At 39.9% G+C, this 237500-nt stretch overlaps 16 protein-coding genes and 1 long non-coding RNA gene across 28 annotated transcripts in view; 9 read left to right on the top strand and 8 right to left on the bottom strand.

The window, feature by feature from the left end:
- The window catches only part of LOC148319607 (uncharacterized), a 9236-nt gene extending 37 nt beyond the window's left edge, over nucleotides 1-9199 (bottom strand). Inside the window, exons 1-4 of the long non-coding RNA XR_015839811.1 lie at nucleotides 8869-9199; nucleotides 6233-6343; nucleotides 5836-6081; nucleotides 1-817 (exon numbers count right to left, since the gene is read on the bottom strand). The exon at nucleotides 1-817 is cut by the window's left edge and continues 37 nt beyond it. This is a non-coding gene — a long non-coding RNA (uncharacterized LOC148319607). The remainder of the gene's footprint in view (nucleotides 818-5835; nucleotides 6082-6232; nucleotides 6344-8868) is intronic.
- naif1 (nuclear apoptosis inducing factor 1) lies at nucleotides 258-7344 on the top strand. Its single transcript, XM_088282023.1, has 3 exons — nucleotides 258-892; nucleotides 3154-3204; nucleotides 5822-7344. The coding sequence occupies exons 1-3, from the start codon at nucleotides 448-450 to the stop codon at nucleotides 6382-6384; spliced, it is 1059 nt and encodes a 352-aa protein (XP_088138149.1). The 5' UTR covers nucleotides 258-447; the 3' UTR covers nucleotides 6385-7344.
- Nucleotides 9200-9371: 172 nt separating the features above from the next.
- On the top strand, nucleotides 9372-27617 carry eeig1b (estrogen-induced osteoclastogenesis regulator 1b). Its single transcript, XM_088282061.1, has 13 exons — nucleotides 9372-9510; nucleotides 9637-9870; nucleotides 10136-10422; nucleotides 14653-14773; nucleotides 17737-17766; nucleotides 19501-19617; nucleotides 19692-19738; nucleotides 19813-19976; nucleotides 22159-22260; nucleotides 23459-23663; nucleotides 25593-25714; nucleotides 25915-25984; nucleotides 26080-27617. Exons 3-13 carry the CDS (start codon nucleotides 10277-10279, stop codon nucleotides 26123-26125), a joined length of 1170 nt encoding a protein of 389 aa, XP_088138187.1. The 5' UTR covers nucleotides 9372-9510; nucleotides 9637-9870; nucleotides 10136-10276; the 3' UTR covers nucleotides 26126-27617.
- Nucleotides 27618-30072: 2455 nt separating this feature from the next.
- dpm2 (dolichyl-phosphate mannosyltransferase subunit 2, regulatory) lies at nucleotides 30073-33260 on the top strand. Its single transcript, XM_088281584.1, has 4 exons — nucleotides 30073-30170; nucleotides 30635-30724; nucleotides 32831-32933; nucleotides 33068-33260. The coding sequence occupies exons 1-4, from the start codon at nucleotides 30168-30170 to the stop codon at nucleotides 33121-33123; spliced, it is 252 nt and encodes an 83-aa protein (XP_088137710.1). The 5' UTR covers nucleotides 30073-30167; the 3' UTR covers nucleotides 33124-33260.
- A 1989-nt stretch (nucleotides 33261-35249) lies between these two features.
- Nucleotides 35250-65875, top strand: pip5kl1 (phosphatidylinositol-4-phosphate 5-kinase-like 1). Of its 4 annotated transcripts, none has more exons than XM_088280964.1 (10): nucleotides 35250-35448; nucleotides 49585-49779; nucleotides 51233-51283; nucleotides 51373-51527; nucleotides 52762-52886; nucleotides 61862-61896; nucleotides 61970-62025; nucleotides 63321-63433; nucleotides 63523-63712; nucleotides 64787-65875. In XM_088280964.1, the coding sequence occupies exons 2-10, from the start codon at nucleotides 49723-49725 to the stop codon at nucleotides 65208-65210; spliced, it is 1206 nt and encodes a 401-aa protein (XP_088137090.1). In that variant the 5' UTR covers nucleotides 35250-35448; nucleotides 49585-49722; the 3' UTR covers nucleotides 65211-65875. The 4 variants fall into 4 exon arrangements, with proteins under 4 accessions (XP_088137090.1, XP_088137089.1, XP_088137087.1 ...); XM_088280963.1 differs by having other exon boundaries at nucleotides 49579-49779; XM_088280961.1 differs by lacking the exon at nucleotides 35250-35448 and adding an exon at nucleotides 35657-35820 and having other exon boundaries at nucleotides 49579-49779.
- A 2514-nt stretch (nucleotides 65876-68389) lies between these two features.
- On the bottom strand, nucleotides 68390-79230 carry LOC148319603 (endophilin-B2-like). Of its 5 annotated transcripts, XM_088280960.1 has the most exons (14): nucleotides 79040-79230; nucleotides 77876-78017; nucleotides 77491-77502; nucleotides 76716-76844; nucleotides 75694-75827; nucleotides 75503-75595; nucleotides 74551-74613; nucleotides 72513-72575; nucleotides 71856-71879; nucleotides 71550-71639; nucleotides 70019-70119; nucleotides 69807-69895; nucleotides 69658-69731; nucleotides 68390-68855 (listed from the first exon to the last, which is right to left on the bottom strand). In XM_088280960.1, the coding sequence occupies exons 1-14, from the start codon at nucleotides 79100-79102 to the stop codon at nucleotides 68748-68750; spliced, it is 1185 nt and encodes a 394-aa protein (XP_088137086.1). In that variant the 5' UTR covers nucleotides 79103-79230; the 3' UTR covers nucleotides 68390-68747. The 5 variants fall into 5 exon arrangements, with proteins under 5 accessions (XP_088137086.1, XP_088137082.1, XP_088137084.1 ...); XM_088280956.1 differs by having other exon boundaries at nucleotides 69658-69895; XM_088280958.1 differs by lacking the exon at nucleotides 72513-72575 and having other exon boundaries at nucleotides 69658-69895.
- A 1455-nt stretch (nucleotides 79231-80685) lies between these two features.
- Nucleotides 80686-95728, bottom strand: zer1 (zyg-11 related, cell cycle regulator). 2 transcript variants are annotated; one of them, XM_088281955.1, is made up of 16 exons: nucleotides 95585-95728; nucleotides 94397-94612; nucleotides 94127-94277; nucleotides 91618-92072; nucleotides 90925-91098; nucleotides 90727-90841; nucleotides 88751-88897; nucleotides 88487-88660; nucleotides 87964-88179; nucleotides 87459-87500; nucleotides 87263-87382; nucleotides 87030-87145; nucleotides 86539-86727; nucleotides 85352-85449; nucleotides 84934-85036; nucleotides 80686-84433 (listed from the first exon to the last, which is right to left on the bottom strand). In XM_088281955.1, the coding sequence occupies exons 2-16, from the start codon at nucleotides 94561-94563 to the stop codon at nucleotides 84346-84348; spliced, it is 2355 nt and encodes a 784-aa protein (XP_088138081.1). In that variant the 5' UTR covers nucleotides 94564-94612; nucleotides 95585-95728; the 3' UTR covers nucleotides 80686-84345. The 2 variants fall into 2 exon arrangements, with proteins under 2 accessions (XP_088138081.1, XP_088138082.1); XM_088281956.1 differs by lacking the exon at nucleotides 95585-95728 and adding an exon at nucleotides 95369-95576.
- A 2836-nt stretch (nucleotides 95729-98564) lies between these two features.
- On the top strand, nucleotides 98565-119564 carry tbc1d13 (TBC1 domain family, member 13). The gene is made up of 12 exons (XM_088282163.1): nucleotides 98565-98740; nucleotides 102412-102485; nucleotides 102577-102617; nucleotides 103670-103731; nucleotides 103936-104035; nucleotides 111350-111432; nucleotides 111566-111725; nucleotides 114767-114977; nucleotides 115188-115351; nucleotides 115641-115801; nucleotides 115890-115947; nucleotides 117214-119564. The coding sequence occupies exons 1-12, from the start codon at nucleotides 98718-98720 to the stop codon at nucleotides 117277-117279; spliced, it is 1203 nt and encodes a 400-aa protein (XP_088138289.1). The 5' UTR covers nucleotides 98565-98717; the 3' UTR covers nucleotides 117280-119564.
- Nucleotides 119565-120452: 888 nt separating this feature from the next.
- On the top strand, nucleotides 120453-127555 carry thnsl2 (threonine synthase-like 2). Its single transcript, XM_088281676.1, has 9 exons — nucleotides 120453-120551; nucleotides 122084-122315; nucleotides 122406-122600; nucleotides 122752-122904; nucleotides 124852-125091; nucleotides 125719-125867; nucleotides 125965-126090; nucleotides 126201-126355; nucleotides 126600-127555. Exons 2-9 carry the CDS (start codon nucleotides 122093-122095, stop codon nucleotides 126823-126825), a joined length of 1467 nt encoding a protein of 488 aa, XP_088137802.1. The 5' UTR covers nucleotides 120453-120551; nucleotides 122084-122092; the 3' UTR covers nucleotides 126826-127555.
- A 1653-nt stretch (nucleotides 127556-129208) lies between these two features.
- On the top strand, nucleotides 129209-153303 carry dqx1 (DEAQ box RNA-dependent ATPase 1). The gene is made up of 12 exons (XM_088281818.1): nucleotides 129209-129474; nucleotides 140755-141139; nucleotides 143995-144188; nucleotides 145537-145990; nucleotides 146093-146392; nucleotides 146690-146789; nucleotides 146961-147119; nucleotides 148143-148334; nucleotides 148465-148590; nucleotides 148804-148994; nucleotides 150826-151016; nucleotides 152166-153303. Exons 2-12 carry the CDS (start codon nucleotides 140819-140821, stop codon nucleotides 152371-152373), a joined length of 2436 nt encoding a protein of 811 aa, XP_088137944.1. The 5' UTR covers nucleotides 129209-129474; nucleotides 140755-140818; the 3' UTR covers nucleotides 152374-153303.
- Nucleotides 153304-156340: 3037 nt separating this feature from the next.
- Nucleotides 156341-165855, bottom strand: LOC148319598 (histone-lysine N-methyltransferase Smyd1-like). 2 transcript variants are annotated; one of them, XM_088281380.1, is made up of 11 exons: nucleotides 165649-165747; nucleotides 165484-165575; nucleotides 163724-163900; nucleotides 162205-162418; nucleotides 161991-162121; nucleotides 161854-161892; nucleotides 160770-160956; nucleotides 160575-160667; nucleotides 159015-159178; nucleotides 157288-157456; nucleotides 156341-156482 (listed from the first exon to the last, which is right to left on the bottom strand). In XM_088281380.1, exons 3-11 carry the CDS (start codon nucleotides 163891-163893, stop codon nucleotides 156429-156431), a joined length of 1221 nt encoding a protein of 406 aa, XP_088137506.1. In that variant the 5' UTR covers nucleotides 163894-163900; nucleotides 165484-165575; nucleotides 165649-165747; the 3' UTR covers nucleotides 156341-156428. The 2 variants fall into 2 exon arrangements, with proteins under 2 accessions (XP_088137506.1, XP_088137505.1); XM_088281379.1 differs by lacking the exon at nucleotides 165484-165575 and having other exon boundaries at nucleotides 165649-165855.
- A 2589-nt stretch (nucleotides 165856-168444) lies between these two features.
- spra (sepiapterin reductase a) lies at nucleotides 168445-172310 on the bottom strand. The gene is made up of 3 exons (XM_088281433.1): nucleotides 171872-172310; nucleotides 169856-170146; nucleotides 168445-169244 (listed from the first exon to the last, which is right to left on the bottom strand). Exons 1-3 carry the CDS (start codon nucleotides 172296-172298, stop codon nucleotides 169054-169056), a joined length of 909 nt encoding a protein of 302 aa, XP_088137559.1. The 5' UTR covers nucleotides 172299-172310; the 3' UTR covers nucleotides 168445-169053.
- Nucleotides 172311-175958: 3648 nt separating this feature from the next.
- On the bottom strand, nucleotides 175959-186709 carry LOC148319596 (excitatory amino acid transporter 1-like). Of its 3 annotated transcripts, XM_088280761.1 has the most exons (10): nucleotides 186621-186709; nucleotides 184752-184894; nucleotides 184518-184655; nucleotides 179659-179863; nucleotides 179523-179565; nucleotides 178134-178414; nucleotides 177830-178063; nucleotides 177522-177716; nucleotides 177315-177449; nucleotides 175959-176758 (listed from the first exon to the last, which is right to left on the bottom strand). In XM_088280761.1, exons 2-10 carry the CDS (start codon nucleotides 184888-184890, stop codon nucleotides 176548-176550), a joined length of 1581 nt encoding a protein of 526 aa, XP_088136887.1. In that variant the 5' UTR covers nucleotides 184891-184894; nucleotides 186621-186709; the 3' UTR covers nucleotides 175959-176547. The 3 variants fall into 3 exon arrangements, with proteins under 3 accessions (XP_088136887.1, XP_088136889.1, XP_088136888.1); XM_088280763.1 differs by lacking the exons at nucleotides 184518-184655; nucleotides 184752-184894; nucleotides 186621-186709 and adding an exon at nucleotides 180666-180700; XM_088280762.1 differs by lacking the exons at nucleotides 184518-184655; nucleotides 184752-184894; nucleotides 186621-186709 and adding an exon at nucleotides 180212-180690.
- Nucleotides 186710-188271: 1562 nt separating this feature from the next.
- Nucleotides 188272-194511, top strand: nadk2 (NAD kinase 2, mitochondrial). The gene is made up of 12 exons (XM_088280764.1): nucleotides 188272-189112; nucleotides 189193-189281; nucleotides 189391-189479; nucleotides 190683-190764; nucleotides 190931-191014; nucleotides 192239-192378; nucleotides 192470-192563; nucleotides 192669-192764; nucleotides 193192-193247; nucleotides 193330-193383; nucleotides 193450-193573; nucleotides 193645-194511. Exons 1-12 carry the CDS (start codon nucleotides 188876-188878, stop codon nucleotides 193781-193783), a joined length of 1284 nt encoding a protein of 427 aa, XP_088136890.1. The 5' UTR covers nucleotides 188272-188875; the 3' UTR covers nucleotides 193784-194511.
- A 119-nt stretch (nucleotides 194512-194630) lies between these two features.
- Nucleotides 194631-202256, bottom strand: skp2 (S-phase kinase-associated protein 2, E3 ubiquitin protein ligase). Its single transcript, XM_088280760.1, has 10 exons — nucleotides 202084-202256; nucleotides 201264-201514; nucleotides 200180-200291; nucleotides 199184-199327; nucleotides 197309-197443; nucleotides 196815-196913; nucleotides 196598-196725; nucleotides 195772-195823; nucleotides 195381-195488; nucleotides 194631-195309 (listed from the first exon to the last, which is right to left on the bottom strand). Exons 1-10 carry the CDS (start codon nucleotides 202095-202097, stop codon nucleotides 195093-195095), a joined length of 1260 nt encoding a protein of 419 aa, XP_088136886.1. The 5' UTR covers nucleotides 202098-202256; the 3' UTR covers nucleotides 194631-195092.
- A 3238-nt stretch (nucleotides 202257-205494) lies between these two features.
- On the bottom strand, nucleotides 205495-221283 carry fpgs (folylpolyglutamate synthase). The gene is made up of 15 exons (XM_088282207.1): nucleotides 221096-221283; nucleotides 218318-218446; nucleotides 218122-218175; nucleotides 217424-217488; nucleotides 216760-216874; nucleotides 213711-213788; nucleotides 213450-213511; nucleotides 213150-213252; nucleotides 212049-212126; nucleotides 211678-211825; nucleotides 211477-211560; nucleotides 210580-210730; nucleotides 210392-210467; nucleotides 208465-208531; nucleotides 205495-206355 (listed from the first exon to the last, which is right to left on the bottom strand). Exons 1-15 carry the CDS (start codon nucleotides 221237-221239, stop codon nucleotides 205979-205981), a joined length of 1731 nt encoding a protein of 576 aa, XP_088138333.1. The 5' UTR covers nucleotides 221240-221283; the 3' UTR covers nucleotides 205495-205978.
- A 2181-nt stretch (nucleotides 221284-223464) lies between these two features.
- Nucleotides 223465-233613, top strand: cdk9 (cyclin-dependent kinase 9 (CDC2-related kinase)). Its single transcript, XM_088282229.1, has 8 exons — nucleotides 223465-223644; nucleotides 223767-223880; nucleotides 224227-224308; nucleotides 226383-226473; nucleotides 226710-226876; nucleotides 229267-229438; nucleotides 230600-230748; nucleotides 232728-233613. Exons 1-8 carry the CDS (start codon nucleotides 223604-223606, stop codon nucleotides 233091-233093), a joined length of 1182 nt encoding a protein of 393 aa, XP_088138355.1. The 5' UTR covers nucleotides 223465-223603; the 3' UTR covers nucleotides 233094-233613.
- Nucleotides 233614-237500: the final 3887 nt, after the last annotated feature.

Here is a 237500-nt window from a genome sequence, read left to right as displayed (position 1 = left end):
TGTTTAATAGCATTCGTCTGTTTTTTGTTTGTTTTATTTACAACGTGTAAGTGTTACTGACGTAATTGTGTACAGTTTATCTAATTTGAATCCTTGGTGTAAAAGTATTTTGTTTTTTATTTACCGCACAAAAACGAGGCTATAGATACAGCTATGATTGATGTTTGTTTTGGGTTTTTTTTCTTTGGCTTTGAATCACATAGTTTGTTTGCCTCGTTAAATAACTGGCGTTTTACCTAGCCAATAACAAAGAGCCATATCGAACGACCCCAAGACATCCAACCAATTGAGTCGTGAGGGGGCGGGACTCACAGGCTAGCTAACGTACGCTCGTTAGTAGGAAGAAGACGCCGATTCTGGAAGCCATTACGTTGCGCATATCAATTGAGTACTATTTTTGCGTATAGTACGCACAACTACTTCTCCATATTAGGACTTGATGCAATTATGGTGTCGGTCGCGAAAAAGAGAAAAATGAATTTCTCGGAGAGAGAGGTTGAAATTATTGTGGAAGAAATAGAGAAACAAAAGCATACACTGGTTAACCACTTCAATGCTGGAGTCACCCACATGGCAAAGAACAACGCATGGTTGGAGATCCTCAAAAAGGTGAACGCTGTTACGACCTGTCCTAGAGAGTTGCCTGAGGTCAAGAAAAAGTGGTCCGATATGAAGACGGAGGTCCGAAGGAAAGTGGCCCAGGCACGGGCTGCAATAGAGGGGACGTCCACCGACTGCACTCCCGTTCCCGTCCTTCTCACTGCCATGCAGCAGAGGATCTGTAACCTCTTGGGCGAAGCCACCATCATCAGTTTACCTGCAGGAGACTCGGATACTGAGATCACTTTGCCTGTCACAGCGAACACCACCACCACCGTCACACTCACGGAGAGTAAGTTGGCACATGTTTGCAGACACAAGGGGCCGTTGCAGCCTTAGTTTCCGTACACTATGATGAGCGGATTCTTAATACACGACCCCCGCCCCAAAAAAAATTATATATTAAAAAAATATATACGTGTATTTTTTTCCCACTATTGTACTTGGTCCTGATTGATGATTTAATGCATTTGTCAGTTTCTTGTAGTGATTGTTATTGTGGAAGAAATAGAGAAACAAAAGCATACACTGGTTAACCACTCAAGCATTAATTATATCATGCGTTTTGTTCATGTATTACTTGGGCATGCATTTAAAATGTTTATCACGTCTTTGGAAACTTTTTGTACTCTTGAGCAGTTTACCTTTACACTAATTACAAATCATGTAAGCATAAAGATCCAGCTCTTAGTATTTAATCACGTCGATCATAATCTGACTTATTTGGGGGGAAAAGGTAAAGTTAGAACAGACGTGAATATAACAGTTGTTACGCAGATAGTGGAATTCAAATGTTGACTTGGGACGTTTTGTAAATGTTCTGAAAAACATTTTTAGTCCCCTCTGAGCAAAGTATTGGGTATTGTATTGATTTGATAAATCACTGAGGCGAAATTGTAACATAATAGTACATAATGCGAAAATCGATCAATTTTACATTAATTACAGTTTATGTGTTTTATTAAGTCCATATATGTTAAATGAATGAAAGGTGCCAACTATTGACTTGTCATAGCGGCAATAACCACTTTCATCCGGCAGAGGGCAGTCAAGATCCATTTTCCATCAAGCCATAATATTTTTGTTTGCGTATCCTATTGAGGAAGATGTATTACAGTATATCGTAGTTGGTGGACTGAAATTTCAAGATACATCACCGTGATACAACCTATTGTCTGGGTCAGGCCGTAAGACTATTCAATATACTTTGAGTAGTAGTAGTTTGTCGATGGAGGGCGCTAGGGTGCCGCCTCACCATTCAAAGTGGTCACCACCTTGCCTAAAACAATACAAACAGCAAAATAAAAAAAAGTATCAATAAATAATTTTTGGGGAAATATATGTAAATCTACTTGGGAATATTCTTTTTTATCCAGTTCACTTCATCCTCAGAGCGTTGAATATGTAGCAACCGTACTATTGAAAAAAAGCTTCAAAACTTCATGCAACAAGGTTTCGTTCGGCTAGAACTTGTGTTGCAAAAAAATTCAACTATTTAAATTCTATGTTAGAGGCATGCTCCAACCACGAATGGTATAGTTCTTTTGAAATGCAAAACAACCATCATCACACACCATCAAACGACAGGCCTCTCTGTCCATTTAAAAGAGCGATTGGGTGAAAACTCCCTCATTATTCCATATGCTTCAAATTACAAAAGACCCTCTTTGTTGAAAGCAAAATCATTGATTCTCTTTGGAATAGACGAAATGATGACTCAATGGCATCGCCAGAAATTTTTCAGTTGGGTGGCCAGGGTGACAACACTGTAGGTGGCCGTGCATGCGTCCGTCCATCATATATCACAACATCCTGTCAGGGTTTCATGAGATAAAATTTACACATATCCAGAAAAATGCCCATCACACTCAAGCAGGGACAAATCTAAGTAAAATGCAATATTTTAACTGAGCTTTATTTTCTAGATAATGCCATTTTTTTTCCAGTGGCTTTGCTTCTGCTTACTATTGCACAGACTACTTCGAGCTCATGCACTGATTAACTAGCTAACAGCCAATCAGAGTGATCAGTTGTCGCACTCGGTACATATGTAATTTTGCATACTACGATCAATGGCTCATTCATTCAAATCATATTTAAAAAGCACAATGACACAAAATAATTTTCTAACAGTTGCTTTTTATTTAGGTTTGTTCCAGCTTGTATTATAAGTGTGTTGGGCAAGATTGGTTGATGTGATTTCATGAATCATTGAATGTCAAGAGGTCTAAGAAAACTGCATCCATTTGAACATTGCAGATAAATCACAGAAATTATAATTTTCCCCTTGTTATGGTGGGTGGCCACACATTGACAAGTGATGTCCTTGGCCACCCCTGGCCATCCCGTAGGTCTGTCCTGGACGACCTCCCTGTGCAGTATAGATGTAAAACTGTTCTTCGAAAATTAAACCATGTTTTTGTAGCATAAACAGTTTTAAGGGAGACTATTTTACTGTTACTTTATTCATTGCTTTACATTTTCATTTTATTTTTCAAGGAGTCATCGCTCCATTGTGATCATTTGTTTACTCTTCGTCTTTCTATATTTTAGCTCTTCCGGCAGTTTCTGTAACTGTTTGTGATGAAGCGAAAACACTGAATGGTAAGTTTTTTTTGTGTCTGTAATCTGTATCCCTCGATATATTTCTGAAATTGTATATCTTTCTTAGTCAATGTGGAAGAACTTAATGCGCAATATAACACTTGTTTTATTTAAATTTCAATTGGTTTAGTGAAATCATGTAACTGACATATATATACATATATATGTGATTTTATAACTATATAACTATATATATATGTATGTGTGTGTATATATATATATATATATATATATATATATATATATATATATATGTATGTGTGTGTATATATATATATATATATATATATATGTGTGTGTATATATATATATATATATATATTTATATATATATATGTATGTGTGTGTAGATATATATATATATATATATATATTTATATATATATATATATGTGTGTGTATATATCTATATATATATACACACACATATATATAATGTATGTGTGTATATATATATATGTATGTGTGTATATATATATGTATGTGTGTATATATATATATATATATATATATATATATATATAAATATGTATGTGTATATATATATATATGTATGTGTGTATATATATATATATGTATGTATATATATATATATATGTATGTATATATATATATATATATATATATATATATATTAGTATTATCAAGCTATTAATTTTTTTAAATTAATTAATCACAAACATTTCCATGATTAAACGCGATTAATCACATTTTTCAACTACTTTTTTGCGACACTTGTTACAGATATATACTTAAATAATATCTTGGAATTGATGCAAAATCACTAAATATCAAGTATATTTAATTCAAAGACTGTTCTAATAGCTTTCTTTGATTCTTGAATACGATCTAAATTTTACAGGCATTTTTCATCGAGACATTTCTCAAAACCGCCCACAAGCGCCACACTCCAGCAGTGTTGGTTTTCAAGACCCAGTGGTAACTTGAACACAGTGTTTTGTTCTGAGACTTGTACAGCTAATATGGCGCAATATTTGCAAAGTAATTCAAACTGAGTTAATTGAGTTAAAATATTTAACTGAGTTAAATTTTTTTGGAATAATCACCTGAGTTAACGCTTTAATTTTGACAGCCCTAATATACATATATATATATATATATATATATATATATATATATATATATATATATATAGAATTAGAAATCCCTTTATTGTCATTGTACTCAAGAGTGCAACGATATATATATATATATATATATATACGGGTAGAGAGAGAGAGAGTGAAATTAAAAAAAACAAACAAATTATTATTAAAACTTATTATTTTTTTATTCCCCAGCCATTATTTTTGTATTTATTCAATTACTTCTTTTTGTATTTATTTAATTACTTCGACTTTTACCTGCTGGTACGCCGTCCGGTGTTCCCTGTGAAATGAAAGGTGGCATTCTTCATTTATTTATTTATTCATTGATTCATTCATAACTGACAACCTCGCGCTCCGCTCATGCCCAGGCGGAAGGTGTTCCTTTTCGGCTTAACTACCACGCACGCCGGCCGGTCTCTTCCGGAGCTCTCGCACGGTCCCGAACGAAGCGAAATGTCGCCGCGCTCGTGCCCGGGCGGAAGTTGTTCCTCTTCGGCTTAACTGCCACGCACGCTGGCCGGAGCTCTGGTACGGTCCGAACCGCGCGAAACGTTGCCAAATCGTGCCCGGGGGAACGTGCTCTTCTTCGTCCACTCTCCTCTTCGCCCACGCTCTTCTTCGGCGCACGCCGGCCATCTAACCGCTCCAGCCCCCCGTCGTGCCGCTCGGCGAAACTACAATGCCCCCGAATATTTTTTAGACCCGCGAAGCACTGAACCCGCGAAAGGTGAACCGCGAAGTAGCGAGGGTTCACTGTATATGTATATGTATATATATGTGTATATATATATATATATATATATATGTATGTATATATATATATATATATATATATATATATATATATATGTATATGTATATGTATGTATATGTATATATATGTATATATATGTATATGTATATGTATATATATGTTTATGTATATGTATATGTATATAAGTATATATGTATATGTATATAAGTATATATATATATGTATGTATGTTTGTGTATATATATATATGTGTGTATATATATATATATATATATATATATATATATTTACAGTGGAACCTCGGTTCTCGAACGACTCTGAGTTCGAACAAATCGGAGTCCGAACAAAAAAATAGAGAAATTCTTGCTTCGCAGTTCGAACAAACATCGGAGTTCGAACGCCGGTATGACGCATGAGTGCGTACGCGAGGGTGGGATGCTGAGCGTCGTACGGGTGTAGATCGCTCTCTTGCTCTCTTTGTGACCAACTGTTGTCGCGTGCGGACGTGCTGCGTTTTGCTCTCGCGTTTTATATAGGTGTACGAAGTGTTTTAGCCCCTAATCATGCCTCCAAAGAAAGTCAGTGCAAGCAGCAAAGGAATGGTTTCGGTGTTCGAACAATTCGCTTTTCGAACAGGGTTCTGGAACGGATTATGGTCGAGAACCGAGGTTCCACTATATATGTATATATATATGAGCAAAGTGATTAGAAAATCATCTTTATTTATTGATTCATTTTTTGCTTAATTTACCAGCTGAAACAGCTTACCATGCATTAGAGGACAGCGGCGTAGTGGAGTACTGCACCACAACCGTAACCGAATCCACTCCTGCAGTCGTGGCAACTGTTGAGGCTCCGGTTGAGGTGTTGGCGTCATCCTCAGCTTCCTCGCCCCCCCCGCCTCAGGGTCATGCTAAACCCCAGGAACTGAAGAGCCGCATTGCCCTCAACTCGGCTCGACTTCTACAGGAGCAGAGAGTCACCAATGTCCACATCCGACAGATTGCACAGCACCTGGAGGGTCAGAATCAGTTGCTGCAGATGATGCGTCACTCCCAAGAGGCCCAGGCGTTTGCACAGGAGCGACAAGCCCAGGCCTTGGAAGGCACTCAGGCTGCACTGCTGGCACTGGTGCAGATGCTCAGGCCGGCGCTTAAAGACTTACGCAAATTCTTGCAGAGTGGGACTGAGGTCACAAACTTGCACAACGCAGCAGCAGGAGTGACACCTGATGGGGCATTAATAGAAGAACAAAGTAGGCCAGCGACACCGCCACCTGCTCCCCAACACACAGTGGAGACACAAAAGACCCCTTAATTTGCTTGGCACCACCGCTTGCCTCCTCATTCTCTTATGCCATAAGGGATTCCATAAGACTCCATAAGACTTATGGAATCCCTGCACAGAGACTGCAAAAAGCCTTGAATTTCATAAATGGCCTTCGGAAGCGCACGTGTATGATTTTACCATTGCATTCACATCAGTTGACCGTGACTTTGGATTTGAATTGAAGTTTTTATGCAGAATGTAACAGGTCAGCCTCCGCCAGCCAATTGACAATGGACAAAGAATTAAGGGAAGTTTGACAAACGTTTGCCTATGTTTTTGAATGAATATCACTGCCAATCAAGAATGTATAAATTGCAATTAATAGCTAAGCATATCTTGGCATTTTTATTTTATTTTCAATTAAATTAGATGGAAAAGTGTATGACCTATGCCAGCTGTTTTGGGGTGAGAGGTGGGGTTGGCCCTGAACTGGTTGCCATATAAACAACCATTCATACTCACATTCACCCCTATGGACAATTTACAGACTTCAACAAACCTACCGTGCATGTTTTTGGAATGTGGGAGGAAGCCAGAAAACTCACACAAGCACAGAGAGAAAAGGCAAACACATGCAGGAAGGCTGGAGCTGGATTTGAACCCCATAACCTCGAAAGTGAGGCAAATGTGCTGAACATTTGTCCATCGTGCTGCGCTTCTAGGCTTATGATCATGGATTTTAATTAGTTATCCATTTTCCAATATATGTTTTTTATGGCTGTATAAATGTGTATATGAGGATGTTAACTTGAACCATTTATGCCTAAAAATATTTTTGTAACATTTGAGTCCAATACATTACTTTTCATTAGATCATTTTAGCTCTTCTACTATAGATCGCTGCACTGCAGTGTAAATGGGATTTATATTCTTCAATCGACAATAATTAGTAATTGCAATAGTATTTTAAATACCTGTCACCTATTTCCTATTAAAAGACTTTCAAGAAAGAAACTTCAATTGTGTAATTTTTGGAGTGATGGTTGGTTGGATATTTTCGCAGGTCTGCACCCGTGGATACAATATACCATTATTTGTTACTTTTTGAGGGAGTGGGGGATCTCAACCCCCACTTTTCATTGAAATTACATGTGGAATATTCCTCCTTGTTTTTCCAAGAATATTTTATTGTTTGTTTATTTTATTTATTTTTTGTCCTATTGTTTCATCAGTTATATGCAGATTTTTTCTATCCGCATGTCCCTGTCCCTCGCGAATTGCGGAGACCATATGTTCTCATATAAATACAGTCAGTCAAAGTAATGGATATAGTACTACACATCAGTAAAGGGAAAACTCGCATAAATGTTTGAATACCAAATTCGGACAGATGAATATGATTTACCTTTGGCCTCTACAATTACAAACAGTACCATTAGTTTCCAGGACATCTATGTGTACAGTAAACGAATGCTCGGGTAACGTTGGCCATGTGCAATCACCAGTCTCAGAGGATAATCATTTCGTTGTTTACATTTATAGAAAGGAAAAAATAACATTTCAAATGGCAACTTTCTGGCTTTAAGAAATACTAAAATAAGTCAAGGGGGAAGATGTGGAAGTTACTAACAGTTTCATTTTTAGACCAAGCACAAGGGGGGAAAAAAATGAATCACTCGTTTTGGATGAAAAAAAATATGAAACCACCCTGTAAGTGTCAGTCCTAAAACTAACACCTGCATCACAAATGATCTGCTCCTTTGCTGTTAAACAGGAGTGATTACAAATTCACAAAATGAAGAGCTGTTGCGCCAAGTGGACTGGGTTATTTGAAACAAAGAGAGCAGATTGTCAAAGTTATTAAGGACGGTATAACTCATCATGCAATGTTGCAAAAGATGTTGATTGTTCACAGTCAGCTGTGTCTAAAATCCTAACCGAAAGTACAAAAAATATGAGAGGGTTGTTAAAGGCAAGCAAATTGACCAAGGAAGACATTAAAGCGTTAATGCAGAAAGCATAAAGGGGATGTCAACACCCAAAAATTATTTGCTATAAATTGTTCTATGCATCTTCATTAGTATTGCATTTGCATAATATGAGTTATGCAGTAAAATCCATCCATTTTTATCCATCTCAGGGGGCGGCCATTTTGTCACTTCTGTCGACTGAAAATGACATCACAGTTGTGCAGTACTCAGATAACGACCAATCATGGATCAGCTTTAGAAAATAGGTAGACTCATATTCCACATATGCAATTTTAATCTAAAACACCATTCTTGGGCTAATCAAACGTATAACTTTTTTTTATTGCAAATCTTTTTTGTGGGTTGACTTCCCCTTTAATGAAAAGCATCCATTATCTGAGCTGCTTTTCTTCACGAGGGTTGTGGGCGTACTGGAGCCTATCCCAGCTGACAACGGGCAGTAGGCAGGGTGCAACCTGAACTGGTTGCCAGCCAATCGCAGGGCACACAAAGACAAACAACCACTCGCGCTCACAATCACACTTAGGGACAACCAACCTACCATGCATGACTTTGGAATGTGGGAGGAAACCGGAGAACCTGGGAAAAAAACACACAGGTACGGAGAGAACAAGCAAACTCCACACAGGATGGCCGGAGCCGGAATCAAACTTTGCACCTCTGAACTGTGAGGCGGACGTGCTAACCTGTCGCCGTGCCGTGGGCTCAGGCTGTGCTCCTCAATTATTTTCTAGTACTCGTGAGAATCAGAAGCCATTTTGCGCACCCCCAAATCTGCACGGTGGGCACGACTGGTTAGCACGTTGGTCTCACAATACGAAGGTCGGGGGTTCGATTCCGGCTCCGGCCTTCCTGTGTGCAGTTTGCGTGTTCTCCCCGTGCCTGCGTGGGTTTCTTCCGGGTACTCCGGTTTCCTCCCACATTTAAAAAAACATGCATGGCAGGTTGATTGCTCCTTGGTATAAGTGTGAGCAGGGATGGTTGTTCGTCTATGTGTGCCCTGCGATTGGCTGGCAACCAATTCAGGGTGTACACCGCCTACTACCCGAAGATAGCAGTGATGGGCTTCAGCACCCCCCGCGACCCTGTTGAGAAGAAGCGGTTCAGATAATGGGAGGATGGATGTACAGAGAGCAATCTCAGTCGCCCTAACCCAAGCAGCACGCATCTCAGAATGAATTTGGTATTAAAATATTTATTTTCGTCATGTGTGTGCACCATTATGCAGACTGTGTGTGTGGGTTTTATTTTTATTTTATTTTATTCTATTTTTATTTATTTTTTAAATCAATCTGCTTCTGCTACTCAGGCCTCCTCGCACAACGACGCGTAGCTGCTACTGGACTTTATGGACAGTCCCTAAACTCCCAACGCTACGTTCATGAACCTCGGTGGCCGGTAAGTGTTTCACTCCACCGCGGAGGGAAAAGGTCGTTCCGACGCATTGGGACCGAGAAACAAGCAAGTACGCTGCCCGCAGTTCCTTTCAACGGTGCCCACCTGCACAGTATCACCGAATGAGGAGCAGCAGGCCATCGGAACGGTGAGGTTTAGTCGACTACTTATTTTTACGAACTTGTCGAGTGGGTGTGTTTGCGTGGCAGCTGTTTTCAAGACAGTCGAAATCAACCGGACCATTTATTTTGACGTATTTTCTGGAAAATTTAAACTATTGACTGTAACGTCTCAAATAAATTGCCTTCTTTAAAGTTGTTGTGCCCTCATCAAAACCACCACGTAGGTGCGTTATTGTTGCTTTTTAAATCCAGATACGAATGTTGTATCACAAGTGGATTTTTATATTTCAGGTCAGACTGCCGAGATGAATAACCCAAAAGCAAAGGAGTGCCAACCATCGCTGTGAAGTCGATCATATTGATCTCCTACTTTTTTGTGTATTTTAGTATTTTATTTGGAATATCAGGAGCGCACTCCAGGACCCGAGAACAATGTCTTTTTTGATGAAAAAGAAGAAGTTCAAGTTTCAAGTGCATTTTACACTAGAGGAGCTTACGGCAGTGCCCTTTGTCAACGGAGTGCTTTTCTGTAAGATCCGGTTGATCGATGGCGGGGACTTTGCCATTCTGTCATCCAGGTAGTAAACACACCTTTACACACACTTTGCTGTGACCCACAAAAGCACTCAAGTCACGACTCGTGTTGACTTTGCCCTCAGCAGGATGGCGTTGCTTTCTTTTTCTTTTTCTTTCTTTTTTTAACCAAGAGGAAAGCCGCATATGTATGCATGTGGTTCAGTTAACCTTTACACTTGAGAACCACTTGAGCCTGGGCTTTGGGCCATTCTGTTGCAGCTTGTTGGTATCAGTTGGGATGTCAGAAAGCCCACTAAGGCAAAGCTGAACAGGGATTTACAGCAGCTGGCTTCATGAGAGCGCCACCCTAGATTTCCATCATGTACAAGTATGAAGTACTGTATACAATATTGTTTACTGGCTTCTGTGTGTACATGAAGTCAAATTTGATCAATTGCTAAGTTTAAATGTAATGTACAGAAGTATCAATGAGCAATGTAAATAATGACACATTAACTACTAAAATTACATAATGCATTAACATGCATGCTGCTGACACAGAGGTGACTTGCATGCTCATGACCTTTTGTTCTGTATTGCAATGGTACTCGACTTCACTTTAAAAACATATATATATAGTGTCCATTGGGTACCAAGTGCCGAGAGCAAACTCAGAGTCTCTTCATTGGAACAAAGGTGTTCCCCATGACAACAAGAACTGTTGCACAATAAACAAAAGGAGACAGAGAAGCTCAATAAAAACAATGCTCCTGCTTCAAAACCCTCCACAAGTATGTGTGACACGGATTCGACCATTGTTTAGTCACGTTTATTCAACTAGTACATTAGTTTATCACTAAATATAGATGTATTGTATTACATTTACCTGGCGACTCATATATGACATATTTCCCTTGCAAGAGCCCCCAGACATACTTAAAACAGCAATTTACTGGAGGAGATACAGACTGAAGAAAAAACATACATGTCCCAAGTCAGGAACGGTTTGGATAATTTGAATAAAAACGGATTATGTACTAATTAGTAGATGTATTTCTACAATGTTGTTTGCATTTTTTTTCAGTCTTAACAAGCAAACCGTGCTGATGGAAATGACTAAAGCATGGTGTTAAATGACTGAAATAAAGATTGAAAAAAAGTGCTGCACATAAAAATGGATGAGATGGCAATTCTGCCTGTACTAAACTTACTGCCATTCTTAAACTTTGTTTATGCTTGATGCTGGAATGCAAACTCTAACCCTTGAAACACGTGGAACTAGGCCGACACTATTTCTGCAGCATTTGACTCTGTGTTGTTTCCTACAATGGTTAGCTGATATTCTCCCAGACTCTAGAGGGCAGTGTAGCACATCAAGGGCTTACGAACTACACTACTCAATAACAGAAGTAGAAAACAGTTCCTTGTTTTAAAGGGTAAGGCAACTTCAACATTTTATTTTCAATAGAATTTGTCCCATCCCGCTCCTCTTGCCATTTTGCCACTATTTGTTGAGTGAAAATGACATCGTAGTTGCTCAGGCTCAGGTGATGACCGTCTCTGCTGATGTCTTTGGACCACATAGCTTTGACTCATCAAATTTGATTCACTGGTAGTGTGGTTTCAATTCCCACTCAGTGGCCAAGTGAAAGTTGTCCTGTCTTTCTGTTGCGACCAGTCAAGGGTATAGTCTTCCCTTTGCCTGAAGTCTGCTGGAATAGGCTGCAACTTCCCACGATCCTAAACAGGATCTACGAGCGCCCCACGATGTTCAACATGTGCACTCCAGATAACAGTGTTCAATCCAGAATGTAGCAGATATTTCTGTGGTCTGGAAGCACTGTCATTACAATATGTGGCATTGAATCAACACTATCTTCATGACTGCCAAATAAAATCTTTTTTTTTTTTTGTAGCACATTGGTATGTTTGTTCTGTATGTTATTTTGAGTCTGGGCTCATTTTTAGGTTTAGTTTGAAATTTGCTATTGAGTGTTTGATTCTTCATAATTGTACTGAAATTAAATGAGCCGTAGAGGTTGTATTACTTCAGTAATTGCAATGCATAACTGCACAGCAATATAGAGAGTAACTTGTAGCTACCTGCCTTACAATGGTGTGATTGTGAAATGATGGGTGGTAAGAAATGTCGCAGAACCAGTCGAACCATTCCTTGTCTAACTTTGAGCGCCAGAAAACAGGGAAAGTCTTTTTTGATTGTGTTCATGTTGCAAAGATTGAAGGCTTTGGGTCTCATGTGCACAAAGTAGACAATCATACATGTTGGAAAAAGTACAAGTTAACTGTGAATATAGTGAACGCTTTTCTCTTTCTCTTGAGCAATGATGACTACTTGAAAAGAAAGCAAAATGTGTTAAAGACAGCACGGATCGGCATGCAGCAAATCTGGGTTAGCGTTGATCTATGACATTCATATTTGAGCTGACATTTCTTTTTTATGGATAAACTACCGGGATTAAGAGGTAAATAAATCCTGCTAGTCCCTATTTTTATATATAAACATTACTCATAATGACAACCATATATTATGGCAATACACCATGGAATGGATGATTTGGGGTAATGATGATGTCTTTTGGCATCAAGTATAATCTTATCCATCCATCCATTATCCGTACCGCTTCTCCTCACTAGGGTCGCGGGGGGTGCTGGAGCCTATCCCAGCTGTCTTCGGGCAGTAGGCGGGGGACACCCTGGACTGGTTGCCAGCCAATCGCAGGACACACATAGACGGACAACCATTCATGCTCATACTCATACCTAGGGGCAATTTAGAGTTTTCAATCGGCCTGCCATGCATGTTTTTGGAATGTGGAAGGAAACTGGAGTACCCGGAAGAAACCCACGCAGGCATGGGGAGAACATGCAAACTCCACACAGGATGGCCGGAGCCGGGTTAGAACCCACGACCGATGCTGTCTCTCACTGTGAGGCCATCGTGCTAACCAGTCGTCCACCGTACCGCGTCTCATCTTATGATAGAATTAAATAGAAACAGGTAGTTCACTATTTAGAGCAATGCGGGAGTTGAGTCACAGTCAAACAATATTTTTAGTTTTTTTTCCCCCTTTGTATATGGCCTCTCAGTTGTAGCTGCAGATTGTCTGTAATATTTTCTGTTTCAAGAAATATTTGATAAATCAACACTTGGTCGATTAGACTCGAAAAGATGGAGATACAATACAATACAATTTTGTTCATATCGCGCATTTCACAACAGCTAGAGCTGTAACAAAGCGCATTCTATATGCTGTCATATAAATTAGCATGTAATTAGAACACGTAAAAAAAACATTAAACAAATTTACATAAACATATTTACAATAGATACCATAATAATAGCAGAACAGCGACTCATTTTGAGTCAAAAGCTAAAGAATAAAAATGTGTCTTCAAACGGGTTTTAAAAATGGACAGAGAGGGGGCTTGCCTAACATTCAATGTGAGCTCATTCCATAGGGGAGGACCGGCAACAGAAAAGGGACGCCCTGGGAAACATATGTGTCCGATTGACAAGGTGTACCCTTGACCACTAATGAGATCCTACATAAGGAAATTCTGTTATTTCCTCAATATTTCTATCAAATATTCATCTTCTCAAAATATTGCGAATATTAACGTGCTAACCATGGTTTACAATGTGCCGGTAGTCAAGGAATCAAACTGAGACAGTAAAAGTTCAAATGCACTATAACTTGCTGGTGGTCTATTTCTCCTGTTCTTTGCATTATAAGCATACTTCCATCCAACATTTTCAAATCACTCTCCATAGAACATATTCAGCATATTGAGCTGTCTTTATTATATATTTATAAATGTGTTATTACTGTAAAGTTCAGCTCTTGTAGCAATCTGGAGGTTTCTTATGTGCATGTTTTTCCATGTCCTCCAACATAAGATTGACAGGGAGAGATAACGTCAGAGTTCACGACCAAGCTGGGAAAAGCCACCATGTTGATGTCCTGTGTGTGTGCGTGTGCGTGTGTGTGCGTGTTGGGACATTTGCAAACCACTGACCTCTTTTGCATTAGTTTTCTAGTAACCTCGCTGCCGTTTTTGGCAATGGGTGGGTTCTTCCTCTGCCTCACATTTATTAGTTTAGTTTGAAAAATCTGCTCACAGGCTGAAGAGGGAGGGCCACATTCCCATGAGGCCACATTTTGTACTGATCACTCCCAAATTCCAAAAATGAGATTTAGTTGTCCTTGTTATTTTGCCGTTCATTTCCATATGCACTGCAATACTCTGTCTTCATTCATGTATGTCTGCAGGGAGGAGGTGCAACAGAACTGTGTCCGATGGGGGAAGAAGTTCTCTTTTGTGTGTAAAATGAGCGCTAATCCAGTAACTGGCATATTGGAACCCTGCATCTGTAGGGTCTCTGTACGCAAGGTAAACTACAGTTTCTCTTAAATACAGTACCAGGATATAAATACAGACCCTAAAGTGAAGTACGAGGACTACATAAAGCTATCAACTGCTGTGCGAACTGTACTCCAAAATAAAGAATTTGACATTTTGTTGAAATTTTAGGCAATAGCGAAGATAGATACAAAAGGTTAACTTTATTCACTCTCGTGGTCCCTGATTTCATCCGATATTCAACTTTTCAAAACTTTTTCGTTTCAAGTATATGTCCTAATAGACAGCATGGTCGAGAAAAAACACCACTTTCAAAAGTAGGCACTCCTTTTCCTCTCAGGAAAGAAAAGTTGGTTTTGCTGTGATTGATATTGTTTTAGTTTGATTTGGTATGTTAGGTCATGTTTGGATTTTGGGCGATGTTTTTCCTTGTAACGCTGACCGCTGCCTGCCATGATTCCTTTGCATCTGTTCTGATCGTCATGTTTCATCCAATCAGCCTTCCCCTTACACTCATGTCTTTTCCAGGTGTGCCTCGTCGTCTGATTAGGTTGTATGTGTAACTTGCTGGTTTCCAAGTTCTGGTACGCATCATGATTTTTCATATATCAAAGGAGGACAAGATCCAAGATGGCCCATTTTTCACTAACACGCTCAGTTTACATTTTTTGTCATAAACTGAAATGAGTTATCATTTTCTTTTTATCTATTTATTTTGGAGGAATTGGGAAATAAGTGACTATTTGAAAAACGGCTACTTTTAATGAGGAATATGGTCACGTCCCCCTCCGCTCTTTCTCTGGTACTGCAAGAGTCACGAATGGGACCAATTACAAACTCTCCATTGGAAATCATTGTACTTTCATTGCTCATAACGCCCAAAAATGGTGCTCAATTGGCACCAACATTCATGCGGACATCCCTGCCTCTGACCACTGCAACATATAAAAATAATTAACCTCTCCGTGGCTGATTTATATGAGAATGAGAAACTGTGGAAGTGAGCAGAGGTAACATAGATTATGCTGTAAGGACGCGGCACGCTGTTTCTTTGCTGATCACAGTGAGGACGCACGGCATAAAAGCACCAGTCGGGATATTTACAGAGACCGAAGTGCGAATGGGTAGACGTGCATATTTATTTGGATGAGGATTGGCTCCAGTTTTTCGACTTTAGGTGACGGAACTACAGCATGCCTTCTTATTCTCTGGCTCCGGGCTACGCATACACCCCTCAATGTTACGTTCCAATGCGGCCACACTTGGCTGTGTGAATTGGCTGCAAGCGGTGGTGGACGCAATCGTGCATGAGTGTGGCAACAGCCAGGCATCCCCGCCACCAAGTCGCCAGTAAAAAGCTAATTTAGTTGTGCTAACGTCGTCTGTTTAGCGATGGAAAAGCTAATTAAGAACCTACTTTTGTTACCCATCGATGCCTGGGGGCCTCCTCATGCTTAACAAAAGATTAGCGTAGCGTATAACCAGTCAGGGTACATGGGCACATCCTTGCTCTCGTCCAGCACCGGTCCTTAATGGCCGCTATCCTGCCTGTTTGACCAGTCCTCGTCTGGTTTTCTTCATTCGTGCTGCATCCCATTTGCTTTTTTTTCAATCCCTGTATTGGTCATTAACACTTTTCATTTTAATTTTTTTTTTTTAATTTTGTTTATTTGTCAATAAATGTTTTGGGATTTTCACCCGCGCTCCTGTCTTGCATGGCTTTGTACATTTGTGCAATCCGTTTGTTACTCCACACCCCAAACCCTTACGGACTAACTAAATTCACATGTAGACATTAAAGAATTAACTGTTGAGCCCTTTTAAAATCCACGGACAATACAAACAGCAGCACTGGCGAGGTTGTCTCCCAGATTAAATAAAAATGGTCATCATATTTGTTAAAAGAGCACCCTGCGTTGTAAAAATGATTGTCATGTATGTGGAGCGTGGGAGTTTTTTCTGCCACAATGTGTCAGTAGACCCGGGTTCTTCAAACCTGTTCGTTGAAGGCTGGTTTCCTGGATGTTTTGTTCTGATCATTTGAACCATTTGCAGGAGATGAGATGGAAAACATCCAGGAAACTGGTCATTGAGGAACAGGATTTAAGACCCCTGCAGTAGATCGTGATGCGTTTACTCCCCTATGTTGTGAGCATCCATGCTTATGTTATAGGGCGTATGTGTTAAACTCCAGTCCAGGAGGGCTGCATTCCTGCATGTTTTGCACCTCTCCCTGCTGCAACGCACCTGATTCAAATGATCCGCATATCAGCAAGCTCTGAAGGAGCCTGACAACGGTCCTGGTCATTTGAATCAGGTGTGTCGCATCCCGCACAGCTGGAAAACATCCAGGAAAGTGGCCCTCTAGCACCGGAGGTTGACACCTGTGTTTCAAGGAATTGTATGTGTTGTATCCTCTACTATTAATTCGGGTAAGGATGAATGAAGGCTCAGGTGTAGACGGAAGACTTTTTAATTACAACGAAGCAAAACAGGAAGACTTGAAGAGCTCTCATTTACATTGCTCAATCGCACGCACTGCGTGATGACGTCACGCATAACCACGTGATTCAACACAGACCACAAATACATAACAGTATGCCTCCAGATTTGTTCCACAAAGTCTGCGTCGGTTTTTGCCATTTCTTTTGTTGTAAATGACACTATCACTTAATTTAGTCAAACATAATTTACAGGTGAATTTTTTCACATCTGTCTCTCTCTCGCTCTCTCTCTCTCTCTCTCTCTCTCTCTCTCTCTCGCCCTAGCTCTCTCTCTCGCTCTCTCTCTTAATATATATATATATATATATATATATATATATATATATATATATACTATTCATATTAATGTTTGTAAAAAAAAATTAACCTTGCCCATTATATTAGAGTATCCACCCTCTTAAAAGCCTCTACACACCAATCCGACGTCGGATATTATATTTTTATTCAGCGCTAATTATTGAATTTAATTATTTATATTCATCTTTACAGGAGCTTAAAGGAGGAAAGGCCTTTTCAAAGGTAACAAAGTTTATTAATCTACAGCAGTACAATCCAGTAGCACGCATATGTCTTCGCTAACATATTCAAGTGCTTTTATGCTTCCTTCATAAAACATAATTTTACTATGTTTCCAGTAGTAAAAGGTAAGGTTAAATGCCAACTATGTGACACACTTTTAAGAGAGGCATTATGTGTGTGACTGTGTGGGGTAACAACTGACCCTGAAGAAATCAGAAATCAGAAATCCCTTTATTGTCATTGTACTCAAGTGTGCAACGAGATTAGAGAGCAGTCTAGTCTTGCAGTATACTGTTGAGAATTTCAATTGAATAGTAATATATATATATATATATCGCTCAAAGATTTTAAATTCACATTTTACATTTTATTCAGCAAATATTGTCAAACAAATACATTTATTTTAACTCAAACTTGATTCTCTACAATCCTGATTATAATCAACAAACTCATGTGTGTTATTGAGTATTCTTAGTAACGTGATCTACAAGAGCACATACCTGAATGTTGGGACAGACTATAATTGAATAGAAAATAATTGGCAATATTCACATAAATCACAATTCACTCCTCTCAAGTGCATTGGAACGGTGTGGCTGAATGACTGAAAACATACGTAATGTAGGGTTTGACATCAAAAGATAAATATGAGGCAAATTTCTCCGGATTTACATTTGGATTTGATTCACAATTTAGAAAATGGCACCTTTATGATGAACTCACTTTTATTTAATTTGAGCGTAAATATTGTACATGTGAGTGACAAGTCTGTTTTGTTGCCCAGGTGTTTCCTATTGCATTTATTAGTCTTGTGGTTTCCAAACTTTTTTTGCCTCCCTTTAGGAGATGAAATTATTTACAAGCCTGCTGCGCCTTTTTTGTCTCAGTCCCGGCTGATAAAGGAGGCTGGCTGTGTTGTATGCCCCTTGGTCCTATAGACGGATGATATTGTTGTCCCACATTGTTTTTATTTCACCACACGTATGTCAGAAACCAAACAAAAACATGTGATGTAGTAACTACGTTCTCAACCCCAACTGGCTTTTGTCGATGTGATGCGGCATAAATTTACTTCTTCCTACGTGGTGGGAATCGGCAGAGGAGAAAAATTTCATACGTGCCACCGGTCACGCCTGACTGGGCAAATAGCATTGACTATATATGGAAACGGACCGCCGTGAGCTCTGTGCTTAATAGCATAAAAATGAAAAGTGTTCATGATGGTCCCGCGCTCCCGCTGTCATAACACCGAGCCTCACCGTTTGAAAACCACTGGATTAGTCTAACAATAAATCATCAAATCAATCGATTTTTTTGAATCCATCTGGTAGCTAGTGAAGCTGTTGTCGCTAATTTGTTGACAAACAGAAACGTTGAGAGAAATATTTGTGATAATTTGAGGTAGTACAAATGGGATCAATTTGTCCACAATATTTTAAAGCAGACATCACCAAATACACACAACGACCAACATAAACTGGCCTCTCATGTGAGAAAAAAAATGCTAATGGCTAGAAAATCCCAAAATGGTTAAATGTGGTTCCTGCTTCCCCATATTGTATCTAATATGTTATATGGACAGAATTACACTATAAAAAATGAGAAACAGACTCCACTGTATTAAATGATATAAAAGGGAATCATGGACTCAATTTAGCCAGTTCGATATGTATTCATCTTTGCACTTTAAATGTTCTGTTGTTTCCACTAATCTACTCATGTTACTATGTCCAGATGGGTTTTGCTGACCTGAACATTGCAGAATTTGCGGGCTCCGGTTCTACAGTTCGCTGCTGCATCCTGGAGGGCTATGACACAAAAAATACCCGCCAGGACAACTCAATTCTCAAGGTAAGGACGACATTCATTCCAGACAATTTAGCAGATTGACTGAATCATGCGTGTCTTTTCCTTCTTTTTATTAGGTGACAATTGGGATGGCGCTTCTATCTGGGGATCCATGCTTTAAGATGTACGTCTTTATTTCAGTCAGAGATAAATGCCCTCTGGTTCCTTCAAAAAAAGAAAATGTGGTTTGATTAACAGGCCCCCCAGCACAGCAAAATCTGTCTGTGTCAGAGATGAGGATCCCACCCTGCAGCTGGACTGTAAGGGTGATAATAGCACTGATGCCAAAATACAACCACTCAGCACAATTGTGGAGGGACCTTGTGCCTATAAACCTCGACAGACATCTGTTCGCAGCACAGGTAACTTATCTGTGTATGTATTAACATAGTTTAAGCACTCAGTTGATAGCCTTCTCCAAAGTACTAAAAAGTTGTATTTATCATTATAATTTCTGTCTTAAATTCAGGCCAAAATTCTCAAAGGAAGTGATTCAGTTATAGTTGAAATGTTCTCTTCGTGAAATAAAATAACAGTTGGTTTCACAAGATCAGGCGTGGGCAAACCACGGCCCGGGGGCCACATGCGGCCCTTTAATGTTTTAAATGAATAAACCTTGTTAATATTTTATTTTCTAAATACTGCGGTGTGTCAAAGACAGAGATTTTGTTGCAATGCTTTTGTTCATTTTCATTTAAAATTAAATGTGTTTTTTTTTTCCGATGAGGTGAGGTTACCAAAACACTCCATCCATCTGCTCCTGGTCTGGCCCCTCTATCAAAATTTAGAACTCATTTTGGCCCACCAATCAAAAGGTTTGCCCACCCCTGCACTAGATAGATGTCCAGTCAAACTTCTGCTATGACCTGGCACAAAATGGGTTGAGTGCTGACATATACTGAACATGTATAAGTCATTACCCCCCCAAAAGTGTGATGGGTCTTGATTCAGTCTCACACTGAACCATTTGTACAAGTCTGCAAGACTGGTAAATAACACAGTAATCATTCATCCATCCATCTTCTGTACCGCTTCTCCTCACTAGGGTCGCGGGGGGTGCTGGAGCCTATCCCAGCTATCTTCGGGCAGTAGGCGGGGGACACCCTGAACTGGTTGCCAGCCAATCGCAGGGCACACAGAGACAACACTTATACCTAGGGGCAATTTAAAGTTTTCAATCGGCCTGCCATGCATGTTTTTGGAATGTGGGAGGAAACCGGAATACCCGTAGGAAACCCACGCAAGCACGTGGAGAACATGCAAACTCCACGCAGGATGGCCGGAGCCGGGATCGAACCCACGCCTGATGCTGTCTCTCGCTGTGAGGCCATCGTGCTAACCAGTCGGCCAACGTGCCGCCTAGTAATCATTCAATAATAAATTAAAAATATTCAACAATATTATAGTGTTAATGGTAAAAAGCTAAAGGGAGAGTCAACTCGAAACATTTCTTTACAAAAATGCGTTCTATGCAGGCCCACCAGTCGAAACATGGCATTGGGATCAATAGTGCGTTTGCGGAATATGAGTTAAGCACCAAAATCCAACCATTTGTATCCATCTAATGTGGCAGCTGTTTTGTCAATTTTCTCGACTGAAAATGACATCACAGTTGCTCAGGGCACAGCTGACAACCAATCATGGCTCAGCTTCAGAAAACAGGTGAGCTGTGATTGATCCTTACCTGAGCCCTGAGCAACTGTGATGTCATTTCAGTTGACAGAAGTGACAAAATGGCCGCGCCCCTGAGCTGGCTAAAACCGAGTGGATTTTGCTCCTCAACTCATATTCCACCAATGCAATGATAATCCGAATGCCATGTTTAGACTAGTGAAGCTGCACAGAGCATTTCAATGCAAAGAAATATGGTAGTTGACTTCCACTTTAAAAATATTTGTTCAAATGCCCACCCTCTAAAAAAATGTCTAAAATTCAGTAAATGCATGTAGTTTAGTATGTAATCATGCTCATGATTCTTCCTTGCTTGCCTTGTGCGCTTTCCGAAACTCACTGGGTCCTCCACCAAATATAAATCATTTCACTTGCCAGTGTATTAAATAATTGCTTCATAAGTCTTTTATCATTGCGGAGGTGTTTGCCATTTGTGTATTATTATATTATTGATTATTATTATTATTATTATATGAATGTGTTTATTTCAAATTATTTTATAATTCATTGGCATAACATGCGTTCTGTTATGAAAAGCTGAGAACTTAAGACAGATCAGTTATACAGATATAGGAGTAAAAATTGTGCGTGGAATAAACATTCTTGTCATGGGGCTGCACATTATATGTTTCAACAAAATCTTCTTGTAGTGTAAGCAAACTTGCATATTTTCATGGTTGTTGACACTACTTCACACTGTGGCACCTGACACGGCCCTCTGGACTTCAACTAAGACAGCAATTGTTCTACAATTTTGTCCTCACAACTAAACTGATATAGAACACATATTTGAGTGTGGGGGATGTTAATCTTTACATGTCTTTGCAAGACTTCATATGACTTCTTTTTTCTCCCAATATGTTTGGGCTGCAGGACAGCCTGATGACAGGGGTAATGTCTCCAACCAAGATGAGGCCTTTCACACTGGTCATTTCCGCAACTCCAGCTTTGCCAGCCAGCATAGCAAGATCTCAGGTTATACAGTTTATTATTATTCTTGGATTATTATCTGGAGTTTTACTTTCTTTTGTAAAAGCTTGTGATGCTCTATTAAACCTTATTTTACCAGCGTGAATAATATTTCTTGGGTCTTGAGCATGTGGAGTTGCGTGTTATGGGAATAGATTCTTTCGTCTTCCGAGTCTGCTGTTGACTTGTTTACTATTGAATGCATTGACTGTTTAATTGATGTGTGTGTGTGTTTTTTTTTTAATCAGATAGAATAACAGCTTTATTTTGTTGTGTTTTTTATGGATATGCATGGCAAAGCATTGGAGTTGCCTTCCCAGTCAATAAAGCACGGGTTCAATATTTTGGCTGATGGATATTGTCCAAAAAAAAGACTAATTCTGGCCATGCAGTTTGACATTTGCTCTGCAGTTTTGTAACGATACATTTGAATCAATCTATTTGTCAGGCTATACAAGCAAGAGCACTCCGTGACAACATCGATTAAAAGTAGCCACCAACTCTTTTGCGGCTATATACTTGTCAGTTGGGATCCAAAATTAAAGTGCTTTGTGTGTCTAGGTTTTTACGTTTTACATTATGTTTACATTTTTTTACGCCAGGTAATGTTAAAAAAATGCTTGATGTACATCAGAGAGGCAATATTTATTCATTAAAAACAAAAGGCGACTTAAGTGGATGCTGGAACAGATGAATGGCTTTTCAACACATTTTAACAGAAAAAATAGTTTTATAGAAGCAAACTGATTTTCAATCTTGGGCATGGAAGAAATGAAACGCTGAAATTACTCTTTACTTAAATTACTATAAATTATTATTATTATTATTATCACATTACGAGAAATAATTAATTAAATTACTCTTTACTTAAATTAAATACTTTCTTTAAATTACTCTTAAATTACTATTACTCTTTATTGAATTCATTATAATAAAATATACTATAATACAATTTATTTCAACGGAAACTTGTGTTTTGAAAGTGTACGAGCATCACAGAGCTGATTGTTGTTGAGTTCTGAGATGCCACGCTTAGATGACGGTTTTGTGAATGAGGCAATCGAATTGTATTCGAAAAGTCTGAGAAAATGAGCCCATCCACAGTACATACCCTTGACACTTGTTTGTAACAGTTGTTATACTGAGAGTTGTAAACTTACTCTTATTCGAAATAACCAGTTAAGTGTTTTGTCTCCTTCTCTAGGTTACAGCACAGGTCACTCTCGCTCTTCCAGCCTGACTGATCTCAGTCACCATCGAAACACCTCCTCCAGCAGCAACGCTTCATGTGGCTTTGCGCACCCACATCCCTCCACCCCAACACAACTGCATCAGCAAGCAACTCCCACCAAGCCTGAGAGACCTCCGCTACCCTCCGTTGCAGCCATCATGTCAAATAGATCATCCAGGTGATTGTACATACTACGCTATTGCAGCAAACAAAACCAGATCCTGCAGAATATCAACCACATCGCTCTCACGGAGCACACTGGTACCAGGGTTCGACTCCCATCTTAAACTTACATTGGTAAAATTCCTTAAGAATTCTTTGAGTCTGGGGAGTGTATACATATTCAGTGTGTTTGGAATTGAAGTTTTGTGACGGTTTTCTGGAGCAGTGGAGCTTGTTAATAGTAAATATACATTTGACATTTTCAAAATATTAACCATTTGTATTAAGCCTGAGTCACACAGTGCTTGTCAGTCATTCATTCCATTTCAGGACTGCAAGAGAAATCTGAGCCTATCAGAAAGTGTGTCACAGTCTTCGTTCAAGGCTTTTATGTCTGACTGAAAATTGTTGAATCAGTGGCAGAGGCCGTCAGTAAGAACGAGTTGACATAAAGTTATCACAAGATAAGAAACTGGATGAAGCAACACCTGTGCATGTGCAAATCTTGTTTCACATGATTCATCGCATTATGAAAATGAATAGAATGCAGCCAGGCGTAGCTATTCAATGGCACATCACTTTCTTGTATTTTTCTTCTTCTTCTCTATTTTTTTTCTTTTTCATTTTACTCAAAGATACAATTCACACAAATGCAGTTGACGTTAACAGCATGTATGCATGTGTTTCCAGCTGTGTTGCTATGATCTAAAAAAAAAAATATTTTTCTGTTTTGGCAACATCTGATTCCCTTTTGATTATATTGTTTCTTCTTGTTTCTAGCCCTTTAAACAAAAAAAATAGAAATTATAAACATTTTTTTTCTCAATTCCGATCAGCTCTAATTAACATGATCATGCCCGATTTCCGATCACGTGATGGGGATCGTGACATCCCTATAACAAATATCACAAATAGATTAACACATGCCCGAAGATAGCTGGGATAGGCTCCAGCGACCCCCGCGACCCTAGTGAGGAGAAGCGGTTTAGATTATGGAAGATGAACACATGCGTCAGTCACAGAAGATACAGATACATTTCTCAAAAGCTGCTTGTCATCTCTGTCTGAGTCAGAAAAAAAAACAAAAACAGAACAAAACAAGATGTCCGCTGAGGTGCCCTTGTATGTTATGATGAATTGTAAATGATGCCGTTTCCTTCTCCAAACATAGTTTGAACTTGAGGATATATTTTTCACCCCCCAAAATGATTCGACTCCAAAGTTTCCAGTCATTCACTGTAAAGTGTGCTTCAAAGCAGTGGTGCCGAACCACCGGACCGTGGGCCACTAAGGATCGGACCCACAGACGAATGAACAAAGAAAAAAAACAATCTTTCAGTGCTTCTGCATTTATTTATTATTTGAGGCTGAAATATATTTTATTTTGAAAAATGACAGTATTCTGTCTGTTACATCCATCTATATCTATGATGGACTGAAGATGCTAATTCTCTCGGTTGCAATTCGCTTATATTAAAACACACAAGCTAGCAAAATTTGGTTAAAAAAAAAAAGACCACGAATGAAGCCTGCGCTCCACAATATGCGGCAAGCAGCTCTTTATGAAAAATTGTGGTGAGTTATAGATGTTCATACACTTGTTCTGTGGTTCCTTATGTTGGTGCATTTCAGGTGGACGCTGCTAATATTGTTACATAAAAATGTGGCTTCACGTTTATTGTAATATCGACAAAATACCCCAGTTTTTGTATTTCTCGTTCATGCACGTTTTAGGCGTTCGGTGGTGTTTGTTGCATTGCAATATTAAGGTACATAAAAATATACAGTGGATTTTATTTGTCAGCCAACACCAAAAGTTCGAAACTTATATGCACTGGTCCGTGTTAGAAAAAAAGGTTGGGGACCACCGCTTTAAAGAATACATCAGGTGTATGTTAATTCAAAATGTTTCCGGTACTAAATTTGTATTTGTTGTGTTCCACAGAAGGAAGACAAACATGATGGAGAGGCAACATAGCTGTGTGGACGATACCCGCATTGATGCAGATGACATTGTGGAAAAAATCGTTCAGAGTCAGAATTTTTCGGACAGCAGCAACAACGAAGGTTTGGGCACCGGCTCTTTTCTTGTTTGACGTTTACTTAAATACGAGCTTGAATTAATATCTTCAAATTTAATTTTGTATTATTTCCTGAGATAATGTGTAACAGTTTTTTCTAGCTTTTTAACGTTTGGTATCTAACTTAACCACTTTGTGTTGAGAATTCTTTTGTAATAAAAAATAAAAAATGTTTCCCGCCTCCAGACAGCAACTTGCAATTGTTTGTCAGCAAAGATGGGACAACAACCCTCAGTGGGGCGCAGCTCGCCAACAGGTACACTGCCGTGTGTTTTTTCTCCCTATTTCTCACCAAAACGTCCACCTGTTTAATCAAAACGAGCACTTGCTTCTGCCCGTGTGTCTTCGCAGAGTAACACCTGGTGTCTTCGAAGCTGTAGTAATTGAGACACATTGAACGATGAACAACACCCTGTCTGCTGCAGGACTAGCTGAATTAGGATTCTCAAGAATCCGATTGTATGGTACTGTGTACAAGTATGTGCAAATCTGCCTTGAAGGACACACCACTTTTAGATAAGACTACTATGATAGAGGCAGTGCTTACATGCTGCTGCCTCCGTGCAGGTCCGATTATCTGCCAGTGCCAGGATAAAAATGAGTGGATTGCACCAGGAAGGGAATAAAAAGTGACTTGCGATGGCAGGACAACTATGGTATATGTTAAGCGCTTTTTTTACAGCTGCAGCTGTTGTGAATGCACTGTATAAATAAATATGTTGTATTGCATTGTGCATGGCACGGCAGCATAGTGATGTTGTAGTTAGCACGTTCCTAATGAGAACAAGATAAAGTCGATATAATGCCTTAGTTAGTGCATAAAGAAAGGTTAGTGAGCACATCAGCCTGGTGAGCCATGTTAAATGTCAAGAAGTTACGCTATCCTTGATTGTAAAACATTTCTAGCAATGATTTAATTCTACTTTGTAATATGTGCTGCTTCATCCATTTAAAACTGTGCAAATTGACTCGAATGAAATATCGCCATTGTTTCAAGTCTGCAGTATAGTTCAATGTTTATCTAAAAGATAATTTAGTAAAGCAGTAATAATTTTCTCTCTTTTTAATGAATTCAAATCAACAAATTACTTGAACACTTTACTTAGTAGAACACTGAAGAAATTATATATATTTTATGCTTTTTCAGTCCTCCAGGAAATTCTATGGACAGTAATTTGGATTTCTTTCTCATTAGGAATATAAACGATCACACTTGGGCTATTGAAGGAAGAGATAAATTGAATCCCATGAAAGGAACTAAAAGCATGTGTTGAATCGGGCAAGATTAGGTCATATGATCATAGAAAACATCTTAATGAACTGGCCCCAAGCTTTTATTCTGTACTATATTGTTACGGGATCCCTGTATTACCTGCTTACACAGTTTTGCACACGTCAAAGAGAATCATTATAAAAACATCTTAAAGGCAATGGACATCACATGTTAAATGACAAAGTGTGTTTTTCTTGAAATTTAAATGTCTTTTTTTTTTTTTTCAAAAGCGCATATGGCAGGCCATATGTAACACTGTACTGTGTCTGAATGCGCATTTAACTCACCACAAATGGGAGCTTTGTTTTATCTTCCAGTCCATGTGATCTTCCCATTAGATTTCAATCTATAAATCTGTGTGGAGTTTGCATGTTCTCCCCGTGCTTGTGTGGGTTTCCTCCGGGTACTCCGGTTTCCTCCCACATTCCAAAAACATGCATTGTAGGCCGATTGAACACTCTAAATTGCCCCTAGGTATGAGTGTGAGCGCGGATGGTTGTTCGTCTTTGTGTGCCCTGCAATTGGCTGGCAACCAGTTCAGGGTGTCCCCCGCCTACTGCCCGAAGATAGCTGGGATAGGCTCCAGCAATCCCCGCGACCCTAGAGAGGAGAAGCGGTATAGATGATGGATGGATATATATATATATATATATATATATATATATATATATATATATATATATATATATATATATATATATATATATATATATATATATATGAATTGATCAATAAATAATTTTGTGTCAATCAATTTTTTTATGGTCGACTTTTTACTTAGCCCCAATTTTCACAATGTAGGTCTGGCGGGCCACCTGGGAATGGTGGGTGTCAAAAGTTGTATAGCGGCAAAAAGAAAAATGAGAGGTGTCTTGGCTGGCCGCAGTTATTATAGGCCACGCAAATAAGGGCTCATCATAGCAACAAGATGCTAATGCTGTGCTCCATTTTATTGCAAAATACCTAAAAAACACTCCTAATTTTTGATGGCTTGCGTATATTTCTCTACACGTTTTTCATCACAACAGTAATTTTACAACGGACTATTATTATTATGAACTTGAACTCGCATTGCACTTTTGTCTCCCGACCGTAATATGTTGTGGGGATGTTACTTGTTGATTATGTAACAAGAAAATCCATATTCGCTTTTTGAACTGTTTGTGCAAACTCTGCTCTTGTCACACTGTGTATGGAGCTGCAGTGACGACCGTCTTCTGGCTGGGACACCACAAAGCATTCAATGTACCATGATTGTCAGTGAAAACAATGGAACCTCCCTCCACTGGATACGTTTGTGCTTCATGACAGTGTCACTGTGTTAGTTTATGTCAGTGTGCGTGTGTAATACAGTATATCCCCATGCATGCAGGGCATGCATATTCAATTCTGTCTGTGAAAGTCTTTGCATTGTTCTGGGTTATATTAGGCAAGTAGCTTTTGACTCAACCTGAGACTGTCTCTGTTCTGTTGTTCTTCTGGTATGTATTGTATATATGTTTATGTGTTTTAATTTGTGTTCTAATTGCCCGCTAATTTATATTACACCATATGGAAAGCGCTTTGTTACAGCTGCAGCTGTTGTGAAATACGCTATGTAGATAAAGTTGTATTGCATTATATTGTATAAGTATGATACAGTCCATCAGCAATAGGCCTTCACTTATCCGCTGCTGAGGATTTGTTGGAGAAATTAAAAGAGAGAAAAACACCACAACGGCATAATATTAATTGTACTATTAAGGACTTCTGCAGCCATTCAAAATTTGGGATGTGGTTCATGACTTTTGTGACTATTTCTTGACCTCCTCATAAATACGACCCAGACATTTTCCTTAGTTCTTATCAAATGGACATCCTTAAAAAGAGAAATGGAAAACATATTCCGATTCTAAAAGGATTACTGACACTGTCTCCACAGAGAACGACTAAAGCTCTGTGCTGTATTTTCAGACCAGCAGGCTGGTCTTTTTTTTATTTTTTTATTTTTTTATGTGTGATCGAAAGATATCGTATGATGAGATGAAAAGTAAAATAATGGTTTCAATATTTACAGTATGAGGGAAACTGTTAATTTTTGGATGAATTGTCTCCTTTAACTTGTTTTGATATTTATGTTTTCTTCTGTACTTGACTGTGTATACCCAATAATACGATTTACTTTTTCACAACTTTATCATTTTCTGCACCCACTGATTAAAGGCTTTTGGGGGTTAATGAATAAAAACAACTGTGGTATATTGCATTTGTTGTCTGTGAGCCTTAAATATTTGTGCCAAAATAAAATAAAATGAAACTCTTTGTCTTTTTTTATATACAAGACATGCACATGTATACATTTCCCCCTCTACATAGTACAAGATACGGAGATAAAACTTTGATAAACGACTGACATACACAGCTTGCAAAATGTTGGAGGTATTTGGTTTTTTGGGTTAAGATTCAAGATAAACTTAAAATGTTCTATCACCTGGTTGGCGACCAGTTCAGGGTGTAGTGTGCCGTTCACTTGTAGACAGCTGGGATAGGCTCCAGCACCCTCCCGCAACCCTGTACATGATAAGCAGTGTGGATAATGACATGACATGTTCTTCAACCACAGTGATTTGTTTGTTCTCAAAAACTTTGGATACCCATGTGCAACTTCAATGTTTGAGTACTTATTTCACAACTCACTGAGTCAAAATATATTAATCTATTATGATTATAGAACATTTTTTTGTTCACACAGATTTTCTTTTCCCCCTGGTATGGTATGGCATGAGTGTGAGCGTGGATGGTTGTTCGTCTCCGTGTCCTGCAATTGGCTGGGAACCAGTTCAGGGTGACCCCCGCCTACTGCCAGAATGTAGCTGGGGTAGGCTCCAGCGCCATAATAGATAATGGATGGATGGATGAATATAGACTGGAATATTTAAATCACGGTTCATAAAACCCTTTTTATTCATGTTCAAAATGAATGGGAGACAAACAGTAGAACGATGTAGTTTTTATGTTTTTAAGTAGTCTTGTTGTTTTTAGTGTATAGTACAGTACTACAGTACTTTCAAATAATGAGTATTGACCAGAGGGGGGCAGCTGACTTAGTAACCGCTTCTCAGCAGTTGAATTTCCGAAGTAGAAGCAGACAACCAGGAAGCGTCCGCAAATAAATTTCGTCACGAAAATGGTAAGGGAATTAAGACGTTTGAATTTAACATGGGCGTATAAAGCTTGTTTATGTTACGTTTGGGGTCTCACACGATCTTTGGCTTCATGCTTGTTAGTCGAACTAACCACGGATTGTCTGAAATATAGCGACGCGTTTGGGTTTTGCGCTTGAGCTCGTGATACTGCTCACCAAGGGACAACTAGTTGAATTAGAAACCATTTTCACTTTTAGACCAAGTTAGGCAAATGTTCTTTCGGGAATTGTTTGGTGCGGCAAACTCAAACCGGGCTGCAATTTTAGTGTCTGGTTGTTTTGTCGAAAATATGGTTTTGTAGAAGAGGTTTTAGTGACGATGTTGGCAATCCTTGGCTGTGATGTGTGGCAGTGTATTAATGATGCATGCGGTGTTGTATTCCAAACATCAAAATGTGTTTTTCTTTTTGTGGAAGCTTATCCTGCTTATTGTGTGACTTTGTCTCCAGGCTACCGGAGTGGATCAGGCAGCAGGCATGAGTCTCATTGTCTCCAGCCTCATGCTGTTTACTTACTATTCTATCTGGGTCATTGTTCTGGTAGGTTTGGATGCTTAAGTTCTACTTCAGTGCAAGATGTTTGTGTTGCAAAGTTATATACAAACAACCTTTCTTTTTCTCCTTTTTATACTGTATTTGCTGCTCGGCTAACTTTTTTCTAATGTGCGGAAAGGGAAAAATGCACTATGCTAAAGAAAACTAAAATAAACACTTGCATTGATTTTTTTTTTAATTTTGTTTTTATTCTACCTTTATCCAAAACGTTTTGCTTTTCTTCACTTCTCTGCAAATTGTAATTGTAGTAAATTGATTTCTAAAATCAATGCACATGGTAAAAAACAAAACACAAATCCTTACGTGAACAATAGTAGGAGCGCAAGTTAACATATTGCAACTAACTTAATTCTGTGTTTTATTTTTATGTGATGCCAATGAGGGCTTGTGGCAGATATATTCTATTTCTTTCAGTACTAGTATTTCCCAGGTCATAAACGCAACATTCCATTTGTGAGTGCAATTGTGTGGGATCTTTCTCCTTTTGATGTCAAACACAGTTTTGGTTGTTAATAAATGTGAGTTCACTGACTATTGCCTCTTTAATCCATGGTAGACATTACAATATGTTAGCGTACCATAAAAGACATCGTGTTAGTGTTGGTAAAAAAGTTACATGACTGAAAGTTTCAGAAATAAAAATAGGCATCGGCCACAACATGCTTCCTTTCTAGATGATCGAAAAATCCCATCGTCCTGTCATGAAAGGGAAGTTTGCATCTTAAGTATTTTTGGTTGAAATGTGCCATAACTTTAGGACTCTATTGCTAACACCAGATAGCTGTGACAGTCTTTATCCAAAATGCTTTTGTTTGCATTGCGGATGACCCGGATTAACATGCGTGTGCGCCCTAGACAGGCATGCAGCCAGCGGGGCAATGCGCGAGACGAAGCTATTTCAACAGAAAAGCAATGTGCCAAATAAATAGATATGTAAATGAACGAATCGTCGTCTACTTAATTAGCGACGTTGTCGTGATTAGTCGACTAATGTTGGCAGCCCTACTGTCTAGATAAGTACTACATGTCTATGTTTCATGAAACATTTAAAGTGATAAAACCACAGATTGGTTTGTATTCTTGTTGTGATTTGATTTATGACTTGCTCGCTTGTGTTCAATCCACCCTTTTGTTTGGTTGAATTTGGTGAAGTTGTAAACTTAAAAGAGGATTTTAAGACTGTAAATCAGTGTTTCGTTACTTAACATGTAAAGTACATAAACTATCTTTCATATTATTTAATACAATACAACTTTATTGATGTGTCCTTTTGCCTTTATTTTAGTGTAACCATAAAGTATAAAACTAAATCATTGATGTGGAGTAAATCTGATGTTTTTTTAATTGTAATAAGGGCTGTCAAAATTAAAGCATTAACTCAGGTGATTAATCCCAAAAAAATTAATTCAGTTAAATATTTTAACTCAGTTTGATTTACTTCAAAAATAATTTGCATACTCTGCAAATATTGTGCCATATTAGCTGTCTTTAGCATGTCTTAGAACAAGACACTGTGTTTAAGTTACCACTGGGCCTTGCAAACCAACAGTGCTGTAGTGTGGTGCTTGTGGGCAGTTTTGAGAAATGTTCCGAAAATAAATGTCTGCAAAGATGTCCCCATTTAGATCATATTCAAGAATCCACAAAAGCTATTAGAACAGTCTTTGAATTAAATATACTTCATATTTGGTGATTTTGCATCAATTCCAAGATATTATTCAAGTAAATATCTATTATAAGCTTGACAAAAAATAGTAGTTGAAACATGTGATTAATCACAATTAATCATGGAATTTTTTGTGATTAATTAGTTAAAAAAATTAATCTTTTTACAGCACAAACTGTAATACAAATTAATTTGTTGCTTGTGTTCGTTAAAAAATACAAGAGAAGACGTAATTGAAAAAAATAATTTCCTATTAAATCACAATTGTAATATTAAGGGGAAAAAACAAACGCAATTCGATTTTTTTTCTCGCAAAATTGTGCAGGCCAAATTCTCTAAAATGTTAATCTAATTGTTTTCGTTGTGGCAACTAGTTCTTGTCTTAGCGTTTTAACTTAAATGTTTGCTATCTTGCCTTTTCCCAGCCTTTCATGGACCGTGATCATGTATTACACAAGTATTTTCTCCCACGAGAATACTCGGTCATTCTGCCTGGTATCGCAGCTGTACTACTACTCCTTTGTATAGGTAAGACTCACGCCCAATGTCCCCACTAATGCATGAATATCACCACATGCCTCATTCATGTGCTTATTTGATCAAATAAATTCAGTGCTTTTTTTTTCGTGTAAATCTAAATGGCATATCTTTGCTCTCCACAGGAGCCTTCACCGCAATAATCCTATGGAAGAATCAGAAACCCAAAAAAGTTAACTAATTCCAAAACAAGACTGCGATTGATTTATATATAGTGTGGAACTGTTAAATTCACTCTTTACCAGTGGCTCCTTAACAGACCACCTACCAGTAAATAGATATTTTTGTAAATAAACACATGATGAAAATCTCTAAAAATGAGTTTCCAAGTCCTTTTGGATTCAATGGACAGCGATTTTGGGGAACAAGGGCATCTCAATAGAATCATGACTCTTCCAACAATATTGATCTTTTCTTTAATATATATATTAGTTTTGTTTACCCCTTTGGATGAATTAAATAATGTATTGGCAAGTTATGACTGAAGGGTTGCTTTTGATCAGAAAAGGGCAATTGCTGGCTGTGGGTCGTCCCTTGATTTAAAAATAATAATAATCATAATTAAAACATTCTAAAAAGCATTTAGTTTTTTAAAGCCCTCTCTGTAGATCAAATGTTTATATTTTTTTATTTCATTCATTTTTCACAAGGTTCACCGTGGGCCCCTAACCTGAAATTTTAGGGGGCGAGTAGGAAATTTATGGGCGCACACTGTAAATTGGCTTGCATATTAAATTTTCACATTTGCACTCAAGATTCATAATATAGATTAATTGATGAAAGTCCACAGGATAAGTTTTTCAGCAACAAAAATGTTAAATAATAATTGGAAGAAAAAAACAAATTTACTGGTTAGACATGCACAAGTAGATGACAAATTTACTTGGACTTTCTCCAACTTTAGGGTTTAAAATGCCATCATTTCGGGGTAGTTTGGAGCCCTGAAAAGACTAACATTGGAAGTCGTGCATCCCCTTCCATTCCAACATGGGGCATCTCCACATCCATATACAAAGCCACTGTTGCTGCAAACTGTTGCAGCGATTCTGGGCCCCACCAGTACTGCAGACTGGTAGCAAACCTTTTCACCTGTACAGAAAGATGCTCAACCCATCCCGCCTTCAAGCTATAGTCAAGCAAGGCAATTACGAGGAGCACTGAGAAACAGCCAGGAGCCCCGGAACCAGCCTCATCCACCGCAGCTGTAGACCACAGGCACACCCTATGACCGGAAAGCCCGAAGACACAGTCTCCGTGCCACCATTCCCAACAAGGGACAGGAGATCATAGGCGCATCAGCTCGAAGCTAGTGAGGAGAGACCACCCATGTAACGGGTGCACATCCGGTCAGAGACATGGTATGTAAATTAGCAATGGTCACTTAAATGGAGGAACTGCCTGACAGAGTGAAGGAGACTAATTTATTGTATTTCAAGAACATACGAGTTGTGTGAATGCAAACTGTAAAAACATCTGTCTTAGATAAAGAACATATGAGTAATGCAGTCATTATTACAAAATCATTACTTTCTCACCTTAGCAAGCAATCAAAATGGCTGAGAAGCCATTGGTAATCATATTATCCACAGTCATGGTTTAATGAAATGAAAAGCACACACATACCAAATTAGCTCACTCACTCTTAATACAAGCAGGAAAAATCTTACGAAAAAAAAATGTTTTTGCATTGTAGAGATTTGAGAGATTTTTGTGTGACTCTGCTTTTTAGATATAAGATGAATGAGTGAGCTATTGATCACAGTATGCAAAAAGGCGTGGGCCATTGGTGACAATTGACCACTTGATTAGTTGTTCGCTAATGAATCAGTGCTTGAGATAGAACATTTTCAGACATTAAATAAAAGCAAAGCCATTTAAAAATAAATGGCAGTATCTACTTGTAGAAAACTAGCCTCGGCAAAATATTGCTTTTTATTTTGACTTGTTTGTGCTTTATAATGAGTGTGGTGGGTATTTCGGGGTGAATTTTATATGATGGGAAAAAAATGACTGCGTGGTCAGAATGAAACGAAGGCACAGCCACCCCACGGTAGGCGTCACTGAGGTATTGACACCCCCCCCCCTCTCTTTAAAATGTCTGGCTGCGCCCCTGAATCATTAAGCAAAAAAAAAAGAAAGTGAAATTGTCCTCCCTTTTAAATCACGAATTAACTGCGGCTAATCCCTTTTTTCCCCGGCTGAGTACATTTTCACTGACCACACCCAAGCCTGATTGCCTCCAGACTTGTTCAATCAAGAAATCATTTAAATAAAACCAGTCTGACAAACTGTTGATTGTGAGGCCTATGTTTGTATCCTCTTTCCCTCTCCCCAACGGCGGAAACTACGCCGCTAACATGAATCCCATCCCTCAGCCGTACTTTTGGATATTGTGTCGCCGATGGAACAGGCTGCGCTTCGCACCATGACGCTGTTGACTAACATGTGACAGTGACACACGCGCGCGCGCGCGCGCATTCTATTCTTCGTCCAGCACAGCAGTCAGGTAAGACTTGTCTATTCAAAAAATGTATCTTGAATAAAGAATGTGTAATTCGAAGTTGAAGATCAAATGACAGATCCGTGTTGTTAACTCTAATTTTCAAGAGTTGTAAACACGTCATCGTAAAGTGATAACGTCAGGAATCGCATTTTTCCTAACTAAACACGCAGAGTTGACTTCCTTCAGGATTATAGCTGCCTTAAAACGAGTTGCGTTGAATAATATATTTTTTCACAGGGGAGACCTATAGGCATTGTTTTGAACAAATGTCACATGAGATCTAATTGCACTCTCGAGACCCGTGATTATAACGCAGTACAGCCTACGGTTACAAAAACAAAGTGGTGTCAGAGTACAGAGGCACTTGGCTTGGAGGTAGGAATTATTATCCTGATAGTCCAACATTAACATTTAAAGCAATTACATTACTATTTGTCGCAACCAGGGGCGATTCTAGAATCGAAAGTGTAATGGTGTAGAGATGAGCTCCAAGCCAGGCAAGATCAATATGACAGCTTTGTACATCTTCATGTAAATTTTATAAAAGGAAAGTATCACACTTTTCGGGAAAATTTGTGACTAGAACATCAAATCTGATCAAGATTATTGTTATTTATTTATTATAATAAAAAAAAGTGTATTACTTTATTTACAGAGATGGGCACTTGACCCTTTTTTGCCGGTGAGTCCCCCGCCGGCCGCGATCTCTGTACGGTTCCAGCCTCCACCCTCTGGCCTTATTCATAAAATTTGTCGACCCCCGAGAAACAAAAAGCGTCCGTCCGTGCATGATGCCACTGCAGGAGAGATACCCCAACCCCATATGCACGCACATATACACACTCGAATTCAGTCTTTAATTTCAGCTTCCCCGACAAGTTTTATGCATGTCACGTGATTAACATATGTGATTAACATATCTTAACGTTGGAAACTAATCCTGCCTGTCTTGACTATTGAATAAAAATTCTCAATTAAGAAACAAATCATTACAGTATTTTGATAGTTGACTAGTCACTCAGCGGTCGTGGTTGCATTTAGTCGACTAGTTGGATCACATGTAAATCGCAGCATATTGCTCTAGCAGGCAGGTGTTATCTTACAGTCGAAATTCTTCGGGTACGCGTAAATTAATAATATAGACCAGGCATCACCAAATGGCGGACCGCGCGATGGTTCGGACCGAACCCATGACCGCTCTACGATGAATTTTTTTCAGGGCGCATTCGCAAACGTTGGCGCTGCAATTCTAGTTAATACGGAAAAGGCATCACTGATTTGAGCCAATCAAATCTTTTGTTTACGATCCACTGCCAATTGCGTAGCAGACCGGAAAAGAGTGCTGCTGACAGTATGCTTTGCTAAAAAGTTAGCAAGGTCGATGCGTGTTGTTTTAAATGAATGGACGGAGAAATTTAGTTTCGTTCTGGCTGGAGCCGATTCAAAACCAGTGTGCATCATATGCTCCGAAACCGTCGCAAAATTGTGAAGCGCCACTACGAAACAAAGCACCGCCCTTTTTTGCAAAGTTATCCGCTGAGGTTTGAGGTGAGCGCACGCAAAAACATCGAACTTCGAGTGCAGTATAAGAGATTTTTACATTTTCGTTTACAGCCCAGCGGCATGCAAACGAATGTTCACTAAAAGTATCGTGGATTTTGAGGAAACATAAAAAAAACATTCACTGATGGGGAAGTTGTGAAGGAGTGCTTCAATACGGTTGCACAAACATTATTTAAAGGAAAACACAAAGGCCAGATGTGTGAAATAATCTACCAAATCCCAATGGCCCTGACTCCGTTCCAACCCAGATTTAAGTCACTGGCAGGGCAGTCACAAACTAATTTTTCTCATTAAGAGATGTTAAAAAAATATTCAAAAGAAAAGGTGTTGTCAAAGATAATTTTGAATTAGTTTTTCATGAGGACAGCCATTTTGATTTATGTACTGAACATGTTGACCTGTTTGGATAAGTAGGCTTTCCGGTTTTTTTTTAGGCTGATAACTCTTTGATTTAAAAAAAAAAAAAAAAAAAAGGTAAAATGTGTTAACTCAATGCTTAGCACTTGATATATTTCTGCGGGAGATATTTTTCAGTTTTTTTCTGCAAGTGGCACCCTTAAATTCCTGGAGCCACATTTTCTTGAATGTGAAAACACCTTATATTTTTTTGACTGGCAAAGGTGTTTAATGGGAACATTGCTAAATATTTAGTATATAAGTGTGCTCTGTTGAAAATGACTAAATATTGAAACTATGTAAAAATATGAACATAGGCTAGACATTAAGGGAAGTCGGACTTTGGTTCAGACCTTTTAATTGGAAGACATTTTAGTCGTGGACCTCTGTGACTTTTAATTGAATACCTCTGATATAGACTATTGATGGAACATACAACTTTGATTAAACTTTGCAGCTTGTGCTAGCATTTCTGACATTTTGTAAATTATGATGCAACTTAAATTTAAGGCAGTAAATAGGCCTTAACATTTTTATTGTTAAATGTTTCATGCGTTTTGAAATTAAACCGTCAATTACTGTATCGACTATGCACACTTGCATTATGAAATATATTTCACTCTTCTCAGGTATCAAGCATTCTTTTATGCAGAAAACTGTGAAATCAGATTAATTCAATTGGAGGAAAATAACTGCTAAAGAAAACTAAAATAAGCACATACAAGCATGTTTTTGGACCGTTTGTTGACCCAAAATGGTTAGCTTTGCTCCACATGTATAATTTGACAGCATCAAGTTGTGATTGGTCTTTTGTGTGCCCTGTGATTAGCTGGCAACCAGTTCAGGGTGTACCGCGCCTACTGCCCGAATGCAGCTGGCATAGGCTGCAGCATACCTGCGACCCTGAGGAGCAGCGCTTTGAAAAATGGATAAATTGATTTTTTTTTTTTTTTTTTAATTTAACTTAATTTTTTTTTAAGAATAGAAAGATTTATTTATTTTTAAGCACTGTAACAATGTTAAAGTACCTCGTAAGGAACTGGTTTATTATTTCTTACCTTCGCTGTCATGCTGTGTGAATTTGAGAAGTTGAGTTTATGAGTTTGTCAACGCAAAATTGCACAACACTGCAGGGGTGGTTCAGAGTAGGGGTAAATTGTAAACTTAACTTTTTAAACACTATGAAGGTAATATAGCATCCATTTATAATGACTTTTTAAATCTAGTATCGATAGAATCATAGCCAACAGCAAAGGTGGCAAATGGGGGGTCAAAGCATTTGTTAAGGCTTGCCATCCAATAAAACCGCCGATGACTGTGCATGTGGTTGCTAAAAATGAACATGAACCTAAAGCTGACCAAATATCGTGCTTGCTGGGGATTGTCTGCACTTATTTACTGATAGCCCAGAATTTCTGGTGGCCCGGACTTTGCGAGGATTTTACAGAATTTATCTCCGCATGATCCGTTTGTGCTCATAATGAGGTGTTGCATTGTCCTCCTGTTTGTCTGTGTCATCCATTTCCCATCCTGTTCCACCCCAAGTCTCATATCACAGGGCTCTCTGTGTTTGGGACATTATGTTTTAGCTAATGTGGTGGATCGTTTCTCCAAGGTGGTTTATTTCACCACTCAGCCAAAGTTGCTTTCCTCTTGGAGATAGACAACCTTTTGCTCAAGAACATCTTTGGAATTCACGGCAAACCCTCCAACCTGGTTTTTCAATGAAAATTCTCAACTAAGACTGCTTCTGACAGCTTCTTTCAGCCCTTCTTCCCCAATCCAGCAGCTAAACAGAGCAAGTGAATCGAGGCATGAAAGGCAATCTTCAAGTACGCCACCAGCACCCATCTTGTGGGTCATTTCACCTTCCCTTGATAAAATAACACCCACATTTGCTCATCTGCTTGGTCATAGGTCGCAGTTCAAGACAACATATGGATGGCAATCTTTGTTGTTTCCTTCTCAGGAAAGTGATATTGCCATTTACTGTACTTGTTTCACATCTGTCCAAAGAAGGCTAATTTTGTGTAGCGGGATGTAAGGGCTGCTCTGTCCCGAACCAGCAGGCCATCAAGCACTTTAGGGTCGTTGATTTGTCCTTCCATCTGGGTCAAATGATCTCGCCTTCCATGCCTGATTTGCATCCAGCTCAGGTGGGGGCGAATCATGATTGGGACCACGGTTTTCGTGATAGACTTGTTAATCAAGCTGCCATAAAACTCAAGCTTCCACCATCACTCAAGCAATGACTGTAATTCAAATGGTGACAGGTGGATACACAGGTTTACAAAGCATCTGCCTTCTAATGGAAGAGTGTAAATTTTTTTTGCTGGTATCACTATTTTAATTTGGAAATTCAGACTCACTGCTGTACCAGCAATTGAGACTGGTCAGTAGTCGCTTCAAGCGCATTTCTGAGGTGGGCTGAACCTGAACACATAGTGGAATGAACAATTGGCAGAGAGCGGTGAACCTGTCTTCTTTTAAAATAATTGTTTTCAGTGTCATCTGCTGCTTGGTTTTTAATGACTGTGTTTCTGGTCATTTCAAACTATCGGCTTTCCTGCTCGTCATTTGGAGTGAAATGTGTGTGGGCTTCCGCTGCGGAAGACTGACGTTGCTCATGAAGAATACGTCACACCAAATAAACTAATTTGATTGGATGATGAAGGGTGACACGGGAGTGGATTTTCCCTCCCGTCTCATCCCACTATCACAAAAAAAAAAAATCCCATCCTGGACCATAGTGTAAAATAAATAATCTCTGTCCCGTCCTGCTCCAGGTGAAAACGACTCCAAGTCCCGTTCTGCCCCTGTTCAGAAAGGCGAACATTCCCATACCACTTCCATTTTGGAAGGCAGCTAATTAAGAAATGGCTGCACATCTCTCCGAGGATTTTTTTTGGGGTTTGTTTGTTTGTTTTCTCACCACTAAATAATCCTGCTCCTATGAACTTTTGATCCTGTGCCTTCCCAATCCTGTGATTGAAAGGTTAAGTTCCCTGAGAAGATGTCAACCTCTTGTCCTAACAATTCCGAGTACAGTATCGATTGGATTTAAGATTTAAGTTTTGAAAGTATGATTAAATGGGGGAGATTCTTTTATTCTATGTTGGAACTCCAAATGAATGTAGTTGTAATTATTTAGGGAATTCCGTACCAATCTTTGGCTAGTCATATAAAAAAAAGCTAACTGGACACATGTGGGCCCAAGACGCATACCTGTGAGATTTAGTCGCATGGTCTGAATCCAAGCTGATTGCTGAGTGCTCTTGTGATCCCTTTAGCCTTCCGGACATCCACTCATCTGCACCTAAATTAGTCGGAGAAGTGATTGACATTGAATAGCTGTTCCCACCACACAATATTAGCGCTATGCTCTACTCATATTGTCCCTTCCTCTTAGGGTGTCGCAATGCCATCCCGGTTCACAGATTGAAAAGTGATAAAGAGTTTTGCTGGAGGTATTTACATCTGGATATGACACCCAACCTGGAACAGGGAATTATTTGCTACAAAATCCCATATAGTTTGGAAACAAAAAAATTAGAATCCATTGTCAAGCAGTCGAGGGTGTATCCCACCTACTGCCCGAAGATAGCTGGGATAGGCTCCAGCACTCTCTCAACCCTTGTGAGGAGAAGCGGAATAGATAATGGTGGATGGATAGTTTATACAATTTGAATTGCAGTTGCTAATCCTTTCCTTGCAATAAGTGCACCAAGCCTGTGACCTATATTGACATTACCAAACGTTTGCATTTTTCCTTTGAGATGCTTTCACTGCAGACCGTCTGCTGTTATTTGTTTTGGGGGCTAGAGTGGAAAAACAAAATACAAGCTCCTACTCTGGAGCTGACTTGATCAGTAAGGCCTTCCACCTCTTGCCCTATTTACTCCCTTCTTCTGAGTTTTTATTGTGCTGTTGCCATCAAGTGTTACATTTAATGAAAAGTAATGAGCCTGTCCCGGGACAAGACATGCAAGACCAACTAAGTTATGTAACTTGAGCGTGTTTCACAGGTTAGACTGTATATTTAGGATCACGAAGAGCTAATTTCTTTTGACTTTTTATCCCCCAATAAAATGTCCTTCCTATATTTTAATACCACTTACCACATTACAATCACAGGGGAGTTGGAGCCTGTCCCAGCTGACTCTGGGAGGGCTCAGGCTTTATCCATTGGTGAATGCCATGGTACTTTGGATGGTTCCGGATGATTGGGGGATGTCCCAACAAGGTTGCGATGTCAGCAAGAAGGTAGAAGAGTAATGTTTTGGTCTGCTGTGAGCGTGAAGATTGGTTATGTATTTTTCCAAGAATGTGCAACACCCGTACGGCAGAAGCAGCTTCCACAGTGGTTTTCAAACAATATCTTTCCAAGCTTGTCATTTACACCTGTGTACTATCTTTACTTAACATGGACTGCGATTAATCTTGACTAGCATTGGTTCCTCTTATCCAGGGAAGATTATCTTGCATGACTTTGTCTTCCCGTGATTTAACCAAACATAAATGAAACACCCAAACATAAACATGATCTAATCAGTCATTACTAAGTATTAAGCGGGTGACATCTGGCTGGTTCTGACAATGTATGGTCCAGTGCAGTGTTTAACCCCGCTTCGAGAGTCAATGTTTTCTTCCCGTTACAATCAATCACCATATTTCTCTGTTTACTCTTTTGCCAACATACTGCAGAGAAAAAAAAAAAACAAAGAACTCGGCTGATATTTGGTCTGTAATTTCTGTGAGAATCTGCTAAGTATTTTGAGTGGTGAAAAACAGTCGGGACCACTTCGTCTTCAGAACATGCCTACACACCCTTTATAGTTTTCAAATGCATCTGTTTCAAAAAATGTTGTTACAATAAACTTTTTTTTTTAAAGAAATTATATAGCAACTAAATAAGACGTGTGTGTGTTCAGTGTCCAGCTTCATTGGTAAAACGCGATCGATAGTATTCTTTCAGCATTTAAAAGATACACAGTTCAGCTGCAAGCATTCCATATGTTGCGACCACAGCGCTTATCATTTGATGGTGTCTACGTCCCTTATAGGAAACGAGTCTATTACGGCCATTGTTCACCATTCTGAGTTAATTTTCTACATACAATTGGTAATTTGTACCAGTTTTCCAACTGAATATCCTTGTATGCAGGTAGTGAATCTGTTCAAGTGTAACAATGATTAATTTGAAAGTAATTTTTTACTTGAGTCGTCCGTGCTCAAATTTTCAAACAAAAGGTGCAGTGAATTAACTTTTTCTTCGTAGTACAATACAGAAAGGTTTCATTTAAAGCACTTTTTTGTTTTGAACAAGTTTATTTTTGGACTCTGTCACACTCCTGGACCATAAATTGTGAGAATCCACCCATATCTCGAAAACTTAACTGTTGGTTAAGAATATACAGAAATCAATTTATGATTGTATACATTTGCTACAAGGTGGTTGTCAAAATTACCTCAGCAAAATATTTGTTTTTTGAAAACTGACCATTTCCAGTCATAGTATTAAAAGAACAACAGTGACCTGCGCAGTTTCCATCTATCGGTTTTCTACCGCTTATTCAGGTTGAGGTCAAGCAGTTTTAGCAATCATCACCCGCTTCTTTCGATTCTTCCGGCGGGACCCCCAGGCTGGAAATAAATAAAGCTAAAATTCAAAAAACATTTTCGTTACCGAAATAAAATGTAAACGAAACTGCTTTAAAAAAAAACTAACAATTGAAATGACATTTTACATTTACAAAACTAACTATAACTATAGCAAAAAATTCCCTTTTCATCTTTGGTAGTTTATTTAAGACACTAGCCTATGGGGTTGATTTTAAATGTATTTATTTCAATATTACTGCACGGCCAAAAAAAGGTCGAACAGTTGTCTGGGAGTTGACATCCTCGAAATGTGCGTCGCATACAGGCAACGTCAACAAGCCGCAGCCAATAAAAGAGCCAGCAGATGACGTTACTCCTAGGAGACGAGTGTGGCTATCTTTGGCTCAAATGGCTTGGCTGCTTTTGTCATTTAACCCCAAATGGAAGGCGAGGTAAAGAGTACTCTCCTTTTTTGTTTCATATATGCAAAACATATACACATAATCTAACTTTAGAAGCGGTATCATGCTCTTGCGCTTGTTGTAATTCGAAGTCTGTGGCCTGTTAAAACGGTACCCTGTATTGGCAAAATGTTTGGAAATATTTTGTTGAATTTTTACTACACAATACTTACCATAGTGTTTTTCTAATCTTGCACACAAGTAAAAAAATCTTTTAAAAAAACAAAACTAACACTAAAACTAAGCATTTTTGAAAAATAAATACAAATAAAACTAATAAAAACTAATACAGCCACTCTTAAAACTAATTTGAAAAAACAAAACTCAAAACAAAATAAAATGTAACTAAATTCAAGAAACAAAACTAAAAATGAAATAAAAACTAACTATAATCAAAATTACAAAACTACAATAACCTTGGTGGTACACTATGAGTAACCCTTCAAAACTCTGACACAATATTATTCATTTTCACATATTGCTGTAATTTTCCAAATAGATTTCTGGCCATGAATAGCCAACACCCCTTATCCCATACTTCTCCAACTTCATAAGTAATTTTCCAAGATCTCTTGTGCCAAACGCTTTCTGTAGATTGAGATCCAAACTAATAGAATATTCATCATTTTCATTTACATCTCTGCATATGCAGTCGTACCGTAGTCCTATATTGTCTAAACCTATACTGGTTCCCACTAAAAAAAAAAAAATTTACGTTTACAAAAATTCAACTGCTTTGGCTCCTTGCCTGGCACAGAGGGGACATCCATGCCCATAGAACAAGTTTCAATGGCTGAGGATCGGGCTGCCGTTGGAATCCTCTTTATTGGCCAAGTATTTAAAAGCGTACAAGGAATTTGTCTCTGGTAGGTTGAGCCACTTTTGTATTGCAACTATATTAAAAAGAGCATATTCATGTAAAAGATGTACCACTTTCATAGATCGTTTCTAAGCAATGTAAATACAGTATACCATTAGTGCAGTACTACCCAACAGTTGCTGCTTTACAAACGATGCAGAGTCAAGGGCAAAGTAAAGTGTGCCAGTAGTTCAGTAACAATTATTCAATGACAATTGTGCAGATGAAACACAAAAGCATGTGCAAATTGGCATAAAATTTGCAAAATTCCACTATGGATTTTTGAGTCAACTGTTGAGGGAGTCAATGGCAAGAAGCTATTTGAATTTCTGCTCGTCTTGGTGTGCAGTTCGCTAGTTACAACTTGAGGGAAGGAGCTGGAAGAGATGGTGGACATGATGCAAAGGGGCCAGGAGAAATTGGCCTCCTCTGGTCTTTGTTCTGAAGTGTACGAGACCACAAGGTTTGGTAGTGGAGTTCAGATGATCTTCACGTTGTGTTGGCCGCACCAGAGCACCAGTAGTCCTGTGATACTCTTAAGGCATGAGGTGTTCACAGTACTTCATCACCGCGGATGCCAACGTGACATGCCTGCGCTCCTTCAGTCCCGATATTTCCGGTTTCTAGGGCAGAAGGATGGGACTTAAAACAGCTCCAACTGAAGAGCTGCATGAAGACTTGTGCTAACTGATTAATAAGATAAATGGATGAGACAGTTGTTGGGCAGGTTTTGAAGAGTGGCTCCTAACATGTAATTTCATTGGCAAATATCCTTTGGTTAAACTGTTTTTGTAATTTAGTTTTAAACTGTAATGCAAACAGATTACTCTCAGACTAGTGCCCCCTCGTTATCTAACTAAAAACTGACGTCTCAAAACGGTTTCTTGGGACTACTAGGAATACTGAATTTTGATCAGATTTGCCAAGTGGGTGGAGTGGGTTGGCTTGAGTATGCCTTCTTAGCATGAGCATACAGCAGATCAAAGGGCCTTTTCTACTTTGTAGGCTCACATCTGGTTGCTGAGAGGCAGCAGCTCTGACGGGTTTACATGTGACAGACTATTTTTTATCAAAAATAATCTTTCATTTGATCTCTGCTTATATCATGAAAAAAGTGACATTGATGCCAGGTTTGACTAAAGTTTTTCGAAATGCAAACAACTGTTTTTTTTTCTTATTTGATTTGCCATCAGAAACTTAAGATACGGGTGCTACATCCTGATCGGAAGCTCATTTCATCTTACTTCACAATAAGCAGCAGTTTGGCAAATGGTGAGCAATTTGTCAATATAAAGTACCATAAAGGGTGAGCGACCCTCGTGAGGATAAGCGATTGGGATAAAGGATGGATAGATGCGTAATGCCACTCCCAGCTGAAGTGTACTTTCAAACTAAACAGAAAAGAGAATTCCTCATTGTGTATTCAAAACAACCAAACGACTATAAATACAAAAACTACTTTTTATGGTTTGTAATGTTTTTTCGTGTCACAAAGGTATTTTGAACATGTTCAGAATCCACTCAATGTGCACAGATGTCACTAAAGCACTTATCCGACTGAGGAGCGAACAATAGCATCTAATGGCAAAGGTAGAGAAATAAGTGTTTACGTCAGTTTGTTCAAGGTCGTAAATGTTTGCCAGACGGTCGCCTGTACTTTTATTGTGTGAAGGAAATTTTGTTCCTTTATGGCAAGAAAAATCACGAACCTTTGGCAGACGCTTTCTAAACATTCTGTCATTGAATGAGCCCTGATGAACGTAACATTTGTTGCCTTCAAAAACATGCACAATTATTTGCCACTGCCTTTTATTTCTAAAATTCTGGATAGAAAAAGTGGTGCACACGTAGTTAAAATCTTTCTTGGATGATCATAATGTCATAGAGGGTTTCCAGTCAGTTTTCAAGAAGATACATAACACAGAGTCAGCCCTGTTACGTGTTTTTAATGATATTCTCTTGGCAAATGATACTATGTGCATTTTGTTTTGTTGGATTTAACTGCAGCGTGGATCACAGGATTGTTCTTGCTCGTTTCCTGTGCCCAGTCCATTAGTGGTAGCGCTCTAGAACGGTTTTGATCCTATTTGGCAGGACTTTTGTGTTAGCCGTGTCCCACTCTGACCCTCTGTCCTATGATGTTCCATAGGGTTCTATTTTGCGGCACTTGCAATTTTCATTCAAAACATGATATTTCCTTCCACTGTTATGCAGATGACAGTCAGATGTCTGAGCAAAAAGGACGCTTTCTCCTTAAGACCATTTTTGTCCTGTCTAGAGGCAACCAAACCCTGGATGTCGCAGAATTTTGAAAAAAAAAAATTAAACAAAAAGAAAGCAGAGGTTATGGTATTCGATCCCAATGATCCTTCTAGATTCCACCCTGTTGACCTGGGCCGCATGGCATCTAAAGCCAACAGTCTCCAACTTGGGTTTTAATTTGGTCAGTGATTTAAATTGGACTGGGAAATCAATGAATGCTGTTGTCAGATCTAGCTTCTTTCTCCTTCAGCAGCTGGTTGGGTAAAGACCTTTCATTCTCAACAAAACTCAGAAGCAGTAATCCATGCATTCGTTACATCTCTGCTCCATTACTGTAATGCACTTCATTTTGGAGTCAGCTAGTCCTCCCTCAAGCATCTCCAGTTGGTCCTGAATCCTGCTGCTCACCTCCTAACTGGAGCTTGAAAGAGGGAGCACTTAAACCCCATTCTGGCCTCTCCTCACTGGCTCCCAGTGCATTTTATAGTTCGTTTTAAGATACTTTTGTCTTCAAATCTATAATGGCCTTGCCGCAGCTTACCTCTCTGAGCTACTCCCCCCCCCCCCCCCCCCCCCCTATGCACCTGCCCGGTGCCACATCTCTGCAGACCAGACGCTACTAGAGGTGCCGCGGACTAAGCAGAATCTCAGAGGGGATCAAGCCTTTTCTGCCGGTGAAATGACCTGCCGTTAAATGATAGGCAAGCCCTCTTCTGCCTCCTTCTGCCTGTCCTAATTACACCTCCTCAGTCTGGACCCCAAGGTTGCATTCAGATCGTTTAACCGTTCTCTTCCAAACTACCATTGTACTGCCCTGGAGTTCTTGGGGGTCCTCATTTATACTTTGCCATATGTGACTTAATGCAACCGGGAGGAAATCAGGTGCAAACTGTACTCAGCTGTCAAACTTTGTGGGCATGTTTGCACGGGTATAATCATTAGCACAATATCCTCAGTGATGAAAAATGCAGTCATCAGCAGCCGTTCATTCTTTGTGAATTTGGGCCTGAGCCACTGGTGAATTTCTTCGTTTTTCTGTGTGTAATTAGGTTACTTGCTCTCTTTTTATAACAGAATATTACAGAGCAAATATTGTTAGTGGCGCTACCTCATTTCAGTAGTGAACAATTGTTTTTAAGATACAAGTCTTTAAAAGTGTGGTCACAAAATGAATTTAACTTTCATCTCAAGGAACCAGTGTATTCTTCTTTTGGTCAAATGTTCTTCTCTTTAGTGTATGTGGAGGTTGATCCAAGAGGGGCGAATATGACGAAACGTGTCAGTGTCATAATTATGCTACATTTACGCTTTGTTCCGGTGGCCATGAAAGCCTTGTTTATTTGAAACATAGTGCGCCATAGTTTTGTCATGGTCGCTCTCTATCACTGATGACTGATGAGTCCTCATGGCTCAAAGGCCACATTACGTTTTTGCCCGCATTTGAGCACAGATGCTCGTCTGTTCCCTCCTGGTCTGCTGTTTGTCTTCCACATACGCTTCCAATTCCATCACTTTAAACTCCACAGTGTCTTAAATTTATAATGCATTCAAACCATCAAGCAAAATCAGACAAGATTATAAGCACACACATGACTGTTTCAGGATCAAACAACTAATCTGACTCACATGTGCAAGTGTTGCATCATGCTCGTTGCTAGGGTCCGACACAATAGCTCTACCAACTAGACTGGCACTCAGTGGCAGGCTGACTACCACCAACAACAAGCGTAATATCCTACTGAATGTCTATTTTTTTTTTTGTTACACAAAGAGTTGTGCTGAATTCACAGTCAAAATGAATTAAAGGGCATATATTATGGGAAATGACTTTACAATTGTTTGTATACCGATACTTTGGTTTCTGGAGCGCTTGCTCACCCATCAGGTGTGAAATCAAACAACCTCGTTTTTAGCTGCCTATTTTTGAAAGTGTCTGTGAAGGAACCATTCTGAACTTCCACCCCACTACAACATTAGATTCTCTACAACCAGTGCATACTTGAATGCTTGGTTAATTTGTTGACATTGTTATTGGTATTTGTTGTTTGACGATGTGTTCACATCCACAGGGCCGTACAATAATTGACTAGTAAAATACAGCGGCTTTCTGATCAAGACAAGACAAGGCAGTTTTATTTATGTGGCACATTTTATACACAAAGTTACTCAATGTGCTTCACACAAGCAGAGACACAACACCTGCAAGCATTTACAAACACAACGGTTAACAACATTCAAAAGCAAAGCAGAGAAAACCAAAGTAGCTTACAAAAATGACTCAAATGTGTGTTTAAACACATTAACAGAGAACTTAAGAAAACATTTGAAGGTAAAGAATGGAAAAAAAGTTGAAAATCTGACTCCCACTTTGGCGTCTGCCTCGTTTAATGTCCTAGCTCCTCTCGTGATGGTCTTGGTAACAAAATCCATACTTTTTTATTGCTTGGGCAGTATTTGGGCCGGGGTGATGAGTTGTTCACTCGCATGAGATGTGACCGGCTCCGAAAGGCATTTTTGTGGGACAATTTTATGCTCCGTATTACTGAGCATCAAGAAAATGCCATGATTACTTAAAGATGAGCATAATGTGGAAATATTATATACAGGTTCTTGTTGAGCTTCATCTTTAATAATGGTTGAACCCATTACATAACATGATTTTATTGTTTTTCTGCTCGTTTCATTGTGTGTTTGAAATATAATAGCATCTAAATGTGTGTTTTGATAACTCTGTTGGTTGGACAACAGCATTATTCTGTTCACCTCAGCCCAGGAATTATTCCTTTTGCAATGGTCGCCATGGTTACCTTATTAAAGACTCAACTAGCACTCAGCGCTCTTTTGTGTTTGTCGCTACCCTTGATGCCTTCTTTCTGCTCCTTACATTTCTTCAACCGAGAGCAAATCTAGAAACCTGAAAATCTTGTCTGCTCTCACCGTGCAATTTTCATGGTTGATGTTTTTTATTTGTTAATTATTTCTCCATGTCAGATGCAGAGGTCGGTGGCTCCTCGTGGCTTTGGAAAGCACTCGGGCACACTGAAGAGAAAAAGATGGGGCGGTTTGAGACGGCAGTGGGAGCTTCTGGGCTTATTTGAGATTGATGAACAGCACGAGTTCTACAGCCTGACTTGCATGATGAAGGAGGGCTTGTCTTCATCAATCCAGACCACCACTGACCAAGCATCCTCTGTGAGTATGGGTCAGCTAATCATGCACTTCAGGAACTTTTTATATGACATCTACTGTACATAGACAGAATGTAAGTGCTTCATAAAAAGTGATGGTGACCGTGTGACTGAGTGTGTTTAACTATCAACCAGTCTCGGACGTAGTCCTTTAGGTAAGCGGTTGGATCTTGTTTTTTAAGAGAGGATTGCCCATTTCTTGCTCGTTAGGTACTATAAGTATATAGAGACATTTTGCTAGTAACAACTAAAAACTGTAAACTCCCCAAATTAATATTACTACCACAAGGCTTCTTAAGAGCAACATGAAACTGGGCCATGCTGCCTACGAGCGGGTTGGTAACTACAAACGTGTCTCTACATATATTTAGTACTAATGCATTAGATTATTTTATTTAATAAAATTACTTAAAATGACTATCTTCCATTCAGAGAGCCGACTTACCGAGCACAGATTGATGTAGTTGAGTCATAGGAAAATAAATTGACACATTGACGTACTCTTTGTTGTTGGCCCCATCAATAATCAAGCGTGAATGTGGACAAAAATAATTCTTCGACGGTTGGTAGCTCATCGTCTTAATTTGATAAATAGACATTCCTCATCGGCGTAGCTAGAGACAGTTCTTATTTATCTAACGTTTCATTCAGTATCTGATTTGCTTCATTTTAAAACCAAATGCAAGTCTAGGTAAACTCGGCCCAGTGAAACTGCGAATGGCTCAATAAAAGGCTCCTTTAGCCTGAAGCTATCGGGCTCCTTTCCAGTGCAATCGATGAACACTTGGCATGATGCTGTCACCCTCCCTTAATTATCCATTATTGTTGTCGTAAATTATCAGTTTTACTTATCATGTTATGACTAATGGGTGTGACAAGTTCCCAGACAGCTTTAATGAAATTGACTCCAAATTGCTAGTCACACATTTACCCATAAATGTAGTCCCAAAAAATCCCTTAAATTGAAGACAGTGTCCATCCCTGAAGTGCTTAACTGACAGTCATAATTGTAACACAATTCTGCTAAACACACGCTGCTACAGATAATCCCAGCGGAGCACAGCCTGCTGACTCCGCAGATTGTCTATCCTGTTTGTTGTGTTGTGCAGAGACCCCAAAAAACAATACACACTCCCGGGGCCATGCAGTGTACGACAGAGAGCTTCCTGCATCAGAAAGGCACAAGAAAAGCATTGTTCAAAACTGAACAAAGCATATTTGGAACTGTAGTGATGTTTATAGTTGAAAACAAGACAACAATGTCTCTTCTCTACTTGGACTGAAAACAAGAGAGCGGCACGTTGTTTGTTCCCTCTCGTTAATAGCATGTTATTTTTTAAACAAAATAACATGATTAATGATGGGTTATTGCCACTGGTATGCCAAATGAATTAGAAAATGTCTAACATTACCTTTGATGAAAGTACATTTTCTCACACAACACCTTTTTACTTTAGAATCAACTGTTAGAAGAGGATTTCAGAGCAGAGTACACCCAGATTCATAAGGTATGTGCGTGTCTCATTCCCATTAATAACCCAATGATTTATTTATTATTTATTTTTTTCGCCAACTTACATGTACATGATGTGTGTAGGGCTTTACGTTGAAGACATTTGCTGGCCCAGTGTTTGCTAATCTACGGGGATCTTTAGGCGTAACAGACCAGGAGTATCAGCAGTCGCTCTGCTCTGACAAGTTCTACCTTCAGTTCATCAGCAACTCCAAAAGCAAGGCTGACTTCTTCCTCACGTGAGTCACCAGACACAGCCGCAGGATTTTTTTTTCTCTCCCGAAGCTAAAGGGGGGGCTTGGCCACACCATCAGAAATATGCCTATTTAATTTTTTTTTGATACAATGTGTATACTGTTTATTGGGTAAAAAACTAAAGTATTCTCAAGCATGTTTGCCCAAGTTCAGCAATCTTAGCCATGGCCAATGAAGGAATTGTGACTGTACAGTAAAACTATCATGGTCTGTTTGTTGATTTTGGTTTCGTATTTAGTTTTAGGTTTTTCCTTGTGTTCCTTTGTCTTGTCAGCTGATTGTGTCCACCTGTGCATGCCATCCCATTCCCTAGTGTCAACCAATCAGGTCCCTCCAACCCTTTGTCTTGTCCTGGTGTTCTTCATTGTCTCGTTAATGTGTTTGTATTTAGCTCCCTGTTTCCTTTTTGTTCTTGTTGGTTCATTGTCCTTGTCTAAGGTCGATGTCTACGACCGTTGTCCTCCTGCCAGTCTCGCATTTTTTTGTTGATTTTGTATTTTGTTATTTTTCCAGTCCCTTATTTGCTTTTTTTTCTTCACATGAAATATGAATCTGAACACAAAAACATTGAATAGATTAGTTTGTGTGAAAAAAATCAGTAAGTAGGTGAATTCGCAAAGGTTCACTGCTAAACAATTTTACTAATGCACTACTGTATGTCTCTGGCAGCTGGTTGTATTTCGTCGATGCTAATTGGACCAAGTAACACATATTAAGTACAATTAATGATTAAAACTTGCATACAAAACCTCTCTTTTTTTCCCTTTTGGCTTAGCCCATTATGTTTCACCACAGTCTATTCATCTTTTTCAATTAAAGTCTCTTGACTGCTTCCTTCTCTCGAAGACTAGCGGCCTTCATTCCTTCCCTCTTACCTCCATCCATTATCTAAGCAGCTTCTACTCACTCGGTTCGCGCCAGGCTGGAGCCTATCCCAGCGTCTTCGGGCAGAAGGCGGGGTACACCCTGGACTGATTGGCAGCCAATCCTAGTTATTAGCTCCATCAATCTTTTAACTTGCAACATTTTACGACAGATGCCCATTATGACGCAACCCTCTGCATTTATCCAAGCTTGGGACTATCCTACTGTTCATTCTGTATTGTGCCCTCATAAGATTGCATTTTACTTACGTTGTACTAACAAACCTGGGAAATAAATAAAAGACTGAATTGGCTCAACTGAGATGTACTTTTCTTTGGTGTCTTTACATTTTAGGAATGATAAGCGCTTCTTTTTAAAGACCCAGAATGAACGGGAAATCCGATTCCTTCTGGACAACCTGAAGAATTATATGGCACATTTGGAGAAATACCCCCATTCTCTTCTGGTGAAGTTGCTAGGTATGCATACCTTCATACATGCACACGCACTTAAAATAGGCATTAGGCCGCAAACCCCCTCCATTGCGGTAGTCAAGGTTTGCAGTCCCACAATTTCAAAAATACATTTTTTTGTACTGTTAATAGCTCTGTTTTAGTCTAAATCACGTCTACATTGGGTGTAATTCCACATTTGACCACTAATTGACGGCACACTTATTTAATTAGAGCACAGAAAGAAAGAAGAAGGATGCAGGAACTATTTAATTTCAGCACACCCGGGTTTTTGTTGAAAATTATTGAATGTCATCCACTGTAAGTCTGCTTCTTACGCCTACAGCAAGTGGTGGCTGTAGGTTCTAATATTATGAGGTTTGGGGGGGAAAAACTGCATTTGTTTATTGTAAACACAGAGTTATTGCTATTCATTGCGCCTGTTCTCTCTCTCAATAAATTATGTTTAAAAGTTTCTTGTTTTAAAACTGTTTAAAGACCTTGCTGTAAATGCTATAAAATCATGCCTTAAATCGGGTATTTTTATATCTTTAATGGCATTTGTTTGTATTGCACAAGATTTCTATCGAATAGTGAATTTTGTCAGTGTTTCCCATTGGAACCAGAATGCCAGCATAAACAGACAACTCAAATGACTTGACCTGAGTGACTTTGGAAGTTAAAATGATGAGAGTCATGAAGCAGTTTTTTGAGATTACCACTTCACTACACCATGGAATCAAAGTGTTGGCTGTATGGCAGCTTTGTGAGTTAGTTGAATGCATCCATTTATTGTTCAAAACAGGGGTGTCAGACTGGTCCGATCAGAAACGGACCCTCTTGGGGACAAAATCTGTTCCACGGGGTTAAGAAAACACAATATACTTTTGTCCACTGGGGTGCGCACTCATGACCACTTATCACTTGAATGACATTCTTAAATCGGCTGCTACTCAGAATTTGACACCTGATGTTGATGCGCTAGACAGTCCATGTTTCTGGACCAAAGTAAGCCTAATTCATAGAAATTGCTGTAGCAACGTATTTTTTGTCTTTTTTTAATATATATATATATATATATATATATATATATATATATATATAACTGGAAAATGGGTGCTGTTGTTAAGTTCCGCTTCACAAAGGTTCTTAGAAACAATACTGAAACTGACTTGATTTTGGCCTCAATGGGAGGCCTCAAGTGTCTCCCGTTGGACCAAAATGCTGCTGCTTGCCTCCTTACTGGACCTCATAGCCTGGAGCACTAAACTACAAGTCTGGCCTCCTTTCACTGGCTCCCTGTACACATTAGAGTTATTTTATTTATTTATTAAATCTTTGACCCACCTTATCTCCCCGCGCCTGCTCTGTACCACAGGTCAACTGACCAGACGATACTTGAGGAACCTCAGAGGGGATTGAGCTTTTTCCATTGTTGCTCCCTCACTGTTAGAAAGGTTCCTAGGTTGAATGTCGTCATCGTTTGTGTGCCTGTTGTGTGATTGGAGTCGCGTCGGTGCTGAGCTCTCGCGAGAAGCGCCCACATACGGGTTACCAACAACTGCTTGTTGCGCAGCAGTTGTTAGCCGACCACCGCTAGCATGTGACGTGTTCGATGCCTCAGTGTCCATGTGCGTTCCTGACCGCAAAACCACACACACACACACACGCGCTCACTGCTTCCCACCCGCTCATTGCTTCACACGCTCACTGCTTCCCACTCTCCCTCACACTCTCGCTCGCTCACATGCATTCCTGCATGCATGAGTCCATCACCACCTCATTTTCATCTGTGCCCATGTTTGTCCGCCTGTTGCCTGTGCTATTGCATGTTGATTGAAGATACGCCATTAAACCCACCAACCCACATCTTGGACTCATCCTTGTGTTCTGACCGACACCCAGGGGTGAAAAGAGCATACCCCCTTTGAACCAAGTCACCTATACAGTCCACCCCGAGGCTCTCCAACATTGTGGTCCTTCGAGCCGGATGCTCTCTTTACCCTTGATCAACATGGAGTTCGAAGATTGTGGAGCACGACCGACGCGTCAGACACGCCCCCCCACCCACTTAGACAACTACCATGTCCAATATATCGGGCACAGGCAGCGAGACAGGCATGGGTACAAAGAGGAGCGGCTATCTCACGAAGAGGGAGCAGCCAAGACCAAGACACCCCCCTCACTCCTCCCCCACTCCTTCTACGGATCACCACAGGCGGGATGCTGACCTCCACGAGGCGGACCTGTACCACCCAGTGCGGAGGATATACAGTCCGGATTCCCAGCTAGCCCACCTGCAGTATACCGAGGGAGATCCCAGGGAGGAAGTCCGAGAACCACACTCCCCCTATCCTGTGCCGCACAAACGTGCCTTGAGAGACGACACACAGGACATCCATAAAGGGAAGGTCGTGCTACATCAACCACAGCAAGCACTTCATTCCGATGTAGCTGCACTCCAAGAAGTTCAGCCTGAAATGAGGAGGCTCACCAACACAGTCCTCAGTCTTCAACAAGCTATGTCACACTCCGTCAGCAGTCATGACCTCCGTCCCATCCACTCGGTAGATGAAGATGAAGAGGACTGGCCTGACCCCCCGCCATGGCCTGACACAGCAGACTGTGACAACCCGCCGACTCCAACGATGACTGAGCAAATAGAAGAGCTGATTTCAGAGTTACATAGGATGAAGAGACACGCATCTAGCCACTGCGAAGTGTCGCCAGTCAAGGTCAGCAGTCAGCCGTTGCGCCGCCAATCCCAGCAGTTGAGCGCAGAGCCTGGCCACCCTCATCTAGCTTCCTCTTCCACTGCGTCACAGCACTACAAGTGGAGTCATAGCTTCTCACCTTCGCAGCACCTCCCGACAATCAAGTGGGCGTTACCCCAGAGGCCAAAGCATCCAGCTGCTACGGCACCACCGCCACAACTCCAGCACCAGCCTGCGTACCAACCCTCACCGTTTAGGGCTACACCTCATGCCGCAGCTTATGCACCTCAGCAGCCTCCAAACCTCCACCCGCCTGCGCACTCACAGCATCTACCTCCTAGATGTCCATCCTATGCTGCGACCTGTACTCCTCAACAGTCAACGTACTTGCCAGCACCCACACAGCAAAGCTACGGGACGCCAGGACAAGGCTGGGAGACTCCAGCTCCACGGCACCAGGATCCAGAGCTACAAAGGGCCACGCCCCTCCATACCCTACTTCAGCCACCGTGATCCATGTGAGTTTGCACGCTTGAAGATGGCTTTGGAGAACCTCTTACTAGTGGGAGGGACAGAGCTCTTCAATTACCAAATCCTGGTTGATCATCTGAAATTAGAAGAGGCCAAGTTGATTGCCGATTCCAACATCAACTCACCTACGCCTTACACAGACACCATGTTAGCCCTCAACGAGAAGTTTGGTCAGCCCCACCAAATAGCCCTCAAGAAAATTGCAAGTGTCCTCGACTCACCCGATGTTCGTCGTGGTGACACCGCAGCTTTCGAACGGTTTGCCCTTCATGTCCAAGCATTGGTCGGTCTCCTGAGGACGTTGGGCACCGCTGGCGACGTCGAACTCCGCTGCGCCTCTCATGTGGTGAGACTGCTCAGCAAACTACCTCCAGAGCAGCGAGCAGACTTCCGTTGGTGCACCTTCTGACAAGCAGGCAATGTTCCCACTCTGCTTGATCTGGCCCAGTGGCTCAAATATGAATCGTGGTGTCTGGACTTCGATGGGCCAACAGCATCCAGAGGGGCAAAAGAGAAGCAAGCATCCAAGTTCGAGAGCCGCCAAGGACAGCGAACTGTTGCCGTTCTCCACGGCGCCAAGAGCACAGAGAACAGCGCACCGGTGAAGGACTCACCAAGGAAGAAGGGGAGGCCCAAGCCCTAACTGCCCTTTCTGCGAGAATGAAGAGCACTTTCTTAGTCAGTGCGCCAAAGTAACCAAGCTGAGCAGAGAAGAACTCACAGATTGGATAAAGAACAACAAGAGGTGCTGGCGCTGTGCAAGGCATCACCTAGCAGCCCAGTTTGATCTGAAGAAGCCCTGCAGCCTGTGTCAAAGAAAGCATCTACAGGTCCTTCATGAAGTCAACGACAAACAACACAGACCTTCGAACAGCGAAACCAGTCAGCAAGTAGCCCCACTACTGAAGTCCTGTACATCGACCGCCCCCGAGAGGGAAACAGGGTCTTACTGAAGGTCGCTCAAGTGCTTCTTCTCACGGCAACCGCACCATAACTACCTATGCCATCCTGGACGACGGGTCAGAGAGGACAATGCTCCTGTCAGCAGCTGCCCGGGACCTGGACATACAAGGCACGAGGGAGGACCTCCCACTGCGAGCCATTTGACAGGATGTTCAGACTCTCCGGGGCTCGACGGTGTCTTTCCGCATCTCTCCCGCTGCTGACCCCAAGACCAGTTTCAAAGTCTCCAAAGCCTTCACTGCAATACGCCTTGGTCTGGCAGACCAGTCCTACATGGTGGATCGACTCCAACGGAGGTACCCTCATTTGGTTGGGTTACCAATCAAGCCCTTTCACAATGCCAGGCCACTGTTGCTTACTGGGTACGACCACCCACACCTGATTACCCCTGTCGAGCCAATCAGACGGGGCACCCCAGGCGGACCCGTAGCTCTGCGTACCAGATTAGGCTGGGTCCTCCAGGGTCCGTCGAAGGTCATCCGGGACCCCTTACGTCCACAAGAGTGTTTGTTGACATCAGTATCCCCAGTTGATGCAGAACTGTTTAGACACGTCGAAAGACTCTGGCAACTCGACACTCTTCCCTACAGAAGCGAGAAGATCGTGACGAGGTCAAAGCAGGATCAAGCAGCCGTGGCCCTGCTCGAAGAAAAGACCATCCGCTTAGAGGTGCACGGGATCCTTCGCTATGCCACCCCCCTTCTGCGTAAACGAGTAATGCCTATTCTCCGCGCCCCAAAGGAAGCCGTCATCCCAAGTCTGCGGAGCACAGAACGACGACTGGCCAAAGATCCAGAGCGTGCCAAGGTCTATGGCATCGAGATCCAGAAGCTGGTGGATGCAGGCTCCGTCTCTAAGTTAAGCCATCAAGAAATTAACCAAGAGGGAGAAGAGTGGTATATTCCGCACCACATGGTGAGCCATCGCGGCAAGAACAGAATCGTCTTCAACTGCTCTTATCAGTATAGAGGCCAGAGCATGAACGGTTCACTGCTGCCTGGACCCACTCTCGGAGCATCGATTTTGGGAGTGCTGCTGCACTTCAGGGAACACGCTGTCGCCCTTACTGCAGACATTAAGGGGATGTTCCATCAAGTCCGCCTACTCCCTGCTGACAGTTCCCTCCTTCGGTTCGTCTGGCATGACATGACCAAAGGTGACCCTCCAGAAGTGTACGAGTGGTAAGTTCTTCCCTTTGGCACCACTTGTAGCCCCTGTTGCGCTACGTTCGCCCTGCAACGCCATGTAGCCGAACATAGCCAACCAGAAGATGACGTAAGGTTCTCCGTTGAGAGATGTTTTTATGTGGACAACCTCCTGCAGAGTCTTCCTACTCCTCAAGAAGCCAGTAGTCTGGTGGACGGACTCCGGACGCTCCTAGCTGCTGGCGGATTCGACCTACGGCAGTGGGCAAGTAACATGCCGAGCGTTGTCGAACACCTACCCTAGCAGGCAAGATCAGACAGCTTTGAGCTCCACCTTCCCCACGACCAGGCAGACTCCCCTGAATCAACGCTAGGACTCAGCTGGCACTGTCATACGGACACTATGAGTTACAAACACCGACATATCGAGTATGACGCGCCAACGCTGCGGAACATCTACCGCGTCTTAGCCAGTCAGTACGACCCCTTAGGGTTCCTGATCCCATACACCACTAGAGCCAAGATGCTTGTCCGCCGCCTCTGGGAGAAGCACAGAGGCTGGGATGATCCTCTTCTCCCCCAAGACCTCCTACAAGCATGGAACAGTTGGGAAGAAGAGTTAAGGTTCCTTCCTCAAGTCACCCTACCAAGAGCCTACCTACCTGCCAAGGTAGATTTGTCAAGTGGCACCCATGAAGTTCACGTGTTCTCGGATGCTTCCGAACAAGCATATGGATCAGTGGCGTACCTGAGAACAAGCGACAAGCAAGGGCAAGTCCCCCTGTCTTTCCTTCTTGCACGCTCGAGAGTTGCACCCAAGCGTCTCCTCTCTATGCCCAGACTGGAGCTGTGCGGAGCTGTCACAGGAGCCCATCTAGCCAAGCTCGTCAGGAGGGAGCTCACGCTGGAGATTACACAGACAATCCTGTGGACTGATTCCACCACGGTTCTGACATGGCTGCAGTCGGAGTCCTGCCGTTTCAAGGTCTTTCTTGGCACTAGAGTGGCAGAGATCCAGGAACTCACCAGCCCTGATGTCTGGCGATATGTAGACTCAGAGAGGAATCCTGCGGATGATATCACAAAGGGCAAGAAACTGCTAGACCTTGTGAAGCCCAACCGATGGAGTCAAGGACCTTCATTCCTTCTCCAACCCCCAGAAGATTGGCCAGTCCGGCCTTAGCTTGATAAGGATGACGATACCTCAGAGCTAAGGAAGTCTGCCTTCTGTGGAGTCACGACAGTCCCAGTCAGCACAGCAGATGCGACGAGATATGACACCTGGAAGGACTTGTTCCACGCTACAGTGCAGGAGCTGCAGGGGGCGGCAGATCAGAGCAGCGGTCATACTGCTGAAGATTACCGCAGGGCCGAGATCCTCATCCTCAAGCGATCCCAACGTGACAGCTTCCCAGACGAGCTGAGGCTCCTGAAGGCCGGCAAGCCTGTCTTATCCAGCAGCCGCCTACTCACCTTGTCTCCTGAGATGGATGAAGAGGAGGTCATTCGTGTTGGAGGTGTAGGCTTCATCACGCTGAGGATTTAGACCAGATAGCCGTTCATCCTATCGTGCTGGATCCCAGCCACCCCTCCACTAGACTCCTCATCCAAGACTTCGACAGCCGTCTGCATCACCCCGGACCAGAGAGAGTGTTCGCGGAGATACGGCGCTCCTACTGGATCCTGCGTGGCCGTGAAGCAATACGCCGCTACCAACATACCTGCACAGAATGTCGACGCTGGAAAGCTAGACCTGCTCTCTCTGAGATGGCGAACCTAACACCTGCTCGGCTACGCCTCTTCAAGCCAGCCTTCTTCTCCACTGGAATGGACTGTTTCGGGCCATTCCAGGTCAAGGTGGGAAGACGCACGGAGAAGAGGTGGGGCATCATATTAAAGTGCCTCACCACCAGAGGCGTTCACTTAGACCTTCTGAACACGATCGACGCCGACTCGTTCCTGATGGCCCTCAGGCGGTTCATTGCACGCCGAGGGACACCCACTGAGCTGTATTCGGACCAGGGAACCAACTTCCGAGGAGCAGAAAGAGAGCTGCGAGAGGCGTTCGCTACCCTTTCCCCAGATCTACAGCAACAGCTAGCCAAGCAGGAAATCAGCTTCCACTTCAACCCACCAGCTGCACTCCACTTCGGAGGGACGTGGGAAAGGGAGATACGTTCAGTGAAGGCAGCCTTGTACACCACGGTGGGAGCCCAGCCAGTCCCAGAGGAAGTGCTAAGGACCGTATTGCTTGAAGTGGAAGGGATCCTCAATTCGAAGCCACTAGGATACGTCTCATCCAGCCTCAAGACCTCAATCCTGTGACACCCAACGTCCTGTTGATGGGGCGGCCGGATGGATCATTACCCCAGATTGTGTATCCAGAGACTGACCTGCTGATCCGTCGCCACTAGAGACACTCCCAAGTTCTGGCGAACCACTTCTGGTCCAGCTTCCTGCGTAACTACCTACCGAACTTGCAGACACGCCAGAAGTGTCAATCCACCAGAGCCGATATCGTCAAGGGCGCTGTCGTGATGCTGGTGGACCCCCAGCTGCCAAGAGCGATGTGGCCCGTGGGCCATGTCACCCAAGTCCATCCCAGCGCTGATGGACACGTCCGCTCCATCGATGTGCAGATCGGCGAGCGCAACTACACCAGACCAGTGGCCAGGTTGGTCGTTCTGCCAGCTCTTCCGGCTGGTGATGAAGACATCGCTACAATCAAGACCAGCCTGCCGTGAGACATTCGAGACTCTATCACCTTTCTTAGGAGCGAATGTACTTCGAACATTCGGGGGCGGCTGTTCGAAAGGTTCCTAGGTTGAATGTCGTCATCGTTTGTGTGCCTGTTGTGTGATTGGAGTCGCGTCGGTGCTGAGCTCTCGCGAGAAGCGCCCACATACGGGTTACCAACAACTGCTTGTTGCGCAGCAGTTGTTAGCCGACCACCACTAGCATGTGACGTGTTCGATGCCTCAGTGTCCGTGTGCGTTCCTGACCGCAAAACCACACACACACGCTCACTGCTTCCCACCCGCTCATTGCTTCGCACGCTCACTGCTTCCCACTCTCCCTCACACTCTCGCTCGCTCACATGCATTCCTGCATGCATGAGTCCATCACCACCTCATTTTCATCTGTGCTCATGTTTGTCCGCCTGTTGCCTGTGCTATTGCATGTTGATTGAAGATACGCCATTAAACCCACCAACCCACATCTTGGACTCATCCTTGTGTTCTGACCGACACCCAGGGGTGAAAAGAGCATACCCCCTTTGAACCAAGTCCACCCCGAGGCTCTCCAACACTCACTGAGCATTGCTTTTGCTTTTGTTTCATTGTATTTACTGTCTTTGTTGTTAATGTATTGTTTTTGGCCGTTTTTCCCTTTATATACAGCACTTTGTATGCAGCCAAGATTGTTTTTAAAGTGCTTTACAAATGAAGTTGACTTGAGATTTATGGTAACATACAAAAGTAAAATGGCTTCCATGTTCCCACTTGTGTATCCACCAGACCCTACGTTTTTTTTTGTCCGTCTATTTATTCCTTTTACAATGTCTCCTTAGTGTTCACCATACAGACGCCATATAACTGAAATAAATAAATACATTGTTACATTATTTTTTTCTCTTTTTTTTTGAAAGGTGTTCACAGAATCAGAATTTCATGTAGGCAAAAGGTACAGTATGTTTGTATAATCAAATTGTGTAAGAAAGCAATTGGTCTCAAGCACATTTTCTGTTCATTTGCAGAAATACTTCATTGTTATGCAAAGTGTGTTTTATCCAGATGATCGAATAAGTGCAAGGTAAGAACTACTCTCTTCAAGACTTTGGCACAATGAAGCCAAAATGAGACCTGAGAGTACCTCTGAGTTGAAGGTGGAGTTTGCAGTTTTCAAGATTTGAATGTAGGCTCGGTTTACTCCTTTCTCCCTTTCGTGAATTGCATCCATGACTAAAGCCACGCCCCTCGTGAACAAACATTCACTCTATGTCTGTAGTGAACGCAAACACAAAATATTTAATAAAGATAACACTCATATACACACACACACCAAAATGCTTCAGTCAGGTCTGGATCCCTACATCAGAGATGTGATTAAAAGGAATGAGAGAAGGCGCTTCAATTGGTGGCAAATGAGGTCAGCTGTGTTCACGCCCACAGTTGCGCAAACCACCCTTTTTAAAATATGTTGGCTTGTGTCGGTTTTGGAAATACATCCCTTAAGTGTTATCAGTTTGTATTTTGGGGGGGAATATGCACTGCGTTAAAAGTAGAAGACTCGTGATAAATGTACCTGATGAACTAGTCATACAGTGACGTTGACGATTTTCCAAGCCCAGTGACGCAGCTATCCATGAACGACACCAGCGACGCATACCCTTGATTTGTTTTGAGAATTGGCCAATTGCCGTTTTTTTTTTTTTTTTAAACCCTAACCACAGCAATGGGTGAATTGTTTAATTAATTGATGGTGTCTCGAGTTTTGTCCCTGCATTAAACTTAAACGCATATAGCAGCACCTCATCTGTTTTTGCTGAGTTTTTGCAAGGTGTTCAAACGCTGCATCTTGTATATTCATTGACACAAATGTACTACCTGGATGAGAGCTATTTTGCAAATTTGCACATTTGAAAGACGCAGTCCCCATTGCACATTTAGTAAATCCGGTTGTATTTTTTTTGCGTGTGCTTACTGTGTTTGATTTCATTACTTTCGACGTCTATTGTCATTTCAAATGAACTTAATTCTTACACCTTAATAATTAACACACACTTTGATCACGCCTTCTGTGTGTCTGTCATAGCGTGTTCTTGATGCGGTGTGACAAGTTTTTAAAATATTAATTACAAATGAACACACACAAAAGAATGATCAGTTTGATGTTCATTTACTATCAGGTCATTCAGACAGTTTTAACATATAATATATGACAAAAAGTAGTGGGGGTTTTTGTTTGTTTTTTGTTTTTTTTTTGTTTACTGCTAATTGCCCCATTAAGAAACACAGCATCCTGCCACACGTGTAAATGAACAAAGAAAGATTACAGTATTTCTGCTCTATACATGTTGATTGGGGCTTTGTGTTGCCACCTGCTAGGTACGATATTAAAGGTTGTGAAGTGAGTCGCTGGACAGATCCTTCACCAGACGGATGCCAGATTATTGTCGTCCTTAAAGACCTCAACTTTGAAGGCCAGTACATCACTCTAGGTATGGCAAAGTGTTGAATAGTATTTTCGTTTCTATTTCTGTTATATTTTCTATTGTCCTTCTAACCGTATGTATTGTATGTATAAAAGAATATATGCGCAAATATATGCACACAGACGAGCAGCGATCCTGGCTCCTTCGGCAAATGGAGATAGACACAGACTTTCTCCGAAGCCTCAACGTGTTGGATTATAGTCTTCTGCTCGCTCATCAGCCTTTACAACAAGACGAACGTCACCACGCTCTCTCCTTTGCTTCACTAATCATGAGAGCTAAGCGGTTAGTAACCGTTTTCACCAGTTGTCACTTGGTTTAAACAAACTTTAGTACAAATGCACTGATGGGGTTGGCACTTTGTTTGGTCGACAACCTTGACGTATATTAAACCTCAAAGGACTGGGGCTCGGTTTCTTTCAGCTTGTGTGAACTCTTCAATGGCCAAAGTGGCAGCTAAAAGAAAAGTCGAAAGGTGTCAGAATCTCATTACTTCTGTCTCTTTCCAGTTGTGTGTGAATTCATCAAAGAACTTGCAGCTTTTAAAAAATAATTTTCACAGCTCATTAACACCTCACCGGATGCACACCGTGAAACAAAAAATTCCAATTATTTTCGGAATTGGATGTCACCTGCCTCCAAAACCGAGCATGTACAACATGGTGTAAAAATTGATATAATAATAATAATTAATAATTAATAATTTTTCCTGTCAAGCAATTAATTTTTTTCAAACTAATTAATCGAAAAATTAACATAATTAATCGCAATTGTGTTTTTCAATTGCAATTTTTCACGAAGCTTGGAAACAATATTTATTTGAGTAAAATCTTGTAATTAATGTGGAAAAAATATAAAAGTATATTTCTACTCAGACTGTTCTAATGGCTTTCTTTGATCTGATTTGAATATGATCCTTTTCCTGTAGAATACAGGAAAAACAGTTGAACAATACACCAAAGACATACAACTAATATGGTATTTGAATTTGACTTCGCAAAGTGTGCAAATTATTTTGGATTTTTCCAGTGAGTAAAGTTATCTAAAAGTCTGTCTTTGCGACAGTAACTCTCCTCTCAGTTAGTCTGCACAGTGAGCCGAGGTCAGCTGCTACAGAATGTAAATACGACTGAGTTAATTATTTTTAGTGCATTATAAAATATTAATTAATCTCCATAGTTAATGCTTTAACTTCGAAAGCCCTAAAAACAAAATGTTTTACCTACATCATCCACTTTGGGAAAACTTCCTATGGTGCTCTCTGCTGATTGTAGTTCGTACACATGTATTTGTACTTGCATGTGATTTTTTTGGACTTGTGCTGAAGCTGATTTTTTTTGTGTGTCACAATTGTTGTAGATCTGTGAATCCAAACACCAGCCCTGTCTATAGTATCCCCTGTGTTCCTGGGGCAGTCCTAGAGGATAACGCCGCTTTCATTTCGTCAGAAATCGATAGTGACCATTTGAAGCAAGCACAAGCAGAAGAGAGCCAAAGTGGAGAAACACATCACCTTGCTGGCAGTGAAATTGAAGAGCTACCAGCCTTTGAGGTCCAAAACCGACGTTTACTGCTCAACTTAAAGAATGCTCTGCATGTCATCGATGGACCTGATCAACGCTACTTTATTGGCATCATTGACATTTTTACAGTTTACAGTTTAAAGAAGAGACTGGAATATTGGTGGAAGAGACTGAGAAATCCTGGCCGGACATTCTCCACAGTAAGTCCACAGATTTACTGCACAAGGCTCTGTCAGTGGGTGCTGGACCACAGCAAGTAGATACCAAATGTTGATACCTCACCCATGCTTCAATAAAATGATACTAATTTGCGATTGATGCATGTGCATCTCACTGTTCTTATACTGAGGGTTTGAATCTCACTTCCGGCCTTAGCGTGTCGTCAACATGTTCTCCATATGCTTGATGGGTTTTCTCCGGGCACTCCGGTTCACTGGTGGAGCTAATCTTTTTTTTTTTTTTTTTTTTTTTGTGGAGCCCTGAGATAGCCTTGGCCCTCCCAAGGATGAAAGTCTCTGCCGTTCCTCTAGTTTCCTCGCGTTCTATAAACATGTAAGTTTACATGATTATTCAAAATTGCTCTTAGGTGTGAATGTGAATGCCTTTTTGTGTAAAGGTGCCATGCAATTAGCTTGAAACCAGAACAGGGTGTGTCACGCCGCTCATCAGCTGCTGTGATAAGCCCCCGAACACCTGTGACCCAAGTGGGGATAAAAGTTATTTAAAAAATGAATGAATGAATGGATAATGCAACTTGGACTAAATTATTTCAAATAAAGTATAGAAAGCTAAAGAAAGTTCTGGTCTTTGTCTTCAATTAAAAGGACGCTTCATTGACGTTAAACATTGGCACGTATATGATAGGTTTGCATGTAAAAATGACATCAGTACTGAAAAACTCCCCCCAAAAAGACTCTTCAGTGATTTAAGAGAGAGAGGGATGAGATTTACGACAAATTGACATGCCCACTTTTGGAGCTTGGCTTATTTTTTTTCCCGGTTTCAGCATCTACGTCACAGAGAGGCTAGTGAGGTAGTATTGCTTGAATTGTCAGTTCTATTGTCTAAAGCAGCGACCAATCGCCACCAAAATGCAAATGCACATTACTACCCCTGTCCACTTCAACATTGCATTTTACAATCATGCAAAGCAACACAATGCATGTGCATGTGCAAAACCCACATTATCCAGTGTCACACTTGCTTGAACCTTTTCATATTCCTAATTTTATTTCACATTGAACAAAGATGTCTGAATTCTGTTTCATTTTAAATGTGTATGAGGTCAAAAATATTCGGTACACCCTGGATTCTTGTCTGTAGATGCTCCCAAAGGAGTGGCCATATTGGCCAAAATATGAGGTCAAGCCCTGTTCCTGAGTCACTTGGTCTTTATATTGTTCAACATATAAGGCTTTTCACCTTGAAAGAGGTTGTGGAAATTCTGCATGGAGTGCCCACCACACACACAAAATAAATCATCATCATCATTGCCTTAGTTGGTCCCCTAATAATTTTTATACTTTATGATTAAGTTGAGCGTTGACGGAACAAAATGCTAGTTTTGTCTGAAAGCGCCCTTGTGTGGGCAGGTGTATGACTGGCCCTTTTTGTCTTTCTTGCCTCATGTGATTTGACATCAGACATTTGACCATTGTGGAAAAGAACATTATGAAATACAAATTGACTTTGTACAACTTTTTATTTTATATCTTAAAGTTGTTATTTTCAAATTCATGACGTTGAAATAATCGTTATGAAATATTTAATTACGTTTATAATAATTCGATAATAGCAATTAGAACAATGGTAACAAAAGTATTCCATAATTATATTAGATAATTTTACAATGTAATGGTAAATTATTTTTGGTTATTTATCAAAATTGTATTCTTTCAATTGCTTTTATTTAATTTTGACCCTACCCTTTTGGGCTTCCATAGTCCCCGGTGCTGATCACAGTTCTATGAATTCCTGTTTTTCTGTTACTAAAGGCTGACTGAATGAATAAAATGTTCAAAGTGAAGAGTGTACACTGTTGTTACTGTTCCACTCATGCAAGTTTATTGCGCTTCAAGCCAGACAAAAATGGGTCAACGATATGAGCAATAACTAGTTTGGGTATTCGACATCACACATTCAATTTGAAACATGAACAGTGAAAAGAAACCACTGTGATGAGAAATTAAAAATTGAGGCGCACAGACACTGCCAACATCACATCTTCCACACAGTCACACACGCACACACACACCCCCACGCGCGCACACACACACACACGCGTGCGTACATCTTTTGTGTTATTACATGCACGACAACTGTCCATGCATACTGAAAATAACAATAACATGGGAGGCATGATAATTTATGAACAAGTACTCTCTCAGCACGTTACATCATATTTTCACAAGTCATATCTAACACAGCCTCAATTTTACACATAAACCAATCACAAACTATCACATATAGGCTATTTAATGCAGTTCAGTTCACTTCAGACTTAAAATAAAGTTTAAAAATTATGAGCACTAAACAGTGCGGATTATCAGTACAATTCTCCAAGTCAATTTTTTTTTTAAAGATCAATCTATGGTGTGTTAGAAAACCTCCAGGACTGGTGTCACAAAACTGAGTTTTCCCCTTCATGTGGACCAGATGACGTGACAAAGAGTTCCTGCATCGTTTACTTTGTTCAGTTGGTGAGAAGAGGTACTGAACAATTTGCGATTGCCTCACCATGACAACGCACCTGCGCACATTGCCCTAAGCATCCAGTAATTCCAGGCCAAGAAGAACATTGCCATGCTGGACCAACCTCCTCAGTCACCTGTGTGATTTTTTTTCCTCTTTCCCAAGCACAAAGGGGTCATCAAGGTGACTGTTTTCAAGATGTGGATGATATCAAAATGTCCCAGATGATGGAGCTGTGGAGTGTGCATGGAGGCTTGGCAGAGAAGGCAGGGAAAGGATGTTCAACTCCAGCGGGATTACCGTACCTCAAATGGAAAAAACATTGTATTTTGAAATGAGTGGTTAGCACGTCTCTTTCTCAGTTCTGAGTTGCAGGGTTCGATTCCGGCTCCGGCCTTCCTGTGTGGAGTTTGCATGTTCTCCCTGTGCCTGCATTCTAAAGAAAAGCATTGTAGGTTAAAATGTCCCTATTGTGTGATTTTGAGTATGAATAACTGTTCATCTTTGTGTGCCGTGCGATTGGCTGGAAACCAGTTCAGGGTGTACCCACCCTACGGTCCAAAGATAGCTGGGATAGGCTCCAGCATCGTTTTCTCACTTTCTATTCATTTGTAATTCCTTTGATTTCCTTGCGGTTCGGATGGACGGATGGGAAAAAAAAGACAGTACAGCACTCATCATTGCACCTCTATAGTGCTTCTGGAATATTTGTTCAACTTTCAAGTATTAGAATCATTAAACCAAGTGAATCTGATTCGGGGAAATTAATCATCAATTACGTATGTAGCATAAATATGTACCAAGAAATCTGGACACAATTATCACTGTTAAATAATGTTCTGATTTGTCTAAGAGAAAAAAATCATGAGCAATGCGATGGGTGTTTGCCAGAACATGAAACTATTGCAATTTACAATTCCAGGTGAATTGAATCTATTGCGTAAGCGAAAGATGCAACTTCCTCCATTGTATTCATAAAAAGTTTGAATGCGTGTTTCAAATATCAGCCAAGGTATTAGTAATGAAGTAAGTGCACTACATTAATATACAGAGTTACAGTAGAAAGAGCAGTTTGCATGTTTATGTTTATGATGTTATTTGGTCCGTTAGCTCAGCAGTTCAAGGTAGGTAACAGGAACCTTTCCCTTTTCATTGCCTCGTTCTCCAACCAGCCAATCCGGATCCATTCCAGGGACAGTGTAGACGGTAATAAGCTGAAATATAACCAAAAGCAAATTTACATTCTCATTTATTCAAGTAACAAAACAGGGTGAAAATGATTTTTGACGAGCTACATCGTTATCATTATTTCCACCTCATCATCTCTACATTGTCTGTTTTTGACTGGATAATTCCACCAACAACTTTTGAAATGCCAAAGCCCCCGAATCCCATTCCTTTATTTCAATGCTCCAAACAAATGAAAGTGAAAACAGTAAGTATACGCAGGCAGGAAACGACTATGAAACTTTAGCATTTGTGCATCGTATTTATGTTTGGTGGCCTTACTGTGTCTCGAGAGCTTTTGTGATACCATGCTCGTATAAGAAAACAGTAAGGTGGAGGTACTGTACTTGAAGTTTAATTGAATTCAGTTGTATAGGTCATAGGTCGCATTAATAGTGGGAACATTTTTTAAATCATTTATGTTGGCCTCAAAACCTGGAATTTGAACAGGGGTGTGTAAACTTTATATATGTACCGACGATGAGATTAATGTGACCATTTTCATGCTGAGGAATGGTCCTAGCAGAGTAGAAAGAAGAAAGAAGAAAATAAGATACTGTGACTTCCTTTATCCATATTTGCATAAAAAAGCAGAGGCACCACAAAAATTTATGTAATACTGCTAACAAACAACTAATTTTGTTATCTACAGCCTTCATTTTTAATGCAAAATTTCAAAAAGCTCCAAAGGCTCTTTTGCCTCTAGGTAATAAAAACAGCCATTGTGAGTGTTTGGACTTTTAACTTCTTCATAAAACTGCTAGAATTCAAAGTAATTTACAACGGTACCTCATCAGCCAATAGGGACAGCTCGCTTGAATCATGAGCGTCGTAGTCATACAGGACTTTGGCCTTTCTGGTGCCTGTAATAGGAAGCTGCGTTTGTTCCATTGCCAGAGTTTTGGGGTCATTGCTCAAAGAGGTGGGCACTATGGTACCAGGTGAGGGTGATCCAGATGGGAACGCAGCAGACACAGGGTTGGGACAGACACTAGACTGGTGAGGGGCGCTAACTGAATTAGCACATCTGCATGAAGGTCGTGGAAAAATGGATTTAGAAGTAATTCAATAGAATGTAAAGTAATTTATTTGTAAATCTAATTCCGAGGTTAAGGAAAACACAAATGTTTGGATTGTCTTTTGCACTCACCTGCTGAGCTCCCTCTGGAGTTCATGCATGTAGTGATGACACTGAGCATAATAGGTAGCCTGAGCTTCAGCAAAATCCTGCAAACAGCGCTGATGGTTCAGCTGTGAACAGAAACATGATTATGTTAAAAGGAGCCTGCAAAATTATGGAACGTAGCAGCAGCCAAATTCTACCATCGTTGACTTACAATCTTGTATTTAATTCGCATCCATCCATCTATCAAGTTTACTATTTAACCTTAATGAGGTCGTGAGTGAGCTGCAAAATATCCCAGATGACTTTGCCAGCCAAGCACAGGGCATATACAGTAAAGACAAAAAAACATTCACACGCACATTCACACCTCCTTGTCTGGTCAACTTAGAAAACGGAGGGGCAACTTAAATGATGTAGATGGAGATTCTATATAAAAGAGGGGGGGGGGAATGCCATTTTAAATAAGACCAAAATACATCTATAGCATAGCATCTAAATATAATTTAATTCTCAAATGCATGTATAAAAGATCTACCCTTCAACAACAAAAGGTGTAAAGCAAACAAAAAGTAACCCTTTGCAAAGGGCTCTTAAAATTCCCAATCAAAGATGTCACAAAAAGGCTCAACGCCAAACTAACGCTAGTGTTAGCTCTCATTCGGTGCATTTTTTTCTGAGAAGATGGTGCAGGCGCTTGTCCACCATACGCGTTTACAACGCTATTAATTAACAGGACACAAATTTGAGTAACTAAAGTCACTTTTCAAACATGGCCGGAGAGAAGTACTTACATTCATGCGTAATGGGTTTAATTTCCCACCTCATAATCATGAATGTCAAATTATCTGAGATAGTGACAAGAAGATGAAAATAGTTTTTAACCAAATTAGCATATGCAAAAGCTCAGGGCATTTCCAGAACATACTTCATGGCAATTTCAGGCTTCTTGGTTTTAAAAAGAGTTCAATCGCAACACCACCGTAAGGTGCATGAGTGAAGTTGAAATTGATAGTATCTCTAAAACAACCCGGCACATTGGTTTACCTTTAAATTTGGTGAATTTATAACCTGCTTCTGATTTTACCTGAATGACATGATTGAGTTGAGTTTTAGGCAAGACACACCCTGCTGAAATCTACTTGTTAAAGTCTGCCATCTAGCGTAAATGCATTTAAAACTGCTCAGGTACTGTAGAGCACAGGCACTCATCATTTATTTATTTATTAGCAGAGCATATACAATTTTTCCCAAGAAAGTTAATTTTCAGATCTTTTGCAATCTGAAAATCCTACTTATCATGTCTTTACATTTTTCCAGAAAGCTGAATTTTAATGCCAATTAAGACCTTGTTTTTAGATGAATTAATTCAATGGCTTTGAAGAATTTTTTTAAGGATCTGTGGGAACACTGTCTGCAATGTTGCCAAAGAATCAAGCAAGTGCTGCTTATCAGACGCTAACGCAAATACCACTTTTAGCTCTGGCTAGATTCAACACTGCATCTTGGTTTACCTTTTGTTTGTAACACCATACAGTAGTTAATACTCCACACTCACATGTGTGCTGCTGATGCCTTCAAGTAACAGTCTGGTGACTTCAGCTTGTCGGTCAAACTCAGTTTGTGCGACACGGAGCTCATGCTCTGCCTGCAGCCGGAAAGATTAGGATGGAAGAAAAGATAAAGATAAAGATAAAGATGTCCTTTATTAGTCCCACAATGGGGAAATTTGAAGTGTTACAGCAGCAAGAATTAAGGCATTGTATTTTTTAGGAAGAATACACAAGACGCACACCCACGCAATTTGAGTTGTTTGATTTTGTGTTGTATTGATGAGCAAATTAGCAGTGAAAGTCTCACTTACTTTGTCCACTTCCTCACTCAGCAGCTGAGAGAGCAGAAACAAAGAGCCATTCTCAACAACACCACATCATCTTAACAATGGAAATACGTGTGTATAACAAATCTAAGACAATAAAGGAGGATGATCAAATGGTCAATTTAAAGTCTTTCAAATATTATCAGATTATGTTAACTTCAAATAAACAGCTCTAATTTTGAAATGTGTCAAAACAATATTTCAGTCCACGGGCTGAAAGTTACTTTAGCCACGCAGGTGTTTAGAAGTCTAAAAACAAATATTTAACTTAAAGGGGCGACAGCGTTAGCTTATCCTGAACTCAGTCAGAATTAAAACTTTATTACTGCATTGATGAACAGCGTTCAGTTTTCGCACGTGTACGAGACGGATGGTCCCGGATCTGCTTCATATGAAAATGTGCCTTGTTGTGAATTAGCGATGTAAAAATCAAACAGACCTAACTTAAAGCTAAATCCGTGTGCAAAATGTTTTTGTGACAATGTGACTACTATGTGACCAATGGTTGAATGAGGGGCGTAACCAAACACTAAGTGTCCAAACACAAATAACGGGGTTTACGTTTACACAAACACTTCACAAGCTATAATAAATCACACGCAGATGACACGTACACTAAGACTAAAGGCCCGTGTTCACAACCTTTTGCTGGTCGGATATACTAGGCTCTGCCTCAACATCCCAACTCTCCCAGTCACTCTGCAACTGGTTCGGTTATAAAACAAACAAAAAAAGAAACAACAAACCAAAAGAAATATAATTTGGTAGTCTCACAAAATGTACATTTATATTACAATAAACTTGTTTATTTCCCTTTTAAATGATGCCCCATTTGCATTTGTGGAATCAGAAGCACAATGACTAAAGTGTTGGAAAATTGTCCATGTGAGATTTGTCAAATCGTCACTACAATTGGTTTGATAACAACAGAACAGGGACATTTGAAGAGGTGGGTTAGTCAATAATAATAATAATACAATCTGGAGTTTTAGTGTCTATTGATTGTTGGATCCTCATTGAGTCAATATGCAAATGCTGATCTTCCTAGGCTCCATAAAAGTAAAAAACATATGAAAACCTAATAAAAACATAATACTAAAAATGAAATAAAACAATATCTAATAACGACAAAGGAAAGCAAAACATGGTCAATTCAATTAAAAAACAGCCAAACAAAGAAAATGCACGTAGAAGCATTCATTCTAAGAGCCACGTGCAAGACACCACAGACGACAAAAGAAAAAACACAAAAAAAACACAAAAACATTCAAACCCACTGTACCTCACATACCCACATTCCCACCCTTCTGAAGACATCAAATTACATGGACGGTGAACCTCAACGTGCCTCTGTCATTGGGAGTTTATTTTCATGAAGTATTCTTTGAACTTTTTGAAGGTGGACTTTTTTTTATGTATTAATGATAATATCAGGTTACACAGGCATAGAAAAGGATGGCTGGAGAATGTGTCCAAAAAGTACAAAGGAAATGGAAAAATATGAGAGGGCCTAAAACAGAACTTTGAGCAATGCCAGAAGTGGGAAGGGTTTTCCATCACACGATAGTCACTAAGGTGGATAAACTGAGTCAAGTGCAGACTAAACGGTAGGAATGAAACCAGAAGGTACTTGTACTAGTCATGCCAACAGCAGCCAGTTTAGGAAGGCAGAGATAGTGTAAAGCTTTTTGCAATTGTTGTGCAACGTGTTTGTGTAGGGGTTGCCAAGTAAATCCAGTGCTTCTCAAATAGTGAGGGGGGCGCGCGTGACCCTGGGGAACATGCTTTTTTTCCGCCGTACTACAATAAAGTGTAATTGCACATCCACTCCAGTAGTTAGCAGTGGCGCTCGAATGACGCATTGTGCACAGCAAATATTGACTCTACGGTGTAGGTTTGTTTTGCAACGAAAATGCTATTACTTATAGTTGCGGCGGAGAGTGGGTGGTGGGGTGGGGGCGTGAATTATTTTCTTCTTGCTGGGAGGGGCGTAACAGAAAATAATTGAGAAGCACGGATTTAATCCAATGTAGCGGTCGTTACTGTAGTGAGGCAAGTAGTGCAGTACGTAATCCAGCTACAAGCGCTGTTACATAGCATATAAAAGTGTGACGGTAAAGAGCGCAAAAAAGTGAGATGCGTTTGTCGCATTGCTGATGCACCTTTACTTTGCCAATTATATAACTGCTCGTTAAGAGTGTTAAACGTTGCTGAAGTACCCTTTACTTATTACAGGTTTTCTGATGGCAAAAGTTGGACTGATTGCTGTTAATACATTTCATTCGTATTAATTCCTATAAGAAAATGTATTTGACAAATCTGCAAAAATCACAAGGATACCAGCACACCAACGATAACCTGTGTTGGACTCCAGAGGTTCCGCTGTAATGGAATTTAAATTCCACCAAAACACATAGAATCAAAAACAAACATGCTGAATCATTCCGAGTTAGATGATTATTTAAAATTTACTCTTCAACTGTCAAAGTGTTCTTGTGGGCCTGTCTTTGGAATTGACAGTGAAATTGTTTGTCAAAAAAAAAACTAACAAAAAAAAAAAAAACATAGATGACTGATGACTTTAATCATGGAGAACTGACATAATTGTTAGCGTATTAGTTCCTGATATCAAAACTGTGTGCCCAGTGTCTGTGCCAGTGGGTCTGTTTGTGATTCTTACCGCTGACGCACTGGCAGAAAGAACATAATTTCGAGGCCTTGTCTCCTGAAAATCAGGTGCAGCCTACAAACAACAAGAGCAGGGAGGGGGGAACAAACATTGGCAAAGTCATGCGTTTCCAGTCATTAGTGAACAAAACAAGTGCACACCAAAAGCATAACAATGTAAAGAAAACATGATAAAAAGCATCCAAAAGTTGGGATCAATAATGTCTGCCAGTTTTTAAAGACAAGCCAAAAGCAGAAATGTCTCATATTCAGGGATTCAAAATCAATCAACCACTTGATGAAAGTTACAAACGGCTTGCGGTATAGTGCAATACAGGCAGCAGCTTGTGACAAGACAATATGAGTCATCATGCTTGAAAAGCCGTTTGGGCAGGGGACATGCTAAAGCAACGTGTGTGCTGTCAGCACGGCCTCGTTTGGTACTCATGCTCTGCTAAAGATGCGACGCTTTTTTTTTTTATAATAGTCAGAAATTCTTTGACAAAGAACATAAGAACGAGCCTAAAAAATGAAGTAAAATGAAGTCTTGAGAGCCAAGTGAGTGATTTGGATTGACAATAATCCGAACAAGTGTTCACCAATAAACCCAAGTGTTTAGCAGCCGATATTGTTCTAAAATGTCAGATGATGCTACAACTCAACAGTAATTATGATATTTAAAGTTCAGTGAACTACGCAATCGATCATATTTAGACGATTTAAAAAAAATTGTAGGAAATTTCAAAAAGGACATCAATTAATTGATCACAGTCTAATCAAATATTTTAAATAAACAATGTTTTTAACCTCCTTCATACACATTTCTGAATTATAATATGTAGAATCAAAATTGTCTGCATCAGGTTTCATGGTTAATAGCTCTTATCACTTAGTTATTAGAACTGACTTGCACAGGGGAAAAGATAATAATAATAATGAACTCACAAAAAAAAAATCAAACTCACTGCTGCTTTGGCCTCTGCCTGCTTAGCCTTTTTCAAGCGTGCTTTGCAGATGTCGAGATCCAGCCGGCGATTCTCCAGAATTCGCCTCTCTTTCTATAAAAGGCAGGTGAAATTCAATCAGAAAATGTATTAGGCTTATAAACACACAGAGCAAATGAATGCGAGTATAGCGACGTGGGGGTCGCACTCACGGATATAGTTCTCCAGTCTCCTTCCAGAAAGTTCCGTAAAGGAGTGAGGAAATTAGTGGCGGAGGTTTGAAGGAACTCTCGTTCAGCTGTTCCCAACCTTTTCTGGTATTCTCCTACTGTAATCAGTGTACTACCTAGAGTTGGCAGCATACACAAAGACACATGTACAAACCTGCACATACGCTACAATTATGAACTTTATATAATGATGTATCAGTATGCAAAGTATTGTTGACTGGATCACCAAAATCCTCATTGCGCACCAAGCAAATTGGGGCACACCGTTTGCCGTTCTACAACTAGTTTTCATGAATGGCCAACAGTCAGCAACTAGTTTTGCTGCGAGTTGAGCCCCAGATGAAGGGTGTCGTAATGTCACGGATGAATGAGTGGGCAATCAGAAATGTCATATTGTATCATGTAAACGCTCATACTGAAAATTACATTTCCTTCCGTACAAATGTTATCTATCTAGCTATATTGATATCTTTATATATCAATATCTATATCTCGATTGATAGAGAGAGAGAGATACAGAGATAGACAGAGAGAGAAAAATAGAGATATATAGAGAGAGGTAGATAGAGAGAGATACATAGATATAGCGACAGAGAGCGAGAGATTTAGATAGAGAGTGATAGAGAGAGAGTTTGCCAACAGCCTTTCAAATATCAGCACTCTCTACTTTATTTGTCGCCCGTCTCTGTATTATTATAATATAGCTATACTGACCATTACAATTTCTTCCTTGACAATCATGTAGACGGAATACACCAGGGGTCGCACTTTTTCTGGTGCTGGGAGTTGGCATGTGTGTAAGGGTGCAGTATGCACACTGTAATTAGTTCACGATTGTCCAGCTCGATCGCATTCAGGTTTGTCGCTTGGTGTAGAGATGAAATAACCTTGAAAAACTAAATCTTAATTTCTCTATTAATTTGTCGACAACAATAGCGGCATTATACGTTGTACAAAGTCTCACCAACTACCACAGTGTTAATGTCAGGATCAAATCAACTGACCGTAAGGTGTCCCGGAGCCAAATTCGTTGGCAGCATCCAGCATGTATTGGCCAAGCAATTCTGCATTAGTTGTCCTGGAAGGAAGCTTTTTCTCCAATTTGTCATAGATGAACTCCTCTATTCGAGCACCTATACAAAACATGAAGTAAAAGTGTCAACAAGACAGACTTCTGGGTGTGTTGACGCACAATATTGGAGGGGGGTCACAATTTTTCAGCAATGCTACAGGGGTCGGGAGTTCACATCGAACTACACACTTCCGAACGAGATGCATGACATGCATAAATATGACCATTCAAGAACAGCACAAAACTGCCGGACCGCAAACCTACATTAAGTGCAAGGACGCTTTTTGTGCACGTTTTGACAAAAATCAACTTACTCAAAATTAATATTAGGCCTACTCACTAAAAGACCAGGTACAAGCCCAGATAAGCATTGCCCGCCACCTTGTGGTGAAAAGTGATATTCCAACTTAAAACTATCTAATGGAACCCTGTTATTCGCAGGAGAAAGGGACCGGGCCAGCCTGCGAAAACCTAAAATCATCGAATAAGTGGGTATTGATCTCAATCTAATTGAAAGATTTTGTTGAAAACTCAATAGTAACATCTCAGTTACACGTGAAACTAAAAAAAACAAAAAAAAAAAAAACAGTGATGAGCCTCACTGGACTTCAGCTTCAAACAAACAAAAAAGGCTACTGCCTGGTTCTATATTTGCTTTAATATGCAGTACTAGATATCTTACATTGGAAAATAAAGCCAGAACTCACCAGTGTGGTCAACTGAAGCATGGAGGGTGAAAAAAAATACACGGTTAATGATGCACATTTCTAACACTAAGCTATTTTTTATTTAACACAAAATTCAAAAGCCAGAACCTGTGATGATATTGTTGTGCATTAGTGCGCATGACATGGGTAACTGGCACATGTGTAAAGGCACGTTTGATGCTTAAAGGTACATATAGCTTTTGCAGCAAAATATGCGGCCATCAAAGCCCCTTTTTTCAGGATATTTCTGCTTATTTCAGCAAGGCTATGCCAAGCCACATTCTGCACGCTTTACAAAAGTATGGCTTTTAGTAAACAAGTAGGAATACTTTTCGTAGTGATACATTTTGGGTTTTTTTCCTCTGAAAACTATGAGAGGGCTCACTTGGGTTTGGCTGCAGGAGCACCTCTGTTTGTCTCAAGATCTTTTCAGTCCAGTTCTTGGTACAGTCCGCCCGAGCAATTAGGTTTTCAAGATGAGGATCGAGCTCTGTCTTCTCAGCCTGACCCAACTTCTCTTCTGTGAACTATAAACAAATTCCAGGGTCCTCAATGTAAACGACATCTCCTTCTTAGTACAATCAATCAAACATCCGAGTCATAGATTGGCAGGCCATTGGGTGCAGTCTCTGGATTGATATGACATCTGCAGGTTTCCATACATTCCTACGCTCATGTTGGGGAGTTGTGTGCGTAGTGACCAAAAGAACAAGATTACAAGTACAAGCAGCCAAATTGAGTTTCCTCTGTACATACAGTGTGTGGACTTCAAACGATGAAGATCTCGATCAGCTGGAGGGTCTCCGCTATGAGAAGAGCCAGATGAATTGGCTCGGTAATCTGAATGGACGCTTCGGAACAGGACCCAAAAATGCACTTTAGTTTTGTTTTTTTTTTGTATTTAGATTTTTTTCCTTGGTTTTTGCCGCGAAGCAGGTATAACAGCACGCTAGCGCAAGCATGCCCATATTTGGGAGTGCTGACGTAGCGGCCCACGAGGAAGTAACAGGGAGGTTTTCGCGCTGGTTAAAATGACAAAATAAACCAATCCTCTGCAATATGTTTGTGTCACAGGGGTAAAATAAAGCCTAGGTTTAGTTATTTTAAAATGAGAAGTCAACCCAAACATTTTATTTCCAATAATTTTGAGTTTGTACCTGGACGTATAGACTTTCGATACAAGTACAGTTGGTCATTGAAAACATGTATGTGTGTTAGATTTCATTGGGTCTGACATTGGAGTTGTCGAGTTTTCGAGCTTCCTGTTGACGGTACGCAGCAGAGCGTGGAATCACGTGACTCGTAAGCCTCACAGTTATCAATAATAAATGGACGCTTGACAGACGTTCATCGGCTTACAGTGCGACTGATGAAGCGAAAATACACGAATGGTTTTACATTTCCACAAACAGAAATTCCTCACAACGCACTTGGGGCGGGGATAGATCGTGCAGAGGGCCCGCAGCATTCATCAAACGCGAGATGCAGTTCCACAGTGAGGGTAAATCGATGGGAGATCTTGCAGGGGTGTCCGCATGATTTTTCTTACCTGCACCGCCCTGGTGAAGAAGACCCCCGCATCAGAAGCCAGTTTTTTTACGTTAAAATCCATGTTGTTAGGCTGTGCTGATCTTGCACAGACGGCTGCTCGGTTGTTTCCCCGCAAAGGGGATCCTCTGAATCAGCTGAGATGATGTAGCAGTAGACAGAAGCAATAATCCGCCCCATCCACAATCGGAAATTGACTCTCCGCCCTGCGTTTAAAGAGACAGAGCACCGAGCTGCAATTCACCAATGTACAGCACGGTGTCTGCTACATTCTATTTCCTCAGAATAAAAAAAAAGATTTTAATGTCACTCATTAATCAGGCAGGCTATGCTTCACAAATAATACTACAATCAACAAATACTAAAGCAACAATACACACGCTTATTATGCAATGACCAAGAGGACCTGGGCTATGTATAACCTTATAAAATAATATCATATTCTCCAGCCATCCATTTTCGGTACCGCAATGGAGCCTATCCCAGCTATCTTCGGGTAGTAGGCGGGGTACACCCTGAACTGGTTGCCAGCCAATCGCAGTAATGTAATGTAATATAATAGCGGCTTTACTGACACCATTGAGGACCTTGGCTGTGTCAATCAAGTAACGAAAATTAATAACAACATAACTAGCAGTAAAACTGAAAAACATATAAAAACAAAACAACAATTACGGAAACTTTTTATTTATAAATCAAACTAAAAGTATTTATACTACTGTATATAAAACTATCGTTATAGCGAAAATGTATTTCATTTACGTTGTAAATACTGCCATTTTTATTTTGAAATACCATTCCTTTTATTTTTTAAATATTTCACCGGAAGTTGCATGTTACAGAATTTCCGTAGACTTTATGCATTAAAGGAAACCGGAGTCTCTTATTGGATCATTGGGCGACTGTGCGTCATATTCGTCATTGTCAATTTATTTAATGTATCGGCTTTTGGGGTTATTTTATTTTAAAGGTATTTATTTCTGTATTACTGTAAAAACGAAGGCGCTCTAACAGTAGTGTAAGAAATGCAGTTCACTTTATTACACAATACTTTGAGTTTTATTTTATGTTGCACACAGATAAAAAAAAAAAAAACAGAAACTAATACTAAAACTAATAAAAAACTAAACTAAATTGAAGCATTGGAGGAGAAAAAAAATAAAGCCGCTCTAAAAATTAATTGAAGCTAACTTAATTAAAAAAACAAGTAAAAAAGAAACCAAAATGGCAATGAAAAATCCCAAACTTTTCTATTAAAACCATCAATTATCAGTTTTTTGGGGGGAGCCATTAAAATTGCATCATCAAAGAAAGTAAGACATTTTCAACAGTTTAGATTGGTCAATAGTTTGTGAAAATAATACGCATGGGTACTGCCAATAGTCTAGATTTGTGGTGAAAAAATGAAATTGCGACTCTGAAGAAAGCGAAAGACTGCAGCTCAAACATGTCAGGTAAATAACAATGTAAAAAATGTCTGAGATAAAAGAACCAACTGGTTTAATTATAAATAACAGAATAAACATTATTCAGTTAAAAATTAAATTGGATAAAATGTGTGTTGTGTGTAGCACAAAACAATGAATGAATGTCTTATCTTGGGAATGACCACAAAAAAAACATACACCACTTTGTTTACCACTCCATCTTTATTGCTTATTCACCTTTACACTAATGGCCAGGTACTATTTAGACGAGGAGGGAAAAAAAACAGAGTGTGGATCAAATTCACTCAAATTTGAATTATACTTGTTGTTACAAAAGAAACCAGTTGCAGGCTTCATCTGACTATTGGTGAAACTGACAAATGGTTTGAGACTCCCAAGTGATTTCCCTACTTTCAGTACAAATAACTTAATATGTGATCAGGAAAGAGCTTCTCAACAGTAGCAACAGCCATGACTCTTTTTCAAATCTATTAAAGCTTAGGAAAACTGAGCATTTGTGATTCTCATAAAAGTACACTCCACATTATGAACACATTTGTAAATGGTGATATACTCTACACACTGAAATATGAATCTCAAGACGTGAAGTTTATTTTTTCAGATTACTGCCAACTCGAGCATCACCTCCATGAATGTGAATCAGTAAAAACAAAACTGCCCCAATGCCAGTACCAACTGAGAGACTGCCTTGAGTCACAAAAAAAAAAAAAATAAAAACTGTACATGAGAGAAGTCGTTAGTAAACCCAACATGGATCATTAACTGATATGACATGGCTTTCAGAAAAGGCATCACTCATGAATATAATAATGGTTATAATGGAAGAGAACTCAGTGATGCACTGTATAGAGGTTTGTTAATACTGGGAACCAGTTCCTGCTACACACACTGTGGTGCATTTCCATTAGATAATGACATAAGTCAGGTGCCAGTGGCAATAATGAATATTGGTTGAGCGTTGTAGAATCTGAAGAGAGGATTGTTTGACTGCTGCACATAATTAGGAACCTACATTAATTTACCTACATAAAATGGATCAACTGATCATCGGTTGATGAACTGGAAAAAATGAAAACTATATTTTGGGGGGCTAAAACAGCAATTTAAGATAAGATAAGATGCCCTTTATTAGTCCCACAATGGGGAAATGCGAGATTTGAACCCAGGACTCCTGGGGAGACTGGGACCTGAACGCGGCGCCTTAGACCACTCGGCCATCCTGGAACAACTTTGAAATATAAATTATAGGCATTTATGGCAACAGTGCTAATTAACGCAAAGCAATCACATTTTTTGCTGAGTTGTTTTTACTCTTTAAGTTGGGGGGAAATTAGTTGTGTACACTCTAATTTCTTTGTTGAAAGTGCAGGAAAGCCTATTTTGACATTAACCAAACTTAATTATTTTGTTGAATTGCCCAATTTACAATTTTCTCAAAGTTTGTTGGCTTACTTTTTTTTTAATACTGAAGTCATTTGACTTTGTTTTACATCTGCATGAGCAACCAGTTCTGGTTGTCCTTTGCCTCTCGCACAAATGTAACTGGGGTAGGCTCCACTTCACCTCCGGCCCTGATGAGGATAAGCACGCCAGAAAACAAATGGATGGATTTGAGGGAACTGGGAAATTCCATCAACAAAACATTACATAGTGAGAATTACCAATCTTTTTTTCTACTATTAACACAAAACAGTAACTTACCAAAAAAACTAATAATTGAAATATAATTCAGGAAAAATATTCACGTTTGCTCCTCAAAAACACTGACATGACAAACAAAATTGAATGGAGTCATTTTTGTAATATGAATCTGTACATGGGTTGGTATCATTTTTCCGTTAATGTAATAATCCATAGAATTTAATATTCAAGTCACACCAATCTGTTTCAAAATCAAATTTTAAAAGTGTAAAAATTGGTAGATCCATGCCTCCCTTACATTAATGTAATTATACCAATAATATGTAACAAAAATACTATCCAATGCACTTTTAAGGTGAGGTCATGTTTGTGGGATCTTGTGGATGCAGCATTACAGTGTTCCAACTGATGAAAAATATCATAAAGGCCAAATGTGTGTGGCAACTAATGTTCAGAACAAAACATCCATCTAGTTTAGTTTCTTTACTACTTATCCTCTTCAGGGTCTCGGATGAGCTGAAGAGTAACCCAGTTTACTATACTCAGGACTGGTCGCCGGTTAGTCACAGGGCACATGCGGAGACAGACAACCATTTACTCTCACACTGAGTGCGGGAAGTGAACACACGGTACCTGCACCAAAGTCAGGTATGTGTACTGCTGCACCAACAGTGACAGAGCAAAACATGTAAATTGCAACTATTTGCAAGATACCTTCATACGACACCTTTACATTCGCAACAACAAAATTATTGTGGAAACCTGCTCACAAATATTTAGTGTAAAGAACCAAATCCATGAAAGCTTGGGGAGTAGTTCAATGACTCATTCCAATCTCTGAAAGACACACTTCACCAATAGAACATTTTAATTCTTAGTGATTTTGTTCATGGGTTTTTTTTATTATGAAAATAAAGTAATAGTGCAGCAATGTGACTTAAGTAGAACTGAATAATAATTTCTTTAACATGAACATGTTCCATCCATCCGTCATAATGGTGATTGGTTGTGATTTGTAAATGCAGACATAGAAGGCAACAAATGTGTTATGTAAATATGAAGGTAATCAATGCCACAGTGCCGATGGCAAACGAGGAACCTGCATATTCTACTCGCATTAGGATAGTTGAACATATGAACAGGAACATCTGCAACTATAGCCTCGCTGATTGTGGTTTGTCCTACAACAATTTGCAAGTTGAGATTATTTATTGAGACTAGCAATTAGTAATGGTCGAATACTTTAGAAAGCACTGTGTAGCCATTTTTAAGATTGCATATCAACGGTCACTCGACATTGTGACTTGTAAGCTGTGCGAGTGTGAAACTGAATGAGAAGTTAGTGAACATGAATTTTCTGTCACCGATCATGTCCAAAGGGGAGCTTGTTGACTTTTTCTCCTCAATTCTCAAGTGAATGTGAAAAGAATAGCATTCAATTTTAAAGTCAGAATCAAGTGCGGCTACGCTAAATCCAAATGATCCTTTATCGACCACAGATCGTTAAACGACAGTTGAATGATTGAATATGCACTGAACATTTGCCAGCCCAATCTAAATAATTTTAAATAGAGGGTACAGTCTTAGGTGTTTACAGTTATATTATAAAACATACACACATTAAAAGGAAGGGACAAACAATATTTACATATATAACAACAAGTCTATCCGCAGTCTTCCCTCATGCCAACAGCATCCTACTTGCGTATTGGCTCATCTACACTGTGCATGAGACCAGAGCTCAGTGAGCTAGCAGGAGAGGGCGGCCACCTTATGCAGGTGTTGCACAACACCACATGACCTTTAACCTCCACCGTGGTCAATGCCACTTGGTTATAGTTGTGTGCTGCGGCGCGTGTCTGTTTCCTTCCACTGAGAATCAAGCATCAATCCAGCTGCTATGTTCCATCAAGAAATATTTCACAAAACACACACTGAGCGATAACAGTCACCCACCCACATAAGGCCCCCCCATCCCAACGGAGGAGACGCTTATGAGCAGCAAAGGTAAAAACACCATGCACCGTGTCTTAACCCCTAAACGTCATATATGTGAAGCTGGTGCCCAAACTGCTGTGAAAAGGGTCAGAGAGACAGCTCTGCCAACAAAATTAAAACTAATCACAATAAGAAAATGCACACATTGACCCTTGTGGTGATGACGAGGAGCATTAGGTTGTTTTGCTTGATCTTTGCCAGATATCGAGGCTCAGCAGTGTCAACCTCTTTGTCCGTAGTTTACCTCCTGTGGATGATTTGTTTCCATGGGGTCTTCTTTGAAGCTTTCACACTGCTCCATTACTTTCCTGAAAGAAAAGTCAGGGTATTTACATGCCTGCAACGATCTGTGTGATGATGCAATCCAACGCAAATGAATGATTCATTTCTATTTTGTGTCGGTTTATTTTTTTCTATTCCAGAAGTTTTTTTTTAATAATAAATGAAACAGTTAACTCATTCACTACCATTGACGGATATAGACGTACTTTCATTTTACCTGGGCTGGCAGTGAATGAATTAAACAGCAACATTGTTATGTCCAAATATGGTCACTCTCTTATAGACCAAATGTGAGGTTAGCTTGACCAACCGTATTTTGAGTAATAAATCCTTTTAAAGAATGCTCACATTATTATTTTTTTTTTTTTTTAACGCAAACGTCCTAGATTCATTGTTAGACCCATAGCAACACCCTAACAACGAAAATGCTTTTATTCGGCAATCTTCGGTATTCTTATGACGACGACATTTGTGGAACGATGATATGTAAATTGCAAACACGTGTATGTGAAAAAGCCTGTCTTACTGGGCCATGTCCTTAGTCTCAGGCTGCGAACTTTCCAACTCCAAAACTCTTTCCAAAAGGCCAATTCCTCCTTCTTTTATGAGCAGTGGACAGTACTTGCTTGCTGCAAATGGAACAGATCGGAAAAATGTGGGCATAATTTCTGATACCACAAAATGTTTTTAGAGAAGCAGTGCACGAGTTTATATATATGTATGTAAATGTGTATTAGTGACGATAACAACAAGCACGGGGAAGTGAAATAGTAAAACAGAAAAATAAATACATAACTTTGAAACAGATACAATTTCATATTCAACTTGGACATAGTGAATATATGCTTCACAACAAAAACATTAAGATAAAAAAACAACTCAAACACTGTGTGTGACTACCATATTGCTATTTTGACATAATGCGGAAATGTCATGATACTCACGGTAAACTGACACGAGGTTGAACAGAGCCCACGTGGCCCAGTGTTGACTAACTGGAGCGATACTTTGAGGCAGAAGTCGCAAGATGGGCTCGAATGACCTAAGAGAGTATAAAATTTTAAACAGAGGAAACCCCATGAGAGTCGTGCAGCAGCCGGTCAACAGCCAGCAAACCTGACAACAGTCGTATTTTTTTGAAGCAACAGCATAATTTCAGTTGACCTTATAACAATAGCTTGCCAAATATTTTGATGGTCTCTTTTATTGCCATGATAACTCTGGATCAATCTAGATCATGGATGAGCAACTGACGGCCCATGGCCCCTTGATTCATTAAAAAAAACAAACAAGCAAACAAAAACAAAACAGGGATAAATGGGGGGTGTAAATCCGGGAAAAACTGGGAAAAATCCAAAATGGAAAAAATATAAATAAAATTAGCGAATATGCAAATCTGTGTGTACCGAACTGCAAAAATGCAGTTGTTGACTGTAGTTTTAAGTAATATCACCAATCACCACTAAATGGCATGTTTTAGTTGCACTTACACTGGGTCTTACACTGCCCTATACTACTAGAATGTGAGAAGGCAGAATAATTTTTTTGTGCTTTGGAATGATATGGACGACGAACATGGGAACTCAATAATACTACAATTTTGAGCAAGATCATTTTTTTGAAAAACAAATTACAATATGCGGTCCTTCACTTAATTTTGGATACTTGTTCAGCAATTTTGTGCCGTCCTTGAAGAGTAATTTTTATTCAAGTGAGGCCTTTGCACTAGAAAAAAATATTAGTGTGGTGATTTTGTTGTTTGCTTCAAAACCTTTTTCTTTTATACATGCAGTGAAATGTATTAAGTGAAATATATTAAGAGCATATTTAGCATGTATGCACACATTTTGTCTATATTTAAAATAGTATATTAGTCATACATCTGGTTTGTGAGCTTCTGGGTTGCATCATCCAACCATTCAAGTTGCTAATCCCTGATTTAGTTCATCACTGTATCTCTTGTGTCATGTGAGCAATGTTGGTGTTTGGGAGTTGGGTTTTTCCCAGCCTACATTTAACTATTTGAGACAGCACTCTTATCAATTTAGTATGCAGCTCGTTTCCTCCATCACTTAACGCAGTATGAAGTATTAAGATCTAATATTACGGATTACAGAGAAAATATCATCACCTGTAGTTGATGTTGCGACGTGAGCTGACATCCCAGCTCTGAATTGCATCCCACATCTTGTCCATCACAGTGTCTCTTAGTGGCTCTTCCATCAACCAGAGCTCTGGCCCATCAAACATGATATGGGAAAGCACGCCACACGCATTGTATGACACCTCAATCCCATCAGCCTTACTGTCTAGGAGATTACTGCCATGTAAAAGAGAGGAAAACAGAAAAGAATATTAAGTATTTGTTGAGAAATGCTTGCAAGAAGGATAACATTTCTAACATTTAAAGCGTAGGCATCTTTTGCCTTTCAATTCTCAGAAGAGAAATGTACCAAAACAAATATTGGCACATTTTATGTAAGGGCCCTTTAGTCAAGAGTACATGTTTCAGTCTTAGGGTACCCAAGTGTTGGCTTTGAAATCACTTCAACATAGAATTTCAACTGTCATGTATAACAATGCGAATTGACTTTATGCCTCACTGGCTTTAGTAAGTGTTACCTGAAAACAGAGATGAACTGCGGTGTGACCAGCTTTGGTCGAAGTGCTTTAACCTCAGCAACGTTACCCAGAAGCCCCAGCATGTTGCGATGCAGCTCCTGCTTATCTGGGAACTCCTTCAATTAAAAGACAGAAGGGGTTTCAATCACATTAAAAGATAGATCGGAGAGATCTTTATGACACGTTGGAACATGTGAGACAACAAACACGTCCACAATTATACACTAACTCACTTTCAGACAGTCCAGAAAGAGACTCATTCCATGACAATTGAGGAACATCTGACAGTTGTCTGGTGTCTCATCAGTAATATTCCACAGAGCACTCCAAGAAAACTCCATCACCTGGTCACACTTGGTGCAAACAAACACACAGAATTTCACGAAGAATGCAATTTTATTTATTAAGTCTATAGCTTTAGCAACTCACCATTCGATCCTGCAGCTTTTTCTGGATTAAGTTCAACATTGTCTGCAAACAAAGCACGAGCATGGATTGAAAAAAACAAAAATCTTAAAATAAATCCGTTAGCACCATTTAGGGATGACCAACATCAGTTTTATTTTTCTTGATCTCTAAGCAGCAAACTATTACAATTAAGTAAAGTACAGCCAAAAGTAAGCAAAATAGAAGCACGGCTTCAACAATTTGTGAAATTCACTTGCACATTCTGCACTTGCCATGTGTAATAAGGAACAAGGTAGATCGATCTTTTGACAAATGTGAACACTATTACTTCCAAATTAACAAATATTATTTGCTGAAAATCCAACAATAAAAGCACATACATCCGTTCGTAGTTCTAGATCATAAAGCTCTAAATATATGCAATATACAAAATACAGAGGGTATTATCGTGAGTAAACTGGTATCATCTAACAAGAAATATAGGGTGAAAAAAAATTTAAAATGGAAAACTTAATTTTGATGTTACCTTAACAAATCCCATCTTTCCCACAGCTTCCTTATGGTGGTTGTCGACCTGACAGACTAAAGCATTGCAGAGGTGCACAGCGATTCTCTGGATGGATTCATCCTGCCTTGCTGGCTCCAAGATTTTTAGCAGCAGCTGGTTGACTCGACTATACTGAAACTCCAGCTCCTCTGGAATGCTGAAGTTGCATAGAGTCAAGCAGCAGTTTCTCTGAACCTTGCATGGAGATGGGTTTGGGGGGAAAAGGGAGAATTCAACTTAACACTGTGCAACGCAATCATGAATGCTTATTCTCAGGTTTTACTTGCTCCATTTTTACAGAAGGCAAAGGAAAAAAATGACACAGCAGACATCATCACCGAGGAGATGAATGACAATTATATGTCAGTACCTTTTTTCTACGATGTAAAGAAACTGCACTCCAACAAAGCATTAAGTGCAGTTCTTTACTTGTTTCTGTGTTTATACATGTTGAAAAAATTGCATAGTACACTTCACGTATGACAAAGAAGAGCATACTTACAGTGACTTCCTGGTATTGCTCCATTCCATTTAAAACCACTCGAATGACCTCTTGGCGAAGCCGCACACTTTGGTCACTGCGATATTCAGTATTTGTCAGGTAAAAGAGAGCAGCGCTACCCGTCACCTGAATGCTCTTATCATATTTATGGCACTTCAATGCTGCTATAACAAGCTGAAATAAGACATTTTTTTCGCCGTTATTGGAAAGCAACATTTGTTGTGTCAACAATTTTGTCGATAAGTCGATGGCCTTCTCTCATACCTGCAACGCTCGGAGTAGCTGGACACAGTGTTGTATCCTGGCAATGTCAAACAGCTGATTGATTGCTCTATGGGCCAATTCAGGACGAAACTCAGTGTAAGCTTCAATAGCATTCAGGACCTGGTCTTCATTCTTTGATCCAGTCACCTGCAAAGGCGCCACAAAAACAAGAAGCACAAAACAAAAGCTGTTAATAAGAATTTTTAATACACACAATCTTTTGTATTCCGGTTCTCATTGTTTAAAGGGTAGTCTCTTGCACATATCCACAACAAAACAACCGTATACTGCACGGTCAACACGCATTTCTAAAGTAACACGCCAACATCATGACAGTCATCTCATCACCATTGTTTTCAACATCTTTTTATAATTTTCTTTGTATAATGCAACCTAATCTCCTCAGACGAAGGAGCAATTACAACAAAGAAATTTAAAAAGAACTGAAGTGGAAAGTACTTTTTTCTTTTCCCCGTTTTCCCAGGAAATTTTATTCCAGTCTATGCACCGCATTCCAAATGATTACGTATATCATCTTTTTCTCAAATTTTTATAAATAGTCTCTGCAAATTAAATATATGTGTGACCTCCATCTTCCCCTGACACTCAACCCTGTTGAAATCCTGTAAAACATTGTCAAGCAAAAAATCTATGAGGCAGTAAAAAAAACATCTATGAGGGTGGGAGGCAGTTCACATCCAAACTGCAGCTTGGGGAGCCTATTCTGATAGCCCGCAAATACATTCAAGCAGACAATCTGCAAAAATTAACGAGTTGAATGGATGCATGACCAGCAAAGCTGCTAACAATTAAGCATTCCTATTTTAAAATGAAACTCGACCTATTACGGTATTTTTGAGAGACATAGCTTTTGATTTAAACAAATACAACCTCCTGATGTTGCAAATTCAACAATTGACTATTATAGATTATTTATAACCCATAGAATGTCTTGAAGCACTGCCATGCATAATTTGGAACAGTCCATTTGAACAAATAGGTTTTAGTTTTGAAAAAAATAATATTATCACTGTGAGGTTTGTTATAAAACTGCGAGCCTGTATCGCGATCTGAGGCTCTCCGAGCAATATATTGTACTCTGTCACTTTTTTATAATCCATAAAAAGTGTCAGTCAAAGAAACAAGCAAGTTCTTACAGATAGAGGACGTGGGCAATAATAAAGAGGAAAGTGTTAATTTGAATGGACCCTGCAAGGTGTGCACTGCTCACGTACATTTTCACCAGAAGATTCACTATTTCATTCCCAGGTACATATCAAATTGTAAATATGGTTATACAGTATATTGTTGTAGACTAACTTTCTACTTTGGAAACATCATCATTACATATCCAACTCCAGAAGAGTGCCTGAGTCATAAGCCACACTGCACATTACTAAACTGGTCTGTACTGGTGTCTTAAAATGTTGCCTCTCATTTGAGCAAGGCTTCATCTGTTTATGAACAGACGTTCAATAGTACCGCTGTAGCATGAGTTTTGCCGTGGAAGTTAGAGGCACCTTGTCCTAAGCTTTGTGATAGCTGCGAGCGTGGGCTGTCGTCTTGGCCTTACAGCTTCCACCTTCGTGGTTTAGAGGATCCCGTGTAACGCTAGTGTAAGCCACATTCATTTTAACAATGCTTCTGTCTACACTTTCATGTTATAGGTCATTGTGTAATGTTAAACCCAAAATGGAGGGTGAATGTTATTCTGCCATAGTGTTCTTACATTATCAACTGTAATCATAATATTTAAAGCAATTCCAGAGGGGCTGTAATATCGGATGTCTTATTGACGCTCACAAAGGGAGGTGTTTATTTTCAAGGTTAGACGCTGTAAAACTGTGAGTGAGTGAAACAGAAGTGAAGTACACTTAAATTTAGAGCCTCTCCTATGCCACTTAATACAATAGAGAATATAATGTGTTCGACACACCTAACTTTCAGAAGATTGAAGTCATTTCTGTAAGTTGTACCTTATAAGCAGGGATGTGTGTCACATTACAAAGGGTAGTGTCGTATAAACCCAAAAACTGTAGAGGCCTCTTCAGCTCTTGGAAAGGGTAGATGCTGCTCTTGCATGGTTCGTTACTAGAGAAGAGAAAATGTTCTCAGAGGATCATGAAAGAGATTTTTATATCCATTGTCTGTTTAGTTCTGTGTTATTGACCCACCTCGGCCGACCCATTGCTTCTTCTAAGTGTGGAACTGTGCAGTTGTCAAGCATGATGTGACCTGAGATGTCCAGTGAAACCAAATTGACCAATCGCTGAATGATAGCAGTCAAGATTTTCCTGGTCATCTTAAACTTGGAGGTCCTCCGACTCTCTCGTGAGATGTCAAGATGCCTGAGGAATGCAGGTTCGTTAGGTATTAGTGGGCTTGTACAGTAAATTATACAATTATTTCGTTATCAACAAAACTAAGCTTGTATTTAATCAGGTATTAAAATGAGAGCAAAAGACTCTCCATGAGTGTTGTGTAACAGGCTAATTCTTAATTTGTTATATAAGTATATAATAGACAAAGAATATAAGGCCAGTCAGACATGAAACAAGTAAGTGAAAACAAAAATGGGCATCTGCAAGGGCTTGGCTTAGCGACTGGTGGTTCAACATCCATTGTGGGGAAAAAAAGGGGGGAATTGGGACAAGTTGCTCAGGAGATGCCTTTCTGTTGAGCTACCTCTCAAGGAAGCAGGCTAATTCTTTTGTTTGTAAGTGAGGCTGATAAAAGCAAAATTGCCTTCTGGTGATTATCTAAATGAATTAAAGAATACAATATACATTTTTTTTTTTAAATAGTGCCACATTTTAGGCAACTCACACATGTTGGAAATATTAATGCAAATAAAACTTGGTCCTTACCTGAGATTGACAAGTTCCACTACCGTACTGACCAACTCTTCAGAAAGGTCCACATTGTAGAGAACAAGAGATGCCAGTCTGTCTTTCCACTGAGTTAGAAACGCTGTTCCCAGTAACTGTACGTTAGACAGATCTAGCGAAGTGAGCGACTTCAAGGGTTTGAGCAGGGTCTCAGCATGCATCTCATCTGGCAAGCCACCGAGGTTGAGCAACCGCAGGCGATTGAAACCCTGAAAGTTAAAGTCCGACTTTAACGCCTGTCTTGAAACAGGGCTTTCTTCCTCGTCATCCTCTGTATCTTCATTGCAGGCCAATGGGGCGCCACCCTTCCTATAGAATATGTTGCTGCAGCCAAAGAGACAAAGAGAGACCAGCGTCTCACGGAAGCAGGTCAGTGTTTTTAAGCTGCGGGATGACAGACTGTTGCAGTAGGTTAGGTGAAGCTCAATCAGGTCCTGGAAGAACACAAAAAAAGCAGTTTAAGAACTTTTAATGGATAGCAAATTTAGGCTCAATAGTTTTGATTCCTCACTAGAACCGCGCTAACCGATTATTTCATGATAGAAAGGCTCAAGTTTGGAGAAATATCGAGTCAAGAATAGATCATCAATTAAAGTCAAGCTCAGGTCTTTATAATTGCGTGTAATTTATGCCACAAGGCGGTGACGCTCAAATATGGAGATGATCATTAAGTATTAAAACCATTCATCTAAAATGCACGCAATCATAAACACATGCTGCATTGACAAAAGTATTCAGTGTTTAAATTATTCAGCACAAAAAAATAAGCAGAATAAGCTTTTCAGTCATATTAGCCAGCATGTTAGCTAATACTAGACAAATTGACGTAATATTACACAAATAAACAAAAGCAAACAAACGTGTACTGGCACATTATGCAAGCAGTATTTAGTCAATAAACGCACCTTGTGACCTTTAGACTTGAGAAATCTTAGGGAATACATGCTAATTCAAATGGCAAAATAAACTACACGCTATTAGTTGCTACTTTGGGAGAGAAGCAGACATACTTTCAGTTTGTCCATTCAAGTATTGCCAACAACTCGACTTTATTTATAGATCACTTAGAAACAAAACAGGACATCTCAAACAGAAATGTAAACATTCCACAACAATAGTGCCCAACCAGTCAATAGTGATTGACCAATAGAACGAAGACTGGTCCCAAATCGACCGCGAGGGGGGACAGGGAACAATTTAATCAATCATTATTTCTCATATTATTATTATGTGTTTCGTGTTAATGTAGTGTATACCACAGCCTACGCCACTATCATTCTCATATCCACATTATTTTTTTCAAAGTAAAACACCTTTAACCTACGGCAGCTCATGACCAACATCATAGGAAGTTATTAGCGGTCAGCATTTGCTTGTAGCTTGCGATCAGAGCCGTTGAGCAATATCTGTTTGTTGTTTATTCTCATTCAAAGCTTGATTTTCTTTTTTTACTCATCATCTGTAATGCACCGATGGAATTAGCAAAGGAATCTGGAGCGGTATTTTAAAATGTTACATACAAGCTACGATTGGAATGATTCCGCACTTTACACACTACAAAAGTGTGTCCCTGCGTGCCCGTGTCAGGTCTACCACAAAGGTAGGCAATTATATTTTTTCTAAAAACTAACTGCCTTGCATCTGGTTTATTTTTCTGTATAGTTTATGTTAGGGTCCGTTCTGCCTACTTAATAATCATGGCATGCGTGTGTGCGTGCATGTGTGTGCGTGCGTGCGTGTGTTTAACTGGATGTTTGCGGGACATTGGCTGCTTGAAAAGTAGATTTTTGGTCAAAAAAGGTTGGGCACCCGTTCACTACAGTATCAATAAATATACCTAACAACAGCACCAAGATTCCACAAGATGGTGCCGAAGTAATATTTTAATTTCTTTGGCCAAATTACAAAAACAGAAAATAGATGAGATTTTCTTTGGCGTCCTTAGCTTTTCGACTCAATATGAAAAATCTGCATTACTTCAATGTTTTATTGTGTTTACTGTTTTTATGAAATTATTGTTTTAACTGTATTTGGATTTACATGTCTGATTTTTATTTTATGTACAGCACTTTGTATAAGAGGCTGAAATCAGAAGATTTGGACAATTTTAAGTTAAACTGGCAACCAGTTCCGCGTGTACCCTGCCTACTGCCAGAAGATAGCTGGGATATGCTCCAGCACCCCCCCGCGAACTTTGTGAGGACAAGCTGTACAGATAATGGATGGATGGATGGAGAATGGCTCTAAACGAATAATTGCTAAATAAATTAGTTGCTGTTTCATTTGATAATCGATTAATTTAGTCACCTATATTTTAAACCCCATTTTGTTGCCAAAATCACAAGGCACAAGTGAGTATAAAAATAGGTGTGAATGCACTATACTTATAAATACTATACACAGTTCCCCTCAGACAGTCTGTTCTATTACTCGTAAACATGTGTTATGAAACTTGATCTTCATTTAATAATACAGTACAGCCTTTTACCTGTTTCTTTATAGCCTCCAAGTCTCTGTCACGGACAAAGTCTTCCTTCAGCTGCACTCTGGTGAGTCTGGTGCTCCGGGGTTCTGAGAATAGTTGGAAAAAGTTCTCTTGTGGTTCAAAGTTACTGTCTGTATGGGCCAACTCCATGTACCTGTTTAACAAACAAATTAAACAACTTAGCATGCATAAGCTCTGCAATACATCAAGAGCACACATAACTGGCTAATCAAAACTGAAATTAGTATAATCATGATAATGCCATATACATACACGTTGACCAATTTGTCACAGATTTCACTGGGAAGAAAGATGTCTGAGCGCAAGCAGAGCTTGTCCCTCGAACCCTGATAGCACATCGTCTTTCTGAGGTTCTTCAGGCAGAATACTGTTGCCAGAGTCATGAGGCTGTCGGGGTTGTCTCCTGCTTTGGCTGCCATATTAGCCTTTTTGTCTGGCTCAGATCCAAGACTAGGCAGTGCAGGGGACCTGAAAGACAAGTATGGACAAGTTATATGCATGGTGAGGTTGAGGACATTAGTGAGCCTGAGTAGTACCACAATTTCAACAAACCTTTGCTCATTTTTTTCACCACATCATAAGAAACACATTAAGTTCATAGAGAGGAGAGATAAACTTGAAAATAATGGTAGAAATATTATGGGAAATCAGTTTTTAAAATGTTGTCAATCTAATCATTAAATCTATATTTATTTAAACAAACTGCTGCTGCAAGTGGAACACTTGTCGCCCCAATAAAAAAAAAACATTTCTTCATTAGACAATGTCTTTCGGATTAATGTTGAAATTATTCATAAATAGGAATGTGAGAGGGAAAAATATCGCCAGGCAGTGAAAGACACAAGCCAACCCACGGAATGTATACTTAAATTGACATGCCAAGCAAAAAAACACAGTATTGGCCATCTTACTGATTGTTAACGACTGAAGTTGGCTACTTTACAACTTGTTCAAACATTTAAAACAATACGACCAACTGACTTAATATTAAGCCTATATATTCTTGTAGAGTCTCTTTGGTTAAATGCATAGATTCTTCGTTTTATGACGGCTATTACTAGGTTGTTAGCAATAAAGCAATGAATCCTAAACAACTAAGTTAGCAAGCAAGCTAGTTAGCGATTAAGTACAACAATCTATTTAAATAACACCAACGATACACAGTCAGATATGACCAGACAGCGAACGCTTGTATAGTTGTCCATAATCACCCACACTACTTACAAGTAGTTGTTATTCAAAATTGTGCTTCCAATTGCCGGTAGTGTACATCACTAGTGTATTTCAGGTTACGTTAGCTTTCGGCTAACGATGACTTTCCCTGCAATGTTAGCGAACTTAGCAGTGCGGCTAGCGCTAGCGCCAAACAAATGTTGAAATACAGAAAACAATCAATGGTCAGCGGTGTCTGTGTAGGCAAGTCATCATCTAATGTTCTACCTTAGCTTTCGCCAAGGCTTTGCGTCTGGCTAAAGGCGAGAAACGGAGTTATTATCACCAGTCTTCGCTCATCTGATTTTCCTTTTCGTCTGATGTCAACAAACAGACTCCTCCTACTTCTACTACAAGTCCTCCCTTTCCTCCAGTTCCTCTTCCTCGTTCCCTTGCGTTGCTATGCACAGAAAAAAAACATGATTATCAATGCAATGGGATTTGTCTATGATTTATGTGGGGAAAAAGGAATGTCACATACAGGCTCAATGAGCAGTATGAGTTTGTGGTGCTGCTGTTTTGTTATTTACAGTGGTGTAGTTGTGTATTTTTGTTTTATAGAAATGAATGTGAGTTGATGATCCAAATTTAAAAATGCACCAACTATTATATTGAAGTGATGGTGCACTGCAGGCTGACGCGCTCTTACAGGGTCGTAGCCAGAATTTTTTCCTTGGGGTGGTCAGGGTCACACAACACCTCAGGAGTGGTCGGCGGCCAAGGCCTTCTCTGCTGGCCTAACATAATTAAGAAATCCTGATCATATTCTTCACATTGATGTTATATTATAACCTAATGTTGTATTTTTAGGTGAGGGTTTTTATACAATCAGAATTCAGCTAGCTCGTGTTGCCAGGCAAATTTCATAATACCAGTTGCACGCACTATTCGTCCGAGGCCTTACGATACAATCGTGCGGGCGTCTGTTCTGTGCAAGTCAATGGGCTTTCATAGTTGATAGACAGTTGCGATAGCCAATCAGATCACCAGTTGGTTATAGTGCGCCTTCTCACAGGCCTCACGCTGAAGGTGATGAACGCGTCTTGTGATTGGATACTCACTCAGAGGGGGCTGCGCTATGCGTAATAAACACACCAGAAAGACGTAAATGCGACAGTTAAAAAATCAAAAATATATTCTTGCTTTTTTAGACCACAATGGCAGAAGGAAGGAAAAGCGTGGATTTCATTGCAGATACACTTGCGAGACCATTTTCAAGACGGACCTTTCAAGAGAAGCTTGGTCGTCCAACACTCACTGAGTAGTGCATAAGTGTGTGTCTGTATATTATTAGTCCAGCTGTGGTGTCATAAATGATGGTAATATGAGGGGGATTTATTCAAGTTGGACGAAGAAGGACTTCACTGAAGGCCTCCGTGTGAAATGCACAGCCTGCCACTGCATCTCAGTGAGGGATTGCCATGGCTGTCCTGGCTTGTGTGTCATTCTTCATCATACCATCCACAGTCATGAAATAAATGTCACACATACATAATCAGTCGGTGGCATGGTGGCCCAACTGGTTAGCACGATGGCCACACAGTGAGAGACAGCAGCGGTCGTGGGTTCAATCTGGCCTTCCTGTGTGGAGTTTGCATGTGCCCGCGTGGGTTTCCTCCGGGTACTCCGGTTACCTCCCACATTCCAAAAACATGCATGGCAGGTCGATTGGACACTCTAAATTGCCCCTAGGTATGAATGTGAGAGCGGATGGTTGTTCGTCTCTGTGTGCCCTGCAATTGGCTGGCAACCAGTTCAGGGTGTCCCCCGCCTACTGCCCAAAGATAGCTGGGATAGGCTCCAGCAATCCCCGCAACCCTAGTGAGGAGAAGCGGTACAGTTGATGGATGGATGGACATACATAATCACGCCTTGCACTTTTCTTTGTAAATGTCATTTACAAAGCTGGGCACTTGACCCTTTTTTGCCAGTCAGTCCCCTGCCCTCCGGCCCCAACCTAGGTTCCGTTCCCACCTTGACCCTCCGGCCTTATTCATAAAAATTGTCAGCCCCCGACCCCATAATGCCCCCATCCCCTCCTCAAAAAAAAAAAAAACATTGGTGCATCACGCCGCTGTGGAGTTGAAGCAGCCAAATGAGCTTGACGTATTTATGACAATATCAATTTGTTGGGCACAAATGAAAAAACATGCACTGCTTTGAAATTGCAATCCCCTAAAATAATCCACATTCGTACTCTGATTAGGTTTTTTTTTTTTTTACAGTTCATTTTTTTGGGGGGTATCCTGAATACTTAATGCTGTTACCCCCAAGCCTGTACACCAGGGGTCTTGAGTCCTGTTCCTCAAGTGTAACACACTTGATTCAAATGCTTTGCTGATTATCTGATCATTTGAACCAGGTGTGTTGCAGCAAGGAGCAATGGAAAACAAGCAGGATACCAGCCATCTAGGAACATGATTGAGGACCCCTGTTGCACAGAAAGCAAAGTGTTTAATACCCCTTCCTGCAATGTCATAGCCACATAATTAATTTAATTCAAATCCCTCAAAATTCACGCATTCGTCTGTGTGGTGATAATATTTCATACATCTTAGGGTTCAGTGGCTTGTCATTGGGGCTGTACCCTCAAGGATACACATATTGTACCATTTAAGCGGGTCACACATTGTGACGCTTAAGATTTGTACTGTTTGTTGGCATCATCATAGGGAACAGTACAAATTAAATGTACCTTTGGAGTACATATTTGTACCATTTATTGGCAAATCTGTATCCAAGGATACTGTTTAGATCAGTGATAGGCGACATTTTAAAAATGATTAACCGACCAGACCTAATCAGCTTTGAATTGTATTGACATTAATTCATAAGACAAAATTTTGGTTTTCCTGAGCACAATCTTAAGCACACAGAAGAAAATCATGGTGCAATCCTACATGGAACATCTCTTGAGACATCTGAAAATGGCTGGATATCGACCCGTGCTTGTGATGAGTGCATCCAATCTGATGATGCTTGAAAGGAACAATCCATCATAGTGGGGTATGGATAGTTTATGTTTGTTTGTTTTTACACTTGGGTTAAATCGTAACTGTCTTTGTTTAAGTAGAAATGGAAATGGAGGCCCTTTCAGTGGGGGGACTTGATCTGAGTAAAATTGTTGTTAAAAGCTTGATCCCGGAATGAATGAAACTCGTAAGTCAAGGTACAGTACATACTACGCCCCTCCCCTTGTCAGTACAAGTCACGTGCGAACACTAACACGAACTCAAGGGTGCTTGGACAGTGGTGTGGTTCTTTCCCACTGTGTGGTGAAGACGGAAGTGACAGGACGACTTCCCTCAGGCAAACACATTTTTGGAAATATTTGCATGAAAATATCGCCGCTTGCCCAGATATGTCCGTTGCATACAAAAACAGGTACGTTCTGCGTGGGATGATGTTAGCGAAACTAGCTGAAATATGCAATACACGGTCGTTATATTTACTACAGTGGCAAAAAGCATCCCGAACACACACGGGCTAGCAAAACCGTGAACTTTCATTCAAGGGCTATTGGAGATCACATCACTTGCATCACACTTTTGTCCTGTTTAAAATGTGACCGATGTCGTCAGGAAGTCGTTGCGTTGTCCCAAAAAACTCATATTTAGCTGTCCGTTTGCCAAGCTAGCGTTGCTAGCTTTCCGTTAGCATGTCAGCTGATAACATTCAACCAGCACGAGCCTCTAACGGCTAACATTTTGCTATTTTGCTGATTGAGTATTTTTGAAAATGTGTTCCAAGCTAAATTCTAAACATCAGACTAGGTTTCACTGAATCAACAGACTGTGCTCATTTGATATTCAACCCCGCTTTCTGTCAGCTCTACCCACATTTTCAGCAATAATTCCATGGTATTTTTCCTTCAAATGTGTTTGTGGACTGTGCTTGTTCATTTTTACAGGTCGTGAATTAGATAAACCATTGGGCATAAGAACGTGATAAATTCAGAAACGGATCCAAATGATGTTTGACATTTTCATTAGTAAATAGTAATAATCATGTAATCATTAGTAAATAGTAATTGGCAGCAACATTGGTGACATCCCAGTCCAAATAGATTTTTGATCTAATCCTCCTCTTTCACTGGTAATTTTAATAGGTTTCTATTCAGATTATTATTATGTTTTTACTCCTAAAACATGTTTGTACCTTTTCTACTTTCTGCCATAATGGAATCACTAGCAACTCAAAATCGTAGTTAATGGTGAAGTATGTATCCCACCCCATTTGTTTCCAGGTTTTCCTGGCACTTTATACTGTTGCACTACACATGCACATTTACATGTGGTTTATTCAGCACATGCATTGAGCACATGCTATTACACAAATGAGCTGATCGGAAATCAGAAATAACAGGATATTGTGCAGAATACTGTTCAAAATGTAAAATATTGAATATCTCGTCGGATTGTCAGGGTGTAGAGATAGTGTCGAGCCGTGCATTTCGCACGTAGGCCTTCAGTGAAGTCCTACTTAGTCCGATTTAAATAAATCCCCCTCATATTACCATCATTTATGACACCACGGCTGGAGATGTAGTATACAGAGACACACTACTCAGTGAGTGTTGAACGACCTAGCTTCTCTTAAAAGGTCCTTCTTGATAATGGCCTTGCAAGTATATCTGCAATTAAATCCACACTTTTCCCTCCTATGGCCATTGTGGTTTCCAAAAAGCCAGATTATATTTTGGATTTTCAAACGGCCGCCAGTTCCGACTTTCTGGTGTGCTGATTCCGCATAGCGCTACCCCCTCACAAGTGAGTATCCAATCACAAGATGCGTTCATCACCTTCAGCGTGAGGCCAGCGAGAAGGCCTTACTGTCATATCGCAACAGTCTATCAAATGTAAAAGCCTCTTGCTTACACAGAACAGACGCCCGCACGATTGTATCTGAAGGCCTCGGATGAAAGGTGCGTTCCACTGGTATTATGAAATCTGCCTGGCTGAATTCTAATTGGGTAAAAAGTAACCTAGACCTAAAAATACAACACTAGGATATAATATGGCATCAATGTGAAGAATATGATCATGGTTTCTTCACTATGTTAGGCCAGCAGAGAATTAGTGGGAATGGAAAAGTAACACATTGATGAGATGACGTGAAAAGCATATAAAACTGAGATCTTTACCGCAAATTTACAATCCGCTAGAAAAAAAGATTAAGTTGAAATTAAGTGCTAGTGGAACTTTGATTTAATAGAATAATAGGGGGCGTTGGCCGTTTAAGTCGATTGTCTGTTGACTTGAATTTGACATGTTTTTGTGTGTGTGTGTGTGTGTGGCCTGAAATCAACTTATACTGTCCAAATTAATGATTTTTTTACTTTTTTTGTGGCCTTAAAATGTCCATTACAGTACAAAATTATTTTAAATAAATAATCCCTCCATCCATAATCTGCACCGCTTGTCCTCACGAGGGTCGCACGGGGTGCTGGAGCCTATCCCAGCTATCTTTGGGCAGTAGGCGGGATACACCCTGAACTGGTTGCCAGCCAATCGCAGGGCACACATAGACGAACAACTATCCGCGCTCACACTCCTACCTAGGGGCAATTTAGAGTGTCCAATCAACCTGCCATGCATGTTTTTGGAGTGTGGGCAGAAACCGGAGTACCCGGAGGAACCCTGCGCAGGCACGGGGAGAACATGCAAACTGAAAATTATCCATGGATGCCAGGGTTTGACAAGAGGCTGGAGAATTGGCATCAGCGGTGTGCTCTGCCATCAAATGGTGTTTTAAACTGGACGTGCCGCGAGTTCAATTCACGATGGCAATACACACAAATGACTTTGGTCTTATCAATGTCACCATTAGGTACCTTTTAAAAGAAAACAAAAACTTGCTGTTCAGAATTGAATTTGCATAATTTTTTCCACTCGCCATGATGCTTTAGTTCTATAAATCGGCAAAAACTTCGCACAGCAAGCCCATGCAGGCGTGTCCTAAATTTTGCGTGCTTGATGTTTTTTTTATGGTCTCGCAAGCGTCAGCGCTACGTCATAGGACTCATTAGGCCAAGATGAGTCTTAATCGCTCGTTAAAAAAAATTGACGCCGTTAAAAGGGGCTTGGATTAATCCCATTAATAACGGCTTGGATTAATTATATTAATTACGCATTTTTCTGACACCTCTAATAAAATGTATTGTCAAGGTCATGATATCCACAAGGTCAAGGTCAAATTATTGGTAAAAAATTAAAGTTACTTAAATATGCACCAATTGCGAAGTGTCAAAATTCAGCGGGCCGTAGCTACCAAACCCCTGCTCTGATTGGCCTGAGATTGCTGGTTTTGTATTGTTCCATCACTATCAACAACTACACAATTTCATCCATCCGTCTATCCATTTTCTAAGACACTTCTCCTCACGAGGGTCGCGGGGGTGCTGGAGCCTATCCCGGAGGAAATTCACGCAGCCAAGGGGAAAACATGCATACTCCACACAGGAAGGCCGCAGCCGGAATCAAACACATGACCTCTGCACTGTGAATGTACACCAAAATCAATGAAATCAAAATTGGATTGATTAAACCAACCGAGTTGGCAGCAAAACTAGTGCAAGCGATTACATTTAATAACTAATTAATCACCAGCAAATCATTAATTAATTGTTATTAATTGCATTTTATTGTACTACTTTTCTTGTGAAGCTCGTAACAGGTATTTACTTGAATAATATCTTGGAATTACTAATGTAAAATCACCAAATGTGTGTAAGTGTATTTTAAATCAAAGCGTGTTCTAATGACTTTCTTTGATCCTTGAATACAATCTAAATAGATTAATCTCTACAGAAGTTTTTCTGAGAAATAATTCTCAAAATTTATACAGTACATTTAGTTGTAAGCAGCACACTCCAACAGTGTTGGTTTGCAAGGCCCAGGGGTAAGAGGGTTTTTGTTCTGAGATGATGTTCTAAAGATTTATAGCTAATATGGTCCAATATTTGCAAAGTATGCAAATTGTTTTTGAAGTAAACTCAGTTAACGAAGTTAAAATATTTCACTGAGTTAAAAATATTCTCCACTTTTTTTTCATAGAATACAGGACTTCAAAGTAGCTTTGACAGAAGAAAACATCAACTTGAAAACACTAAGAGAACTGTGCTTCAATGGTAAGTTTCTGTCATATTGCTCTGTCACATCCTATTGGTCTGATAAGTCATTGTTGAACCGTATTTGACCGTCCTTTTTTATTTCTTTTAGGAATTCCCTTTGAAGGAGGCATTCGGGCACTTTGCTGGAAGGTAAACATGATTTGTGTGGTTTGGATCAATTGTTTCCACCTACAGGTAATTTATTCAATGTACTGTATTGTCCAGGAAAACATTGTGTTATGAAGTTTTATGAACAATTATTTTGTAGAGAACCTGCCTTTTGTTACGTGCTTCCTTCTCCCACACTTGGCCCTGTTTGTAACTGATTGCAATAGTTGTTTTGTTTTTTTTAAGACTTCAGAATGACTTGAAAGTTATTGTTGGCTTTAAATGTCTCCTCTATGGCGCAAATAGAAAGCTGTTGTATATGCAGTCAGACGTTCCACTTAGGTTTCTTCCAATCACAGTTCCATTAGCGGCCGCCTAAATTTCTTATTAACATGGTCAAAAAGTTTGCATATGTGTATATACCAAATTTATTAGGGATAGTTGACTAGAGATGCCTTCCTTATTTTATTTATTGGGGTCTCACGGATGCTGCAGATGTCAGCCCCTGCTACTTAATACGAAAAAATATGACAGAGTGGTAGTTGTTAGGGCTATACTGCTCCAGTGTGACGCATTGGTGAATCATCATCTGCAACAGAAAGATAGGTCTTTGGTCACAATTTTTTATCATTGTGTTAGATTTTTTTTTTTTTATTTCAAAACATACTAGAATTGTCTTAAACGGTATCGTTGATTACTCAAACAGTGAATACTCATACTGGTATTGGTCTGAAAAAAAGTGGTATTGAACATCCCTTGTCTTTGTTGTAGTGGAGCATCTCTTAAATTGGAGGAAAAAAACACACAAAACTCAATGTCTCCTCTCGTGGCAGAAATTTATTGCATGTGTGCAACAAGCTTCTGTAGCTGGATAACTGACTGCCAAGGTCCCCCCTCTAGGACCTTTTGCCATGGGTGATCACGCCAGGGGTATAAAGCCCCAGTCAACTTAACTCCTTGGATCATTGCGACACTCAAACTGCTCCATTATGATAAAAAAATAGCAAAATAAAAGTAAATGTCAAAATTGGTAACAGGAAATTGCGACGCAATATATCAATTACAATAAAGGCTTTCTACTCTACTCTTTATAGATCCTTCTTAATTACCTTCCTCTTGATCAGACACGATGGGACTCGTTCCTGAAAAAGGAAAGGTAGAGTAAACTTTCTCCATGCTTATTATCATCATTATTATGTATGGCGATTGCAGTGAAAATAGGAGACATAGGTTATTTCTCAACATTTTTTTTTTTTTTAATGAAAATAAATTTTCCAGAATCTAGTTTATCTTTAAATATTGATAATACTCCACCGCTTATAAAGGTAGAATTACGTCATGAAAATTTCATTTGCTACAGGGAGGTGTATTCCCAGTTTCTGAAAGAAATGATCATCCAACCTGGCATTGCCAAAGCCAACCTGGGCCTATCCAGAGAAGACGTTACTATGGAAGACCATGTGAGTCTCGTGTTTTTGTTCTACAGTGTTGCTTGAATCAAATGACACTAACCCAGACAAAATTATTGGTACTCTGCCATTAAAAAACAAAAAAACTGACCCTATAAAGTGAAACAAATTCTTAAAAAATGTTTACACCACAGAGAAGAGTATTAACAAGCCTGCTAAATTTGAATAAATAAATAAATCGCACAGTATGTGCACAAGTTTTGTTTTGTTGTTATCTCAGTAGAGTGAGACTGAATTGGAATAACATGCACTATCATTTATAAAAATGGCAGCTTGTAGGATCAGTGGGTAACAAAACTTGCTTCAGACACGGCACTAGTGTTCAAATCCCGGTCTGGGCGAATGGTAACATGCAGTTGCGTCCTTAGGCAAGACTTTACACTATACACCGCTTACAAGCCCAAGCCTGAAAATGATAGTAAAGGCAGCAGCATGACTACAACATGAGAGACTAAAATTCATGGGGTTTTTTTTGGAGAAAATTTATTAAAAATAAAAAACTAAGACATGTCTAAGTATTTGCAGCTTTTGCCCAAAAGTGAGTGGAGGCGCATCAGTGTGGAGTGGAACCTTCAACTTAATTGGAAACCACCCATCGTAAATGCAGTTGATTGGACATGATTTGGAACGGTACAAATCTCTCTGTCGATCCATTTTCAGTTTGTAAACAACGAAGGAGTAATCAGTAGTGTTGTCGTTCGCGAACGATTAGTTAAAAAAGAACGAATCTTTTCACTGATTCGTTGTTTTTTTTTTTTTTTTTTTTTTTTTCGTCAATCTTCGCGAACATCCAACCAGCAGCCAATGTCAGATATAAACGAGATTTACTGAACATACTGCCACGCTATTGGCGTTCACGAAGCAATCCGTGACGTCAACGATTCAGTGAGTGAACGTGTCGCTGCTGTTTCTGGTTCATGCGAACGAGAACTCCATGCAGTACATCAGTTCAGTCAGTGAACGCTGTTTTGTTGTAAATGATTCACGCCAGGGAAGGACCCACTCACCAACAGCACTCATTTCGTGCTCGCGGTGACAAGCTTTCATTGGCATCCATTTCTGCAAGCAAACGGCTAATGCTAAGTCCATCCAAGCACCGGGAGCAAGCGCCAAGCGCATGAAAACAAATAAGAGCGAATGACAAACTTACAGTCCCTCGCAGATCGTGATGAGGCGCCCCGGTCTGCAGCAGCTGGGAGATGACGTTGTTATAGGGGACATCTTCGTTTGAAAATATTTATTCCAATACATTTTAAATGGCACATAGGTGCACTTAAATATTATCCTCTCTGTCTACTGCAACTATTAAGTGGTGCAATCATCAAAATGCTTTTTACCATTGAATTGCACTTTTATTTCAATACTTGTTTGGTGCTCGAGTGTTTTTTTTCAATTCTCGCTTTTAATTCAGCGCAACAGAACGTTTAACAACCAGACACGCAGTCATCCGCTTCATTTGACAGCCTGCACTTCGTAATGCGTGAAAAAAAGAACACACCGTGCGCGTGACGGCCGTGTGTTAAGTCCTCCAAAATAACAAATGTTTATAAATGTAGGAATAGTGTCTACTGCGATTATTATTGCTGTTAGCATTTAATCACCATTATTATAATCACGATTATAATGATGCTTGTTTTAAATTTTACATCACAACTTATTTTAGAGTGTTTCATTCTGTGTTTTTGTTTTATTTTGTTTGTTGGGAAGTCCAGTGCATTATCACCGAACAAGAATACAACTATTTGCCTGACGTGCTTATAGTACATCAATGCAAATTCCCACCAAGCGATGCATTTAATGTGGAGAAGGTGGTGATATTGACATGAGCTGTGTGCGCCTGGATGATGAAGTTTATTTATGTTCAATAAACCGAATTTAACAACCAGACGGGTAGTCAAATGGGCTTTAGATGAGCGTTTAAAAAGTTGTCATCCAAGTAACTTACCTCGGGTATTTTGAACTCAGCCGTCACTCACTCGTGAATCTTCGTGAACGACCAGTCAGCACCCGCAGCCAGCGTCAGGCGGCGCGGGTCTTGACTGAACGTACTGCCCTTCACCAACTAAGTCAGAGAATGCGACCTGTTGTCCCTTCCCGTTCACGAAAGGATTTGGTGAGTGAACGATTCGTGACGTCACTACCCGTTCACGAAAGGATTTGGTGAGTGAACGATTCGTGTCGTCACTTCCCGTTGACGAAAGGATTCGCTGAGCGAACGATTCATGATTCTCTTGAACAAATCTTTTTGATAAACTGATTCTAATGATTCAGTTCACTTAAAAGAACTGTTATGCCCATCACTCGTAATCAACATGCGCATGCAAAGCTAGTGCAGAAAGGATGGCCTAGTACGTTAATAGTATCTACACACAAGCCGAGATTGCAAAAATTCCTTTAAAAAACTAACATTGCCAGATGGGAAGCAACTTTCAGATCCTAATGGGATTACCGGGTGGGAGGAAGATGTTACAAAGTGTCTCGTTGTTCATCTTTATTTAGTGGAGAAACTGTGTTTACACTAGGCTCCTTTGTTTGATTCCTCCAATTGAGAAAAATTTGAACTACTTTCCGTTGCAATTCGTTTATCCATTTACACTAATGTCAGGTTTAAAAGGTCCTGACGCCTTCATTAGACTGAATTAAATGCAGAGAACCAGAGGAATAACCAGGGAAGGTTTTGTCTTTTCTCCATCGCGGATTGGAGGAGAAGCCAGGAGGTGAAATAGGCGTCTTGCCAGTTCAATCTACCGCACTCTCACTGACTTCTTCGCCCATCCCTCTGGACTTTATTCAGAGAAAAACGAAACTTATGGAAAGTGAAACTTAAACAAGCGTGTGGGTGTGTCAGTTGTGCGCATGTGTGCTGAAGCAATGATGTGTGTGTCTGTGTGTGTGTGTGTGCAATTATTACTGATACAAATAGTGTATAAAAACATGATTAAAAATACACAAACTATTTACATACTCTCACAACTAAAGATAGGCATGTCGTCAAAATAATGCCACATTTAAAAAATAAATAAATAAAAATCTTCCTATCTACATGTGCCTTCCCTGTTTTTTCTTGGAACGGTAATGTGTGTTCAAGTAATTCTAGTAATCAAGTAAATTAGTTACTTCTGTAATCAAGTAAAAGTACTTAGTTACTTTTGAAATAAAGTAATCCAGTATTCAAGTAATTTAGTTACTTTTAAAATCAAGTCATTCCAGTTTTTAAAATTGAGTAATTCTAGTAGTCAAGTAAATTAGTTACTTTTAAAATAAAGTAATTCCAGTAATTACGTAAAATGTCATGTCATGTCATTATCAACACCGCTTATCCTGTACACAGGGTCGCGGGAGGGTGCTGGAGCCTATCACAGGTGACTAGGGGCGAAAGGCGCACTACGCCCTGAACTGGTCGCCAGCCAGTCACAGGGCAATTACGTAAAATATCTGTTACATATAAAATCAAGTAATTCTAGTAATCAAGCAATTTTTTTACTTTTTAATCAAGTAAAGGTACATAGTTACTTTTGTTGTAAATGAGTAAAAGTACTTAGTTACTTTTGTAATCAAGTAAAAGTACTTAGTTACTTAGTAAAACTAGTTACTTTTGTAATTAAGTAAAGTACTTAGTTACTTTTGTAATTGACAAGTAAAAATACTTGGTTACTTTTTTAATTGAGTAAAGTACTTAGTTACTTTTGTAATTGACAAGTAAAAGTACTTAGTTACGTTTGTAATCAATTATGAGTATTAAGTTACTTTTCTAATCGAGTAAAAGTACTTAGTTACTTTTGTAATTAAGCAATCCAGTATTCAAGTAAAGTAATTTACTTTTAAAAGCACGTAATTCCAGAAATTTACTTTTTTTTAATACATTTATAATAAAGTATATCCAGTATTCAAGTAAATTGGTTACTTTTAAAAATCAATTCCACTAAAGTAAATTAGTGACTTTTAAAATGGAGTAATTCAGTAATCAAGTAATCGAGTAAAAGTACTTAGTTACTTTTGTAGTTGAGTAAAAGTACTTAGTTACTTTTGTAATCGAGTAAAAGTACTTTGTTACTTTTGTAATCAATTACGGGTATTTAGTTACTTTTTAATCAAGTAAAGGTACTTAGTTACTTTTGTTGTAATTGAGTAAAAGTACTTTTGTAATCAAGTACTTAGTTACTTTTGTAATCGAGTAAAGTACTTAGTTACTTTTGTTATTGAGTAAAGTACTTAGTTACTTTTGTAATTAATTACGAGTATTTAGTTACTTTTATAATCAAATAAAAGTACTTAGTTACTTTTGTAATCAATTACGAGTATTTAGTTACTTTTATAATCAAATAAAAGTACTTAGTTACTTTTGTTGTAATTGAGTAAAAGTACTTTTGTAATCAAGTAAAAGTACTTAGTTACTTAGTAAAAATAGTTACTTTTGTAATTGAGTAAAGTACTTAGTTACTTTTGTAATCGAGTAAAGTACTTAGTTACTTTTGTAATTGAGTAAAAGTACTTAGTTACTGTTGTTGTAATGTGTAAAAATACTTAGTTACTTTTGTAATCAATTAAAAGTACTTGGTTACTATTGTAATAAATTACATGTATTTAGTTACTTTAGTAATCAAGTAAAAGTACCTAGTTACTTTTGTTGTAATAGAGTAAAAGTACTTAGTTACTTTTGTAATCGAGTAAAAGTACTTAGTTTTGTAATTGACAAGTAAAAATACTTACTTACTTTTGTAATCCATTTAGTTACTTTTGTAATCAAGTTATTATTATAAGTATTATAAGTATTAATTAATTAATTTGGATTTGCAACTACCTGTCTGAGTACCATATCAAATGTTGCACTGCCAGTCACACCTGGTTCAATATAATCCAGCACTCACCCCAGTTTTAACCACACACTGTCTAATTACGACAATGAATCAACGTTAAGACTTGAGTCCAATAAGCTAGTGGTGGTGCTGTGGTATAGTCAGTTATCTGGCTTCCACAGAGATGCGGGTTCAATTCTCACAGGAGCTACTATGTAATAATCGGTGTTTGTTTTTCCAACACAAGTTTGGTTCAATATTTAATTTTCTAGTATTTACATGGAGTGATGTGATTAATGCTTTGGTTGACAATGGTCCTCCAAGATTTCATTTACTTCTATATTGTTGAGGACAGGGCATTCAGTAAACGTTTTGCTGCTTTGAACCCTACCTATATTCTCCCTACCAGACTGATATGTATGAATGGATATGAAAAAAAACAGACTGAGCCGCAGTTGCAAAAAACTTTTTTGAATAAAAATGAACAGAATGAAACTTTTTGTGAGTACATTTTTTATCCACAACAATAAAAACTCAATTACTGCATTTTCCTCCATCCTTTCCATGTCATAATGAGTACAATCCTAATCAAAACTTTGCACAAGAAAACCTCTTCCTTTCATGTCGATATACTTTATGTCCGCTTGGTAGTGCCAAAGAGGCTTGAACCACCTTTGAGGCTTCTACACGTGAGTCAAACCAATTGCATGGAAAGCCTCAATCAAGAAGCTTCATCCCACCATCACTACTTAAAGGCGCATGAACATAGCTGCAGAGAGAAAAGACTTTACTTTTCTTTTTTTTTTTTAAACACCGAATTTACCGACATGGGCAAAATTATGTCGGTTATTGTAATAAATTTCGGTAACGGTAAATTTTCGGTTTATCACCCAGCCCTAGTCTGGCATGTTGGCCTGAACAGAGCATCCTTGTTTACCTGTTCCAAATGCACAATAGTTAAAAGCATTAATATACAAATCCTCAATGTTTAAAGACCAAATTTGTGGTCATCTTGACCCACAGTGTTTTTGAGAAGTAAATCTATTTTAAGAATACTCAAGTTATTTATTTTTTTAACGCGAACGTCCTAGATTAGTTAGACCCATAGCAACGCCTTAACAACGAAAATACTTTTGTTTGGCAATTGCCGGTATTCTTTGGGAATGACATCACACAAAGAACCACGAGCTGCGAGTCGCCATTCTAATACATTGTTTATTGTCCGGTGAGCTGCTCGACTGACATTGTTTTTGCGTTTTTTGCCTTTTGGCGATATGCTGCTCGACTGACATTTTGCGTTTTATGCCTTTTGGCGATATGCCTCAGCGCTGCGAAGCATCTGAGTGAGCATCGGAGAAACCAACTTTTTTGTCAAATACTATATTTTCACGACCATAAGGTGCACATTAAAGTTCCAAAGCTTCTCCAAAATATACAGGACGGCCTTGTGTACAGACCAAGCTCTTATATATGTACACGTGTTTCTCTCTTGAGTGACACGCACCTGACCAATTTGGGACTTTTCACACAGCATGTTAATAGCCCTTGTTGGTAAAGCCTAGTCGACACAGCGCTGTGGAATTGACTGAGAAAGATACATTAAGTAAACACACCTTTTGCTGACTGTTTGAGACAGTTAGTTGACAACAGACCAGTATGTATGTGTGGGAGAGAGCAGGGTAAAAGGGCAGCTGTACACGATGTCGAAGTCTGTCTTATCATTCATGTTATTGCAAGCCAGAAACATCACAGGTTACAAAACAGACTCTGCCTAAAAAAAACAACAAAAAAAAACACGCTGGCCAAAGCACACACATCTCTCTAACTAGCCTTCTGATTGGCTGAGGCTGAAGGACTCCCACAATGTTTTTCATCACTTGATACAAGTTTTGTGTTCATTTTATTTCTTTTTGGGATATGAATGGCATGAGAGATACGTGTTTTGTGTGAATTGTATTTCTTTGTTGCTTGTTTTGGTTGTTTTATTGTTTGCTCGTTTGTTGTTTGCTTGATGTTGGGTGATAGTTTTGGTTTTGATGTTAAACCGTGACTGTAAGGAGTGTGGTGACTAGTGACATCCATCCCCCGACATAGTGTGATCACTTACTGCTAATGGCAATGTGTCTGACATATTGCTGGTTGAGTTGCCACAAAAGTTGGCCTAGCATCTGCGGCGCTGCCGATGATTTGTCACCAGTTCATTAAATTTTGTCCCTTCAAAGCTGTCTTTCTCAAAATGTTTGCTAGCATGCATGCATGTTTTAACACATCTTTTATCTTATCTGCGGCAAATAATATGGTGTGCCCTTTACCAAATAATTTAAAAAAAAGAAATTTCATGCTTTATTATTTTATTAAGTATAATTAGTGCCACAAAAAGATTTTATTTGCCATTTTCCGAACTTACCTCACACTAGGTCTATAAAGAAACTGGTCTGTTGCACAGGCTAATGGTTAGGTACCTATTGGTATTTTATATATTTTTTTTTCTTCTTGTTTTGTTTTTCAGCCTCTAAATCCAAATCCAGAGAGCAGGTGGAATACATATTTCAAAGACAATGAAATTCTTCTTCAAATTGATAAGGATGTAAGGTAATGGACCTAACTCAGCATCTGTTTCTTCCTAAATCTCCTTTGTCCTCTTTAATATATTAGAATTACACTGAGTTACTCAATATTGGTTTTCTTGCACCTGCAATGAAATATAAATGCTTGCATTTTACAGGAGGCTGTATCCTGACATGGCATTTTTTCAGCGTCCTACGGATTACCCTTGCCAACTTATCTTAGACCCTCAGAATGATTATGAGACATTGCGTCGACGAGTGGAACAAACTACCCTGAAAGCACAAACTGTCAATCGCAACCGCAGCGGAGTAACCAATGTATGTATACATTTCTTCTTTCATATGCTGTATTTGCTAACTTAATGTTCTATTCATAACATTGTAAAGATGAAGGGAAAAACAATTTTATTTGTATTTAAAACTGATTTCTAATTTCAACTCTGATAATGTTGTTGTATAAGTGTGCACACCCTCTTATGACGGCGGATGTGCGAGTTTTCGGAATTAACCGTTTAAACTCTCATTGCTGAGAGTCATCATGCATCTGCCACAATTGTAAATGCCTCTGATTAACTCAGTGCTTCTCAATTTTTTGTGTCACGCCCTCCTACCAAGAAGAAAACAATTTGCGCCCCCCCACCACCAACTTTTATACATTTCGTACTATTGTACATGTTCTTTGTATATTAATGTTAGATTGTCAATAAAATATCCCTTAACGAAGCTAAATTGATATAAAATATCATTTTGAGGACGACTATTGTGAGGATCTCGAAACTCAGTACTGTTGTGCAAATATTGATGAGATGATAAATATTTACATGTTTTTGTTTTGTTTTTTCAATTTTATTTACATGAACAAACCAAACCGTTATTAATACTTGCATAATATAGAAAAGACAAAAAAGCCAGGGGGAATTTTAAATAAAAATTCTATATAAATAACATAAAGCAACAGTTTTAATGTTTACTATACATTTTTTTACGTTTACAATACGTTTGCCGTCGAACCTCTTCGTTGTGATGTCAGCCATTTCCATGTTCCTGAGAGCGTCTGCTAAATTGCTAACGTAGCCGTCGTCTTTAGACACGTAATGGTTGCAATACAACATTTCTGTTCGTAGCTGCTGGCTCTCCGCCCAAACGCGGTTCGAGTCAGACTTCTGTTAAAAGTCGAGCGTACATCGAAGCAAATTATTTTAGCAATTAGCGCGCTTAGCTCCTCCTTGCTCGCCTCCTCGTTTAGAACTCTATTTGTTTGTGGAGTCGTTTATTTGCCATCACGATCACGTAGCTTGTTGCTACTGCTGTGCGCGGACTTACATATACCGTATTTTTACGGCCAAAAGACGCGCCGTATGAAAGGGCGCAGTACCAGTTGAGGGTGCTATTTCTGTATTTGATACATAGATAGAACGCACCGTATCATTGGGCGCAAACAGCACCGAGCAACCGAGCAGTCGCGCTGGCTGCTCAGTCGCGCAAGCGTGTTTTTAAAATGGCAGCGGGAGTTCGGTGGTACTTAATTTTAGCTTTTAACAATGTGCTGAAGTTGTCCTCTTCCAAAAATGCACCAAGTCCTTGTCTTCTGTATCCAAGATAAACAGCTGGACAGTTCTCCACCAAACACTAGAGTCATTATCAGTCTGCCTCGCTGCCGCGCAGCCCCTCAGATGGGATGCCGACACAATGCCGGTGTGAGCAAGTCACTAATCAACAAACGATGTGCGGTCACGGTGTTACATCAAAACTAAAACTATCACCCCAAATCAACTGAATAGCATAAGAGTGTAGGCCCAGCAAAATTCTGCCTCCCAGATTACCATACAATACCTTAGTTTACATGTATGCACACTAAAACAGAAGATAGCATGGCTAGCTGTTTTTAAAAAGGCAACAGGAGCAAAACTGATTTTGGTTGTATTTTATTGAACTATTTAAAAATGTACTCACATTATTATTAATCAGTCATCATCCACAAATCCATCAAAATCGTCTTTTGTATCAGAAATAAACAGCTGGGCAAGTTCTCCCACAAACACGCCAGGTTCCCTCTCGTCATTGTCAGATTCCCCCTCGTCATTGTCAGAGTCCCCGTGTCGCTGCTGCGTGCGGCTCCTCATGATGCCGGCTTTTGCGAAAGCTCTAAGAACAGAGCTAGCAGACACGTTTGCCCATATAGAGACACTGGGGCCTGCGTTGTCGTTCACGCCCATCATTCCCCTCTCACGTCCGCCTGCTGTCGTTAGCCACGCCCGCCTACCGTAGTTCAAATAAAGGCCGTTCTGCTGCAGCTTAAGGGAGCTTGGCGCAGGGCATTTAAGTAGCGCCGAATGAAATCACTTCCGGGACAACGAGCGACAGGGCGACGCTTTTTTTTTTTAATCAGTACTGCGTGACAGGGCGACGCTTTTTTTTAAATCAGTACTGCGTGAACTAGGGGCACAAACAGGTTTGACGAGCTCAAACTCGCGTTGTCTGAGATCGCCTTTTTCTGTCTCAAAACGATGCATCTTTCAGCCTACTACGGAGGAAAAAAAGCATGTTCCCCAGGGTCCCACGCGCCCCCCCTCAGCATCTCGGGTGGGCGCGCCCCACTATTTGAGAATCACTGGACTAACTCCACATTAAGATTAGTTATTCTTGCTTGCTTTTACTGGAGTGTTTGCATTGCATTATACAGCTAAAGCATTAATCCACAGAGAGCTACAATAGCATCAGAGGGATCTCATTATTCAAAGGTGTGAGTAACTAGAAGGTTACAAAACAATTTCCAGGGCATTAAATAAACCTTGGAACACAGTGATCGTAGTCATCAAGTGGAAAAAATGTAACACAACAGTGACATTACCTAGAACTGGACGTCCCACCAAAATTGATGATAAGTCAGGGTTAAATATTCTTTATTGAACATGTTCAAAAAATACAGAGCGAATCAAAACCAATAGAAGGAAAGTAGAGTAGTTGTGATTGTTTGAACACTTTTATTTAGGCAACAGCTTGACAAAAACGAGCTACAAATAATTATAAAGTTCTCTCTTCTCCGACACGCTCTGGTAAGACGACGCCCTTTTGTAAATGATGACCTCACTAAGCATTTAAGTCAAGAGAGAGCATGCGCATAGCATAACATAACCTTGTGATTAGCGACTTGTACCTCATTAATATGCTTGATTTTGGGCTCACACACGAAATGGACTCTCTTCCCTGATTGGTTTGGAGGGACAAATGGCCCTTTCACAGTTTCACGTTTCAATTAGTTTGTTTGAGGGGCAAAATACACAAACAGTAGTGCGAAACAACTTGATGTAGTAATTGCACAGTTAACGCCCTTGAGTAAATTCCATCTGTCCTCCCAGGTCAGCTCCCCTGGAAAGTCTTTGAACCTGTATCCATCTAATGAATATGAGGTGTTGCCCAATGGGAGTGAAGCACATTGGGAAGTGGTGGAGCGCATCCTCTTCATCTATGCCAAACTCAATCCTGGGATTGCTTATGTCCAGGGCATGAATGAAATTGTTGGGCCTATTTACTATACCTTTGCCACTGACCCCAACAGCCAATGGAAAGGTAGATTGTTTACATTTCTTTCGGTTGAAATACTGTGTAATTCCTTTGTCATTTGTTCAACCATTGCACATCTAGTTTAGGTGCTTTGCAATTCACATTGTGTTATAATTTAAATTGAAGCAAATGGAAGGTTGAAGTAAACATGTGTGACATTCTGTTATGTTTGTGAACTGAAATAGATGTAATAGTGTTACATTTTTTTCTTTGCAGAGCATGCAGAAGCTGATACGTTCTTCTGTTTTACCAACCTAATGTCAGAGAACAGAGATAATTTCATCAAGAGCCTGGATGATTCCCAGTGTGGCATAACATACAAGATGGAGAGTGTGTACTCAATGCTGAAAGAAAAAGATCAGGAGCTCTATTTCAAGCTTGTAAGGACACAATAAAATGTTCTTAATTTGTCTTCTTCCCCCAAACATGTTCATTGTTTTTATCAATATTAATGTCATTATTTTTTTTTATTAATGTTAAGATGGTTGTTTGGATATACACTGCCCTCTATAATTATTGGCACCCGTGTTAGATGTATTCTTAAACTTCTAATAAGTTTATTTTTTTTCTAAATAATAAAGGACCTACATTTTAAGATAAAGGAAAAGCCAACCAAATGAAATTCATTTTGGCATTAATGGTGTGTTTCTTCTTTTTCCTTGCACACAGCTCGAACAGAATATCCAGCCTCAGTACTTCACCTTCCGCTGGCTGACCCTGTTGTTATCACAGGAGTTCCTCCTACCAGATGTCATCCGCATTTGGGACACTTTGTTTTCTGACCAGGAGCGCTTCCACTTCCTCATCCTGGTCTGCTGTGCCATGCTCATGTGAGAGACTCATCCCCACTGTGACAAATTGAGTACTTATGCTGTGTCATGTTATTCACGGTTTCTCTTCAACTGAACACATTTACAGACTGATCCGGGATAACCTCCTGGCGGGAGACTTCACAGTGAATATGAGATTATTACAGGTAGGTGTCTTTTGGAAAAAGCAACCAAGGTTGGAAACTTTCTGCTTTCTTTTATTTCTCCTCCTCCAAAATGCAAGCAGACTAAAATGCATCACAACAAACGATATGAGAACGTTCTTTTTTTTTTTTTCAAACTGATTTGAATTTTAAAATTGATTTTAATTTAAAAGATTTGAGTCACATTTAATCATTCCACTTTAACATATAACAAGATACATATTGATTCACGACAAACACAAGAAACTTATTGCATCATATCCTCTCGAACTGAGCGGTACCATGTTGAATTAAATCAAAACTTTCCACTCTAAAATCTTATTGTCCTTGAATTGTACGGCTCCCATGTATCGTGGGCTATTGGAGATATGTCCACACCTTCCGCTGTAACAATGTGGTTTAAACATTGACACGACGCTTAAATATTGGAAAAAAACAAAACATGTGAACTTAAATGACACAATTCAAATGTATTGCACATAAAAATATATGATATAAGCTATTATATACTTTATCCAATGGTGTACTTAAATATTGACCAATGATGTATTTTGTTTACCATTGCAGTATTTCTATCATTGCATTACTTTTATTATTGCAGTATTCTTAACATTGCAGTACGTTTATCATCGTAGTATTTTTATCATTGCAGTATTTTTTTTCTCATTGCAGTATTTTTTATGATTGCAGCATTTTTATTTATTTCCCCTGTGTACCATGGACAGACATTAGGAGTGTTTCCTTACACTTGTATATGTCGTGGGATGTAAGTGTGTATATAGATGGGGATTTGTGTATATACGTATATACTGTGTATATTTGCATGCTTTTTATGAATGTCTGCTGCTAATGTTATACATTAACAGCTACATTACGCTGCCGCCTCTGTGTGATCTATAGCTTTGCTGCTGTAACACTGCAAATTTACCCATTGTGGGACTGTTAAAACTCATTCACGACCAGCCCAGTAAAAAAAAATGGCTCTTTGACGTATTTAGCCGTCAATGGTATTGAATGAGTTAAAGGACATCTTTTATCTTTATCTTTATAATCACTTTTAGGGTGGCATCAATTATTTGCATAAACTTACTATTTGTGGAGTCCACAGTACTATTGAGTGTATCTTGACAAAACAGTTACTATATAAATGGTACCTGGCATTACCATACTGACCTTTTCCAAAAGAAAAACTTTTCAATACAGTGAGGATCTTAAATTGAATTTATTGGATAATCATTTTGTTCATTCCATGTTTGATTTTGTACTCAGGATTACCCCATCTCAGATGTCCATACCATCCTGACAAAAGCCAAAGAGCTGCAGGATAACTCCTAACCTGTTCAACCCTCCATCACCTGCTTCCTGTCAGTAGTGAGTGGAAGCCCAAACAACAGCTAAGCATTATCAATTATGTTTAAGGACCTAAATGCATGTGTTGTGGGGGGGAAAAACAGCATATTGCCTTTTAACTGGACGACTGATATTGTAGTCAGCGGCGACTTCTCAGAAAACGATGAAACGTCCTTCACTGTGGTGAGGAGGAAATGCATCTGAGTGCATTACAGGGAGCAGGTCCCTGTGGCCATCCTCCATTCTCAGTCATCTCTCCCATGGAGACTTGTTGCCCTAACCAAGTTTGCATCCGGGGCTGCAGGAGGCGTGTTGCATTAGTCCAACCAATCGTTTAAGAAAACATTCCAGCGATGTTCAACAATGGAATCGACATTTGAACGAAACACTGCAATAGCATTTGTAAGCGTATTCTATTTGTTTGCATGTTTTCCTTTCCTAGATTTTTGATTGTTGTGTTTTAAAAATTTGATGAATTCTGTATACAGTTCTATGATTTTTGACAGTGACAGTATTTGAAAGGTAATTATGAAGTTATTGGACAACATGTTTTGGAAAATGAGTAGTACGATACTTCAGCATTGTGCCTTTTGCCCTGTGATGATTTTAAATTTTTGTCTATTTCAACCTGACACAATAAAATATTAAAGAAACAACATCCCAAAATAAGTCACACTACCAAATATGTAGTTTTACAACTACTTGACGAACCCAGGTTTATGTTGCAAGGAAAATGAGAGTTTTGACTTTTATGAGACAAATCTGCTTTGCACAGTTGACATAACGTACCGTACATGTCAAAAGCTTTTTTTCTCGATGTTGAGAGAGCACATGAGAGCTACATTGGGAAAATCTCTTGTGATCCATCTTATTTTCCTTTGCGGAATATGCAGCTCTCGTGCATTCATTCAAAACTCACCTTTGGGGACATTTAATGTTTTAGTATTGTGATGACACCGTTCTTGACATTGTAAGGATATTATCTCTGTGATCAACCCAACACTTGTGAATTTTGAAATGCTTCCTCCCCGTTTCCTGACCGAGTAGACGTTGCAATGCAAAGCCCTTAGTCAGTTTGGTATTGCAATGTGAATATACAGAATGTATCCATAAAACTTGGTCTGCCACATATCACTCACCCAAAAACATGTTAACAGGGTTAGCGTACTTAAAAAGTAAACAAAAGTGACGTCATCTCAGAATCATTTTTGCTTTGCTTAATGTAATGCGCATACAGTAACGAGGTTCCTTGTAGATTGATAACTTGCTCGATTGACCTAATCCAGAGGAAGTGTTTTATTTTGGTCAGTCTCTAATTGTCTCATGTATAATTATATCGAATTTCAATATGTTGGTATGTTATATCTTATGTTGTGACTTTCGCCATGTCCTATCATTGGTCGCCACAATGAGTCACTCGCATCATCAGTTTTAATGCCAGAAAACCTTCCAAACAATTCAACCCACATCGTCTGCATGAAAGTCAGCAGCATGTACCACCATACAAATGGTCGACTTTACACTTAAATAAACACTCCTCGTAAATTTGAATGTTGCATATTTTATGATTCACCTTTACCTGGTGAACTGGTACCTCTTTTGCCCAAACTGCATTTGTGTTCAGCATTAACACTTTTTTTTTTTCATCAGAAAGCTGCTAAAATGAATGTATATTCACTGGGGAGAGGTTGAGGAAGAGGTCAACTGGGGTATGTGTTGCCAATGTAAAAAAAAAAAAAATCAAATGTTTAAATTTGATATTATTTACAAGAGCTCAATTTTAATTTCATAATGCTGCAATGAAACGTATGCATTTGTTGAAGGCAGCTTATCTCTTTCTTTTTTTTCTGGACAATTGCTGTTGTTTTTTAAAAATGGTAACATCATGCCAGGAAATAACAATATCCTCACAGCAGCCTGCATACAGTAAATGTAGAAGCCTCCAACTTCAATCTTTAATTGTAACGACACATGCATGTATTGACTAAAAGTAAAACTGCATTAGCACCATTTAACACCAAAACAAAGCTTCATTTTAATATTCCAGGTGTGTGCAGTGTAAACCATTATGAAGCGCCTTAAGATTTAAGTTAGTGTTGGGGAGTTGTGGAGAGAGTTTCATACAGTGTTTACTGTACTTGATGTAAAATCTGTCAGGTTGCATGTTCCAAACTTTTTAATCATGATTTGGTAATGACTCCAGTGTTAATATTTGTAAATATGTTTTTACTTGTTTTCAGATGTGCATTAAAATAAATGATGGTACCTTATAGGGGTTTGATTTGTATCAATGATGCTGTTTGCCGTGCAAGATTTTGTTGAAATCAGAAGTTTACATACATACATGATATAAAATACAGCCTTTTCCCTCCATGTCTGACATGAAATCAGGCTGAACGCTTCCTGTTTTAGGTATGTTAGAACATAAATTTGGTGATCCCAAATGCCAGAATGAGAGATGGATTTTATCACAATTTTTCTATCCTGTGTTGACTACTTCGGTTAACATAATACTATACAAATTTATTTATGTGTCTCATTTCACAACAGCTGGAGCTGTAACAAAGCACTTTCAATATGGTGTAATATAAATCAGATGGAAAGTAGAACAGATATTAAAACACATACCCAGTAAATAACAGAAGAACAGTCTCATGATGAGTTGAAAGCTAAAGAATAAAAATGTCTTCAAACAAGTTTTAAAAATGGACACAGAGAGGGGGCTTGTCCAACATTTAATGGGAGGTCAGTCCTTAGGGAAGGACCGACAACAGAAAAGGCACGATCCCCCCTAAGGCTGCACTTAGTCTTCGGCATCTCCAGCAGCATTTGGTCCGCAGACCTGAGTCACCGGGCAGGTGCATAGGGGTGGAGGAGCTCAGAGAAGTACGCTGGGGCGAGGCCATTTAAAGATTTGAAGACGAACAGAAGTATCTTCGTGGGTACACAAGCCTAAAAAATATTCGGAACCACTTTGGTAGTGAGAGTTGTTTTTTTTTTACTTTGGTAATGAGAGTTATGTGTACATGAAACGAGTATACACTCGTGGTTAATGTTGGTGTTTCTGAATTCCAGGGGTTCATGAAGGCACATTAAGGCGTGACTGAGTGCGAGTGAGATGTGTGATTGGTCTTTAATAGTGGGCTGGATTAACGGAAGGGATCAGCCTTGAACATACTGTATAAAAATGACCAGCTCGAAAGTTTAAAGGTCGCTTGACATGTCTTGTAGTCGTTTAGAGAGCGTGCAGACAACCGGTAAGTTTATGATTCATATGAATAATAAATAATTGTTGCAATGCGTAGGAGAATGTGTTCGACAAAAACCCTTGCTCGTTTGCTTGTTCACGTAAAGTAGAGATAAATAACCGCTAGAGGGAGCCTCGGTTGTTAGGGGACTTTAATAATATGTAGCCGCCACTCTCAACCGAGAGTCCCGGTGAGCTTTTCCATTCTGATTTTTGACGTATTTGTGTTTGGCGCCAATAACACTGGTCAGCAAATTTTAATCAATGATCAATGATGTGCTTCAACGTATTTTTGAAGCTGATTAAAAAATTAAAGGTTGACGAGCACAAAAGGTTTTTGATATGTTTTATTTAATTATTAAATTTGACCATGCGTTGTAATTTATAGCTAAGAGGTTTCAGGAAAAAAATCCACCTGTTGCTGAACGCAACCCTTTATAATTATTGCTCAATATATCATTATATTACATATTTCAGGGGCGGAACAGTGGGCGACTGGTTAACACATCAGCCTCACAGTATAGAGGAATCTATATATATATTCCTGCTTTCAAGCTATTACAGTTTTTTTTTAAAAAACATGGACATGGTGGACATACAGTCATTGAGGCACTAGCTAATTAATTGAATTCTCTGTTACTGGGACTAATTACACAGATGATCTCTTTTGATGATGAAATGCGTAAAAATGCTTTGGTAAATTTCTCTTAAGACAAGCCAAACAACCAAAATTTTATATATACCTGTGAAGAAATGCCTTCCACAACCGAATGATGTAAATTTGGTTCTCGGTTTGGCCCAGAAGTGCTACGATAGTTTTATTTCTGATCATTTTAATGATTAATGCAGTGCTTCTCAATTATATTCTGTTACACCCCCCTAGCAACAAGAAAACAAATCGTGCCCCCACCCCTCCACGCACTCTCCGCCGCAAATATAAATAGAATTTTCATATCAAAACAAACCTACACCGTAGTTAATACTTGCTGTACACAATGGGTCATTAGAGCGCCACTGCTAACTACTGTAGTGGATTTGCAATTACACTATGTTGGAGTACGGGAAAAAAAGCATGTCACCCATGGTCACCAGTGCCCCCCTAAGCATCGCACCACGCCCCCCGAGGGGCGCCCACCCCACTAGCACTGGATTAAAGTAATATATTGTATGTTCCTCAATGGCAATGCCCCAACTGCTGCCTCTGTCCAGTCCTTGCAGGTTCCCCAAAATTCTTGTATGAAATTTGCTTGTCACTCTTCTCAAGGCTGTGTTTATTGCTGCTTTTTCCGTACACTCATCTTGGTAATTTGCTTGGACTCGGCTCTTTTTGAACAGGCACTTTCTTGAGAAAGGATATGAATGCGGACTTACTATGTAAGCAGGAAAAATGAATCTCCTGATATAACAGTTATTTTCTTGTGACCATTTAAATAGTGTTCCTATGATGAGCTAACAAAACCAAATACTCAAGTAGTAATTACGCATGCAGATTCACACCAGAGTTAGTCAAAGGAATACATAACTTCCTTTTTGTTTATTTAGGTTTGCTTAATGAAGTATTGCAGTACACGTGGTGGAGTCCATGGATGGGACTTCCGGGACGTACTCTTCTCAGGTTATGCTCCTGATGGCGGGATGTTCATGCCTGAGAGTATTCCCATGCTGAGTCCAGAAACTCTGAGGTGCTGGAGTGGACTGTCTTATCCCAAACTGGTGGTGGAGGTAGCTGAAATGTTCATTCCCACTGAGCTAATTCCTAGAGAGGACCTGAAGGGTGAGCGCTCCGTCAAAGGGGACAAACTATAGGACTTGAAATATTTCTTTGAATGTGTAACTTCCAATGACATTTCTTTCCTTGTCACAGTTCTTGTGCACTCTGCTTTGTCTGGATTTGCTGTGCCCGATGTGATCAGAACTGTCCAATTGAAAGATGGCCTGTCAATCCTGGAGCTCTTTCATGGAGATACACTGGCTTTTAAGGACCTGGCTATGACCTGCACAGTGCGCTTTCTGGACTACTTTCTGCAGAAGGAGAAACACAGAGCTACTGTTCTTGTTGGTATGACAGTAGCAACATGAGTTCATAATTTTGAATGTTGTAATGTGTTTTTTGGGGGAGGGTGGGCTACAGTGATCACGGTAACTTGCACTTGCTGTGACATATTAAAATATTTATCATGTGACTTTTCCGCTCTTGCATTCCAATGTAGGTACATCAGGTGATACAGGCGGCTCGGCCATCCAAAGTGCAAAAGGCCTCTGCGGCGTGGATGTGGTGGTGGTTTACCCTCGAGGATGCATTACTTCTGTCCAGGAGAAACAAATGATCACTTGCCTGGAGGATAACATCCATGTCTTTGCAGGTGAGAACATTACTATCAGTTTTTCATCTGGAGTCTCAAACCAGGCCTTCTCAAATAGTGTATTTTTTTTTTTTTTTTGCTGTGCTATAATAATATATAATAATGCACATCCATTGCAGCTTGTGGCAGTAGCACTGTATATTACATATTTTATATATAAATATATATATATATATATATTATATATAAATATAATATAATATAAATACAGTGTTATCTGCTGCCTGATTATAGTGAAACATCATGAACATGAGTAAGTTCAGAAATAACTACATTATTAATACCACCATACACTAATACCATTATACACCATTATACCCCGCCTACTGCCCGACGATAGCTGGGATAGGCTCCAAGTAATTTGAATTAACTTGATGTAGACAATAACTTTTTTTCAGGGCTAAGAAGAAGTACTGACACATGGCACTAGTGTGTTTCATTGCCCTGTGTCTTATTACATTGATCATTCAAACATAAAATTGTGCCAAATATCTACCCAAAGTTTCAGATTTGATTTTGCCAGTAGAGGCTACATTTATACTAGTTGAGGGCGTGACGAACTTGAAAACTAGAGAACTCTTGATCTCTTGCGTCTTTTTCATCTTTTGATGGCAAAAAAAAGTATTTCGTCTCACCGATCCTATACTCTAGGACCTAGAGTCACCAAATGGCGATCCGGACCGCGGGATGGTTCGGACCGGACCCATGACCAATCTATGATGATTTTTTTTTCGGGCGCATTCGCAAACGTTGACGCTGCAATTGTAGTTAATACGGAAAAGGCGTCACTGATTTGAGCCAATCAAATCTTTTGTTTACGATCCACTGCCAATTGCGCAACCGACCGGAAGAGAGTGCTGCTGACAGTATGCCTTGCTTAAAAAGTTAGCAAGGTCGATGCGTGTTGTTTTCAATGAATGGACGGAGAAATTAAGTTTCGTTCTGGCTGCAGCCGATTCAAAACCAGTGTGCATCATATGCTCCGAAACCGTCGCAACATTGCGAAGCGCCACTACGAAACAAAGCATGCGCTTTTTTGCAAAGTTATTCGCTGAAGTTTGAGGTGAGCGCACGCAAAAACATCGAACTTTGAGTGCAGTATAAGAGATTTTTACATTTTCGTTTACAGCCCAGCGGCATGCAAACGAATGTTCACTAAAAGTATCGTGGATTTTGAGGAAACATAAAAAAATATTCAGTGATGGGGAAGTTGTGAAGGAGTGCTTAAATGCGGTTGCGCAAACATTATTTAAAGGAAAACACAAAGCCCAGATGTGTCAAATAATCTACCAAATCCCAATGGCCCTGACTCCTTTCCAACCCAGATTTAAGTCACTGGCAGGGCAGTCACAAACTCATTTTTCTCATTAAGAGAAGTTAACAAAATATTCAAAAGAAAAGGTGGTGTCAAAGCTCATTTTGAATTATTTTTTCATGAGGACAGCCATTTTTATTGATTGTGTACTGAACATGTTGACCTGTTTTACTTGGATAATTAGGCTTTCCATTTTTTTAGGCTGATAACTCTTTGATTTAAGAAAAAAAAGGCAAAAGATGTTAACTCAATGCTTAGCACTTGATATATTTCCGCAGGAGATATTTTACTATTTTTTTCCGGAAGTCGCACCCTTAAGTTCCTGGAGCCACATTTTCTTGAATGTGAAATAAACGCCTTATATTTGTTTGACTGGCAAAGGTGTTTAATGGGAACATTGCTAAATATTTCGTATACAAGTGTGCTCTGTTGAAAATGACTAAATATTGAAACTATATAAAAATGTGAACATAGGCTAGACATTAAGGGAAGTCGGACTTTGGTTCAGACCTTTTAATTGGAAGAAATTTTCGTCGTGGACCTCTGTGACTTTTAATTGAATACCTCTGCTCTAGGTGGTGAGTGGATAGTGCACATTTTAGTTTAATTGGATGCATTTTGTGTTTTCAAAGCGGATGGCTCATCAGATGACATCGACCAGCCTGTCCGTTGTTTATTTGCTGATCAGGAACTGGTGAAATATCATGGCCTCATGAGCCTTAACTCTGTGAACTGGTCTCGTATCATGATCCAGCTTGCGCATTTCATCTATGCGTACTTGCAGCTAAATGGAATGGAGCAGGATGAGGCTCACAAACCACTTTCTGAACTGGAGGTGGTCGTACCCACTGGGGGAGCAGGTAACATTGCAGGTAGGCGGATGAAGAACTATACATATGCAAATTGATAGATGCCACAATGCTCACATGCAGTCATCCCTAAAAGAATATGTTTTCAATTAGCTCATCCTAAGTGCAAAACATAAGGGAGGAGGTTACACTTTTATCTGCAGTTTCTTGTACTGTGCATTCAAGAAAGTTCAACACCACTCACCGTACTGAATACCCGTCTCGTGTGTAAGACTATGTTTGCGCTGAACTGAATCATCCCAGTGAGCATCTGATATCAATTCAACATCAATATGACATTATTTGAATGCGTTTGATGTTATATTGATGTTAAATTGACATCAGCTGCCCAATGGCATGATATCGTGGCACAAGGTTAAACTATCCTGGCTAAACAGACTGATGCTTTGACCCGATGCATCTGGCCTACACATTCTGTTTTGACCTCAGTTGCGTAGTGAAGTCGTTGTTAACGTGTTTAAAAATGGCCTTGTGTAATATAAATAAAACTGCCTCGCCTTGCCTTTTATATGTATACTGTATAATTACACCCTGGCATGCGTGGCTGATATTTGGCGGTGGCTATACCAAGAAGCCAACATTTCTTTCTTTTATTCATCCTTCTCTTGTTTTTGTCTATCTCTGTCTCAGCTGGCTTCATTGTGAAGAAGATGGGTTTACCCCTGAAGCTGGTGGCCATGGTGAATGCCAATGACATTGTTCACAGAACAGTAACCTCTGGTGACTTTACCATGGCACCCAATGTCACTCAGACATTAGCTCCAGCCATCGACATTCAGGTATTGCATTTGTTATTCGCTAAGATTGTAAAATATTGCCATCAGGTAGCACATAAATGGTGTAAATGTCTTTTTATAATGGTTGTTTGTGAATTAGGACCCTTATAACTTGGAGCGAGTATTCTGGCTGCTTCTGGAAAGAGACTATGCTTTGGTGAAGAATATTATGGAGGAGTTTCAATGTTCACATAAATACACGCTGCTTGAAAATCACCACAAACTGGTACTGACTATGTAGACTTTCTGGACCCACTCATATGTCAACAATGCACAGATTAAACATTCTAATACTTTGACCAAGCGTTGCATTTTCTTCCCGTTTGGTACTTGTAGTTGTCCCGCACATTGTCAAGTGCAACAGTGAATGATGACGGCATCTTAGAGACGATGAGGAGATGTTGGGAGGAAAACCAGTATGTGCTGTGTCCCCACACTGCGGTGGCTGTATGGCATCACTACCACTGTCCACATGACTCTGCTGTTAAAAGGTTAGGTCATTCTTGTATGTTCGCATCCTCAAGAAAAATAAAAAAATGAAAATGATTTAGTAAGAGTGTGAGTTTAAATATAAACTACCCCATGAGAAAGACAAAAAATTGCTGTGCAACACTACATATCCATTAGTGAAATCTCAAATACTGAGAAGAAGGATGCTCTGCTAAGACCAAAACCTTTTTTACTTTTCACTACAAAGAGCTCACCGAACTTCCATCTCAAACTCCTCTTTTTCAGGTGTTACCTTGCCACAGCATCCCCAGCCAAGTTTCAAGCAACAATAAGGAGGGCTGGGTTGAACTTTGACCTACCCGAAGCAGTCAAGGCTTTGGACAAATTACCTTCGCGTTATCAGAACCTGGAACGCACCTCTGACTGGTGCAAAGACTGGGAACAGAGACTGCGAATAACAATCCAGTCTGTGAGTTTAGCCAGGAAAAACAGAGTGCCTTTTTACATTTGAATTTAGGATTTCAACTTAAAAGATTTTATTTGATGATTGCTGTACGCTCTTTCCAGTCTTTCATTTATATCTCTTGATATTCATTTTCACGTTTTTTCCCTTTCTTCCTCCACACCATAAGCATAAGCAATTCATAATCAAACACAGATGCAAACATTAGTGAAGTTCAAATGACGTGAACTAGAAAGATTCACCTTCATCTAAATATACAAATTAGAATCCTTTAACGAGAAATTCAATTTTCACTCTGCTGTATAAATTGTAATCCGCACAATGGAAAGAGATCTCAGAGGGAAGGAGCGGTGCAAACAGGGTTTAGGTGCTTTGCACAGCTCATCACTAATTAGAAAGCAGATTATCTCCAACAACTACTTGCCAGTTTTTGTGATTTTTGTCCACAGCAGGACTTGAACAGTGACCCCCTGAATGCAAGAACACAGACTAGAAATGACTGAACTGTATTCAGGGAAATACACTCAGTTGCCAGGGGGACAGATTTCTAGGGCCCGCAGCTTCTTGTAAAAACTGCTTAATAAGAATGTCTTCAATTTCAAGTAATTGTTTTAGTTTTAATTCCCATGCTTTAAAAACACATTGAAATGCTAATCTATGATTATTTCAACTGCTTATCACTCTTCACATTCAATGGACTATTCCATTTTACTGCACATGTAGACCTGATTCGTGAAGACAGCCATAAAATAAACTTGCTGGCGCTGTTGTGAGGAAATTTTCCGTTACGTTTTTATGTTACCTGGGCCGAGTAGATAAGAAGAGAAAGCGAGAGGAAAACAAAGATAAATAAATAAATAAACAAAAAAAAAAACAAAGGTATCAATGTTAGTCACCTTGACGCTGAAGTGGCAAAACCGAAAACCAGACGCTCGTACCAGGAGCACTGCTGTCAGTGTTAGCTCAGGAAAATGTTGTTGAGATGAATAAGGAGTGTAAAACTTGGTCAAAATATGCCAATGCTTCGAAGCATGCAGAGTTATCCAGGATGAAGTTTCGGAAGCGCATACCGAAATGTGATTAATTTTGGGAAGGTGTCGTCATTGATGCTGCATAAAGCTTCTTTGTCTTGAGAATTGTTTCGTGTGTCAGCGCGATTAATGAACACAAAATGAAAAGTGTTAAAGTGGTTTTTTTAGTGGTTGAATCGGTCAAAAATACATCATATGCCCGTATGCTGCAAAATATGTTACAAGTTGTTACTCCGTGTTACTCATAACACATATCATAACCAGATGTGTGCAGTCCGTCCCATCTTTGGGGTGGAGGGTGACAAATTTAAAAAAAGGTTGATTAAAATAGGCCAGACGTTGATTTTAGTCTGGCCCAAGAATCGGCCCTCGTGCATGGGATGAACCTACACGCGAAATGGGCAAATGACAAAATTTGCCTCAGTACGCGTCAAAGCGCCACTACCAATTGTTGGGTGGGATTTACCAGCAAAAAAGGGTCAAGTGATTGTAACGTACTACTAGGCTCAGAAGGTTTTCAAAATTCCAATTATTCCAATTTGTTTTTCTTGTCGTTTTTGGAGTTAACTCATTTTTTTCTTCTCTGATCCCAACATTGGCTCAATTGATCATTATGAACGTCAAGCTTGCCTTTAAAAAATAATTGAGAATCCCCTCACAGTAAGGCAAAAGTGCATACAACTAAGCTAATACAGGAAAGAAAAATAACTTTTCAAATGAAAAGCATTCATAGAGAATCAACATCACAATCTTTAATTCAACAAAAAATATTTCAACATAAACGACATGTCATTCGTCCATTTTGTAGCATAATATTAACCACAAATTAATCATCGACAGATTCCAATAATGAATCCCAGAAGACTTGGGGGATTGATTACAGTTATTTCCATGCGGACAATGTTGTAACTGGAAAACAGACACGCACTCGCACACACGCACACACACAAAAAAACAATCACATGATTCCGATGCCAATCAAGGTTTGGGCCACCAGGGGGGGTTTGTGTGCACATGAAGTCTCTCGAGCTGAACCTTTTTGTGTGAACCAGCTGGACGGAAAAGTTCAAAAGGCTTCATGTGGCCATCACTAGTTCAAACTGCCTGTCACAGAGCAGAAAAAAAGTCCTAGACGCATTTGGGAACTCCACTTGCCCCAGGAATAAAAATGAAAGTAATTGCATGCAAGTGAGCGTGTAAATGCCCATTTGAAGGCATAAATTCCGGAATGAATTCGAGGATATTCTACGTCTCATTTATGTGGGGACATTTCAATCACACTGTAATTTAGTAGTTCTGTGTTTGTAAATTCAAAATGCCAACCAAAGCAACTCTGAGCCAAACGTGTTTCCAGTTTTAAAATATTGCATTATCCGAGGACCTATGAACGCAACGCTCCATTTGACAGCACGATAGCAAACATGGCGCCTTAAGAGAGTGCCGTCAACACCTATGTCCTGTCTTTGTCAGCTGTCAGGAAAGAAGCTAGATGGATAAGGATTAGTAGGGAGTGACTGTGATCGGCTGTTGGCATTTTCCACCTTCCGTTGTTTTTATCTACCTGCTTTTGACGATGAGGAGGCGGCCTGTGAGATAGGAGCGAATCGACCGCCACAACAGCTTCGGATTGCGCAGGTTTCCTCACTTCAAGGGAAATGTTAAACAGGTCAGACATGATTTGACTCAACCTGCTTATTGTAACGTCACTGTAAAGGTGTCTTATTTGTGGCTCGTTTTGGTCAGTGGAAGTCCACGACGAAGAGTAGTCATGGTTAGGACAAGGGTCAAATGTCGAGAATTTAAGTGTCTCCGTTTGATAATTACAGTAGCGAATAAACAAAGTGCATACGTTCTGGTGGGCGCTTGTATGTCTTTGCTAGGCAAATGTGTATGTGACAAGTAATTCTTTTTTTTTTCCTGTGTGTGTTTTTTTTAATTCAGCAAGTCAAGTGGACAAAAACAGACAGTAATGGTGTATTTACGCCTTTATTGGTGGTGACGTCACTACCCTGGCAACACTGTTGGCCTCACCTGGGTTGACCGCTTAAATCTTTACATAATAAGTACGGTAATAATGTCAGGTTTAAATGCCCATTTTGGGAGGGCTTACTGAAATAATTTACTAAATGTAACGGCCGAAATAAAACGCTAGCTGGATGGCCAGGAGGAACCAGACACCGCTGTTCATTTTCACCGCCGGCGGGGGAAAAGAGTGGGACAGAGAGGCCCATGCAACTCCTCTCTCTCCTCTTCTCACCGGCTCGGCTTTTATTAGTTTGACTCAAGAATCACATGAAATTAGAATACAATGAAGGTCTGTTTAGCCTAAACTAAATCACCAGAATACAGGAGATTAATTAACAATGGTGGTCTGTTTTAGACTAAACTAATCAGCAGAAGACAGAAAACATCAATAACTAATCATCAGTAACTCTAGCAGGCAGAGAATCACAACTAACAGTGTAAAGGTCAATTTAACTATACACATCATCAGGATACAGTGTCTGTGTGCGTGTGTGCTAAAATAACAAGTAAGTGTCTATGTGTGGGTGTTTAAACATGAATGAGTGTATAAAAACATGATTATAAATACACAAACTGATTAACTATCCTCAGCCCATCTTACATTTCCCCCCTGTTGTGGATTTAAAAATCATGGCCTTATGGCTTTAAGACAGATCATCATAGTGAAATCATACAACAGTGATCAGTGGATGGGCGAAAACCTCTCATTAGGGAAAAATTCCCCTCTGCACTAAACGAGAACCTCATGGTCTGATGACCACTCGGGAATAAAACATAAATAAACATTTCAATATACCTAGTGAAAAATAATAAAATTGTCTCCACGCAGAGCTTGTCCCTGGGGTGACTTGATGAAGGCCCCTTGCCTTGTTGTAAGAGGAGACAGCTGTCTTTGCCTCTCGGATCTTCATGTATGGTGTGTGTGTGTGCACGTGTAGGGGGCAGGTGTAAAAGGTCCATGTGTTTTTACGTTTCAGTGTCCAGTTCGAGTTCGTCATTGTCCAGTTCGAATTCGTCATTCTCAACATCAATCAGGTTGTAATGGTACATTTGGGCAACAAACATGCGATTAACCATCCTCTTTGTCATAAAAATAATGCAACATGAACAGACTACACATAACAAAAATGAAAATTATAACCATTCCCATATATTGTCTCTTTCAAATTCTTCATAGTGATCATAACATCAATAATTGTTTCATTTTTATCAAAAAATTTAAATGCAATAATGTTCTCCAATCAAGGCTGAAATTTTGTTATGTACGTCATTAATTTCCAAACATTATCTAATCCTTTTGTTCTGTGGCTCCAACATTCATATCTGTGGCTGGTTGTGTGATTCTGATGTGCGTGTGGTCCGAGATTGTGACTCAGGTGGACTCCTGTTCGAGGGATTCGCGTTGCTAGGCCTTTCAGCTTGCACTGCGACTGGTGGATCCAGTCACCACGCCCCGCGACCTTTGCTGCCGCCGGGGTCACTGCCATCATCTGGCGAGGGCCATCTCAGCATTCACTTGTCCCAACGAAGTCGTTTCAACACCTTGAAGAAGATTTGGTCTCCCACACGGACGTGATTTCTCTGTGGATCAGAACACACTGACCAGTAATTGTGTCTTTGCATCTTTGTCAGTCAAACATGTCTTTCATGTGGACTGAGACCGATGTGCCAGTCGCTGGTGGTTCTGATGAACCTGAGAGTCTATGTGTGAAGCCATATAGGATTTCAAAAGGGGATAGTGTCCTTCCTTCGGCTGGCACTATCCTCATTGCTGTGATTGAAAAATAGTCTGGCCATTGTCTTTTTTTTTTTTTCTTTATAAGTCTGGCCTTAATAGTTCCATTAGTTCCATTAGTGTCCCATTTCGTTACAACATCATTCACAAAATGCATCATTTTCACTTCAAATCACTTCTTGAAAGTCCAAATGTCAGGATAATTTGATTACACAACACTTTTTCCAACTGTTTTAGCATCATCATATCTTGTTGGAAACAACTTAACCCATTTTGATAACATTAATTACAACCAAACAACATTGCATCTCAAACAAATAACACATTGTCTAAAAAAAGTTTTTTTTGTTGAAAAGTCTGCATGTGGGAACAATTTCATATCATACTTCCCCTCTGTTGACACACGACTATCTGCTCGTGTGTCAATCATCTTATTCCGCTAATAAATGAATTAGGCAGCCAGGATTTGCCATCTGCCAATTTGCTTATCCTGTCCTCAGCAATGTTTGCACCTTTGTTCCCCCAATGTGTGCATTCAATTAGTGGTGTATTTTTCCTGGCGTGATATCAAATTGTCAAGTTGACTTGCTGTGAGTGTGTGTGTGTGTGTGTGTTCATTTTCCTTTATAGTAATGCAGTGCCGACTTTGAGGTCATGCTTTGGGCCGCAGCCTTCGCTGCATTGTCAGCGAGGCAGTTTCCAAATGTAATTGGGTCATTTTATTAAGTAAGTTTTGCTTTTCAAATAACCATTTAGGCATGTTTCATGCACAACATTTCGTTTCCTGTTGTGGTTATAAAGCCCTTGTCTGCCCAATGTCGACAGAACACATGAACATTTATCTTGACTGTCAGTTCACATTGTAACCATACAACCCATACAAGATGGGAAACCCTAAATTTTAATTAGCTCGCACCAGCTACGCTCTTCCTGCTTATCCTAACAATTTCTCTCTTACAAATGAACTGTTTTGTGACCTTAGTTCTCAAACGCTTCTATTCCTCACCAGTCCGGAATGTGCACCTCATTTCTTTCTTAACAGTCTGGAATGTGCACCTGGTTTTTGTGTCTTTCACGCCTGAATCAGTGCAAAACATCATGCTGCTTGTCTTGAACATACAGAATTTAGCATCCCTTGAAACAAAATTTCCATTTGCAATCCCCAAAACAAAAAATGTTCCTCCAGTCGGGAGAAAAATGTCCTTAAAAAAAAAAAAAAAAAAAAAAGTGTCCATAAGGTCAAGTCGCGGTTTGGTGATAATTTGGAGCGGCTTCCACAGTCGTGTGGCGCCTTCTACTGGTGCGGGAAAAGTGACGCTTGGCTGAAACGCACCGCACCTTATCAGTGTAATGTGTCCCTGTGACAATTCGGTCGCCGTGCAATGTGAATGTGGTGGACAAGAATGTAATTTTTTAATTCCTGAAGCAGCAGTCAAGACTGCTTGAACACACTCTGACGTGGCTCTTACCACGGGATCAAATTATTGTGACTAATATGCAAATGGATTCACTTTCCTGTGTTTCTGCAGCAACACAAGTCCATGAAGCCATTTTTTTTCAGTCACTGTTTGCTCAATGCTCATAGTAATTTGGTAGTGCGTTAAGATGCTCCTTTTTGGTCTCATGTTCCCTTGAACATTATGTTTACTACACACTACACATGACCTACAAAATTTTTTAAAAAGGTTTGTTGTCCTAGCTGTACTATGGATATCAATCCCCCCTGTTGAGACATGGGAATTTCCATGACTCAATTTAGCAGTTAAATAGCAAGTTGGTAGTGCTAACACATCGTAATCAATGAGTTCATGCTTGACAAGTTCAAAAGCTTTGTCAGCCTCAAATGTTCAAACAATTATTCTCTTCTTGCAAATATCATTGGCTTATCATAAATGATGTCCAGCAATGGTCGTGTGATTTCTGAGTAATTTGCAAATCATGAATTAAACACCTATAAAAACATCATTAACTTCTCTGTTATTGGTTTTAATGCTCTGGCAATGTTTTTCCTTTTTGCTTATCACCGATAATGCGCCCTTTTAAAGTTTTGACGTCTGTTTGAATTCGCCCCTGCATATTGACTCTGATATTAAGGTCCAATTGTGTCAGTGCATCACGGCCTAATAAGTAAAATGCACGTTGATGTAGAACTTCTTCTACACACACTTTTTATGTTTGTTTTTTTATGTCACGTGATCCTCCGTTGCTACCACAACTCGTCCTGAAAAAGTAATGTTTAAAACAGGACTTTCTGCTTTCTCCTTTTTTCTTCCTTTTGCTCAACACGTTCATGCTTTTTGTGCATAATTTAGGATTTTCTTTTCCATTTTACAAGTTGGCCAATTTAAATTAGGTTGTTTTATTTGAAAAGCCTGTATTTTTTTTCTCATTCCTGTTTCTTTGTCTTTCCCTTGGAGTAGTTTATTGGGCATTTCTTGGAGGTCTTCAGTACTCGATTGTGGTCCTGTGGTTATTAGGTCCAAGCTGTAGAAGGTGAAAGGGCCTCCTTTTCCTTCCAAGATCATCATTTGTTTGACTTCCTGTCCTCGTTTCATCACTGTCATTTTTTCTCCTTCTACAGTGAGAACGAGCTGGAGGGTTTTGATTAAGTCTCTTCCCAAAAGGTTGGATGGACATTCTGGAACTACGACTAACCTCTTGCCTCGATATAAACTTCCATCTTCATCTTCTATTGTGAGGGGTTTGGTATAAAACCGTTGCGCTGCCTTTCCTCCTACTCCTATCACCATGACAGCTTTATTTGACAGTTTGGTCCCTGCAGGTAGGGCCTTGATTACTGAACTTTCTGCTCCAGAGTCAACTATAAATTGTTTTGTTGTTTTCTTTGGGCCTAATTGTAGTGTTCTCACTGGTGGGTCCACTGTAGAGGCCATTCCAAACAAAACAGATAAATCTAGAACGACCAGTGGCGATTCTAAGGTTACTTCTTCTTCATCTTCGCTATTGCTGAGCGGCCTCTGCTCAGGTTGTTCTTCGCCCTGTGGCTGGTAACTTACTAGTCACATGTTACCGGTATAGTCTTCCTCTGGTGTGGTCTTCCTGAATGTTTGACGGCAATTTCTGGCAAAGTGTCCTAATTTGCCACATTTGTCGCAGCTGTCATCTCTATTAGAAAACCGTCCTCGACCTTGTCCCCTGGCGCCAGAATATCTGCCGCGCTTTCGTCCTCGTCCTCTGTCCCCTTGACCTTGATAGTAGATGGGGGCGGAGGCCGCTGTGGAAAGGCCTTCCATCACGGCAGCCAAAGTGGTTGATGTGTTTCGCTCCTCCTTTTTCTTCTGGATTTCCTCGGCATGGGAGGCATATTCGATGAGCGTGTCAAGGTTTGCAGTTCGCCACCCAACGTGGTGTTTGCAGATGAAGTCTCTGGTGGATTTGTGGATACCATCTAGGAAGGCCGACTCCAAGAGGATTTGGTATGGGCTGTTGTCTGCATTGTCTTCCTGTAGGCCGCAATAGAGCCTGTAAACTCCAAATAACCTTTCCAAATACCGGCGGGCAGATTCCATGTCTTCTTGGTGACATTGTCTGATCTTTGTGTTGTCTGGTTGCTTCTTGAAGTTTTTCTTGCTTCATCAAACATGGCGCGGATTGCGTTTGCGAGCTCGGGAGCTCCAGGCGGGAGAGGCTGGCCTGTGACATCGTAAGGGTTGAAGGCACCTCTGATTCTGCCATATCTATACCCTAAGATCATTCTCATGCATGTTTCAAATTCTTTTCCATTCAGGTGGTAGCTATTCATTAGGTCGTGCATATTCTCAATCCATTTCTCCACATCCGCTTCGATTGGTGGGATTGATTGGCAGGCCGCCTTGCATTCATCTTGGGTCCAGGGCCTGTAGACCATGATGGTATGTTCATGTGGGTGGCCATTTGCATCATTAGTCCCAAAAGCTGGGTTGGCTACGGCCACCATCGGGTAGGCCTCTACACTGGGTAGCGATGGGTAGAGGTTCGTGGCTTGAAAGACTTATGCTCTTTCAGGGTTATTGAGTGATTTTTCCATCGGCTGTGCTTGTGCTCCCTTTTTCTTTTGCTCCCTTGTTCCAGCCGCGGAGGGTCGCTGTGTGGAATCGAATGAGGCAGGAGGGGCCGTGTGTGAGGAGCGGGAAGTGTCATTTTTCTCCTCGCTCTCCAGGGGCGGCATCTCAACGTCACTTGGCTCCGTCTCTGGGGCTGTGGCCGCCTGTCTTCCTGCTTGCGCGGCAGTGTGGGTTCGCTCATTGAACAGTGCACTTCCTCTCTTGCCTCTGACTCCGGTCTCGTCATCTTTCCTTTTCTTCATCTGATAAACTTTTTAAACCAGCCTAGGCGTCTGGGTTCAATTTTTTATTTTTCAGAAAACGCACATCAGGCTATTTCTCTCCTTTCTTTTAAGCCTATCCCGTTGTATAAATTATTTAATTTCAAATTTAAATGAATTTATCTCCTCAAATCATCTTTATTAATTTCTTTTGTAAATTTGGGAATTATTTTTCTCAATAAGATCTCGTCACTCATAAGTAGCCTTTTGTTGGTTACTAATTATTAATTCCATTTTATCTTTACTTCATCAATCCTTTTAACACAATTCCAACCACTTTTATCACTCTCCCTGACATTTAGACACACAGACAGAAAGACAAACATATACACGGGCCCACAAAACGACACACATAGTTCTCAACACTGAACAACTACAAACAACAATAACATGTCAGTAATAACAGCAACACAATCCATCTTTATCTATGGTCCATAATAAGTCCTTCAATTGAACTACTATGTCTCTATTGACCTTTTATTTATGCCAATGGATCCCATATCCACTATTTATTCAATTGAATATTTCCTAAATTTATTTATGCGCAAATTTCTCTATCTCTTTAGAGTTATTCTTTGTCTTGTCTATGGTTAGTAATTTTGGCGGTACTGTATAGTACTTTTATGAGTTTTTAACTAACCTCCGAATTTATATAAAATGTATTTAATTTTCCATTTAACCCAAATTTTTATTTTATTTTATTAAGATCCTATTTTTTTCACATGCGTCCAATCCTTACACTGCAGCATATTCCTGGGTTTCATTTTACTACCTAGTATCCCCATTTCAGAAAATTTGGTCCAGTTTGTCAACACCTAGGGTGTTCTAAAAACTGGTTTCTCATCAGTAGGACAGCAACTCAAATTTCCTGTTTATAACACTTACTGTATTACATGGGATAAAATACCAAATGGTATTTCTAATCCCCAATCACACCATTCACTCACTTTGCATAGTTTTTCGCAAACATTCACAAGCAAAATTATCATTCCACGTCTGACTTTCTTTCTCTGCAAATTCTTTTCTCACTACTTTGCTTACAACTCTTTTTCTACCTTTTGATCCATCTGTAATTGTATGACGTTTGTTACTTTCACTCACCTCACACACACACGCTTTTCGTTCTCACACACACACAGCTGCACAGCGCCACAATTCACGCACACACGTCTCAGTCAAACAAGCAGTCTGCTTACCAAAATAAAAATTCAAATAAAAACCACCGAAAATAATGCCTTATTATTCCCTAAATTTCAATGTGAAATTGTGAGTAGACCTCTAAGTCGTCGATAATTTCTCTATTTATCGACACGAGGAACTTTTAATCGATGCTACCGTGATGTCGGTTTGAACGAGTTACGACCTAATTTCTTCTTTTTGTAACTCCCTAAACAACACGATCGTGGTTTAGACGTACCTCAGAACGTTCTTTTATACTACCGTGCCCTCCGTAGGGGAGATCCAGCCTCCCGAGAAGTCCAGCTTCCCTTCAGCGCGATGAGTTATGGCCTAATTATTTTTCTATAACTCCTTAGACGAGCACGATCCAGTTTCTTTTCTTTTCGACCGAACTACTGCAAAACGGCCGGCGCACGCTTCCTTACTCACATAAATCACCCCTTACGAATTCCTTATTATTTTAAATTTTAAAATGGTGGCACAAAATAATTTGAAAAACAATACCTGGTTGCTCCTGGGTCAGCCTTGTCCGATCGGCAACCGGCATCCGGGCAGTGCGCCGTCGCAGGAACTTGGAGGCCTCGCTTTCTCAATGTTGAAGCGCTGACGTCAGATTCTATGGCGTCCAAGGATCCGAGACGACGCCCGTCCGAGTGCGGTTGCCCGCATTCTCCACCAAATAAATGTCAGGTTTAAATGCCCATTTTGGGAGGGCTTACTGAAATAATTTACTAAATGTAACGGCCGAAATAAAACGCTAGCTGGATGGCCAGGAGGAACCAGACACCGCTGTTCATTTTCACCGCCGGCGGGGGAAAAGAGTGGGACAGAGAGGCCGCGAGCAGCCTGCTCGCGGCCGCCCCATGCAACTCCTCTCTCTCCTCTTCTCACCGGCTCGGCTTTTATTAGTTTGACTCAAGAATCACATGAAATTAGAATACAATGAAGGTCTGTTTAGCCTAAACTAAATCACCAGAATACAGGAGATTAATTAACAATGGTGGTCTGTTTTAGACTAAACTAATCAGCAGAAGACAGAAAACATCAATAACTAATCATCAGTAACTCTAGCAGGCAGAGAATCACAACTAACAGTGTAAAGGTCAATTTAACTATACACATCATCAGGATACAGTGTCTGTGTGCGTGTGTGCTAAAATAACAAGTAAGTGTCTATGTGTGGGTGTTTAAACATGAATGAGTGTATAAAAACATGATTATAAATACACAAACTGATTAACTATCCTCAGCCCATCTTACAAATAACCAAGAAACCATTAAAGCAATATAATTCAAATGTTCCTATAAAAGATCACAGATAAAACTATGACTAGCTGGCAGATTAAACAATGACCAACTATAAGTCATCAACATTTTACTCTGAGCTACATATTTGTTAGAATGAAGATAAATTAAACTATTAATGATGGTTTTGAAAGCCTTAGTGATCTTTTACTGACCTTACTTCCCACTTCCAATCATAAATTAGTAGATTATCATTAGACTGGTTGTGTTATGTTTCAGCAGTTGGTTATATCAGCAGTCACCTAATTAAATGAATCAATCTGTGAACTAAGATGTAAGATGAGCCATTTGAAGTCCAGTCTGTTTGCAATCCACTATATAGCATTTTATGTGACATTATATTTCCAGAATAAATGTTAAACTTTTGTGTTTGTCAATAAACCGCATTTTACAAAGTGATAATTCAAAAACGTACAAGCCTTGGTATCTTTATTAAACATTCTTTACAGTGTGCCTTCTTTCCTGAACCATGCCCATTTCCTCACATTTTCGTACTGAAATGCACTTGGTGACGTGCATTCTTAACTCTCTTGATATCTCCCCCTCCTTCCCTGCTGCCTCCCCCTCTCTTCCTCGACCTCATTGTTTGGGCGAATGACAAATAAAGAGCATTTTGGATTATGCTACACTTCAGTTATGTCATGTTGTTGCGGCTTTAGGTCATATAACAAAACAAAACAATGTTTGCCTGTTTTGCGATCCTATCTTCCGCTATGATGTTATCATTTTATAAGGATAATTTAATATCTGTCTTATTTTAGGAAATAGCTCATGTTGAATGTCAATTAAAATATTCTGAGCTGGTTTAGTGCATCTGGCAGGGTGGGGTCTTTTGAGCATTGTTCATCCTTAATATCCTTGATGTAGTTTATGATGAATTAAGTGCCTTCCCTCATCCTTCGTTCGTCGTTGGTGTGGCCCTTGATTTTCTGAGCGTAGGAGTATTTTGCTCTCCTTATGCCCAAAACTGGTTCTCTTCTTTCAGTAATGATGGTTGATGTACCCTTAAGGCAACATCCCTCGCCTTCAGCAATGCTCCCACCTCTGGATTCAGCCATGGCTTCTGGTTTGTGTTGATAGCTACTATCTTGATTGTGGAGACATCATCAGCACATTTTGAGAGGAAGCCCAAGGGAGATAAAGCATATTCCTCCAGGTCTACTTCTCCTTCCTTAGTATCTGCTTCCCTGAAAATTTTCACTGAAAACAGTCTTGAACCACAGAGGCAGCATCACTGGGCCACACCTTGACTCTCTTGACTGTGGGATTGGACTGTATCTCCATATAGTATAGCAGTGTTTTTCAAACTGGCCGGCACACCAGGGGCAGGCGGTGCGGAGCGCTATCGTGAACACTTTTAATTATTAAGTTATGCTACCTGCAGACTGAAGGTGTGTTCAGTATTCCTGGCGGCGAGTTTCCCTATATAGTCACTGCAATTTGCTCGGTCAGGCGCAGTCGTGTGACAGGCAGCACGTTTTGAATTTTGCTCCTTCGCCCATTCCAACTGCTGAGGATGAAGTGAACTTATGGTTGCGTCGTGTCAGCGACATCCAGTCCGGGTCAAGAATGTACTTACTACGTCACATACATGATCAAGCAGACACACAGCCAAACATTATTATTACTTTTTTAAACACACACACACACACACACACACACACACACACATTGCGTGTGGTGAAATAAAAACAATGTGGGACAACAATATCATTGCCGTCTTTGTGACCAAGAGGTATACAACACAGCTTCATTTACCAAACTGAGACAAAAAAGGAGCTGCAGGCTTGGCAAACTGAGAGCAAGGAAGTTGGTGTAGCTTTTGAGTGGACTGAATAGTTCACAACTCTTTAACTGTCAACTAAAAGTATTTAGCACCCTAAACAACCACCGTCGGTCACCAGATTGCGCCAGTGACTCGAGCACGGCTCAGCTTCAGGCTACTTTGAAGGAGCGTGTGTTTTTGCATTCACTTTTTTTATTTTTTTATTTTTTTATGAATCCAATACAAGCAACTAAATCATAATCCGTGCTCATAAATAAACATTGGGAAAATTGGGAGTTGACCAGATTGCCAGTCAACACATTGTGCGCATGTTGCATTAAATGCACCAAATAAAATATATATATATATATAAATAACTCAAAGCCCATTATGACGATGACTGCATTGTTTCTGATTGGAGCCTCAACTCCAAGTCCCATAAGCATGTGCAAATGCTCCTCACGGGTAAGGAAAATGTCTGCAGGTGCTGATCCTTTTTTTCACCAATTAATTTGATAGGTTACATTGTCAACGTTCGGCCATCATTGTAATGTAGTAGGGAATCCTGTGCATTTGTGTTAATGATTGATTCTTTTTCTTCACCACTCTGCAGGTAAACTCCCTCTGTCAAGCAGCCTCTTTCAGTCTCCTTTAATCCTCATTCCCACTTGCTGCTGATGTCATCATCACCAGTGAAACCCTGTCCAGAGTCCGGACTTTCAAAAGCGATGGACTCTCTGTCCATGTCTTCCCTTTTATCTGGGGATATAGACGAGGATGGAGCTGAAGGACAAGAAGGAAGCCAGGACGAGGATGGTCTTAGAGACCTTGAAGTGAACCCATATGATGGTCTGCCTTTTTCTTCTCGCTACTACACCTTACTGCAAGAGAGGCAACAACTTCCCATATGGACTTTAAGGCAGAATCTACTAGAGCACCTTGAGAGTCACAACATGGTGCTCCTCAGTGCCCCCAGTGGAATGGGAAAGAGCACCCAGGTAAATAAATCAAATACATGCACTGAATCTCACAAGACGCACGTTCATGGGTTCTCTTTTTGCCATCCCTCCATTATTCTTATTCTTATTACTATGTAGTAGAAAATGAGTAGGAATCTACCAAAAGGATTTATTGTCCAAAACTGAAATTCAAAATACTGAAAGAAATTAGAATCCTGTACCTCAAAAAGCTAAAAATAAACAAATAAAAATTATTAATTTGCTGGATCATATTCTGCTCTTTGCCAAATTTGTCTAAGGCAATGTTCGTACTGTAGATCAATTCAGATATTTTTTTGCCCATGTGTCTGCTTTTTACATAATGTGAATAGTACAATTCAGATTTTTTTTTTCAAATCCGACCCAGGGCTCTTTCAAACGTGGATATTCATCTTATTTGATACCAATATTATTTAATAATAATAATAATAATATTCCCTTTATTAGTCCCACAATGGGGAAATTCGAGATTCAAACCCAGGCCTCCTGGGGAGACTGGGTCCTGAACGCAGCGCCTTAGACCACTCGGCCATCCTGGCAGTGACACTGGCTCATGGTTAGCACGGACAATGCCTAACCAAACACATTTTTAAGTTTTGTAGTCATAATGTGGCAATTTTCTCTCTTTCGCTCGATTTTCTCAATGCATTTGGCAACATGAAAATAAAAATGTTGTGCTGGTTCAACAATTTTTGCATTCAACATTATGCATACTTAACAAATCAACACTGTATATGTACTTTAGAAGTCACTTCAAGCATGTGTTGTGGGGGAGGGTGAAGACGTGTTTGGGCTGGACCACTGTCGATCGTGTTACCAACTGCAAAATTAAGAAGAGTAACAGTCTTGATCTTATTTGACTTAATATAACTAATCGTTTATCAAAGTAATTGATAATTGTTTTTGATAATCAACTAAATGTTTCTCTCCTTTTTTCATTAAAATTGTCCTAATCCTCAGCTTCTCAGCTGTAGATATTCTCCAATTTCTCAGTGAAAGCAGACTGATTTCAAACAATGATCAATATTTTTGCCCAATTTTCAACATGTTATGGACCAAATCAGTAACTGAATCGTAATTCATTTATATTTCTACATTTGCTGCTCTTCAATTTGAAGTAGAATTTTCCAGACTATATGGTGCACCTGTATATAAAAAAAATATATATATACAAGCCGGACTTTAAGACGCAGTTTTCCATGTTGAAAAAAATTAGTTGTTTACTGCTTGTACGGAAGGATTTTGTACTGTGAATGCACATAAAGGTACATAAACAGATTCTTAAAACAGTGCCTTTTAACACGACAACAACTTCGCTAATTAAAGCAGAACAGACCCAAAAGAGAAAAATTTAGATTTATTTAGCAGATTTTCTGAACTATAGAGAGCCCCTAACGGCAAAAGAAAAATCCACAGAAAAGCCGAACCAATGTATTAGCCGCATGGTTCAAAATCTAGGAAAAAATTAGCGGATTATAGTCCCGAAAATACGGTAATGTTTTTGAATAAATTGTTGGAACTTGAAAAAATAAAACAATCATGAGTTCAAGCCCTAATTTAATTCCTCTAGAAACATAAAACATGTAGTGGACTTATGTGGCGATAATGAGCCACGCAGACAGTGTATTTGTGACACAAGTTAATGAGTTGACCTCGTCTTCAGGTGCAGGCCTGAGGAAATTATGTCAATGATGATGTCATGTGTCAATCTTCTTGTCTCCTCGATGGGATTCTTAGTGGCGCATTTGTTTTTGTAATGTGAGCAAATACATAAAAAGATGGGATTTAATGAGGGATTGCAATTGGGCATAATGCCCTGCGTGTAGTATGAACATAGCCTAATCAGCACATTAGTTTCAGCCATGTTGTTTTGGTGACAAAAGTCATTTGGAGCAAAACTGAAAACTTGTAGGCCGAATTTTGAGTACATCCCTACAATAAGTCTAATTCATTCCTTTAGATTTACGTCATCCTGTTGTAACCTGTACACTCAGCATCAGCAACTTGGGGGCTCGGTTGGCTTATTTTCATTACACCTGCTGAAGTCCACAGGAAAAATAAAACTCCCAAGCGGATAAAACATTGGGGGAAAAATGTTAATGTTTGCTCTCAAACAAAATTCCCTCATATGTTGTAATTGGAATTATATGTCCATTTATCCTTTTAATGTCAGTGGTTTGAATAAGGCCATACTGAATTTTGAATTGATTTAATCACTGCCCAAAATTCAGCGTTTGAAACTTGTGTTGAGAGTCATGTTCTCTTAATTAAATTGTAAATTGTCAATTGCTTTGAGTGATTTATGCTGTATGTGCTTTGTGATTAATTGGCAACGTGTTCAAAGTGCATTCCGCTTCTTGCCCAAAGTCAACCGGGATATATTCGCGCTCACCTGAGACTCTGAACCGGATAAGCGCTTTAAAAAAAAAAAGGCATAAATATGCACATTTAATCCTGTCTGTCGTATTAAAGCACATTTATGTGACCATTAACATGTCTTACTTAATAAGGGTTGATAAACTTACCAAACATACCTAACCTGCACAAAGATCAGCAGAATTGTGATTATATCAGCTACAATATTTCTTCTTTTAACCGCCTACTTTATTAGATGATGAAGTAGATAAATATTGTACTGAAATTTAGATTCTTGTTTGGAAAAAAAATACATGGAGTGGGATATTTTAAAATTATTTTATTTTAATAGGCCATAAGAAAAACAAATCACAGAGCTGGCCCTTTAAAAAAAATACACAAAAAAATATTTATGATGTGTTTTCTCCTGTAGAGCATATATAATGTACTCCTACTTCCTCTTTTTAGTGACCTTTCTCTGTATTCTTCTTTTCTTCTAGGTCCCACAATGGTGTGTGGAATATGCTTTGTCCTATGAATTCTCTCAGGGCCTGGTGTGTTGTTCCCAGCCTTATTCCGTGGCAGCCGTCAGTCTGGCCCTTCGTGTGGCCGATGAGATGGACCTCAGCCTGGGTCTTGAGGTGGGCTACGGTGTGGCTCATGATGACAGTTGTACACCAGATACCTTGCTCAGGTCAGGAAATGACAAAGGCTAATAACATACTGTACTTACAGAGTCACACTGTGTCGTATTGTTTCCATAAGTGATTTTCTAATCTACTAATTGCTCTTAAAGGGAAACGTTACTAAATTGGAGTATTGTCATAGGTATTGCGAGTATTTTTTTGGTGTACAGAACATCATTGTTATTGTCTTATAAAGATGCTTTTCATTGGGCAGTAATGTTATGGTTTCAATAATTTCATATTTTGCATTGCAAGAAAACAATAGTTCACTTTGGGCATCTCAGTTCTTGCGCAAAAGACAGAGATTTCCTGTGAGAATCAATAGATGACGGACATTGATAATGGCTAAGTATTGTATTCATATTTGAAAATATATTATTATTAGATTGTTAAATAAGCATTCAGACATTATTTTAATCATACTGCAGGATTCTAATAAACATGAAATGTTCATTATCACCCACACCCAGTATACATGAAACATGAAATCACAGGTGGTTGAGTCACTACTACTTGATGCTTTGTCTTCTTATTTTTTTTCTTCTTCTTAATTATTTTTTGATTAAAATAAAACAATTTGGGCCTACACGATATTGGAAAAAACTGACATTGCAATTTTTGGAGAGGCTGCGATGTACATTGCGATATTGAAACTAGAAAACAAATTCACCAGATGACTCAAATAGCTGTGTTTGGGATGACTGCTTAGTTTATTATACTGCTCACGGATGGCCACTTGAGAGAAATACGTGCGCCACGGCTTTTTATACCTTTTGTCGAGCGTGCGGATAATTTTTTTAAACCTCTCTTTCGAGACGGCGTTGACTAATTAGCTGGGGGCATGAGAAAGACGGTCTGTGTAGTCTCTACAATGTAGAGCATAGTGTTGCAATTGCGATATTCAAACGGCATATCGTGCAGGCCTATTAAAAATGTTAGCTACAAAAATAATTATTGATACATTTTGAAACATGTTCAAAATCACCTGGTAGCGAAGATACACCATCCCAAAAAAATATACTTTAATTTTTTCCATCTCCTGTATTTCCAGTACAATGATTATCCCCGAGTCAATCTATGTTGCGTGATAGGATTGCAGCAGTTTTGTATGATGTCACATGATCCGTGTTTTACTTGCTGCCACACCTTGCGTGTTCTTTGTTCCCTGCACTTTGCTGTCTAAGGTGGCAGTAAATGTGTTACAGCAATGTCATTTGATACCTGTGTTGCCTTCACGATGCTCTCAAGCTATGTAGAATAAATCACCCAAGTGTGTGTCCTATACAGACATGTCTCCTTGCCTGTCTGCTGGGGTGATATGTGGTTCTCAAACTTGACCTTTGTTTCTATCTTCAGGTTTGTCAGTGACACTCTTCTGCTAGAGGAAATGATGTCGGATCCCTTGCTGCATCAATACGGCATCGTGGTTTTGGACGAGCTCCAGGAGCGCACGGTAGCAACAGATGTGCTACTTGGCCTGCTTTGCGACGTCTGCCGCCAAAGGCCAGACAACTTCCGCGTGGTTCTTCTGACTCACCCGAGTCTCGCTCCTCGGCTTGCTTCCTTCCTGGGGGCCTCTGTCCCTCACCTCTTCATGGACAGCATCTCCTCTGAGGCACCTACAAATGGACAAGAAAAGGAAGGTGTGGTAGAAGAGGAGAGGAAGTCTCTAAACCTGAAAACTATGGAGACTATGTATCGGGAGCTTTCACCTGGGAAGGACCCTGTGGTTGCTGCGCGTCACATGGTTCTAGATCTTCATCGGAGAGGAGAGGAAGGAGACATGATGGTGTTTCTTGCTAGTGCACAGGTGCAAGTTTAACTTTTTATTCTTGACACTTGGAGAGGTGGAATCTGGAATGGATGTTGGAAAGAAGTGACTAATAATTCTGTTGTTGGTTTTGTTGAGTAGGAAATTGAGGAGTGTGCTACACAGCTGGAGGCAGAGCACGTATCACTGAGTCCTCAACTTGGTTCACTCAGAATCATTCCCCTCCACACTGGACTGGGTGGGCTAACTCAACGAGTGTACAACACAGAAGTGTCGGCTCACAAGGAAAATGACGGGTCAGAGGGAAAGGACAGCACAACACTGGATGTGGAAGATCCAGCGATCCAGAGGAAAGTGATCCTCACTAATAGCCTGGCTGAGGCTTCATTCTCCCTTCCAGCCATTCGCTATGTCATAGACACTGGCCTTCAACTCAAAACTGTAAGTTTGTGGTCATTATAGACTGATAACTTTATATCTCTAAGGCCCTTTTGAGCACAAGTGCTTTTATCCTTTTTAAAAACTACCTCCACCAATCGCAAAAAACAGTTTGTGTACAAACAGATCTGCCTGCCATTTCCACCTTTGATATGATTTCAGATGCAAGTCAATCAGTGTAGTATATAGAGCTCATTTCAAGTCACTATAGAACGAGTAAGCCTAATAGTGAGACTACACCAGTTTTTGTTGTTGCAAATAACTACCAAACATCTATTTTTTCTTCATTTTACTCCTTAGGTTTACAATCCTCAGATAAGAGCAAACTCACAGATGCTGAAGACAATCAGCAAAACACAGGCGGACATGCGAGCTCAACGAGTGAATAGCCACCTTCCTGGTAGGTCAAAGGTTACAGCTCCACTATAATAGTGTAAAATACACCAACAACATTTCCATAGATGAGCTGCCTGCAAACATTCAGATTTCATGAATTCAACTCCTGTGTGACTGTTCTGATTACCGACATCAGAACAGATATCTAAATATTTTACGTTTTGTTTCCCTGTAGGGCTGTGTTTGCGCCTTTATCCCCAGTCTATGTATGATAATGGCATGGGCGAAGCTCATTGTCCTGGGGTAATGGAAGAAAATCTCAGCCACTTAGTTTTGCTGCTCAAGAGACTGGACATTGCCGACATGGGTCAATGCAAATTCCTAGACAGACCAGGTATTTATGTGTAGAAAAATGAATCTGAACCTTGTGCACAATGATAACTTGATGGTGAAAAAAATGCTCTGATAATTTTTAGATAAAATTCATTAATGTAAACGAAGCAAAGCATTGTAAAGTTGCAGTGATGTGTGTGTGTTAGGCAACATTGTCGCTTGCATTACCTGCTGTTAAACGACCATACTGTTCAGTGAAGTTGGCGACGCGGTCCAGCGTGCGTCATTTCAGTTTTCGGAGTGGTGTATATTTGTTTTGCTGATTGCCGCTGAAAGGGTCACAAGTCTCCAGTAGCACCAGTAAAGTTTGATTATGAGAGATCCAACCACTTGAGGGGTCAATACTTTCTTAAAAAGTTGGAAACAGACTCACGTTTAACACTTGAGGACTCCCTTCTCATAAGAGTCTGATTTCAGAGAGGCTCTAAAAAGGTTGAAAGTGTACTGTAAATGTTGATGCTTGGAGTATTTTGCTAAAGCATGTCATAGACATGTCTATGTTTCTGCAATGCAGGTCTATGTTGAGACCTGTTTTAAAGTGCAAAGAACTTTACAAAATGCCCCAGGTTTTGCTCATTGCTCAATTTGCAATTACAATTTAATATGCAATTGTTTTTTCATTAATCTTTATTACTATACACAATATCAAATTTATTATACATAAATGTTTTGGTCTTATAGGTCTACACTTAAAAAAAGGGAAATGACATTATCTACCTTAATTAGAGTTATTTTCTTACTAGACACTTTGGCTTGCAGTCTTTTGAATAATCACTCCGACAGCTTCAGAAAAATCTGAATGCTGCTGCAAAAATAAATACCTGCAATGTAGCCAATAAAAGTACACATTCCCATTTATCAATGTCAGACAGGCTATTAAAACGCTGAACTGCAGTTGATCTTTTTATATAGACAATACACGAGAAAATAACAGCATGCAGAACTCTTATTTTGTTTTCATGTATTGAAATCAATGTGCTCTCCTCAATCTTTCTTTGTCTATATTTCATTCGCTCTCTCCTAGCCCCAGAGGCTTTAATGCAGGCCTTGGAGGACTTGGATTATCTCGCAGCACTGGATGATGATGGTAACCTATCAGAAGTGGGCATCATAATGTCAGAACTGCCGCTGGAGCCGCATTTGGCTAAATCCCTGATCGCAGCGTGCGAGTATGACTGCGTTGATGAGCTACTCACAATAGCTGCAATGCTGACAGGTATAGTGCAAATGTTGAACAAAACGTTCAGAAATGTATTTTCAAGTGTTTTCCAATTAAAATAAAAAAAATAACAACACAAATCAGCTAATTCTGCAAGTGAATGGATTTCATCTTTGTCTTGGGTCAGCTCCTTCCTGCTTCTTGAGGCCAGAACCTAGCAAAGAGGAGGCTGCTGTTGCCCACTGGCGACCTCTAATGCACAATGAAGGCGATCACATGTCTCTCATTAACGTTTACAAAGCCTACATGGAACGTAAGTTCACATGCATTCAGTTTTTGTTACAGGAGAGCTGATGGTGCCGTTTATCAAGATCACTCGCAGAGTTTGCTGCACAGTGATTGTGGAATGTAATTTAATATTAGTGTTTGCAGAAGATAACGCTGATAATTGACAGCAGTGAAATGGTAAGATCCTTGAGCTTGGTCAGCAAATGCATCACTGACTTGTACTGTGTGCTAATTGCAGATAATCAGGATGAGGCATGGTGCACGACACACTTCTTGAACCACGTGGCCTTGCGGCTGGCTGTGGTGATCAGGGCCGAGCTGCTGGAGGTCATGCAGCGAATTGAACTTCCGGTGTCACACCCTGCTTTTGGATGCCAAGACAACTGCACAAATATCAAGCGGGCTCTCATTTCCGGCCTCTTCCTGAAAGTAAGCTGCCAGTTTTGAACAGACACATTTGAACCATATAGCGCTACGGGAATTGACGTCTCACAATTCACTCCGCCAAACGTAGACAAATCCATTTTGGGAGTAAAGAAAACATGTCGTGACATTGACTATTCACAAAGGCCACACTTTGACACTGGTAGACAACTGCTGTGCCCCAGGGTGCCACACCAAGAGGGGAGAATGTAAGGGACGAGCATTCTACAGGCTACCAAAAGAAGAACCATGGTTTGGTAAATGGATAGCAGCTATAATAAAGGGCCAATGGGGAACTTTTCATAATGGCGGTTATCGCTTGTGTAGCAATCACTTCTTCTCGGGTGAGTCAAATACTAAAACAGTTAATCATGTTGCTGTAACTTGATTGCAGAACTGGGCACTTGTCCCTTTTTTGTCTGTCAGTCCCCTTCCCTCAGGCCGCGATCTGGGTACCCTTCCGGCCTCGACCCGCTGGCCTTATTCATAAAAGTTGTCACCCCTCCGAACCTGTTACGCCTCCCCCTTAAAAAGAAAAAAAAATTGCCCATTTCGCTGAGTAGGTTGAGATGAAATTTTGGCCACCTCGCAACCACTTCACATACACGAGGGCCGATTAGTGGAAAGGACTAAAATCCACCTACGGCCTTACTTAGTTGAGCCCTTTTTTTTTTAATTTGTCACCCCTCACCCCAAAAATGGGCATCCGGCTGGGCCGGACTGTTCCGCTCCGCCCCTGCAACAGCTCTCCTTGATTATATAGTTATTTACTATTAAAGGATGGTGAAAGGTGTGATCCCGATGTCTCCAGCACCGGGGAGGCCGCGAGCGAGCTCACAAGCCCCGCCCGCTTCCCTAACAGCGCAGGAAAAAAAGAGTAAAATCCGAATCAGACAACTAATCTGCTAATCAAGTGGTGCTTCCTATCCCATAGCCAGAGGCTATCTGGTTGATCCTGCTGGGAGCATTATACTTGTCTCAAAGATTAAGACTTGCAAGTCTTATAAATAAACACGCCCTTCACTTAAACTTATAACCTTCCAAGACTTAGTATGATCACAAGGACTCACCAGTGTAGTGAGACAGAAAGTGGGTCTTGTAGATCTAGAACATTCTCTCTATTGCTTCTATACTACCAGAATGACTGCGCAAACAAGTGGACGAGAGGATGAGTCACGTGACATCGAAGTGACACACAGTGTGGGTTAATAATGTTTTTAACTGAAATTATTATTTTTTTTTTTTTTTTAGTCCATCATCCTTTTTTTCTTTCTTTTTTGGGGGCTGCATCTGCCCTTGTGTGCTGGAAAAACACTACTATTAACGTTTTTTTGTGATTAGGCCAAATGTCCAATCTAAAAAAATTGCTTTGGCACCACCTTGTGGCATCTCAGGACCAGAGCACAAAGGGGAAGCTATGCTTCTGTCTTATATCATTGCTGTCAGGCAGAATCCTCTTACCATAAAAATGACAATTGTTCAGGGGAAAAAAATACCATCTTGCGTAAGTTCCTAAACACCTCTTGATTCAAGATTTATATACCTTATATTGCTATCACACCATTGTACACTCAGATTAACACATCATCAACCAAAATGAACTTCAATTGCGAATTCAACATACTAAAATAAAGTTAGCGAGCCCCCATCTTGTAAAAAGCCTTTTGATCTTTTATGAGAGCAAATGCCTGGGAAACTTAATCTTCCCAAAAAAGATCTCATAGCCATGAGCGATGCAATTCCTACAAAAATGAGCAAAATAGCCTCTTATATATCATCTGTACACACGGTACGTTAATTTTCTGTATTTGAATCTGGATTTTTCTTTCCCCCTCAGGTGGCTCACGATGTAGATGGTTCCGGTAACTACCTCCTGTTAACTCACCGCCATGTGGCTCACCTCCACCCGCTTTCCTCGTACCTGTGTCGCCAGCCCTGTCCCGCCCCTCCTACTTGGGTCCTCTACCATGAGTTCACTATCTCCTGTGACAACTGCATACGCATCGTATCGGAGGTCCACCCACAAATGTAAGTCAAATGGCGCATTCGAGACTCAACACTTGAGGTGGAATGGCACAGGTAATACGCGATATGATACTGCGCCAATATCTGGCCCACGATAACGATAATATCACGTTACAGGTTATCTTTGATATTCAATATATTTTCTGAAATATTATCAATGATATATCACAATTTGTGTGACTGGAAAGAAAATAAATAAAAAAATAATTATGCATTTATTCAATGCCAACACTTTGTACAAGTACAGAAACATGTACTTTGAGCTTCTCTGCCTCCTAGCCTTTTAGGCACACAATCTTTATTGCTGGACCTCCTTTTTATAAATGCGGAGATGACTTTGTGAAGTGCCGACGACTTGGTACCTCATCTCAATTCCAGTATTGAAAGCGTTCTACAAAAACCATCATATTTTTATCAGGCTGTAAGGGTGAAGGTCCTTGCAAATAAATTTTAAGTAGTAGTAATTGCCAGCCTATATTATTACCTGCGATTTGTTCACCGTGATAGCAAACTGCTATTATATTTCGACTTTGTAAAACACCTGGTTGGTGACACTCTGAGGAAGGCGAAAGACTCGCCGAAACATGTCAGGTAAAAAAAATCTAACCTAAAACGAAATTGTCCGCTATAAATGAACTAGTCAAATATAAATAATAAGAGGAAGACAAAATGAACTTAATACAAATAGATAGGAGCTAGTGCTGGGTGATTCATTTAGACTTGTGATTATTTATTTATTTTTACAATTAAATAAAGGTTAATATTCAATACAATTGTTTTTTGTTTTAGTGGCTTTCATAATTCAAAGTGAGTCCCAGTTTGTATGCACTGTTTCCAACTACAGGAAGGCTGCAAAAAGTGAGGAGATAGTTTACAAAAGCAGCGTCTCTGCTGCCAATTTTGCAATTTAGTGATTGCATTTATTGACTTTCCTGATCATCTTGCAACCACTTAAGAAAAAGAAAAAAGCGACTAGTGAGTTTATTCACTTTTATGAAACAAACTACATGAGTGGATTGTTGAACTTTTAAAATATTAATTGATTAAGAATACTTATTTTCCAGAAGGAAACATTTTTTTTAAAGAACAATAAGTGAGGCTGTGGCTATTTTTTTTTCGTGCATTTTCAAATTCCATCATCCTGTGTTGCAGGTTTGTGGAGCTAACGCCTCAGTACTTCCTGGGAAACCTGCCCTCTAGCGATGGCAAGGAAATGCTCATCAAGCTGAGGCAGAATACAGAGCCTTACTCTTACGAACAAGACGGACTAAAAGATGCTCGCAGCAGGACCCACAAGGACACAGACACTGATGGAGACGATCAAAATCAGTCTGGCACTGAGCTCTGTGTTGTTCAATGAACACTACATGTCAATAATGGATTGATACGATTTATCTTAAATTGGACTTTTATCATTTACTGGTACTGGACAACACTAATATAATTTTATTATGAGTAAGTTCTCTAATGATTTGGGAAAAATGCAAACCTCATGTCTTTGTCCTTATTGTGGTGTACTGTTAACTTATTTATAGAAATCTGTGAATTTAAAAAAAAAAACTGCTATTTTACTTTTCATGTTGATGGAGCATTCGTTTCTTTCCACTTATTCTTCAGAGTTTATTCAGCAACTTTGGAGAGTCTTTGTAGGGACCGTGAAGCTAACAATTAAATTAACTTCTGAATTGTAGTTTCTCACAAAATACAATATGTGATGAAGCAATTTTGCAAAAATGTCTCCAGGCAAACTATCTTAACTTTTTTGATACTTTGATACTATTTGTACAGTCTTTAAGAATCCTACCTTATGTTTGGCACCTTGGAAATAATGAAAACTCACTGTTTAAAGTGGACTCTTATTTAAGTGGATGCATCTGTATGTACTGCAGGGTTCCTCAGAAAGTCTTAAAAGGCTTTCAATTAATGAAACTGACAAATCCTTAATTGGCATTAAAATGCCTTAAATCAATCTTTCAAAATTCCTTGAAGTGTTACCACAAGTCAAGTCTGTCGGATTTTATGAGTGTAAATAGCCTCAAATCTCAAAATTAACATTGGGATGAAAAAAGCCAACAGAACCAGCAACACATCAATGTGGATTTAGTCTGGACTCATAGAGCAGATTCACACTATGTATACACGATAACAACTGTGGACGACGTGGGACCTGGGGAAATTGTAAAGTTGGTCTTAAATTTAAATTGAAACGGAATTTAGTCTTGGATTTTACCTTGCCCTAAGAAGTAGGAAACCTGTATTTTCTCACCAAATACAATTTTGTTTGAACTATCTCAAATGTGTGATTTTCTACAGCACTTAAATGGTTCATTACAGGCGATAAACAACACAAATACATACACGTTGGTGCACATTTTTTTCCTGATTTCATCACTAAGATATAATTTTGAGCAGCTGTGTTGAGAATGTGAAGCACGGCTCCCCTTGAGAGAAGCAATAGGCCTTTCAGAGCCACAGAGGCTGGAAGGAATATTAACACATAATCGTTTAAGCCAGGCGTGGGCAAACTACGGCCCGGGGCCACATGCGGCCCGTTAATGGTTTTAATCCGGCCCACCGAACTTGAAAAAAATTAAATGAATAAACCTTGTTAATGTTTCTAAATACTATGGTTTTTCAAAGACGTATATATTGTTGTAATGCTTTTGTTCACTTTCATTTAACATTAAATGTATTTTTTTTCTCATATGAGGTGAGGTTACCAAAACACTGCATCCATCTGCTCCTGGTCCGGCCCCTCTGTCAAATTTTAGAACCCATTGTGGCCCGCCAATCAAAAAGTTTGCCCACCCCTGGTTTAAGCTATGTTAACCTTCTTTTACTTTCACACAGGGCGTGGTTGTGACTTCCAGATGTAAAACATGCAGTGATTTATAAGGTATATTTTTTTCTTATTTTTCTGACCGAAAATTTATCAAGGAGTGATTTCGATATGAGTCCCGTCTGATTAAAAGTAAAAAGTGTAAAAAGCTTACAACACCTGGAATCCAAGTCACTCATATTGCAAAATTAACCATTTGTAGCTACCGCCCACAATTAGCATTATAATCGCATTCATATTTATTGAAAAATGTGTATGACCTTTTTATTGTAAAACCAAAAAAGGAAGGAGTCCTTTTTTGGATTTCTAAGTTAGACATGTCACAACCTAACTAATCTTCGCTCAGCCAATCAAAAGTCAATATTCATATAATGTACTATTCCCACTCACTGCTGACGTAAACATTTGTGACGTACAAATGCAAACCGCAAAGAGTGAGGAGGAGGGGGCGGGGGTCACAATTCACATTGCAGTATTTTACTACAGTTCCTCACATAAAAGCACACAATAGCTTAGAACACCTGGAAGCGTGTGTTGGTATTTTCGGCTCAGCACTGTGTTGGTTTAGTTGTTGCCTCGTATTGAAGAGGGACTCCATGGCAATGTGATTCTTGATATTTGTAATGTTACGCGTGGAGTCCCGTGGGGTTCAGTACTGAGCCCTGCATTGTTTATCTACAAGCTTCTGTTTGGTGAATTATATGTAAATAAAACAGATTTCAATGGCATGCCGATGATACTCCATTACCCTGGGATACAATTTGTGACAAAAAAAATTCAGTTGAGCTATGCGGATTAAAGAGGATCTGTGCTGGTTTTTCTCTTAACCTTGTTTGTAAGTTCTATTTCGTTTCATGTAGTAGTTTAATTTAAGTTAGCAGCTTGGAACTATTTCCTCTTTGTGTTTCATTTACTTACATACACATTTATTTATTTTTTTAAATCTGAGCTCTAGCGCAACACTTAGAGAAAAACTCAGATCAGCTTTGGCTTCCACACCCCAACAATTTTTTTAAAATAGCTGTCAGACCTACCTCAACAAAAATGAATAAAACCAATGTTGATTGTTGATGTTGATGTTATTGGTCCTGCTTGTCATCAGCACCTGATTAAGGACACAACTTCAAGTTTTGATAAAGGTACTGTAAGGTATTACTCAAAGTGAATTAGCAAAAAATACTTGTTATAATTGACACAACTCTCTCTTTTCAAACGTATTTTAAGAATGTTACAAAAACTGCATTTTTTTTCACCTGCACATTACTGTAAAAATCTGTCCTATTCTATCTGTTAGCAGTGGCGGGCCGTGCATTTCACCCGTAGGCCTTCAGTGAAGACCTACTTTGTCCGACTTGAATAAATACTCATAATACCATCATTTATGACACCACAAATAATATACAGAAACACATTTACACAGTACTGAGTGAGACTTGGACGACCTAGCTTCTCTTGAAAGGTCCGTCTTAAAAATGGCCTCGCAAGTGTATCTGCAATTAAATCCACACTTTACATTTTCGAACAGTCGCCAGTTACAACTTTCAGGTGTGTTGATTCCGCATTGTCTCGCCTCGATTATTGTAACTTTTTGGGCTTCCCATGTGCAGTATTAAAATGCAGCACTGACAGAGGCGAGAAGGTTCGATCATATGTCGAGCCAACTTGCATTGGCTCCCAGTCCGCTTGAAATGTGATTTCAACATTTTGCTACTTGCCTATAAAATATTATACAGCTTAAACACCAGTCTACCTTATTGCTTTAGTGGTACCATATGTTCCGTCCCGCAGCGTTGTTCACAAAGCGTTGCTCTTTTAGTGATCCTGAGAACCAAAAAGAAGTCCACAGGTTCTAGAGCGTTTTCTTGACTTCCAGTGCTCTGAAATGTCCTACCCATGGAAATAAAGCCACCACCTCAGGAGAAATGTTTACAACTCAACTTAAGACGTATTTGTTTACACTTGCATTTAGTTGAACGACATGTTGGCCTGTGAGACTGCCTCTTCTTCTGTCACTGTCTGGATTCTGCACCAATTGATCTGGACAAGATCTGAGGTGTCCCACCTCCTTGGAGGCGTTGCTATGGAGATTTCTGCGTTGAGCAACCGGGTCTGGTTTTGAGGAGGAACGCATCTCTGAAGGCGTCTTCTGCAGTGCTTTATTTTCTTACACATTACTTCAATTAACTTTGGATGGTACCATGTTATATGTTAATTGCACTTAAATGTTTCCCACTTGGCATCCATTACAACCTGGTCATCTTGTCTGTGGCCCCTTCACAAGGTTTCTTATTTTTCCCCAGATGTTTTCTTTGTTTGTTTTTCTTTGCAAGTCCTTACAAGAACACATTGGAATCTACTTAAGATGATTCTTGAATGTAAAATTGTTTGTGATGAAGTGATCACAACACATGCTGTACCTTTAATTTTATTGTATTTTTTGTACATGTAACATGTTCAAGTTGCTTTGCACAATCAGTCTTCGTGCGGTGGCACTTGAGCAGCCGTCTTTATACATTTGGTGACCAATGACTGTTTCCGGTAGCCACAGAGAAGCTGCTTCTTCAAATCAGTGTGGCTCAGGGTGACATTTCCTTCTTCTTTAACTCCATCTCAGTCTGCATTCGCATGGACTAAACATAGAAACATGTCATATTAATGGCAGAAAAGAAAACATAAGTCATGACTAAACTGACTATTTTTTATGCCCTTTCTGCCAAAATTCAATAGTTTAGTAGTGTGGGCCCTGGGGTGCCGAATGGGGAGATGGAACGGGGTGATAACGATTCTCAGAGCCCATGACTAACACGAGTGCAAATGTTTTGTTTTTCGATTTGCGGATTGGAGTGGTTGGGCACAAAGTTATTTAAAAATTTTACAGCTGCCCCCACCTCAGCCCCCTAAATCCCTGGCAGCACTCCTGTTACGTCCACACTGAAAAGAAAAAGAAAATGCAAGCCAATGTGCTGTTGAAAAAAATAATGTAAGGGCACCAGAATACAGTTATCATATCAAAAAGTGTTTGCTTTTCTGGACTAAAATATCAGGTGAACTTTAACACTTTAGTGTTGGACCACCAAAAAGTATTTCTCTAAAGACAGAAAACAAAATAGGATTTTCTATTTCTTGTTGTGGAAATAACCCAAAAACAAAAGGGATTTCAGTTGATGTAATTTACATAATCACATAGGGGTAAAGTAACCAAACATTAACTTTTGATTATTTGTAATTGTTTTTTTTTTCAATTGGATATAGGTTCTTGCTAGGTCATGTTCTGATGTGTCTATTATGAATATGTCAAACATCATTTGAAGCTGTGGGGCTAAAATGGACTGGGATTTCCAACTCTCTCCACTTTGACCAAAGCCCAAAACATCCCAAAAACATAATACTGCCACGACCGTGCCTCAAAGTGGATATGTATTAATTTCACTGTACCTCCAAGTCTTTGACGATGGCATGGTTAGGCCCATGGGTGACCATGAGAATGCTGCAAGCTTTGCAGATCATGCTGTGGCCCAGCTCAGTCTGGCCCGACTCCCAGAGTAAGACGCCTGCACGCATCATGGCCAAGCCCAACTGGGCGTTGTTGTGGGGATACAACTTCCTGTTGATGGAGGCAGGGGTATTAGTTAACCCAAACAGTGAACCCAATTCGTGTTTAACGGATTTTCTCCGTTTGTAACAATGTATATTCATTTGTGCTACATATTTTATGTTTAATACACTGCCAATGATCTGTTTATTCACACACACAGACACACGCACGCACCTCCCCCCCCCCCCCCCCCACACACACACACACGCACATGCACACAACTTCCTGCAAGACTCTTGAGGCCACAACCACCAACTGCACTGTTCATTCCTTCATCAAATACAGTAATCATATTTTCTTTGCCGTGGAAAAAGTTTTCCATTGTCTCAAATTATTTTTTTTTACTTAGGATCATCAAACACATGTAAATATGAGACTAAGTTCCATCCATCCATCCATCCATTATCTGTACCACTTCTTCTCACAAGGGTCACGGCGGGGTGCTGGAGCCTATCCCAGCTATCTTCGGGCAGTAGGCGGGGGACATCCTGAATTGGTTGCCAGCCAATCGCAGGGCACACAGAGACGAACAACTTTCCGCGCTCACACTCATACCTAGGGGCAATTTAGATGTCCATCAACCTGACATGCATGTTTTTGGAATGTGGGAGGAAACCGGAGTACCCGGAGGAAAGAGTTCCAGGTCCACAGTCACAAAATACTGATTCAGTGACAACAAAATGCTGTTGAAGTGGCCAACTCCAGTTCGTTGTCCCCAAAAACATAGGCAATTCATGATTTCTTCAGACTTGCCTGCTCCATTTACACGTGCAGGGAGCTTTGAATATTGTTTTTCCTTAATAAATATAATCATCATTTAGAACTGCATTTTGTTTAAGTTTGGTTATTTTAGTCAGACATCATACAAAATTTTAAAATATAGCTCGTTGTAAAAAATATCCATCAACGTTCTATTGTGGTTTCCATTAGGGTTGCAAGCGAGCTGGAGCCTAACCCAGATGACCTTGAGTGAGAGGTGAAGTACACTCTAGAACAGGGGTGGGCAAACATTTTGATTGGTGGGCCACAATGGGTTCTAAAATTTTCAGAGGGGCCGGACCAGGAGCAGATGGATGGAGCATTTTGGTCATCTCACCTCATCTGAGAAAAAAAATACATTTAATTTTAAATGAAAGTGAACAAAAGCATGACAACAAAATATGTCTTTGCTAAACTGCAGTATTTAGAAAATAAAACATTAACAAGGTTTATTCATTTAATTATTTTCAAGTTGGGCGGGCCGGATTATTACATTCAACGGGTCGCATGGGGCCCCCGGGCCGTAGTTTGCCCACGCCAGCTGTAGAACGATCGCCAGCCAGGCCCAATCCCACTCCAACTCATACCAATGGAGGATTTAGTCTTCAATTAAGCAACATGCATTTGGAAGGCGGAAGGAAGCCGACGCACCAGGCGAAAACTCATGCAAGCACAAGAAGAACATGCATACGCCACATATGTTTCAGAGCTGAGAAACCTCAGAACTGTATATTAAGCCATATTACTAGTTAATTAGTATACAACGTAGTACTAGATGTAGTAGATACTGCAGTGAAGTATGCCTTACGTGTATCCATCCACCAGCCTTTGAGCATACACTGCAGCCTCAGAGATCAACCGCAGGTGTGAAAGCACCTCGGTGGCGACACGGAGCACACGTAGTTTGTACAAATGAGTGTCACCCAGGACGTTTTCTTGCGTCTCCAAACACTCACCACACAGCTTCGCCACCTAAGAGCAGAAGAGGCCAGTTAGAGAGCATGGGCGTGTCCATATTGGCTGGTAATGAAATAAATTGAGAGGCTCACGTTCTACATATATCCTGTTAATCCATTTTATTTTCGAAGACCCAGTTGCGGTACGCCTGTTGCACCTTGTTAGTAGCGATGTTGTTTCCACCTGATCCCTGCTCTGCCCTTCACCTCAGTGCCAGGCCGTCTTTTGACTTTATAGTACTCTGCAGCCTTTCTTAAACTTAACTTGATTTTGAACCAACTTATTAATGGACCTTTGCCTCTGCCTGCCACCTGACAGATATGCAAATCTCACTCTGTCTTCTCATTTATTGACCTTGAAAATGAATTTGGAGTTTTGGTCCTTTATGTGATACATAACTTTATTTAGAGTTGTATTTGCGCATTTCACAGCTGGAGCTGGAAAAAAGCACTTTACCGTAGTACACCATGAAATAACAAGGGCGGCACCGTGGACGACTGGTTAGCACGATGACCTCACAGTGCAGAGGTCGTGGGTGTGATTCTGGCTCCGGCCTTCCTGTGTGGAGTTTGCGTGTTCTCCCCCCGTGCCTGCGAGGGCTTTCTCCAGGTATTCCAGTTTCTTCCCACATTTGAAAGACTGCATGACTGAACAGGTTGAATGAACACTCTAAAATTGTCCCAAGGTATGAGTGCGAGTGCGGTTGGTTGTTTGTCTTTGTGTGCCCTGCGAATGGCTGGCAACCAGTTCAGGGTGTATCCCATCTACTGCCCGAAGATGGAATCGGCACTTTCCGTGACCCTCATGAAGAAAAGCAGCTCAGATAATAGATGGATGGTTGGGTAAAAAACTAATTTAACAACAAAGACAGTAACATTCAGCTAAGTTCAGATCAGACTTCGACCAATCAGCATGCAGCAACGCTGATGGTACTCAGAGTCAAAAGTTGGTAAGTGGGTGTATGACGTCACGACGCATTTATGTCAAGACAGAGCATGTGCAAACCCAACGCAGCTTGGCTATTCCGATAGACATGATGCTTGTTCTGATTGGCAAAAGGAATATACCAACCCAGTAAATCAGAATAAAGTTTGTAATTTTTAATTCGATTGAAGTGTTTATATGGAGTATTTTCATTCTATTTGGTTATTTCGATATATTCTAATCAGAATACGTATGTAAACCTGGTGAGTATGTTGTCGTTGCATTGCACCCACCTTCGCTGTCCTCTTAGGAACACAATCAACCACTTGAGCACCTTTGCCATTAACATTTTCTTCCACTTTTTTCCTCTTTTGTCAATTAAAGACTTTCAACTTATCTTGTGGTATTGATTTGTGTATTTGGGTCCAAACTGATAATGTGACAGAAGCAGATGCACAGACAAGACGAAAGCAAGATGAAAACGTACCTCATGGAAATCTTTCTGAGAACGGTACTTCTCAATCTTTTCCAGACAATCTTCAGTAAATGCAATCACCTCTTTTAGCTTCTGAGCAGACGGCTATAAGGGACACACGAGCATGAGGCATACAAATTTTTTGTGACTCTTCCTGTTTGTGCAACCAAACTTGTAGAATCAAATATCCCCCTCGCCCCTTCTCACTTTGCTTTCTGCAGCGGCCATCATCAGGTCATCCTTCAGGTGCTGGCTGCAGTGCTGACACATGCACTCAAAGTGGTAACGTTCCATCAGCTTCTTCTTGCGGTCACCTGAAAGGTTGAGGAAGTCAACGTAGCTGACAGTCAACTCCTGACCCTCAGGAATTTTTCCTAAAGCCCGCAGCTCGATTCTGAAAGGGAAGACCAAACTACTGTGTTCATCATGTCAAAGAGGGAAAATGACAAAATCAAACAATGTACATACTGTATCACCTAAATAGTTTATCTCCACTGTGGATGTTTTCATCATTTGGGCTTTGTTTGTTACCTCTGCCAAGGCTAAGAGGTTTCATTTTTCTCTCCGTTAGTTGGCTGAATATCGGCTATGGATTTGGTGATTTACAGAAATGGGCACTTTGTCCTGGACAAATGCCCATTTTTGGGGCAGAGGACACAGGACGAGAAGTTTTAAAGGACTGATTAAGCAAGCCCGGAAAGTACGGCGTGCATGGAATCCAAAATTGCACTCAGAACAGAATGAAGTCTTGTAATGTAATGTTCTCTCTCTCTCTCTCTCTCTCTCTCTCTCTCTCTCTCTCTCTCAGTCTCTCTCTCTCTCTCTGTCTCTCTCTCGAGAGGAGAAGGTGTTCGCGCAACTCTGTGAAGAAGCAATTGAGAGCCAATAATTGTAATTTTTGTGCACATAGATTACTTAAATATGTGGCTGCCCTGGCCAGGACATTCTCACCTTGTGGGAGCAATAATAGCAACCCACACAAAGGGAAGTCTACTGGTGGACCTTGTTCTGGTGCTACCCCTAGCCCAAGAAGATTCAACCCAACCAGTCTGGAACCCCGCTACAGACTGTTTTGGCTGGGAGAAGGCTCGACCCTCGCATACTCACCCCACTCGCAAGCTACTCTTTGGCCCCAAACTCATTCGCTTACTCTCCCACATTCACTCATTCCTCACACTTCACTCTGGACAATTAAAGCACAACCTTTAGATTTTATGAACTGTCGTTCCGCTTAGTGTGACCGAACTGAAATGTCCTGAACAATTTGAGGTAAAGGAACTCTGCTACACACCTCCTCTGAGAATGGAGAGCCGAGGTCACAGCAGTTTGGCTGCAAAAGAAAGCGACAAATTAGACAGAGGCCACACTCTAAATCAGCTACATACTTCTCTATTTCGAAAATGTGAAGTGGTTGTATGAGATACATACTTTCCATGGTTGAGGGAAACAGAGCAGTTGGGCGAGCAGTCGTGGTTAACCAGACAAAAGTTGGGGAAAAGTCCCACACCGACAGCTTGCAGACCCTTCTGGTCCCTCATTGTGAATCCATTACACATAATCTGCACACACATAGAAGAAGCATGTCAAGATGAACGTGGTAATGCAGGACATAAAAGTGACGCATCTGATTGTTCAACGTTACAATGCCAAAAATATGCGAGATGTAGTCGACTGAGTGCTGTTTGCTTCCATGGGACCAATATGTCAGGAAACTCCGAACGTCGGTCTCAAGTTCTTTAAGGTTCTTTTCTGGCAGGTCAGACACGTGGTCCTCCAGCTGCTCCACTGAGATCAACTGACTGTCTGACACAATGCCAGTATCCTTGTGAAGGCGCCACAGCACACGAGCAGCAAGACTGGAGGCGAAATAAAAGCAGTGGGAGAGAATCATCAATTCTTAAAAACGCTTGTTTCATTCTGGCATTTGGTCCATGTTGAGACAATCAAAGACACTAGTGTCATCTCAAAGGGAGAACATGATGTTGCAGCACATGATCCACAAAACTGCTCCAATTAATATCACGACAAACCAAATAATTTCTTTTTGTAATTCTTCAGCCTCGGTCGACTGCCTTTGATGTGACTTTCAACAAACTTTGAATCTTCTTCAATCTGTCAAGGTTTGTCAAAGGAAAAGGCCTACTCACACTGGAATGACATCCATGAGATGATGACAGAAAAAAAATCGACAAATATAAATGATTTCCTTTTAAGAAACAGTTTTGAAATGTAGTCTAGCTCGATCCGTACAATTTTGGCTTTGAGATGCCACTGTTGGTGGTTGAGATCCATTTGTGCAAAAATAGAAAGTTAGAGGCCCGGATTTGAAGACCTTCTAGTTTGCTTTCTGGAACCCGTTGAGGTTGAGGAACACGAATTTCTACAAGATTGAATTTCTATTAACTAACCTATGCATCAGCTAATTCATTAAAAACGATTCTAGGCCATAAATATAAAACAAAATAAAAAAAATACATCAGTAACCAGAGCTGGGCACTTGACCCTTTTTTTTGCCAGTCAGTCGTACTTTTAGATCGCTTCAGCCTCCATGCCACTTCGGTGTGTGTACATGTGTGATAAGTAATTGTGAATTGCTTTTGTATGTTGTGTACAGGTTTGTCTACTGAAAAAATTAATAATCTAAAAAGTCTGTTGACATAAATAAAAACAAAAACAAGGCTGCAATCGTGGTTGACAAAGTTTCCCCATGAAACCTTTCGTCAAACGAACGCACTTGATCCAATCAACGGGGCTTGTTCACGAGCCTACGTGCACACTATGATGCGTTCTGGCTTGAACACAGTTTGGCTAGTAGGTGGCACAATTTCTCACTTAAACATAGTTTAAAGCAAAATGATATTCAAGCGAATACTGAGAAGGGTCCGGCTGCAGCCAGGGCGTTACTGTTAGAGCACAAGAACGCCCAGTGGGCGTTTCTGTCAGCGTTTAGTCGACCAATAAGAAGGATCCAGTTCAAACCGGGGTGTTCCCAATACGACAGTGTCGCGCCTTGGGCCTTGGTGATATGATTGACCTATTTTATGGCGTTAGAATAATGCCACAACTACGTGAGCATAATGTCAAATACCGCGTACAAGAACATGTTTTCTGCATACAAAAATGTGTTTCGTGTGTAAAAGTGGACTGGATGTCTTTCTTACCGAACATTTTCATTGGGCGCCTTGCCAACCTTCTTGATGGCTGCACATTCCTTCTTGTGCTCATTCCAGCATGCAACCTGGCAGGTGCGGTTGCAGTAGAAGGCAAACTGGCATTGGGCGCAGCGATGTAGCTGGGCCTGCTGACGGAAGCAGCTATGGCATACCTGCATGAACAAGCTGAGAGAGAGTAGAAGAATGAAATCTAGAAGCATTTTAGGGCCCATTATACCCAACGCATAAAATGAACCAAGATCCCTTTAGAGGATCTTCATTTTGAGATTCCACTGGCCAACAGTAAATTTTAATCAGAGATGCCTTTTGTGTCTCTAAGCGTATTTTTTTGTCAATGCCAGGCTTGGACAAAAGACAAAGACGCTGGGTTCAGAGTAAAAAGTAAACATTTATTTGAGGGCTGATGAGGAAATAAACACGCAATGAGATTATTCTAGCAATAAGAAGCTATGAAAACTTAAATCAATTGTTTCACTCTAGCAGGAAAACAAGACACACACACGACCACCCTTACCTTGCAGAACAGCAACGTGATGTGTTTTTATATATCCTATTCAGTATAATTTTCCATTGCACTAACTATTCTCTTATTTATCTAATTTATATATTTATCTGAATTATTGTTATATTGCACTGGAGAGGGGAGCTCTCTAATCTCGTTGCACACTTGAGCACAATGACAATAAAGGGATTTCTGATTCTGATTCTGATTCTGATTCTGAAGCTGTAAACTAACAAAATCTAGGCTTGACTGTCAACCTAAAAACTCACTCAACAGCCGAAACTCAAAATAGTCAAGGCTGTGTCAAATCTGTGGTGCACACATGGAACACACTGGCAAGGGACAAAGGGAGACATGGACCGAGAGTCAATCATTAAAAATAAAACAGGGTGTCACAAAACAAACACATTCAGCCTTGTGGACGCTTATTTGAAAATGTGTATTGTGTTGGGTTTTTTTTCCTAGCACATCAGAATTTTCCGGTTATTTTCATTCTTGTTTGAATTCCCTACCCTTTGTGTCTTGTCCAGGTGTTCCTCGTTGGCTCGTTAATTTGTTTGTATTCATGTCAGTTGCCATTGTCGTGTCATGAAGCCTTTGTCTTTCATCAAGCCAAGTTAAGTTTTGTTTGTTTGTTACTTTGATTCCTGTTAATTTGAATAGTATTTTTTTGATCCCCTTGTTTGCATTTTTTTTCCAAATTAAATACCACTTTAAGTTAGTCCTGCCTCACTTCATTTTAGCTCCTTCTACACTACAATCTGAACCTGACTGAATCTTAACTCATAAATATTACACAATGTGGGACTATATTGCATATTATTATTCATAATAATAACTGTGAAAAACTGTTTACTTACATCTCTGATTAAAAATTAGTAAAAATGTGATAGCCAGTGTTGTTGGGGTAAGGTTGGTGGTATTTGCCATGCTCTAATAACAAAAAAACATTTAGTTTTAATTTGTAGTTGGTTTAATCCAATTTTGTTCTCTCAGTGCAGCAATTTGATGAATAATTTTGGTTGTATTGCATTTATAGCTCACACAGTGAATTTATTGCCCTTTGTGAATACTTATAATACAATAGTATATAGCCATGATGATTTGCTTACCAATAGTAGAGAAAGAGTTTTACATTTGTCACTCACTTGTATTTTACTGTTGTCGTACTACTATTACTATCCGAACGTTACACAATTAATAAGTGCAAATCCAAAATAAAGTCAAATGCAGGTTCAAATGACACCTTGTCAGCCACTGCGTCTCGTTTTGTTGATGTCATGACAGTTGGAGAATTTAGAAATGAGCTCACATCCCAGACAAGGATGGTGGAGGAACCTGCAGTCCAAAAAACATGCTCACTGACAATTCTTGCTTGATTCTGTCTAAATGAACACCAATAGAATCCTACCTGTCAAAAACCACAGCAGCAAAGCTGGCCTCTGCAAAGACCACCTCCCCGGTACTGAGGTCTCTGTTGGCTCTTAGGCCGCGACCTTTCTGCCCAGTAAGAAACAGCTCAACACTTTCCATGTTCCCCACCGTCATTGTGCAGCCTAAACAAAACAAAAGGAGGCAGACAGGAAGAAAACAGTAGTGGAAGGTGGGTCGTGGCCTAGAAAAGCTTTTGGGAAGTGCAATAGGTTCCCACGGGATTACTCAGACACGTTAAGGGGCACTACCTCCTTGGCCCGACCCCTGCCAAAGCCAAAAATACATTCACTTCCTCTAAGGGGTGCGCCATGTCCCAAGTGTGGGAAGGACAACCAGCAGAGGGAGGTGAGAGGGTCTGAGGTGCCAAGGTGGGAGTCATTCCCTTGTTGGGTCGCCTCCCTTCTATTTATTTTTGTCTGGAGCAGCTGTCACCTTCAATCACTGGCTCATGAAAAGAGAGAGGCGCTGTCACTTTTTATTTCATGTGTGGTAAACAACCAATATGCGAGTAAGAAGTACTATATGTGGACGAGGGATTGATCCATCAGAAAAGTGTCATTGCCATTTGAAGCCATTTTGAAATAATACTGTTACAGAATTACAGATAGAGTGAGCAGCATTACACCAAAAAAATGTGATATAGACAGAGAGAACACGTATATTAAAAAACAATTAAGTGTAATTAATTTAATAAATATGAGAAAAAATGAATTTGAATTAATTTATTTATTTATTGGTAGTTGTAATTCAGACATTCCATTTAATTAACGACTGAACCCTTGGCTCTATTGAAGGAGAGAGTTCACTTTTTTTCAAACTTTTTTTTTTTAATAAATTAACAAATATCTTCGTTATGCCAGTGCCCAATTTGTATCGGTTGTCCCTATCACCAATATGGATTGGATGAAAACACTACATAGAATTGTAGCGTTTTAAATATTTAGTTTTACCCAAATGATTGGTCGGACACATCGCTACCAACTAGATTGGTCAAACATAACCAATTTTTGGTTCCATTTTGCGCGCTCACTCAACTTGTGACAACTGCGGCATTGTGCTATGTGATAAAAATATAAAGAGGTCTTTCTTTGCTGGCAGCATAAGGCACACATGTGTAATATTCATGTTATCTAGTCAGTATCTTGTTATGCCACACCTGAACCCTTGAGGTGGATGGATTTTCTTGGCAAAGGAGAAGTGCACACTAACACAGATTTAGACAGATTTGTGAATGATATATATATATATATAAATATATATATATATATATATATACATATACATATATATATATATATATATATATATATATATATATATATATATATTGTTGGAGTCGAGTCACCGTGGAAATGAGAAGTAGTTAGTAAATCAACCTTTAAAAGCCAAACTTACTCCAATGCGTGTTAGTTTTTTTGTGCTCAAGAAGAAAAGGGTCAAATAAAGACTCAACAACCGATTAGAGTTCCGATATTTAGTTTCTTCAATTTCTGGAGTTCAGGAAATAGTACAAAGACAGATATCTGGGCAGTTTTTTCTTAATCTCACGAGAAAGCTGCACTCGGGCGCGCACAGTCGAAAAATGCGCGCCATCTTTCAGCTTCAGTTTTTATAGGAGTTTTTTATGTCAAGGGTAATGTAGGTCGAATCGGTCGTCCTCACTCCCTCCCACGGCACGGGTCCACGTCCAAGGGAAGGTTTTCCCCAGGTTAGTCATCGTCTGGATAGTTAATGATGGTCGATTCCCGTCTGGTCTCGTAGACTGGCACGCCAAGGCTGGCCTTCTCCGGCGGGCCGTCCCTCCGTCTCTCCGCTGGCATTCTTCTATAATCTTGTCGGTGTGCATGTGTGCGCGTGTATGTGCAAGTGTATGTGTGTGTATGTGCATGTGTAGATGCAAGTGTATGTATATGTCTGTGTGTGTATGCGTATGTGCATGTGCTCCGATCTCCAATTGTTATGTCTTTCCGAATGTGTTTTTCCTTTGATAGCGTCTGTGTGAGTCCTCCAGTGCCCAATTTGGTATGTTACAGCCAATGTGGAGAATGTGCTTCGTCGTATTTGTCCATGAAGTGCTGTGAATGTGAGGGCAGCTCATGGAAATGCTATGTGCGCAAATCTATTCTCACTACTGAGAATTTCAAAAAAGTTCACACATTTAAACTAAGTACTATAAATTTAGCATATGAGAATAATAGAATAAATCAGTAAACATCAGAACTACAATCCCAGTCATTCTTGTTACCCGTGCTTCTAGTTTCATTTGATAAATGCATCTTGTTTCATCAATGTTTAAAATATTCAGTAAATATGAACCTGCTAACTTTAATTATCGACATTCTGTCCCGCATGTGCTTAAAATAATGCCAGTAATCGTAATAGAGTCCTTCAATATATATATATACATACATATATATTCATATATATATATACATATATATATATATATATATATATATGTCTATATATATACATATATATATAGACATATATATATACATATATATATATATAGACATATATAGTCAAGTCAATTTTATTTGTATAGCCCTTAATCACAGACAGTCTCAAAGGGCTTTACATAGCCACAATCGACATCCCCGATCTTAACCCCCAGGAGGGCAAGGAAAAACTCACAAAACCTCATAGTGAGAGAGAGAAAATGTCTTTCGAGCCTAGAGTACAGCTTCATAGAATTGAAATGTCAACCAATAAAACAGGAGGAGGTTGAATGTCGTGAACGTGAACAGGAGATCAAAATGACAAAAAAAAGGTAATTTCTGTAATTTTATTGATGTAATATATAGTAATACAGTACTTATATGTATCAGAAAAACAACTTCTTCATATTTCCTGATATTACAATGATAACATAGTGAAACATACAAGTTGAAAATCTGAAAGACATGAAGACTTTGGTCCATTTTAAAGTTTGAAATGCACAGGGGTGAAGATACATGTGTGGTCCTCGTTATGTTATAGACAAATATATTTAATTCATAACTGCGAGTCAGAACAAACTACATAGAAACTTATTACATTTTAATTAATATTTAAATTCAACCAAATGCCGTTTCTAGGCTTTTAAAGTGCAATTACAAGGACAGATTTAAGGCCACAAAATATATAGAGAATATTTTTTAATTTAATATATAAAGAGTAAAGACAGTTGGCAGACATTGTCTTTTCAAAATCAATGCTTAAAAAAAATGACTAATCTACTAAAAGTGTTGAACTACTGCACCATTAACTTGATACTAAATAAATGCAGCTTCGATAATAGATGTATACATGTAAAAATATAACATCTTTAAGACATAAAAAGTCAGGTAGGTCCACACTCGATGTATGACTGGATATATGCTCTGCTGCAATGGACTGTCTACACATCGTAGAAGTCAATGTGATCTCCTGATTTGTATTTGTCTTCCAGCAGCACCTTGATCATCTTAGCACACGAGGCCTCACATGTGAGCAGCTGGCCTTCATTAAACATGTCTGTAAAGGATTTCGTTAAGCTCAATTCCGCCGTTTCGGTCCTGGCTAACATCTGCATGTCTGTGTCCAAAGGACCTGGTTAGATGCAAAAAAAAGAAAAAAGAGAGAGAAAATACATTCACTGGTGCGTGTAACAAATGCAGAATATCTGCACATTAAGATGGCACGTTCTGTGTTGAGTGTCATTTCTTTTTTTTCAGTGGCCATATTAAATACAGTGGAACCAACGTGTGCAAGATTTGTTTTTCACAGTGCCAGGGCACATTTATTAATACACAATATGAAAGTTATAACTGACACAAATGCTGAGGTATAGGAATGCAATTTCCCAATTGCAAAGGCTGCAATTTAACAAAAAAAAACATTTTCATTGTTACCAAGGCTTTATTTATACTGTATACACTTCTGATTTTTGTCGAATTGACTTACGTTTACGGCACACTCAGAATTTTCTGAAGCCATTGTAGTGAATTCTTAAAAGACTGCATCTCTAAGTCTTTATTACAGTAAGGTTAACAACTCTAATTGAAGTTGATAAACTGTCTTTCATATTAATTCATGGTTTATTTGCCTAAAAGCCTAAATTATGAGGCCAAAATATATATATTTAATAAATATGATGTTTATGTCAGTAAAAAAAAAATTTTAAAAATGTTTTTCAAAACTGTATGTAAACAATTCCCCACCTGGAGCATAGTTGAGCACACGCAGGTCTGGCTCCTCTTCTGCCAGAACCTTGAACATCATGTCTCGGGCAGCCTTGCCAGTACAGTATAGCACCCAGGAGCGGAACGGCTTCAGGGCGCACAGTGAGGAGATGTTGATCACACAGCGGCGCAGACCTGACTGCTTTGGAAAGGCCTGCAGCACGCCGGCAGTAAGGCATAAAGCAGAGCTGATGTTCAAAGACAGGTAGGAGTCCACCTCAGCCATGTTTGTGAAGCTTTTGGAGAAACGGGACACGTCACCTAGTGTGGCTGAGAAGACAGAGTCAGTGAGTGATTAGAAAACCTTCCATCAATTCTCTCAAATTGCATGTCCTGTTGAAAGGATAAGTCAAATCCAACATTTCCTTTACAATAAAATGTTCAAAGCGCCCTTTCTGAAAAAGTTTGTGTTAGTGGAATATAATTATTTTTATCCATCTCAGGTGGCGGCCATTTTGTCTTGTACTGATACTTGATGTGGGCACTTGACCAAATTTAAAGGCAACCATGCCGACTATTCAGAGTCGAATAATTCTCCTTGCTCACGTTCATGTTACCAAGTGTTGATTTTCTAGACGTAGCGTTTCTGCCCGTAGTTCCATGTTTTCTTGCCTTAAGTAATGTCATTTGTTTATAGCCATTCGTCTCGTTTTACTAGTCACGCGTATTGGTACCCCCGTCTGAGGCAAGCGATTTTCGTAGATTTTTCTCCTTGCCTTTTGCAAGCGTTTTTTGTTCTGATTTTTTTCAGTCAGATGCTGCTTCCCAGAATTCCCACACTCCACCACACATATGCGACCACATATTGCGCTTAATAGTCACGTGCCGTACTCTAACTGGCATCGTAACAACCTTATTAAGACTCCAGGTCAATGCATTCAACAAAAAAAAGTATTGCATTGTAACAAAAATAATATTCATTATATTTAACATACATGGCAAATCAATTCACTTTTATATGTTTTTGTTAATAAAAAGTCAATCTTACAGTGTTTATTATTTAATAATTAATTTAAATAATACATAAATAAATATAGTAAAAAAATAAAGATAATATAAAAATAATGAATAAATAAAAACACAACTGCCATTATAAACCAGATATGTAAAGCAATAAATGTTGTTAATGATCTAGTCATTTATTTTGTTACGTGAGTAAATTTATTGTGAAATTAACTAACACTGGTCAACACATTTTTAAATCAGATATTATTATAACAATAATAGAACAGGTAATATATTTTTATGCATGAAGGGTAAGGTTCAGCAACAGGTGGATTTTTTTTTCCCTTTCCATCTTAGCATGTGATTCCACTGCCTCCAGAAGAAGTCTTAGTCTTGAGCAACAGCAGATGATATGAAGTGAGGGCGTCCAGATCATTTGGGTCATTTGTAGATAAAAGTGGACAACATCGCACCAAGGAATTCTTGGTTTATGGGCAAGATCATCAATACTATGCCAGACAAGCGTGGATTTGTTCGTCAGGTTCGCATAAAAACCAAGTCTTCCAAACTGGAGTGAGCCATTACTAAGCTCATCAAGTGGATTCCTAACAATACAGTAGGTGTACCGACGTGAATTGCGTTTCTCCGCAGCTCAACAGTGCCAGACTGAGCCTCTCCCCCACCACAACACCTTACATGAAAGGCTTTTGCTGGACATAATTTATGATTACGTAAAAAAGTTGAACAATGACATCATCATAGCAGTTGCCCCGTACAAAGTCATTTAGGTACTCAAAACAATCCCTGACTAAAATGTAACGTTTTCCAGTGTCCACAGTTTAAATATTTACTTAAGTAATGCAATGGGCATTGCATCATGCATTTATCTAAACCAGTATTAAAACTGTCTTTTGCACGTACATACTTTGTTTGTACATAGATACAGCTGAGACCCGTTATACAAGTTGAGTATTGTTGATAAAAAGCTACAAGTTTTAGATTCACCATGTCAGTACCAAACAAACATCTGCCCAACATGTTGGTGCTTACCAGCGTTATTAACGAGAACAACATGTTCAATGTCGGGTGAAAAAGCCTCTTTGGCGGCTCGGACGACCTTCTCCGGGGCTTCCATAAGGGACAGATCCAACACCACGCACCGAACTTCCAGGTCCGAGTCGGCCAGCTCTGCCTGAAGACTGCGCAGCCCATCACCGGATCGGGCTACCAGGACGAACACCGACTTGGGCTTCACCAGCTTGGCCATCTCCTTCGCAAGAGCCCGGCCAAAACCTCTGGAGGCGCCGGTGATGATGCAAAGAGCTCGGCCAAAATGCTCCATTCTCTCTGTGCAGGGCGATGCGATCGTGAAGTGAGGAGAACCAAACGATTTGTCATATCTTGCCACGCCGATTTCTAGCGCTTCTTCTTTCTTTCGGTAGGCGTGGCTCGCCAACGCTTGTTCCCCTATCGCCATCTCTCGGTTTCACGCTACTTTGCTACAGCTCATTTTCCAACGCCACAGGATATACGCTTTCGTATGGTGGTCAAAGCAATTACATGCATTTGTTCAATAGAAAGGGTGGGAAATGACAGCAAAATATGAATAGATCTCAGATTTATTTCACAATATGACTGGTTGTTAACCAGAGAGCAAAACGTCTTTTTTGTCTCCAAACCTATTTGTGTCAGGGTTCGCCGTTCGGCGAGGAGGAGGTGGACCCAGAAAGCGAGGAAGCAGGGGGAAGGGTAAACTAAAGGGAATTTATTAAATTAATCTCACGAGGACAAACAACGTGGCGTGGACAAACAAACGTGGCAGGGTGCAAAATAACAAAGACGCAACCAAAACGTGACTAACAGAAAAGGAAGACGAGGAACAAAAGCCGGGGGCAAAACGCTGAGGGGCGTGACGGGAACGAGGACGTGAACAAGAGCTTGAGCTTGACAGGAGCCAACGTGGTCATGGACGTCCATAGAGTGCGGTAGTGATGGGTCCAGCGACACTGAGACGTCGATGCGCGCGCCGAGCTTCCAGGGCAAACCCCGTGTCGGTGCGCGTACCGCTTTAAGAAAGTCACGTGACCACTACCGGAATCGTGTCGACACGGCGGTCGCGCGCCAAACTGTGTTCATAGGGACGCGCATCTGTCAACAGGATGGACGCTCAAAACAAGCATCGAGTTATTGGCGCATTACTTTGCGTTAAATATCCACAAGATGGAAGACGTCACTGTTGATGCGCACTCAGAGGTGCAGCGCTATATGTCAGCAGGACACGTTGCACGTACGGAAGACTCGCTCTTATACTGGAAGCCCATGGAGGCAACGTTCCCTCACCTATTTATATTAGCCACACAGGCGTTGTGCACACCGGCCTCTTCAGTGCCTTGTGAGAGGATCTTCTCAAAGGCGGGGGAAATTGCCTCAAAAAAAGAAATAGACTGAATAACAAAACGCTGGAGAAACTAATTTTTTTTAATAATAATGAGTCCATTGTCATTCACAACACTATTATTTGGGCATTCAGACAGATGTTCACTTAATTTATCAACTGCGTCTCGAATATCAAAGATTTTTTTTATGAAATTGCATGTATGTAAAAATAATGTGAAAGGAAATGCCTAATCAGAATGAGAAATCCCTTTGTCATTGTACTCAAGTGTGGAACGAGATTAGAGAGCTCCTCTCTCCAGTGCAATACAACAATAATTCAGTTAAATATATAAATTAGATAAATAAGAGAATAAATAGTGCGATGGAACGTAATACGAAATAGGATATATAAAAACACATCACGTCGCTAATCAATGGAATTGGATAAAATTAGTTTGACAGATCAGTGTCAGATGACCCTGTCAAATGTTTCCTGCAAGTCCACCAGGTGTCAGTATTCAGCAACACAGTGTCAACACAGTGTCAATACATTGTGCCACTGTGTCGAAACGATACAGGATGCCTCATCTACCCATCACTAGAGTGCGGCATCAATCGCATAGGGCAGGCGTAGCAGGGGCAATGTTCCGACAATGGGTTGTCGGAGTGAGGCGTTTAAATAGTCCAGTCAATAGGGGAGCAGATGGGAATCAGGTGTGTTGATGATAACGGGGAACAGGTGCGTGGCTGGTGAGACAGAGTGCTGAGGGGAAACGCCCCACTCAGCTGACAAAACAAAAACAAAGTGCACATGGCAGGGAGGTGACAAAAACAATAACAAAAGCGCATGCAGACGAAAACAATGACAAAACCCCTGTCATGCCCGACGCGGATCATGACAATTTGGATGCTCATTTAAAAATAAGTCTTTATCTTTTATTGTAATACATCGTGTTTTTTTAGACATTTAAATAAATAGTTTTGTTGTTTAAAAGCATATCCAAATTCTCAGATTTAATTTTTTAACTTTATTAGATTTTTAACAAACAATATGGAAGTATCACAAATTCAGTTAAAAAAATTAAGCCGTCGTTCATCAAAGATTATATTAATCAAATTTGCTGATAGATACATTGTGATATCAATATTGGATAATATTACATAACAATGGATTTATATATATATATATATATATATATATATATATATATATATACATATATATATATACATATATATATGTATGTATATATATATATATATATATATATATATATATATATATATATATATATATATATATATATATATATATATATATATATATATATATACATATATATATACATATATATATATATATATGCAACTCCCTCTTGGCCAGGTGTTCATCAGGCCACGATAAGAGGCACCTGGGGAGGAAGTTCACTCTCACACGCATGCTCGCACACACACACACACCCCAGACACGCCCACTCATTGTACTGTCACATGACCTCCTATCACCTCTTGGTGAGTATGCTTTCTTTTTCCACCATACTACAATAAAGTGCAATTGCACATCCACTCCAGTAGTTGGCAGTGGCGCTCTCATTGCCCATTGTGCGCAGTGAGTATTAACTCTACGGTGTAGGTGTGTTTTGCAATGAAAATGCTATTATTCATAGTTGCGGCAGAGAGTGGGTGGTGGGGTCGGGGCGCAAATTGTTTTCTTCTTGCTGGGGGGGAATGTAACAGAAAATAATTGAGAAGTACTGGTCTAGTCTATGAAGCGTTAATTCTGAAATTGCATCTAATTTCATTGCGTTAGTGTTACTAGCGTTAATTGTATTGCTTTCTTGTGTTATATAGAATATACATTCATCCATCCATTATCTGTACCGCCTTAGATGGGGAGGAGCAACGGCGTGGCTCAGGATGCCACCCGGACGCCTCCCTGGTGAGGTGTTCCGGGCTTTTCCCACTGGCAGGAGGCCCCGAGGACAGCCCAAGCCACGCTGGAGGGACTATGTCTCCCAGCTGGCTTGGGAACGCTTCGAGATCCCCTAGGAGGAGCCGGACGATGCTGCTGGGAAGAGGAAGTCTGGGCCTCCTTGCTCAAGCTGCTGCCCCCGCGACTCGACCTTGGAAGAGAATGATTGAATGAATTTTAAATGGGAGATTATGCATAAATTTGGCATCAAGGTTAGCACTCACTGATACAAATTTACACTTCTATCAGTTAATTGTACATCATAAAACTTCTCCAAATCACATTTAAAGATCAAGAAAAACAGGAACACACTGCTTAAATTGAGACAAAACGTAACAACCTCATCCGCATACAATAAAATGTGATGATCTCCATTCCTTAATCAGATGGGCATTAAGAATCATCTTTTCAGCATTATTTTCTTGAGTCCTTTACATCCCTACTTCATCATATCCTATGCCAAGGGGAAGTTAGATCCTATCCAATCCTATCCCAGCTGTATTATAGTGAGTGGCGGTGTCCTGATGACCAGCCAATCACATTACAGTACTCACACAGAGAAAAATGACAACCATTCTTTCTTTTGGGCAATTTAGAAAGTTCAAAATACAAGGGGAGAAATCTAGATTACTAAATCTTGCAGTAATAAACACAGGGTGCATGACACATAATGAACACAATGCAAACATGATTTTATTTTGCAGATACATTTGAATAGTTTTCCATCCAACAGTCTTTAAAATGTTTGCCTCCCATATTGTATTCATTTGTCTTCATATCTATAAGGAGTCATATTGATTTAAAATGTCAATGTCCGCACATGCATTTTAAATAAAGTCATATTAAGTAATAATAATATGCATTAGCAGCATAATATACAGCCTTTAAGAATGCTACAATCAACAGTACTTTAAGTAATAATAATAATAATTGGTGAAAAAAAAAACATTGTTATAATACTCAATATGGTCGGACACTGTTATAGTCTGCAGTCTGCTTTTTTGGGGGAGTGTTTTTGGCTATGTTTTAAAAATACAGTACTTTCACCTCAATGATCTAATTGCTCACATGAATACACACACACACACACACACACGCACACACCCACTCACACAAATCCTTGCACAAAGATAATATGATATTGCATTAATGAGCATTCATTCATTCACGTAATAAATATAGAAACTAAAAACACCAGTCGTAAACTATGCAATTAAAGCAAACAGTCTGTTATTTTGGATGGAAGAGGAATGTATTAAATTCATCATTGTTGAACAAGATAAAAATCAATGGTAGAGTGTAATCAAAGCAACACCTCTCGAAACAAAACAGCATCAGTTGCACTTGTTCAAAAGCTGGAGCAGCCACTGATGAAGCACTACATGCTTGATTCATTGTGACCACGTTTATCATTTTCCAAATCACTATCCTGTGAAATGAGCTTATAAGGTTTCTTCCTCTCTTTCTCCTCCAGCACGGAGTTTCCCATCTCCACATCCTTGCTGCGAAGCTCGTGCCGAGAGAGGAACTCGATGATGCCTGCTCCGATTGAATCCCCCAAAACGTTGGTGGTGGTACGCAGGCGGTCGCTATTACACAAAAGAAAGAGGATGTCAGTCATTGTTGACAACACAGATTCTACATGAACATTATATATTTAAAAAAATCAAAATAAAACAACATGGTTTAATCATTGTTATCAATTACCCAGTTTTAAGTCTGATTTACAAACATAAACTGCCCTCTGTTGTTTCATATCAATGTAAATATTGTTCGATATTATTCTGCTCTACGATGCTCTATAAAAAGGATACCTGTTCATATTTGGACCATCCTAGTCAAGGAGACAGGGATTTTTCCACATTGCCCCAGTTAACTGAGAAGGGTCTTCTAATTGGAATTATTAATTTGGGAAACCTAATTATGTTTCTATGTTAAAACTCACTCCAGAAAATATTCAACACAAAGGGAAAGATGTAGAGCAGGACTTCAGGGAGAATGGAAAAGTGTGTCACTAGGTGGTAGTAGAGATGGGGATACTTTTGGCCTTTCAAATGACAAAGATGATTCATGTCCGCATATGAATGCAGTCACTGCTCTTGACTGTGTCACATGGTTACATTTTTTAATGCGCACGATACTCACAGGAACCAATCGACTGCAATGATCAGCGTGATGTCATCAGTAGGAAGTCCAACAGAGGTCAATACAATCACCATAGTGACCAGGCCTGCTTGTGGGATCCCAGCAGCTCCAATACTAGCTGCAGTTGCTGTGATACTTGATAAAAGGACAGACAATTAATTTGTGTATATTTATAATTATTGACCATCTTCCTTTGTTCATTCTTACCTAATGGTAATGATCTGACCAAAGTTCATCTCCATGTTGTTGACTTGGGCAATGAAAATGGCCGCCAACGCTTCATAGAGCGCAGTGCCATCCATGTTGATGGTGGCACCCACAGGTAACACAAAGCGAGTAATTCGCTTGTCTATTTTGTTGTTCTCCTCAAGACATTTGAATGTGACAGGGAGGGTGGCTGAGCTGATTGATGACAGCACGGAAATGAGACACGTTGGCATCAAAGCAGACTTTAGTCAGGAATATTACAGCTCATGACAATGAATTTGAAGCCAAATGTTAGATTCAGGTCTCACCTGGAAGAGGTGCCCAACGCAGTGACCAGAGCTTGCAGAAGCCCCGCAATGAAAATGAAAGGGTTCTGCCGAGTGATGACAAAATAGAGAGTGGGAAGAATAAGAATGGCATGTATCATTAGACCAATGATAACCGTGATGGTATACATGCCCAACTGGCCACCCATTTGTGTTAGATCATCCATCTCCACTATTTTTCCCGCAATGAGGAACAGGATACCGATAGGAGCATACCTGACAGCAGAAGGAGGTAAAGGTAAGAGAAATGTGGTTGAAACGCAGGAAGTGAAAATGTAAGTCCTACCACATGATGAGAGCAACCAGCTGCATGATCGCTTCATTGAGACTGTCAAAGAAATCCCTCAGGAGTTGTCCTTGCTCCTTCATGTTGCCGATTATCAGCCCGAAGCACATAGAGAAGACCACCAACCCGAGGGCATTTACTCCGTTCACCTGACCAGGGACTGGTATCACTTCCTCTCGGGTGATCTCCATGACTTCCTGGGTGCCATTGGTTGTATTAAAGAGGGTGTCGTTCACTGTCATGGTCACGTGAATGACTCGTTTTCCATATTTGGTTTTGTACTGGACAAAGAAATGATGAAGGAGCTTGGTTAGGAAGGCAAGATGACCACAGTCAACACATTTGTACATGTTACAATGTCATAATTAAATGCATTATAAACCCATCCATCCAACCATTTTCTTACAGACACAACTAGCATTGACATACAGTGCTGTGAAAAAGTGACTGATGTCTGATGGGTTTTTTTTTTTTTGCATATGTATCACATTAAAATGCGTTGGATCAACAAGCTAATTTAATTATCTCACAAAAACAACCCAAGTAAATTAAAATTCAGTTACTGATCCGACCCTATCTACCTCTATTCGAAAAGTAATTGCAGTTTGGGAAAGATGAGTTAAATTGAAATGGTCCCACCTAGGTCTGATTACCAGCAGATTTGCTCAATGTGACATTTTTTTAAAGAGTACCTATCAGATAAACTGAAGTAGGATACAAGATTTAAAAAATAAATGCATCATGACACAACCTGAAGAAAGTCAAGGTCAAAAGCAAAACAAAGTGATTGAAATCAGTCTGGGAAGATTACAAAGCCATTTTCGAGGATGCGTGACTCAAGTGAACCACAGTCATTATCCACAAGTGGAGATAACTGGGAACAGCGGTAAACCTTCCCAGATGTAGACAGCCACCCAAAATGATTTCAAGAGTGCAATGATGACTCATCTATGGCACCACAAAAGAACCCGGAATGGTATGTAAACAATTGCAGGCCTTACTGGTCTCATTCAGCGTTCATGACTCCAATTAATAAAATCATCCTTTTGAAACGCCATTTTATATTTACTTGGGTGGTCTTTGTCAGATGTTTAAATTGGTTTGATGTCACTTTGTAAAATATATTTTGGTCCTGAGAAATAACTCACCCATCTAGAAATAGCTGCAAGATGTATTATTTTGTTGAAGTCCAACTCGTTAGACGTGACAATGCTTGTGTTATTATAATGTGAAGCGTAATACTTGTGGTGGGTACCCAACAGCAGTAGTGCGAATGCTTATTTCTTGACAAATACAAATCATTGTCAGCTAAAAAGGATTTTAATATACGCATGCATACTGAATAAAAACAGCTTACTTCAATGTAACATTATCAAATCAGTGGCTAACCTGTTGTGTGCAGGCTTGCACCAAGTTTGGCGGAAACATATTTCTGAAAATACAGTCAGTTAGAGATAGTTGAGCTAAGTAATATTGTTTCATTCACCGTCTAAATAATTGACTTTCTTATTTAATTGCAAGCTACCTGATCAGATCCAAAAAGGCATCCGCAGGACTGACTTGCTCTATCATCTGTTGCTTTCCAAACTCATCTTTAGAGCCTTTTCCGGGGTGGATGATCAGGACAATGAGGATACCAATGAAGACTGCAATAAAGGTAGTGGTCATGTAGTAAATGACAGCTCTCATGCCCATTTTTCCCGAAGCTTTGCTGTCCAATGCTGCCATTCCTAATACACACAAGGGTGGAAAAACAATACAGTATTTAAGTATCTGAACATGAAAGCTCCACATAACCCATACAAACAAAATACTTTGAGATAATACCATTCTGAAAGGCTCAAAGCTGTCAAAGATTTCAACTCTCCAGGGAAATCTACTTAATCATACGAGTTCATGATTTTGATGGATGCAAACAAAAAGAAAGCACGACTTAAAGGAGGAAGTGAACCAAAAGGGCCAATTTTTCACTAGCAAGCTCAGTTTGTGTATTTTTCTATTAGGAAACTGAAATTAGTTATCATTTTCTTTTTCATCTATTAATTTTGGAGGAAATAGAGTACTTGAAAAATGCCTACTTTTAATGAGGAATATGGCCACACTCCCCTCCGCTCTCTCCATGTTTCAGTCGGAGTCATTGAAGGGACCGATTACAAACTCTCCATTGGAAATTCATTGTACTTTCCTTGCTTGTAACGTCCAAAAACGGTGATCAATTGGCACCAAAATTCATTTGAACATCCCTACCTATGACCACTTCAACATATCAAAAGGATTATCCTCGCCGTGGCTGATTTATATGACAATGAGGAGCTGTAGAAGTGAGCAGAGCTACATAGATTAGGCTGTTAGGACGTGGCACACTGCTTCTTTGCTGATCACGGTGAGGATGTGCACAACATATTTACAGAGACTAAAGTGGGAATAAGTAGACGTGCACAGTTTTTTGAATGAGGATTGGCCCCAGTTTTTCGACCTACAGCACGGCGTCCAATTTGAGACCCTCCGAGTGTCCGCACAAAATAGACTTACGGCTTCTCTCTTCTCTACGCATACAAAACGCTGTTTCACACTCGCGATGCAGGCGAGACAATTGTGCCATAATTCCTAACCAATCAGGAGTCGGACACTAGGGCTGTTTCTGATTGGCTGTTTACAGTCCAATCGTAACTCAGAGGTGGGGTAAAAAAAACTACAATATAAATTTATTTTACAGCGCATTTCACAACAGCTGGAGCTGTAACAAAGCGCTTTCCTTATGGTGTCATATAAATAGGAATAGAATGGCGTGGCGCTATTGCAAAACCATCTCATGATGAAGACGCAAATGCACAACTCCGAGTTCCCGTTCTCAGAACGGCGCATTCCTGTTAAGAAACGGGAACGCCCATTTGTGGCTGCAGCTGGACCATACGCGTATGCCACTTAACGTTTCAAAGCAGCCACACTTGGCAGTGGGTCCTTATCAATTGAACATTTTATTCACTGAACATTGACGCTCCCGAAGCGGGCATTTTCGAACTGATGTAATTTTTCCTGGCAAATATAAGTGCTAATATTAAGCTCATCCAAGTGTCAACAAAGATTTTTTTATCTGCAACTGAACAGTAATATGCTCATTGTAATCCACTAGCGGAGTTAGGTTTTTTTCCTTGTGGGTAGATATCTCATGGGGTCTGCACAAAAACATTCCTATTATTATTTTTTTTTTTTTAATTATTTATTTATTTATTTATTTTACAAACCCCTCAAATATGATGTTGGGAAATGTGGAAAATAAATTCCTGGAAAAAAATTGGAAAATACCCATGAATCACTTGTCTGATCTGCCACCTAGAAGGGTCCAACCATATTTGAGGGGGATTGTCAGTGTCCCTGGTGCCCCACCTAGCTCCGCCGGTGTTTTAATCTAACCACAGCCTCACTTTAAAGTGAAACGCGTGGCAAAAGAAAGAGTGGCAAGCATGACTATAAGAAGACTGAGACCTTGTTCACTACACAGAACTCTACCAGCCCAGATTTGTTGAACCAAAATGTCCCGTCCATAGGATGAAGGTGATCACTCTGCTCTTAAGCTTGGCGAAAACCATACTGCCATTCTGCTACAATACACCGGTCGAATCAAATTACAGTATGAGACTGAAATGATCTAAGGTTCACTAAGACATACAGCTTTAATGTGTTAAACTTCAATGGCAAACAACACAATACGAATTAAAATACTAATGAATGACTTTCAACATCAGTACCATTTTACAAAATCAAATTAACATTCTTTTATAGCAATCAAATATAGTCTTATACAGCTTTAGTTTATAAACAAATAGTCAAAGTTTTAGAACAGCAGTGATGTGCAGGTTGATTTGCAAAATACAGCAGTTGTGCAATTTAATGCGAGTCAAAAATTGTAATGTCCTTTTTTGCAATTTAGCAGTCGGATGGCCTGGAGGACGAATCTATTTTGGAACCTGACAGTCGTGCAGCCAATGCTGTGGAACCTCTTTCCACAAGCCAGCAGGGACAACAGACTATTGAGGGGTGTGAGGAGTCACTCCTGAAATTCAACGCTTCTGTGCCATGTCCTGAATGGAGGGGGGAGAAGTCCAAATGATCTTCTCTTCACAATATTCCTGTTGCTATACACCACACGGAGGTGCAGTTGGTCAGTTTACTCTCTATGGTGCTTCTGGAGAATGTGGTGAGGATGGGCATGAGCCAAGTGGACTTTCCTCAGTCAAAGTCACTGCTGTAATGATGGAGTGATGTAATATTTGCAGACCAGGAGAACTTATCTGTGATGTGCACACCTACAAACTTTGTACTGGTGATCACTTTCGCAGATTTTTATTTTTTTTTTAATGAGAAGTAGGATGCTGCTTGACCTCCTCCCTGACCTGTGGACACATTCATTTATCACCAACCATAGTGAACAGCAGTGGGCTCAGGACACATCCCTGGCCTGTGCTGACACTGGAGATGTTCTGTAAAGCCTGCAATGCCTGAGGTCTGTTTATGCTGAAGTCCAGGGCTTCCCGTTTTTGTCGAATGATAATAAATGCTGAACTGAAGTGGAGCGTTTTGACTGTTAGGCAAACTGAAAGAGGTTGAGCTCGAGAGGCAGATTGGAGATGATGTGCTCCTTCACTAGATTCTGAAAATATTTCATTGGAGTGTGACAGGACGGTAATCATTCAGTGACATTAACTGAGGGATATTTTTGCACCGGGATGATGGTGGCACTCTTGAAACAGAATGGCTTTATGACTTGTCTGTTAGAACACAAGTCAGCTTCTCTGCACATTCCCTTAGCACCTGTCGTGGTATTTTATCGTGTACATAACACCGCAAAGTATACCCCCAAATAATGACCTCTGCCAAGCCTCAGTTAGTGTGTAATGGACTTGAACAAATGAACTTCTCTTACAAGATAGACATGCAAGTCCGTGCACTGTAGAAGCAACGATCTGCGTGTTGACAAATAAACTTCCCCACGAACGAGTAGCGTTTTAACTGAGGAGGGAAATGAGGAGTCGCTTAAGCGTGCTAATCGCTAAAGTGAAATACAGAGTCGGGAAAGACTCAAAATAAGTGCTTAGGTGTAGAGTTTTAACAGAAGTCTGGCTAGAACTGCGTTGGGGTGGCGAGCCAGCAGAACTATTGTATTTCAATGAATATGTATCTGGACATAAAATAAGACGACGTCTACATTCGCAATTTAGCAAACGCTCTCAGACTGGAACACGTAAATGGCTGACGTCATCATGACAAAGAGGTGCAATGTCAAACGTGTATTAGATATTCATGATCTCATCAATAATACTTTGGGAATTGTGCAGTCTAGTCCAAAGTTTACACGTGTGTGATGGCGATCTTGTAATATGTTCAATGAACATGGCGGCCAGTTGTATTATTTCTAAAATCGTTTTTAAAGTTATTATAAATGTACATGAAAAAGTTGTAAAATTAATTCTAGACAAAATATTAACTTTTTACTGCTGAAAATGGCATACATTTGTGAAGCATCCCTTGAACGTATCCCTCTTCAGAGGAGATCACTACAAGTTATTGTCGCTGAATGATAAAAACGATTAATGTCCATAAAATATAAACTGTTGAGGTGATGGTACAGATGCCCACATGTATTTTGGTGACGATTGATCTCAGTTTTCTGATGTTAAGCAACGTTAACCATTTTTCTACAGTGAGCGTCTATGGAGGCTCAATGTCCATAAAATCCAAAATATCAGGGAGATCAAGATGATCATTTTCAGAGGTTGAAGTGGATCTAAGTGTAGATGACCACATCTGTTTTGAAGATTAATCGCAGTTTTTGAACATTAAAAGCTGTATCTCACTGAGTGGCTAATGTTTGCAAGTATGTATGCACTAATGTTATTTTTTCGCCAGGGTTGAAACTGTTCGAAACCATTAAAACTGTTTGGAAAGTCTGCCGAACGTCTTTGCAGCTGTTTGCAACATTGAACGAACTCTGACATTAAGCTTTTTTATACACTAATGGCATGTATTTTAGACTGTCCCAAAATTGGGACAGTAGCAGTCAATATAGTCAACCATAGCCAATATAAAACCTGTGTATACCATTGTTGAAATGTTATAATTGTGCACATTTTGCTCTTGTTATACACTAATAAAAATAAATAAATAATAAAAACTGTGTGATCTATATCCTTGCTGCTGTAACACCTCAAATTTCCCCATTGTGGGACTAATAAAGGACATCTTTATCTTTATCTTTATCTTTAACATAGCCCTTTCATAGATATGCAGATTCCACATAATTATTCAAAATTCACCAAATTATTATTATTAATTGTTTGCTTGTTTATCACCGGACAGATTTAAGACCAAGACTGTTATTTTTACCTGTTATTAGACTGGAAACCAGTAAGGGTAGAACAAGCATCTGCAGCATCCTCATCAGTAGTTCTCCAGGGAATGAGAAGTACTTCACCTCTCGATAGGACATCTTGTAAGGACGCAATGCAAATCCCAGAATAATTCCTTTAAAGATATTGAAGGCGTAGGACGGTGAGTCTGTATCATATGACTGATTAAATGCATTCTCTTGACTTTTCTAGTTTGATGAGGTATACGTACCAACAATAACTGCACCAACCGTGAATAGAACGAAGGCATTCTTTTTTAGGAAAGTCTGGATGTCCTCTTTGGAGATCTCCTCCACTTTCCTCTTGGCCTTCATGGTGCGTATGTGGATACCTTCTCTAAAACGTTGCATCCTGCTGCAGTGAACCACAAATTTACAGTCGGTGATATTAGTGAGTGGATCTGAATAGTGCATTTATTGAATATTTAATTATATTGGCACACACAATTTTTTAGTGGTACTCGGGCGCCGTTTAGGAGCAAATACTTCCTAACCCGATGCAGGGCAAAAATGACATTTTAAATATAGTCAAGACATGTGCATATGAATCAACACTGTATTTTCACTAGCATTTATCCATCCATTATCTGTTTCGTGAGTCACTGATGGTGTAGTGGTACACTCGCCCGAGTTGTGTGCGGGCAGCGTGGGTTCAGTTCCCACTCAGTGACGGTGTCTATGTCTGCCCTGTGACTGGCTGGCGACCAGTTCAGGGTGTGGCGCGTCTTTCGCCCATAGTCAGCTGGGATAGGCTCCAGCACCCTCCCGCAACCCTGTACAGGATACGCGGTGTGGATAATGACATGACATGACATCTGTTTGGTTTCTCTCACAAAGGTCGCAGGCACACTGGAGCCTACCCCAGCTATCTTCGGGCAGTAGGCGAGGCATCCTGAACAGGTTGCCAGCCAGTCCTGGGCACAGAAAGACACTCACACCTCGGGATAATTTGGAGTGTTCAATTAACCAACAATTTTGTTTATAATGTGGGAGGAAACCAGCGTACCCACGCAGGTAAGGGGAAAACATGCATACTCCACACAGAAGGGTCAGAGCCAGAATCAAACCCAGGACCTCTGCTCTCTGAGGGCATCGTGCTAACCAGTCATCCACCGTGCCGCAGCACTAACATTCAATCAGTCAAAAACAAAATACTTGTTGTGAAATAATTGTTTGCACCACTTAATATCTGCCTTACAGAGTTTTGCCGTAATAGACTATGTGGAGGGGGATCACACTATGGAAGTTGATTGGCAACAAGGGCAGGGCAGTAGCTGTTCAGAAAAATCAACAAATTGTCCTGAAATTCACGATGACCAAGCACCCCCCTGTTCGTTTGTTAAGTTTGTTGATTAAATGCTTAACCGTGCTGCAACAACATCACACACTTACAATACAGAGACGACACAATACTATCCTATACTATCCTATCCCATCCCCTGCCTGTTTTCTGACCTCTTCCTGCTGCCACACACCTGATTCAAATGATCAGGATGCTTTCAGGCTTCTCCAAAGCTTGTTGATGTGCTGATCAATTAATTCGGGTGTGGCGGAGTGGGGAGAGATCTAAAACAGGCAGGATTCGGCTCTCGGGGAACCTCAAGCTCCCTACCCATGCACTCATCCCTTTGAAGGAAATGTCACATTTACAGTATTGACAAGTTAACTTATTGAAAAATAACAAGAAACCCGCTGCGTCATACCCTCTTACCCTAGCTCTCAAATTGAAACAGATTATTCTGTTATTTAATTCTAATGCCTAGATAGATAGATAGATAGATAGATAGATAGATAGATAGATAGATAGATAGATAGATAGATAGATAGATAGATAGATAGATAGATAGATAGATAGATAGATAGATAGATAGATAGATAGATAGATAGATAGATAGATAGATAGATAGATAGATAGATAGATAGATAGATAGATAGATAGATAGATAGATAGATAGATAGATAGATAATACACCCACACACACACACACACAATACTCAAGATTCATAAGCACCTTAAGCAAAATTAACAACATGTAAGACAGTTATTTTAGTGCACATGACATATGACAGTTGTCACATACCTCTGAAAATTTGCTGCTTGGTTCTTCTTAGCCGAGGATTACCTTGCAGGTATGCTGAGAGAAACCGTTTGGGTCCTAATAGGAACAGTGTGGTTAACTGCAGAACACAGAATATGAGGAGAGATAGTGCTCTACTACTCATATGATAATTGGGAAGAGAGAGAGCAAAAGGGACAGGGCAGGAGACCAAAGAAGATAAATTAGAAAGGGATTCTTCTATTGGTCGCTTATCCCGATGACATGCTCTTAAGCAAAACTGACAGTTATGTCATCTACCTGATGTAGCCGTTTTTACAATGGAAAATAAAACACAGTTTTAAAGGATACACATCGGCTCACTGGGGACATGTTATACTTTGAGCCTTTTCCACAGAGAATCTGTCACGCCACAATTAGCAAAAAAAAAAAAAAAGTAGAGCTTCTGCTATTATGACCACACTGTATGAAAAAATAGCCCGAGACAAAGTAGATCATAATTAGAGAAGAATACCCCTAAAATCAGATAGCGTTGCTATTTGCTTTCCAATATCGAAAATTGGGTTCACACATAAAAACAGTAACCTTTCAACAACATGAGTGGTGCAGGTATTTGATTCTGTGCGAAATTATACTTTAGATTTTCAAAATATGTATTTTTTTTTAATAATTCGGTTCAACCACAGTTCAAAAGCAATGTCTGGTATTTGTTGGTTAATTTTTGTAAAATGTTCGTTTGCCATTACTTTTTTAGATTGAAGTTATTGCAGTGACCACTGTGGGTTTTTCTTTTATTAACAGAGCGGTACCAACAATTTTGTCCATGAGTATGTATGCAATATTTTCTGTATATTTAAAATAGTGCATACATATTGCACACTGTTGCTCTTCTAATTTTCTTATCTTGATGTTGTTTGTAAATAATGGTTCCACCACTCTCGTTCTCATCGTCTTTATTTTGAGAATGCCTGTTCTTTTGATAGTATTGTTTAATTATCCTTTGCTGCTGTAACCAGTAACTTTCCCCAATGTGGGGGTCAATAAATTCTTTGTCCACACAAAGTAAAAATAAAACAATCCGGTTTCTTGTTGCTGTTTAAAATTTTTGTTTAATTTTCATTTTGTCAATTTCTTAAACATAAACCATAAACCTATACACATAATTCATAAAATATACAGTCCATACACACCTCCACAAACATATTCAAAATGTCTTGCTGAGGATAGGACATGGTGGTGTTGATGCTGTTATTTTTAAGCATGGTGAATAAATAGTATGGGATGTTTCCTCTTAAGGATTCAAGAAACTAGAGCTGCAGATATATCTTATGTCATGAGTGACTTTCCTACCTTAGAGAGGGGTCGTGATAAATTAATGTATCTAGTATTTTCGATTTTTTTTTATAATAATGGGATTTATTAACGGTAAAAACACAATTGATACGTTGAACAAATGTGTTTATTAGCAAATATATTTTAACAGTAAATTTCAGCAATTTTAGCCAAATATTTGTAACTCAAAACTTTAAGACGAACAGTAATGACGCACGATGTATTTTGTAACTTCCAATTATCCTATTTAAGTGAACGCACCACAAGCTCACAACTTTATCAACAGACCACGCCCATCAATCTGACCTCACCTTCTACATACCCAATAGGAGTGCGCTGACGCTATTACGTAGCATAAATACGCTATAGGTTGGATTGTACGGGAAGCCCCATGGTAAACTCAAGTGTTCAGGTCTACACTTGTTTTGGAATTTTACGTTTTCGGTCGTACATTAAAGCCCTGTTGGAAGTGTGTGTGTAGGACGCAGGTTTAATGAAATTTGCGATAAGATTAAATCCACTCGGTGCATCAGTCAAGGGTCTTCTTGTTTACGATATGTAAGAAACGTCTTGTTTTCGATATTTAAGCAACGTGCTAGCTTTGTACTGCTATCATCTTAAGGCTAGCTTGTACCCATAATAACGTTTACAGGTGGGCACGAGAACCACTTCGTTTGTTACATTTGATTTTTTTTCCACTATATCGTGTTAGCGAAGCGACTGGAGGACTATTAAATAGCTTCTCAACAATCAATCTAAGCTTGTGGTTTCAGTGACCTTCCAGACTTTGTGTACTACTCCCACTTCTTGAATGGATACTCGCCACTACTAACGGATTAAGATTGACATGACGCGTTCTGTTGGAAGCGTACCCGGATCACCGAACGGAAGCGTCATTCGGCACATCTTGTGGGACTTTTAGTTTTGTCGTTTAGGATTTCTTAAGTATGCCTTGCCGTTCAGTCACCAAGTTGATGTGTTTTGGGAATCACGTGGCGAGTCTAACCTCCCTACGCGGAAGCCTACTTCGCCCAATTCACACTTCCTCATGCAACTCTTCAACCAAACCAAAATATGGATTTAAACCTGGAAAAGTAGCTGTGGTTACCAAGACGACCCGATATGAGTTCGAACAGCAACGTTATCGCTATGCAGGACTTTCTGAGGAAGATCTAAAGCAACTGGTAAGACTTAAGTGCGCTTACTTGATGCTAAATGCTAATTACAAATATATTTTTTAACATGACTGAATGTGGTTTTGCAGCTTGCTATGAAGGGTTCCAGCTACAGTGGCCTGCTGGAAAGACACAACATCCACACCAACAACGTGGAGCATATTGTGACAAGTCTGCAGTAAGATGCCACCCAACCACTAATTACAGCTACACTTGTAGATTGTATTTTGGCTTTGTGTTGCTGCAATGAATGTATGTGAAAGATACTTTGTAATATGTGTTTCTAGGAAAGAGGGAATTGAAGTTAAAGTGGTGAAAAGGGGTGAATATGATACAGAAGTAGTAGAGTGGGCGGATGCCATCATATCTGCTGGAGGTAAGAATTGTTTGGTTGTTGCTGTAGTTGTTGGCGGCAGATGAAAATATTCTTTATCTATTCAAATAATTAATCAAATTCAAATTGGCATCGCGACATAGCAGAATGTTTTTTTTTTTAATTATAGGCTGCAATTTTGGCAAAAATAAGAAAAGCTTAATATCTCTCTCGCTTGCTCGCTCTGATCCTCTCCCTCCCTAATGTCCAGACCATATCATTGTTTCATGCAAAGTTAAAGTGATAGAGCCGCAGATTTATTTGCGTTATTCAGAGGTAGGTGCATCATTCGCCAGCAGCCTGTGCACCCATTCGTCATCATCAGACCGTGATTATTTTAAGACAACCCCAACTATAATCTTCAGTCCATCACTCCGCCATCTTTATTCTAACCACACTTCCGTCATCGCTAAATTATAGTTATGTGCCGCTATTTTATTAGTCATAATTTTTGTCCGTAATGGAGTGCACTATTTTTCTGTTTACATTATACCGTGCTGTTTAAAGAGATTTGCACACACACTGACATACATTTCACATACACTCTATTAAAATGTTAAGTACAGCTGGTGCACGCTAGTGGCTGTCTGGTGCTGTTTTAATTCCTAAAATGCACGAACATTTTTACTTGACTTACTTTTACCTCAATCTATATCTGTCTTGTAGCCATGGGTAGAATCGCACTCCTTCTCCTGTCTATAAATCTATCCATGATCTGTCAGACCAAACGTGAGCTTTCTCTTGCTATGTCTCTTTGTTCTTCTTCTCTTTTCTTCCTCCAGCTTCTTCTTAGTTTATTTGGGGAATGCAGCTCTTTGTTGAATACTGCTGTTGAAAACAGCCTTCAGTACTTTTTTATGTAATTTGTCAGAAAAACAGCCGTGTGTCTTTGATGGACTACCCACTTTTGTAATGTGATTTGACTTTCACTCTTGTTTGGTAGAATTTTGTGACGAGGTCGTATTGAATGCTTAAAATCCATTTTTATATTGTTTGTGTTTGATTAAAAAAGAGAAGAGAACCTTAAAAATGTTCACATTAAATCTCTGTTGCAATATTAAGGTGGGAAAAAAAATCTCAATTAGATTTTTTCGAAAGTGTTCAGCCCCATCTGGGCAATAAACAAAAGCGGTCAAGCATACAAAGGTTTCAGTTAGATTATAAAATCAACAATACATGTTCTCTAACTGCAGTTTGTTTTGTCAGGTGATGGGACAATGCTGCTTGTTGCCAGTAAGGTTTTGAGCAAGGACAAACCAGTTGTTGGAGTAAACACAGACCCTGAGAGGTACAACACAACACAGCAGTGTTTGAATTTTACTTTGCAAAAATTTCTTAGCATGTTAAACACAATTAATTACGTGTCGTTTCTTCTTTTATCTCTCTGCTGCAAGTTTTTGTCTCATCCTCCTCACCAAAAAATGACATTCTTTGTATTTCGTTCCCTAATCAAGGTCAGAGGGTCATCTGTGCTTGCCTGTAAAATACACTCGCAAATTCCCAGAGGCACTGGGGAAACTTTGCCGTGGTGAGTTCAGGTGCGTAATTACTCGCATATATTCTTAGGCTTGGGGTGAGATGTTTTTTTCAATAATTAATTGTGAGATACCACATTTACTGTTTAATATTAATCCCTTGAATTGTCTTTTACAATTTGTGTAGAAAAGCTCTACGTGTCTTAAAATGTGGACAGACAGTGTTAAAATTGATACTGGATTGCACTGCATGGCTCAATTGCCGATAATATTGATTTATTTTGTTTGACTTTCAAATGCCGCAATTCAGGTGTGCATCATGGCAGCACCGAAATAGGATAGTCACAGATAGGAATCAAGCTTCTTCCAAATGCAGATAAAAATTCAATACATATTTGGTATTTTCCCATGTCAGCGTCGTTTATCCGTAAAGATTAGATATACTAAGTCGGTGCACGTTTAAACCCATCCCAGACCCACCTGTGACAAGTGGAAAGCTGTGATATTTCTATTCAATACAACTTTATTTAGCGCATTTCACAATGGTGACAGAGCACAGTTTTAGATAAAATGGCAAGAATTCAACAACAAATGACAGTGAAAGGGGTAAATAATAAAAAACTAATAATGATACTAACACATACAGTAGATACCAGAAAACAGCAAAAGTAAAACAGCATGTTGGGCTGGAAGTCAAACAATAACTATGCCTCTTCAAACAAGTTTGAACACTTTCATATTTGAGACTGATAGACCAAAAGCAAGGACAAGATCTAAAATATGACCTTGTTTGTGGGTGGGGCCTTACATGCGCTGCACTAAATCGAAAGAGTGAATGAGTCTTAAAAAGTCCTCAGCCAATGTTTTTTCAGGACAGCTAACATGAATTTAAAAATCCCACGTAAACACGATGTGATCGTATATCAGCATGATTTCGGTTTAAAAAGTCGAATAGAATCTCCTTGTTGTATTTGGGAGGATGGTAAGTGACAGCTCAGAGCACAGGAACAGCCCTGTCAACTTCAAAGAAAGCTGCTGATCGATGTGGTGAATATACAATGTTTACTTTTTGTTTACAGATAGTTTTTAAAAATAGTTGCTGTTCCTCCAATACGATCTGAAATTCTCAGAATGTCCAAGTAAGAATATACAGGTGGTAATAGCGCGAGCATTGTGATTTATATGTATGTCCATAATCACCCACCGCTAGTAAGCGGCGTAAAGAAAGTGGATGGATAGTTGTATAAGGGATCAAATCTGGGCTCAGCTTCTCGATAAAACATTCAGGTGGCAGTGGCGTCAAAGGATTCGACTTCACCTTGAGGGCACCGGAATAAATCCCACTCCGCTCGACCTGCATGAACAGCAGCTGAGCCTGGAGCAGCACAGTCAGGCCCACCGCATCACCACCATGGACAACCAACAGAGTACGCCTTTGTCTGCACTCTGCGCCCCAGACTCTTGTTGTGTTGTTTTTTCTTTTTTTCTATTCTCTTGTCTGCTTGGGTTGATTCACAGAAACTGGAACACTGAATGAAAGCTTCTCCAAGCCCAGTCTTCTCCCCGTCAGGAGCCTAAATGAAATCTTCATCGGAGAATCTCTTTCGTCCAGGTAACGCTGTCATTCAAACGTGACCCATCAGCTCACCTGCTGCACTGTATATCTCTGCAACCTGCCTGAGCTCTCAATCGCTGCTACTACTTGCTGTTCCTTCAGGGCATCATATTACGAGATCTCAGTGGATGACGGTCCGTGGGAAAAGCAGAAGAGTTCAGGGCTCAGCATTTGTACAGGGACAGGATCCAAAGCCTGGTAGTTACACTTTGCTGTGTGCGCAAGTGTGTGTGTGCGTTTAAGGGGACCCGATTGTCGCAAGAACACTGTCTCAGGAGCTTTATGGCTCGTCAGTATGCATTTTAGAAAACTCTAGTTTCACAAGTTTTCAAGTTATTTCAGTAATGATTATTGGTTATTGCATCTTCTGCTAAAGGATTTTGCATGTGTAAGAAAAGAACACTGTGCCAACTGTGAAGCAACGCACGTTCAGACAAGTTCAAGGGCTGCTTTGATAAATACGGCAACAGGGTGTCTTGAACGTACTGTGAAGTCTCAAAACGATCAAGACATTCTGGAGCAAAGGAGCCTGTGAAATAAAATATGGAGGCTTCACCATTTCATTATTCACAATTGTAGTTTTAAATGATTGTTGATTTTTTTTTTTTTTTTTTCCTATCTACAGGTCGTATAACATCAACAAACTTGCCGAGCAAGCGGTAAATGAGATCCTAAAAATAGGTACAGCATTTTAAAGTCTGAAACCAGGGTGTATAGCTAGCTACAGGAAACCATCATCACGTATGCTGCTCTTTTCTTTCAGGAAAATGTCAGACAGGCCTTGCCATTCCATTAAACCATGAATTTATTGAGAAAGGTGAGCTTATAAAACACTATAAGTCATTGTTTTTCTTTCCCAACACTGTCGTATTTGTGTGCTTAGTTACTGACAAGTACAACGAGTCGCTAGTGTTCAATCCCGAGGAGAGTCGCCTGTTCTTCAGCATCCGAGAGCCAATCGTAAACAGAGTGTTCTCCAGCAGTCGGCAGAGAGGCTTCGCCAGCAAGTCAGCCGCTGACATTTTGCCGCCTCCGTGGAGTCCAAATCTTCCTTCTCTAAACTCTGCTTTCCCTTTAGGGTGTGCGTTCGCTCTCGCTGCTGGGACGCCTGCATGGTGGTGGACGGCGGTAGCTCATTCGAGTTCAATGATGGCGCCATTGCAACAATCAGCATGAGTGAGGACGATCAGCTCCGCACAGTTGTTCTAGATAACTGAGGGAAGTCCGCAGCACAGGAGAGTGGCTTCGCCACCACTATAACACGTGGTTCAGGGAAGCTACTTTTTGGGTTTTTAATCGGTGGAACAAAACTTTTTTTTTTTTGGTAATCCTACACACACACACACACACATATTTTAGACTTTATCCCACAGTCATAGTTGGGTCATTGTCATGCAACACGACTAAAGCAAACTACACATTCAGCTGAGTGGGGATTACAATTGTGCTTGTTACATCATTTCTCTGTTCAGCAGAGTAAATGTTCCTATTTATTTCCTCTCCTATAACCCTCTCCACCACCGATCTTTTCTTTTTGGGAGAGGAAAAGCACAAAGATTTGCTTGAAAATGTATTTTTGAAACATATTTTTGTAGTTGTGCTAGCATCAAATAAGATTTAAAAACAGAATTGTGCACTAGGGTGAAAAAGGGGGCCTTTTGGTTCTTGTTTTAGGTCAAATATGTAGTAGATAAAGCAATAAATACACTGTCATGTTATATGATTGAGACTGAGTGCTGATGTATTGAAGATGCATATCAAATATGGGAGGGTTTGTATGGAAGTATTGATTATTATACTGTGATTTGTAATGTGCCATGGGAACTTTCCATTTTAATGTGTTTTCGAGTCTCAAAAATGGTTCTGAAACATCCGTGTCAATCAAGTGACATCATTCTGACATCTACTTGCACAATAAAAATGTATGATTGGTGCTTAATCAAAACTGTTGGACGACCTCTCTCTTTGGTGCATATAAAGAAAAAGACTCGAGCATTAGTACATTCGATTAGAAGAATCTGCTTCCACTAATATAAAAGAAGATATGATCAAAGGCTTTGGCACTCAGTGTTTTATTTTTATTAACAGATGGACAACTCCACATTTGGCGTGACATGGAAAGTAGCTTATGTAAACCTGGTTCAGTGATGAACATGTGAACACTTTTGCTGCATAATGGTTTCTTGTATGGAATGTAGGCGTATTTGACCAAGATATGCGCCTTATACTTAAATTACATGTAGAAAAATATCATAACACCAATGACACTGAATATAATACAGGTTTGAGACAAACTGTCACAAATATTGAAAGACATTATGCAAAGGTTCCATTTGGTCACTTTCTTCCAACATGTTTACATTAACCTCTGAACCGATTTAATGTGTCAAATTTTTGAATAAGTCGTTTCATATTTTTCCTTAACCTACAAACTTCTATTTAGAACGTCTTGACTTTGACCATTAATTCCAACAAACTATCATTTCCTGCACTGTGTGTGGGTTTTGGAGTCAAATGTAAAAATCCCTATAACTTGAACCTCAGTCGATTTTTCCTATTCCACATGCTGTTGCCGCCAACGGTACTCATAACGCTGGCAGGCGTCGGTCGGGCGATGGCAGAGAAAGGCAAGGAGTTAATAAAAATGCCGGTGCTTTCCTCCCTCAATGAGGACAAGTGACTGTCATTTACGAGGCCGAAGACCTCTAGGTAACGCAGCGTGGGGAATGTCTTGCTGAGGTCACTGCAAACAGAGCTCACGTTAATTCGAATGACTGCTCAAAATGAGATGCGAAGACAGCGGGTGGAACCTACGTGAGGGCGGCAATGTGAATGTGGTAGCAGCGGCTCAAGGACAGATGGTGCAGATGTTTGAGCTCAGAGAGTACGGGGAAGCAGTCGGCCATCAACTGAGTGCTGTCACTGGAATGGAGGAACACGGGAAAATGTAATACACAAGGAGAACATAGCAAAAAATAAAGTTTACTGTACCACCTCAGCTTAAGTTCTTTTTCTACAAGAGTTTAACATTGATCAGTATTTTTTTTTTTAATTGGACTGCTAATGAAAGATAACGGCTGCTAGAATCAAACAGTTGATGAAAATGGCTTATTTTGTCATTTTTGTCAAGAACACGCACCATCATGGCTGATGTTCTTGATACGTGAATATAGACAAATACTACGAACGATAAACACAAACATACCTCAAATCTAGTGTATGAATATCAGGACATCTTGTAACCAAGACCTTCACATCTACAAAGAGAGAAAACAGTCATGAAGTGGCAGAAAGCAGAACCCCTTTCATACTGCAAAGAATCACCTTTACTCTCCCCATGACTTGCTTGTTTTTATTTCTCATTTAGTGTAATGCACAAAAGTGCCCAGCCCACATGGACTTTAAGACACAAACATAAAATGTAAGCAGCCGTTCACGAATATATATATATATAAAAAAAAAAAAAAAAAAGAGCGTCCCCTTACGCCGCATCAGGCACGTAATAAAAACTGAGCCAAATAAAATGGCTGGTACTTGAACAGATACTTGAGTCTTCCTCTGTCATTGCAAACAAATAGACAGCCACATCTGAAGGTTTACAAAATAATTGCATGAAAAAAAAAATGCATTTCATTTTCAATATAGACGACTAACCAGTTCCATTGGTTATGGGTGGCCCAAAACTCACAAGTTTAGCAGTCCACAGAGAAACATTTCTATGTGATGTGGACAGAAAAATCGAAAATAGCCTATTCTCACAGACCTGCCTTTGGCTTGTGTATTTAATTAAACCGGTCTCTGTGGTTATTTGGTCAATGTTTACTTGATAGCAGTCAGCTAGAACAATACTTGCAGCAGAGAGAAAAGAGGAAAAAAACAACAACTACAGAACAGTAAGAGGGCATTCCACTATATGCGACGATAACATTACAAAGGAGTTATAAAATAAAAATCCTCCCCGCCAAAAAAAAAATAAGCATAAAATATTTGATCACATAATAGTTTAAAATATAAAGATCTCTTCCACTCACCATCTAGTGTGAGGCCATCTCTGTATCCGCTGAGGTTGAGGTGTGTAACAGTGGAGCTGACATGATTAACCACGCTCTTCACATGATTGCTGTTGAAGTGGCACCATGATATGTTCAACTGTTCTATTCTGTAAGAAGGAGCCAACAAAAGGAGATAAAGATGAAGGCGTTGTATGGAGTGGAAGGGGAAATGGGGGCACGCGCACGAAGAATGGACCTGGAGCAGGATTGTAGCATGCGAGCGAGAGACTCTGCAGAGAAGTCGGAGCAGCCGCTTATGTTGAGCTGCCGAAGATGCAGATTCTGGGCCAGACTACTGCAAGAGAAATCCAAGCGTCACCATCCAAGTCTTACTAGTTCAAAAATATCCACACTGTGTCCACATCCACCAAGTACAATTACTGAGACGAGGTTAGCACTATGTGGTTCAAGGCTGCATTTGTACTACAGGTAGAAGTGCCAAATACCAATTATGCAGTGGTGGGCGGTCAAGGCCTTCTCTGCTGGCCTAACATCATCAAAAAAATCATGCATACACACACGCATCATGTCCTTTTTTTTTTTTTACATGAGAATTTTTGTCCAATCAGAATTCAGCTATCTTGTGTTGCCAGGCAGATTTCATAAAACTGCGGCACGTTCTTTTTCGCAGAGCCTTCAGATGTTGTTGCCTACAACTACAGAAGAGACCGCAGTGAGGAGAGCGCTAACCTGATAATGTTGTCAGAAAGTTGCAGGCCTTCCAGGCTAAGACACTCTAACAGATTACAGTTACAGATGATACTCTCAAGGGCGGGTGTGGTGATGATGGAGCTGGACAGGTCCATTTCAGCAATCTGCAATGTGCTAATAAAAGGAAGAGAAAATGCAACAAAGGTTTTACAAGTGTAAACAACTATGACATGTACCACTTACAAAAGAAAGACGTGTAACAGTGTCTAACACAAGTGAGTACACGCCTCACATTTCATTAAAAAAAAATTACATATTGACGAAATGAAACTTTGCTACACACCAAGTAATGAAAATGTTCACATTGGGTCCAAATTGTTTTCTCCCCAGTGTCAAATGACTCATCAGTGTTAAATCTCATACTGAAATTTCAACATGGCAAAAAACTAAGGTTTTGGGGTGGGTGGCTGTGAAGCCAACACCCTGAAAGGGAGCATCAGCACAGTGGCCAAGATTATACAATGAATGAATAGGGAAGGTTGCACACAGAACGGGCCTTGCCATAATCCACCTCAGAAATTGAGTGCACTTGATCAGCTTCATATCCCGCTGTTGTCTTTGGAAAAAAGGTATTCGAGTGTTGCCAGCATTTCTGCAGACACTGAAGAACTGGTGGGGTCTGACTGAATGCAAACAGTTGAAAACAAAGGACATCAGGGGAACCCGATCCTGCGGTCTGACAAGACCAAAATAAATGTATTTGGCTCAGATAGTGCCACACATGGGTGACATGACTCAGTGGTCGAGAAGCAACCCAAAAGTTGCAGGTTCGATCCTCAGCCCATGTGACCATGTGGAAGTGTCCCTTGAGCAAGATGCTGAAGCCCCAGTTGCACCTGATACGACGTCTCAAGTGTGCTTGCTTGGCCTACAGTCAAGGATGATGGTGGGAGTGCCATGGTCTGGGGGCGCATGTGTGCTGCCGGCACTTAGGAGCTACAGTCCATTGAGTGAAACATGAATGCCGACATTTACTGGAACAACCTTAATCACAGCATGACCCTCTTTATCTGCAAATTGGGTGAACAAATTAAGGAACCCAACCACACCTGCATGTGCCTGATACCGCTGCCTAAAGCATTTGTAAAATGTTTTGCAAAAGTTTGTGAAACACCACCTTAACCCATTCAGACCCACATTTTTTGTGCTGGGGGAAAAAAAATTGATTGTTCCCACAGAAGAACAACATGGGGGGAAAAAAACAATTGGAGTCATCTCGTTTTTTTTACAGCAGGATAATGTGGCTGTAACATGTGGTAAACTTGCCACTGGCTAACTATAAGAAGCAACTTCACTTGATTGTGATTGGTTAGCTCCAATCCTGAAACAGAAGTGCTGACATCATCAAAATTATTATGATTATTTTTTTTTTTTTAATTGGTTTAGACACGCAAATATGCCATGTGCATTAATTACAAAAGTCTACGGGTCCGAAGGGGTTTAGTGAAGACTTTTTAACTGTATTTACCTGACTGATATGGGATTTTTTTAGTCCGAGTAAAATTCTGATAACTGATTAATTAAAAAATAATTAATAAAATAACTTCTGTTTTGGTCGTGTAACACTTATAAAAATAAAAGAGAAGAATTACTGACAAAACATTTTGATTGTTTTACATTATTTTCTGCTACAACAGAAAAACATCAGTCAATATCGGCTGATTTTTTTGTGTGTAGATTATTAAAATATTTGTGTGGTGTGGGGGTTGAATGTGATAATGTCTAAAAAATAAAAAATAAAAATTTTAAAATTCATCCACATCCACTAAGATAATGAAAAACATTCATGACTGATTAACTTCCCAGCCAATCTGGTAACTCAGATAGGTAACCCACATTAACGCCTGAACTCACCAAATGCTCGTTAGGTGCAGGTTGTTTATGAAAGAGCGAGGGCATCGTAACCTGCGCACCCCCGTCTTCAACACCTGCTGCAGTGCTGGACCCATATTGGGTACCCCCTCCAGGTCCACACTATGCCACAGTGACTCATCAAACCTGGAAGACGCATGCAAGGAAAAGTGAGACCATCAACTGCAGGGAGTCTTAAAGTGTGGGCTTCCTTTTGTCGAGCAGTTCCTCTATTTTTACACCAAGCACCAGCATAATGACCAGCATTTAAATGGAGTAGCATAATAGGTAGTAGTTTTATTCCTAAAATATATTTAGAGAGGAAGTCCACCAAAACGTTTTCATGACAAGAATACCTTCAATGCAGGCCCACTTGTCTATTCAATCATGGCTCAGCATCAGAAAATATGTGAGCCATTATTGGTCGTTACCCAAGCAACTGTGATGTCATTTTCAGTTAACAGAAATGACAAAATGGCCGCCCCGCGAAATGGCCAAAAATGGGTGGATTTTGCTGCATAACTCATATTCCACAAACACAATATTAAACAGAATTCTATGTTTAGACTCGTGAAAGCGCATATAACATTTTATTGCAAAGAATTTTGGCGGATGGACTTCCCTTTAAATCTAATAAAAGAAAATTATTTAACAATTCGACTAAAATGTTGCATATGTAGCATCAATAAAAAAATAAAGTTTTTGATAAAAATGGTACTTGTATTTAAATATTTTTTGATGTGGTACTTTGTGTAAAATGTTTTAGAACCACTGATCTTTTGTATGTACAAATAAGTGCTGCAAGTTAAAATAAGATCAATGAGGGTTACAAATTAAAAAATGTTGGCATTGCTAATTAGGAATTACCCACTCAGATTCGAGGAATCGGAAATAATCCTTCATCACTAAAAGATTTCATCATCCCATTGCAACAGCATCCAATGCATAAAAATAAATAAATTGACAAGAAAAATCTATAAAAGACAAATCAAGACTTACGCTAAACGATGCCAGCGCCTACAAATGGTGGATGTTTTGAGGAGATCCCGCAGAGGGAGGAAGAAGAGGATCCTGAGGATCAACTCATCTGGGAGGTGGTCCCATGAAATGCCTACAGAACATAATCGACACATGAAAGATTAAAAGGAATTGGCAATAGATGCAATTAAGACAGGGTCTTCTCTTAATATGGTTATTTAACAAACACTAATGAAATAACTAAAACAAAAATCAGAGAAAATATTGTCTTTAACAAAATAAAACAGAAAATACTTTTTAAAAACGAAAACTAAGTTTTAGGTTTAACAAAACTACCGATAATTATAGCGAAAATGTCCTTTGTTTTCCGATAAAACAGGAGACTTTGCGGTTAATTTTAAATGTATTTATTTCGGTATTACAGCACGGCCGTTTGAGGGAAGAAAGAAGGTTGAACAATTGTCTGGGAGTTGTGGTGCTTTTAATGTGTGTCGCCAAGAAGCGACATCGTCTAGACGCAGCTAATAAAAAAGAGCCACCAGAAGACTTCGGTTGGAGGTGACAGCTGTGCTTGCAGGTGATTTGCTTCCCGGCTTTTGTCACTTAACTCAGCCTAAAAATCGACACTAATATGCATCATCCTTTTTGGGTTCAAATATGAATAAAATATGCATTAAAAAAAATGGTTGTCAGTACAACAGGGTTTGATATTTCGCAACAGGAATTCAAGCCACAAATCCACTTGTGAAGTTGTCATCTTGGAAAACAACGGCTGGAAAGCCAGACCATCCTAACGTATATAGGTTTATTAAGCCCCCCTCCCTCCCTCTAATGCAGTACGGTACCTGTAGCTGATTTGTGAATCGTTGCTTTTAAAGTTATTAAAATAATTGAGTTTCTGCTACACAATACGTAGTAATATTTTTTTCTAACATTGCACTGAAGAAACACACAAAACAATCAAACTAATACTAAAACTAATAAAAACTCAACTAAAATTTTGAAAAAAGCTAAATCAAATAAAAACTAACAAACTGGCTATGTAAACTAACTAAAACAAACTGCATACTGAAAATTCCCAAACTATTATAACCCCGTTTCTTACCAGTTACTGATTCTTTCCTCTTACGTGATCGCCTGGAAATTACAAAAGGCTTTCCGTCATTCTCTTTGCCCGTACATACAGAGTGTTGCCGTTTGTGCCCAGGTGACCACTGTTGAATAAGCTCTGTTGGGGTGCATTCAGTGTCCAGACCCTCAGACAGAGAGTCTTGCCACTTGCGTTTGCTGCTCGTCTTGGCCTGGGACAACATGGAGCCTTGGACATCGAAGCAAAACAAATCCTGCAGAGGCACGCTGGATGGAAGAGAAATCGTGAAAATGCATGTTGATCTGTATCCTTAATACGGATAGAGGTTGACAATAATTTCTTAGTTTTTGATTAGGATCTGTGGAAAATGCAATGGGAGACAATATTTTCTTGCAAGATAGCTTTGCCCGCCATATTGAGGCAAACTTTTGACCGCGCAAATGCAGAACAAGTCATTTCAAATACAAAAATACAAGTTCATACAACTTTCAGGAAAAGTTACAGTAACAGCGACTCTATATGCAACTGTTTTGCCCCTAAAATAAGTTTTATTAAACTACGGAGAAAGGGTAGATTGTGCGGAATGCTCCACGACAAAGCGCGCTCGGCCATACGCAGCGTAAATCGAGTTAATTTTGCAATCTGGCAATTTTAGAGGGTCGTGTGGCTCTATACCCAATCAGTATTACTCGTTCAGAAACGACACATTTCTTACGGATTAAAGAAATGGCCATTCAGGAACCGAACATCGCCGAGATAGCAGAGTCTCATTTCACAGGGGATGGAATGCCCCTAACCATCATTTCAAGTCAAGCACAAATAAATATAAACATACCTGTCTCCTGGCATCACCACCGTTTCAGAATGGGAAAGGTGCACACAAAAAAATTAAAACGGCATGCTCTAGAGATCACTGCTATTAGATACTGCAGCCCTCCAACTCGGGCAGTTTTAAACTCACCGCCAGCTGCAGGGCGCCTTACACCAATACGTCACTTACCCCGCGCGTATTCTACATCCGTTCTCATACAGGTTAATGCGCGCATGCGCGCTCTCGTTCTTGTGCCTTATTTTTGGCACAAATGGCATGAATTAATATTATAGATTGCACCGTATGATCAATTACACGCTTCCTGCAGATCTTTTTATGAGTTATCGCGTGTTTTTCATACACTCAGCTCTCAGCAGATGCATGCCCACAAAAATATAAAAAGTGACATTTAAATTGACAGCATATGGAAAGTGCTTTGATACAGCTCGAGTTTTGAAAATGCGCTAGATAAATAATATTGTATTGTATAAATTGTTTAACATTGTGTCTTCTTCAGGGTGCATGTTCATGCTCATGCTACTGAGGAGGCCATGTGTGCCTTGCGGCGACCTCGGGGCTCATGGGTACATTGATGAGCAAGTGTATTAGCCGGTTTGTCGTCTTCAAAATTAGAAAAATTTGTCGCAGGTAAATCGCGTTGTAATGTAAGATTATCTGGAAAAGAGTTTAGGGAGAGGTTATATTTACTAATGATATATGTATGCGTGTGTGTGTGTGTATGATTAATAGATTTTGTCTCGTGTCTGTCTTAGAAAGTGAACAGGTACTGCTGGATGAACAGTTGGAAAGAGGTATATCGGCAGTCTGCAAGGAAAGGCTGCAGGAGCGGGTTGAAAGACTTCCGAAGGCACTGCATTCTGAACATTTTTTAAATAGACTGTAGTGTTTATGTGTGTCTGTGTTTGTAGTTTTGCCTGTTCATTGAAGTGTTTTATATGACTTACTCCATATTTTTGCACCACCCATTATACAAAGTCCACTGCGGTACTTGGTGTTGTTATCATTCGTGACCGCATTGAAAAAGAGTCCAATAAGGTTTAGAGATATTTATTGTATACAACAAACATCGGCCATTCAACAAATCTTTGACATGAGAAATTATATTAGACAATGAATTGGGCATGATTAGGGAGTTCCATCCATCCATTATCTGAACCGCTTGTCCTCACAAGGGTTGATTAGGGAGTTTTGTTATGCAATTATATTACATCATTTTAATTATTTTTTAATTAGTTGAGTAATCTGCAACATGGTTTACCAGTTTATGCAGAATGAGAATTTTATTTGACACCATGATGTCCTTGCAGACTTGCGCGTTTCCCTCGAGAGACCAGAAATGGCAGTGTGGTCTGTGGCCCTTTAAATTGGGTAATTATTGCACCTGAGGGGAGAGTGGGAGACATATAAGTCAGTGGTAAAGTGTTTGACCAGCGACAAGGACCTAGACGAACTATTGTAAACCATCGCAATGTGAGGCAAATGCAAGTTTTTTGTTTGTTTTACATAAATTAACATGCAACTTTGTTTATTAATATGTGTGTTGTTTGGCATTTGATGGTTCCTGTCACTGACAGAGTCTGCAGTCCCACCATGCCTTAAAACCGCCACTGTCACCCCCCTACCGAAGAAAACAACTGCAACCAGCCTCAACGACTATCAGCCGATTGCAGTCACGCCTGTGGTGATTAAATGTTTAGAAAAACAGGTTCGGAATCACATCATCACCTTTATAACTCCCAGCTCAGATCCAAACCGGTTTGCCTACTTGGCAAGCAGATGACAGAGGACGCTGTGAGCACAGCATTGCACATAGCGCAGTCCCATTCGGAGAAACAAGGTGCCCACTTTGACTTTGTAGATTACAGTTCCGGTTGAACACAATCTTACCACACGGCCGAGTAAGGGAAACTGCTGAACCTCGGCCCACCTCATTCCATATGTTTCTGGATCAAAGCTAAGTGTGCTAAGCAAGGTTATTTTAGTTAACAAAAACTAACAAAATAGCTGAAAGTGAAATGGAAAAAAACTATTTTTGTTCACGAAACATTGAAAAAAGCATTTGAACAAAACAAAATCTAAAACTAACTATAATTGTAGTAAAAATGTCCTTCATTTTCATCTTTGGTAGCAAATTTAATACTCCAGCCATTGGAGTTGACTTTACATTTAAGTCAATGTGACTGCACAGCTATTAGCCGAAAGAAGAGAAGGTTGGCTGGTAGTTGTAGTCCCCCTAACATATGTCTCGGTGTAGCAATGTTGTCAAGCAGCAATATAAAAAAAAAAAGAGTCAGGAGATGACATCACTCCAACGAGAAGAGTTTGCGTGTGGCTGTCTTTGGCTAAAATGGCTCACCTGCTCTGACATTTACATGTAACTCAGCCCGAAACCCAACGGCAGGTAAAAAGTGCTTTCATTTTTTTTTTTTTTAAACTAACATTCAACCCATTCTCATTGGTGGGGCCTGTGTTAAAAGGGTGACTTGACTTCTGCTTCCTGGGAGTTCACCTAGAGAAGATGCTGACCTGGAATAAGAACACCACACAGGTGGCTATGAAGGCAACATTTAAAACAAACAAAAAAAAAAAAACTACTCCACTTCCTGAGAATCTTCAAGAACAACATCAGCCAGCATCCTCACCTGCTGCCCGTTCATGTGGTTTGCCAATTGCAATGTGGCAAACGAGAAGGAACTCTGGAGGGTCACCAAAATGGCTGAGATTGTGGGGGTCCTCCGCTTACACTGGAGGACCTTCACAGCTCTAACTGCCTCAGGAGAGCCAGTGCCATCCTGAAGGACTCCAACAGCCTAGGCCACTCTGTTTGTGCTACTCCCATCGGGCAGATGGTACAAGACCATAAAAACAGCTTTCCAAATGCTTTAAGAGCCCTAAGCATTCATTCTCTGTAATATATCAAATAGAATAATGCAACAAACTACAGTATTCATTATTCATATTTTTATCCTGCAGTAACCTTACAATATGCAAAATTCAACTCATTTGCATCTGTGTTCCGCCATGTGCCCATTTATTTCAATATTCATTTTTATCTTTGACATATTTATATATTTTTTATCCTTGTCTTTATGCTGTATAGCCCCCACCTTACTTTTCATTGCACTTGTTCTAATGACCAATTAAGGCTCACATGCTCTCTGAAGCAGAGCCATAATTGGTCATAATCTGATCCCTGAGCAAAGGTGATGTCATTTTCTGGCGAAAGCAAGTGGCAAAATGGCCGCCCTCTGAACGGGTCGATTTTACTGCTGACCTCATATTCCACAAATGCAATGTTAACCAGAATGCCGGTGTTTAGATTAGTGACTGCATTGTATAAAATCTTAACTCCCACCGTCGATGAATTAACAGTACGCATTACAAACCAATACAAATACAAGACACTGTACAGCATTTGATTCTTGCAAATAGTGTTATTTTTATTTACATGGCAAAATAGTCAAATAAACAAATAAAAGCTGGAAGGAGCTTTCTTAAAAAAAAAACACCAAAAGGTAGTCAAGTATTCCAAACATACTTTCTTCCAATATAGAAATGTTTTTAATTTGATTGAAAATACACATAATTAGTATTTTGAATAAATGCATTACAAACAATGTCACATTATCTTGTTTTGACAAATGTACCCGTTATGTAAACACATTTGACTTCAAGTGAGATTTAAGACTTAAGCTTGGCACTGTTGTGCGTAAGGTTTTATGTGAGTGTGTGCCATTCTGAGTGGGGACACTGCCTTGCTCCAAATGACTAACACCGGGTATTGTTAGCCTCACTCTTATTATTGTTGTACTCCTAAATATGCATTTTTTTTTAAAACAGACATTCATATTCCTTGCATTGGAATTCAATTTTTAACCGTTTCAAATTCATGGCCCATTTACTTGGAGGATTCAGGGACGAGGTGTTTGAGTGCTCCTCCCACCAGGTGGAGGCTTCCAGTGATAAGAATGTGGATCTCAGCTGCATCACACAGTGGAGCAGCTTTGGCGATCACACTGGGTTTCAACGGCATCACTTTTTTGGAAGGGTCCACGAGCACTGGGTCCCTACCCTGTGTGATCCATTGAAGGGCGCTGAGGATGCAGGGAAACACCAGTGTGTCCGCTTTCTTCTCAGGGACCAAAGAAAAGCTGTCCTCAATTAGTAGTGGGGTGTCACTGGTGGTCCCCGTGCTGGTGTGCAGACGCCAGCTTCTCTCGTTATCCAAGCAGCGAGTCAGCATGTGCTCCACTGACACGTTGAAATTCTGTTGGTCTGAGAAGCAGAGGGAGGATAGATGATTGAACAACAGATTGCTCCGGTTGGAAAGTTTAAGCAATAACTAACTGACAACCTAAAAAAGAAAGCAGCGATGCAGTAAAACAAAACATTTTAGGGTTCAGTAAAACTCCGAAACTGGAGCCAAATTCATGTGGCGCCAGATTTTCTCCAGAGGTCGTCTCACATTATCTTTGTGCCTATTTGTGCCACTAGAAACTGAATCTGAATATTATCGATTTGAATGTGAATTGCTTAACTTCATAAATTGTATATTTATTGTTTAATTTGAATCTGAATTTTTCCATTTGAATTATTTTTTTGCTAGGAACTGTATCCCAAAATACTTTAAATTAAATTTAAAACTGTGTAATGTGTTTTCAATTCCTCAAAAAAGTGCACCTCACTAAATATTCAGTTTCTGAATACTGTGGTTATTGTATGCTTTATACATCATTTGAGCTTTTTTTTAAATTTAACTAAGTTGTTTAATTTAAGAGTGATTGATTTGATAAAAGGATTGCTTGGTTCTAGATGAATGGTTGATAATTTGTATAGCTCTTTTTCTCAAGTTTATAGGTAGGCTGTGTATTTGTTTTCTATGTATTTCCCCTATCTCCATGCAATAGGTCAGATTTGGCAGTCATAATGAACAATATAATGTGTAGGAGTCGTTTTTTTAGGAGGTCCTTGATTTTATAAAAGATACCTATAGTTTGAGATATTTTTCACATTTTCTATTTGTGATTTCCAGGATAATTTTGCATCTATAACAACGGCAAGAAATTTTATTTCATTTACTCAATTTCAATTGAGTCGACAAAAATCTTGACTTGACTCGTGCCAAAGATTATGAACTTTGTCTTATCTAAATTTAAAGACAAATTATTTGCATTAAACCACTTTCTTAGCAAGTTTAATTCATTTCCCACAGTAGTCACAAGCTGCTTGCAATTTCCCCCTGAGCAATATAATGTATCATCAGCAAGTATGATTTTTTTTTTTTTTTCTTTTAAGTGCGGAAGAGCAACAACACATTAATATACGGTACAAATAATTTGGGACCAAGCACAGACTCTTGGGTAACCCCGTGAGTTGTCTTCAGATATATATTTTTTAAATAAATCTGAAAAATCTATCTCTATGTGTGACGCGTGCAATGAGTTAGCGTTCACTCATTGAATCTGTGCACTTCGTTTTTGTCGCCAGCCCAGTCACAATTTTGCATTTCAATGGTGTCGATTACGTAATAATATACACAGATTACGTCGCAAACAGCGATGTAAAACAGTTTATTTCGAGCCTTGGTGTGATAAAATATTTACAGGAAAGAATAAGAGTAAACATTTTAAATATTGTGCAGTAGGGCTGGGAGATAATTCAATACGTATCGCGATAGACGTGATCGATATCAATAGAAAATGCCTTCGATAAAATGTTTGAAAAAAAAAATCGGAACGCAAACACCGACTGCGGCATTCTGCCTGTTCTAGACACGCGCAGCCGCCTCAAAACACGAAGAAGAAGCAGTTGAACCAACAAAGAACAAACAGCGAACCTAGCTAGGACCCACAAGTGCGTGCAGCATACGAATGCGGAAAGAGAGAGAGTGGCATAACTTGGTTCAAATAAATGACCAGTCGAGTCAGTACAACTCTTACAATATAATATTGTCCATACCACGGTCTACCGGTGGAACCACACCGCGTCTGCAATTGGCGTAAAAAATAAATCGCAATTATCAATGTACGCTTTTTGCTCACTTTCAACCCGCAATTATTTGACCCATGATTTTGGAAAATATCCTTAATCAGCATTATTGATGTAACCAGTGTTTTTTATAACAAAATACAAACAATACGCAACAGTTTGCAGCTCTGCTGTCTGCTACTGCCTGCCAATCATAAGCATTGATATTGAAGACACATTATGAAGCTTCACTTACACTAAATATTCCAGCTGTCATGACAGCTTTTTTGTTACAAGGTGCAACAACAACAGTGCAATTAACTGCGGATTTCACATTTTCATTTGTCATACTTTTTTATCCAAATGATCGAAATTTGCCTTGGCGATGGAGAACTTTAATCCCTGCAATGATCTCACCTGCATTACAGGAAGTGATGGTCTCAGTGATGTTAGGACAAAACACAGCAAAATCAAAATAGCAAGGCTGAAATAGAACAGAAAAAAAGTGTAACGATTCAGGTAGTATGTTAGAAAGTATGGTGTTGTCAAATGTCCTGGTAAAGCTTGAGTTGTCCTGTCTAATACGTCCATTCTTACAGTAATGACTTATCTAACACATTACCTCTCTCAGTAAAATCCTATATTTCAATCATGGTGTTTCCTCACATGTGTACGTGGAACAAAACTAATGAATAAAATACAGGTGGTGAAACCATTCTTAGTCAAAGACAAGGACTCACTAAAGTGATTAGATCTGGAAGTGAAGGATTCTGGACTTCACAATTTAAAATACCTCGAGGGAGAGTGACATGTCACGTTTCGAGCATATGAAAACTAATGGCGGAATGAGAGATATTCACGTTTTCAAGATATATATATGGTCACTTTTTTCACTGCGTCAGCTAAAGAAAATAAAGTATGTTGAACACTGTGCTGTCAACAAAGTGTTATCTCGTTTCAAAACAAGACAAAGACATGGCCAAATATATGTCAGGCTAAACGTGACTGCCTGAAGTGAAGTCTAGAAATGCCTTTTTTCTTTTTGTAAAGAAAAACAAGTACCTCTGTTTCAATCACCCCAAAAAGATATTTTTGTATATGAATATAAGTTAAAAAAAAAAAAAAAAAAAAAAAAAAAAAAGCTATTTCTGCTATATTTAAACCTCACAGTTAAAAATGCACTTCCAATTAGTGGTGGCAAAACTGATGAGCAGGGTTCATGGCATGTCCTGAACTAATAAGTACCGTATTTTCCGGACCATAGGGCGCTCTTTAAAGTCCCTAATCTTGCCCAAAACAAACAAAGCGCCTTGTAAAGCGGTGCACCCATTATATGGACTAAGCATCACTCGTGACCATCAACCCTTTTACTCATTGGGCTGTTCGGAGTGCATGTTAGCACACCCTGCTGGTCGAAGTCTGAGTCATCTATGCTTCGGATAGACTGTGACTAATACATTATGTGACTATGGTGTTTGGGTGATGGTGTGGGAGAAAGCTGGACTAAAGGGCAGCTGTCCACAATGTTGTAGTCTGTCTTATCATTTATGTTATTGCAAACAAGAAACGTCCCAGGTTTAGACAACAGACTGCAAAAAGCCCAAAGCACAACATGCACATCTCTCTAAACAGCCATGTGATTGGCTGAGTCTGAGTGGCTCCCAAGAAGCCATTGCTGTAATCTTTTTGTGTTATTTTTATTTCTTTTGGGTATATTGATGGCATGAGAGATACATGTTTTGTGTTAATCTTATTTCTTTGTTTCATTGTTTGCTTGTATGCTGAGTTTTTTTTGGTTTTGATTTGAAACCGTGACTCTAAGGAGTGTGGTGACCAGTGAAGTCCCTCCCCTGACGTTGGCATGACACCTTTTATTGGTTAGAGTCATTATTATTGACAGTGATTCCTATTAGTTTCATGACATCTGTCAATGAAATGAGTTGATGCCTCTGGGAGCGATTCTTTATGGGATTGAGTCCTGGTGAACTGGCATCAGCCTAGCTAGCGCGAACGTGCTAGCGGGAGCAGCCAAGCTAGCGCGAACGTGCTAGCGCGAGCAGCCGATGCGGCCATAGTATATGGGCGCCTAGTATATGCATTAAAGACGGAAATAGCACCCTCAACTGGTGTTGCACCCTTTGAGGCAGCGCGTCGTATGGCCGTAAAAATACGGTACCTTTTAATCTAATAAGTTACTTTTAAAATCAAGTAAAGAGTAGAGTAAGATACTTTTAAACTCAGGTAATCAGTAAAGTTACATAACTTTTACAAGATAACAGTGGCAAAAATAACTGTGCGCACAGTGAAATAAAATTAATGTCAAGATTTGCTACACACTACTCACCACAAGAAGTTTAAGCATGGCAGCACAGTCTCTCTCCCCAGTGGCATTAAACAACAAGATTCTTGCAACGGGTCCACTGCAAAAGATTAGTCCTGTTATTATCAAACAAAAAGGCTTTTGAGTGAAGTATGTATTAATTATTGCATAATATTATCCACCATGAATGTTTTTTTGAGACTGACATTCACCTTGCGTTGACTTCATGCTGGGTTGCAGTCTCTCTGAACCAATTTACACATGCCTGCATACTGCGCATGGTGTGAGCACCATCCAAGAAGTACGTGACTGCGCCGTGTTTAATCGTTTGATTTCTTCCGGGCCACTCAGTGTCCGCTAGTCCTGACATCACGGAAAGAAAAACAAAACAGTGGATACTGTCACATTCATCCTGCGTTACAATTTGGAAAATCTGCTCCACGAACATCACAAATGCCTGTGAGAGCAGCTATTGCTGAGGTTTGCCGGTGAATTGAAGAGAAGCTCATTCACAAATTTTACTCATGATGAACATAATTGACATCAGCTTTTCTTTGGGGCGGCTCTGTAACTAGCCATGTTGGGTATTGTCTGGGGGGATTCAAGGCGGGGACACTTAAGTCCGGTCCTCAAGTTCATCAGCAAGCTATGAGAAGTCTGATAAAGATTCCTGAACATTTCAATCTAGTGTGTTGGAAGAGGGTGAAAGCTGAAACGAGCTGGATAGTGACTCTCGAGGACCGGCCTTGGCCACCACCGGTTTAAAGGTAATTATTTGTTTTGTTTTGTTTTAAAATGCATCTGTGTTAAATCGTGGAGACCCACAGCTGATTAATAGGAAGCAGCCAATATACAATATAGAGATTTGCTTTTATGTCTAAATTTAGCTGTTGTGGCTATTGATCAGGGGCGCTTTATAATCCGGAGAGTATGGTGCTTGTTTTTGGGGAAAACAATACAACTTTATTTATATAGTGCATTTCACAACAGCTGTAGCAGTATCAAAGTGCTTTTCATATGATCAAATACATTTGTCGCTTTCATAGTTCCAAAATATAGCAATACCAAGTTACTAGCCAATGATACAACCCTGTTTTCCAAAGAGGTACCTTTCTTCATGGTGGCTGAAGGCGTGAAGGCAGTTGCTTTAGGTGTACCTGACGTCTCAACACTGGGAGACAAAAACTTTTCATCTGTTGAAAAATACAACAGGGTTGAATCCTTAGACTTTATTACACATTTAAATTTCTACAGGGTGTGTGAATTTCAAAAGCGATATCAAATTCCAACGCAAGTCTCCCATCCTTTACCTGGTCGACATCTCCTTTGCAACCAAGTGTGACTCAGCTGCAGGGCTAGCGAGGCATTGGATCGCTGGTGCTGTCCCGCCAAGCCCAATTTTAAAGGTCCACAGTTTGTCTGGTAGTCCTCAAAGTCCGGACACACCCACAGTGGGCACTACAACAATGGGTCAGGTGGAGTCAGTCACATAAAATATATTCATTTATTGTTCAGAGCTTCCTAGAGGAATTATTTTGGAAAGATTTTTAGGCAAATTAAAAAAGCGCTCAAGAACGACACACTTGACATCCAACAACTTTTTTTTTTTTTCTTTGAATTGTGGTCTTTTTCCATAACATGCCCCCTATAAGAAAGGCATATCAAATGGATGGTTGCTTACGCTGATTTCTTTAGCCCTTTCCCTCAACACATCCATTGCCTCTTCTGGCTGTTTGACAGTGAAAGCAGGGACACCTGGCTAAAAAAAGGAGAGAAACATGCAGATGAGGAACAGTAGAGAAGTTACAGCAAAAATAATGCAGCATGATAGAAAAACAATTCTATCCTTGACCTTTAAAGCAACATACAGTTCAAGAGAATTTCCCTGAGATATATGGCTTCAAGCAGCGCAAGAGCCAATAACCAGTTGCTCCAGGAATTTGCCATGTTGTGATCTTTTTTAACATTCACACCATTTCAACCAATCTGTATGAATTGTGTACGAGCTGGCATTTTCATCCAATAATACTGATAGAAGCATTCTCAATCTCAACTATTCTTACTATATGTAATATGTGAGCACTTGTGACGAGACACTGACTTTCTAAAATGTGTGTGGATGCTATTCAAATACATATCCAAATGTGCCAATTAGTCTGTAGTAAATTTATTAAAATCGGTAATCTTTGGGTCAGATAGACTAGCCACCTTCATGTTAACAGCACTTTGCTGTTATTAATTAGTGCGTTTTTATGCTTACAATTCAAATGTGTCTAAAATATCACCCTGAATGTGTAATACAATCAGACATGGATGCATGCATGTTAAATTCCACAGTCAAGCAGAGGAAAGACAAAAATACAGGTCAATGCTATGAATTACATCAATGAAAAAGCTAAAAAGAAATCCTCAATGTCAATCGCATTTTTTGTAAACTACTGCTGTGAAGTCAGCCCTTCTTAGCCATAATATCACAATAGAAAAGCCAGCGGAATTCTGGAGGGCCAGAATAACTGTAAATTAAAAAAATTTAGTATTCCATCTAGACTCTTTATGAGGCAAACTCATGCTGAGGGCAGGACAATAACAGGAATTTAAAGTTAAATTGAAACATAAAAACATTAAAATGTGAAGTTTTTGTCGTGACTCTTCGAGAAATCTAAGCAAAAGCAAATGTCAACCACTGCTGTAAGAGAGACCACGCATTTCCTAGGATCTGATGAAAACCTAACAAGCAGAGAGAATAACATAGTAGTTACGCGTGTGTGATGCCAACACAGACCTTAAAGATCCCCCCCTTTTGCCAGGCAATCTTCTCTATGGTGTCTCCAAGAATCTGCGTGTGATCTATCCCCAGCGAAGAGATGCCACATACCCAAGGTCTCCTGTGGAGGTGCACAGTCACGTAAAAGGTAAATATAAAAAAAAACAGTAACTGCAACTGATAATGCCTGACGAGCACTTGTATGGAACGGTCGTTAATGGAGTCTAAAATGTTAGCTCCCAAGATGACAACTGTAAGGCATGTCTGCCCGTCGCTTTTTCATCAAGCTTAATAATTACAGTAGGAAATGTTTCTTGCCTTATAATGTTGGTGCAGTCATAAGCGCCACCAATCCCAACTTCAATCACAGCCAAATCCACCTGAGCAAAAGACCCAAAGGAAACATCCTGAAGATTAGACCGAGTGACAGGATTTCGTCAAAATATAATTCATACTCCCGTGTGTATATCATCAACAATGTTGTTTGATAATTACTCTGGGGATGAGGAGGGACAGTATGTGTCGGGTTCTAACTCATTCAACCAAATTGCTGTCTGATAATGCAATCTGAATGCCTACCTTTTCCTGAAGGAAAACATGGAAGGCCAAGATGGTGAGGAAGCGGAAGTATGCAGGCATTGTCCCATCATGGGCTTCCTAAAAGTTAAAAGGATATTAAATCATTTGAACAAAGATGACTCCATAACAATTACATCTACACCTGCGCCCAGAAGATTTGGCCTTTCTGCAGTCCCCGAAATGTTTGTGTGCAAATGCAAATTAAATCAAATAATGGTTAAATTTTTTTGGACCAAACGGTACATGAAAAAAAATGTCCAATGTTAAGATGCGTTATATATAGTGACCATAAGGGAGCATCTGTTGTGGAAAAAAAAGTTAGTTTTTGTTGAGTAGGGTAAATACACTTGACTGGTCTTCATCTCCTTGTCTCGTCATTGACCTCATGCACGTAACCACAACCCATGGCTGTGGCTTCAGCACTTTGAGGCCCAGTTCCAGCTAGGAGGAGTGACACAGGATGTACAAAGTGCTTCCATGTGGTGGCAGCATTTTGACACCTGAACAACAGCCAGAGTGATGTCACTGCTGGAGGGCTCCACCAGCTATCAACAAGTACAAAGTGCTCAAAGCATTCCTTTTTAGACTCTCCGAACTGTGCGGACTTCAGACGGCAAACCATCCGAATTGATGGAAAGGATGCTGGCTGTGCTAGACTGCACTGATTTCTTCTCTTCCACACTTTCTTACAGCAGCCTCCGGTGCCAGTGGGCACCACGCTCGCCATTTCAGCCTTCTCTTCCTTCAAAAGACTACAGTGTGCTTGCTGTTGAGGCAGACATAATTTTCCATCATCAACCAGCATCAATTTGACCACATGATGATTTCCAACCAGGACACCTGGCCCTGCTGCCATCCCGAAGGACACCGTAGCCATGGTGAACAACTGATGGTGTTCCTACCATGCCAGCTTTGGCACCAAGGCAAAGCAATGTCACAAACTCCGCTGGCCAGGGCTGCAAGCTGCTGTTCATTACAGACTATATCCTGCCGACAACTGCTGGTGGACTCCAGAACTTAGCGTAGCATCTTGCTGTCATAGCTGGGATGGACATCGCCGGGATGGACATCGCTAATGGCATGCCCATACATATCTAAAGACACCAGATGTGTGGACGTGTGTTCTGGTGGACACCGTTTCATAATGGCCGCTGTATCTACAGCACTGCTGAACATGGACTTTCTCTGTCCCTTAAATCTGCCACCTTATTGAGGTCTCTTATGCAACATACTCATGCACACTAGGAGGGACTGACTCGCTCTGCCTGTCAAACGCTCAGTTTCCTGACCAAGCGCACGTTCACGACACCACTGCAGGTCTATTCAGTCTATGCTTGTGTTCGGTGCCTTGACTCTGTTAAGCTTGCAATCACCAAGGAGAAGTTTGCGGCCACAGAATGCCTTGGGATCATCCGCCACCCAAACAGTTCACAAGCCTCCTCCCTGTACAAGAATGATGGTGATTTGTGCCCCTGTGGTGTTTTCTGCCACTTGGACAATGAGATGACCCCAAACCGGCATCCCATTCCGCACATTCAGGACTTCTACGGCCATCTGGTGGGGGCCACCATCTTTTCAAAGGGTAAAGCATCAGGTACCAGTACACCTCCATGATGTACCTAAGACAGTGGTCACACCCTTATGCCTTTTTGAATTCCTGCAGATGATTGTTGGCCTCAAAAAGCATAGCGCAGATAATTCAGCACCTTATGGACTCGTGCTACATGACATGCTGTTCTTTGTCAGCATCAAAGTGTGCAGAGTCATTTACGTATAGTGCTTTTGAAAAGTAATCCGATGGCTCTTGCCAGCCTATATGGCAAGGGTGTCAAACTCAAATACACAGTGGGCCGAAAAGTAAAAACTTGAACAAATCCGCGGGCCAGCATTTAATTTTTTGAAAAACAATATAAATGCCGATTTTTTTTTTATTGAAAATTTTTATTATAAGTGGCTTTATTGATGTAATACCATGATTAGTTTTTAAAATTACTATTATCATTTTGAATGTAAAATGGCATTTGGTATAGCCTCGCGGGCCACATATAATTACACTGCGGGCCAAATTTGGCCCGCGCGCCGGGGGTTGACACCTATGCGTTGGCAAAAGGCACAGTACAAATACATTGTCAGCATGAAGTTGGCCTTAGGGTTGGTGATGTGTTACTGTCATGCATACCATAAACAATTGTTGCCGAGCATACGGCCCAGTACAAATTTACAGGATAAGAGTATCAGATATGTACATACTTCTTTATTGTTAACTCAATGGCAATAGACAATCAATAAGGTGAGTTAGAATGATTTATCAGGCAACTAGGCTGTTATCTGACTGAAGTGCTACGATCGTACCGGACCCAATTGGAAACATGAAATGTCCCTAAAAATGTGAACTCATTTGACTAAATTAGGGAAGGATGAGCCCTTATTACATTTGGGTTTTTGGATTGGATTGGCCTGGTTCTAATAAAAACATTTTGGCCTGGAAGGGACGCGATTCCACGATCCAGTGGTACAGACCATCACGAGTGGAGAGTAAAGACACGAATGGCCTTCTCCTCATCTCATCCTGTACTACATACATTACTGCATAATCCCACTACAGACTGCTCCCGTGAACTTTGTATCTTATACTGTCCCGATCCCGTCATTAATGGTAAAGCTGACTCCCATCCTGTGGCCCGTGATATTTCCGAAAAAATGTCAACTTTGACTTGGCATCACTTTCTTCTACAGCAGAGTAAGCTCCATCAGGAAAGAATTTCAAGTCACTTAATGCAAGTAATGTGACCCAACTGCAGTGTCACGTGTGGGTCATGCTCAGCACGATGTCAAGGGCCTCATTTTGTACGAGACAGTTTAACTGACACTGTAACATCACACATCCGTCAGGAGATGCATTCAAAACATTCCAATACTTAACATGCATCAAGATAGCACCTCAAACACATTAATGAGCAACATATTTACTAATAATTCAGTAAATACAGTACAGAGTGAAATTAAATAACTGTAATGTCTTATATGTGCGACTTGTTGCGCTACCCACCTTTGTTTCATCCAGCCGTCCATAAATCTGCCAGAAATATTTAGTGAAGAGATCTTTTCCAATCGGCTGTCCGTTGATTCTAATTCTCTCCCTTACTTGGACCAAATGTGGAGAACTATAATCAGAGTAGGAAAACCGTTTAAAAAAATATAAACAAGTAGGCTCACTAAATGTAAACCAAAGAAGCAGACAAACAATCAGACAGAGGGAAAAATATGTTGCTGTTCAACAAAACATGACTGAAAGCAGCCTAAATAAGTGATGCAGAAATGTCAGTGTAATTTTAATTTTAACAGACTAGTTTTTAATCCAGCGAAAAAAAGCCACAACAGAGAGGACAACACTTTTAAAACCTTGTACTTGACAACGCAATCACTGTCATTTTAAGTAATTTTTGTGTTGTGTTGTATGCAGAGAAAAATATTTTGGGCACTGCTGTTTACTATTTCTTTTCGTTGTTACATGCACAATTTGTCCAATGATTTTGGTCCAATTAAAAACCGCTGATAAATATTCAATACACATTTTACACAAAAAATAGGGGACAATTTTTGGGGGGTGATTCTCTGAAAATAATAAATAAAGAAAGAGAAATATTGAAAAAAAAATAAGGCAAATCCATGGGTGCCTAAATACTCAACTAAATCATAATTCAAACTTTTACCTGCAAAAGCCTGTTCGGAAACCATAACCTCTCAAAATCTGCTCAGTGAATGCGCACGTTGACCCCTGAAACAAGAAAATAAAATTCACATTTGTAAATAATTGTCAAGCTTTTCTTAATAATTCAACGTAAAAAAACATTCAAGAACTACATACAATCATAAATAACAAAATAAATATTCTTTTCTGATTCAAGTGTACAACAGCGCCCTTTACATTTGTATTGAGGATAGAGGAGGTGCAGAATTTAATTCCCTCTTGTCGCACAAGCTGTGTGAAGCGCTATTAGTAGATGAGAGAGAAGAGCAAAACTAATGTTTCCAACAACGAGGATGCCAGGATCATTGATGTCGATGGCTGGGACAGTGAGAATATCGTCTCGCAGTCATAGCATGACCTCACTCACGTAAGCGACAAGCTGACTTTGAAAGTTAACAAACAACTATACTTTTCAAACAGCCGAGAGTTAATGTGCTGGCAAGTAACACAAAGAAGGACTGGTCAAATTCTTCTGCACTATTTAATCATCTCACCTCAAGCACTACATTTTAAAATTGGCTAACAAACCCAAACATAGGCAGAATATGAAAACTAAACACAGAAATGCCAAGAGCCTAACACCGATCCTCGGAACAGCGTAGCAGAGACATCCTAACCACTCGTCACGATGGTCACCATATTTACACCAGTTCAACTCACCTTGCCCTTTGTTCCAGTCACATGAATGATGTTTAGGTGATCTAGTTCCTTCACCTTTGAAATACAAACACAAGTTGACTAATGATGTAATACGTACTGAAGCGATCACAGGAAAAAAAAACAATGGTCTTCTATGTCATGATTATATTCATAGAATGTGACCTTTGGATTACTTTGATCTTAATAATGTACTCACGGTGAGGCCAGCCCGTTCCAGGAAGCCCCTCATGGCTTGAAGCTGAAGCTCAGGGTTGTTCCGCTCCCGCCGTACTTGCTCCAGAGCACTGGCATTTGTCTGTAGTGTGTTAAGGGTGCAAATGGCATCCTGAAACAAAATCAGTAAAACCTTTATAATAGTATGGAATTCATCATGCAATCAACTTAGTCTTGCTGATGTAATACTAGTGATTGACAGATTTAAAGCTCTTATCGCTCATTAGTGATGGCGAGGCAATGCCCGTATCAATTGAACGAAGGTCTTTTTTTTTTTTTTTTTTTTAATACTACTACAAGTAGTTTAAAGAATGGGGCATAGGTGTCAAACTACAGTCCTTGAGGGCCACTTTACTACACGTTTTCCATCTCTCCATGCTGCAACAACATAATTCAAACGATCAGCTCATCTGCAAGATCTGAAGGACCCTGAATATGATCATGATCGGTTGAATCAGGTGTGTTGCAACAGGGACAGATAGAAAACATGCAGGATAACGGCTCTCAAGGACCGGAGATTGACGCCTGTAAAATAAACGATTGAGCAATCCAAAAATGCATTAAGCAAAACAGCAGATGATTTGTTTGAGGTGTAAATAGCTCATTGTGAATTTTTTTCTCCCCTCAATATTGTGATTACGATTTAATATGCAATTATTTTTAAAGGTTCTCTTCTGGTGTATTTTACTTTCTATAAGCACAAGATATAAATTGATTTGAATTTTGGAGCCGATCACAGAGTTTAAAAAGACCCAAAAAACTAATATAAAAAAAAAAAAAAACACTAACCTATCAAAGATCAGATCATAAGATGGACCAATTCATCCAACCTATTTTCTCAATTCCCAGTATTCATTTACTACACAGTTAACACCTGGAATTCGTAAGGGATAAGATAAACGTTATGACAGGGAAAACAAAAAATGCTGGGTTCCGACGAATAAGCAAAATACACCAAAAAATAAATAAATAAATGAAGGCCCATTGAAATGTATTTGGGGAAAAAAAACAACAATTAAACCCTAAAACTTCTCAGCAAAACATTCATATACATTCAATAAATTGAAAATGCGGTTTAAAAAAAAAAAAACTGACCCGTCTCGTGGTTTGGTTAAAATTGCCAGTGTTTGTATATACAATGCTTAAATCATTTTGTTTTGTGTGTCTGTTTTACAGTAAACCAGCTGGTACAACTGCAAAAGAATATTTTGGTTCCTCAATGTAATATGATGCAATTCTCCCATTTCTTGACCGATATATTTTGAGAACGGGTGATAAAGAAACTTGCAAAACCTGTTTTCCAAGTTTAAGTGTGTAGGAAGGGTAAACACTGTTAAAATTGCACAGTATTTTTTCATTAGCTAATTAAATTAGCGTTTGAATGTTCATTTGGAATTGCTGTCATGTTGATACTGGCACGCACAGTATTTGATGCGTGGTTGAATTTGCTATTTGTTACAATGGGTTTCATTTCACGGTAGAGACAGACCAATATTGTTTTTACAGACCCGAAACCAATGCCCATAATCAACATGCTCGTCTGCTCCAGCCTGTGTAAGTGGAGAATCGACTGGCACAGTATTTTTGATTTCGTGGAGGTGATCAAATGAGTTCACGTTTGATATCAATAAATCCAAACTATTGTGCAGATTTCACCGGTGGAAGTGGAGAAGAGTAGTAGCGTGCAGTTGCATTTTGGGGGTGATCGGTTGCTGTTTTAGACAACAGAACTGACAATTCGAGCAATATTACCTCACTTGCCTCCCTGCTGTGACGTAGATGCTGAAACTGGGGGAAAAAAAGATGCTGAAACTGGAAAAAAAAAATAACAAGCCAGCTCCAAAAGGTGGCGTGCCAATTTGTCGTAATTTCATCACAAAAAAAAAACTTAAATCACAACAGAGTCTTTTGGGGGAGCATTTTAGTACGCATTTTGACATGCAAACCTATTCTAAGTGCCAATGTTAACGTCAGTGAATTGTCAATTGAAAAGAATGCAAATCAAAGTGATTTCTAAGTAAACAATTCGAAAAGAAATAGCTATACAAACTATTTAACATTAATTCGGGCTTCATTTGCCATTATTTTTGTACAATTATTACACCAGATATGTACAATATATCATATTTTTTTCATTGGAAAATATCTTAGTGTATTGCTTGAGTTTATAATAGCAATTATAAACACAAGACCTTGAAAAGCATAATTTCATATTAAATAGCAATGTTGAGGTAAGAAAATCTTAAATATGTGTTTCAAAATCGTTCCAGACGCAGCACCAAATAACGGTGCGCTGCGAGTCATCAGTCGGAGAACAGCAGCATTAAAAGTTTACTGCAAGTTCAAATTCAAGAAATGCAGTCATTATTACAATGATTAAACAACACAAGAACTTTAACAGCAACAAAAAAAAGTTTAACATATTAACGCGATAGCCCGTGTTGCGTTCGCTATCTACTTGCACTTTGACGTCTGACTAAGTCACAATCATTCCATGTGGCAGTTGCCTTTCAGTTGAGCCAAGAGATCCGTCCAAGTTTCGGATGACACAAGCGCGCTACATTTATACTGTACAATGGTGAGGCTCCACCGACAGCGTCAAAGAAGGCCTATTGCGAGCGGATTCCTGTCAGCCATGTTAACCAATGACAGAGAAACTTTGCTACGATTCAAAAGTTGCGGCTCAAATTTGTCGGACTAGCTAGCAAGCGGCAAGCTAGCCGGCGACGTGCCGCGGAAGGTTGGCATTGACAGCGCTCACCTGGTACTCCATTCCCGGAATATGAGGAGCAGTCTTGGTGCTGTAGAGTTGGAGTGGAAAGCCCGCCAACCTGCAAGGCCACACTCGCCTTCTGAGCCTCGCCGCGAACACAGACGGCTTCCACACGCGGGACATACAAACCATTATTGGACGCTGAGCTGTCAAGGGAAGTTGGAACCAAATATGGTGTTGGGGCGTGACGTAGAAGTGACGTTGCGGAAGCAAACTTTATGAATAAAGATTTTGACAACAACGGAAAAAAAGGATTTGTTTTAAATAAAATGTACATTAAATGAATTAAATAACAACACCTTTGGGAAAATTCAAATACTCGTGAGAGATCAAAATATATCTAGTTCATTATGGGATTAGTTATATTATAACATTGCATTCAAAATATACTTTTTAATTATTATCGCATATTATTACGTACACTATCAAAATTAATTCATGAAAAACGGTACGCAGGACGATGAAATAATTATATACAGAAATAATTAATTAAATACGGAAATAACTAATTAAATACAGAAAAATGTATAGTTTTTACATATCATCATTGGTAATTTGATTAATTAATGACACATTTATTTATCTAATTCCATATATAATTAATCAATGAAACATTTAATTAATGACACTTTTACCCAGGGGTGGGCAAACGTTTTGATTGGCGGGCCACAATGAGATCTAAAATTTGATAGAGGGGCCCGACCAGGAGCAGATGGTTGGAGTGTTTTGGTAACCTCACCTCATCTCACCTCAGCGTTACTACAATGTATATGTCTTTGAAAAACCACAGTAGAGTGGAACCTCGGTTCTCGACCATAATCCGTTCCAGAACCCTGTTCGAAAAGCGATTTGTTCGAACACCGAAATCATTCCTTTGCTGCTTGCACTGACTTTCTTTGGAGGCATGATTAGGGGCTAAAACACTTCGTACACCTATATAAAACGCGAGAGCAAAACGCAGCACGTCCGCACGCGACAACAGTTGGTCACGAAGAGAGCGATCTACACCCGTACGCCGCTCAGCATCCCACCCTCGCGTACGCACTCACGCGTCGTACCGGCGTTCGAACTCCGATTTTTGTTCGAACTACGAAGCAAGAATTTCTCGAATTTTTTGTTCGGACTCCGATTTGTTCGAACTGTGAGTCGTTCGAAAACCGAGGTTCCACTGTATTTAGAAAATAAAACATTCACAAGGTTTATTCATTTAATTTTTTTTCAAGTTCCGTCAGGCCGGATTAAAACGTTTGGCCATGTGGACCTCAGGCAGTAGTTTGCCCATGCCTGCTTTAACCATTTATCCATCCATTATCTGTACCGCTTCTCCTCACAAGGGTCGCGGGGGCGCTGGATCCTATCCCAGCTATCTTCGGGCAGTAGGCGGGGTACATCCTGAATTGGTTGCCAGCCAATCGCAGGGCACACAGACGAACTATCCGCGCTCACGCTCATACCTAGGGGCAATTTAGAATGTTCAATCAACCTGCCATGCATGTTTTTGGAATATGGGAGGAAACCCACGCAGGCATGCGGAGAGCACGAAACTCCACCCAGGAAGGCCGGAGCCAGAATCCAACCCATGACCTCTGCACTGTGTGGCCATCGTGCAGTCGTTCACTGTGCCGCCCAATTCAACCATTTAATGCTGCATTTATTTATTCATCTGATTTATTTAATTCCAGATACAATGAATGCATGAAACAATTATCCATCCATCATTTTCTGTACCGCTTCTCCTCACTAGGGTCCCGGGGGTGCTGGAGCCTATCCCAGCTATCTGTGGGCAGTAGGCGGGGGACACCCTGAACTGGTTGCCAGCCAATTGCAGGGCACACAGAGACAAACAACCATCCGCGCTCACACTCATACCTAGAGGCAATTTAGAGTGTTCAATCGGCCTGCCATGCATGTTTTTGGAATGTGGGAGGAAACCGGAGTACCCGGAGAAAAGCCACGCAAGCACGGGGAGAACATGCAAACTCCACATAGGAAGGCTGGAGCCCGATTGAACCCACGCCCCGTGCTGTCTCTCACTGTGAGGCCATTGTGCTAACCAGTCGGGGCACCGTGCTGCCCATGAAACAATTAATTAATGACAATTTTAATTATTTCATGATGTATTTATTTCATCTTGGAACTTTCACTTCTTCATATCTTTCACGGTTGTGGTGCCGTATCATTAACTATGTGGTGATGGTGGAGTTAAACCATGTGCACTGTACAGGATACATTTTAGTCTGGATAATACAATTAAATAATTTCAATAATTAGTGGTTAACATCAGCATTGAGCACTACAAAAACGTGAAACGTGCGAATATATACTGCAGCAGTTATATTACCGAGGTTCTCTGATCCAGCTAGCAACCGATTCACACTCCAGTCCGATAGGTAGCGTTGATTTGACTTTACGCTTGTTGCCACCCGCCAACAAAACGAAGAAGATATTCTACTCTCAGTACGACGTGCAGTACAGCAGACTTGAGAGAAAACGGACATGCAGCGAGAAAAAAACAACAACTCCGGTGGGGCTGAAAAGTAAGAATACATTCACAAAACACATCTCATTAATTTATTTTACCTGTGAGTTTGATATGCATTTAAAATTGTTGAGTGTGCGTAATGTTAGCTTCATACCGAGTGCAATGTCTCTTCTGTAGGCCTGACCGGGAGGCCGCCATTATGTCCAAATACTACGATGGCGTTGAATTCCCTTTCTGCGACGAGTTCTCCAAATATGAAAAACTTGCAAAAATAGGACAAGGCACATTTGGGTGAGTAATGTATTTTTTATCCGAGAGTGAATCGTCGTTACATCTCAACGTGCCTTACCAAGCTAATTGCTAACGATTTGTAAACAAAACAACCCTTGCCTGTATTTTTATCTGCAAATATTAACCGCTGGGCGCCACTCTAATATAACCTTAACTTATTTGATGATACTTTATTTAACAAACGTGTTGCAACTGTGTGTATAGTTTGCGTGGGTGCGTGCTTGTTTTAAAAAAAAACCCTGCATGTTGCGTTTATAATAAGACAGCATCATGAATTGAAAGTTTCATACACCACACAATATTTTCATTTGAGTCTTTCTGTGAACTTTTATCGTGTGTGTCACAGGGAGGTGTTCAAAGCAAAACACAGACAGACTGGAAAGAAGGTTGCACTAAAGAAAGTTTTAATGGAAAATGAGAAGGAAGGGGTAAGAAATTTTCACAGTTCTTTTAAAGCTGGTCTGGTTCCTGTTATTGGAAGGAGAAATTGTCGTGAGACAAAGCAGCCATAGTGTATCTCTCCACCCCTTGCTGACTGTCAGTCACAAATCTAAAATGACTGCTGCTGGAACTTCAATTTACACACAGGACAGCCTTCTGCCTCCGCGACCCAAGTTAAATGGACAAGTAGTTTGTTCTTTTGTCATGTTTAGGATAATCAGCAACCATTCATTGTCTCAAATACATGCTACTATTCAGTTGTGATAGACTAATATGCTTTTTTTTTAGGGCTGATACCGATACCTATTATTATTTGTCATGGAGGCAGATAACTGATATTTAAAGCCGATATTCATTGGTTGAAAAAAAGGGGGTAAAATGGTGTCAAAATAAAAAAAACTTAGTTTAAATGTCTTTAAGCACACGTTATTAAACAACTTTAGTGATTTACAAATTGTTAAAGCTTCTTAAGATCTTAGAAAATAGAAAACTCAATTTTAAAATTTAAAGTGCACGTAGCTCCCAGGCTCAGCTGCACATATTATAGTTGAATGAAAACAAACATCGCTTTAAAGTTTACTATGGCAAATAGTTTTCTATTAGTTGTGAGTTGTAGTAGACTGCCATTTATTAAAATTTCTGCAAAGTCTCTTGTAGTGCGTGTGACTCAAGGTGAAAAAACAAACAGGCATCTTACTGTTGATTGGCTGCTATCCACTGCACAAAGAAACAATCAGATGGTGCTGTGCACTGTCCAATCTCCTTCTGCAGGTAGGGCGACGAGCTCAGCATAGAGAGAGAGAAAGTGAGAGCAGTGTGCTGCAGTGAGCCAAAATAAACCATCTTTTAATGAATGGGAGTTATTAAAAAGGCCGATGCTGATAATTGGCCCGGCTATCACTACTATACGGTTATATCACATATACAACAGAATTTTTCCGCCCCAAAATTCAGAACTCTTTTTTTTTTGCCGCATTGCAGAAAATAATGACTAGATTAAGTTTTGTGAATCGTGGAGGTTATCTTAAAAAAAAAAAAATCAGGATAAATTTGATTTGGATTGAAACGATTATTCATTATTTCAAAACCCTTTATTTATTCAACTACTAAAACTCAACTACTCAAAACTATCATCTTAGCCTCATGCCCATTTATCACTGCAAATTGAACACTCTTCTTTTTGTCAAGTACTAAAGGACCTTGTAAATATTATGGGGTGTCCCAATCCGATATTTGCATTGGATATCGGTCTGATTTCAGCCAAACAAACAGTATCGCAGTTTATGGGTCTACATCCAAAATGGGTCATATTTTCTCATATCTACAATTGTTGACTATTGTCATTTGTTTTCATAGTATAACACGATCAAGTCTCTTCTAATAATCTGCAAAACCTTCCTTTTTTACATTGTAGAACCCGCTGCTCACCAGTTAAGAGAGTATAATTACGGGCTGTCCTCGGGTTACAATGTGTTTGTTAAGCACCATGCTTTATTTTTTTAATAATCTGCACAAACACAGCAGTAAAGTCACAATTATAAAGCATATTTGTATAAAAACATTTTTCGAAAACGTTCAAATGAAAAGCATTGAGCACTATGGCAAGTCAGCGTGACTTCCTGTTCCATCTGGTGGAGTAATCTGTGGCGTATGCGCAGTCACATGATTTTGTTTGCTTGAATTTTTTAAATGTGAAAGGAAGCATAAGACAAATGGAAAAGCATGACGTTTACAGACCTATCGACAAATTATTGTACCGTATATGTGAGTCCTCTGACATACTGGAACAGATGTCTGTGGTAGCCAACTTGACAAAGAAAGCACTTTGTAATCACGCACGTGACATGAGAAACGGGAGCATTACTTGTTTTCATTGTCCGATTAGTTTTTACCTCTTTATCATCATTTATTCACTTTCAAAAGTTTTGAACTTTCTGATTAGCTGTGCATGAATTGTGCTGCGTATGAGTTAGTGTAATTTACTCAGACACACTTTTTTTCTGAACATGTCATTGTGTGTCCAATTTACTAACCTTTGACTGATTAAAATTGCTATTTCAGTTCCCAATCACTGCTCTGAGAGAGATAAAGATCCTGCAGCTGCTCAAACACGAGAATGTGGTGAATCTGATTGAGATCTGCAGAACCAAAGGTTGGTGTCGAAACACAGTCATTACTCTTTTTTAAGGTATGATGGCAAGCAGCTGTTATGTCCATTTTTCATATTGGATTTGATTCAAATAAAAAAAAAAAAATTAGCTTTGACATTTACTTGGTACAGTAATTAAGCTAAGAACGTCATGCTTTTTTTAAGACAATAAACATGTTATCTTTTTTTTAAGGTAAATTGCTTCGATAACATTTGTTTCTTTCCGATCATTCTTCCAGCTACTCAGTATAATCGATACAAAGGCAGCATCTACCTGGTGTTTGACTTTTGTGAGCATGACCTGGCTGGGCTGCTTAGCAACACGAATGTAAAGTTCACCCTGGCGGAGATCAAAAAGGTCATGCAAATGTTGCTCAATGGATTGTACTACATCCACAGAAACAAGGTAAGACAAATTTGCACTGCAAGTTGAAGTTTTGTATACAGTGAAACCCCAGTTATCGCGGTTAATGGGGACAGAGACCACCCGCGAAAACTGAAAATCCGCGAAGTAGCGGCGCACCTTCAAAAATGCTTAAAAAAACCTATACAGGTATACAGTATACCCCCCTGTATACAGTACACCATATAGAATACGGGTAGAGCGAGAGAGAGAGTGAAATTCATCTTCTAACAAAAAAAACCAAATTATTATTAAAACTTATTATTTTTTTTATTCCCCAGCCATTATTTTTGTATTCATTCAATTACTTCTTTTTGTATTTATTTAATTACTTCGACTTTTACCTGCTGGTACGCCGTCCGGTGTGCCTTGTGAAATGAAAGGTGGCATTCTTCATTTATTTATTTATTCATTTATTCATTCATAACTGACAGCCTCGCGCTCCGCTCGTGCCCGGGCGGAAGAGGTGCTCCTCTTCGGCTTAATTGTCACGCACGCCGGACCTGCTCCCCCGAAGCGTGTCTCCGTTCGGTTGAACTCTGTTTCATTTCGCCCCGCTCGTGCCCCGGGCGGAAGGTTCTCCTCTTCGGCGTAATTGCCACGCACGCCGGCCGGCCTCCTCCGGAGCTCTCGTACGGTCCCCACTGGAGCCAAATCTCGACCCGCTCGTGCCCCGGGCGGAAGGTGCTCCTCTCCGGCTTAACTGCCACGCACACCGGCCGGAGCTCTGGTACGGTCCGAACCGCGCGAAACGTCGCCCCCGATCATGCCAGGGGGAACGTGCTCTTCTTCGTCCACTCTCCTCTTCGCCCACGCTCTTCTTCGGCGCACGCCGGCCGTCTAACCGCTCCAGTGCCCCGTCATGCCGCTCGGCGAAACTACAATGCCCCCGCGGAGCGGAGCGAATGGAGAGCCCAAATCGTGCCCGGGCAAAAAAGTTTTTAATTTTTGAATATTTTTTAGACCCGTGAAGCACTGAACCCGCGAAAGGTGAACCGCGAAGTAGCGGGGTTTCACTGTATTCACAAATGGTTGGGGGTTTGCATGTTCCAATGAATGATTGCTCCGAGGATCAAAAGTTGTCTGGGGCCTTATACCCCGAGCAGGGTCCCCCATGGCAAACAAGTCCTAGGTGAGGGGTGACCCCTTATGATGAGCAAAAATATTGGACATTGTTTTCCCTTGCCTGGACTCAGATGGCCAGGACCCCCACTGGAAGCACGCCTAGACGTGGGGCTCGAAGGCCAGCGTTTGGTGGCTCGGCCAGCACCCATGGGGCAGAGCCGGAAAAGGCGACGCGGGTCCCCCTTCACATGGGCTCGCCGCCGGTAGCAGGGGCCAAAGGGGTCGTGTGCGCTGTGAACTGGGAAACGGCAAAAGGCCTTGGCCGGCTGATCCCCGGCTATAGAAACTAGCCGTAGGGACATGGAATGTCACCTCTCTGGCAGGGAAGGAGCCAGAGCTGGTGTGCGAGTTCCGACTAGATATAGTTGGGCTCACCTCCATGCACAGTTTGTGCTCTTATACCAATCTTCTCGAAATGGGTTGGACACTCTTCCACTCTGGAGTTGCCCAAGGTGAAAGGGGTCTTACTTACTTATTGACCCATGGCTTGGCGCCGGTACCTTGGGGCTCATCCTGGTGGATGAACGGGTAGCCTCTCTCCACCTATGATTGGAGTGGATAGGTCCTGTCTGTTGTTTGTGCCTATGCTCCACACAGCTGTACAGAGTACGCACCCTTTTTAGAGTGCTTGGAGGGTGCTCTGGAGTGAGACGACATCATCCTGCTGGGGGACTTTAATGCTCTCATGGGCAATGACTGCGAGACCTGAAAGGGCTGGATTAGGAGAAACACCTTTTCAATACCACTCGAGCTGAGTCAGGTTCCTTGGTGAGCTCCAGTGGAGATATATATATATATATATATATATATATATATATATATATAATTTATTTATTTATGACGTAAACCGCAACAAAGAGAAAAATCCATGTCACATCATGAAATTTGGGCACCTGCATGCTCAAATTGAGCGCCCCATATAGCCCTGTAAAGGACTCCCAAAAGACCGACATCATCTTCGTTAGTTCCTTTACACGTCTGTTTGTTTTCATCTCATGGGCTCTGCATGCTAGATGCAGACACCGCTGTATAGAAGAGCAGGAGCGGAGTCTGGAAAGGATGCTTGAATATGAGTTCTAATGTCAGAGATTTTAGATGTGGACCAGTATCATCAGATGGTTTTTTTGACTGATATCGGATTGGTGTCGGGTATCAATATCGGATCGGGACACCCCCTAATTAATTGTTACGCTGACAGTCGTGACCAAGACAGTTTGATTCTGAATCTTAATAATAAAGCACATAATTATGATGCTGTTTGTTGTCAGATCCTTCACAGAGACATGAAGGCAGCCAATGTGCTCATCACCAGAGATGGCGTCCTGAAACTGGCTGACTTCGGTTTGGCTCGCGCTTTCAGCCTGGCCAAAAACAGCCAAGGGAACCGCTACACCAACCGTGTGGTCACATTGTGGTACAGACCTCCGGAACTGCTGCTCGGTAAGAAGTCAAAACAGGAAAAACATAATAGATGACCATGTTGGTTTGCAAATCCAGGCTCATATTAATAAGAGTGAGTGAGAGTAGATCCAATTCATTGTGTTACCAATGCTGAGTTTTAGGGTGATGGGTGAATTCTTGAATGTTGTATGTTAGCTAATTAGTTGGTTAGCAGGACTATATGAAAATTGCATAATCCTTAGAACTAAGGGAAGGCCCATATGGGCCAAGTAAAATATTAGGGCTGAATGATTTAGAAAAGTAATAAAAAATAATTGCAATTTTTATTTTCTCCCCTCAATTTTGTGATTGTGATTTAATATGTGATTGTTTTTATCCAAGTTCCTCTTCCTTTTTTTTTTGTTAGTTTTGTTTTTGTTTTACACAATTTGCAATAAATCTGTTTTATAGGTTATCCTTACGCTAAAATACAGGTGAATAAACCATGAAAGTCAGTTTATTAATCTAATCAATTACAATTGTTCACTTACTACACACTTAGACATGTGGTCTTATAAGCGATCACAATGACAACTTCACAAAATTCTACCAAACAAGTGTGGCGTAAACAAATAATCAGTAGGTCATAAATCAGCTTATGACAATCATGCAAACAAACCTGTGGCTTTATCGCCTCAACTTTTCATGGTACATGAAACAATGAAATGTGATCATGGACTGCCCTTTTTAAGCACTGCTGTGATTTGAAAATATCATTCAACTACATTGCGATGTTGATTTCAATTTGATTAACTGTTCAGATCTTGTAAGAACCCTTTTATGGAACATTTTAGAGCCCTCCCGAACCAAGTTGAAGATCTTACACCCTTCTGTAAGGACCACCACTAGCCTGCATATTAAACTTCAGACAAATTATAATACAAAGCTTTTCACATTGTTTATTTTTTTAAACTTTTGTTAACAGTTTGACCTTGATAAAAGTCAGCTCTCTCCAGAGTGTTGTTCTAATAATATGTTTTCATAGAAGCCCCAAACAAAAGATAAACACATACATGACATTATGAGACATTAAGATTTGTCTCTCAGGCATTATGAAAGCAACATGTACAAAAGTGCCTCAATCAACCTCATCAAAACTTTCAGATCGATACCAAATTCAGCGTGCTTCACAAATGGACACTTTTGTTTCGTGCGGTTTAGGTGAGCGAGACTACGGCCCCCCAATTGATTTGTGGGGAGCAGGCTGCATCATGGCAGAGATGTGGACAAGAAGTCCCATCATGCAAGGCAACACCGAGCAGCACCAGCTCACTCTCATCAGCCAGCTTTGTGGCTCCATCACAGCTGAAGTACGTCTTCTACAAGGATGACATCGTTTAACATCATGCTGAGCTATACAGTTCTATCTTGATTCTTCACAATCTTAATTGGTTTTGTGACCAAGCTTTTTAATTGAATCTATCAAAAAAAAAAAATCCTGCCTGAATGCGGCGCTGGGTCAAAAGCCACCATACTTCTTTTGTATACAATAACCGCAGTGGTAATTTCAATTGAAGTTTGACAATCTTCACTTTGGGACAGCCAAGATTAGTAGTCACGACGAGGTCGACGATCAAAATTTTGATAGTCGACGCATTATTTATGTTTAATTACTTGGGGTTGTGTTTTTCTCTTGAAAATCCCGCATTTGCCACTTCTCCTGCTGGCTGCATGCCTGTCTGTTATGGCCATGTGCACTAGTGGTATTCGGATCGTCCGTGAACCCTAAGTCCGAAAGTCTCGGTGCATTTCACCAAATTACTTTATACTATGTAAACCTCCCTTTCATAGCAGCACCGCGGTGATTAACGAGTATATAAAAACGAAGCACATTGCTGCTGATGACAGATTTAATTTTTGACATAGTGACAGTTGTTTCTGGAAGCTAGCTGTTAGTTACTACACAGAGGCTACTGTGTGCGTCTGATGGAACACGCAATATCCTATTGTGCTCCTCTTAACACAATGGTTCCCAACCACTGGGCCGCAGCCCGGCACTTTGGACCGAGCTGCGGCAGGCCGCACTGATGGGGAAAAAAAAGAAAAAAAGTGCTGTACTTCAATTTATTATTTAATGTTGAAAGATAATTTTGAACAACAGTTGCAGCTGTAATAAAGTGCATAACATAAAATAGCAATAATTCAAGAACCAAGACCGTGAACGCAGGAATTTAAAATACAAAAAAATTATACTAAAACATATACAGAAAACAGTGAACAGTCTCAAGTTGCGTGACATGACATATACTCATCCATCCATTCGGCCATTATTGAAGTCGCTTCTCCTCACGAGGGTCGCGGGGTGCTGGTGCCTATCCGAGCTATCATCGGGCAGTAGACGGGGTTACACCCTGAACCGGTTACCAGCCAATCGCAAGGCACACATGGACATACAACCATCCGCGCTCACGCTCATACCTAGGGGCAATTTAGTGTTCTACCAACCTGCCATGCATGTCTTTGGAATGTGGGAGGAAACTGGAGTACCCGGAGGAAACCCACGCAGGCACGGGGAGAACATGCAAACTCCACATAGGAAGGCCGGGGACGGAAACAATTCCATGACCTCTGCACTGTGAGGCCAACGTGCTAACCAGTCGTCCACCGTCCTGCCTATAAAAAAAAAACAGAATAGACGCGTTTATTTTAGTTTTCTGTATCACAGTACATTTCCCAAATTTTACTCATATAATTTCACAACCTTATACATGACATTTTATGGGCATTTACCTCGAATCTCCACATTTTTCCCCACAAAGTCTTTGCTAACCAGCTTTCGGAATTGTGAGACTCAGCAGTCTAGGTTTGTTATTACTGTTTTGATAAAATACAATATTATAGAGTGGAATTTTTCCTTACTTAAAAAGAAAAAGGAAACATTTTGGGGGGGGGGTGTAATAAGGGATTAATGACATTTCCATTCCTTTCAGTGAGGAAATACAATTGAGTCGTATTATGAACAAGGTCATGCAATGAATTAAACTCATGGCAACGTTGCACAAAAACTTAAAAAAAGAATGTCCAGATATAAAATGGTTTTATAAAGTGTAATTAAGTTGAAAGTCACATAAATTGCACTATATTATTTGTGTTAAGGTGTGGCTTTTAAGAGGTGTGGCCTAAATAGTGACATCTCGAGTCAGTGCGAACATCTCCTCCATGCTTCTTCTAATCTTTTCATTTTCTGTGTGTGTTTGTCCCGTTTAATAAATAATATTGTGACACCTTACAATTTGAAAAGGTTGTAAGTCAAAGTGGCAGTTTTTCATTGACTGTGTATTTCCTGAAGGTTTGGCCCGGTGTGGACAAGAAGTATGAGCTGTACCAGAAAATGGAGCTGCCCAAAGGCCAAAAAAGGAAAGTGAAAGATCGCCTCAAAGCTTACGTCAAAGACCCCTATGCTCTGGACCTGATCGACAAGCTGCTGGTCCTGGACCCGGCCCAGCGTACAGACAGCGACGACGCACTCAACCATGACTTTTTCTGGTCTGACCCAATGCCTTCGGACCTTAAGAACATGCTTTCCACCCACAACACCTCCATGTTTGAATATTTGGCTCCTCCCCGGCGGAGAGGCCACATGCCCCAACAGCCGCCCAACCAGAACAGAAACCCTGCCACCACAAGTCAGACTGAGTTTGATCGGGTATTTTAGATTTTTTTTTTAAGGAGCACAACTTGCTGAATGTTTGATTTGAAAACGCAGGACTAGTGGCCTCATTGTAAAGAAAACTACATATTCCTTCATGTCCATCTGTGTTGCATGATCACTTCCTTCTTGGGATGGCTGCTTTGCAGCCAATTGTGACTGGTGTTTAGTAATCCAAAATCTGCACAACCTGCATTATGTTTTGACATAATACTTGGTTTACATGTGCTGACGCTCATTGTTTGGATGTCCTCAACACATTCTCTGAACAGTGGCCCTGTTGGAGTTTTAATGCAAACTCGGAATGTCTTGAGTTTTCTTTTTTTTTTTTTTAATTCCTCATGTCTGGCTTTTTGGAGACACGTAGCGTTTTGAGGGAATAAAGTGTGGAAAAACCACACATCACCCATGAGCAACTATGACGTACCCAAAATATATATATATATTTGGACCGTGAAGGACTGTGGAAATAGTGGGTTTTGTTCTGTACAGAAATGATCTATTTTTAATAAAATCAAAACCCTGAGATATGGGCTGCTTTTTTTTTTCCAGAAAAAAAGTAAATATTGCGAAATGTAAACCTAGCCAACTAGTTCAGGGTGTCCCCCGCCTGCTGCCCAATGACAGCTTGGACTGGCTCCGGCGCCCCCAAAATTCCAGTGAGGAGAAGCGGTACTGATAATGGATGAATGTAAACCTAACCTCAGGAGGTCACAATTCACGATATTGAGATAATGGGGTATAATGTGGTGATCTAAATAACAGAGGTTCTCTGTGACAGTGGCAACATAGGATGGCTGCCTGCCAGCTTCATCCATTGAGGGGTTTATTTGTAGTCCATTAAGTGGGGAAAAGCCAGATGATGATAACGCGTCTTTGAAAGAGTTAGTGACGTGGATGTATTTGAAGGCAACCCCTGAGAGAAATTGCTTCTTTGTGTAACATCATGAAAGAGTCAAAAGGAAGTCAGCCAATATGTCAGGAAGCAAATTGTTGACTTGTACAAGTCTGGTTCAACCTTGGGTGCAAATTCCACATGCCTGAGGCCGAAGGTGCCATGTTGATATAGTCCAACAATCATGCAAGTTTAAACCCCATCGGAATGTCTCGCCATTCCCAGGAATGAACGTGAGAACTTTAAGATGCTGACTTAAGATGGTTAGTTAAGTCATTCACAGTGAAACCATCGCTATAAAAACTACAAGGCCACTCTGCCAGGAAGAAGCCATGACTCAGAAAGAAACATTAAAAAGCCATCTTACTGTTTGCAAATGCACACAGGGAGTAGTAACTTAATTTTTGGAGAAACGTCCTGTGGTGCGTTGTAAGTAAATCTTAACTGTTAGGCCAAAGTGAGCAGTGTTACATTTTGAGAAAAAAGGGGGACGCTTGCAGGCCTGAAAACACCATCCCAATTGTGAAATACGGGCGTTGCAGCATCATAACTTGGGTTGTTTTATTGCAGGAGGGACTTGTGCACTTCACAAAATAAATGACCTCATTTGGAAAGAACGTTATGTGGAGATATTGAAGCAACATCTTAAGACATCAGCCAGGAAGGGAAAACTTAGGTCTTCCAACTTGGTGGGATAATGGCACAATATTAGACCTAGCAAGCCATTATTTTTTTTTATGCAAATGATTGGCAACGTGTTTCAATTATTGCTAAAATTGTCAACTACTTATGCCCCAATTTATTGCATAATTATTGTTTCTTACCACCAGAATATGATCACGTGGTGAAGTGAAGCGTTTTTTTTTCTTCAGTGGTTTCAACTGTATACAATTCCACTAGGTGGCAGTATTGTTCTGCAAAACATTCCTCCAATCTCTCCATTACCTGTCAGTCGGCAATCTTCAGGGTGAGTAGCTTTATCTGTTTTAGTTCGGCACAGTGGTTAACTTCTCGTTATCCTTCTATAATTGTTGCTAAGCCAGTACTGGAAATATTGTCTCAATAGTTACGCTTTTATGATGGGGTAAATGTAAGGTTTAGAATAATTTGGGAATTGACAAACAGATTTCTTATTTAGAATTAGAATTAGAATTAGAAATCCCTTTGTCATTGTACTCAAGAGTGCAACGAGATTAGAGAGCTCCCCTCTTACTTGTTTCACCCAGTTGCATATTGGAATGCATAAAACTGCATTTAGAACTTCCTGTGGCCCCCGAATAAAAAACATGCCCTGGTTGATACATTTATAGATATTAATATATTCATGCTATATATTAAAACACTTAACAAGTATTATTTTTCTTTTTCATTCTGGCCTTGGGATTTAAGTTCACTCAACCAAAATGAATGAATTGTGGTTTCCTTAATTGGGAAAGTTTAGATGATTGCTACTTTTTTGGTAGGTACATTTATAAATAAGGTCGAAGTAAATAGTAATAATTTTCTGATCTTAATTTACGAGATAATGCCATTTTATTTGCAGTGGTTTTATTGCTTCTGGGTACTGTCTCATGTTCTACTTTTACCTAATGCACTGATTGGCTAGCTAACCGCCAATCAGTGATCAGACGGTCAATGCCATTTTGCATTCTGACATTAGTGGCTTATTTGTTCAAATCATATCATAAATCACTAGGACACACACATTTATAAATCACAACTCCAGATTGTCTGCAAGACTGGAATATTCTTTATTACATGAAATGATAACTGGGCGGTACGGTGGTCGACTGGTCAGCACGTTGGCCTCACAGTGCAGAGGTCGTGGAATCGTTTCCGTCCCCGGCCTTCCTATGTGGAGTTTGCATGTTCTCCCCTTACCTGCGTGGGTTTCCTCCGGGTACTCCACGGTTTCTTTCCACATTCCAAATACATGCATGGCAGGTTGGTAGAACACTAAATTGCCCCTAGGTATGAGCGTGAGCGCGGATGGTTGTATGTCTATGTGTGCCCTGCGATTGGCTGGCAACCAGTTCAGGGTGGCCTCACAGTGAGAGACATCAGCGGTCGTGGGTTCGATTCCGGCTACAGCCTTCCTGTGTGGAGGGTGCATGTTCCCCCCATGCCTGCGTGGGTACTCTGGTTTCCTCCCACATTCCAAAAATATGAATGGCAGGTTGATTGAACATTCTAAATTCCCCCCAGGTATGAGTGTGAGCACGGATTGTTGTTTGTCTTTGTCTGCCCTGCAATTGGCTGGCAACCAGTTCAGGGTGTACCCCGCCTATTGCCCGACTATAGCTGGGATAGGCTCCAGCACCCCCCGCAACTCTAGTGAGGAGAAGCGGTAGAGATGATGGATGGAAATTCTAACTGCTAATCAATGACATCTCAGCCATGTTGTGTGCTTGCTATGTTGTGAAAATATTGATTTTGTTCAATGTTGACTTTAAGAAATGCATTTTCTTTACATAAGACATGTACTTTAAAATTTTATTTTATTTTATTTTAAATCATGTAAATTATATATTTATTATTTAAATATGCAGTTAATGTTAATAAGAGTAACAATTGGTCAAAGAATGCTGCATTCATGTGAAAATGGCAGAAAAAACCCAGATTTTAAATTGAAAAGTGTGATAATTGGTGGCAGAGGCCACGGCTGGCCACCACATAGCGCCACCCCTGACAGCATGGTCAAAATCCCAAGTGTGCTATGACGTGTGAAGGACATTGATGGGACTGTATCATCACCACCCACCCTTACATAGTACAGTTCAAAGAAACCTCAGTTTAATATGTTATGTTCCTACAACACTGACATCACTCAATTTTTGTCAGACATATGTTTCTATCACAAACCTATTCTAATAGGTTGGAAACAGAAAGAGTTCCAAATAAATTCATCTTGCACCGTTCGTAACCACGATACACCAGATGAGGTCTGTGAGACCATCTTGTTGCACCACCACCCGATATGTGTATTACTGTACATGCTACATCTGTTAATGTTAATAATATTGGCTATAATTATTTAAACCTAGCACTTGTGAGGTCATTTTAAAAGTTAAAAAATGATGTAGGCCTAATATAAATGTATTTTTTGGCATGCTCATATTTGTCTGTATGTAGATCAGTTCCCACTATTCAAGGTACTTCACTCACTCAGTTCAGATGAGTGCAGCTCTGGCCCATGCCGTGTCTCTTCTTAAATCATGAACAAATAGACAGACTTGTGAGATCTGTCTAATTATATTCACCTCAACACTAGAGGAATTACAATTTAGTGTCCGAACTGGGATCCCTAGAATGAGAGAACGCTGATTTATCACTCTGGCTTTGTATCAATCTTTTTTTTTCATGTTTGTGTTTGTTTGATATGTCTTTGTTGCGCTAATACTGCCTTATACTACAGTGTGAGTTGGCTTAATATTTTTGCTTATTTTTAAATAATATGCGGGACAAATGTAGTACCGCAATGATAGTAAAATTTTGAGCGTGTTTATTTTTGTGAAAAA

The sequence above is a fragment of the Idiotropiscis lumnitzeri genome, chromosome 18, assembly GCF_059441095.1.
Source record: "Idiotropiscis lumnitzeri isolate Australia: NSW breed Sydney's pygmy pipehorse chromosome 18, RoL_Ilum_1.0, whole genome shotgun sequence".
Taxonomy (NCBI): domain Eukaryota; kingdom Metazoa; phylum Chordata; class Actinopteri; order Syngnathiformes; family Syngnathidae; genus Idiotropiscis; species Idiotropiscis lumnitzeri.
This window is presented reverse-complemented; position numbering and strand designations above follow the sequence as displayed.

Bases quoted from the DNA above. Each gene is read 5' to 3' on its own strand.
- naif1 (XM_088282023.1), top strand. From the start codon at position 448: ATGGTGTCGGTCGCGAAAAAGAGAAAAATGAATTTCTCGGAGAGAGAG. The intron at 893-3,153 runs GTAAGTTGGCAC...TCTATATTTTAG, and splicing joins CACCGTCACACTCACGGAGA to CTCTTCCGGCAGTTTCTGTA. The intron at 3,205-5,821 runs GTAAGTTTTTTT...TTAATTTACCAG, and splicing joins TGAAGCGAAAACACTGAATG to CTGAAACAGCTTACCATGCA.
- eeig1b (XM_088282061.1), top strand. From the start codon at position 10,277: ATGTCTTTTTTGATGAAAAAGAAGAAGTTCAAGTTTCAAGTGCATTTT. The intron at 17,767-19,500 runs GTAACAAAGTTT...TACTATGTCCAG, and splicing joins GAGGAAAGGCCTTTTCAAAG to ATGGGTTTTGCTGACCTGAA. The intron at 25,715-25,914 runs GTTTGGGCACCG...TCCCGCCTCCAG, and splicing joins GGACAGCAGCAACAACGAAG to ACAGCAACTTGCAATTGTTT.
- cdk9 (XM_088282229.1), top strand. From the start codon at position 223,604: ATGCAGCGAGAAAAAAACAACAACTCCGGTGGGGCTGAAAA. The intron at 223,881-224,226 runs GTGAGTAATGTA...TGTGTGTCACAG, and splicing joins ATAGGACAAGGCACATTTGG to GGAGGTGTTCAAAGCAAAAC. The intron at 224,309-226,382 runs GTAAGAAATTTT...TTGCTATTTCAG, and splicing joins TGGAAAATGAGAAGGAAGGG to TTCCCAATCACTGCTCTGAG.
- zer1 (XM_088281955.1), bottom strand. From the start codon at position 94,563: ATGGCAGCCAAAGCAGGAGACAACCCCGACAGCCTCATGACTCTGGCA. The intron at 94,278-94,396 runs GTATGTATATGG...TTTGTTAAACAG, and splicing joins TGTGACAAATTGGTCAACGT to GTACATGGAGTTGGCCCATA. The intron at 91,099-91,617 runs GTAAGGACCAAG...TGCATTCCTCAG, and splicing joins GTGGAACTTGTCAATCTCAG to GCATCTTGACATCTCACGAG.
- dqx1 (XM_088281818.1), top strand. From the start codon at position 140,819: ATGTCATCATCACCAGTGAAACCCTGTCCAGAGTCCGGACTTTCAAAA. The intron at 144,189-145,536 runs GTCAGGAAATGA...TTCTATCTTCAG, and splicing joins ACACCAGATACCTTGCTCAG to GTTTGTCAGTGACACTCTTC. The intron at 146,790-146,960 runs GTAGGTCAAAGG...GTTTCCCTGTAG, and splicing joins AGTGAATAGCCACCTTCCTG to GGCTGTGTTTGCGCCTTTAT.
- LOC148319603 (XM_088280956.1), bottom strand. From the start codon at position 79,102: ATGGATTTTAACGTAAAAAAACTGGCTTCTGATGCGGGGGTCTTCTTC. The intron at 75,828-76,715 runs GTCAGTTGATTT...TGCCAACTCTAG, and splicing joins TGGCTCCGGGACACCTTACG to GTAGTACACTGATTACAGTA. The intron at 70,120-71,549 runs GTGAGTGTGGAG...TTCTGTTCACAG, and splicing joins AAGGCATCAGCAGCACACAT to CTGAACCATCAGCGCTGTTT.
- nadk2 (XM_088280764.1), top strand. From the start codon at position 188,876: ATGCCTTGCCGTTCAGTCACCAAGTTGATGTGTTTTGGGAATCACGTG. The intron at 190,765-190,930 runs GTACAACACAAC...TCCCTAATCAAG, and splicing joins GTAAACACAGACCCTGAGAG to GTCAGAGGGTCATCTGTGCT. The intron at 192,379-192,469 runs GTACGCCTTTGT...GTTGATTCACAG, and splicing joins CACCATGGACAACCAACAGA to AAACTGGAACACTGAATGAA.
- tbc1d13 (XM_088282163.1), top strand. From the start codon at position 98,718: ATGTCCGTTGCATACAAAAACAG. The intron at 114,978-115,187 runs GTAGATTGTTTA...TTTTCTTTGCAG, and splicing joins CCCCAACAGCCAATGGAAAG to AGCATGCAGAAGCTGATACG. The intron at 115,948-117,213 runs GTAGGTGTCTTT...TTTTGTACTCAG, and splicing joins TGAATATGAGATTATTACAG to GATTACCCCATCTCAGATGT.
- thnsl2 (XM_088281676.1), top strand. From the start codon at position 122,093: ATGAAGTATTGCAGTACACGTGGTGGAGTCCATGGATGGGACTTCCGG. The intron at 122,905-124,851 runs GTGAGAACATTA...GTGTTTTCAAAG, and splicing joins TAACATCCATGTCTTTGCAG to CGGATGGCTCATCAGATGAC. The intron at 126,356-126,599 runs GTTAGGTCATTC...CCTCTTTTTCAG, and splicing joins CATGACTCTGCTGTTAAAAG to GTGTTACCTTGCCACAGCAT.
- fpgs (XM_088282207.1), bottom strand. From the start codon at position 221,239: ATGGTTTGTATGTCCCGCGTGTGGAAGCCGTCTGTGTTCGCGGCGAGG. The intron at 212,127-213,149 runs GTCTGTGTTGGC...TCCTTTTTTTAG, and splicing joins AAAAGGGGGGGATCTTTAAG to CCAGGTGTCCCTGCTTTCAC. The intron at 210,731-211,476 runs GTACCTCTTTGG...CCGTGATGTCAG, and splicing joins TTCAGCCACCATGAAGAAAG to GACTAGCGGACACTGAGTGG.
- spra (XM_088281433.1), bottom strand. From the start codon at position 172,298: ATGGCGATAGGGGAACAAGCGTTGGCGAGCCACGCCTACCGAAAGAAA. The intron at 170,147-171,871 runs GTAAGCACCAAC...CTGTCTTCTCAG, and splicing joins TGTTCTCGTTAATAACGCTG to CCACACTAGGTGACGTGTCC. The intron at 169,245-169,855 runs GTGGGGAATTGT...GCATCTAACCAG, and splicing joins TGTGCTCAACTATGCTCCAG to GTCCTTTGGACACAGACATG.
- skp2 (XM_088280760.1), bottom strand. The intron at 197,444-199,183 runs GTGAGTTCAGGC...TCCTTTTATTAG, and splicing joins CTGCACCTAACGAGCATTTG to CACATTGCAGATTGCTGAAA. The intron at 195,824-196,597 runs GTGAGTGGAAGA...CTCTCTTTGTAG, and splicing joins AGATGGCCTCACACTAGATG to ATGTGAAGGTCTTGGTTACA.
- LOC148319598 (XM_088281379.1), bottom strand. From the start codon at position 165,785: ATGACGGTGGGGAACATGGAAAGTGTTGAGCTGTTTCTTACTGGGCAG. The intron at 161,893-161,990 runs GTATGTATCTCA...TTTCTTTTGCAG, and splicing joins GTTTCCCTCAACCATGGAAA to CCAAACTGCTGTGACCTCGG. The intron at 160,668-160,769 runs GTGAGAAGGGGC...TGTCCCTTATAG, and splicing joins TGGCCGCTGCAGAAAGCAAA to CCGTCTGCTCAGAAGCTAAA.
- pip5kl1 (XM_088280961.1), top strand. From the start codon at position 35,719: ATGAGATCTAATTGCACTCTCGAGACCCGTGATTATAACGCAGTACAG. The intron at 49,780-51,232 runs GTGAGTATGGGT...TTTTTACTTTAG, and splicing joins CCACTGACCAAGCATCCTCT to AATCAACTGTTAGAAGAGGA. The intron at 61,897-61,969 runs GTACAGTATGTT...GTTCATTTGCAG, and splicing joins GAATTTCATGTAGGCAAAAG to AAATACTTCATTGTTATGCA.
- dpm2 (XM_088281584.1), top strand. The intron at 30,725-32,830 runs GTAGGTTTGGAT...GCCTTTTCCCAG, and splicing joins CTATCTGGGTCATTGTTCTG to CCTTTCATGGACCGTGATCA. The intron at 32,934-33,067 runs GTAAGACTCACG...TGCTCTCCACAG, and splicing joins ACTACTACTCCTTTGTATAG to GAGCCTTCACCGCAATAATC.
- LOC148319596 (XM_088280761.1), bottom strand. From the start codon at position 184,890: ATGCAACGTTTTAGAGAAGGTATCCACATACGCACCATGAAGGCCAAG. The intron at 179,566-179,658 runs GTAGCTTGCAAT...CTGTATTTTCAG, and splicing joins GCCTTTTTGGATCTGATCAG to AAATATGTTTCCGCCAAACT. The intron at 178,064-178,133 runs GTAGGACTTACA...TTCTGCTGTCAG, and splicing joins CTGGTTGCTCTCATCATGTG to GTATGCTCCTATCGGTATCC.